At 42.5% G+C, this 230,000-nt stretch overlaps 5 protein-coding genes across 17 annotated transcripts in view; 3 read left to right on the plus strand and 2 right to left on the minus strand.

Moving 5' to 3' along the window:
• kank4 (KN motif and ankyrin repeat domains 4) overlaps nucleotides 1-190 on the minus strand; it is a 51,110-nt gene extending 50,920 nt beyond the window's left edge. Inside the window, exon 1 of the mRNA XM_062997109.1 lies at nucleotides 46-190. The gene's annotated coding sequence lies outside the window, so the exon portion shown is untranslated. The remainder of the gene's footprint in view (nucleotides 1-45) is intronic.
• Nucleotides 191-6,677: 6,487 nt separating this feature from the next.
• On the plus strand, nucleotides 6,678-24,088 carry usp1 (ubiquitin specific peptidase 1). Its single transcript, XM_062998014.1, has 9 exons — nucleotides 6,678-6,800; nucleotides 7,264-7,472; nucleotides 8,051-8,174; nucleotides 8,267-8,365; nucleotides 8,952-9,121; nucleotides 10,625-11,277; nucleotides 14,854-15,018; nucleotides 17,546-17,747; nucleotides 19,972-24,088. The coding sequence occupies exons 2-9, from the start codon at nucleotides 7,303-7,305 to the stop codon at nucleotides 20,768-20,770; spliced, it is 2,382 nt and encodes a 793-aa protein (XP_062854084.1). The 5' UTR covers nucleotides 6,678-6,800; nucleotides 7,264-7,302; the 3' UTR covers nucleotides 20,771-24,088.
• Nucleotides 24,089-24,312: 224 nt separating this feature from the next.
• On the minus strand, nucleotides 24,313-112,115 carry dock7 (dedicator of cytokinesis 7). 12 transcript variants are annotated; one of them, XM_062998021.1, is made up of 51 exons: nucleotides 112,048-112,115; nucleotides 106,469-106,571; nucleotides 105,984-106,159; nucleotides 98,614-98,682; nucleotides 97,893-98,022; nucleotides 97,488-97,700; nucleotides 97,248-97,333; nucleotides 97,099-97,165; nucleotides 95,331-95,480; nucleotides 95,130-95,210; nucleotides 94,878-95,040; nucleotides 93,936-94,078; nucleotides 93,627-93,720; nucleotides 92,006-92,168; nucleotides 75,162-75,279; nucleotides 74,196-74,266; nucleotides 73,299-73,437; nucleotides 73,111-73,212; nucleotides 71,628-71,714; nucleotides 71,296-71,527; nucleotides 70,029-70,193; nucleotides 67,332-67,501; nucleotides 61,372-61,461; nucleotides 60,853-60,948; nucleotides 59,682-59,822; nucleotides 59,318-59,431; nucleotides 59,064-59,231; nucleotides 58,039-58,178; nucleotides 55,866-56,035; nucleotides 55,580-55,719; nucleotides 53,895-54,077; nucleotides 53,625-53,781; nucleotides 52,431-52,527; nucleotides 52,155-52,172; nucleotides 49,351-49,447; nucleotides 49,129-49,263; nucleotides 47,688-47,840; nucleotides 47,437-47,595; nucleotides 46,458-46,558; nucleotides 45,047-45,239; nucleotides 44,819-44,962; nucleotides 41,563-41,694; nucleotides 37,976-37,990; nucleotides 32,499-32,624; nucleotides 32,324-32,413; nucleotides 30,411-30,647; nucleotides 30,190-30,333; nucleotides 28,027-28,133; nucleotides 27,773-27,940; nucleotides 26,029-26,048; nucleotides 24,313-24,775 (listed from the first exon to the last, which is right to left on the minus strand). In XM_062998021.1, the coding sequence occupies exons 1-50, from the start codon at nucleotides 112,083-112,085 to the stop codon at nucleotides 26,033-26,035; spliced, it is 6,291 nt and encodes a 2,096-aa protein (XP_062854091.1). In that variant the 5' UTR covers nucleotides 112,086-112,115; the 3' UTR covers nucleotides 24,313-24,775; nucleotides 26,029-26,032. The 12 variants fall into 12 exon arrangements, with proteins under 12 accessions (XP_062854091.1, XP_062854089.1, XP_062854086.1 ...); XM_062998019.1 differs by lacking the exon at nucleotides 26,029-26,048 and having other exon boundaries at nucleotides 53,625-53,760; XM_062998016.1 differs by lacking the exon at nucleotides 26,029-26,048.
• On the plus strand, nucleotides 80,937-88,185 carry angptl3 (angiopoietin-like 3). The gene is made up of 7 exons (XM_062998015.1): nucleotides 80,937-81,492; nucleotides 81,578-81,688; nucleotides 81,776-81,893; nucleotides 83,162-83,275; nucleotides 83,414-83,509; nucleotides 84,843-85,115; nucleotides 86,339-88,185. Exons 1-7 carry the CDS (start codon nucleotides 80,989-80,991, stop codon nucleotides 86,509-86,511), a joined length of 1,389 nt encoding a protein of 462 aa, XP_062854085.1. The 5' UTR covers nucleotides 80,937-80,988; the 3' UTR covers nucleotides 86,512-88,185.
• A 4,325-nt stretch (nucleotides 112,116-116,440) lies between the features above and the next one.
• atg4c (autophagy related 4C, cysteine peptidase) lies at nucleotides 116,441-136,378 on the plus strand. 2 transcript variants are annotated; one of them, XM_062997110.1, is made up of 11 exons: nucleotides 116,441-116,498; nucleotides 120,596-120,728; nucleotides 123,728-123,811; nucleotides 124,621-124,854; nucleotides 127,777-128,101; nucleotides 129,302-129,372; nucleotides 129,670-129,824; nucleotides 131,737-131,815; nucleotides 132,426-132,502; nucleotides 133,898-134,017; nucleotides 136,106-136,378. In XM_062997110.1, exons 2-11 carry the CDS (start codon nucleotides 120,653-120,655, stop codon nucleotides 136,265-136,267), a joined length of 1,383 nt encoding a protein of 460 aa, XP_062853180.1. In that variant the 5' UTR covers nucleotides 116,441-116,498; nucleotides 120,596-120,652; the 3' UTR covers nucleotides 136,268-136,378. The 2 variants fall into 2 exon arrangements, with proteins under 2 accessions (XP_062853180.1, XP_062853181.1); XM_062997111.1 differs by lacking the exon at nucleotides 116,441-116,498 and adding an exon at nucleotides 116,762-116,782.
• Nucleotides 136,379-230,000: the final 93,622 nt, after the last annotated feature.

The following is a 230,000-nucleotide window of genomic DNA, read 5'->3' on the forward strand; positions in this document are numbered from 1 at the left end:
AGGCATCCATGAGGGTTACCAGAAAAGACAGACGAACCATCTCACCTCCCTGTCCTGTCTCCGGGGGGCTCGTCCACTGCAGAGGCGAGACTGACCCGCACAGAGAAGCCAGCCGAGAGAAGCAGCGGCCGTCCCTCCTCTCTTCCACTCGCACAAACACAGCATCCGGAGCTGCGGCACCGTTGCTATCGAGGACCGTGGAGGGGGATGGCAGAGCGCTTCCACAACACAAGCACTTCACTGTGGAGCTGAACACACCTCCTCCTCTGGTGCGCACCCAATTGCAGCCCAGGGTTTTCTGCACATACGTACACACACACACACACACACACATGCATGCAGACACTAGCCGGCCACCACCCAGTATCGACACTAGGTGGCTGAGGGATCAAAATCACAAACACTTTAAACAGGAATGTTTCATATTGCTGGAATTTATTCATTCCTCTGTTTTATCAATGCTTTATCCTGGTCAGGGTTGCAGTGGGTCCGATTAACTGGATAAAAGCTAGGAAACACCCCGGACAGGTTGCTAGTCCATCACAGGATTTGGCCATTTTTAGTAGCTCCAACTGGTCTGACAGCATGTCTTTGGGAGAAAACCAGAGCATCCAGAGGAAACACACATGGACAGAGCAAACTCCATGCAGAGTTTGCACCCATATACACCGATCAGCCATAACATGAAAACCACCTCCTTGTTTCTACACTCACTGTCCATCTTATCAGCTTCACTTACCATATAGAAGCACGTTGTAGTTCTACAATTACTGACTGTAGTCCATCTGTTTCTCTGCATGCTTTGTTAGCCCCCTTTCATGCTGTTCTTTAATGGTCAGGACCCCCACAGGACCACCACAGAGCAGGTATTATTTAGGTGGTGGATGATTCTCAGCACTGCAGTGACACTGACATGGTGGTGGTGTGTTAGTGTGTGTTGTGCTGGTATGAGTGGATTAGACACAGCAGCGCTGCTGGAGTTGTTAAACACTTCACTGTCACTGCTGGACTGAGAATAGTCCACCAACCAATTATATCCAGCAGCAATAGATGAGCAATCGTCTCTGACTTTACATCTACAAGGTGGACCAACTAGGTAGGAGTGTCTAATAGAGTGGACAGTGAGTGGACACGGTATTTAAAAACTCCAGCAGCACAACACACACTAACACACCAGCACCATGTCAGTGTCACTGCAGTGCTGAGAATCATCCACCACCTAAATAATACCTGCTCTGTGGTGGTCCTGTGGGGGTCCTGACCATTGAAGAACAGCATGAAAGGGGGCTAACAAAGCATGCAGAGAAACAGATGGACTACAGTCAGTAATTGTAGAACTACAAAGTGCTTCTATATGGTAAGTGGAGCTGATAAAATGGACAGTGAGTGTAGAAACAAGAAGGTGGTTTTAATGTTATGGCTGATCAGTGTATATTTATAAATCAGTGTTTCACCACTGGTTTATCCTGGTCAGGGTTGCGGTGGTGGACAGGTGCTTATGTCTGTCTGTCTCTTGTTTATTGCATTAATTTTGTTCTTTTTGCTATTTAATACATCATATGTAAAAAATTAAAAAATAAATACATACAGGCTCCCTTTATGGCTCCCAGTGAAAACTGGAAGAAAATTGCTTAGGGAAGGTCCTTTATCTCTGCCACTGTGTACAGAGCATAGTCCATACAGACATGATTTGACAAGTTTGATGAGAAGAAACGTCAGTAGCCTAACTTAAACTCCAATAACCCCTTTGACATAAATTGGAAGATTGATTATGAGCCAGGACTTCTCATCAAATGTGTCTCTTTTTAAATGGATCAGGCCCAAATTCCTTCAGATGCAGTCTGAAACCTTGTGAGAAACCTTATCAAAAGAGTAAAGCTGTTGTTATCACAAGGGAGGGCCAACTTCATTTTAATCCCAACTGGATTTGGAACAGAATGTCCGACTAGTTTATGGTTCTATAACATACATGTTCTTGTTGCTGTTTCCAGTTTAAAGATTCTTTTCTTATTGTGAATCATTTATTTTCCTTTTAGTCAGTAAACAGATATAAATAAATAGTAGTATTTATAAATATATAAATATTTCCCACTGCTTAAATGACGCTACCAGCACCATATTGTACAGTGAGCAGTGAATTGTATTAATTGGCTAAAATGTCTGTAAGTTTATCTACAAAACAACTTTGACAACAAGACGTTGGTAACACCTTGGAGATGGTTGATCTACACCTTTAATAGCTGCCATAACTTTTGATTTAATTTGTATTTGTTTTGTTGTCTCTGCCATAAAAATATGCTTTTAAAAAGGTAGGCTGTGTAACCTTGTAACGTAATATTTAATATAATAGTTTATATGGGTACAACGGGTACAACAAAATATAGAAACTGTTCCAAAGCTGAATACTGTTCAAGGCCCTTTATTCTTACAGAATGTGCTTATGGAAAAGAAGACTAATGACTGCAAAAGCTGAAAAAGCAGCACAGCTCTCGGTGGGGGATGAGAGATTCCAGGACATGCTTCTCATTCTTGGAGTGTATTGCTCTAATTCTCTTCACTCAACTGCTCCCTCCATCTCATTTACCTACTACAGGGCAAACACGGGTCAGTAGTAAGCTAAATGAAGCGCTGGAGTGTTCAGGTGTGTGTGTTCAGGTGTATGTGAGTTCCTCATACTTTCTACTAGTACATCTACAGATACTCTGTAACTGAATAAGCACAAATACTCACAGACACACTTCAGAATCTTGTGAAACGCCCATACAAAAGAGTGAAGACTGTAAAAGCCACAAAAGACGTCTAACAAGCTCATTCATGGTCAGCTGTTTACATACTTATGACCATACAATATAAAAGTATTGTGCAAGTAAAGCTTTTTTTATTTAAACAAACAAGCATACAAATGAACGAATAGGCCCATTACACAGTTCATAAAGAATATGTGATGTTTTATATGTATGAACTTTATCGACTGCTAACTTGAATTGAATAAATAAATGACAAATGCTGAAATTTTGGTGTGGATTAAAAGATTATAATTAAAACACACTGTGTACTCCTGTATGGACTGTTTAATAGATAGATACAGTGCCTTGCAAAAGTATTCAGCCCCCTTGAACTTTTCAACCTTTTGCCACATTTCAGGCTTCAAACATAACGATATGAAATTGTTATTTTTTGTGAAGAATCAACAACAAGTGGGACACAATCGTGAAGTAGAACGAAATTTATTGGATATTTTAAACTTTTTTTAGAAATAAAAAACTAAAAAGTGGGGCGTGCAATATTATTCAGCCCCTTTACTTTCAGTGCAGCAAACTCACTCCAGAAGTTCAGTGAGGATCTCTGAATGATCCAATGTTGACCTAAATGACTGATGGTGATAAATAGAATCCACCTGTGTGTAATCAAGTCTCCGTATAAATGCACCTGCTCTGTGACAGTCTCAGAGTTCTGTTTAAAGCGCAGAGAGCATCATGAAGACCAAGGAACACACCAGGCAGGTCCGAGATACTGTTGTGGAGAAGTTTAAAGCCGGATTTGGATACAAAAAGATTTCCCAAGCTTTAAACATCTCAAGGAGCACTGTGCAAGCGATCATATTGAAATGGAAGGAGTATCAGACCACTGCAAATCTACCAAGACCCGGCCGTCCCTCTAAACTTTCAGCTCAAACAAGGAGAAGACTGATCAGAGATGCAGCCAAGAGGCCCATGATCACTCTGAATGAACTGCAGAGATCTACAGCTGAGGTGGGAGACTCTGTCCATAGGACACAATCAGTCGTACACTGCACAAATCTGGCCTTTATGGAAGAGTGGCAAGAAGAAAGCCATTTCTCAAAGATATCTATAAAAAGTCACCTGGGAGACACACCAAACATGTGGAAGAAGGTGCTCTGGTCAGATGAAACCAAAATCGAACTTTTTGGCCACAATGCAAAACGTTATGTTTGGCGTAAAAGCAACACAGCTCATCACCCTGAACACACCATCCCCACTGTCAAACATGGTGGTGGCAGCATCATGGTTTGGGCCTGCTTTTCTTCAGCAGGGACAGGGAAGATGGTTAAAATTGATGGGAAGATGGATGGAGCCAAATACAGGACCATTCTGGAAGAAAACCTGTTGCAGTCTGCAAAAGACCTGAGACTGGGACGGAGATTTATCTTCCAACAAGACAATGATCCAAAACATAAAGCAAAATCTACAATGGAATGGTTCACAAATAAACTTATCCAGGTGTTAGAATGGCCAAGTCAAAGTCCAGACCTGAATCCCATCGAGAATCTGTGGAAAGAGCTGAAAACTGCTGTTCACAAACGCTCTCCATCCAACCTCACTGAGCTCGAGCTGTTTTGCAAGGAAGAATGGGCAAAAATTTCTGTCTCTCGATGTGCAAAACTGATAGAGACATACCCCAAGCGACTTGCAGCTGTAATCGCAGCAAAAGGTGGCGCTACAAAGTATTAACACAAGGGGGCTGAATAATATTGCACGCCCCACTTTTCAGTTTTTTATTTCTAAAAAAAGTTTAAAATATCCAATAAATTTCGTTCTACTTCACGATTGTGTCCCACTTGTTGTTGATTCTTCACAAAAAATTACAATTTCATATCGTTATGTTTGAAGCCTGAAATGTGGCAAAAGGTTGAAAAGTTCAAGGGGGCTGAATACTTTTGCAAGGCACTGTAGATAGATAGATAGATAGATAGATAGATAGATAGATAGATAGATAGATAGATAGATAGATAGATAGATAGATAGGTACTTTATTTATCCAGAGGGAAATTATTGTTTAATGTCCTTATCATTTAAATAACTGTATTCATATAAGACCCATTGGGGTCTGTAGATTTTTGTGATTGCAAACATTTTAAGTCACTGTACTATGACATGTATAAAATCAACTTTTTACATTCTGTATACTACTTTTGGTTGGTGGTACAGTATGTGTTGGATCTGAATACAGCATCTTCCAGGTGCATGCCTGAAGCACTGTAAATTACTTACAGTATGATGAATTGTTTGTCAGTAAACTAAAATAAAATGGACAAATACTAGAGCTTATGTTTTACATGATTTCACAATTCAATTTATTACAAAATCGAAGTATTACAGCAGCTCCACCACAAGACTTATTAAGACATTCATACAATACTTCATTGTTCTGGTGTCACCTGCTGGTACAACAGATTTATCACATAACTTCAATGAATTTTGCTAGCACTCCATTAAATATAAGGTTATCAGTTTTCTTTTTTATATGTGTTAAAACTCTGTTGAGGAACCTTTCTTTAAAGCTTTAAAACATTAAAGCTTCAGATTGGAATACACACTATAAAACTGATTCAGTTAAAATGTGCAAATTTTACTGTTTTTAACTAGAAACTTTTAAATATATTTAAACTACAATATTGTGTTTTCCTGTCACTCATACATCATATAAGTCCTTTATGTTATTAATTAATTTGAATGTTCTTTTCGAATACACTACAGTATCAAGATATTTCTGATTTGACTCTTGGAATCGACTCTTTTAAGTCTCAGTAAAGAGTCAAGCGCAAAGAGTCAAGAGTCGAAAATTCTAGAATCGACAATGATAGTGGGTGTGTTCATTTAAACTACAATATTGTGTTTTCTTGTCACTCGTACATCATATTAGTCTTTTATGTTACTATTTAATTTTGAATTGTTTTTTCGAGTACAGTATCAGGCTATTTCTGATTTGACTCCTGAAATCGACTCTTAGGTCTCAGTAAAGAGTCAAGTGCAAAGAGTCGATTCCAAAAATTTTTAAATCGACAATGCATAGTGGGCGTGTTCATGTAAACTAAAATGTTGTGTTTTCTTGTCACTCATACATCATATTAATCTTTCATGTTATTAATTAGTTTTAATTTTTTTAAATACAGTACAGTATCAAGACATCTCTTATATGACTCTTGGAATTGACTCTTTAAAGTCTCAGTAGCCAAGAGTCGATTCCGAAATTTCTAGATTGAAAAATGCATAGTGGGTGTGTTGATTTAAACTACAATATTGTGTTTTCTTGTCATTCATATATCATATTATTCTTTTATTTTATTAATTACTTTTAACTTGTTTTTTCGAGTACAGTATCAGGATATTTTTGATCTGACTCTTGGAATCGACTCTTTAAAGTCTCAGTAGCAAAGAGTCGATTCCGAAACTTCTAGAATCGACAATGCATAGTGGATGTGTTCATTTAAATTGCGGCATACAGAACAAGGACCGGCAGATCACGTGAGAAAACGAGTCGCCTTCTGTTGTGCCTGTGGAAGTGCTCACAATTTAACTATTTTAGACTTTATTTGTTTTAAGAACGCAAAAAATAACACATATTAAGTCAATTGTATATATTCATATGAAAATATGAATTTTGTTTCGAAATAATTGATTAAATCGGAGGTTTCTTGTCACACGGCAGATGGGGAGGTTGCTTCGGAAAAAAGCGCCAAGTTCTAGGGTTCTAGGGTTTTATAACCCTACCCGTTTTCTGAGAACCCCGCCTTCTTTGCTCTGATTGGCTCTGATGAGGAAAGAAACACAGCAATTGGTGGGTGAACCAACAGCTTGTTGAGTATCAGCCAATCCCACGGAAAGGGGTGTGGTTTGTCGGAAAACGGGCGCTATGTAGTTAGCCTCAGCCAAAGTTGTCAAGGAGGTTGTACCGTTGAAGAAAACGGCGCGGGAATAAGAAATACAGCAGAATTCGTATTTTTGCTTGAAGATGTAATCGAAGAGGTGGAACAATATCCTGTAACATCTGCAGTCGCGGTTTGTGTTCATTTGACTTAAATACCCTCTCAGTTTAACTGAAATTAAGTTGTCGACTTGTGCTAACTAGTTACACCGGGCTGTGTTCCAATAAACGTCATGTTCCCTATAACGAGGGCGCTTTGTAGAGTGCACGGCTATGTAGAGTTTGCACCCTATGTAGTGCACTTAAGCTCCAATGTGGTACTAATTGAGATGCGTTCTGTGTATAGTAGAAGTCGGTTAGCCCGCGTTTGGGAAACATCATATTGGGGTGGATTAACAGTTTAGTTTTGTAATATTTTGATTCATAGCAAGAAATAACACTTTATTTTAAATATAAGATGAGAAGGCATGATGATTATCTGCTCGTAAAGCGTGTTAACAGATTACTGAGGTCATGCATGTTGTTATAAACACACTAATGAACCACTGGAAGTGATAACACACTAGTCTTGTATAATATGTCTGTCTTTCCCTTCAGGTTTGTTTTATTCGAGTCTGATTGGATCCCTGCAGCACGATGCCTGGATTACACAGTGAATTCTCAACAGTTGTGGAGAGTCCAGTAAGGAAGAACCGTCTTTCTCTCAGGTTCTTGCAAAAGAAGGAGACCAAGCGAGCCCTGGACTTTACTGAACCCCAGCCAGAGGAGCCTGAGCCTAATATTGCAGAACCAGCAGATATCACAAGGTGGGAGAGCATGGGATAAGCAGCTTGCTTAACCGATACCTGAGGACCATTTTACACTTATGATCCTGTATCAGAATAAGGAACACGTGACTGGTGCACATACAGTTCATTTGTATCGCCAAGGCTTCTTTACAAGCTGAATAATAATAACATAAACAAACTAGAACGACAGGTATGTAAGGAGTGTAAATGTATGTGTGGAGAAAGTACTTGTAGGTGTGTGTGTGTGTGTGGTCACTCCCTGTCCCTCACCTGGTGGCAGGTGTGTGTGTGTGTACCTTCTCCCCCAGAAGGTAGAGCAGCTTGTCAGGGTTTGAGAGGGAATCACAATTGGGGTGATAGGAGACAATAAAACTCGAAATTTATAGCTTTGGGAATGACCCATGGCCCGGTACCGGTCCGCGGCCCGGTGGTTGGGGACCATGCAGATTCTAATAGCTTGAGTAAAGATTACTTGGCAAAATCCCAAGCAGTGGCAACACTGATCCGGACCACCAGTCTGTGTTATGGTTTGTTAATGAACATGAGGCTGTTGTTTAAAAGGGTGCTTCAACTCACGTCAACATTTTCCCCTTTAGCCGTGATCAGGTTGTGCCGACGCCCTGTCCTTCATCTCTCCCTTGTGAGAGAAGAGAAAGCCTGGTTCCTTTTGTGGGACTCAACAATCTTGGAAACACTTGCTATCTAAACAGCATTCTTCAGGTTTGTACCATTTGAATGTTATTTTTTAATAACTTTGTGTACTTGTAATTATATTAATCTATATATTTGTATTGGTGTTTTGATGTTTACAGGTTTTGTATTATTGCCCTGGTTTTAAAGATGCTATAAAGTCATTGTACCACCTGTCTAAGCTGAAGGACAAACCAAAGGATGATGTCAAAAGTGAAGAGGTAAATATGTCTGTAAATAACTTGTAAATGCACCATAATAATCTTAGCAAAACAGAATGATTGACCACAGAAGCACTGATCACGCTGATGTTGATACAAAATAATACATAAAAACACGTGTAGTGACCTGTATGCTCAATTTTATTTGTTTGTTTTTTGGAAAACTAGTTTAGAAACAATAATTATACCAAATATTATAAACCCTAATAACACATTTTATATTGTAGGGTTTGATTTGTACTTAAAATGCCAGTTCTTTTATAGTCTGTGCTTCTTCAAGCTCTATCTTTAAGAAGCTTGCGTTTAGTTATATTGTATGAGTAGGTCCTGGGTTCGATCCCCAGGCGGGGCGGTCTGGGTCATTTCTGTGCGGAGTTTGCATGTTCTCCTCATGTCTGCGTGGGTTTCCACTGGGAGCTCCGGTTTCCTCCCACTGTCCAATGTGTGTGTGTGTGTGTGTCTGCCCGGCGGGTGTTACTGTGTGCCTTGCGCCCCCGCGACTCAGTTCGGTTAACGTGCGTATGCTTTATTAGACATGAACATTTTTGTAACCGCACCCCTGCCGGTCTGGTCTGGTTTGGTTCAGCAGGGCGACCCCTGTAGGGACTCCGTACCTGTTCCTATGGAATTGCTGCACAGCTTTTATAGCTTAATCTCTTCAGTGGAGCAGCTGCAGTCCAGCTTCCTGTTCAACCGAGAGAATCATAACGACGCAGAGCTGGCCACGCCACCACGCAGGATACTCAATACACTCAGGTACTTGATTTGATCGTGGCAGTGATTTACAGTGATACTCAGTCTAGTAACACACACACTTAACTACTCGGAAGGTGTTTTGGTCATATCTCGGGGCACCTTTGTTTCATTTCTACGAGGTTTCTAAGTGGAGGTTGAGCCGTATATGAGTAACGGGACTGAGTTAGTAAATACATGACATATAGCAGTGTGGAGAACATGCTAAAAGCACAAATAACAACAGTGTAGGTAACAGAAATGAACGTGGAGATGAACCCTCTCAGTCAGAGTTTTACAATATTATCAAACATATGGGGAGGAAAAGAGAGAACCTACTAATGCTCGTGACCTGATTGATGAAAATATTTCCACATTTTTATTATTAGAAGGATTCATGTGTTAATCAGGGTAACAGGACTGACTGAGTGAAAACCTTGGGACGGGACTAAAACATGGATTTTAACCACGTTATTATACATTCATTATGGAAAATAAATAGTAAAACATAGATGAGATCTGGAGTCACCAAACAATGAGAGTGGGGACATGAAAAATACAAATTTTTCAGTCTTGTAGGTGTTTTTTATGAATATTTTAAATTATATATCCTAAATTTGCAATTACAGTTAATTTCCGTATACATTTATACATATAGTGTCCTGGGGACGGAAATGGCACCGATTTAGCGGAATGGCCCAAATGCTTTTAATATTTGTTTGTCATTTGATACAGTAATGTTTTTCCTCTTCTTTAACTAGGGCTGTCGCTAATATCGCCAATTTTTTTTTTTTTTTTTTGAAAATTACTTAATTGATCTGGATTTTAGAGCTATTTAAACAAGCTTTATTGTTAGGCTACGATTCGGTATATTATTGCTTTAAAATTACAAAGATGAGATGGCTTTAGGACCAATCAAATGCGTGTTTATTGTTAAATACAGAACAGAGCAGGGATGCGCGTCTCTTCTCTGTTAAAAAAGGTTTAAATTTAGCTTCTAGCCTAGGATAGATATACACTGTGAAACTAAAAAATACATTTAAATCATTCCAGCAAGCCAGCAAGAGAATATTTGCAGGCTGCAGTGCCATATTAACCGTCATTAAGTGTTTTAGTACGCCGAGGCTGTTTGAATGTCGTCTAAATTACAAGTATTTTATTGAGTGTGAACTCAGTTTGATCATTAATAAACTTGCCTGTAATTACTGTTGCCGTTGTTTCCATTTTAAAACACAAACTCCTGACACTCGGCAGCAACGGATGCGAACAGGTCTCTTAGCTCATTTTCATTATGAACTCATTTAACATTTATTACGCCCGAATGTAAGCGTAAAACAAGATGGACCCTGCAACAAAAAAACAAAAAAGAAAACATGAACATCGCGGTGTTGCGGTTGCTTGGCATGCCCTGCGGTTGGCTGATCTATACCGCGGTATTTCAGAGTTGCGGTTAGCGCGACAGCCCTACCTTTAACCCTAAATGAGCTGAAGATCAACACTAACGATGCTTTCTCCGCACCCATGCAGGCAACTGAACCCCATGTACGAGGGGTACTTGCAACACGATGCACAGGAGGTCCTGCAGTGCATCCTTGCATACATCCAGGAAGCATGCGACACCATCAAGAAAGACCTGACCAGTGACCAAGAAACACCAAATGACAAACCAGAGGCGGAGGAGCAGCTCGGCGGCAAAAGAAAGAGCGACACGGAGGTGGGCAACGCCAAGAAGAAACCAAAGTCTCAGAGCAAACCCAAGCAAAGCGAGGAGGACAGTCGACCCTTCACCCGCTCGAAGAGAAAATCCTCGAGCGACGTCTCGGGAAATTCTCACATTAACCAGAAAGAGAAAGATGGAGCGGAAGTGGGCGAGGGCAAGGAAAAGCAGGAAGGGAGCAACACCGAGGAGGAGAAATCACGACCCGCCTTAAAGGGCACAAATAAAAGCAAACTGAGAGCAAAGCTAAACTGGCTGAAGTCGTCGAGCAAGCAGCCGAGCATCCTGTTCAAGTTCCGCAGCATGGGCAGAATCCGCTCGCACGCTGGAGACAAAGCGGACGACCGAGACAAGGCCGAGCAGATGATCAGCGAATCGCAGGAGCCGCCGGATCGAGGGAAACCTGTTCCGGACAGCGAGACGTCCGCTCAAGAACAAAATCAACCTGCAGCGACGAAGGAAGGTAAGTACTAGAGATGGGACGATCGATCGGCTACGAATCGGTACTTCCCAAATGTAGCCGATCCGATCGTGTGATATATAAAGATCACGTTAAGTTAACAGCTCAGTGGATCGATCCAGACTTCGAGCTACGAAGCGCCAACCATCACATCACCATTCATCAACCATCGTACAGAAACCACAGTGAAAGCTCTTCATGACCTAAAATAACATCATTAACGTTGTGCATCATACATACGATGTAATTTTGCTGATTGTAATATTTACTTTAAAAAGATAATTCAACCCGGTCACATCTGAGTCGATTCTATCAGCACGTTATATAAACTCCTGGTTCACTTTGGTAAATCGTGAGCGGTTCTTACTTGTGACGTAGATGAGAACAGAAAACGTTACAGAGCCAATCAGAGGCAAAAGTTTATTCTTTAGCAAATTCGTTAGTTCAGGATCATCTGCTGAACTTTTAGCTCCTTAGATGGAACGAGTCTGACTCGGTTACAGATCTGTGGTAATAACAGTGTAATGAAGCTTTTTAATGTAAGAGAGTCACACAGAATGTTCTGTAGTAGTTGGTGTTTATTTAAAACCACGACATTTAATTAATAACAGTAAACACGGAGAGATAACTGAGAACAGAAACTTACGCTTCACATAAAAACGAATCGACTCGTGAATCGATGAATCACTTATAGCGATACTGTGAACAAAGCGTCTCTTCTAAAGGCACAAACACACACACACACACACACACACACACGCGCGCTGCTCCGGTTTATCTTCACTGTGAGGCTCTTTTTAAGTTTGTTTACTTTATTTACTGCTAAATCCCCCCCCAAAAAACACCCCAAAAACCCCGATCGGTACATCTCTAGTAAGTGTAAGTACGGTCCAAATGTCGATGATAACTAAGGCCCTGGCTAATTCACGGCTGCGCAGTCTCTCGTTTACTGGTCTATCTGCACTATGAGGCGTCCTAGTGTAACCGAGCGTCTTTAGAGTTCGGTCTGTAAAGAAAGAAATAAAACCGCACATAGACAAACGTCGTTTTACATTTACATTTTCGGCATTTAGCAGATGCTTTTGTCCAAAGCGACTTGCAGTCGTTACAGTTTCACAATCTAAGCAATTGCGGGTTAAGAGCCTTTGCTCGAGGGCCCAACAGTGGCGACCTGGCAGTGGTGAGGCTTGGTTGAGGCAACCTTCTGATTACTGGACCAGTACCTTAACAACTAGGCTACTGGTTCGTTCTTTTGAGGCGCAGCACAGACTACACAGAGAAGCACACTTTTATATTGATTATGGAATTCACAAAGGGACTAATGCACTCAATATGTCATCTAGAGATGCATGAGTACCGATACTGGTATCGGGTATTAGCCCGATACCGCGCTCATTAACTCGTACTCGTAAACGAGGCTCCGATACTAAACATCCGATACCTCACACGCACGTTTAACGTTATTTAGTTCCGTTTGACAAAAAAATAGAGCTAACAGCGAAGATAACCGGTTACAAAAGCAGCGACCGCTGTTATAGGACGTGTGTGTGTCTTTAATACTCTGTTCACAGTGTCGATACAAGTGATTCAGGAGTCGACTCATTTTAAGCTTCTTTTCTCAGTCGTCTCTCCGTGTTTACTGTTATAATGAATGATGCGGTTGTAAATAAACACCAACTACTACAGAATATTTTTGTGTGACTCGCTTACATTATAAAACTCAGGCTTAATTATACTGGTTATTACCACAGAGCGGGAGCCGACTCAGAGTCGTTTACGATTTAGCGAGGTGAACCACGAATGTACGTGCCGATAGAATCGGCTCAGATGGGATCGGACTGTATTATCCTTTTAAAGTAAATATTTCAATCAGCAGAATCGCATCGCATGTATGATGTGCACAGCGTTAATTACGTGCGTTTATTAATGAACGTTAACGTTAGCTTGTCGGAAGCTTTTCCACTGCACTATTTTACACTAAAAACTACACTATTCTAAATAGGTATCGGTATCGGCGAGTACAAAAATACATGTACTCGTACTCGGTTGGGAAAAAATGGTATCGATGCATCCCTAATGTAAACACACACATCAAACATTGCCAGCACACAAGTCTGTAACACTAGCAATCCTACAGCAGTTCAGTTAGCAATCAGTTAGGGGTCATTCCTGGGATTTGGTGCCTTTTGGACCTTAAAACTTTTTAAAAATGAAACTGTTTATCATATACACTGTGACGTCCAGCCTGTCGCGTATTAGGTCGTAACGGTGGACTGTCTGACATAAAATTAGCCATTAGCTAGCGAGTGAGCGAAACCATGCTACCAAAGATTATTTTTAAAATGATCAAATCGTTCTTGCTTTCTCTCATATATCCCATAACAGGGTGGACATGTATGTACGGTTGGTTGGCCATATAAGACTTTTAGGATAAAATGTGGACAAAACAACATTGAAACGAGGAGTTTAATAAGCCGCTCATCTTCCACGGTCGTTTTCCCTCTAAAAAGATCACGTGAGCTCAAAACAGCTCCTCATTTTATAAGAGACAGTCGTAAGAGGTAAAACAGGGTGGACGGCAACCTGAGGGACGTGTGGAAACACTCTTATAATCAGCAATAACATCAAACTCATAAAGAAAACATCCAGGGTTTAGAGGGACTTCATCAAAGCTTTTAAACAGGATTAAAAGACTGAGATATTCTCATGATTAAACCTCGTATATCATCACTAAATCAGAATGTACAGCACTGGGGACGTGAGAAAAGCTCTGCTATCTATTCATTTTATTTTGGGGGGGGGTAGAAAACATCGTGTTTAGTTTTTGAAAGTGTTAAAATGATTTCAGTACGATGTTTAGAAATTGTATTGTTTAAAATGTACTTAATAAATACAATGATCAGTACTGGGGACACAAAAGGCACCGAACTGTAGGAACGACCCCTAGTCGAAATGTCCAACCATGCAAACCAAATTCTTGAGTCACACGGTCGATTCAGACGTCGTGTTGTTGGGTGAGTGAAATATACACGCAGACCAGACCGTGTGTGTCTAGACAGTCGTGTCACTCACAAAGCCAAGGGATTTAACATTGTTCTGTAGTCACAGTGTGCTGAGATGTGACTGACCGGACCTCTGGCTTGTCGGTACCAGTTGTAACACAAAACTGGAAAGGAAAAACATCTGGATCGTTTTCTGTGGGGCAGCACTGTCGCCTCACAATAAGAAGGTCCTGGGTTCGATTCCCAGGTGGGGCGGTCCGGGTCCTTTCTGTATGTAGTTTGCATGTTCTCCCCGTGTCTGTGCGGGTTTCCTCCGGGAGCTCCGGTTTCCCCCAACAGAACAAAAATGTGCAAGTGAGGTGAATTGGAGAGACAAAATTGTCCACGACTGTGTTTGACTTGAACTACGTGTCCTGTCGTGAACGTATAATAAATAAATCACTGTTATCGGCCGCGCAATTCTGGGAGCTTCTTTTAAACACAAACATCCTGGGTGGAAATGTTCGGTGTAACAGTTTTGATTCGCCGTGTGTGTTCGGTAATCAGCTTAATTTCCTCCTTTTCTCACCGTGAGCAGAAGTGCAGGGCTTGGATGCGCTAAAGCGGCTGTTCCAGGGTCAGCTGGTGCTGCGGACCCGCTGTCTCGAGTGCGAGTGCTACACCGAGCGGAGAGAGGACTTCCAGGATATCAGTGTACCAGTGCAGGAGGATGAAACCAGCTGTATCGACGCGACGTCGGAGAGTGAGTGCGTCCGATGTTCTCGAGCAGTGGTAGATTATTAAGACTTTAAAACATTACACCACTGGGTTATCTGTAGCATGGGGTTGAAGATGTGGTGCGACCTGCTTCTAGGGCTGCAACTAACGATTATTTTAGTAGTCGACTAATCTGACGATTATTTTTCCGATTAGTCGACTAGTCAGCGATTATTTATGACATACTCTGCAAACTCTGTTATGTCATTTAAGTTCCAATATCAAATTAAAATAATGACCCATGAAACATGAATATGAATCTTAAGCGTGATAGTTTAATTAAATATATTTGAAACATTAATACACAATCACAATAAAAAAATTCAATTGAATAAGAAAGCTTTGGACAGAATTAGAAGCTGTTATGTTTCAGAAGTTATCACTCTGGAAGTCAGAAACATTTATAACATGTGGTTGAGAAACATGTGAACGCTGTCTGTGAAGATCTCAGCCATCTGAGGGGAGCATGAACCTCTTTCTCTTCTCATCCACACTCCACTGCTTAGTGCTATTAATAGAAAGAGCAAAAGAGAAAGCTGTATTAATGATCACAAACTGAAGGCTGTGTATCCTAGTTTATTACAGATAGTGTACTGGCTATCATGAAGTGGAGGAGGCTGATTATTTAGAACGAATGCTCTCATTAACGAGAGCAAAACATATGGAAGACGAGACGGGGTAACGTTAGGCTATAATGTTAAGTTATATAACGTTACTCTTATAAATGACTGATTAACTATTGCACTTAATGAGTTAGCTAGCAAACAAACCTGAAAAATAGCGAACTCTTAGATATTTTTCCGACAAGTACTCTAGCATTAACAAACATTAACTACGTTGGTTAAAGCACAAAGCGGTGTAAAAACTTACCTGAATAACGCTGGTCATCACCGTGTTGCTGGTGTGAAACCACGACTCTGCTCTGTAGCGTCGGCGTCCAGCTCGTTTCTTTGGGTTTAGAAAGTTCTGTTCTCTCTATCTTCGCCTCTCTGTGTTCATAAACTCCCCGCTGCGCCATGGAAGCGACGCTGCGCCCCCTGCAGTCCCTTTAGTGCGTTGCAATACTAACGACGCGTCGACAATGAAATTCCACGTCGACAAATTTTTATAATCGTTGCAGCCCTAGTGTGTTCCTGCCTGGTATCTGGTGTTTCTGAGTAGACTCTGAACCCAGGGTTCAGGACAATATAAAAATAGTTGTACGACAATAATAATTATTATAATTACTGTATAAGCAAGTCAGAATAAACAAAATATATTTACTACTATAATGCCCAAAGTACAACAGTGAAAGGCAAACACTAAACATGTCCAACACATTAAAAGAAACCCTCATCCTAAATAATACAGTCACAACTAGAGATGGGACGATCGGGGTTTTTGGCACCGATTCCGATCTCCGATCTCCTTTCAGGGACATCGGCCGATAGCCGATTCCGATAGGGGGGGGGGTGTTGCAAATTTAGCAGTAAATAAAGATTAAAAAGAGCCTCACAGTGAAGATAAACCGGAGCAGCGTGTGTGTGTGTGTGTGTGTGTGTTTGTGTGTGTGTGTGTGTTTGTGCCTTTAAGAGAAATGATCTGTTCACCGTATCGCTTAAAGTGATTCACGAGTCGATTCATTTCCCGCGAAGCGTAAGTTTCTCTTCTCGGTTATCTCTCCGTGTTTACTGTTATTAATTAAATGTCGTGGTTTTAAATAAACACCAGCTACTACACAACATTCTGTGTGACTCTCTTACATTAAAAAGCTTCATTACACTGTTATTACCACAGATCTGTAACCGAGTCAGACTCGTTCCGTCTAAGGAGCTAAAAGTTCAGCAGATGATCCTGAACTAACGAATTTGGTAAAGAATAAACTTTTGCCTCTGATTGGCTCTGTAACGTTTTCTGTTCTCATCTACATCACAAGTAAGAACCGCTCACGATTTACCAAAGTGAACCAGGAGTTTATATAACGTGCTGATAGAATCCACTCAGATGTGACCGGGTTGAATTATCTTTTTAAAGTAAATATTACAATCAGCAAAATTACATCGTATGTATGATGCACAACGTTAATGATGTTATTTTAGGTCATGAAGAGCTTTCATGATGGTTTCTGTACGATGGTTGATGAATGGTGATGTGATGGTTGGTGCTTTGTAGCTCGAAGTCTGAATCGATCCACTGAGCTGTTAACTTAACGTGATCTTTTATATATCGGACCGGACTATGTGGGTGGGGTCCCTGGTTAGCAGATAGAGAGGCACCCGTGCAGAAAGCATGCGTCAGAGGGCACGTGAGCTGCAATATACCCACCTCGGACGCAATCAGGGATCCCCGGCAGCGGAAGATTGACTAAACTAAATTGCTTTGATGTTACCGACATTCGTTGTGTGCTACAGATATTTTATGGTGATTGTAACGAACTAAACAACAGAAATATTGACCAGGACAGTTTTAAGTGTTCGCTCTGTATCTACGTCTATGTAACTGGATTTTAATAGGGTGCGTTTCCTCCCTCGCAGTCTCTCCGAACCCGAAACCCGAGCGGAAGACCTTAAAATGGGCCGTCTCTCAGTTCGCGTCCGTGGAGCGCATCGTTGGCGAGGATAAGTACTTCTGCGAGACCTGCCGCCACTACACCGAGGCCGAGAGGAGTCTCCTGTTCGACAAGACCCCCGACGTGGTCACCATTCACCTCAAGTGCTTCTCAGCCAGCGGCTCCGAGTAGGTTTCTCAGATCAAACACACACACACACACACACACACACACGTGTGTATCATCTGGTATCATCTATCTGGGTTAATTATGAAGAACAGGATTTAGGAGGAACATATTTAACAACCAGGTGTAAATCTTTTACTTCGTTGTGTAGTTTTAAAGGTTCAAGTCGTTTTTTTTATTGCATAGTAGCCTAGTAAAGAAAAATAATATTCAAACATGCATTTTAACTGGCATGAAATGAACTTGTTCACTGTAAACCACAGTGGGACCATATTGCCACCGATTTTATTAATTAAGTACGTTTTGTTTTGTGTTTCTTTTTGATGCGTAGTTTGTGTTGCCTGGGTCACGGTAAAAAATCATGAACAAAATATGGGTTGGTGGGGGGTGGGGAGGTTTAAAAACCCTGACCTGCAGCACAGTAAGATCCAATTGCATCCAAATTCAGATCCAGAACCACCCCTAGAGCAGGGCTGTGCCATGGGATACATCAGTCATATAACACAAACTGTAGCTATGTATGTGACACCAATCAATTAATCAGTTAATTAACACAGCCCGACACCTTGATTACCCTTAACTAGCATAAATTATTCAACTGGCCATAGGTGGAGGCGGTTAAGGTGGAGTAATTCATGGTTAAAGGTTGCTGACCCCTGCCCTAGAGTGGGTACCGTAGGTGCTACTGTACATTCACAGTACAGTAGAGCACAAGGGTACTCGTGAAAGTGGTTAACTGAATGTGAGGATGTGATTCTCGGTCTGACACTTGGAGTAAATAATTAGTACTTTATGTTACCTGTAAATAATAGCTGTAGCATTATTAGTTTATTAGTTTATTAGTTTGCCCTGCATCAGGGATTGAAAGCAGTTTCCTTGAGAGGGCAGATCAGCACAGGAACCTTTTTTTATTAACATCGGGCGGTCCGGGTCCTTTCTTACTCCTTTTCCACCAAAAAAAACCTGGTTCTGGTTCTTGAACCGGTTCTGTTCAGGTTTCTCTGAACCTTGGTGTTCTGTAGAGAACCGACCCACGTTTCCACCAGTTTTTGAGAACCAAGCAGCGTCATCATCGGTGGGCGTTACTTACTAAGAGTTAAGAGCAGTAATATCATGGTGGAGTGTGTGGATTATGTGCGAGCGTTTGTGCTGCTGTTACAGATGTTTGTTTTTATGTAAAAAGCATCGATCTAACTATCGGTGATGAGAAGACGTGACGTGTTTGTATCAGTTGTTGTTTTCTTTAGTTTATTAACGTGAGAGGAGTTTTGCGCTTCGCTTTCACAGCGACTCTCGGCGCAGATAGCCGATTTACTCAGCGCTCGACTCGAGAGATAAAACATCATTAAAGTTCCACATCACGAACAAACATCTGTGTGAAATAACCATCAAATCCAGTCTATAATACCACGTGTATCTGTGTTTAACTGGATTCACTTCACGTGTGTTTATGCAGTTCGGGGAGTCGAAAAAGCTTCACGCTTTATTTATCACGTTAAGCGTGTTTCGTTCTGTCCGGGTCACTTTTATCACGTCATATCTCACAGTTCATCTTTTTAAAGGCGCCTTATATAAAATATAAGCGGCAAACTGCCTCAAAATGTAATCAGGTGAAGTTTAAAAGATAAAAATGCAGCATTAAGCTCCATACGAGACCCCAGCGGACGGCAATGTTGCTAACGCGCTATGCTGTACAGCATGACGCGCCCACCGACGGACGTCACGGTTCGGGCTGAATAACCCGGTATTCCGTGGTGCCAGATCGGCCCGCTGGTTCACTGTCTGGAACCTCTTTGTTCCGGTGGAAACACGCGGAACCGGTTCATAATCGAGTTCGGGAACCGGAACGGGCTCCGTGCCGCGTCGGTGGAAAAGGGGTATCCGTGTGGAGTTTGCATGTTCTCCCCGTGTCCGCGTGGGTTTCCCTTCGGGAGCTCGGTTTTGCTCCGGGGTGAATCGGAGGTACGAAATTGTCCGTGATTGTGTTTGATATTAAACTCGTGATCTGATGAATCATGACGTTAAAATCCTGATAAATAAACAAACGAACTTAATGAATAAAATTGGTGGCAATCTGGTCCCACTGTGGTTTACAAGATGTAACATGAGGCCTCCACAAGGGGGGCGTTCGTGTACAAGGTTATTCCGTTTAATTTATTTCTTATTTAAAAAGAAAATAAACCCTGATCTACAATGTTTACAAATATGCCACCTGTGCTTGTGCAGGATGGACCCTTACGCTGGACTGTCCAAGGTGAACACCCCTCTCCACACCCCCCTCAAACTCTCCCTGAAGGAGTGGAGCACGAAGCCTTCGTCCCCCCAGCAGGAGGATCATTACCAGCTCTTCGCCGTGGTCATGCACAGCGGCGTGACCATCAGCAGCGGCCATTACACCGCCTACATCCGCATGACGGACCTGCGCCGCACCGAGATCGAGCCGCACCCCGAGGGCGACGGCAGGAAAGAGGAGCCCGGAGAGACCAGACCGCCGACCGAACCTCCCCCGCCGGACTACGACGACGGAGAGGTCTCGTTCAGCCTGGGCTCCAAAGCCAAGGACGTGACCGGTGGCACCGGGACGTCCGGCAAGGCCGGGGGAAAGAGGGCGTCCGAAGGGGTCGGACTGCTGGGAGGTCAGAGGAGCGTCTCGAGCTTCGAGATCGGCACGAGCAAGCGGGGCGCTCCAGAGAGATCCGCGCGTTCCCCCGTCCCTGCGAGGAAAGGTGCGTCCGGCAAAGAGAGGGAGGAAGGTCGCGGGGGCAGGGAGGAAGGTCGCGGGGGCAGGGAGGAAGGTCGCGGGGGCAGGGAGGAAGGTCGCGGGGGCAGGGAGGAAGGTCGGGTGAGCTTGGACTCGGCTCTGCAGAACCTGATGGAATACGAGGGGAGGTGGATGCTGTTCGACGATTCAGAAGTCAGGCTTTTCCAGGAGGAGGAGTTCCTGCGGGCGTGTTCTCCAGACACGTGTTCCACGTCCACGCCCTACCTTCTGTTCTACAAGAAGGTCACAGGAGAAATGAACTAAAGGTTTTACATTACACCGATCAGCCAAAACATTAAAACCACCTCCTTGTTTCTACACTCGCTGTCCATATAGTTCTACAATTACTGTCAGGACCACCACAGAGCAGGTATTATTTAGGTGGTGGATCATTCTCAGCACTGCAGTGACACTGACATGGTGGTGGTGTGTTAGAGTGTGTTGTGCTGGAGTTTTTAAACACCGTGTCCACTCACCGTCCACTCTATAGACACTCCTACCTAGTCGGTCCACCTTGTAGATGTAAAGTCAGAGACGAGCGCTCATCTATTGCTGCTGTTTGAGTCGGTCATCTTCTAGACCTTTATCAGTGGTCACAGGACGCTGCCGGCTGGATATATCCGGTCGGTGGACGATTCTCAGTCCAGCAGTGACGGTGAGGTGTTTAAAAACTCCAGCAGCGCCGCTGCGTCTGATCCACTCACACACCACCACCATGTCAGTGTCACTGACCATTGAAGAACAGCGTGAAAGGGGGGTAACAAAGCATGCAGAGAAACACATGGACTACAGTCAGTAATTGTAGAACTACAAAGTGCTCCTATATGGTAAGTGGAGCTGATAACATGGACAGTGAGTGTAGAAACAAGGAGGTGGTCTTAATGTCATGGCTGATGGGAATGAAACCCAAACAAACAGACGTCTCGCCGCACTCGGGGTGTTAACGGTTGATTTGTGTTTGTTGTATTTTTACTTTTAACGTCCCTTACAAACGCACCTTGGCACTCGTGGTAGTGTACTTATGGGTTGACCTGATAAATCGGCCAGTTTCAGTTCCATCGAGCACTGGTTTTGTATTTTAAATAGTTGATTTTATTTTTTTAAATCCAGCTTCAGGTAATTTGTATAAGCTAAATGATTTTTAGATTGTAAATATTCAGCAGCGACGTTCAGTGTTGATGGTCAGTGTTTTGTGTTTAATCCAGAACAGAAGTGAACGCACGTAGCTTCGAGTTCTTGCTTGCACACGGCCGGTTCGGGGCTTTAAGAGGCTTATCTGCTAATCGCCCACCTAAAAATTCGAACCTGATATTAGCCAGGTGTCTAGACAGACGTGATTGGCTGTGTCTGAGGGGTGGGTGGCCGAAGCACAGCAGTGGTTCGACACCCTGTCCAGGGTTTTCCTGCTTTGTTTAATAGGACCCACCACGTTTCATGTTTACCAATAATACGCCACACACCGGTGATTTTTCTCCTTTCGAAGTGCACCACTTAGACAGCATGTACTATGGGAGGGTGTCATTTGGAACACAGCCAGTTTTATTGACCGTCTTTGTTAAACTCTGTATTTAAAATACTAATAAAATCCTTCAGGTGTGAACACGCCCTTCTAACAAGTCTGGTTTATCAGGGTTGCATTTCATTTCTGTACATGTGTTCCAAATGTCATTATACTTGGTGTGTAGTGCACTAGGTAGGCTTTAGACTTCCTACACGGCACCCTAGATAGGGCACATGTGCAGTGTAGGCTGCAGAATTCCTACACTGCACCCTAGATAGGGCACATGTGCAGTGTAGGCTGCAGAATTCCTACACGGCACCCTAGATAGGGCACATGTGCAGTGTAGGCTGCAGAATTCCTACACTGCACCCTAGATAGGGCACATGTGCAGTGTAGGCTGCAGAATTCCTACACTGCACCCTAGATAGGGCACATGTGCAGTGTAGGCTGCAGAATTCCTACACTTCACCCTAGATAGGGCACATGTGCAGTGTACGCTGCAGAATTCCTACACTTCACCCTAGATAGGGCACATGTGCAGTGTACGCTGCAGAATTCCTACACTGCACCCTAGATAGGGCACATGTGCAGTGTAGGCTGCAGAATTCCTACACGGCACCCTAGATAGGGCACATGTGCAGTGTAGGCTGCAGAATTACTACACTTCACCCTAAATAGGGCACATGTGCAGTGTAGGCTGCAGAATTCCTACACTTCACCCTAGATAGGGCACATGTGCAGTGTACGCTGCAGAATTCCTACACTGCACCCTAGATAGGGCACATGTGCAGTGTAGGCTGCAGAATTCCTACACGGCACCCTAGATAGGGCACATGTGCAGTGTAGGCTGCAGAATTACTACACTTCACCCTAGATAGGGCACATGTGCAGTGTAGGCTGCAGAATTCCTACACTTCACCCTAGATAGGGCACATGTGCAGTGTACGCTGCAGAATTCCTACACTGCACCCTAGATAGGGCACATGTGCAGTGTAGGCTGCAGAATTACTACACTTCACCCTAAATAGGGCACATGTGCAGTGTAGGCTGCAGAATTACTACACTTCACCCTAAATAGGGCACATGTGCAGTGTAGGCTGCAGAATTCCTACACTTCACCCTAGATAGGGCACATGTGCAGTGTACGCTGCAGAATTCCTACACTGCACCCTAGATAGGGCACATGTGCAGTGTAGGCTGCAGAATTCCTACACTTCACCCTAGATAGGGCACATGTGCAGTGTACGCTGCAGAATTCCTACACTGCACCCTAGATAGGGCACATGTGCAGTGTAGGCTGCAGAATTACTACACTTCACCCTAAATAGGGCACATGTGCAGTGTAGGCTGCAGAATTCCTACACTTCACCCTAGATAGGGCACATGTGCAGTGTACGCTGCAGAATTCCTACACTGCACCCTAGATAGGGCACATGTGCAGTGTAGGCTGCAGAATTACTACACTTCACCCTAGATAGGGCACATGTGCAGTGTAGGCTGCAGAATTCCTACACTGCACCCTAGATAGGGCACATGTGCAGTGTAGGCTGCAGAATTCCTACACGGCACCCTAGATAGGGCACATGTGCAGTGTAGGCTGCAGAATTCCTACACTTCACCCTAGATAGGGCACATGTGCAGTGTACGCTGCAGAATTCCTACACTGCACCCTAGATAGGGCACATGTGCAGTGTAGGCTGCAGAATTCCTACACGGCACCCTAGATAGGGCACATGTGCAGTGTAGGCTGCAGAATTACTACACTTCACCCTAGATAGGGCACATGTGCAGTAAAGAGGAAGCCGTTTGAGATTGGACAGTTAAAAAGATCGTATCCATGTGGAGTTATGGAAGTTATGGACTGGAACAGCGGTGTTCAGTACTGCAGATGTAGAAATGAAGCCCTGGTCCTCACTCTAAAGCTACGCAATAAGCAATAAATACAAACATAGACTATTTTGCTATGGAGAAGTAATCTATAACTACAGTAAAGGCTATTGAATGGGATATTTATGTCAAGTCCTTTTTTATGTTTGTGCCTTTTTGTAAATTCTATTAAACATCAGCAAATAAAACATCAACGTGTGTGTGTGTGTGTTCTGTTTAATGCATTTACATTTTCAGCATTGAGCCGACGCCTTTATCCAAAGCGACTTACAGTACACAGGCTAAGCAATTAGACAACCTGGCAGTGGTGGGGTTTGAACCAGCGATCTTCTGATTACAGGTCCAGTACCCTAACCGCTAGGCTACACCCGCCCCATGAACTATTGTATATAAAATACATCAAACAGACTCACTCATGTGCATTTAAAATATTTATTTAGTAAAATATTCAAGGTAAACAAAAGGCTACATAAAATTATTCAAGAATGTTTAAAACATTTCAATAACCTTAAACAAACGTGACTAAAAAAAGAAACCCATGATAAATAATGATACATTTTTTGCATGGTTTCCGTTTGGATTAAATAGTAAAACTCTTAATTCGTACCGCGGTGTGGAGAAAATGCTCGGACACTGATTAAAAAGTGCAAACGTAATATTAAATAGTAGATTTTGACACGTCTCGTCCCGTCCGGACGACTGTAACAGGTTCTGGAATGACACGCGGACGTCATACACACGTCTTCCTTTTTGGCAAAAAAAAAAACACTGATTTTGAGGAGAGACTAAAATATTTACAAGCAAATAAATAAACTGCAGTTCTGCACGTCGTTCCTCTTCACATGTCGAGCTTGCGAAGACTCATTCTGCTGAAGGAATCTCTGAGGGGAGAAAACATACCAAGGGTTAATAATGTTATAATGATTTATTAATCGCAGCAGTACGTACTCATGTTTACATTCAGGCATTATTCTTAATAACAACAACAAATACATGTAACATCTGGTGAGGGTCAGATCATATTAGATCGAGCTGATAAGAAAACCACTTCTTTCTCATTGTCCACTTTTCCTCCCAATGTAGTCACATCCAATTTCCCGACTTAAGTTTAATTGTTGTAAAATAGTCACCCCATACTGACCGAGAACGGCCGCAGACTATCGTGCGCCCCATTTGATCACCACTTCTCCTACCAAGCTCGGCCTTAGCCTTATGCCAAGTTCACACTACACGACTGAATCTCTTGCACTCGGGAGTCTTTCAGTCGGTGTATAGTTCACACTACACGACTGATCGGCGATAGGGGGTCACACACTACACCATCCATCACCAACTGGAATCGCAGGCGAGCTTCTCTGGTCTCCCTTTTTTTTTTTTTTTACAAAAACACACGTGAGAAGTGACGAGAAGTTTAATGACACCACGTCCAAAAAAAATGAACGTCAACAAGTAGCGAGAGATCAGAGGGTTCGTGCGCTGATGTGCAGCGTAATATCAAGGAGGAAAAATAAATGAATCTGAGTGGATTTGGCAACACGAACAGTATACGGCTTGTCCTGTAGTAAGTTTTGCAATGCAGCGTGGGTATTATGTTTTGTAGAGGACGATCAAATCAGAAATACTGTATCCTGATATAAACTATATTAATTAAGCCCCTGTCCTCTCCTGCATTTCCCCTCACGCCGTATCCTGCGTTCTCATTGGCTGTTCGACATGTCACTCATTCCCAGTTGCCCGTCTGAGATCAGATATCTGACGTGCTAGAAAACTCGATCCGGTCGCCGGTCGGGTCGAGTTGTTGGATAGTTCACACTTAGCGACTGAGAGCCGAGTTTTGATCGCCGAGCGAACGCCGAGTCGCTCCCGACCCGGAAAATCAATCGCCGACCGGTCGCCGAGCGAAAATCAGGGCAAAAATCGTGTAGTGTGAACCAGGCATTAGCCGGCGGGCAGAACCGAGATTCGATACGATGTATTAGAGATCCCGGCTCTGGTTCCAGCGTGTGTTTTTACCGCTGCGCCACCTGAGCGGCCCTAAAATTAGTTTGTTTAATTATTATTATTATTATTATTTTCCTCAAGTTCTCGGCCTAACCCGACGACAACATGGAAATGGTCGGTGTGGATTTTCTACCTTGTCAAGCGGTCCGTTTGCTGCTTGTCAGATTGGCAAAAAAACAAAAGCAGTTATCAAACACATTATAACATTAAATGCTTCAAAATCAGCTCTGTTAAATACAAACATGCACAGGTATAAACAAATAAACAAAACAACTGCTCAAATATGTTCGGGCAAAAATACAGGGCACTGAACAGCACTGACACAAAATGTCTGGTTTAAAAAAAAATATATATAATAAATTATTCAAATGGGCTTAAATCTTCTTAGTTTAGATCCTGGCACCCTGTAGAGATTAGACACCAGTGTTGCATTCCACAGTATAACTACATGTACATTTATATTTTCGTCATTTAGCAGACGCTTTTATCCAAAGCGACTTACAGTACAGTAGTGTGACGGTATAAAGTCTGAGCAATTGAGGCTCAAGGGCCCAACAGTGGTGGGAATTGAACCAGCAACCTTCAATTACTAGTCCAGTACCCTAACCACTAGGCTACAACTGCACACACAACTAGTTACTACTAGAACGTGTGGATTAAGAGTCTTCACGTCTTATTAAGTACAGCTATTTGGTATGTACATTTATTGCTTATTTTAAAAGCTACACCATGCATCTGTCATGCAGTTGAATTTTGTAGGTATACAATTACTGACTGTAGCACATAGCACATCTGTACCCAATATTTATCAATCAAAAGGGGACCTTATAGGAGCGTCACCGCGCAGATGTTTGGGTGGTGGAGCGTTCTCATTACAGCATTGACCACCCTACCATGGTAATGACATGGTAGCGTGTGTTGTTCTGGTATGAGTTGTATCAGGTGCAGCAGTGTTGGTGGGATTTTTATTTTAATTCTGTGGAATGGACACCCTGTGTTGATACCCCCAGTAGTGTGTTGATGGACACTTTCTGACCCCAGGATGCTGTTGGCTTTATATTTTTGGTCGCAGTTAAGCTGTTTAAAAATCCCAACAACACTGCTGCACCTGCTACACTCATATAAGCACAACATACACACAATGCTGAGAAAGCTCCACCACTTAAATAACATCTGGTCAGATTGGAATGGGGGGGTGACGGTCTACACTTACATTTTCGGCATTTAGCAGACTGTGACGGTATACAGTCTGTGCAACTGAGGGCCTTGCTCAAGGGCCCAACAGCAGCAACTTGGCAGTGGTGGGTCTTGAACCAGCAACCTTCTGATTACTAGTCCAGTACCTTAACCACTAGGCTACAGAGCAACAGTGAAGCTTATAAAATAAGCTGGCAGTGGTGGGGTTTAAACCAGCAACCTTCTGCTTAGTAGTCCAGTACCCTAACCACTAGGCTACAACTGCCCATCTTTGCATTGCGTGATACACCGACCAGGCATAACATTATGACCACCTTTCTAACATTGTGTTGCTAAAACAGCCCTGCAGCTGTGATGCTCTGTGTGTTCTGACACCTTTCTATCAGAACCAGAATGACCAGCATGTCCCCGGTTTACCACTGTTCCTTCCTTGGACCACTTTTGATAGATTCTGACCACTGCAGACCGGGACACACCCCACAAGAGCTGCAGTTTTGGAGATCGCCCATTTTTCCTGCTTCTAACATCAACTCTGAGGATAAAATGTTCACTTGCTGCCTGATATATCCCCCCCACTAACAGGTGCCGTGATGAAGAGATGATCAGTGTTATTCACTTCACCTGTCAGTGCTCATAATGTTATGCCTGGTCGGTGTATTTCACTCTTTTATCAGTCGTACCTGTGAGAGTTGACCTGGAGTACCGGTTTGTAGAGCTGTGGGATCTTCCTGTTAATCAGGGGTTGAAGAGCCTCCTTCAGTCGGTGGTAGTTCCTCTCCAGCTCCCGCTGATACTCCTTTTGATCTGGACCTATTAAACTCTTATTCTTGCGCAGGGCGTCTTCACACCTGACGATTCACAGAGCGAAACGAGTGACGAAAACGATAAAGGATGAAACCTCCGGAGGACGGATCATTCTGAAACCATGTGTTACCTCTTGGTGAAGTCTTTGAAGCAGAGTCGGAGTTTGTTGTGGTGTCTGTAGAGTTTAGGATCACTTGGTATTTCAGACAGGAAGACCTGGGCGACCTCAAGTGGACCCTGGGAACCAAACACACACGGTTATATTCAGTCTGCGCTACATCAAGCATCGTCAACCGGTAACCAGTACTGCAACTTTAACATCCAGAGCGACCAGTATAAAGGTTTGTGATCAAGGTCTCTGTCTCTAGTGGTTAAAGGGTGAACTGCAGCACCTGGGTCCAATATTTATCAATCAAAAGTGAGCCTTATAGGAGCGTCAGTGTCCAGATGTTTGGGTGGTGGGCGGTTCTCTGTAAGGCACATGGTAGTGTGTGTTGTTCTGAACTATCAGGTGCAGCAGTGTTGGTGGGATTCTGTGAAGTGGATACCCTGTGTTGCTGTTGGCTTTATATTTCTCCTCTTGCCAGTGACGTTAAGCTGTTTAAAAGTCCCAACAACACTGCTGCACCTGCTGCACCACAATGCTGAGAAAGCTCCACCACTCAAATAACATCTGGTCAGAGCGACGTTTTGTTTGGACATCGATGGTCAAATGTGATTCTTTGGGACCGTGATAGCCAAGTGGGTAGAGCTTTGGGTCATAAATCGAAAGGTTGTGGGTTTGAATCCCGGCTCTGCCATGCAGCCACTGTTGGACCACAGAGCAAAGCTCTTAATTCTCTCGGCTCCAGGACTTCCAAACGAGCTGGGACAGTCGGAATATAACAAATAAAGGCATTCTATTCTATTGTATTCTATTGTATTCCATTCCATTCTATTTCATTCTATTGTATTCTATTCCATTTCATTCTATTCAATTCTATTGTATTGTATTCCATTTCATTCTGTTCCATTCTATTGTATTCCATTCCATTCTATTGTATTACATTCTTTCATTATTCCATTCTGTTCCATTCTATTGAATTCTATTCCATTGCATTATATTCCATTCTACTGTATTCCATTTTATTCTATTCCATTCTAATGTTTTCTAATCTATTGTATTTTATTCAATTCTATTGTTTTCTATTCCATTCCATTACACTCTATTCTATTTAATTCCATTCTATTGTATTCCATTCCATTCTATTCTATTTCGTTCCATTCTATTGTATTCTATTCCATTCTATTGTATTCTATTCCATTCTATTGTATTCTTTTCCATTCCATTGTATTTTATTTCATTCTATTCTATTCCATTCCATTCCATTCCATTCCATTATATTGTATTCCATTCCGTTCCATTCTATTGTATTCCATTCCATTTAATTCCATTCTATTCCATTCCATTCTATTCTGTTCCATTATATTGTATTCTATTCCATTCTATTGTATTCTTTTCCATTCCATTGTATTTTATTTCATTCCATTCTATTCCGTTCCATTCTATTCCGTTCCATTCTATTGTATTCCATTCCATTTAATTCCATTCTATTCCATTCCATTCCATTCTATTCTGTTCCATTATATTATATTATATTCCATTCTATTGTATTATATTCCATTCCATTGTATTCTATTCTATTCCATTCTATTCCATTATACTGTATTCCATTCTATTGTATTCTATTCCATTCCATTGTATTCTATTCATTCTATTATATTCCATTCTATTCCATTATACTGTATTCCATTCTATTGTATTCTATTCCATTCCATTGTATTCTATTAATTCTATTATATTCCATTCTATTCCATTATACTGTATTCCATTCAATTGTATTCCATTCTATTCTATTCTATTCCATTCTATTCTATTTGTTGTTATACATGCCGACTGCACATTAACACAAGTCTAACCTTCTTGGTTTATTCATGATCAGTTATTAAAATAATTGTGATTATCAGTGATGGACTGGCGTCCTGTCTGGGGTGAGTTAATTCACTGAATGGGGGACACTGGACCTACTGCAACCCTGACCAGGATAAAGTGGTGATAAAACATGAACATTAATAAATGAGTTCCATATTCTAAACATCCATTTTCAGTTAGCCAACAAAATATACTTAAAATGTGGCAATCTGGTCCTACTGTGGTTTACAAGGTGTAACGTAAAGGGGGCGTTCATGTACAAGTTTAAAATTTGTTTTAACAGTCACTCGACCCCTTTTTCTTGGCATTTCTTGGACAAACCTGGTTGACCGTGGTGCCCACAGATCCTTGAAGCACCATTTGTAACATTTTGGCATCAGCTGGGTCCTGGTGGGTGGCGAAGGCCAGTTCCTGTGTCTTCTTCTGCATGTCCTCGATAGCCACCTCGATGGGCATGGAGATAATCTAAACAGAACAGCATCAGATTAATGTATTATTTTATTCTGAATATTCGGTATTAATCTGGTTGTTCCGGGTCGTACCTCCTCTTTGTGGATGATGTTGATGCGGGTTTTGATGTAGGGGAAGGCGTGGCTGGTGGTGAGAATAGTTTTGCGCTTGTACTGCTCGTGCAGGTCTCCGTGGGCGCGACCGTCCAGAGTGAACGGCGTGCAGTAGACGAAGCGCCGCAGGTTGTAGTTCTTGTCGAAATACGTGATGCGGTCCTTCATCTCGTACGTGTCGAAGTACGGTTCCACGTAGGTGATCTGAATGAAGGCCTGTCACACACAGGTCAGTGAATTTACATTTAGGTGTTATAGGGACGGACGCGGGTGTAGAAACATAAAAACATTTGATCCTTTAATCAATAAGGCAAGTTTAATTTGCAGAGGTGGGAATGTGTCCAGTGTTCTTATACACTTTTATATAAAAAATGACGTTATTTACCTTTCTTGTGAATAAATGGAGCCAAACATGATTCAGACTTGTACATAATTCGTTTTTATCAACCATTTTTATCCACGTCAGGGTCGCAGTGGGTAACACTGGGCGTAGGGCAGTTTTAACCTCCTGTGTGGACGCCCGGCTACCTGATAAGTTCGCGTTATAGACCGCTTTGCCAGCCGAGCGCCCAAATGTACATTATTTTCACCTTTAATTGACTTAATCTCAGATTTCCCTTTTACATTATATGCTTATGAAACTGTACATTATATTTTTCTGTCCCTCCCTCCCTCCCTCCCTCTTTCAGCTGCTCCTGTATTTAGGGGTCGCCACAGCGGATCATTCTGATCTGTATACCTGAATGGGCACAGTTTTTACCCACAATGCCCCGGCTGCCGAGAATAAACTGAACTCCCATGAATCAATGTGCTGGAATGAACTACGACGTGTAAAGTTAGTGCAACGTTAGCCTTTTTTTATTTTACAAAAAATATTGTAGTGTTTCTTTAAAGCGTCAACGTGACAGAGCCTTTTTTGTTATAAAAAAAAATGCAAAATGTGAAAAGCCCCCTTAAAAATGTAAGTTTAGGTCTAAATATCGTCGCTGTCCGATGAAAAACACTCAACCTTCTCTGAAAAAAGTAACACGTTTTCAGACCACAAACAAACCACAGACGGCAACATTTACATACAATTCAGCACAGAAATAAAAGTCTTACTTTATCAGCTCGTAAGTCCGTCAGTATCATATGTAAAATGGACTTACTTGTACGAATATAAATCATGTTTACAACCATGCAATTAAATAACCTGAATAAACTGTATAGATCAGATATTACACATTTCTCAAATAGTATCGGAGGGGAAGGAGGAGGAGATATGCGGTTATGATGGGCAGGTCTAGCAGCCAATGAAGATACTCGTTAAAGAGATTTTTCATCATTTCATTGGTCATTTTGATATTCGCTGCTATGGACAGACAGAGATTTATACCCACAATCAACACATGTAAAAAAGTGAAAACCGCTACAAGTGGAGATACGTGTTTTTCATCAGACAGCGACGATATAATTTATGATATTTAAATGGATCGCTCGGGCAACACGGCAGTAAATTACGACAGTCCACTACTACTGGGATCCAGGGTTCAAATACCCGGCGGTGCTATCAATCCATCAGGCGTCTGCACACAGACATGATTAGGATGGTCGAGGCCCCATGCACGATGGATTGGTGTCCTGTTTGGGGTGTGCTAGTGCATAGTGCACCCAGTGACCTAGGGAAACTGGGCCCACAGCGACCCTGACCAAGGTAAAGCAGTGGTAAAGAAAAACATGAAATGATATTTAAATACAAAATGTTTAATAATGTCGATTCCTAATGTAGATAAAAATGTTGATCATTTAAAAACAAAAGTGGATAGACGCTTAGTCGGGCATCATCATGTGCTGTGAATTCTCGTGTTAAAGAATAAAACGTAATTAAAAGCCTGTAAAAACAAAACATTTACCTTATTTGGATCCAGTTTACATTTGTCCACTGGATTAGAGTCCTTAATGACCTCGACTTGGTCCTCCCCAAATCGCTCCCCATAGAAACCCTAAAACAACAAGCAGCACGTGAAGCAGGTCACGCTTAATACAAACACACACACACACACACACAGAGGAAAGCGGAGTGTGTACCTCAAGCCGATGTGAGATTTCAGCCAGTTTGGTGATGGCTGGCTCTTTGTATACAAACTCCTGCTCATCCAAATCACCGAATTTGGAACCGTAAATGCCGACTCTAAAGTACGTCCCAAACATTCGCTTTCCAACCTGCAACAAACACGATCATTCAAATTAGAAGTAAATCAGCTTGAAACAAAAATCCCCCCCCTTATTATATTATCCCTGGTACAGGGTGGCATCTGAACTGTAGAAACCGCAGAGTGCCATGAGGTGAACCTCAGAGAGGAAGAAAATAATCAGTGTTGACTTGGCATCGGCTTATCTAACACAAACACCGACGGTAAATCAATAAATGTACACGTTTACTCAGGGTCTGCAAATTCAGAACAAGCACAGACACAGAAATTTAAAATACACTATACGACCAAAAGTATTTGGACACCTGACCATGAGACTGTTGGACATCCTGCTTCAAAACCAAAGAAAGACGAGACGAGTGACTTCTGTGTGATCTTTACAGCTATAATAATAACAGACGCTCTTCTGAGAAAGCTTTACACAAGGTTTGGAAGTATGTCTGTAGGAATTTGTGCCCATTCTGTCAAAATATGACTATTGTGGTCAAGAAAGCTTCCTATTCCTTCCAGAGCTGTTCAGTGGGGATTTATAGAGCTTTGCTTTGTGCACAGGGTCACAGTGAAGCTGGAAGCTCGTAATTATAATTTCCTTAATATAAGTGATTTATTGCACCAGTTAGTAATGATTGTGGCTGAAACACATACATTCCTTATAGAGGGGTGTCCCAATACTTTTGTTCATATAGTGTTTACAGTATGCATAATGCAGGATGTTTGCATAGATGTTACAGGTATAAAAACGTAGTGAAAGAAAGGAAACATGCCGTCAGGTTAATATTAGTTAGCGGTTTGTTTGAGTGTCTGTCAGTAACTCCAGCATTGAACGAATCCCATTTATAACGTGGTTAAACCTTACAATGAGCTTGCTGGACAGCCCATCCTAAAACCACGAGCACTGATATGGTGGCACCTTCACCCTCTATTTATAGGCAATGACGGCCCTTACTTATTTGGGAAGGCTTTCCACAAGAACGTGCCTGTGGGGATTTATGCCTACTCAGTCAAAAGAACACTTGTGAGCTCAGGCACCTACGTTAAACAAGAAGGCCTTGCTAGCCTCGCAATAAACGTTCCAAGACGCCCGACTGGCCGATAGCACCACGGTGGGTCCAGCCACCTCCTAATTTAGTCTTTGCACTTCCTTCTGTACTATGCGTTTCCCTTGTTACACAACAGTGACCTACAGGGTGAGGGCTAACAGGTAAACATTAGCTCTGTTTAATGTTGTTGCACAGGATTCTACCACTTTCACCCAGACAGCAAGGTCAGTTACGTACACCTAGAGAATTGGGTGATTACTGATTGATAAATTGACCATTTCTTTATAGAAGGGGCATTCAAATCCATGTTGGACATGTAGTAGAAAGGTTGCAAGATGTTGTAAGCAGATAAGGAACAACGGTTATCACAGAACGGCCGACACCCAAGCTTTAGAGGAAGTGATGAAACTGTAAAGACTAGAGCGGTACAAAGGGAGGCCCACAGTTCTGTTCCTTGTTCTTCAGCTAATACACTGCTGTAAGAAACCACGATCATGCCAATCAATTCTCCATTCAATTGATCATCTGAGCTTATTTTTCCACGACAGACACATGCAAGTTAAACATCATTAGTAAGTAGATAAAGAAATGTACAGAATAAAAGATTAAAGGTACAGAGTAATAAGGGTTCAGTATTAATGATTCATCTCAGGATCTTCACACTCCAGCAGTTTAGCGAGTCCTGGACGTCAGCACGGCTGTGTGAGGGACAGTAAGAGGAGTAACGCGCTGGAGAGGACAGATACAGGGGGACAAGGCTGTGGAAGAGCATGCAAGTGTGCCGTCAAGATTAGAAATAAGGACTGAAGGGTGGGGGGGACGTACATTGTGTCAGTCACATTTCCAGCGTCTACAGGCTGAGCCAAATCAGGCCACTCGATACCTTTATGTTCAAATTACTTTCATTCCCTCGTTTCTCCCTATTTTGGTTTCCAATTCTGGATTGCAACGCGCCTGCTGCTCACACTGCAGACTGAGGAGAGTCTCAGACTAGCGGTGCAGCCACTCGTCGGTCAATTCTCTTCTCAACGGAGAGTCACGCTATGCCCCATGTCGTCCTCCACCGCACATTCCTCGCCTACACAGCAGAGGTAGCATTTGCAGCAGTGCCAACTGTGCCTGTTAGACGCCTGGTCAGGTCGATAGCACTGCTTGGCAAGAACAATGGACTGTTGCGCCACACAAGCACTGACTTTTTCGGTATGTGCCATATTTAGGTGTATTATTGATATGGCATACGTCTAACTAGGGGTTGTGAAGTCCCTTAATTCCCTACCAGTCCTGTCCCGACTCTCCTAGTAGGAATTCCCTACAATTTCTTCAGTTTTTATTATTATTTATTACTTATTAGGATTTTAACGTCATGTTTTACACTCTGGTTACATTCATGACAGGAACGGCAAGTACTGGTTACACAAAATTCATCAGACACAGTGATGGGTAATTTTGTATCTCCAGTTCACCTCACTTGCACTCTTTGGACTGTAAGAGGAAACCGGAGCTCCCGGGGAGAACATGCAAACCCCACACAGAAAGGACCCGGACCGCCCCACCTGGGAATCGAACCCAGGACCTTCTTGCTGTGAGGCGACAGTGCTACCCACTGAGCCACCGTTCTTTAGTTTTTGAAGCTTTAGTTGACAGTATTAGGCTGCATTATTGCCAATCCATGGCACCAAAGCACACGCCCAAATAAACCTGAAGTCACCAAGTTTGGTTACAGCCCAATATTTGTTTCAAAATACCAGCTGCTCCCATATTTAAGGGTTATCATAGTGGATCATTGTGGTCCACATACCTGATCTGACACAGTTTTGTCCACCAGATGCCCTTCCTGACGTGTACCCGCTATTTTTTATAGAACGCCTTTATTTGTCATATATACAGATAGAGTGGGCTAGTGTGTTAAACCTCTGTGCCACCCAAGTGCCCTAAAATATTTCCTCAATCATTTCTCCCAGTTATCCAGGTTAAAAACGTGGAATCCGAAATGGCTCAGCCCCCCCGTCTGATTCATCGTCAGTCTCTTATTATCATAGCAACAGAATTAAAGCCCAAAATCTAGGAACTTACCACAAGACACAATAATTAAAGTGGGAAGAGGAAGGGTCAGCAACCAGGGGGATCAAAAAAAAAAGAGGAGAGAACAGAACATATTTTAATCAGGGAACCAGGAACCTCTTTCCGAAAGACGAACAAAAACACACACAGACAGAACACAAACTGCAATACCACTTAACACCACAAGTCTACTTTAAACAAATATAGAGAACACAAAACAGGACGCATGCAGGATGGAAGATGAGGGCAAAAAAAAAGAAAAAAGAAGGGCAAGCAAGGAAATGAGTTCAATAAGGTCCAGGGTGCAAGCGGTTATATAGGGGACAGTGTCATGCCAAACCGTCGAGGAGTCCTGATCATGCAAGAACCGTGAAAGACGTGGTATTAATAGCATTTACCACAAGAACAAATCAACTCAGGGATCGATTTAGTTTAAATGCTTTAAACTAAAACCATTAAGGATCTGAAGACCTGCGCATTAATTACACTTTATGGTCAAAAGAAAATGAATTTTGTGTAATTAAAGCTGCAGTACGTAACTTGGACACAAAGAAAAACAAGTAGCTGCATTGCAGGTCGATTTATCTGCAAATAGCTGATTGGATACCACTAGGCATGAATCAGTACCACACTTATACTTTAAATGATGAAGAACCTGAAAGTGTTTACATTTATTAAGTTCGACTTTGTAGTTTACTTTCATTTGAGTCTTTGTGCATGAGCTACTCGATTATAATCATAAGCTCATGAGACATTAGGAATAACATTATAGTTTTTTCAGCTCTATGAAGGTAATTCGTGCAAGCGGTGTCTGCTTAAGGCACTGTTTACACCCTTTAACTGTTAGATACTCGATAACTACACGTTATTTGTTTAATTTAATAATATTAACACACCTATTGTAGTTGTATTCATTTAGTTTCTTAATTGTGGTTTTATTTGCTGTGGTTTCTAAATGCTTTGGATGATTTAGCGTAGTCAATTTGTCTTCCGCTGCTGGAAGATCCCCGATTGCAGTCGACCCGCATGCAGCCCTTAGCGGAACCCGTTTTCACCCATGCACTCTGCACAGGTGCCTCTCTATCTGCTAATCAGGGTCCTTACACAGCGTTTGAAGACCCCACCCACGTAGTCCGGTCGTCCCGCCCTAGCAGAGACGTGTCTGCTGCAGGCACTGCCGATTATGCCCGCTAGATGGCGCCCAGCCGACCGGTGGCAACGCCGAGTTTCGAACCGAGGAGTTCAGAATCTCGGCGCTGGTGTGCTAGCGGAATATCCCGCTGCGCCACCTGGGCGCCCATTTAGATCATTTTTGAATTTTAAAGACACGAGTATTGAAAACGGCATCGTGGACCGTGAAATGAGCCGTGTCCCGTGTAATATGCAACCAGCTGATGAGGCGTCCTAGCGATCCTACGGCAATTCGGTTAGCAGTCGCTTAGTCAAAATGTCCAAGATGTTGAATCGTGAAGCAGCTAAAATCACGACTCAGGTAACTGAGTCTGGAAAACTAACAACCAATCTGTGGAGGTGTTTCAGACAGAACATGAACCCTCGCACCTTCGCTGGATGTTCTAGGTTTACATTCGACTATTAAGGAAGCTGTGCTGTGTATCGTAGCTTCTATTTATTCTATCATTTAATTTATGAGTGTAATTTAATGACTGCAGCTCTTTTCTGTAAGGCTCTGTTTATAAACCTTTATATAAACAGACTGATGGCACGAGCTTGAATGTTTACTGACACGTTCAGTGTCATGACCAGTTAAATAAGTGGCTATTTTTACCCCACAAGGTCTTCACAGTTCCAAAAGTTACGTACTGCAGCTTTAAAGAGGACTGCACTATCATTGCCCAAACATTCAGGCTTAAATCGAACCCTGCGCTTTAGGACGGCTGTAGTGGGGTCGCACGGTGAACGGTGTGATGGTGGTGCATTCAACAACAACGACGACGACAACGTGTCATTAGTGTAACACACTGGCTCCCATGCATGGCCTGCAAACGGGCAACGTTAACACGGCTTCTGTTCAGGAGAGAGAAGTAGTGTGAGAGAAGAGGAACGAGGGCGGGGCGGCGCTGCCCGCACGCCATCGGCAGCGGCCCCGCACGGAGATGAAGAGATGAAGGGATGATGGATAAAAAAAACATTCAGAAAATGTTAATGGATCGAGTTCACAGCATAGAGCCGGGATCAACGGCCACGACTTGCACACGTGGGCCAAGCGTAAAGCATGAGGTTCACCACCTACCTCCCAGCCAGTGCTCTGTGTGACAGAAAGAATATAGAACAAATCAACATACACACAGGTCAGTGTCACCCCCCCCCCCCGAAGAAGCTCAGTCTGGCTTCCACACCATAGTGGCAATCCCCCGTGTAATTAGGACATTTCTTCTACATGTAGCACTATTATTGGCTCTTAAAAAGCAATCTTATAATATAAAAGCAAGTTATATACTGTATACTTGGAACGGCACCTTCCTGCACTTTTAATTCCATTCCATTTGTTTATATAATTTCAATCCATTTGTTTACTTACACTCAATCCATCCCCATCATTAATAAGTGATCTGTAATATATGTAAAACTCAGGTTACCTCCAATCTTGGTTATGTTTGTGCTGTTTTCGAATTTAAATTGTTGAATTCCTATAGTGTGCATTTGATATATAATGCTACTGGGACTCTAATTTCCTTCTGGATCAATAAAGTATCTATCTATCTATCTATCTATCTATCTATCTATCTATCTAATCATTTGAAAACAAGCAGGACACCTTCTACTAGTATAATCACTGTGGGGTCGATGGTAAGGCTGTGAGGGATTTTGGTTTTAATGTGGGTAAGAACAAACTCTCAGGGCGCATTCACATGAGAAGCGTTTTGTGAATCTGAGCTGAATCTGCGTTAGTGTGGAATAAGCGTCAGATCCAGGGTTACAGCTCCACGTGTATCTGTGTTTATCTGGATTTTCCTCCCTGTTTCACTTTTAAACTTGTGTTACAGCTCCAGCTTCTGAGAAATGGTGAGAATCAGAATCAGCTTCTCCCAGAGTCTAAAACGCTTCTGGTTGAAAATAAAGCTTAACGTGGTTTAATGTAGTAAAAGAAGGAGACAGGAGCACTAAACTTCTCTTCATTATTACTGCTCATAAGTTCCTCCACTAATCACATTCCTCACTCGCTGTTTTACTACAATAAGTCACGTTAAGTTTTGTTCACTTTTATCGCCTTATATCAAACAGTTCGTCTCATTGGAGGAGCTTTGAAAAGGTAAAGCCGGCTTCTCATGTGGATACGCCCTTACTAGGACAGAAAAGATATTTATTTCCATTTCCATTTGGAATGTATGAGACCATCTTGCAAATGTAACCCTTATATACTGATCAGAACGTGTAATTAGTGCACGAATGGCATCATTGCACCCCTGGCCAAATGACAACCTCAAGTAGGCACAAACCTACTATAAATAACCTTCACGATGAGGCACAGGCACTTTATATAGTTGTATATACTTTATATATTATGGCAATGACATAACATTATGACCACTGACAGGTGAAGTGAATAACACTGATTATCTCTTCATCACGGCACCTGTTAGTGGGGGGGATGTATTACGCAGCGAGTGAACATTTGATCCTCAGAGTTCATGTTAGAAGCAGGAAAAATGGGCGAGCGTGAGGATCTGAGGGAGTCTGACGAGGACCAGATTGTGATGGATAGACGACTGGGTCAGAGCATCTCCAAAACTGCAGCTCTTGTGGGGTGTGTCCCGGTCTGCAGTGGTCAGAATCTATCAAAAGTGGTCCAAGTAAGGAACGGTGGTAAACCCGGCGACAGGGTCATGGGCGACCAAGGCTCATCGATGCACGTGGGGAGCGAAGGCAAAAGGGGGATCAACACAATATTAGGAAGGTAGTCATAATGTTATGCCTCATCTGTGTATATTTAAGGTTGTGGCCAGAGGACTTGCATTTGCAGGACATGCAAAACTTGCATTCTTCCAAGTGTTTATCAAGAATCTTTGATGCATATTACTGTAAATGTTGCTCTGCAAAGTGGGCGTGGTCAGGCTCAGACTGTATCTGGTGGGGACTGGTTCACTATTATGGTTAAATAATAAAGACATTTTGCCAATATTTGGCATCTTGATTGTAATTAACTAGTGATTTGAAACCATATTTTGCTTTTACAAGAAAAAAAATTTACTTGGGCTGAAAAAACAGGTCCTTCTTGGTTATCTTTAACCTTCGCAGTCAAGCCTGCGGTCCCCATGACCATAAAATAAACGATCTCACAAACGACTGCGTGCCATGTTGCTGTATTATTAGTAAATCATTTGCAGTCCTGTAGACTAATATTGTAATAAACTCCAGAGCTTACACAGCGACAGATCGTGTTTATGCCATTTTGGATCAAACGTGTATCAATATTAGGCAACACCCCTGTAGAGGTCGACGCAGCAGATCTGCGGGTAAAAATTTAACAAATTTGAACTTTGGGTGAATTTTTACCCGGATCCTGTGTCGATTTTTCTGAACACGTGTTGAGTGGGGCTGAGGTCAGGGCCCTGAGCTTTGTTTCATGTCCTTTGTGCACAGGGGCACGCTTAAATAGGACAGGAAAGGGCCTTCCCTATACTGTTGCTGCAAAGCTGGAAGCGTATCATTTGTATTCATATGGGGTCGGTCTGATAACCTAGTGATCTCTTTACATGGACACGTTTTACATCATCCTACACTCCTGAGAAGAGGGCGTGTCTAAATTCTCAGATCCCTTAAATTGCTCCTACTGAGGCGCCTTAATTCTGAGTGATGATCTGACTGAATGACGAGGGAGCGTCCGACGCCTCCTCAGCGCTGAAGGTAATCCCAGCATAACATTAAAACCACCTCCTTGTTTCTACACTCACTGTCCATTATATCAGCTCCACTTACCACATAGAAGCACTTTGTAGTTCTACAATTACTGACTGTAGTCCATCTGTTTCTCTACATGCTTTGTTACCCCCTTTCACGCTGTTCTTCAATGGTCAGGACCCCCACAGGACCACCACAGAGCAGGTATTATTTAGGTGGTGGATGATTCTCAGGACTGCAGTGACACTGACATGGTGGTGGTGTGTTAGTGTGTGTCGTGCTGGAATGAGTGGATCAGACACAGCAGCGCTGCTGGAGGTTTTAAACCCCTCACTGTCACTGCTGGACTGAGAATAGTCCACCAACCAAAAACATCCAGACAACAGCGCCCCGTGACCACTGATGAAGGTCTAGAAGATGAGCGACTCAAACAGCAGCAATAGATGAGAGATCGTCTCTGACTTTACATCTACAAGGTGGACCGACTAGGTAGGAGTGTCTAATAGAGTGGACACGGTATTCTGATCCACTCATACCAGCACAACACACACTAACACACCAGCACCATGTCAGTGTCACTGCAGTGCTGAGAATCATCCACCACCTAAATAATACCTGCTCTGTGGTGGTCCTGACCATTGAAGAACAGCATGAAAGGGGGTAACAAAGCATGCAGAGAAACAGATGGACTACAGTCAGTAATTGTAGAACTACAAAGTGCTTCTATATGGTAAGTGGAGCTGATAAAATGGACAGTGAGTGTAGAAACAAGGAGGTGGTTTTAATGTTATGGCTGATCGGTGTATATGATATATTATAAATAAATAGTGTGGGAACATACTCTAAGCCTAATTATTTGAGCACGTGTCCGTGTTGACAGACCGCGTCTCTGTGAAAGCAAAGTCCCCGCTCTCTTTATCTCTACGGCGCGTCCACTGACCCGACAGAACGTACCGCTGGCGCACGGCGAGCGCTTACCTGGTGCACAATTTTGCCAAAAGCCTCCTGCAGTTTACCATGAATGGTGGCTAGCTTCTTAGCATCCCGGTTAGCCTCATGAATGGGGATGAGCACTTTGTAGACCTCGTTCACGGCCTCGTACATGCCGGCCTGTACACAGGGGACAAACGGAGTGAGAATAAATGCACGTAACGTACACCGAGTGTACAGCGCTATTATGAAATGAGTTTTTAACCGCTTAGCACCACTTTTTTTTTTTATCAAAGTCTGTTTATTTAGTTTTTTTAATACAATTTTACAAAAATAGAAACAAAGAAAGAAAAAAAGGAACCAAATCTTTAAACATAGCCAGTATATAATAAAACAGAACAAAAAAATCCATCACATCAAAGTTGTTATGGTAATTACACCGTCGTGCCGTTAGCCCTAGGGTGGCCAGCCGTCCGGCTTTAGGTCGGACAGTCCGGTTTTTCAGCTGCCAGTCCTCCGCCCATGCCACGCTATAGGACGGACACTTAAAAATCCTCCTCTTGGAATGAACTGGTTACATTTTCGATCAATATTATCTGTCATTGGCTCAGGTACATGTCAAAACAAATGCTCGCCCAACACCGGCCAATCGCAGAAGGTCCGCCCTCTAAATGCCAGTCTGTGATTGGGTGGTTGAATTTCGCCCGCTCGCTCTGTTCTGCATACACCTCTACCTGAGTCAAACAGTAAACTTTTGGAGGTAGCGAGGAACAGACTTATATCACAAGTAGACACAACATGGTGAGTAAAACAGTAATTTGTTATAGAATTATTGCTTAAATTGGTCAAAAACTCTGTTATATGGGTTCTGGTTTGCAGTATCATGTCCTGGTATGACGTCCTCCTTTTGGGGGTGTAATGTCCTTCTTTTTGTGACTATGAATGTGGACACCCTAGTTAGCCCCCATCTCCCCAATATATGCCAGAAGGGGCTGCCAGATAATGTAAAATTTATCGGTGGACCCCCGGATGGTGTATCTAATCTTCTCTAGTTTAAGATGACTAGTGATTTCTGTAAACCACTGCCAATATGTAGGTGGAGCATTTAAAGCAGGGGTCACCACGTGAGTCGCCCGCAGGGCATGTTCTAAAATAGCACTATAGTGACTATAGAGCTCCGTCTAAATATTATATTTGTGTTGCTGTTCTTTTTGAATCAATGACACTTGCACTGATGTAGATTTGACAACACTGAACATAACATTTAAAAACAAAAATGTTTGATGTTTATATGAGCTCTAATCTTGTCTGGGTGCGGAGTTTTATATCGTGCGCATAACGCTGAGAGAAGTGAGCTATGCACGTGCAGCTGCGATTCGGAGCGAGATGCGGGTTTTACTCCGAAAAATAATAATAAAAAACATTCAAGAAAAGCAAAAGAAAACTTAATATTTTCACAATGATTGGCAGGAATGTGGAGAGACGCTTCAGTACGTGTCACAAAAACTTCCATGTACATCGCAGCTTTTTTTTTTTTAATCGTGCATAACTGATCATTTGTACAAACATGGACCGAGTTCATTATTTGTTCTAAAATGTTGCAAAGGTAGTTATACGTACAAACAGGACATGATTTGAAGATGTGACTGTTCATAATTTATACAAAACTGTCAGGAACAATATTTACAAAAATATCAGCGATGTGATGATCGCTCTGACTTTCAAATATTGAAACAGATTTAGATTAATAGAGATAATTGAAATGGCACATGTTGAAATATTCCCACCATGGTAAATCATTGTTAATAATTTTTCTGAGGAATCATTAACGTTAACATATGATTAGACTCTTCATATATAAAATATTTATAATAATAATAGTATAATTGAAGGTGAATCTTGCAACTTTATGTTATTCGGAAAGTTTGTATCAAACAAGTAGCCCTTCGTATTTTTCAGTACCCTTGAAGTAGCTCTCGGACTCGAAAAGGTTCCAGGACCCCTGGTTTAAACATTCTATTTAAACAATATCGATCTTCGGAGCCGCTCAGGTGGCGCAGCGGTAAAAAGAGACGCGCTGCAACCAGGGCTGGATTCTGAGAAGCGTGGTATCGAATCCAGCTCTGCTTTACCGGTTCGAAGCCGAGTGGCTATATGAGCAACGATTGGCCGGTCGCTCGTGCGGGGGGTGGGACGAAGAACCGGATGTGGGTCTCTCTCTGTCAGAATGCGATCGCGTTCTCTGCCGGCTGATTGGAGGCGCTTACACAGAGATGGGAGAGGGTGCCCTTAGGGTGTGTCTCTCCGCATGCAACGCTAGGTGGCGCCAAAACTCGTCGATGTGTGGGTGGCAAAGATGCATCTGGCTGCCGCTCGTGTTTCGGAGGGGATACGGGTTAGCTTCGATCACCTCCGTCGGGGCAGGGTTCGGCATAGACGGAGAGGAAGCACGATGCTAATTGAACAATTGGATGCGCTAAAAGGGGAGAAAAAGGGGTAAAAAAAAACAAAAAAACAATATCAATCTTCTAGCCAGGAGAGAGCTGAAAGCCATAACGCTCATTTCTTTCTTGCTGGCGGTGCCACTCTCCGGTGCCACAGCAAACAGGGCAATAAACAAGGATGGGTCAATTACTCTCCCAAATATTTTAGAGAAAGTCTGCATCGGGGCCTGTCTGCATCAGTCACATGTAGGATCTACGGCCGATGCACGATCTTAAATCGAATGACTGCATGTCAATTCCCCGTATTGTTTTGTGCCACACTTCTTCTGATATAGTTTGGTTGAAATCTGATTCCCATTTGCCTTTAAGAAGATCTAGTGGAGTCGAGTGACACTCGTCGAGCAGGCCGTAAACTGTACTTAACGTAGCACCACATCTGCAGATGATTTTCTATCTATATTTTAGAATATTTATGCAAACAGTGACGCAAAACCTAAAACAATGTAGAACCATTAAAGAACAAATAAGGTGACAATGTTTTTTTTTGGCTCGCGTCCTGACCTAGGGTTTGAAAAACCCGGTGATAAAGAGGTGAAGAAGAAAGTGCAGGCAGGGTGGAGTGGGTGGCATAGAGTGGCAGGAATGATTTGAGATAGAAGGGTAACTGCCTGAAGGAGTTTAGGAGGTGAGATTGAGATGGTTTGAGCATGTGCAGAAGAGGGATGAGAGTTATATTAGAACAAGGGTGCTGAGGAGAAGGGGAAAGTTTACGGATGCAGTGGGGGGGGTCATGCAGGAGGACGGGGACGAACGTTCCGATGTGGCGACCCCTAGCGCGAGCACCCGAGAGAAGAACATACCATAGAGAACGAGGCGGCGGCTTGCTCCAGAAGCCCCACCAGCCCGGCCTCGGTGAAGTACTTCCCCGAGCAGATGCCCTCCTCGTCGGGAGACACGACGTCGTCCGACACCGCCGACTCCTCCAGCACGTTGGATGAGACGTTCTGAGACGTCGAGGAGATGCAAATCAACATTCAGTAGAAGATAAACAGCAAGGTGCAGTTCAGTTTTCAGGTCTGATCGATTACCTGGAAGGTGACACACCCCACAGGGAGGTACTTGCGGTCCTCCAGCATGCTGAGATACTCGGCCACCAGGGCGGCGCTGTGGACCAGACACTGAGCCGCCTCAGCGTGGTTGTTTCTCTCCGAATGCTTTCCGGCCATGTTCTGTAGCCAGGTCAGCCTCAGGTCAGGAGACGTCTGATAGCCCTTAGCAATCCTGCAGTCAACAAACGGCAGGTCTGTTTGTTTATTTATATGATTAACGCCATGTTAATACATTTATGAGAGGATCATTTAGTGTTTTTTATACATATAAAGGATCAGATCGTGGTTTTTCTTGTTCAGTACTTTGTAGACGCCCCTTTTTGATCTTCCACAAGCTTTGAACACCTAGATTAAGGCGGTTTATCCCATTCTTCATGGCAGATCCTCTGAAGGAGGATGAACGTCTGTGAACGGTCATCTTCAGGTCTCTACATAGATGTTCGGTGGGGTTCGAGTCTGGTCTTTGGCAAAGCTGCATTTACATTTTCGGAGTTTAGCAGACGCCTTTATCCAAAACGACTTACAGTACAGATACAGTATGCAGTCTGAGCAATTGAGGGTTAAGGGCCTTGCTCAAGGGCCCAACAGCAGAAACCTGGCAGTGGTGGGGCTTGAACCAGCGACCTTCTGATTACTAGTCCAGTACCTTAACCGAACCTGCTCACGAACAATCAGAAACTTTAAAATTACATTCTCATTTTTGGCATTTAGTGACTTACAATTATGACTGAACACAATTTTGAGCATTTGAGGGTTAAGGGCCTTGCTCAGGGGCCAAAGAGTGGCAACTTGGTTGTGGTAGGGCTTGAACCAGCAACCTTTTGATTACTAGTCCAGTACCTTAACCACTAAGCTACCAAATCGACTTACGGTACCGTGATATAGATAGTATAGTGTCTAAGCAATTAAGATTTGAGGGCCTTGCTCAAGGGCCCAACAGTGGCAACCTGGCAGCGGTGGGGCTTGTACCAGCGACCTTTCAATTGCTAGTCCAGTACCTTAACCACTAGGCTACAACTGCCCTACCACAAATTAAGGTACTGGATTAAGTAATCAGAACGTTGCTGGTTCAAGCCCCACCGCTGCCAAGATGCCCTGAGCCACTGGGCCCCGGAGCAAGGCCCTTAACCATTACCTGCATGGATTGTATTCACTAATAGCTGTAAGTCGCTTTGGATAAGAGCGTCCGCTAAATGCAGCAGATGTAGCCTAGTGGTTAAGGTACTGGACTAGTAATCAAAAGGTCGCTGGTTCAAGCCCCATCACTTCCAGGTTGCCATTGTTGGGCCCTTGAGCAAGGCCCTTAACCCTCAACTATATTTGTCAAGAGCCAATTGATCTGCTTTGGTACTACAAGCTTGGAAGACACAAAGAAAGTCAGAATACCCACCGGTACATCAGATCAATGAGCATCTCGGGATCCTCCTGATGTTCCTTCATTTTTACTGTGTCTGATAAAATCATATGCAGGTTAAACACCAGATCCTGAACCTGAAAACCAAGAATAATAATAATAAACGTTTTAAATATTAGATTAGATTAGATTAGATTAAACTATATTGTCGTTGTGCAGAGCACAAGTCAATGAAATACAGGAGACCGACGATCAGCCATAACATTAAAACCACCTCCTTGTTTCTACACTCACTGTCCATTTTATCAGCTCCACTTACCATATAGAAGCACTTTGTAGTTCTACAATTACTGACTGTAGTCCATCTGTTTCTCTAAATATTTCTCTTCAATGGTCAGGACCCCCACAGGACCACCACAGAGCAGGTATTATTTAGGTGGTGGATCATTCTCAGCACTCCAGTGACACTGACACAGACACAGCAGCGTTGCTGGAGTTTTTAAATACCGTGTCCACTCACTGTCCACTCTATTAGACACTCCTACCTAGCTGGTCCACCTTGTAGATGTAAAGTCAGAGACGATCTCACATCTATTGCTGCTGTTTGAGTCGGTCATCTTCTAGACCTTCATCAGTGGTCACAGGATACTGCTCACGGGGCGCTGTCGGCTGGGTGTTTTTGGTTGGTGGACTATTGTCAGTCCAGCAGTGACCGTGAGGTGTTTAAAAACTTCAGCAGCGCTGCTGTGTCTGATCCACTCATACCAGCACAACACACACTAACACACCACCACCATGTCAGTGTCAGTGCAGTGCTGAGAATGATCCACCACCTAAATAATACCTGCTCTGTGGTGGTCCTGACCGTTGAAGAACAGCATGAAAGGGGGCTAACAAAGCATGCAGAGAAATAGATGGACTACAGTCAGTAATTGTATAACTACAATTGTAGAACTCAACATAGGCACGAGACAAAAAAAGACTAAACCTGGGATGATAGCAGCTCTGGACTGACCTGGTCAGGAAAGGTGGTCTCTCGGAGCTCCAGATCCTCCTCAGCGTAGGTCAGGATGGTTTTCAGTGAGCGTCGCAGGAAATCCTCGTTAAAGTTTTGAGACGTGCCAACCAGGGACGAGAGCGACATGGTCACCTGCATCTTCACTCGAGCAAAGTTCTGCACGACGAACGCAAAACAGCCGAAACATTGGTGTCAAACTGACTAAATAAAAACTCACAGGATGAAAAAAAAAACTTCCCCGAACTCACATTTCCGATCTCGAAATTCTGTCTCATCAGGAGGTAAAGTGAGGCGCTGGCATGGGAGCGGATGGTGCCGATGCTGCTGCTGCAGTTCCTGAGCAAACGCAGACACAGATCTGCACACTGCTCCGTCTCCTCCTCAAACAGCAGCTCTGGAAACTAAAGAAGCGGTAATGAATTAATAAATAAAAACGATGCACAATATACACTGCCTGGCCAAAAAAAAAGGTCACACACTCTAATATTTGCTTGGTCCGTCTTTAGCTTTGATTACAAGTTTCCACAAGCTTCTGCAACGTCACAACATTTATTTCTGTCCAGAGCTGCAGTAATTGTATTGATGATGGGAGATTTGGACCACTGCGCAAAGTCTTCTCCAGCACATCCCAAAGATTCTCAATGGGGTTCAGGTCTGGACTCTGTGGTGGCCGATCCATGTGTGAAAACGACATCTCGTGCTCCCTGAACCTCTCTTTCACAATCTGAGCCCCGTGAATCCTGGCATCGTCATCTTGGAATATGACCGTGCCATCAGGGCTGGAATAACCTGGTGGTTCAGTATATTCAGGTAGTCAGCTGACCTCATTCTTTGGGCACATAACGTTGCTGAACCTAGACCCTGACCGACTGCAGCGACCCCAGATCATAGCACTGCCCCCACAGGCTTGTACGGTAGGCACTGGGCATGATGGGAGCATCACTTCAGCCGCCTCTCTTCTTACCCTGATGCGCCCATCACTCTGGAACAGGGTAGATCTGGACTCATCAGAGCACATGACCTTCTTCCATCGCTCCAGAGTCCAATCTTTATGCTCCCTAGCAGATTGAAGCCGTTTTTGCCGGTTAGCCTCACTGACGAGTGATTTTCTTAAGGCTACACAGCTGTTTAGTCCCAATCCCTTGAGTTCCCTTCACATTGTGCGTGTGGAAATGTTCTTACTGTCACTATTAAACATCCCCGAGTTCTACTGGAGTTTTTCTACCATTTGATTTCACCAAACGTTTAAGTGATCGCCGATCACCATCATTCAAGATTTTTTTCCGACCACATTCCTTCCCCCACTGTCCTTCCACTTTTTAATAATGCGCTGCACAGTTTTTAACTCAATGAAACAGATTAACATCTTCTCCACAACCACACGATGTGTCTTTCCACGTGGTTGTTTAACAAATGAGAAGCTACTCACTGCATCAGTTAGGATTAAATAACTTGTTGCCAGCTAAAACATAATCACCCATGCAGTAATTATCCAATGGGAGGCTCTTACCTATTTGCTTAGTTAAATCCAGGTGGTGACCGTTTTTTTGGCCAGGCAGTGTAGATGCATAAGGCCAATACAGAAACAGCCCGGCATAAAATATCAACCCACACGTTGAACCCTAATATCAGCCAGGCCTTAATAAACACGGGGGTTATCTATGGACTCCCAGAATCCTATCTGTTTACCTTTGAGACGAGAGCTCTCTGCGTTGCGAAGCAGTGCTGAAGATAGAGGGCGCTCTGGTTGCACGCCATACTGTGCAGCAGAACCTTGAGGACGCCTCCCAGAATGCTCTCCTTCGACTCGGTCACAGACACAGTCTAGACGGGCAGTAACGAACACACATTATAGGTCGTGATAGTATATATACGGCCACATCATTCACATCAGCGCTTTTGAATACTCACCTGCACTATAATCTCCAGCGTGTCGAGGATGATGAGGTTGGCCTCGGTCGCCAGATTGCCGTCTATCAGGGCCTCGTGTTCCAGCTCTGCTCTGGTTCTGGAAAAGTGGAGAGGAAAACACGTTTATGAGTGGATGTGAGAAGGGACGGGAACCCTTGTATGCTACAGCATCCACAGCACAAGCGTTCGGGTCACAGTACACGACTGGTGTACTAAAAATACAGGAAGCGAGCACTTACAGCAGTACACACTGGTTTAGCATTAGTTCTGGTGCTTTTTGAATGCCTACTATGTGGGACCTGAGCCTAGGTTTTACCCAGCGGTGCTATCGGCTGACTGGGATGATTGGATATGTTTGGGCGGTGGGGGGTTGCAGGGGGTGGCCGAGGCCCTGTGATGAAATGCCGTTCTTTCTGGGACCCTGACCAGGATAAAGCAGTAATAAAACATGAAAACTAAACGTCTATATGTCCACTAGTGCAGAATGGATCCAAGGTATAACGCAGGCTAGAGAGGAATTCATAGTGGCTGTAATCTGAGTAATCAAAAGGTCGCTGGTTCAAGCCACATCGCTGCCAGGATGCCACTGTTGGGCCCCTGAACAAGAAGACCCTTAGTCCTCAATTGCTTGAACTGGATCAGTCACAGATCATTTTGGATAAATGTGGTGAATGTGAGATGTAAACGTCCCAAAAATGGCCGTGTTTAGGTGCTTCAGCCACACTTGTGGCTAACAAGTGCATTATATTAATAATATAAATAATAATATAATATGTTTTCAACAAAGTGGCAACGGTTTCTCACCCTCGCACAAAGCATGTTCTTAAACATGTCTTGATTCATCTGGTGTGGTCAACCCCAGAGGCTTCAACCCCACTAAACACATTTGTGGTGAAAAAAAAAATGCTGATTGCAAGCCAGACTTTGCTGGCTACCTGCTGCATGCTCTAAATGAGCATAAATTCCCACAGACAAACTCCAGAATCTTGTGAAAGGTCTTTCCAGAAGAGTGGAGGCTATAGCAGATGCAAAGAGGGGAAGTCTGTTCGTTTGTTTAATAATTTAATGCCATTCATGGCAGGAACGTTGAGTCTTTTCGTTGAGTTGTTTTATAGATTAAGGATCATATTATAGTCTGTCTTCATACGTGTGCTTTCAGTTTTATATTGGCAAAAATTTAAGAAGTGTAAATACTGTCAGTTTTTTCCAATATCGTGCAGCCCTACAATCAGGGATCCACCAGCAGCGGTAGACAGATTGACAACGTTAAATCAGGAGAAAATGCTTATGATTCGGCACCTAGTGCACACTGCGTTTTCCTAACTGGACGTTTTGTTGGGTGTTGACGTTTGGGCGCAGTTCACTGAGCTTGTTTTGTGGTCGGTTTCTAATACAGCTGTTTATTGTTGATTTTGCACCTGAAGATGAAAGTTTTAACCCTGGTTGTCTGCGTCCACATAGTTCAGATTTGTATTTAGTTTTGAACTTGGGCCATGTTTACAGCAGGAAAGGTTGTGATGTGTCTTTTATAGCTCAAGAAAAAGGAGTACAGTGCGTCTAATGAGCTACAAAACGAAGGATCCAGGCGTCTCCCACTGAACGGTAGCGTTTCCTCAAACCTGCACAGCACACCAGGCTTTTAAAAGAGGCCAGACACAAACTACAACGTTGCGACAGATTTTTAGCAAGAGCAGAGCCGGCACACCACTACACTACACCCTTTTATCAGAGGAGGCAAAGATTACAAGCGGTATAGGAAGGAGGTTTGCGCAGGATTCTGTAGGCTTAAAGAGCACACCAAACCCTTATAGCTTTGCACATGATGAAGGAAGATTTAAAGTTTAAAGCTTTGTTTGCAGAAGTCTGGGTTAGTGATACAGGTAAACAGCAAACCGATGCACCCGTCAAGCAGATAAATAGATCCGTCATTTCCTCCCATGCAGAATATTCAAATCCTAATTAAAGCCTTTCAAATAATAAAAGCTTTTAGGCTTATATTGATCCTGATATTGCATATAATGCTGGGATTGCCTTCAACGCAGAGGAAGCATCGGACGCTCCCTCGTTATTCAGTCAGATCATCACTCAGAATTAAGGCGCCTCATTAGGAGCATTTTAAGGGATCTAAGAATTTAGACATGCCCTCTTCTCGGGAGTGTAGGATGACGTAAAATGCGTCTGTGTAGGACAAACGGACCCCTTTAAATCCTTCTCTCCGACTGTGGCTGAACCTCAAATGTCCTTTTTGCATTTAGCTGGCTATGTAGGGTCCACAAAGCCTTTATGTGTCAATCAAAATGTGTAGAAATAATAAAATAACTAAATACAGGTTGCACCTATGAGCACTTAGAGTAAAAAGGAAGCCTTTTAAAAACTGGAGTAGTGATAACTGAACTGTATGTAAATCATTTGGGAACATCACCACGAATGCTGTAAATAAAGTGACTTTCATCTACTAGACTTATATATAAGAAACCTACGGTAGGTCTGTAGTGCTTTAACTGCATCTTAGCTTTAATCTTTAGAATAAAATAAGAGAATAGATGACAGATTTTGCTTGTAATTGCACTTTTTCATCCCAAGCAAAGACAACCACACATCAATCCCAGAGCACAACCGAGCCATTAAGCACTGGTTAAAAAGAGAACACAGCAATCCAACTCCAACCGAAGCATTTTAAAGCATTAGACACGAAAAGCTGGGGAGGAGGGAGGGCGAGAGGGCTGGTGGGAATGGGGGTAATCCTTAAATTAAGGGGTTATAAAACAGGGGGTTGTTTGATAAACACTGTAGCTGTACAATACCTGACTGATTTGTGTCCCCTAAACACACAGTACATGAAAGAACAAGGGTGAAATGAAGACATTACTCCAGGTAAAACAGTGAATGGAGTAAAATCTGGAATGTACTAAAGGTTAAAGGATAAAAAACAATTATAAAATTAGATTATTAGAATAAATAAATAAATAAATAAATGGGATTAAATTAGACAAGTATAACAGACAGGAGCGAGATCCGTTAGGAATAACGTAATTCCCTTCGAGTCTCGAACATTTTATCGATGACATGATCGTTCATACTTGTCCATTTTCTCGCTGTTCTGACGCCAGTGTGTCATGTCCTTCCTCCAGCGCAGGTTCTCCTGACTGCCGAAAGCGCTGCCTGATGGACTCCGCTCTACAACCAAGAGAAACGAGTCAGTATGGCAAGTCGTAGCCTAGTGGTTAAGGTACTGGACTAGTAATCAGAAGGTCACTGGTTTAAGCCCCACCACTGCCAGAGCAAGGCCCTTAACCCTCATTTGCTCAGACTGTATACTGTAACTGTACTGTAAGTCACTTTGGATAAAGGCGTCTGCTAAATGCTGAAAATGTAAATGTAGTTCCATCACAACAACTGCTTCGACAGAGACACACACACACACACACACACACACACACACACACACACACACACACACACACACACACACACACACACACACACACACACACACACACACACACAATATGTTCAAAGGTGAACCACTGATTATGACCTTGCTGGGCATCCCATATCGGAATTATACGCTACTCACAGACACAGCAACCATAATGAAAATTATGGCAGAAAACCTTCCAAATAACTAAATAAAGTGTGGGAATTTGTGCCCATTCAGTCAATAGTCAATTTCTAAAGTTAGGTCTCTACACATTTTATTTCTATTTGTTTCTGCATTTAGGCTGCGAACCATGGTCCTTGCACAGTGTGTGAAGACCCTGCCCACTTTATTAGCCCGGTCTTGTCCCACTCGGCGGACTTGATGGCCAATTTTGTCTGCTGCAGGCACTGCCAACTGTGTCCGCTAGATGCTGCCCAGCCGACCGGTAGCAGAGCTGAGATTAGAACCTGAGATTTAGGCACGGTCAATGCTGGAACAGGAAAGGACCTTCCCAAAAAATACTGCTATGAATTTAGAAAGCTAAATATCCAAAAAATACATTTGTTAGCAATGGGCGTAGCGGAAACACCTGAACTCAACTGCCTGTGTTCACATCATGTGACTATATACTCTATATGTGTGCGTGTGTGTGTGTGTGTAAAGCTTTCACTGTTATCATTTACAATTACAGAATTCAGTAGACGCTTTTCAAGCAACTGAGGGTTATAGGCCTTGCTCTGGGGCCCAATAGTGGCCACTAGGCAGTGGTGGGGCTTGAACCGGCAACCTTTTAAATACAGGACTAGTCCAGACCCTTAATCATTACGCTTCCACTGCACGTCGAGTTACTGACCCAACTGTCCTCGGCTGCGGCGCACCATCTCCTGCCTGGCTCCTATACTGCCCAGGATGGCCTCCTCCAGCTTGGCTTTCATGTCCTTGGATTTCTTAAAAGTGAGACTGTTCATGCGCTCGAATGCCTTCTTTCCCTGCATGAATAAAAAATGGGCCTTTTTTGTGAAATGGATGGACAGAAGAAAAACACAATCTTAGCTGGTTAATCAAACTATGCATTATTATTTATAAGAGAAGCAGGGCGTGAGAAAACGTCGGGGCGTTTCACCTTGTACTCGAAGCAGGACACACAGAGGTAGAGCATGTCCAAGAGGCGGTTCAGCTGAGACACGGACAGGTCAGTGAACCACTTCTGGAGCACCAGCTCGTCCGCGTTCTTCAGCACCCAGAGCAGACAGATGAGCAGACTGCGACTGGACTCGGGGGAGAAGGTGCCGTGCTGACGAGTGGCCTGGTACAGAGAGGTGGAAGAAAATAAAATACATTATTAGTTTATTTAATATAGGTTTAACATTTGGTTCCATTCGTGACAGGACACGTAGGTACAGGTTACCCATGATTCATCAGCCAGTTTTGTATCATCTTTGTACTGTGGGAGGAAACCGGAGTCCCTGGTGGAAACCCATGCAGACACAAGAACATGCAAACTCTAGACAGGATCAGTCCACCTGGGAATCGAACCCAGGACCTTCTGGCTGTGAGGCGACAGCCACCATTTACATTTTCAGTATTTAGCAGATGCTTTTACCCAAAGCGAAGTACAGTATACAGTCCAAGCAATTGAGGATTAAGGGCAACCTGGCAGTGGTCGGACTTGAACCAGTGACCTTCTGCCAACTAGTCCAGTATCTTAACCGCTAGGCTACAACTGCCCTTTAGTTGCTTCCTCCAAGCCACTGTAAGGTCTGTTAAACTTAAATTTACATTTATTTATTTAGTATTTAGCAGACGCTTTTATCCAACGTAATTTGCCCCTCGCCCATAAACAACCCAAGCAAATGAGGATTAAGAGACTTGGCAACCTGGCAGATGTAAAGCTACAACTGATAACCTTCTGATTACTAGTCCAGTACCTTGACCAGCTAGTACTGCCCCTTAGCAAACGCATTTATACTTAATACTTACATTAGTGAGCTATCACAATGCAAGCAATTGAGGGTTAAGGGCCTCGCTCAGGGGCCCAACAGTGGCAACTTACGGCAGCAGGTCTTAAACTGCTAGGCCCCTGACCTCTAGATCATTACCTTAACTGTTAAAAGCACTGTAATGGTTTATACATGCCCACTTCGTCTGTCTGCTTTAGGCTATGTTTGTTTGTTAGGGCAGCTGTAGCCTAGAGGTTAAGGTACCGGACTAGTAATCAGAAGGTCGCTGGTTTAATCCCCACCACTGCCAGGTCGCCACTGCTGGGCCCTCAATTACTTCGACTGCATATTGTTAAAACTGTAAGACGCATTTTATGTCGTCCTACGCTCCCAGGAAGAGGGCGTGTCTAAATTCCACGTCTAGATCCCTTAAAATGCTCCTACTGAGGCGCCTTAATTCTGAGTGATGATCAGACCGAAGAACGAGGGAGCGTCCGACGCCTCCTCAGCGCTGAGGGCAATCCCAGCATTCAGTGCAGCACGACTTTTCTCATAAAAGACTACAAACATGGCAGACGGATGTGGAGCAACCAACGGAGTTCTCGTTGATTTTTAATCTGTATAAAGGTGCGCGAGTGTCGTTTATTTGTAAATTCGGGTTTTCGGTACACGGAGGGAGACGTTGTGCCACCTCAGCCCATCGGTTTGACTGTATTAGCTTTGTAAGTTAACTGCAGTAACGTAATCGCTGTCTAAGTAGTGTGTCTAAATAATCTGCCTTATTAGAATCCTCTCTACTGAGGCAGCTGATCAGGTGGGCAGTAGGCAGCGAGGCGGCTCACTAGGTCTCATGGCATGTATGTGTTACCTGTGGATTTAGGAGGAAGCTACTGGGACGTGTCATCTGAGGGACGGAGGTCCCCGCTATGGCCATGGCGACACTCTGGCTGATCATGCCTTCAGCTTCTTGCTCGTCCGCCCCAGAACGGCCCCACTGATTATGGGATTCTGCAAGCCCAAACCACATCAATTACATTCCAGTAATGAGCGCTAAAGTGACTCTTAAAGGTCCAGTAACATTAATAAATGGAGCTTTTTTGGGATAAAATATAAATTCAGAATGGCATTGGTCTGTTGGTTGCATTTGGACATACCTGTGAAGTCATGGAGCTGGGGCAGGGTTTCCATCACAATGCCAATGAGAGGTAGGTAAAGCATGGCCACCCTGGCTTTAACCTCGGGGTCGGCATAGCGCGGGTCAGAGTCATGACTGGACAGCAAGTTATGGACCACACTGATCACCTTCTTATGCAGCGCAAACATCCTACAGGACAAAGAAACAGTAGAACAATACTAATGCCGATCATAACCCGATCTTTTGTTTTACGTCAGCATGTCCGCTGTGTGGAAATACTTTAAATTGGAAAGTGAAACAAGTCCAGCAGTGAAGTGTAACGTCTGTAATGTGAGCGCTTCACGAGGCGGTGGGAGCAGAGCTGCGTTCATTACTGTACAATTTTACTGTTTATATGGTGCGTGAGTCGAGGATCACTCCGGTTTACAAAACAATAACTTTTAATCCCAGTATGAAAACTTCAGGACCATAACGTACAGCTTTTACCAGTTTACGTGTTACAAGACTGAACGACATCTCAGTATCGAGCACTCCGATTGGCTTAGTTATGTAACAGAGCGTCGTAGTGATGCACTCGCTTAATAAAGAAATAAATACACACTATATTCACTAACTGTCGGGAGCAAAACACTTTATTAACTTCTTCTGTTCCGAATAGAGGACAGCCAGAGCCGAGCACGCTATCCCATGCGCTATGGAAGCCCCAAAGGGTCAAAACACACTCACTTCGCGTAAAAACACACATCAAACCAGTCACAATACAAGCACTTTAAGAACTGGCTTTCCTTCATAACAAAAGAGTGACTTTCCATTTTATTTTGGTATTCAGGTTTTACTGTAATGTTGTTAAGTAACTTATTTGTTTTTTTATATTCAAGTTAAGCTGCTACACCACTTGTGAGTGGAGATTTCTGTTCATTTTTAGTGCATCACTGCATTAAACAGAATTATAGAATTATGTTCTTTGAATATAAAGTTCAAAGTGAAACTGTAATTATCTCACTTCATTTTTACTACAATGCTGCACTAGGTTTGTTTACTTTTATTTTGTAAAAGAACATTAAGCAATAGTTTGGATGCAGCATTATTTTCCTACAGCACTGCAGATCTATTCAGTTGTTAAACATGTACACTGGATTAATGTGAATAACTGTAATGTAGTTGAAGTGTGCACCGTGTAAACAGTATTATCTAGTTCTTATCTAGACGATATCTAGAAAATACAAGTATCGGTTTGAGAATCGGTATCGGATCGGGATAAAAAAAACGTGATCGGGACATCCCTAATTGTGTCGGTCCCCCTTTTGCTGCCAAAACAGCCCTGACCCGTCGAGGCACGGACTCCACTAGACCCCTGAAGGTGTGCTGTGGTATCTGGCACCAAGATGTCAGCAGCAGATCCTTTAACTCCTGTAAGTTGTGACGTGGGGCCTCCATGGATCGGACTCGTTTGTCCAGCACGTCCCACAGATGCTCGACTGGATTGAGATCTGGGGAATTCGGAGGCCGAGTCGACACCTCAATCCTCGTTGTTGTGCTCCTCAAACCGTCCCTGAAGCATTTTAGCTTTGTGGCAGGGAGCATCATCCTGCTGAAAGAGGCCACAGCCATCAGGGAATCGGGCAACAATGCTTAGGTAGCTGCTACGTGTCAAAGTAACGTCCTCATGGATGGCAGGACCCGAGGTTTCCCAAAGCATCACACCGCCTCTGCCGGCTCGCCTTCTTCCCATAGTGCATCCTGGTGCCGTGTGTTCCCCAGGTCAGCCATCCACGTGATGTAAAAGAAAACCTGAATTATCAGACCAGGCCACCTTCTTCCATTGCTGTGTGGTCCAATTTCGATGCTCACGTGCCCACTGTTGGCTCAGCATGGGCACCCTGACTGGTCTGCAGCTATTAAGCTTTAAGCTTGTTAGTAAAAGATAAATGTATTTATTTATTTAGACGTTTTACCCAGTGTTTACACAGTGGTTAACAGATAACCAACTAATGATGGGTCCAAATAGCTGCGGTCCTAATAAAAGCACTCATCAGTTGCTTTCATTTGCTAAGAAGCATGACGATTGGACTGTGGAGCAAGATATGAGATCATTCAGAATGAGACATCAAAAATGAGATAAGACATTACAATAAATGTGAGATAGGACAGGACAACACAGGACCGGGCGAGACCCACACCGGTGTACTGACCCGTCAGCCTCAGGATCCAAAATAAGGGAGAGTTCTGTCAACACCAGGCCAGCCAGGTAGTGCTGCTCCCTGAAGGGTACTGACAGCTCGAACATGTTGGCAATCTTCTGGTCCTGCACATGGGTGGAGAACCCTGAGCTCTAAAGAGAAGAAAGAAGGGGAACATTAGGACTACCTGTTTAATAGTCAAAACAGTTCGGAGACATGAACTCCACAGGACTGTAGAGGTGTTCCCTGGTATTTGTTAATCTCTTCACCCTACAGTGAATCCCGGTGCCATCTCCTCCAAGTGCCCCGCCGTCAGAGGTGGAAAGTAACGAAATTGAGGAGTTTTTTTGTGTACTTGTACTTTTTTTAAGTAGATTTTACAACCAGTAATTTTACTTTTACTTAAGTATGTTTTCTATTAGGAATTGTAATTCGCTACACTTTAAATAACATCCGTTACTGAGTAAAATAAAAGCTAAAAAAATCGCGTCTGGAAAACTGCTGCAGTGAATTCTGCGATGGGGAGTCGGATCGGATCTTTTGGCTCGGTTCCTTTTAAAGAGCCTTAAAAAAAAAAAACGGCTCTTCATTCTTTTGTTCGGGCAGCGGGAGGCGCTACTGTAACTATAATACAGCCCCGATATTAATATCAATAATGAACAATCTTCTCATTCAAACAACACTTGCATGAGAAATAAAGATTGTTGTCAAAAGTATACAAATTGACAACAAGTATATTTTAATAACACAAATAGTTTAAAATAATTGCAATAAATCATCTTTTGTATAACTTGTAGCCAAACTGGGCTTACATTTCATTTCATTACGTTCCGCTCGGTAATACGTGATAGAGAAAAAAACTACAGGGAAGAGACATGCTGTGGTTCCATTACATTTAGTTTCAGAAAAATCCTCCCTTGTGCAGAGATGTGCCTGTGTTTGTTTCTGCTAAGCGGTATGTGTGGATTACCGCCGATAAGAAGTGCGCACAAAAAAAAAATATATATATATAATATATTCACTGCAGGATGTATTACCTGCGAGGTGGCTGAGGACACCGACGGGGACGGAGAGGCCGGTGGAGTGAGCAGACTGCAGGGCAGGTTGAGAGTAACGTAATGCTCATGGCTACACACAATCCTCAGGAAGTCCAGCCTCAGGGACTCCAAAGTCTGGTTCTGCGATGCGTTCACTTTAGCAGAGACCTGAAGGAAGAACAGCAGCCAAGATACGACATGAGATACGGCTAAAACACGGCTCAGAATCAGAACTGGAGCAGAATCCGGGGCACCTGCTTCCAGTACGTCTTCACGAGGCTGAAGACGAAACCTCGGTCCATGACGGAGAGCAAGTCGTTCAGGAAGAAGGCCAAGCTCGTGTTGAGCCTCTCCACCAACTCCAGGTCCTGACACGACATAAACAAAAAAGACGTCAGTGAAGAGATAGCAATGCTAATTAGGCTATCAAGGACTCCTGGTACCTCCAGAGATCATTAGACTGTATTAATATTGCACCATTAGTTATACTGTATAAATAAATATGAATATTAACAATGCACTCACATTTATTCAAGCTTTCAGCTCTACAAATAAACACTGTATTAAAAATGTATGAGCTGTATTTAGTAGCTAATGAAATAGATGAAATCTTGTTACCTTCTGGAAGCGTGAGACGACGTCACCGGCGATGGTGCTCACCAGAGCCGTGATATCGTCCATGAATCGCTCGGGAAAGCGGTTCTTCCTGGGAGAATCCAGACGCTCAGTGAAGTACAGGTGGTGGATGATGCTTTTTACCTGAAAGAGAAGGTTTACAACAATTAGCTAATTTCTAGCAGGTTCTTCCAAATACTACATAATCGTAACCGAAGGTTTAGACACACCTGGTCAAATTCCATAATTCCATAATTCCATGTTTTGTGGTTTCACGAGGTGTAAATATGTTAACCCTTGTGTTCTGTTGACTTTACTGTTTTGGTCTCTGGGGTCACAGAGAAACCCTGAACCTCAGAGTTAGTGGGTTAGAGAACCACTGTGCCACCCAAGAGCTTCAGAAAATAAACAAAACATGGAATTTGGGCAGACGTGCCCAAAACTACATAATCTAACAAAAGTATATCATTTTTTTATTTCTTTATATAAATTGCTGAAACCCTGTCCTTTCTTTTTCCTGTCCTTTCTTTTTCCTGTCCTGTCCTTCTCTTTCCCCTCCTGTCTTTTCTTTTTTTACTTTTGGTCCTTTCTTTTACCTTTCCCTTCCTCGCCCTGTCCTTACTTTATACTGTCCTTTCCTTATCCTGTCCTTTCTTTATACTGTCCTTTCTTTATACTGTCCTTTCCTTTCCCCTCCTGTCTTTTTTCCCTTTCTGTCCTTTCTTCTTTCCCTTCTTCGCACTGTCCTTTCTTATTCCTGTCCTTTCCCACATTTCCTTGTCCTTTCTTTTTCTTTCTCTTCCTCTCCCTGTCCTTTCTTTTTCTTTTCTTTTTTCTTTCCTTTTCCTTCCAGCCCTTTCCTTTACATTTCCTTTTATTTCTTTTCCTTTCCCATGCCTGTCTTGTCCTTTCCTATTTCCTTTTCTTTGTCTGTTAAGAAAATTGTTTTTCCTCAAAAGAATTTATAAAAAAGTAAAAAAATGCCTGTGTATTATAATTCTAATTATAAGAATCAATGTGGTGGAATAAACTCAGTTGGTTTATGAATTGCTTTTTTCCCCTGTGTGTTCAAGATACAATAACAACCAATTTAATTATTTCTGGATTTTTCTGATTAATGGCTCCTTGTCATTTTTCAAGGCAAACATCTCTGCTAAAGGTGCCGAATCCTTACCATCAGTTCGAAGAAGAACCAGGCCTGTTGCAGGGCTCCCTCTCTCACGCTGCCACTGCTCACCACCCACTGCAGCGCCAGTTCCTCATGGAAGAGCTGAGAGACACCGGCACACCACAAAAACACCATTAACACCCGACCGCCCGGCAAACCTGATCAAACTGACATATATTAGTGTCTTAATGTTAATACAGGGAGAAAAGACAGAGAGAGCCTGTGAAATTCCCACTGGCTGCTGCCAGGTAAGAGTGAAGCTCCGGATTAAACAGGAACACACACCAAAAACGGACATACGACCCAAAGAGCAGGTGAGACACATCATTCCGTCACCTCAGACGTACAGAAGAAGGCATTCACAAGACAGAAGGCACGGTCAGCATCGCACAAGACCACAATCACCACACCAGACTTAACACCATCCAATCAAGATCCACAGACAAGACACAGGCGAGGGGGGGCGGAGGGGATTAAAGAGGCGGCTGCCTCCCCCCCACACACACGACGACGTCGGGTCTCTACCTTTTTGGTCGGCAAGCGTCCTGTTAAAGTTTGCATGAAACTGGCGCTCTCAGTGTGCGATGACATGCGATTGCCACTGCGCTCCATGGCCTACGGGTGGGGATGAATGGAAGGGTGACAACAGATTAGTGTGAAGGACAGGAGTGTGTGGTGTCATCAGCTACTCACACAGACGCTACACACAGACTACACGCGTATACACCAAGAGGACAGAACACACACTGATAAAACACTGTATGATTAGTGCAATGTACAGCTGTATAATCAAAAACATACATACACTGATAAAACACATGCATGCTATAAATGGATTGGGATTTTAATTTCTGCTGAATGATTAAAAAAGCTCTAATTAAAATTTTTACCTAAATGATCAAATCTGCTGGGTCAAAAAATTCGAGTTCATCATTACAAGACATCATTTACCTTCAACCTTTACCATTATTCACCACTATGGGCTTCTCCAAGCTGTTGACTAAGAAACTAAAAGTAAGGACGCATTCACATGAGAAGCGGCAAAACTGGCTGTGCCGTTCCTTCCTATGGAGCATGGCGGTGCTGCTCATCCTGCCGCTGCACTTCCCAGAGCGACTCGCACCTCGTGTTGGACTCACGATTTAGCGACTCAAGTTTGTCTTCCGCCGCTGAGGGATACCCGATTGCATCCGAGGAGAGCACGTCGCTGTACACGCCTCTTCCGACACGTGTACAGCCCTCCGTATCTCGCCCCTGCTTTATGCACAGGCGTCTCTTCAGCCAATCGGGGTCCTTACACAGCAGATACGGTGGCCAATTAGTATCTGCTGCAGGCACCACCAATGATGGCGCCCGGCCGACCGGTGGCAACAGCGAGTACTCGGCGCTCAAAGTACACCTGATTGATCTTTGACCCAGTTTGCCCCTGACCTTTCCAAAGCTCCTCCAATGAGACGAACTGTTTGATATAGTGTAGAGTGTGGTGGACGGGGGATTATGGTGTGGGCTTGTTTTTCAGGAGTCGGGCTCGGCCCCTTAGTTCCAGTGAAAGGAACTCTTAATGCTTCAGCATACCAAGAGATTTTGGACAATTTCATGCTCCCAGCTTTGTGGGAACAGTTTGGGGATGGCCCCTTCCTGTTCCAACATGACTGCGCACCAGTGCACAAAGCACAAGGTCCATAAAGACGTGGATGAGCCAGTTCGGTGTGGAAGAACTTGACCGGCCTGCACAGAGTCCTGACCTCAACCCGATAGATAGAACACCTTTGGGATGAATTAGAGCGGAGACTGTGAGCCAGGCCTTCTCGTCCAACATCAGTGTCTGATCGCACAAATGCGCTTCTGGAAGAATGGTCCAAAATTCCCATAAACACACTCCTAAACCTTGTGGAAAGCCTTCCCAGAGGAGTTGAAGCTGTTATATAGGCTGTCCAAACTTTTTTCATTAAGTGTAAAGTAATACACTAACACGATGTTTAAACTAGAAGGAAAAATATACACAACAGTCTAATGAGCGAACCCATCGGCACCGAGATCCGAGTTCCTGTAGATGCTTACAAACATAAACAGCACAAGAGAGACTAACACAAACGCATCGTCTCATTCACACACACAGTGAACATGCAGCATCTCACAACATGCCGTAGTACGAGAGTGAAAATGCTTGTGAGGCCATGCAGTGCTCGGTGTGATGGAGAGAACAGAACAGTGAGAGTGTTAACACACAGGAAATGAAAGAAGAGCAGAAGAACGTAAGAATGGCAGGACAGTGTGTTAACCCTCAACCACTTTTATTACAAGAGATTTTTATTCAGACTCATTTAGGTTAGTTTCATTTCATCCCAGATTCTGCCTGGATCAGGTGGTGTAAAGTCTGTATAGTCCAATCTTAACCCATGAGTTCTTTTAAAGTCCACAGATGAGGCTTTTTAAAGTAAAAATATATTTATATTTTAATATTTACATTCATAATTAATGAGAAACATTCTTTGGTAAGGTAGCAGTTTATATTAAGATGACAAAAGCTAGTGGATTTTTACTGTATAGTCAAATACGTCTTATTTCACAGCTGCAGCTATTATTATTATTATTATTATTATATCATTATTATTATTATCATTATTATTGTTATCATTATTTTTATTTTATTATAATTTGTATTATAATATTTTTATTATCATTATTGTTGTTATTATTGTTATTATCATTATATATTATCATTATTATTATTATAATTTTTTTAATACTTTCCTTTTTTTTCTCTTGCCCGATTGCATCACGCTTCCTCTCCACCAATGCCGATCCCCGCTCTGATTGAGGAGAACGAAGCTAACCCACGCCCCCTCCGACACGTGGGCAGAAGCCGTATGCATCTCATCACCTACACTTTGACGAGTGCAGTGCAGCTCAGCGTTGTGTATGGAGAGACACACCCTGAGAGCACTCTTTTCCCGTCTCTGTGCAGGCGCCACCAATCAGCCAGCAGAGGTCGTAATTGCACCAGTCATGACAGAGAGACCCCATCCGGCTTAATCCCGCCCATATCTGAACAACAGGCCAATCGTCGTTCATGTGGCCGCTCAGCCTCAGCCGGCAGGCAGAGCTGAAATTCGATACGATGTATTCGAGATCCCAGCTCCGGTTCCAGCGTGTGTTTTTACCACTGTGCCACCTGACGGCGATTATTATTATTATTAATATGATTATATTATTATCATTATTATAACTTTTATTATTATTATTATCATTACTATTCTTCTTCTTTTTATTATTATTATTATCATCATTTTTATATTATTATTATTATTATTCATATCATTACTGTTATTTTTTTATCATTATTAGTAGTATTGTTATTATTAACATTATTATTATCATCGTTATTATTAATATTGTTATCCAGGACCTGTTGGCATAAATGATCTGGGGCATCGTATAAACTGTGGGTCTGTCTGAAAACCTGGTGACTATTATTAATATTGTTATTATTATTATTATTAATAATTATTGTTGTTATCATAATTACTATTATCATTAATAATATTATTATTGTTATTATTATTAATATTTTATTGTTATTATTATTACTGTTATTTTTATAATTATTATCATTATTATTATTATTATTATTATTATTATTATTATTATTATTATTACTATTATTCGGATAGCAGAAATGACAAACACGGTACATACTAAAACTATGATTAAAAAGATGATGTTTAAATATTGGGATTATATCTACCTACGTTGCATTTGTATTAATAACACAGGTTTAAATGCACTGTGTTGTGTATGTACAACCTTACAAGCAACAATCCTCACTTAGATCCCAACCGGATGTTTTCCAGTGACATAATTTTGGGTTTGCTAAGTGTTATACACGACAAAATTCCAGCAGCTGCAAATGAAAGTGCAAAATGACTTTCAGACCCTGGTATTATGTATTAGCGTGGCTACGAATCAACCAGGTCTAGTGCATCAAGTAGTGATTGTGTAGCCTGGGAAAAGCCATTCTGAATCTTGAAGGCAACAGCATTGTTGTACCTACTGGATTCAGTATGGCTGTACCCCAAAATAATTTTATGCTAATTCCAATGGTGGACGTTCACTCTAAACCCACGTGTAAATACATCCATGACTGAATTCTCCAAGATTCAGTATGATTTTACCAGGCTAGTGGTTGAGAGCTGAACTGGGTTTGTCTAATGGAACATAAAAACACAGAGCAGAAGATACTGGGTGGGGTTTCAAAGTTCTAAAACCAATGGTGCTGGAGAGGAACGTAAAGTGAATCGTTTTCTCTCTGACAGGGTGGGATTTTTAAAATAAAATGAGTAACCTGTACAGTATCAGATGCTGAGCCAGGGCTGTTACCCCAGGGGGCGCCCTTGCAGCCCATGGTGTGAACCCAGGAGTTGGAGCGATCTAAGCCCTGTAAGCCGAGGGGGAGGAAAGCAGAAAGTGTCACGGCCAGGAGCAAAAGCAAGCGAGGGAATAGTGACGGGTCACAAATTTACAGGTCGACGCCACGTCAGATAGTTAACGTGTTAGGCTAAAAAGATCAAGATAAATATTAAGCAGCAATACATGCAGAAATTAAACCGGTTAGATTATTGAGTTCAGGTGTTTCAGCCACACTTATTGCAACCAGATGTGTAAAATCAATCGATTATCTAAGTGATTCCATCTTTGTGGCTACAGTTAGAAAAGACCTTGTTCCTTTTTCAGCATGACCACACCCCTGTGCCCAAAACAAGGTCCCTAAAACGGTTTTCTATTTTGTATTTTCCATTTCTGCACTTTCCCCCTAATTTTCTTCCCAATCTAGTCGAATCAGTTCGTACGGAGAGTCACGCACCGATCTCCATTATTCCCAGTCTCTATGCAGGCGCCACCGATCATCCAGCGGTTACGAAACCAGGAAAACCCTGTCCAGCCGTCGTCCCGCCCCTTACGAACACACAGCCGATCGTGTGTCTGTGTAGGCGCCCGGTCGGCAGATAGCGGCACTAAATTCAAACTCGAATCATCCTTGTGGGCTGGCGTAGTTTACCGCTGTCCCACGAGTCCGTGTTCGCCAAATTTGGCGTAGCCTGGACCTGACCTTTTCATCCAACAAAGAGCTTTATGCCAAATACCCATGGGTACAATTTAAAATTTCGGGATAAGCTTCTCTTATGCATTTTACCCCCTTTTACTCCCAGTTTAGCATAGCCAATCCGCTGCTGGGGCCCCCGACTGCGTCCAAGGAGGGTGTATATAAGCCACACAACTCCCTCCGACGTGTGCACAGTCCACCAATCAGTGGATCTGCGTGTGAAGAGCCACGTCCTGATCTCTAAACTCCTCCACTTTCTGTACAGGCGCCCTGGGCAACCAAGGTCCCTACACTGTGTTGATAACCCTACCTTTATTTTTAAATATATATATACTGTATATTTCATGCATTTTCTCCCCTTTTTGTCCTTTTTTAGCACGTCCAATTGCCCTAATTGCGTCATCCTTCCTCTCCACCAGTGTTGATCCCCGCTCTGATTGAGGAGAACGAAGCTAACCCACGCTCCCTCCGACACATATGCATCTTATCACCTACACTTTGACGAGTGCAGTGCGCAGCTCAGCGTTGTGTACGGAGAGACACACCCTGACGGCACTCTTCTCATCTCTGTGCGGCGCCATCAATCAGCCAGCAGAGGTCGTAACTGCATTAGTTATGAGAGAGACCCTATCCGGCTTAGTCCCGCCCATGTGGCTGCTCAGCCTCAGCAGGCAGGCGGAGCCGAGACTCGATACGACGTATTCGGGACCCAGCTCTGGTGCTCCAGCGTGTTTTACCGCTGCGCCACCTGAGTGGCCGATAACCCCACCCAGCAGACTATAGGCCAATTTTGTCTAGTCGACTGTGCCTGCTAGAGGAGCCCAGCTGACCGACAGCAGAGCCGAGATCCCAACCCGGGAGCTCAGGATCTCAGCGCTGGTGTGCTAGTGGAATATCCAGCTGCATAGAAAATCAACATCCAACAGAATGAGGGCGTTCTTTAGATTTGATGTAAAATGTATAAATATCTATAGAGTTAAGCTAAATACGTGGATACGTGGCTGCTGTTTGACCGTACCAGCATTTAAAAGTGTCGCCAGAAGAATCTACAGCCTCCTGTGATGATCCTACATGCAGTGATTCATTATTAGTGGATTAATTAACAGTTGCAGGAGTTGCCGCATTCCAGATGTGCTTGTTAATTGCACGAGCAGCTCAGATGCCTGTACATCACGGTCGCTTAGGAGATAAATATGACATTTTAATGGCAGGAAATAAAAATGCAGGCAATCAAATTCCACGTGACTGTAAATTCTACGTTATTAATCACGGCATCATTATATACAGCAGTATATACTCTCAAACTCATCAAACTAGACTAGATTATATATATATATATATATATCTCACTAGATTAACCTCAGACAGCAGACGTTCCTACCTTAGTGCCGATGATGGATCGGACCTCGTCGTCCGGAGAGGTCGGGGTGCCGGAGATGTCCGGGTTGCTGTTGCTCAGGCTCCGTGAGCGGTTCAGGTTGAGGCTGGCAGGTCTGATGGCAGATCGTGCCATCGTGGCATAATGCACCGAGCCACCCAGACCTCCAGGACCTGTTGGCATAAACGATCCGGGACGTCGTTATAAACCGTGGGTCTGTCTGAAGACCTGGTGATCTCTCTACATAGATGCATTTATGTCATCCGACACTCCTGAGAAGAGGGCGTGTCTAAATTCCTAAAACTGTGGTGACGTAATCGGCGTAATCTCTGTCTAAATAATAGTCGTGCGTCTAAATAATCTGCCGTATGAGTTCCATGCCCTATTAGAATCCTCTCTACTGATGCAGCTGCCACTCCTTTATCTCATAATTTAGTCATTTCCAGTTCCCGATTATGAATCCGCTGCCGCTTGCACAACCCTGATCGCATCGATGAGAGCCAGATCACCTCACGACCCCTCTATATATACAGTGTATCACAAAAGTGAGTACACCCCTCACATTTCTGCAAATATTTTATTATATCTTTTCATGGGACAACACTATAGAAATAAAACTTGGATATAACTTAGAGTAGTCAGTGTACAGCTTGTATAGCAGTGTAGATTTACTGTCTTCTGAAAATAACTCAACACACAGCCATTAATGTCTAAATGGCTGGCAACATAAGTGAGTACACCCCACAGTGAACATGTCCAAATTGTGCCCAAAGTGTCAATATTTTGTGTGACCACCATTATTATCCAGCACTGCCTTAACCCTCCTGGGCATGGAATTCACCAGAGCTGCACAGGTTGCTACTGGAATCCTTTTCCACTCCTCCATGATGACATCACGGAGCTGGTGGATGTTAGACACCTTGAACTCCTCCACCTTCCACTTGAGGATGCGCCACAGGTGCTCAATTGGGTTTAGTCCATCACCTTTACCTTCAGCTTCCTCAGCAAGGCAGTTGTCATCTTGGAGGTTGTGTTTGGGGTCGTTATCCTGTTGGAAAACTGCCATGAGGCCCAGTTTTCGAAGGGAGGGGATCATGCTCTGTTTCAGAATGTCACAGTACATGTTGGAATTCATGTTTCCCTCAATGAACTGCAGCTCCCCAGTGCCAGCAACACTCATGCAGCCCAAGACCATGATGCTACCACCACCATGCTTGACTGTAGGCAAGATACAGTTGTCTTGGTACTTCTCACCAGGGCGCCGCCACACATGCTGGACCCCATCTGAGCCAAACAAGTTTATCTTGGTCTCGTCAGACCACAGGGCATTCCAGTAATCCATGTTCTTGGACTGCTTGTCTTCAGCAAACTGTTTGCGGGTTTTCTTGTGCGTCAGCTTCCTTTTGGGATGACGACCATGCAGACCGAGTCGATGCAGTGTGCGGCGTATGGTCTGAGCACTGACAGGCTGACCTCCCACGTCTTCAACCTCTGCAGCAATGCTGGCAGCACTCATGTGTCTATTTTTTAAAGCCAACCTCTGGATATGACGCCGAACACGTGGACTCAACTTCTTTGGTCGACCCTGGCGAAGCCTGTTCCGAGTGGAACCTGTCCTGGAAAACCGCTGTATGACCTTGGCCACCATGCTGTAGCTCAGTTTCAGGGTGTTAGCAATCTTCTTATAGCCCAGGCCATCTTTGTGGAGAGCAACAATTCTATTTCTCACATCCTCAGAGAGTTCTTTGCCATGAGGTGCCATGTTGAATATCCAGTGGCCAGTATGAGAGAATTGTACCCAAAACACCAAATTTAACAGCCCTGCTCCCCATTTACACCTGGGACCTTGACACATGACACCAGGGAGGGACAACGACACATTTGGGCACAATTTGGACATGTTCACTGTGGGGTGTACTCACTTATGTTGCCAGCTATTTAGACATTAATGGCTGTGTGTTGAGTTATTTTTAGAAGACAGTAAATCTACACTGCTATACAAGCTGTACACTGACTACTCTAAGTTATATCCAAGTTTCATGTCTATAGTGTTGTCCCATGAAAAGATATAATGAAATATTTGCAGAAATGTGAGGGGTGTACTCACTTTTGTGATACACTGTATATATATATATATATATATATATATATATATATATATATATATATATATATATATATATATATATATATATAGAGAGAGAGAGAGAGAGAGAGAGAGAGAGAGAGAGAGAGAGAGAGAGAGAGATACAGATATAAATACAAATATAGAAATAAAGATACTGTTATAGTTATAAATATATACAATATATTAGTTAAAAGTATATATAGACAATATGACCAATAATAAACATAGTCTTGCATACACTATTATATATTTATCTACATATTATACATATTATATAATAAATATAATATTAGATATAAGTATGAGCAAGTGTAATAGTGATAATACACAGAAAATAGTAATAATAATATATGTAGATAATAATAATATAGATTATAACCAGTATATACATATAGGAATGAATACCAGAAGAGACAGATAGCAGGACCGCTAAGATCCTGGTTCATAACCACAGAGGGCTTATGACACTGTCTGTACTCATACTGACTGCCAAAAAACCCAGTGAACCCCAGAAAGCTCTAAAAGGACTTGAAAAGCAGTTCCTAAAACGTACCCACCAAGATAAGGCGTACCTGGCGAGGGAGAGTTCGGATCCAGGTTGGGTAAACGGAAGACGTAATGGACGTAGGAAGAAAGGAGGCTGTTGCGTCCGTGCATGTCCTGACTGGTGTCCAGATACTTATGCAGACGGTTCACTACAGACGCCATGGCCTCGAAGGAAACCTGGCCCAGATTTACTGCAACAAAAGGAAAAAGTACATCACTGAAATACGCCTGTAAAGGATTTTATCATCCAGCTCGGTGATGTGACGACCGGTGCTGAAGATATTTTACTCCCTATCAGATGATCTGTGCAGAGTAGAATCAATAAACCTTCTTCAAAGTGACATGAAATGATTTAAAGATCTGGGAAAATGGCTTTAACGGGATCTGTATGTCAATAACTCGAGATGAAGCAATATTTTTCAGCACACATAAGAAGCTACTGAAGTTGCTACACCCCAATTTTCTTCCCAATCTTGTCATATCCAATTACTTAAACGCATTTCGCTCCACTTCTGATCAAGGAGGGCCGCACCAACACACCCCCTTGCACGCACCCATCTCTATTATTCCCCGTCTCTGTGCAGCTCCATCGACCAGCCAGTAGAGGTCGTAATTGCAGACATTAAACATCCCACACCCCAGACGAGTCAATAATTTACATTTGCACCATTTAGCAGACGCTTTTAGCCACATTTTGAGCAATTAAGAAGCAAAGGGCCGTACTCAGGGGCCTAACTGTGGCCGGGTTTGAACGGTCAGAACCTTTTAGAATACTTGTCTAGTACCTTAACATGGTACTTAGTTAAGCTACCACTCCACTACAATCACAGGAGGCATCGTCTGTGTAGGCACCCAGCCTGCCGGCAGCACAGCTGAGATTAGAACTCGTAAGTTTGAGACGCCAGCTCTTTTCCCGCTGCGCCCCCAGAGCGCCGGTTGTTTGTGTTTTTGAGAAGCGATACACCGTACAGTTTGTTGTTAAAATAAAAGAAGCGTAAATGAGATTCTGAATTACATTCTTTGAAGAAAAACTAATCATTAGATGAATCGATTCATCAATAAAACAGCCTATAGATGAATCGATAGAAAAATAAAAAGTGGCAGCCCTAACTGGATCTAATGCAGATTCGTCTCATCTTCACACTTTGATGACGTTTTACTGCACCGCTGAGGCTCACGGTTCTGCGGCTTCTCAAGTGAATGCGCCCTCACACGGCAATCACGAGAACGCTGAACATTTCATGAATTCAAATATGTTTAAGCAATGGATGTAGCACCAGACTGAGTAGGTACCGATCTGTCCCGCGATGACGGGCGGCCGCACCACCAGCTGCACCAGTTTGTCGAGCAGCAGGTGGAGGAAGCGCACCACCGGCTCCAGCTGGGACGAGCTGAGCGCCGCGATGCTTCCCTTCAGCTCCGCCTCCAGACTGTTCTCCATGATCCGCACGTCTCCGATCCTCACCGGGAACATGTGCTCGTCCAGAGCGTGGACCAGCGCGAAGAACTTATCCAGATACTGATCCTGATCAGGGAACAGAACGGATTAACACGAGAGGTTCTATTCCCCACGCGCGCGCGCGCGCGCGCGCACACACAAAATAAACAGTGAATACTGCACTGACCTGTGTGTGGAGAGTGGACGCAGCGATCACGTCGACGTTAAACACTCCTCTGTGGTTATCAACCCACTTCATACCAGGAAGAGGAACCTTAAAAACACAGAGGAATAAAAGAAAACGCCACATTTAAAAATTCTACAGTAAAAATAAACACAGTGAATGAAACATAATTCAAAATGTGTTTGAATCGTCCTGATCGATCATCTAATCTACAGGCGACCTCGGCTCGACGCTTTACGACAGGGTCCAGCATAAATCCTACACGCTTAGAAATAAATCAGTACGTCTATAGATATTGTATGTGGTCAGGCAAAGCACGTACACCAACCCGAGCGTCAGCATGTGTTAACATTAGTTACCTATGACAATTAATTATATATTATATTCTGATCGCATCATTTTCTGCTCTATAATAACGCTCCGGCCGTTTTAAATGTTCCAGCCAGCTTCCGGCGTAGTGATGAAGCGTCGCTCCCTATCTTTGGAATCTCACTACGTAGTGCACTTCACAGGAACGACCGGGGTGAACGGGACGCTCCTACAGAATCGGCGCTAACGGTTGTAAGAACCACTTTCTGAACCAATCAGAGCTTCTGATTGTAATTGTTAGTAAGAAATGCTGTTATTTGCATTTATTCGGTTTGCGTCACACAGATGACGTGGTAATGAAACGCTCGATCGGCTTTCTAACGACTTCCTGTTTTACTTCACCACCGGGAAAAGTTTGGAGGTTTTTAATTATAAGCACATTTACAAAATAACGGATTCTGTTCGTAATGGGACGCACGCTTATAAATGTAATAGCATCTGGAAGAACAGAAGCTAAGGTAAGCAGCGGTTATGATTGTTTTGGCTGTGTTTGGGATTTGGGCCGCTGTGCCGTGATTTATCGAGCGCTTTTGTTCTGTAATGAAAACAAAACGTATCAGTTGAAGCTTTTAACTGGAACCTAGGAAAGTAAAAGCACTAAGTACAACGGCAAAATACAGTCGCTAATCTGTTGTTGTTTTTTATCTGAACTTACAAGTTTGTTTGTTTTTTACGCTACATTTCCAATATATATATAAATATAAAGACTCGGACTCGTATTCTGTGTCTTACGAACATCTCTGGTCCGGCCTGAACCTAAACTAATCTATGTTGAGAACTTTTGAACCTCCGCACCACAGACATTGCATATGACCAGAGATGTTTATAATAACGTTTCTTAGACAAAGATTCCTGTTCATAATCAAACAACCCTTGCTGTTTAATTATTAACACCATGTCAGCTGTTATCACGACTGAATAAAAGGTTCCATCTTTAAAAAGTCAAAGCAGGGGGTCGGTCTACTTCTTTATAGAAATCGATGAGAAGACTTTGTTCGATTCCTAACACCAGTTTTAAGAATTACTAAAATCCTATGCAGCATAAATCTCAGCAGCATCTTATCGTTCTGAAAATTCAGCAGTGGGATTAATATTTAGACACCTAAACCCGGCTTACTTCAGGAGACAGCACAGAGTACGACTGCGGTGGCTTTTCCAGAGACACCGGTAAGCAGAAGTGTCCCGTTCTCAGGCGTCCGTTTTGCAGCATAGGGATCCACTATGACAGACGGAGCAAACAATAAGTTCTAAATGTACGTGAATATTAAATATGCACTAGGTTTCAGTGTTTGTCTGGCTGGGTACCGTGTATCCGACTGGCGTCTCCAGAGGAGTGTTTTGCTTCTGTTGGCAGCTGACGTGGTAGAACGTGAAGAGAATGTGATGATGGTCGTTCAGAGAGGCTGGGAGCTTAATCTTAACCTCGTCGCTGAAATCCGGGGAGCTGGAAACCCAACCAGAGCAATCAGGGGGGAGGAATAAATACAAACAACTCACCAGAGCAGAGTAAGTATGACTTATCCACATATCTGATCTGGAATGGTTTTAACACCCGATGCCCTTCCTGACACAACACTCCCTATTTACCTGGGCTTGGGACCAGCGCCAAGGGGGCACACTGACGTGCACACCCCTCACAGAGGCTAGGTTAGATAGATGTGTAACGTTGTGTGTCATTTCATCAAAAAGGGGGCAATTATTTATTTACAGCTCTGTATATCACACCTTATATACAATGCAGCAAGTAAATACATAGAACAGCAAGCAGGACATGTGGGTTAAGGATCTGGGGACAGGTCCAGGCCCAGGTCCACCACAATGTCTTTAATGATTAAATAATATGCTATAATATGCGACAGCAGCCTGTTTGTGGCCTCTACTTTTCTGGGAAAGCTTTCCAGAAGATGTCGAAGTGCGTCTCTGGGAATTTGTGTTTCCTATTTATTCAATTATTTTACGTCTTCCAATTCATCCCAGTGCAGATCCGTGGGTTATTAGGTCAGGTCTTTGCGCAGACCACTGAAGTTTCTCCACACTTGAACTTATCAAACCATCTCCTAACACTGGGCGTGGCTGAAACACCTGATCTCAGTATTTAGCTGATCTCTTAATACTTTTGGCCATATATTGTATATTTATGTTAAATCTGATTTGATAGCAATTAATCAAAATATAATTAACTGTGTCTAATCTGGAACTCACCGGTTATGATAGACCACAGTGGTGTAGGCTTCTCGTGAAAACTCAGCACAGCTGGATTTACCGAAGATCACCTAAATAATAAAAAATAAATCACACACCGGGTTCACACAAAACATGAGCAGTGTTTTATATTTCACTAGGGTCTGTCCTGTCTGAGTGTGAATTCCACACGTAAACCAGAGAAAACCTCTGGAACTAAATATTAATATAAAAACCTGAACAGAAAAGTGGAAAAAAATGATGCAAAAGGGGTGCTTGGGTGGCACAGTGGTCCAACACAGGGTTTTTCAAACCCTGGACGTCGCGAGGCAAAAAAATGGGTCACAAATAAAAATAATGATAATTAAATAAACTTGTACGCGAACGCCTGCTTGTGGAAGTTATACGTTACATCTACTAAACCACACTGGGACCAGATCGCACAGAGAAGAGCAGAGTGCTTTTATCAGAGCTATCGACCTGACCGGGCGTCCACGCAAACACAACTGACCATATTTTACAGAGGGAAGGTCGCTCTTCCCACTGCCGGTGTGATATGCACCCTGCAGAACTGGTCTGGATGCCTAGTGTTGCCCTCCGTACATGATACAGTTCTACATGAGAACCCAACACTGGCAGGTGAAAAGAAGCGGCTGCAGATCGGAGTGTGAAAGGGGGCGTGCGGTGATCCGGCTGTCCTTGGTCAGATCAGGGGTTCAGGGGAACAGATTCACAATTAGGAACCGGAAATGACTAGATTGGGAGAAAAAAAGGGGTGTTGTGGGTCATTCTATGATCTGTACTTCTAAATAATTCATAAAATATTAATAAAACTTAGACTGTTAAGACTGTGTCGAATAATCAGAACAATCGCTTAATCTTATTGAACTTTGACCCATAATCCAAGGTTTCCAGTATTTTGTCCACCACCAATACATCTATTAGAGCAATAACAGAAATGTAAAGAGTTTTGGCCTCATGACTTACGGGCATGGCGTTGCTGACGTCCTCCCCGTTCATAAACTGCACCTTGACCGTGATGTTGCGGGCGGAGCCTTGGCGGTTGGCGAAATTCAGACTCTGTGGGTTCACATACAGCAGGTTCCTAACAAAAAAATATACAGCAAAACCAACAAACAAAGAATTAATGTCACAGAACTGAACCTCGGAGGTGGTTTGTGTTCACAGCGACCTGCATGTTTGTTTATTTAATTTATTTATTTAATTTATCTACCAAAGACAACAAAACATGCAAAAAAAACGTTATTAATGAAGAAGCAGCCAAGTAATCAAAGAGCAACCTAACTAATTCATTCAAAAGCTGAGTGGTGAAGGTACTGGACTAGTAATCAGAAGGTTGCGGGTTCAAGCCTCACCACCGCCCCTGAGCAAGGCAAATACAAACAATAGGTCGCTTTGGATAAAAACGTCTGCTAAATGCTGCGAATGTAAATGGATTTATTGTTTATGTGACTGAGTGACTGGGCCAGCTGTAGCCTAGTGGTTAAGGTACTAGGCCAGTGACCAGAGGGTCGCTGGTTCAAGCCCCACCACTGCCAGGTTGTCACCGTTACACAAGATTCATCAGTTTAAGTTCGGTGTCAAAAACCAGCCAAAACAGCCAATTTTGTAACTCCGAAACCCACGTAGACACGTGGAGGCCAAGCAAACTCCACACAGAAGGGACCTGGACAGCTCCACCTGAGAATCAAACCCAAGACCTTCTCGCTGTCAGGTAATAGCACCCCCCCCCCTTCCCCATTAATAATAACAGTTCTGTAGCACGACTTCAATAAGAGGTCGATTTTTACATTAATAAAGACGAGAACAAAAACAGTGTGCAGTGGAAGAAAAGATGAGGGGACGGGGGGAGCTTTCACCCCTCTGTTCCCCTTCACGCTATTTCATAGACTCATAGAAACCGAACCATTTGCACACAACCAACCCAGTTAGATCTTCACTACTGGTTAGGGCTGCACGATATATCGTTTCAGCATCGTCATGGACGTGGGACAGCGCTAACATGTCAATATAGCATCTCGATTCGTCTACAGAAAACTCTTACATTTGCTGACGAGCCCAAACTTGCAAATAAAAACACTCGTTAAAAATCAATGATTATTTATTTACGTTTGAAAATAACTTTGTCCGCACCGTCAGCCATGTTTATTTTTCTGTGAGAGAAGAGATGCCGCAATGAATTCTGGGATTGCCTTCATCACTAAGGACGCTTCCGATTCTCACTCGTTCTTGAGTCAAAATAACATTGAAATATTAAGACGCCTCAGTAGTGAGCTTAGTAACTAAGGCATCTCGGAACGGGTGTATAGCTGCTCTTTTGTTTGTATAGTTTTTTTTTTAATAATGTTTACTACTTGAAGAGGTTTTGATTGTGAAATTAAATATTAAATGACCCATTCTGTCAATCCTGTTAATTCCCTCATGTGACGTTGAAGCTTTCTTAGTTTAATGCTCAGTTTCAACCGAGTACAAAGATGCAGCTGGTCATAATCTTTTGTATCTCTTGTAGGCACCACGCTTTCTCACAGATGAGCCCCTTATTTAGAGTTAGATACATGCATTATTAATATTATTAATAATGTGGTGAAAATTCCTGCTTTTTTTTTTAATATCGCAATATATATCGCAGGAAAAAAAAAAATCGCAATGTCAGTTTTTTCCAATATCGTGCAGCCCTACTACTGGTTACGTTTTCTTCCATCCTTGAGTTATTAGTTATTTCTGTCTAAACATTGCGGGCGGTTCTTCAGAGAAAGACAGCGGCAAGATGGTGAAAATGTTGAGCTGTGTGTTTGTGTTAGTAAAGGAAAATGCTGTGGCAGAGAGAGACGCCATGAACGGATGAGCTAGACCTGAGAGAGCGTCCTGCGCGGCTCTTCTGTGCTGTTTTAAACGTGCGATGATAACGAGTATGGTCATCGTCAATATTGTGTAAGAAATAATATCGAATATATCGATATTTGCGATGTACCGCGCAGCCCTAACGGTCAGTAACGTATACATATTGCTAATGACCTGATACTGCAACGTTCTCATGCTAAGTTCTCAAAATAAACCAGTGAAAGTCTTTGAAACTGACCACTCAAAACTCTTTGTGGTTTATCGGACTGCAGGTCAGTAGGAAACTTCAGAGCGCCGCTGCTCCAACACCACAATGCCATTTAGCTCGTCCTCCTGGGAGCCAAAGGGTCGTAAATGACCCACAGAGCGCCCCTCTCTCATGCCTCGTCTTCATTTGATGCCGCTATCAACATTTTCCACTTCGATGCCTCTCACGCCCTTTCTGATCTGTTACTCCAGCAGGACGAGACCAGAAGGACGGGCCCTGCTGAGTCTGGTTCCTCTCAAGGTTTCTTCCTGTAATTTTCAGGGAGTTTTTCCTTGCCACAGTCGCCCTCGGCTTGCTCAACAGGGGTTTCTGTATCTGTTGGTCCTGGATTTTGTAAAGTTGCTTTGAGACAATGTCTATTGTAAAAAGCGCTATATAAATAAAGTTGACTTGACTTGACTAGAAGATTCAAGGATTTTTATTGAGGGTCCGATTGTCCTAAAGCGAGCAAGTTCCTACATGTTTATTTCCTTCATTAATACACGCCCGGTTCTCATTGGTCGGGTTTGTTCTTTACACCCATCGCTGGGCCTCTGAGCACACAGGGAAGTCATCGATGTGTTTGCTCTCTTTAATATGGATCCAGCCAGGGGTCAATCAAGAGAGCCAAGCGGGACAAAGGGGTAAGAATTGTTTACACTAGTTTACATCATCCTACGCTCCCGAGAAGAGGGTATGTCTAAATTCTTAGATTCCTTAAAATGCTCCGACTGGGGGGCGCCTTAATTCTGAGCGATGGGAGGGAGCCTCCGGTGTTTCCATGCTGTTTTTGGCCTGTTGTTGTGTGTCCTTGAGGTTTTTGAAAAGCACTTATTAATAAAATGTTGTTATTATTAATATTATTACTAAAACAAATTCAGGCTTTTAACAAGTTTGCATGGCGATCTAAGAGAACACGGCCTCAGGGCCGCCTCTAAAATCCAGGGAGATTATCTGGATACGAACCAGGATTAATCTAAGCTCTAAACGCCATCTGGATAAAGCTTTGTACGCTTATTTAATCCGGTGAGCAAACACGGCGTCCTCTGAGCGTAGCTGGCGTAGGAAACGTTTAAGCCGTGTGTATGTTTACCTGGGCGTTACAGGTACGTGTTGTGGAGAAGCAGCTCAGAGTGAGTACACTGGCGGCTAATCCAATCACACAGTAAAGAGACACCGGACCGGTCGCCTGTCTACACTTCTCCTGGGTGGAACCCGGAGCTGGACCCTGGCAGCCCAGTTGGGGAATTGAACCCAGGCCCTTTGTGCTGTGAGCCCACTGTGCCACCCTTATCAGCCTGAAATCAAGAATCATCTAAGAAAGTCAAAGCGATCGTAGGTGGCCGCCAGTATCAACTCAACCGCTTATACACCGATCCTTAGTTCTACAATTACTGACTGTAGTCCATCTGTTTCTCTGCATGCTTTGTTAGCCCCTTTCACCCTGTTCCTCAATGGTCAGGACCCCCACAGAGCAGGTATTATTTAGGTGGTGGGTCATTCTCAGCACTGCAGTGACACTGACATGGTGGTGGTGTGTTAGTGTGTGTTGTGCTGGTATGAGTGGATCAGACAGCTCACTGTCACTGCTGGACTGAGAATAGTCCACCAACCAAAAACATCCAGCCAACAGCGTCCTGTGACCACTGATGAAGGTCTAGAAGATGAGCGACTCAAACAGCAGCAATAGATGAGCGATCGTCTCTGACTTTACATCTACAAGGTGGACCGACTAGGTAGGAGTGTCTATAGAGTGGACAGTGAGTGGACACGGTGTTTAAAAACTCCAGCAGCGCTGCTGTGTCTGATCCACTCATACCAGCACAACACACACTAACACACGACCACCATGTCAGTGTCACTGCAGTGCTGAGTATCATCCACCACCTAAATAATACCTGCTCTGTGGGGGTCCTGTGGGGGTCCTGACCATTGAAGAACAGCATGAAAGGGGCTAACAAAGCATGTAGAGAAACAGATGGACTACAGTCAGTAATTGTAGAACTACAAAGTGCTTCTATATGGTAAGTGGAGCTGATAAAATGGACAGTGAGTGTAGAAACAAGGAGGTGGTTTTAATGTTATGGCTGATCAGTGTAACGATAACGAGTCTGTATTGAGAAACGATTCGTAGGTAAATGAGAAGCGAATCACTTTGATAATGAGCCATTAATCAGTGTAAGTATGCAGCTGATGAATCTGATTTCACAGATCTATTGTGTGTGGAGGTGCTACGTCACATCACACACACAGACCCTCGTCTGTGTCTGAAAGGGCTCGACGCTGCGGGTGTGAACGTCTCGTTATTCATTGATAAGAGTTCTGAGGGGGTCACGTGACCTGCACAGCAATACCATATAATGAGGTGTGTCTGAAACAGGCCTGGTTTGGATATCTTTGACGTCGAGACACCATATAAATATGTCCAAAAATATGCAGACGTCTGGTCATGAGCTTGTTGGACATCCCGTCCCATTCCATTCCAAAACCACAAGGACTGATTTGATAGCGTAACGTCTGTGGGAATTTGTGCTCATCTAAAAAGCATGTGAGGTGGACCAGAGGGCTGACTGTTGACTTTCCAGTTCGTTCCATTCCAAGGTGCCGGTCACTGAAGCTCCTAAACCCCAAACTCAGTCAAAAAAGAGGTCTTTTCCCAAACTGGTGCCACAATGTTCCAAAGTATGTGGACACCCCTCCTACTAATCACTTTCAAGTGTTTCCACCACACTCAAATGCTAACAGGTAATACGCTTCAATGCTTTTTTCAGGTGAAGACGTAGACTAGTGGTTAAGGTACTGAGGGCAGTTGTAGTCTAGCAGTTAACGCACCGGACTAGTAAGCATAAGGTTGCTGGTTCAAACCCCACCACTTCCAGGTTGGACCCTTGAGCAAGGCCCTTAACGCTCAATTGCTTAGACTGTACACTAAGTCGCTTTGGATAAAAGCGTCTTCTAAATGCCGAAAATGTAAATGTTAATGTACTGGACTAGTAATCTAAAGGTCGCTGGTTCAAGCCCCATCACTACCAGGTTGCCACAGTCGGGCCCTTAAGCAACCCTCAATTGCTTAGACAACATACTGTCACAGTACTGCAAGTCGCTTCGGATAAAAGCGCCTGCTAAATCATTAATAATTAATTATTCATGAATTTTATACACCGGTTGATTGGTAGGAAGGGTGTCCACATATTTCGGAACATTTTTCAAACCACAGCTACCCTGCACTGCATGGCCTGACCCGCCCAGTAATGAGAACACCGATACACACAGTGGTGCTGATGCTGCAAGCCAGTAAATCAAAGCCAGTGATGTAAATCTAGCAGTTTATTATTAATTCCCACCTCAGTACCAGAGTCCCGTCGGTGGGGCGATGATACAGAGCGGGCGCATGATTTATCAGAGCCCCGGCGGCACAGCTGGTGGCTGCTAATCAGCGGCGGTGGATAAAGGGACGGATTATAGGCGTTCGGTGGGGGGATCTGAGGGCGAAGTGGGGGCGGGTGTTCATGCTGCTATGATTTGTTTGCTCTGATGCAGCCACTAGGGATCAACCAGTTTAATGATCGACCAGTCCCCTCCCCTTCTGGTCTGGGGGGTATTTATGGAAGGTTGGGTTGATTCGAACCCTGTTGCACACAGATCGGAGAAGGAGCTGAATCAGATCGGAACATCTGGCTTAACTAGCAACCCTTAAAAACGACGATGAAGCTCGTCTGGTTGTTCTTCCTGTGGAGCCTGTGCACCATCGACGGAGCACAGCCTGCCGTCACCGAGCCGCCGTTTCTCACGAACGCACAACCCACAGAAGCCAGGTCGCGCTTCGCCATGCTGGACGACGTACGGCTGCTGGCTAACGGTCTCCTGCAGCTCGGACAAAGCCTGCGCGAGTTCGTCCACAAGACCAAGGCGCAGATCAACGACATCTTCCAGAAGCTGAACATCTTCGACCGGTCGTTCTACCAGCTCTCGGTGGTGACCAACGAGATCAAGGAGGAGGAGGAGGAGCTGAAGAAGACCACCAGCTTTCTGAAGGTGAACAACGAGGAGATCAAGAACCTGTCGCTGGAGATCAACTCCAAGGTCAACAGCATCCTGCAGGAGCGCAGCCAGCTCCAGAGCAAGGTGGGGAACCTGGAGGAGAAGCTGCAGGGGCTGAGTAAAAGCATGGTGCCTGTGGAGCAAATCCAGGAGATCGACGCGCTCAAGGTAGGTCTTGCTCATGCTCACGTCTAGCCTTCAAGCAAATGCTAGTTTAGAAACGGAGTGAGAAATTAAAATGATTTCCTCGTAGGATATGATCGACACCCAAGACAAGACGATCAAAGAGCTTCTCAGGTCGGTGAGGGAGCAACACGAGCAGCTCAACTTTCAGAAAATCAAAATCAAGAGCCTGGAGGACAAGGTAGATCTAAAAAACTAACATCTGATTTAATGAAACGAATCCTTTATTGTTGGGTTATTGTTGAGATTCTTTATTGTTTCGTTTAAGCTCAATTACGACTCGGTCCAAGAGACGGCTGAAAAAATGACGGATTCCAGTTTGGAGGAGCCGAACGTTTTGGAATATCAGACGACCAACTCGACCGATTCATCCACGTACACAAACGGTAAGAATGAGAACGGAAATATGAATCTATAATCTGCAATAATAATAATTATTATTATTATCTTCTATCTACTGTGATACAAGTTACGCTGTTCAGTTTTACACTACTCAAACCCTGTGTCTATATTCATATCACCATGTAATCAAAAGGGTGCTGGTTCAAGCCCCACCACTGCCACTGTTGGGCCCTTGAGCAAGGCCCTAAAGCTTAAATTGCTTAGACAGTAGTATACTGTCGCAGTACTGTAAGTTGCTTTGGGAAAATGTAAATGTACTCTATATTTCATATCATTTCACTGTATCTTGTGTTGCACCTAATCATATATTTAGTTCTATATATACATATATGTATATGTATATGTATATGTATATATTTCTTTTTATAACTTAGTTCTATTTTATTTTTGCTGCTGATCTCACTAAGAGCTACCAAACAAAGTTTCGGTGAATAAATACTAATATTAATTAATTCTTATATTATCTTATCTAAACTTGTGAACCGTTCATCATATGGTTACCCCTATTCATACAGGGGCAGTTATAGCCTAGCGGTTAAGGTACTGGACTAGTAATTATTAGTAAGTAATTAAGACTAGTAATTATTGCTGGTTTAAGACCCACCTTTGCCAGGTTGTGACTGCTGGGCCCTTGAGCAAGGCCCCTAACCCTCAAGTGCTCAGAATGTATACTGTCAAATGTAAATATATAGTTCACTGGTTCCCAAAGTGGGGTAATGAATGAGGCATGTTTGAGCACTGCTTGCATAAAATAGACAAGAAGGTTTGTAAGAATTACACAGTAAATTAAGATACATAATGTATATAATTTGTAATAATTCTAATGTAAAGATGATTTGTAAATCATAAAAAGTTGCAGTTTTGTACGTACTGCAATATTAAGGGTGTGTGAGTGGCGAACTGGTAAATCATGCTCACCCACTACTACAATATGGGGTTTTACATTTACATTGCAGCATTTAGTAAATACTTTTATCCAAAGTGACTTACAGTACTGTGACAGTGTACAGTCTAAGCAATTGTGGGTTAAGGGCCTTGCTCAAGGGCCCAACAGTGGCAACGTGGCAGTGGTGAAGCTTGAATCAGTGACCTTGTGATTACTAGTCCAGCACCTTAACCACTAGGCTACAACTGTCCTTCAGACCAACCCTTTTATAATTTAGTGCCTAATATATATACATTCTATTAAAAAACTAAAAGTTTAAAAGTTTTACTCTTAAACGTGAGGATTTACATGTTACGTTTGTTCTAGATCTTCCCACGGACTGCAACGACGTGTTCAACAGAGGCCAGAGGAGCAGTGGAGTTTACCTGATCAAACCCAACCAATCAGAGCCGTTCAACACCTACTGTGAGATCAGCTCAGGTAATAATGAACTACATTTAATACCTCACTGACCTGCACAGATTCTTAATCTACAAATACAAACACTTTTGCATGGATCTATAAATAATCTATAAATAATATCATTTTTAATATGTTTTCTGATTCTTGGATTTGCAGATGGAGGAGCCACGGTTATTCAAAGGCGAGTGGACGGGTCGGTGGATTTTGACCAAACCTGGGACAAATATGAGCTCGGATTTGGAAATCTAGAAAGTAAGTCACCATATAATTAGCATTCTTACATGAGTAATAAATTAAAGTGGTAAATAAATAAACAAAAAGATGAAGAAGCGTCCAGACTTCAATGCTAAAACTGAAATCAATTCATAAATCAACACACAAATGCTGAGTATCATCATAAATCATCATTTACATTGTAAAGGAGTAAGTGAATATGCATAGAGGTGTACACCAAGATAACAGAACAGGCCTGAATGCTAGACCAATGCAGTAAAGGGATCTGGTGGCTCTGATATGCCGGGGTTTGTGGGTTTACTGCCAGTCAATTTTAGTCAAGTCAAACTTATTCAGACTGAGTTGGCATCAGAATGGAAAATGCAAATATTGACTTCGACTTTTATTTGATGTCAGACAGGATGAACCGGAGATGTTTCATGTTTTATCTGCTCAACTTCATTTCATTTATTAATAAACATCCATTCCTGCATTTCAGACCTGCAACACATTCCAAAAAAGTTGGGACAGTAAAGCATTTACCACTTTGTAATGTTGGCACCGAGGAGACCGAGTGATTTAGTGTTTCAGCTTTTATTTTGTCTCGTTCTTACTGCAAACACGTCTTAAGATGTGCAGCAGTACGGGGTCGACCGTAATACACGTTTCCACTGTGTGATGGTCCATCCTACATGCCTCAGAGCCTAGAGAAGCCGTCGCCGCTTCTGGACATGGTTGACATAAGGCTTCTTTTTTGCACAGTAAAGTTTTAAGTATGATTAGTGCAGTAACTCTGTATTGTAAAGACTAATCCCTCACCCATGTGGTTATATCAGCTAGTGTTGAGTGGAGGTTCTTGATGCGGCGCCGTCTGAGGGATGGAAGATCACGAGCGTTCAGATTAAGCTCGCACCCTTGGTCTTTACGCACTGAAATTCCTCCTGATTCCTTGAATGGTTTAATGATATTCTGCACTGTAGAGGTTTTCTTTGAGGTTCATTGTTTTTAAACATTTCAATCGTTTTCTCACACATTTGTGGACAATCTGGATCCTCTGATCATCTTTACTCATCAGAGACTCTCAGCCTTTCCTGGATGCTGCTTTTGTACCAAATCATGATCACAATCACCTGTTAACATCATCACATCATTATTTAGTTATTTCACCTCATTACTATCCCTAAATTGCCCCCGTCCCAATTTTATCTGGAATGTGTTGCAGGCCTGAAATGCAGGAATGGATGTTTATTAACAAATGAAATGAAGTCGAGCAGATAAAACATGAAATATCTCAGGTTCATCCTGTCTGACATCAAATAAAAGTCACAGTAAATGTAAGGAACACTTTTGTTTCTCTCCCTGTGTATGATAGATGAGTTTTGGCTGGGCTTGGCGAAGATCTACTCCATCGCCAGGCAGGGCAACTACACCCTCAACATCGAGCTGGAGGACTGGAAGGAGGAGAAACGGTTCATGGAATACGCGTTCGCTCTGGACGGTCCTGCGTCCCACTATGCCATCCAGTTGACCTATCTGTCAGGGAATCTGCCCGACGGCATGGCCAACCACACGGGCATGATGTTCTCCACCAAGGACAAAGACAACGACAGCCTGGAGGATTCCAGCTGCACCCTCAACAACACGGGTAAGAGAATCTATTCTATAATAACTTTACGTACAAGGGTTCTTCAAAAACACGCTAGCACACCAGCGCTGGGTTTTCGAATACATCATATCGAATCTCAGCTCTGCCATCCGGCTGGGCTGGGCTGGGCGGGGCGGCTGGCTGTTGCTCATGGGGTTAGGGGCAAGTCGGATCATGGGTCCTCATAACTGGTGCAATTACGACCCCTGCTGACTGATTGGTGGCGCCTGCACAGGGCTGAGGAATAATGCTGATCGGGGTGTGGCTCTCCGTGCACAGTGCTGATTGGTATGTATGTACTCGACTGAGCACGTGTCGGAGGGGGCGTGCGTCAGTTGAGAAGCGTCCTCAGTCAGCGGTGGAGGGTGCAATCAGGGTTGCATATATATACACCGATCAGCCATAACATTAAAACCACCTCCTTGTTTCTACACTCACTGTCCATTTTATCAGCTCCACTTACCATATAGGAGCACTTTGTAGTTCTACAATTACTGACTGTAGTCCATCAGTTTGTCTACATGCTTTGTTACCCCCTTTCATGCTGTTCTTCAATGGTCAGGACCCCCACAGGACCACTACAGAGCATGTATTATTTGGGTGGTGGATCATTCTCAGCACTGCAGTGACACTGACATGGTGGTGGTGTGTTAGTGTGTGTTGTGCTGGTATGAGTGGATCAGACACAGCAGCGCTGCTGGAGTTTTTAAACACCTCACTGTCACTGCCGGACTGAGAATCGTCCACCAACCATAAATATCCAGCACAACAGCGCCCCGTGGGCCGACTCAAGATGACCGACTCAAACAGCAGCAATAGATGAGCGACCGTCTCTGACTTTACATCTACAAGGTGGACCGACTAGGTAGGCGTGTCTAATAGAGTGGACAGTGAGTGGACACGGTGTTTAAAAACTCCAGCAGCACTGCTGTGTCTGATCCACTCATACCAGCACAACTGAGAATGATCCACCACCTAAATAATACCTGCTCTGTGGGGGTCCTGTGGGGGTCCTGACCATTGAAGAACCGGGTGAAAGCAGGTTAAAAAGGTATGTAGAGAAACAGATGGACTACAGTCAGTAATTGTAGAACTACAAAGTGCTTCTATATGGTAAGTGGACAGTGAGTGTAGAAACCAGGAGGTGGTAATGCAGAACCCTGGTACGATACTGCGCCGTGTTGGTGTGTGTTCACTGCAGGACTAATTTTACGTCGTTTCAGGTGGCTGGTGGTATAACGCGTGCGGCGGCTTCAACCTGAACGGCCGCTACACCTGGATGAGGTCCAGGAATCGCACCGCGCGCAAAAAAGGGATCTACTGGAGACCGAGCAAGGGGAGCACGTACACCCTGAAATTCACCAAGATGTCCGTCAGACCGTCGTCGTTCCACTGAACGGTCGACCCCATCGATCAGAAGGGTTAAACAAATTTACTCATCCTCATCGAGTCGGTCCAAAGGCTGCGAATCGTCGCCGAAGCGTGGCGCAACTGTATCGGGTCATCGACCTCTGACCGAGACTTGCAAATATATCCGAGATGTTGCATGTGCAGTTCTGGTCCGACCTTACACGGTTCGAAAACTGGTCAGAGAATGTAGATAGAGCTAAATGCATTATGGGGAATAGTACACTTTTGCATGCTGACACCTAGATCTGTTGCGATCACGATGCATACACTGTTCAATAGTTTACTGTGAGTCAAAAAAAACATCTGTACCTTCGCCCTTAGTTCGATTTTTGGCATCACTGCACTTTTCTAACCTGCCCTGGAAGAGCGAGATGCTCCAAAGGCAGCGTGACGACCCTTTCTGGAGGCGCCGTGCCCCCAGCTTGCTCTGGTTTCCTCTTTTTCCGAGAACCGGGCTGTCTTAGGCGCTCCGGGTAGCTCCTCATATTGTCATGACCAGTTTATATTGCTGTGCTGCCCTTCTACCCACCTTCTCCTTTGCTCTTCTTGTCCTTTTAGCCACAATAATGTCCCATTTTGGTTACGCATCCAGCATATTGGGTTCTTTTTTAATTCTTGTAGGCACGATCTGCCCCGTTACAAACACCTTTTGGAGGGAGTTTCAGTGGCTCATGTTGGCGCCGCACCTTAACTTATAGTTTAAAATGTAATGTTAAATTGCTCAACGATAGGCATTAAGGAGCAAGCTTGGACTCTTACTACCCAGATCAACCCAGATATGGGTCCAGATACCTTCACCCATAACTCAAATGTTGATTTTTTAAAATTATTCCACCATCGCAGGACCAGATCACGATAAATAATCCAGACTGATGAATTATTGTCCCTAGAAATACGACACCAGGTTGGGCAGCAGTTTCTGAACTTGCAGCCACCTATATTCCACCAGCGCCGAGATTCTGAACTCCTCGGTTCAAAACTATAAGTGGCAGTGCACCTGCGGGCATGATTGGCAGTGCCAGGAGCAGATACTAATTGGCCACCGCGTCTGCTAGGGCGGGAAGACCGGACTATGTGTGGGTAGGATCTTTATACGCTGTGTAAGGACCCTGATTGGCGGAAGAGACGCCTGCGCCATGAAGAGAACTGTTCTCACTGGCAAAAAATATCGTTCTCTGTCGCCACTGAGCAGAAACAGAACTGTCGCCATTGTAATCAATATTTTAAATAAGTAATGTGCTGCTGTTGTGTCTAATACTATAACTATTGTACAAATTGACATGAATTTAACATTTGCCAATATTATGGAGGGGGGGGAGATAGAGAGGTACAGAGTTTTTTGTGACTCACAGTGAACTGCACGAGCATCCACACAATTAATCTACTACAGTATCACGATCATATTCTGTTCAACAGGATTCTCATATAAACACACACATGCATATATTTTTACTTAATGTCATATTTAAGCCGTGTTCATGTTTTGTGCTACGTTACTAGAGACACGTTCTGTCATTTCGTTCACCTTTTATGTTACTGAGTCATATTGACTCACGTCTACACTGCGCACAGCTGTACAGTCGCTGTTCTTGTTTACACATTTGTCCTGAGAGACGTTCGGGTGCATGATTTTTCTAACGGAATAAACGCTTAACGATTACCTGCGTCTTCTTTAACAAAACAGCTTCAGAACACAACGCGTGGACAAAAGTATCGGGACACGCGTCCTGCTGCTCGGGCACCTCGGCCTGACATTAGACCGAGCGCCTGGCCAGGCTGGTGAGACTCAAACCTGAGACTTAAGAGTCGTGTCTAAAATGTTACGCCTAGAGCAAGACACTTACATTTTCAGCATTTAGCGGACGCTTTGATCCAAAGCAACTTACAGTACTGCGAGAGTATATTGTCAAAGCAATTGAGGGTTAAGGGCCTTGCTCAGGGGCCCAACAGTGTCAGCCTGGCAGTGGTGGGGCTTAAACCAGCGACTCTTGGCTTACTAGTCCAGTACCTTAACCACTAGGCTACAACTGTTCCTCGCAAGGGTGCCCAAACTACGGCCTGCGGGCCATTTGTGACCCGTTACCCTTTCTGCATCGGCCAGTGAGGTATTTTAGAGATTAAAGGAAAGTTGGGCCACAGGTCTAAGGCAGGCGTTCTTAACCTGTGGGGGGGGGCGCACCTGTCCAGAGGGGCGTGGCATTACAAGATTGTTTTCGGCACATGAAAGGGGGTACAAATCTAAAAAGGTTGAAAACCCCTGGTCTAAGGTCTATAAAAGTCATTCCTAAGTGTCATTGTCACATATAACCGGTCTAAAACGCTTCATATCTCCTTTTTTCATTAATCAAAACGATAGTAATGTAAACAGCATTAACGTACTTCATAGTGGCTTTCATTGATTTCAGAGGGAAGTGGGTATGTTTAATGCCAAGTTCACACTACACGACTGATCGGTGATAGGGGGTCACACACTACACCGTCTATCACCAACTGGAATCGCAGACGAGCTTCTCTGGTCTCCCAAACTACGTTCTGTAACGAGAACACACGCGAGAAGTGACGAGGGGTTTAACGACACCACGTCTAAAAATGCTCGTCAACGAGTAACGAGCGATCAAAGTTTGTGCGCTGATGTGCAGCGTAAAATCAAGGAGGAAAAATAAATGAATCTGAGTGGATTTGGCAACACGAGCAGCATGGATTGTTCTATAGTGAGTTGGAGGTTAATAAATATTTTTGCAATGCAGCGTGGGTGTTATGTTTTGTAGAGAACGATCAGGTCAGAAATACTGAAAAACGTGTGTGTGTGTGCTGATGTATTCTGATATAAACTATATTACGCCCCGTCCCACCTGTTTACACCCCTCCCCTGCGTTTCCCCTCACACCGTATCTTACGTTCTCATTGGCTGTTCAACACCAGTCGGCCAACTCAGATCAGATATCTGACATGCTAGAAATCTCGATTCGGTCCAATTAGGGCTGGGCGATATGGATAAAAAATTATATCTCGATATATTTTAGCTGAATGGCGATATACGATACATATCTCGATATTTTTTCATCCCATAGGGTAACAACAACAAGACACTTCTGAGACAAAGCTACATGTTCCAAATACTAAATAACAAAAAATTTTACAGGCACTTTTATTAATATTAATGCTGGGGAAGCTTCACACAGGAACTATTTTTCCTTTAAAAAATAAAAAATAAAAAAATAAAAATAAAAAAGAACTATTTAAAAAAAAAAGTTTGTTTTCTAACGTCTCGTCTGTTGTGTAATGTGAATTACAAATATGTCGTCTGGCCCTTTAAGAATGTTAAGTGCACTATAGGGCGCAGGGAGCGAGTGTGTAGGGAAGAGATCAGAATTTATCTGATCACGACCACGTACAACATCCAGTACAGAAATCCCTCCCCACAATGTTACACTATCAGTACAGATAGAGAAAATACAGGGGTTGGACAATGAAACTGAAACACCTGGTTTTAGACCACAATAATTTATTAGTATGGTGTAGGGCCTCCTTTTGCGGCCAATACAGCGTCAATTCGTCTTGGAAATGACATATACAAGTCCTGCACAGTGGTCAGAGGGATTTTAAGCCATTCTTCTTGCAGGATAGTGGCCAGGTCAATACGTGATGCTGGTGGAGGAAAACGTTTCCTGACTCGCTTCTCCAAAACACCCCAAAGTGGCTCAATAATATTGTGGCTCTTGATACATCACAAAGACTTGCTGTCTTGGTCACAGATGCGCCAGCAAGACGTGCACCAACAATTTGTCCTCTTTTGAACTCTGGTATGTCACCCATAATGTTGTGTGCATTGCAATATTTTGAGCAAAACTGTGCTCTTACCCTGCTAATTGAACCTTCACACTCTGCTCTTACTGGTGCAATGTGCAATTAATGAAGATTGGCCACCAGACTGGTCCAATTTAGCCATGAAACCTCCCACACTAAAATGACAGGTGTTTCAGTTATTTTGTCCAACCCCTGTACATGCACATCACATACACAAACACACGAGTCAGAACAACAGGAGACGTGTCGTTACGTTATTATTACTTTCTCAACACTCGCATACACTGTTTATATTTAAAGTAAACACGTGCATGTCAACTAGTTCACACAGCGATTGAGAGCCGAGTCTCGATTGCCGAGCAAACGCCGAGTTGCTCCAGAGGCGACAAATCTAGTGCCGACCAGTCGGCGAGCGAAAATCAGGGCAAAAATCGTGTAGTGTGAACCAGGCATATTTTTGCTTTCAGGACGGATTGTAATAATCTCATGTCGTTTATAGTAATCTATTATTTTATTGCACATTTCTATTTCCAAATGCGGCTCCTAACAAGAAAAGTTTAGACACCCCTGGCCTAGAGGAAAGTCCTAACAGCTCTGCATAAGTTAAAAAAAGCTCTGAAAACGAGCATAGCTGTTTAATTCTGGGGGAGTTTAGTCCAGGATTGGGAAAAAACATTATTATAAAAGTTTAAGAACTAGGCTTACTATTGGATTTAGTTATATCACAGGTGTTTAGAAGCATTTTACACATTTTGCATTTGTTTTATTATGCAGCAGCGCATTAAAAACATCCACGACTCATAAAATTTATTATAAAAATTTCAATATTTTTCAAGAAAACAGCGCCAAATCCTTTATTTATTTTAACTGGTCGAGTCCTCCACAGTTATGTGAGACCCTTCACACTTTTATCTGGTGGTTGGTTACATCCCCGGTAAAGACAGGCATTGTTTACACAGCACACACCATCCTATAACCTTTTTTGCACCACGGACCGGTTTCATATAAGACATAATTTCATGGACCAGCAAGGGCGGGAGGATTTAAAATAGAATAACTATAGAATGGAAAATCATTGTGAACCCTGAGCTTTTTCTGATGCAACGAGACGCTGCTTCCACCTAGTGGTGACTGGAGACAATAACACGCGAAGAGTGTTGGAAAATAAATTGCTCGTGTAGCGATATCTTATTATTTATTATTTCTGTGCGGCCCGGGAATAAATGACCCACGGACCGGTACCGGCCCGCAGCCCGGTGGCTGGGGACCACTGTTCTACACACTATTTTAATCCCTGCTGTTTATTTTAACTTAAACTAGGTCAGAAACGGCACACTAGCTATAAGCACGCACCGAATGAGGCGTTTTCTTCTAAATCCCTGCTGGTTTAAACAGAGTTAGCAGTGATACGGTGCCACGAGTGACTCCTTTCATGCTCTGCCAGCTTTGCAAACTTCCACCAGAAACGTCCTATGTCAACACAACCCCTGGATAAAGGACTCTGCGTGCCAGGCCTTGACTCAAACTGCTGTTTGGACCGGTCAGTTAAGGTCCAGAAAGTGTACCAAGGTTACATAAAAGCGTTTAATCTGAAACCCGAATAGCCCTCTTGCCCACCGTGTGAATGACCAGCAGGTCGAACCCTTGACTAACACAGGCGGTGCTGTGGGTACCTGTACGTGGTGTTGGGGACGTAAATATCCCTGGCCGGGAATTCCAGAATCTCTCTGGTCGGTCGCACCCTGGTGTCTGGATAAGGTTTCACCTGGAGCAGCTCTGGGGTCAGACAGTAGTGAGGGTTCTCGGGGGCAGGAGAGATGTCCAGCTTCAGTTGAGCTAGAAAACAATAAGAATTTAAATTAACGATTGCTAATGAAAACGAGTCGTGCCTCGTGCTCATCTCAATATTTAAAAGTTCTAGCTACAGTATTTCTTTATTTATTTATTCCAAGGAGAAAAATAAATGAATCTGAGTGGATTTGGCAACACGAGCAGCATGGATCGTTCTGTAGTGAGTTGGAGGTTAATCAATATTTTTGCAATGTCGGTGTTTTGTTGTTATGTTTTGTAGAGAACGATCAGGTCAGAAATACTGTAAAACGTGTGTGTGTGTGCTGATGTATTCTGATATAAACTATATTATCCCCCTGTCCCACCTGTTTACACTCCTCTCCTGCGTTTCCCCTCACACCCGTATCCTGCGTTCTCATTGGCTGTTCCACATGTCGCTCGTTCCCAGTCGCACGTCTCAGATCGGATATCTGACGTGCTAGAGAACCCGAGCGCTCGGCGAGCCGGTCGGATCGAGTCGTCGGATAGTTCACGCTTAGCGATCGAGAGCCGAGTTCCGATCGCCGAGCGAACGCCGAGTCGCTCCCGAGCCGGCGAATCTAGCGCCGACCGGCCGCCGAGCGAAAATCAGGGCAAGAATCGTGTCGTGTGAACCGGGCATAACGCAGCGACGTGCACTAGGCTCACGGTATCGGATGTTTAGTGTCGGAGCCACGTTTGCGAGTACGAGTACGAGTTAGTGAGCGCGATATCGGGCAAATACCCGACACCGGTATCGGTACTCGTGCATCTCTATTAAAAATAGAAGGGTTGTGCACGAACTAAGGGCTTGAACCGGCAACCTTTTGATTACTAGACCCGAGTACCTTAACTGCTGAGCTAGCGCCGCCCTATTATGTGGAATTTAACCCCATAAACAGAAATACCTTTGTGAGACCCTAAATTCCCCACAGGTAATGCCTAGTTCACACTACATGATCGCTAAATATCTAGCATGTCAAATATCTGGATCCGAGTCGCCCGACTGGCGATGAGTGCTGTGTCGAACAGCCAATGAGAACGCAGGATACGGTGTATCCTGGAAAGTCGTGTAGTGTGAACTCGGCATAAGATGATCGTGGTGCAGTTCGTTTTCTGTTGTTCCCGCCGCTTTCAGGTCGTTCTGTGGCTTCACTCTTACCTTTCTAATCATTAGTTTAAGAGCACACACTGTAAAATCATGAGCGGTGCTGCTGAGGTCCCGGACATTATCATTTACAGCGTTTAGCGGACGCCTTTATCCAAAGCGACTTACAGTATACAGTCTGAGCAATTGAGGGTCAAGGGCCTTGCAGTGGTGGGGCTTGAACCAGCAACCTTCTGATTACTAGTCAAGTACCTTAACCACTAGGCTATGGCTTTGCGCTTACACATTATTGAACCGGCTGTACCGACAGGGATGCCGTGATGCCCATAACGAAGCATCAGAACATGGTAAGTAACCTCAAGAAGTAATTCTGTCACCTGTGATGGGCCGAAGTCTGCGGAGGACAGACGAGGGTCGCCTCATGTCGGCCAAGAACTTGTACAGATCCTCGTCGCTCAGCCGATCTCCTTCCTGAATCAAACAACAAGACTTCAGAGATCAGAATTACTTCAATAACACAACTAAATAATTAAATACCTAGTCACATTTAAATAAACAACCCCATCGATTATCAATCCAAGATAAACCTGCTGTGTAATAAAGGCAAGTGCATACAAATCATTAGTGTCTCCCAGTAGAGCCAGTTTAAAACCACAGTGGTATGATAGATCAGAGCAAAGCTTCACCTGTTTGAAGAAGTTGGTGACGGTGAGGGTAGCGGGTCTAAAACTGGTCAGGTTGCAGTACTCGTCTCCGCTGGTGGTCCTCTCTAAAGAGCGCCGGCCCACGATGCTGGAGTTCCTCCGCTCGGACCACGATCCCTTACGCTCTGTATCAACAACGTAAACATATAAACTTCTAGTGTACATACAATGATTCTGGACAATTTTGCATCTCCAATTCACCTCACTTTCACGTATTTGGACTTGTGGGGGGGGAAACGGGAAGAACATGCAAACTCCGCACAGAAAGGACTGAACCGCTCCACCTGGGAATCGAACCCAGGACCTTCCTGCTGTGAGGAGACAGTGCTACCCACCGAGCCGCCGTGCCGCCCGAATACTAAGGAATACGTAGCGCGATCGTCCTTCTGGACTCTTTGCCTGTTTAAGCATGCAGCTGGCAGCATCATTTTGTTTAGCAGGCATAAATAACGCACCGTTTTATTTATTCATGCGTTCATCGTCTGGTCAGGGTCGCGGTGGGTTTGATTTATTGGGCAAATGGTAGGAAACAACCCAGACAGGTTGCCACACACACTCACACTTTGGGCAATTTTTAGCAGCTCCAATTAATCAGACTGTCTGAATGTCTTTGGACTTGTGGGGAGAAAACCGGAGCACTCGGAGGAAACCCACACGGATGAGGAGAACATGCAAACTCAAACACAAAATTTTTTTTATTTTATATAACTATAATTTTGAATGAGTGAAGACGTTAAAAAATAAAAGTAATTTTAAAAGTCATTAATATTGAATATAGAATATAGAATAAAATGAATTTAAAAGCTTAAAAGCATGAGGTGCAACTGCGTTTACTGATGGCAACTACATCTTAGTTGTTAGAATTATTATTATAAATAATCTGATAGTAATGCAGTCATTTGAATCTGCACATTCAATTCTAACCTGGCAGGCCCATCTCCAGCTCCGTGTCTCTCTCCAGACTCCCAGCACTGTTCACTATGTTCATCAGGTGGATGGCGGTCCAGGCGAAGGGCATCCTGTAGCGCCCGAGCCGCTGACAGCACTGCTCCGACTGAGCCCGCAGCTTCTCCAGCTTCTCCTTGTTCTAAAAAGATCATATCCACGAGCATAAGGAACAAACAAACCTGTATATGTTATACACAAGAATACGATGCTTATACTAATCAGCCTTACTTTAGCAGCATCTGATTCTTTGAAGACCATGTACGGCTCTGCACATTCACCGATGTCGCCCTGCTGCAGCACTTTCTCAAGCTGTAAAAACAAACAGTGTTAAACAGCAAAATATGTTTATTTATTTGGGTTTTAACACACGTGTGTCCGCTAAGACCTTGAGGTCAGGTTACTACACACGTCGCCGGCACGATCGCTGACCTTAATGACCAGGAAGACGTCTTGAGAGGGGTAGGTGATGGAAAAGACGGCAGAACGAGCCAGGGTGGAGATAGCAGCCGACTGGATGTGAGGACGCAGCATGGACTTGGTCTGCTCCGAGTTCAGGTCGAAGAAAAAGTTCTCCGATATCTGAAAAGAAAGAAACAATACAGTATTAAAAATACAGAATGAATTAAGTCGAGTGCTACCCTCTAGTGTCCGGCTATAAATAAAGCATGTGAGCAAATGTAGTCGGGGTGGTTTGTCCATGGTTTTTATGACCCAGGCAACAGAAACGACGCATCAAAACAAATCACAAAACCAAATATACTTAATTGTTCAAAATGGTGGCAATCTGGTCCCACTGTGGTTTACAAAATGTAACTTAAAACCCCCACATTTCTGAGTTTTTTGCTATTTATTTATGCATTTTCTCCCATTTTTCTCTCGGTTTAGCGTAGTTAATTTGTCTTCCGCTGCTGGGAATCCCTGATTGCAGTCGAGATGGGTATATTGCTGCTCACGCCTCCTCCTACCCGTGCGGACCCCTGTAAACCAGGGTCCTTACACAGCGTTTGAAGACCTCACCTACATAGTCCGGGCATCCCGCCCTTGCAGACCCTGGTTTAGCTAATAATTTCTGTTTGATTTGGTCTGTCTTGGTTTGGATGCCTTTTTAACAGCACATGATTTTATGCACCATTATGATCCCGCTAACTGGAACCCAGGTATTCCTGATTTATTTACAGTCGACCCTTGACTTACGAGCTTAATTGGTTCTGAAGAGCTGTTCTTAAGTCAAAATGTTCGTTAGTTAAACCTATTTTTCCCATAAGAAATCATGTAAATAGGATTAATCCGTGCCAGACCTCCCAAACCCCCCTTACACCATAACCTTTCTAATATGTCTTAAATGCTCTTTTTTGTTATAAATACACGTATATTTTCTCTTAATCTTAGTTTATAGGACAGATATTACTGTAATAAACAATAATAAACAACAATACACAGTAGTACTGTACTGTACACAAACACACATCACATTTCAGTACAGTACGTGTTCTGTATCATACACCGTAATACATTTCTGTCTTTTTATATAAAATGTATCTACCAGAAACAACAATAACTCTCATATTTCTCTTATTATTTCTTCTTTATTTCAGTAGTGTTGTATTCTGTAGGTGTAATTGCACTAAATAAAGAATACTTTACTCAGCTGACTTTATTCTTCTCTCTCACTCACTGTCCCCTCTGCCTGATACACAGTGACACCTACTGGCAGGAGTAATTATACAAAAGAAATGTGATGTTTCTCAGCTCTGCGCTCTCATTACACCTTATTTGGGGACATTTTAATATTGAAAACACCGGAAAAACACCGTCCGTGTGCGGATGTTCGCTCACTGTATATATATATACTCGCTCGTAACCTGAAATGTTCGTATGGTAAACCGTTCGTAACTCCAGGGTCGACTGTATCAGGGATCTAATGCCATGTTCAACACATATTGTCTGGTTTCAGGCATGTGTACTTGTTGTTTTTCCTTGGTGTATCTGGGGCCAGATGTTCCTAATGAAGTGAATTAGTTTGGAAATAACAGGGGCATAAGACTTCGAGCTTATTCAAGCCACAGCCTGAGCGCTCATGTCATGTTTTAACAGACCTTAACAGTGTGAGACTTCACTTCCAGGTTAATTTTAACAATTTTGCAGAAGCATGAACATTTCCTACCATTAAATCATACACTCGAGCACCACAGCCTACCTTTTTCTTCTCCTTGACATCATATAGCGCCAAACTAGCGAATATCGGCTCGATTTCAATCTCAAACCTGACGAGAAAAAGCAAACGGTCCGTAATAAGCAACAGTTACTATAGGGGAACAGAAACTTTAGTTAGTGTCCTGGACTTACTTCAGGGACAAGCACTTGACCAGCAGCCTCTGGCCGAAGTGTTCTTTTGGAACCTCGGGAACACAGTGACGCTCGATCGGCTCCTCCTATACAGAGTAAAATTCATAAAAATGAGAAACACGGACTAACGGGGGGAGTACAGGTCCCCCCCAGAGAGTAAAGGGCGAGAACTAAGCGAGCCTCCCGACAAAACAAAGCCCATTACTCATGTAAACAGAGGGACGTGAGAGAGAGACACACCTCATCCAGAGCTGGGTGCAGGGCGAAGAGCTCGCGGTGCCGACTGGCTTTGCGCTGCTCCTCGTTGTGCCGGTCGATCTCCTCGTTGGGCACCCTGTCCAGCAGGTGAGGCAGGAGAGCATCGGGCTGAGAGTTCTTCAGGTCAAATATACTACATGCCCAGCTCCCACGGGGCGTGTCGTCTATGGACATGGAGCGGCGCTTCAGGTCATCCTGTCACACACAGAATAGACGAATATTAACACGACGAACAAGGTCCTACAAAACATCATCGTTCTTGTTTCCACAGATTTTTCCTGGTCAGGGTCTTGGTGGGTCAGAATTCCCCAGAATCACTGGACACGAATCCCCCCCGATAGCCAATCATGTCCGCATGTAGACACACGAAGGGCACGGCCGCTTTACCTGATCATCCTGATAGCTGTTGGGATCTGGAAGTTCGTCCGATTCGAAGACCTGCTTGGGTAAACCTCTCTGCCTCTCCTTCTGCTTATCCAGGGTGTTGGGGTTAAAGCCTGTACCCAGCTTATGGTACCTGGACCAACAGTTAATAACATCCGTCAGACACATCCTCACGTTTTTATTACAAGAAATTACTAAAAGGAAAACACACCCCTGAGGACTGACTGTCCTCTAAACCAGGACTTTCAACTTTTTTTCTGGTGACCCACATTTTGTCCATGATTTTTTCACTCGACCCAGGCAACGTAAATATATATATATATATATATATATATATAAATAAATGTTTACTAAATCACAAAACAGTTGACCTTGGCAGTTGACCTATTCACTCTTCAGCTCCGATATTCTGAATAAAAGGTTTGAACAGCAGCAACTAGGCTCAACACAGATCTGAGCTGCAGCACTGCAATAAAGCCCGCACTAGGGGGCTGTTCGTGATTTGCCTGTTAAAAACAATCCTGCTTCTGTGAGCCTGTTAAAAATATATTTATTTTAATTATTTATTAATTTTTGGGCGACCCATTTCTTTTGGCTCATGACCCATCCAAGGGAGTTTGAAAAACTCTGCTCTAAACTATTAAATAAAACACCAAGCTACATATAAATTTGTTAACCAGGTCCAGCTATTGGATTTTTGTAAAAGAAAGCAGAAGTTACTTACTTGCGGTTGACAATGGCCCAATCCTCAGTGTAGGATCTGATGCAGTCACGTACATGTGCATCGCTGTCACTAAAAAGCAATTAAAAATCAAATAAAGTCAAATAAAGATCAAAAGAACAAACTGCATTCATCCTACATATAACAGTAGCTGTAATGCAATTTCTATTAATAGTGACCAAAATTTAGCCCTGGAAAAGAACCAATTCAGCTCAGACGATTGAAGGTCTGTCACTGGCATCCTAACAATCCCTAACCCTAAAAATCATTTCCCATTGCAAAAAAAAGTGTAATGATCATGTTCTGAAATGTAGGGCTGTAACAAATCAAAGAAAGGGGGATATGGATGACATATTTGAGAAAGAAAAACAGATTTTACATGTAAGCGCATGTATGCACAAATATGGTGTGGCGAAACAGGATAAATTTGTGAACATTTAATAATCATGTTCATGTCGTCCCATAAATGACACCATACATTTGTCACTGTTCTACACTGTTTTTATTTTATTTCATTTATTTTTCAATTTCATTTCATTTTCGCCGCTTTATCCTTGTTAAGGTTTGAGGTGGGTCCAGTTTCCCTGGAATCACTAGCCGTCTGACCGACCGACAGCACTGCTGAGGATTTGAACCCGGGATCTCGGAGTTAGTGGGCTAGCGTGACGTACTGCAGCGCCACCCGAGTGCCCCTGTGCACAGTTTTTCTTTAGGTTATTCAATCACTGTGTGTAATAGGTGCACGAGAGGCTATGGAAAGGTTAGGCTGTTCGATTAGCGCTTCTGTAATACACTGAATTAAAATGCTTACGCCGTCACTAAACCACACTTTCACACTAAATACACACGAACTATCCTTTATTCTTTTAAACACTATTAAACGCACTAATGTATAAAAAAAAAAACTAACAAATACTATTATATTATTATAGTCTTTATTAATATTTGCTTCTTTTTATAAAAGGATTTTAAAGCCTTGACAATACAATTTTAAAACAAAATTGTATAAAAAAAAGGAATAGGAAAAAAGTGCCTGGAAAAAGACAGCAGCACCAGTCAAGAGCAAAAAAAGTGCAATGGGATATCAACTGGGAACTGAATGTACCATAATTTAAGCCCCGTATTGATTTAAGCTCCGTTAACAACATCAGTGTCACTGATGGTTTTAACCCCGACATGAGGAAACACCATCCTGAGAGAACACAACTGAGTTTATGGTCAGTGATCGTTCACCCTGGAGGACAGCGGCCTACAAACATGGACGGATCAGGCAGGACGCAGAGCGGATCACGTGATTCAGTCTGGGTTACAAGTAAACAATAATATAAATACAGCAGAGCATGAGAAACTGAGGAGGAAATGATGCAGTGTGATACAGTGAGGAGAAATAATCAGTATGAGGAGTATGATACACTGAGAAGGAAACAATTCAGTGTGATACACTACGGACGAAACAATGCAGTGTAACAGAGTGAAGAGAAATATGAGGGGTATGATGCAGTGAGGAGGAAAGAAAGTATGATGCAGTTAGAAGAAAACAATGCAGTGGAGGGGGGAAGAGCAGTATGTTACAGTGAGGAGGAAACAATGCAGTGTGATACAGTGAGAATAAAAAAAGCTGTATGATACAGTAGGAAAGAAAACAAAGCAGTATGATACAGTGAGGAGGAAACAATGCAGTGTGCTACAGTGAGGAGAAAATGATCCAGTGTGATACAGTGAGAAGGAAACAATGCAGTGTGATACAGTGAGGAGGAAACAATGCAGTGTGATACAGTGAGAAGGAAACAATGCAGTGTGATACAGTGAGGAGGAAACAATGCAGTATGATAGTGAGGAGAAAATGATCCAGTGTGATACAGTGAGAAGGAAACAATGCAGTGTGATACAGTGAGGAGGAAACAATGCAGTGTGATACAGTGAGAAGGAAACGATACAGTGTGACAGTGAAAAGGAAACAATGCAGTGTGATAGTGAGGAGGAAACAATGCAGTGTGATACAGTGAGAAGGAAACGATACAGTGTGACAGTGAAAAGGAAACAATGCAGTGTGATACAGTGAGGAGGAAACAATGCAGTGTGATACAGTGAGAATAAAAAAAGCTGTATGATACAGTAGGAAAGAAAACAAAGCAGTGTGCTACAGTGAGGAGGAAACAATGCAGTGTGCTACAGTGAGGAGAAAATGATCCAGTGTGATACAGTGAGAAGGAAACAATGCAGTGTGATACAGTGAGGAGGAAACAATGCAGTGTGATACAGTGAGAAGGAAACGATACAGTGTGACAGTGAAAAGGAAACAATGCAGTGTGATAGTGAGGAGGAAACAATGCAGTGTGATACAGTGAGAAGGAAACGATACAGTGTGACAGTGAAAAGGAAACAATGCAGTGTGATACAGTGAGGAGGAAACAATGCAGTGATACAGTGAGGAGGAAACAATGCAGTGTGATACAGTGAGGAGGAAACAATGCAGTGTGATACAGTGAGGAGGAAACAATGCAGTGTGATACAGTGAGGGGGAAACAAAGTTGTATAATACAATGAGGAGAAATAATTAGTATGTACAGTATGATACAGTGAGGGGGAACCAATGCAGTGTGATACAGTGAGGAGAAATAATCAGTATGAGGAGTATGGTGCAGTGAGGATAAAACAAAGCAGTGTGATACAGTGAGGAGAAATAATCAGTATGAGGAGTATGATACACTGAGAAGGAAACAATTCAGTGTGATACACTACGGACGAAACAATGCAGTGTAACAGAGTGAAGAGAAATATGAGGGGTATGATGCAGTGAGGAGGAAAGAAAGTATGATGCAGTTAGAAGAAAACAATGCAGTGGAGGGGGGAAGAGCAGTATGTTACAGTGAGGAGGAAACAATGCAGTGTGATACAGTGAGAATAAAAAAAGCTGTATGATACAGTAGGAAAGAAAACAAAGCAGTATGATACAGTGAGGAGGAAACAATGCAGTGTGCTACAGTGAGGAGGAAACAATGCAGTGTGCTACAGTGAGGAGGAAACAATGCAGTATGATAGTGAGGAGAAAATGATCCAGTGTGATACAGTGAGAAGGAAACAATGCAGTGTGATACAGTGAGGAGGAAACAATGCAGTGTGATACAGTGAGAAGGAAACGATACAGTGTGACAGTGAAAAGGAAACAATGCAGTGTGATAGTGAGGAGGAAACAATGCAGTGTGATACAGTGAGAAGGAAACGATACAGTGTGACAGTGAAAAGGAAACAATGCAGTGTGATACAGTGAGGAGGAAACAATGCAGTGTGATACAGTGAGGAGGAAACAATGCAGTGTGATACAGTGAGGAGGAAACAATGCAGTGTGATACAGTGAGGGGGAAACAAAGTTGTATAATACAATGAGGAGAAATAATTAGTATGTACAGTATGATACAGTGAGGGGGAACCAATGCAGTGTGATAGTGAGAAGGAAAATGCAGTGTGATACAGTGAGGAGGAAACAATGCAGTGTGATACAGTGAGGAGGAAACAAAGCAGTGTGATACAGTAAGGAGGAAACAATGCAGTGTGATACAGTGAGGGGAAAACAAAGTTGTATAATACAATGAGGAGAAATAATTAGTATGTACAGTGTGATACAGTGAGGAGGAAACAATGCAGTGTGATACAGTGAGGAGGAAACGATGCAGTGTGATACAGTGAGGGGAAAACAAAGTTGTATAATACAATGAGGAGAAATAATTAGTATGTACAGTGTGATACAGTGAGGAGGAACCAATGCAGTGTGATACAGTGAAGAGGAAACGATGCAGTGTGATACAGTGAGGAGGAAACAATGCAGTGTGATACAGTGAGGAGGAAACAATGCAGTGTGATACAGTGAAGAGGAAACGATGCAGTGTGATACAGTGAGGAGGAAACAATGCAGTGTGATACAGTGAGGAGGAAACAATGCAGTGTGATACAGTGAGGAGGAAACGATGCAGTGTGATAGTGAGGAGGAAACGATGCAGTGTGATACAGTGAGGAGGAAACGATGCAGTGTGATACAGTGAAGAGGAAACGATGCAGTGTGATACAGTGAGGAGGAAACGATGCAGTGTGATACAGTGAGGAGGAAACAATGCAGTGTGATACAGTGAGGAGGAAACAATGCAGTGTGATACAGTGAGAAGGAAACAATGCAGTGTGATACAGTGAGAAGGAAACAATGCAGTGTGATACAGTGAAGAGGAAAAAATGCAGTGTGATACAGTGAGAAGGAAACAATGCAGTGTGATACAGTGAAGAGGAAAAAAATGCAGTGTGATACAGTGAGGAGGAAACAATGCAGTATGATACAGCAGGGCTCTAGAGTGCGACCTAATTTCTCAATGGTGCGACTAAAAAAAATATCAGGTCGCACCGGTGCGACCAGGCGTCCGAGGGAGAAAAAAAAAAAACAACAGACACACATTAGGCCAATATCATGGTCTAACCCAATCAGAGATAGTGAAGGGCGGGACAATATTGTAGCGGTGATATGTGAGCGACATTCAGCTCAGCCAATCAGAATGCAGCACCAGGTTTATACACGTGCGTTTGGACTCGCCGGATGTCCCCAGAATGGAAGTTCGGGTTCTGGAGCTCGGCGGTGTAAAGTGTTGTAACGCTCACTTAAGTCCTGACTAAACAGTTAAAGTGACTCGACCCTGCCGTGTGCCTTTATTCCCACACCTCCACCACCGCACAGCAAAAGACCCGCAGCATCCCCACCGGACAGCGGCTAGGTGAGCCGACCCTCTACAGTAGCAAGGGGCTAATGCTAGCGAGTAAAGTGGCGCGATAGTGAAAGTAAAAACACGACAATATTTTCGTTAAGTAAAATATAAAAATAACTAAAAGACCAAAATATATTAGAATACATGTAGTCAAAATACACAGTGAGTGCACCGCAAGCGATTTTGGGAATCTGTGTAAAAGATTCAGTAAAGCCGATAATATAATGCACTGCATTTAAGATTACACTCTAACACACACACAAACATATACATATAATTTTAAATATACACACACATATAAATAGATATACACACATACATACACATTTACTCTATTATTTTTATAATTTTTATAAGTGTGCTATAATTAGTCTGTAATACTATAATTAACTGTAAAGAAGACCATGGCCGGCAATAGTATATTTGTGACTGGTTCTAATACATTTCGAATTGAAAGGCTGGAAAAGCCCAATGCATCTATAAAACACATTACATGCCTCGATAAATGCACTGCCCAAGTGTCCCCCTCTCCCCACTGCCCTTCATTGTCAGGCAGCAGCAAACAGATCATCAGACGAGGCCATGTTGACCAGATTGTTAGTTATTTCCAAGTCAATATTGCCTGTATGGACAGTGATTTAAAAAATAAAATAAAAAAGTGAACCTGTAAAACTGCGGTGTTAAATGCGATGCGGTCGAAAATTTGGGTGCACCTAACTTTTGTGCTGGTGCACCTAAGAAAAAAAGTTAGGTGCACCAGTGCAACCAGTGCAAAACGTTAGTCTAGAGCCCTGTACAGTGAGGAGGAAACAATGCAGTATGATAGTGAGGAGGAAACGATGCAGTATGATACAGTGAGGAGGAAACAATGCAGTATGATACAGTGAAGAGGAAACGATGCAGTATGATACAGTGAGGAGGAAACAATGCAGTATGATACAGTGAAGAGGAAACAATGCAGTATGATACAGTGAAGAGGAAACAATGCAGTATGATACAGTGAGGAGGAAACGATGCAGTATGATACAGTGAGGAGGAAACAATGCAGTATGATACAGTGAGGAGGAAACAATGCAGTATGATACAGTGAGGAGGAAACGATGCAGTATGATACAGTGAGGAGGAAACAATGCAGTATGATACAGTGAGGAGGAAACAATGCAGTATGATACAGTGAGGAGGAAACGATGCAGTATGATACAGTGAGGAGGAAACAATGCAGTATGATACAGTGAGGAGGAAACAATGCAGTATGATACAGTGAAGAGGAAACGATGCAGTATGATACAGTGAGGAGGAAACAATGCAGTATGATACAGTGAAGAGGAAACGATGCAGTATGATACAGTGAGGAGGAAACAATGCAGTATGATACAGTGAAGAGGAAACGATGCAGTATGATACAGTGAGGAGGAAACAATGCAGTATGATACAGTGAAGAGGAAACAATGCAGTATGATACAGTGAGGAGGAAACAATGCAGTATGATACAGTGAGGAGGAAACAATGCAGTATGATACAGTGAGGAGGAAACGATGCAGTGTTATACAGTGAAGAGGAAACGATGCAGTATGATACAGTGAGGAGGAAACAATGCAGTATGATACAGTGAGGAGGAAACAATGCAGTATGATACAGTGAAGAGGAAACAATGCAGTATGATACAGTGAAGAGGAAACAATGCAGTGTGATACAGTGAGGAGGAAACAATGCAGTGTGATACAGTGAAGAGGAAACAATGCAGTGTGATACAGTGAGGAGGAAACAAAGTTGTATAATACAATGAGGAGAAATAATCAGTATGTACAGTATGATACAGTGAGGAGGAAACAAAGTTGTATTATACAGTGAAGAGGAAGCCAAGTAGCCAGTGCTGTTTAACAAACTCCAGGCTCCTTTTATGCAACAGTGGGTTCCGTCCTGCCACTCTGCCATAAAGGCCCGACTTATGAACCATCCAACAGGTTGTAGAATCTCATCACAGGACATCTGAAGCTCTTTTGGACTGTTGGGTTCATTCTTACCTCCCTGAAGCCCAATTTGGTCAGATGGAAAACTCCAAAAACTCAACTCTGTGCCAAGTGGTTTTAATTTCGATATTATTGACGTCACTGTGGTCCTGTGAATAGTGGAAACCTCGGATATTGTTTTATCGCTCTGCATCGGTCAATGCCTTACTACAGAGAGTCCACAGCGCAGCTTAAATTGTGGACCAAGGTGCGTCACCATCCAAAGCTGTACTTCAATCGATTTTTAGACGTGTCTCAAGCATAATAAATGAAAAAATGACGAGCAAAATATGGAGCAAAATAGTCCCTGTTGTACAGTGCATGACCCATGTAGGACATTTAACCAGCCATAAAGCTTTAATTTTATTACTTTAAATATCCAAGCACAGGCTACAGATTGTAACAGTGATTGAACCTAAGAAGCATTGTTTTGGTAAATAATTTTGGGTGCCTCACCTTTAACGGGCAGGTTACTGCTCGCCCGTCGTGTTTACCTTATTTAAAAGTAAAACATTTCTTTTGTTTCAGTGAAACTTGTCTGGCAACTGACAGGAACGGAATAACCAGAATGTAGGGCCAAATTTTAACACTGTATTTACACACACACACACACTCATACCCTTCCTCTGGAACCGCCTGGCCCAGCGTGCGACACTCTCTCGGCGTGTACAGCACTTCAATATCATCAGGGGGAAACTCGATCAGGTCTCTCAGGGGCCCGGATTCGATAACGGGCGGGTGGGTGATCAGATACTCTTCAAAGTCCACCGGCTCCACCGTCTCAGTCAAAGGCACCTAGAGGAGGGAAACATATCAACAAATACATTGTGAAGCCCAAATGACAGCAGCCCCCCCCCCCCCCCCCGCCGCCGCCGCCGTTTACTCACTACCACGGTACCTTTACTATAACGACCCAGTTTAGTCCCTCACATCAACCAAGTTTGTTTGTTTGCTCGATTCTTAACGCCATGTCAGCTGCTATGGCCGTTATCAAGCCTCATCATCTCTAAAAAGTCAAAGTCGGGGTCTTGCAAAAATCTTGCAATTTAGTCATTTCCAATTCCCGACTGTGAACCTGCTGCTTGGTTGTTGGGTCAAACTTACCGAGTTGTTGGCTGCATGACCTCCCATGTGGAGATTTTTGAGGAGTTGAGGGGAGCCCCCATACTGACCAGCGATCTGCTTTCTCACCTCTGAAGCTACAGTCCTAAAAAAAAAAAAAAGGCAGAACAAAGCCCATAAATGATCTGTATCTAGATCATGCAACTTAGAGTGCATTCGCATGAGAAGGTGTCGTTGTTTCCTGTGGAGTGTAGAGGACTTTTACCGCGTTGGGCTCAAAATTCACCTGATTGAACTTTCACCCAGTTTAAAATACTGTATTTGTGCTTATCTTTTATTTATCTAAATAATGAATGTCCTTTTATTTCTGAGGTGGGTAAAAACTATGCAAAACAGTGCTGCACATTTCCCTTTTTGTGTAACAAAAAAACCCCGAAATGAAATAAATCCCACATTAAATAAATAAATGAATAACACAAATAAAGAAAGTCTCCTCACATAAATAAATTCGGCTGGAAAATTCCGAACCTGGCAACCCTGTAGTGACGTCAACCAGGCGAGGTGAATAGCGCCGGCGCCCTCTGCTGTTTAAAGTGAACATCGATCCATTATACGTGTAAACCGATTTGAATCGTTACACACGTGAATCGATTTTTAACTGTCTTGTGGTGCATCGTTACATCCCTACAAACAAATTAAACCACGTTAAGCTTCATTTTTAACGTAAAGCGTTTTAGACTCTGAAGTTTTAGAAGCTGATTCTCACCATTTCTCAGAAGCTGGAGCTGTAACACGAGTTTAAAAGTGAAACAGGGAGGAGAATCCAGATAAACACAGATACACGTGGAGCTGTGACACTGGATCTGACGCTTATTCCACATTAACGCAGATTCGTCTCATATTCGCACTTTGATGACGTTTTACGGCACCGCTCAAGCCGAGCGACAGTTTGTGCCGTTTTTATTTATCCGAAGGCTACATGCATGAATTTCACATACAAAACAGTCCTAGTAGGGCTGGGCGATATGGATCAAAAGTAATATCTCGATATATTTTAGCTGAATGGCGATATACGATATATATCTCGATATTTTTTCATCCCATAAGGTAATAACAACAAAAAACTTTTGAGACAAAGCTACATGTTCCAAATTTTTTACAGGCACTTTTAGTAACATTCATGCTGGGGAAGCCTCACACAGGAACTATTTTTCCTTAAAAAAAAGAACTATTCTAAGAAAAAGTTTTCTAACGTCTCGCCTGTCCTGTAATGTGAATTACAAGTATATTGTCTGGCCCTTTAAGAATGTTAAGTGCACTACAGGGCGCAGGGAGCGAGTGTGTAGGGAAGATAACAGAAATTTACCGTTTCCGACTGTGCTTGTGTGAGCTTGCGTGTTTTGCACTGAGCTTGTATGACATTAAAAGTAGCGTTCTCGTTAAACCCCACTAACATGTTTGGACTTTATACATTGTTTTACATCACCGTCGCCACAACATTACCATTTGTATTTTTATTTTTTTATACCGTATAGAACTCAGTTCTGTAATTCAGGCAGAACTAATCGTTCATGTTACCGTGTACCTATTACGTTATTTAATGCATTTTATTCAGCGTTCTGCACTTTATTATTATTTAACAGCTTTATTTGTTGTTTAATTGCTGTTTGTTCCTTGTTTACTGCAGTGTTAGTTCGTGCAATTTTATTAATTTTTGGTTGTTTATTGGCCGACAACAAGAAATACTATAATAGAAGATGAATAAATAAATGACGTGTCGGACGTCGGGATATCATCCAGTATAAACTAACATGATCACGTACAACATCCAGTACAGAAATCCCCATAATGTTTGTTTTTTACAGATAGAGCAAATACATGCACATCACATATACAAACACAAGAGTCAGAACAACAGGAGACGCACCGCTACGTTATTATTACTTTCTCAACACTCGCATACACTGTTTATAAATAAATACATGCATGTCAGCGCGTGCATTTCCGTTTTCCAATACTGGTTTTTTTAAACGAATAACGACTCGTTTTCTTGTTTTTCAACTTTGGGATTTGAAGTGAAAATCGAATGAGCAAAGGTACACGGAGCTGGGTGAGCTGGAACCTTTTGTCTGGACTTGTTTTCGGCGTTCTCTACAGAATACATTATTCTGCTGCTCATCTGACACTTTGAATCTGAACCATCTCCAAATAACTGAGCCATTATTATTCTTTTTACTAAGCAGCTCCTCCACCGTCGCCATACTATCATGGAGTTTTACTTACAGATACGTGTTCTGAGGGCAGAAAGGATCGGCGGTGGGGCGGGCGAGGGGTGAGTTGTGTTCAGTGAGGGAGAGGGGCGGGGCAGGTGAACATGTGCAGAGACAGACTGGGAGAAGAGAAAGACGAACTGTCGGATCTAACTGGAACGCAACATCTATATCGATATACGAGATATTGTCTTATCCTATATCGCGTATGAAAATATATCGATATATTATAAAATCTCGATATATCGCCCAGTCCTAGAGTCCTAGAAGAGTTACTGTTTTCTAGAGGTACATATTCCGGTGCAAAAAAGTAAGGTCTACATTCAACAGCTAACGAGTCAAAAAGTAAAATAGATGGCTGACGTTTGTGGGTTTTTAAGCACTCGTGTGGGGCAGCTAAGGCATCACGGCGATGAAGTTTCGGACAACCGCACTTAATGGACCACCAGTGCTCCCCCGCCTTTGCGTCCGTTAAATTGAGGTTCCACTGTATCTCATTAAAGAAATCAGACATGCAGCCCCTGGATCGAAGCATCATCACTATACAATAATCTATATCTAACGTACTATTCGTCATCCCAACATAACTCTTACTTCAGAGCACAACTAAAGCAGGGAGTCTGTAATCTTGTGAGACTTTAATCAAGCCGTACGAGCCCTCGATCACCACAGCCATAAATACTCCCATATGGAGCAACCCAGCCCCCAAAAAACGTTACTTCATGGGTTTAAAAAGGTAAAAACACGCTAGCACAACACAGCCTATGACGGCTTTATAGTATTTGTAACCTGTAATACTTTTCATTATCCTAACAATTGGTATCTTGGGTTCATCCTGTCTGACAGTGAGGTGTTGTGTCTGATCCACTCATACCAGCACAACACACACTAACACACCACCACCATGTCAGTGTCACTGCAGTGCTGAGAATGATCCACCACCTAAATAATACCTGCTCTGTGGTGGTCCTGTGGGGGTCCTGTGGGGGTCCTGACCATTGAAGAACAGCATGAAAGGGGGCTAACAAAGCATGCAGAGAAACAGATGGACTACAGTCAGTAATTGTAGAACTACAAAGTGCTCCTATATAGTAAGTGGAGCTGTATATTTTATAAAGATAGTAGTGGTTTAGCAGATGCAGTAAGCTGAGCCCTGTGGTCAGTCACACCAAGTATTTAGAAAAAGCCAGTACTGAGACAACAAATACCACATGATAAACTGGAGAGACCCAGATGGTAGCCCTTGTCCGAACAGTGAGGGCCAACATAGCCAGTTAACAACACGTTGCTGGTGCCCTTGTTGATTCTGTACAGTCCTTTATTTAGACTGGACATTCCTCAAACGGGCTGAGAAGATTAGCTCGACAGCCGTGCGTTCACCGAGACACTTTCAATTCACACGTGGATCAAATCCTACCGTAAACAAGGACTGCAGATACAAATCAAACAGAAGTAATAACATGTAGATTCTTATAAACAGCATATACAAATATATAAGTATAAACATAACATGTCAGTAGTGCTGGGCGGTGTGACGGTATATTCGGTATGGATTTTTCATATACCGCCAAACCGTAGCACAGTTAATACAACAGCTGTGAGCTTCAGTAAGCAGAAAATCATATAATATTGTTCATCGCTAAAAGTGCTATGGAGCGCCGTGCTGATTAGATACAGCTCACGAGTTCGCCAGGTACCGTTAGTATGACAGTGTTAACAGATGAGAGAGGTTTCCTCAAAAAACAGATGGAGGATGAAGAGAGGGTGACCAAATATGCACCGGAAGAACCTGCCAAAGAAATGACGTGTGTGGGCAGTTTAGAACAGACTAAAGCACTAAAGCAGAGCGATAATTAAAACTCCGGATTCCAGGTTTGTCTTACGGGGTGAAAATACTTCAGGTCAGTCGATAATCCAACGTTATAAGTGACCTGGAGGCGGAGAGATTTAAAGTCGTCCACTTTTCTACGACAGACCAGAGGTCAAGCTGTACAGTGGAGTTTACAAACTCCTTGCTTCTACTCTCACTGTCCATGTTATCAGCTCCACTTACCATATAGAAGCACTTTGTAGTTCTACAATTACTGACTGTAGTCCATCTGTTTCTCTGCATGCTTTGTTACCCCCTTTCATGCTGTTCTTCAATGGTCAGGACCCCCACAGGACCACCACAGGGCAGGTATTATTTAGGTGGTGGATGATTCTCAGCACTGCAGTGACACTGACATGGTGGTGGTGTGTTAGTGTGTGTTGTGCTGTGCTGCTGGACTGAGAATAGTCCACCAACCAAAAATATATCCAGCCAACAGCGCCCGGTGGGCAGCGTCCTGTGTCCACTGATGAAGGTCTAGAAGATGACCGACTCAAACAGCAGCAATAGATGAGCGATCGTCTCTGACTTTACATCTACAAGGTGGACCGACTAGGTAGGAGTGTCTAATAGAGTGGACAGTGAGTGGACACGGTGTTTAAAAACTCCAGCAGCGCTGCTGTGTCTGATCCACTCATACCAGCACAACACACACTAACACACCACCACCATGTCAGTGTCACTGCAGTGCTGAGAATCATCCACCACCTAAATAATACCTGCTCTGTGGGGGTCCTGTGGGGGTCCTGACCATAGAAGAACAGGGTGAAAGGGGGGTAACAAAGCATCCAGAGAAACAGATGGACTACAGTCAGTAATTGTAGAACTACAAAGTGCTTCTATAGGGTAAGTGGAGCTGATAACATGGACAGTGAGTGTAGAAACAAGGAAGTGGTTTTAATGTTATGGCTGATCGGTGTATATTTTATAAAGATAGTAGTGATTTATCATTTCACCTCCATATAACGGAATTTTAAATCCATCACTAATCCAAAATCTACAGAAATAACAGATAAATACAGAATACAATTTATTTATAGGAAATAAATGCATTTATAAATGTTGATTTAACAGTATGTCAGTGTCAGTCAGTGGAACCTCTGAATTTAAGGATTTCTGATCGCATCCCTAAAACAAAAGTCTAATCGTATCTAATCATATTATAATATATGTTTAGGATAAATAAAAATACCCCTGTATTATAAAACAAGCCCTGATTATGTGTAAAATACAGCAGGACATGAAGGCAGCATCAGTGGGGTTTTAGGGTGGGTCACCGGGCATCTCTAACTGAAAGCTACAACAACAGTGCTAAAGCTAGCGTTAGCTCCCCCAAACCCACTGTAGGCCTTTATTTGGGAGCCGTCCTCATTTTTACCCGTTAAACATAATAAATAAAAACAGCCCACAGCATAAAACGAACACAGCACGACGACTAACAAGAATTCTGCTTCTCCACAGACATTACAAAATCGTCTTACCTGCTTATTTTCTGGGCGAAGGCGCGGCGCTCAGCCATTGCTGTGGCCGCTGACTGTTAGGACTGGGAGTCGATCCCGAAAAAAGAATCGGTTCTTTAATTTCTGGAATTAGGAATCAGAGAGTCGATTCTGAAGCTTTGGAATCGATTCTGAACAGTACAACGGTTTTCGTTCTCACGAGGGAGCATTAAAATAATAAACAAATAGAAATAATATACAAACAAACTTGATGATAATAAATAAACTCCTTATTGTAATCATACTTTTATTCTTTGGTAGCTTGTATAAACCTTATATGTATTCAAATATACACACAATCGGAAAATACATTCATAAATAATACAGTCATTAATCAATAAATAAAACATAATAATATGTTTGTTTGTTTGTTTATTAGGATTATAACGTCATGTTTTACACTTTGGTTACATTCATGACAGGAACGGTAGTAACTCATTACACAAGATTCATCAGTACACAATATTATATCCAACACAGTCATGGACAATTTAGTATCTCCAATTTACCTCACTTGCACGTCTTTGGACTGTGGGAGAAAACCGGAGCGCCCGGAGTAAACCCACGCAGACACGGGGAGAACATGCAAACTCTACACAGAAAGGACCCGGACCGGATTGAACCCAGGACCTTCTTGCTGTGAGGTGACAGTGCTACAATACAATTTAAGTCCAAAAACAACACATTTAACATGACAAACTATGAAATAAAAATAATCCTGACTTTAATTCCCTGCTGAATGGTGGCAGCGCTCAACTAACATCTGCACATGCGCAGTAGCGCCCGAGCTCAGCAGTGTCAAGTCACATCCTGTCCACCGCTGTATACAATAGAACAGGAAACTAATCCAGCTGTACAATGTGTGAAGTGCATCCGATCATACAAAAGGTCACATGTTTATTATCCTGGCTCGTCTCTACAATCCACAGATCACTAATAATGATATTTCTATGTTTATGGCAGCATTTATTTATTTATTATATTTAACATTCTTGTTACAGAGGATCATATAAACACACTAACACATACTGAGTTTTAAAGTAGCATGTATGTTTAGGAAAATACAAGCAATCTTAATAACATGTGGACATAATTTAGAGTTTATATGAATTCTAAATCTAGTTCTTTTGACAAATGCCCATTTGCATTATTATTCAACCCCCAGTGTCAGCACTTAGTAGACAGACAGACAGACAGACAGACTGATTGATTGATTGGTATATCACTTTATTAATCCCAATTGGAGAGTCACGTATTAGACTTAATACTGTACTTGACTAGTATCCTTTGTCTTGATAACCTCTAATAAAAGATTAATATACATGCAAACCAGCTTCTGATGTTATTAATAAACCTCCACTAACCCGCGTCTGGCCATTTTTCTCAAAAGGAATGCAAAAAACGTCCAGCTCAAGTGCAAAAGTGCAGTAGATTATTGAGGTTTAGTGGTTTTATGGTCTATGTTTCTTGAACTTTAACCAGTCAAAAATAAAGAAAAAAACCCCAAAAGCGAACACATTATTTACCAAACATACAAATGTACACATTGTTTACACTACACACTAGCAAATAAGATAAGATAAGATAAGATAAGATAAGATGCCTTTATTGTCATTGCACAGTGTACAACGAAATTGAGTAGCAATCCAATGGTGCTTACACATACAATAAGTAAAAATAGAAGCAAATATATATATATATATATATATATATATATATATATACAGTGTATCACAAAAGTGAGTACACCCCTCACATTTCTGCAAATATTTTATTATATCTTTTCATGGGACAACACTATAGACATAAAACTTGGATATAACTTAGAGTAGTCAGTGTACAACTTGTATAGCAGTGTAGATTTACTGTCTTCTGAAAATAACTCAACACACAGCCATTAATGTCTAAATAGCTGGCAACATAAGTGAGTACACCCCACAGTGAACATGTCCAAATTGTGCCCAAAGTGTCAATATTTTGTGTGACCACCATTATTATCCAGCACTGCCTTAACCCTCCTGGGCATGGAATTCACCAGAGCTGCACAGGTTGCTACTGGAATCGTCTTCCACTCCTCCATGATGACATCACGGAGCTGGTGGATGTTAGACACCTTGAACTCCTCCACCTTCCACTTGAGGATGCGCCACAGGTGCTCAATTGGGTTTAGTCCATCACCTTTACCTTCAGCTTCCTCGGCAAGGCAGTTGTCATCTTGGAGGTTGTGTTTGGGGTCGTTATTCTGTTGGAAAACTGCCATGAGGCCCAGTTTTCGAAGGGAGGGGATCATGCTCTGTTTCAGAATGTCACAGTACATGTTGGAATTCATGTTTCCCTCAATGAACTGCAGCTCCCCAGTGCCAGCAACACTCATGCAGCCCAAGACCATGATGCTACCACCACCATGCCTGACTGTAGGCAAGATACAGTTGTCTTGGTACTTCTCACCAGGGCGCCGCAACACATGCTGGACACCATCTGAGCCAAACAAGTTTATCTTGGTCTCGTCAGACCACAGGGCATTCCAGTAATCCATGTTCTTGGACTGCTTGTCTTCAGCAAACTGTTTGCGGGCTTTCTTGTGTGTCAGCTTCCTTCTGGGATGACGACCATGCAGACCGAGTTGATGCAGTGTGCGGCGTATGGTCTGAGCACTGACAGGCTGACCTCCCACGTCTTCAACCTCTGCAGCAATGCTGGCAGCACTCATGTGTCTATTTTTTAAAGCCAACCTCTGGATATGACGCCGAACACGTGGACTCAACTTCTTTGGTCGACCCTGGCGAAGCCTGTTCCGAGTGGAACCTGTCCTGGAAAACCGCTGTATGACCTTGGCCACCATGCTGTAGCTCAGTTTCAGGGTGTTAGCAATCTTCTTATAGCCTAGGCCATCTTTGTGAAGAGCAACAATTCTATTTCTCACATCCTCAGAGAGTTCTTTGCCATGAGGTGCCATGTTGAATATCCAGTGGCCAGTATGAGAGAATTGTACCCAAAACACCAAATTTAACAGCCCTGCTCCCCATTTACACCTGGGACCTTGACACATGACACCAGGGAGGGACAACGACACATTTGGGCACAATTTGGACATGTTCACTGTGGGGTGTACTCACTTATGTTGCCAGCTATTTAGACATTAATGGCTGTGTGTTGAGTTATTTTCAGAAGACAGTAAATCTACACTGCTATACAAGTTGTACACTGACTACTCTAAGTTATATCCAAGTTTCATGTCTATAGTGTTGTCCCATGAAAAGATATAATGAAATATTTGCAGAAATGTGAGGGGTGTACTCACTTTTGTGATACACTGTATATATATATATATATATATATATATATATATATATATATATATATATATATATACACACCATACTAATGCAAAAAAATGTATTTATTGGTTTAAAAAATAAATTTTTCAATTTGTTTAAGTAACTCATTAAGGTTTAAATCTGGAGACTAAGAAGATTTTCCAGCAAGGATTCCCTAAATAAGCTTTGGTTGACTTGGAAGTCTGTTTGTTGTCACTGCCATGCTGGAAATGGGAGGATCATTCCATCACCTTGGTGCTAGGACAGAGAAGAGCCTTGATGCCCTCTTAGAGTTTTAATGAGTGAATCAAGATGAGCCAGACTTGTGGCTCGAAACATAGTTGGTTCAGACCGAGTGCTGTAAGGTAGGTCGGGGTTGGTCTATATTTCAACATTTCTGATCAGGGAAGACAGTGAAGAGATAGATGTGTGTTGTGCTGGTATGAGTGGATCAGACACAGCAGAGCTGCTGGAGTTTTTAAACACTTCACTGTCACTGCTGGACTAGTCCACCAACCAAAAATATCCAGACAACAGCGCCCCGTGGGCAGCGTCCTGTGACCACTGATGAAGGTCTAGAAGATGACAATAGATGAGCGATCGTCTCTGACTTTACATCTACAAGGTGGACCGACTAGGTAGGAGTGTCTAATAGAGTGGACAGTGAGTGGACACGGTGTTTAAAAACTCCTGTTCCACTCACACCAGCACAACACACACTAACACACCACCACCATGTCAGTGTCACTGCAGTGCTGAGAATGATCCACCACCTAAATAATACCTGCTCTGTGGGGGTCCTGACCACTGAAGAACAGGGTGAAAGGGGGTAACAAAGCATGTAGAGAAAGAGATGGACTACAGTCAGTAATTGTAGAACTACAAAGTGCTTCTATATGGTAAGTGGAGCTGATAAAATGGACAGTGAGTGTAGAAACAAGGAGGTGGTTTTAATGTTATGAATGAAAACACGCCACCTACAGACATCAACGTGAATCGTTTGAGCTCTGAATACAAATTATCGCGAGATTTCACGAGAATCACAGACTTCCTCAAAATGTAAACAAAAGTGACATGCTGGTGGTGCGCTGATCGAATCTCACAGCTTGTGAACAGGTACGGCTGTTTATTTTAACACTTATTATGATCGTAATTATTTATCTGCAGAGTTCAGTCTTTGTTACAGAGATGTCTAATAAATATGTAGTTAACCGCTAGCTGGTTAGCTGAATTCTGGACTGTGACATGGGTTGTGTACCAATCCGCACACTAGTGCACTACATAGTGTGGATATCATTAATATTTCTGATACTGATTCCCACTCATTGTGCATACTATTGTTTGTAATTCGGGACAAAGCCATGTTCTAAGAAGTGTTCGCTAATTTGCTTGGCTAAGAAGTAATTCAACACAATTCTACACATTTCTAAATTAATTTACTATTACGTGCGAACATTTGAGCTTTTAAACTTCTGTTTTGTACAGTTTAATTTAGTTTATTTGCATTGACAGGGGTTTAAAGTCATTATCAGTGTTATGAATGTGATGTGACGGTGATACATTACAGCATGACACATGCTTACACACCGATCAGCCATAACATTAAAACCACCTCCTTGTTTCTACACTCACTGTCCATTTTATCAGCTCCACTTACCATATAGAAGCACTTTGTAGTTCTACAATTACTGACTGTAGTCCATCTGTTTCTCTGCATGCTTTGTTAGCCCCTTTCATGCTGTTCTTCAATGGTCAGGACCCCCACAGGACCACCACAGAGCAGGTATTATTTAGGTGGTGGATCATTCTCAGCACTGCAGTGACACTGACATGGTGGTGGTGTGTTAGTGTGTGTTGTGCTGGTATGAGTGATGGAGTTTTTAAACACCTCACTGTCACTGCTGGACTGAGAATAGTCCACCGACCAAAAAATATCCAGCCGACAGCGTCCTGTGACCACCGATGAAGGTCTAGAAGATGACCGACTCAAACGGCAGCAATAGATCAGCGATCGTCTCTGACTTTACATCTACAAGGTGGACCGACTAGGTAGGAGTGTCTAATAGAGTGGACAGTGAGTGGACACGGTGTTTAAAAACTCCAGCAGCGCTGCTGTGTCTGATCTACTCATACCAGCACAACACACACTAACACACCACCACCATGTCAGTGTCACTGCAGTGCTGAGAATGAGGTTAAAAAGGCATGTAGAGAAACAGATGGACTACAGTCAGTAATTGTAGAACTACAAAGTGCTTCTATATGGTAAGTGGAGCTGATAAAATGGACAGTGAGTGTAGAAACAAGGAGGTGGTTTTAATGTTATGGCTGATCGGTGTGTATCCTCCAGTAAAATATTTATTTACTTATTACAGATGTACACTGGAGGTAAAACTTCCAAGACTACCAGTTGGCTTAATTGTTAAAACTGTATATTATTTTCGAAATTTCTTAATATTTATTAGGATCATATTTATAATATTGAAACAATGACTTATTACTTTGAAGAAGCTTCTGATGTGCAAATCCAATCCACCTGAATCTGAAAGGCTTCCAAAGAGAGAACAGAATAGAATGCCTTTATTTGTCATATATACATAAACACATGTACAGTACAATGAAATTCTTTCCTCGCGTACCTCAGCTTGTTTGGACGCTGGGGTCAGAGCGCAGGGTCAGTCATTAAACGGCACCTTTGGAACAGACGAGGTTAAGAGCCTTGCTCAACCTTTCAGTTGATAGCCCAAAGCTCCACCCACTAGGCTACCACTGTCACTGGAAAATCCAGCATGCACGATTGAGTCAGGTGGCTATGCAGGACAACACCAAGATTTGTTTTTGTATTTTTGTTTATGCATCATGCTTCCTTTCCACCAATGCCGATCCCCGCTCTGATTTGAGGAGAACGAAGCTAACCCACGCCCCCTCTGACATGTAGGCAGCGGCCGTATGCGTCTTTTCACCTTACACTTGTCGAGTGCTAATGCGGATCAGCCCTGTGTACGGAGAGACACACCCTGATCAACGCACTCCTTCCCCGCCCCTGTGCAGGCACCATCAATCAGCCAGCAGAGGTCGTAGTCGCATCAGTTACGAGGAGACTTTATCCGGCTCACTACTACCCCACCCCTATATGAACAACAGGCCGCTCAGCCCAGCCGAATGGCAGAGCTGAGATTCGATACCATGTATTCGAGATCCCAGCTCCGGTGTGCTAGCCTGTGTTTTTACTGCTGTTACCAAGGTGTTGTATCTTTCAGAGAGTTTAATAGGGTTCGAGAGTCATTAAGAGAGATGACTAGACCTTGACCAAACTATGTTTGTCTATACAGTAATGAATATAATCTCCAGTGCATGAATCCACTTAAAATTTGTCTACATAACACTATGACTTTGTGCCTATATATAAACAAAATATGTATATCCTTTTTATAAGCATAAAAAGGATTACCCTTTAATTTTAAGTGTCCCCAGATGGATCCTTAATTATAAACTCCGGATTCAAGTCAGTCGATTGGTTAGGCAGTGCAAACATCTTCACCTTCTTTCTCCACCATCATTTGCAGGAAGGCAGCACGTCACATTTCTCTCTTTTTCTTTTTTTTTGTTTCATTTGACCAAATAAAAGTGTTAACTGTGTGTTTTCCTAGCATTGTTAATGCGCACAGCAGCTCGACTAATTGTTTTAACTGTGGAAATGTGGAAGCTCTGATATGTTGAACTTTAGTCAGTCGATGGCCTTCTCTAAACTGTTGCTGCAAAGTTGAAAGCATATAACTTCCTTTATATCATTGATTTATTACACCTGCAAGCAATTGATGTGGCTGAAACACATACAGGGGTTGGACAAAATAACTGAAACACCTGGTTTTAGACCACAATAATTTATTAGTATGGTGTAGGGCCTCCTTTTGCGGCCAATACAGCGTCAATTCGTCCTGCACAGTGGTCAGAGGGATTTTAAGCCATTCTTCTTGCAGGATAGTGGCCAGGTCACTACGTGATGCTGGTGAAGGAAAACGTTTCCTGACTCGCTTCTCCAAAACACCCCAAAGTGGCTCAATAATATTTAGATCTGGTGACTGTGCAGGCCATGGGAGATGTTCAACTTCACTTTCATGTTCATCAAACCAATCTTTCACCAGTCTTGCTGTGTGTATTGGTGCATTGTCATCCTGATACACGGCACCGCCATTGGATGCACATGGTCCTCCAGAATGGTTCGGTAGTCCTTGGCAGTGACGCGCCCATCTAGCACAAGTATTGGGCCAAGGGAATGCCATGATATGGCAGCCCAAACCATCACTGATCCACCCCCATGCTTCACTCTGGGCATGCAACAGTCTGGGTGGTACGCTTCTTTGGGGCTTCTCCACACCGTAACTCTCCCGGATGTGGGGAAAACAGTAAAGGTGGACTCATCAGAGAACAATACATGTTTCACATTGTCCACAGCCCAAGATTTGCGCTCCTTGCACCATTGAAACTCCTTGTTTGGCATTGGCACGAGTGACCAAAGGTTTGGCTATAGCAGCCCGGCCGTGTATATTGACCCTGTGGAGCTCCCGACGGACAGTTCTGGTGGAAACAGGAGAGTCGAGGTGCACATTTAATTCTGCCGTGATTTGGGCAGCCGTGGTTTTATGTTTTTTGGATACATCCCTTTCAGACAGCTTCCTCTTGCGTCCACAGTTAATCCTGTTGGATGTGGTTTGTCCTTCTTGGTGGTATGCTGACATTACCCTGGATACCGTGGCTCTTGATACATCACAAAGACTTGCTGTCTTGGTCACAGATGCGCCAGCAAGACGTGCACCAACAATTGGTCCTCTTTTGAACTCTGGTATGTCACCCATAATGTTGTGTGCATTGCAATATTTTGAGCAAAACTGTGCTCTTACCCTGCTAATTGAACCTTCACACTCTGCTCTTACTGGTGCAATGTGCAATTAATGAAGATTGGCCACCAGACTGGTCCAATTTAGCCATGAAACCTCCCACACTAAAATGACAGGTGTTTCAGTTATTTTGTCCAACCCCTGTACAATCAAAAATCAAAAGGGGCGTCCTAATACTTTTGTATATAGTATATATTATATAGTGTAGTTTTTGGTTAGAGTAAAGAATGGAGTTCTAAAATGACCTACTAGACTCAGACGAGTGTGTTATGATTTTGATATATAACCATGTTGATGCAACTGCTTTTAATACAGGTAACAGGTATTTCCCAGAGTGAGTGCTGTGATGGGTTTCGCTCAGCGGCCGGTGAAATGGATGTTAAAGGGAGGGACGAGGTGGAGACACTGAAGTCTAAATTTATGTCAGCGTGGAACAATGTGAAGTACAGTAAGTATGTTACTTTGGCTGGGTGTTAAACCATGCTAAACTCTTATACAACCCCAATTCCAATGAAGTTGGGACGTTGTGTAAAACCTAAATAAAAACAGAATACGATGATTTGCAAATTCTTTTCAACCCATATTCAATTGAATACACTACAAAGACAAGATATTTAATGTTCAAACGGATAAACTTTATTGTTTTTTTGCAAATATTCACTCACATTAACTCACATGCCTGCAACACGTTCCAAAGAAGTTGGGACAGGGGCAACAAAAGACTGGGAAAGTTGAGGAATGCTCAAAAAACACCTGTTTGGAACATTCCACAGGTGAACAGGTTAATTGGAAACAGGTGAGTGTCATGATTGGGTATAAAGGGAGCGTCCCCGAAAGGCTCAGTCGTTCTCAAGCAAGGATGGGGCGAGGTTCATTACTTTGTGAACAACTGCGTGAGCAAATAGTCCAACAGTTTAAGAACAACGTTTCTCAACGTGCAGTTGCAAGGAATTTAGGGATTTCATCATCTACAGTCCATAATATCATCAAAAGATTCAGAGAATCTGGAGAAATGTGTGCAAGTAAGCGGCAAGGCCGAAAACCAACACTGAATGCCCGTGACCTTCGATCCCTCAGGCGGCACTGCATTAAAAACCGACATCATTCTGTAACGGATATTACCTCATGGGCTCAGGAACACTTCAGAAAACCATCGTCAGTGAACACAGTTCGTCGCTCCATCTACAAGTGCAAGTTAAAACTCTACCATGCAAAGCGAAAGCCATATATCAACAACACCCAGAAACGCCGCCGGCTTCTCTGGGCCCGAGCTCATCTGAGATGGACTGACGCAAAGTGGAAAAGTGTCCTGTGGTCTGACGAGTCCACATTTCAAATTGTTTTTGGAAATCATGGACATCGTGTCCTCTGTGCCCATGGCATGGGTAACTTGCACATCTGTGAAGGCACCATTAATGCTGAAAGGTACATACAGGTTTTGGAGCAACATATGCTGCCATCCAAGCAATGTCTTTTTCAGGGACGTCCCTGCTTATTTCAGCAAGACGATGCCAAGCCACCTTCTGCACGTGTTACAACAGCGTGGCTTCGTAGTAAAAGAGTGCGGGTACTAGACTGGCCTGCCTGCAGTCCAGACCTGTCTCCCATTGAAAATGTGTGGCGCATTATGAAGCGCAAAATACGACGACGGAGACCCTGGACTGTTGAGCAACTGAAGTTGTACATCAAGCAAGAATGGGAAAGAATTCCACCTACAAAGCTTCAACAATTAGTGTCCTCAGTTCCCAAACGCTTATTGAGTGTTGTTAAAAGGAAAGGTGATGTAACACAGTGGTAAACATGCCCCTGTCCCAACTTTTTTTGAACGTGTTGCAGGCATCAAATTCAAGATGAGTGAATATTTGCAAAAAACAATAAAGTTTATCCGTTTGAACATTAAATATCTTGTCTTTGTAGTGTATTCAATTGAATATGGGTTGAAAAGAATTTGCAAATCATCGTATTCTGTTTTTATTTATGTTTTACACAACGTCCCAACTTTATTGGAATTGGGGTTGTATATAAGTACTAACTACAGAGCTATGAAAAGGTAGAGCTGCTGGTCAAATAATATAGTACATACTGTAATCACACACTAGTATGTTCTTTTAATGATCTGTGATTGCTTTAGACCAGGGGTGCTCAATACGTCGATCGCACAGTGCGCGCTGGTAGATCGCGCCTCATTCAAACAGGTCGACGTGATTGACATGAAATGTGGCCACTGTTTTCATTCATCAGTAGCCAGTTTGTGCCATTTTTGCATTTTTCCGTTTGTAACCTGCACTGTTTGTGATGATGAGTGCGCAACCATGCACAAAGGAACCAAAAACGCTTCGATTCAGGTAGGAACGCCGCAGAGACGCCGTTTCATTCGTATGTGGAAGAAGCTGACAGAGAAATTTTAACCCACAATCTGACATTCATATGAAGTCAAGCGCCTCTGCTGGACAGTTTTGGATCGACCTACTTGTGTGAATCAGCATAGATATGGGTCCAACCTTACTGATGAACACTTGGAAGCTGCTTGAGAATCAGCATCAGCAGCTCCTGTCCAGATACATAAACCTGACTGATACCGTTCAGTATAAATCATCAGAACAAGGTCAGTGTGATTCACTCGCTTGCCCTGTAAAGCTGAATATTAATATAGGAACTGAAGTGCATTTAATAAAGCTTTAAAGCTTTTTGAAAAATAATGAGGCAAACCTTATTAACCAAAAAGTAGATCGCGATGACCTGTCGACTGAAATCGTAGATCTCAAGCCATGAAAGTGTGAGCACCCCTGCTTTACAATAATCAATCATCTAGAACGTAGGGGTCCGGAAGGATTTGCAAAAAATGACTCTTTTAACAATTGTCAATTCATTTTAGTCTCAATTATTTTTAACTGTATCTTAACTTTTATATTTGAATGTATCTTGTACCTTGTATAAATGCATTTGTTCAAAAATGGAAACAAGACCTTATAGAGCAGTAATATAATGTGAAAGAGTTATTTCCCTTAAGATTATAATGTATTTTTCCTTTTATATTTGATATTTACTTTTTTTATGGACACATTCTGTACATATTTCTTACATTTCAGTTGCATTTAGGAACAAAACGATAATGAACTTTTTTTAAATAAACCCCATAATTGAAAGATTACATAATTTTATGTGAATTTTATGCATATTTCTGTACTTTGTGCTTTTTTATGCATTTGTCCCCAATTTTCTTCTTAGTCTGGTCATATCCAATTACCTGATTACATTTCTTTACTTTACTTTATTTTTATATAGCACATTTCTAAAACCCAAAGACGCTTTCTCTACTGCTTCTGACTGCTGTGACTAACACATGCTTCCTCCGACACGTGTGCATTAGCCAAGTGCTTCTTTTTTTTACCTGCATGAGGCAGGTTCATATGTAGTAATTGTGCTTCATCGATTATTTCGTCACAGGTTGGGCTCTGAAAACGAAAACGTCCTTTAGTCGCCATTCTGCGGTCTTCTTACTGGGTAAATGCTATCACTTCAAAGTGGAAGGTAAACGAAACATCACACACATGCATGCACGCACGCACGCGCGCACACACACACACACCTACACCTTCCACCACAATACTTCTCCAATATGTACATAAAAATGCATAGTAATTAGGGATGTAACGATACACTTTACCCACGATGCGATATGATTCACGATACGTTTTTTTCCTGATTTTTTAAAACTGAAATTGAAGACAAATTATGACAAAGTTTCCTTTTATTATTTCTCTTTAAAAAAATCAAATAAAATACTGTATTTGTGCTTACCATTTATTTATTTCAATAATGAATGCCCTTTTATTTCTGGGGTAGGTACAAACTATGCCAAATAATGCTTATTGTGTAAAAAAAACTGAAATTAAATTTTCAAACAAATCCAACATTATATACATAAATAAGTGAATAATACAAATAAAGAAAGTATCCTCACATAAATACATTTGGCTGGAAAATTCTGAACCTGGCAACTTTGTGAAGTGCTGTCAACCAGGCGAGGTGAATAGCACCAGCGCCCTCTGCTTTTTAATGTGAATATCGATTCATCTTAAATGAATAACTGATTCGAATCGTGGCACTTGCACACCAATTGTCTTGTGGTGCATCGTTACATCCCTAATAATAATACATTATTATTAAAATGTCTTAAATTGAATGTTACATTATCTTAATTAAAAAACTGTGTCATTACTGGTGTAAAGTTGGCTGAAACTCATGAATTCAGCTGTTAGAAGGCGTGTCCTTATACTTTTGTCCATATAGTTTACCATTATCATACTGTATCTGTATGTTTCAATACCGTTTTGCAGATGAAGAAAGTTCTACTGAAAGCTGCAGCACCGAAGCGCTCGACGATGACGCCGTCATGGGTAACGTGGACGGATTTCGGAGGGACTTCGCGTCCCGGATCTGGCTGACGTATCGAGAAGAGTTTGCCCCCCTGTCAGACTCGAATGTCACTTCGGACTGTGGCTGGGGCTGCACTCTTAGAGCTGGGCAGATGATGCTGGCACAGGCTCTTTTACTGCATTTCTTGGGCAGAGGTCAGTTCCACATGCTGAAGGTGTTGTGAGAAGTGCTACCTAATCAAAGATGTTGCATAAGGACTAAGTTACACATAAACTTAAACATACTGCATGTTTACAGAACGTTTTGCAGTGCGTAAATTCATATTGTCTGGCATCCCTCGTGGCTAAACTAGTAAAGCAAGTAAGTGTTGTAGTTTGGTCATGTGGCTCATCAAGATTCTAGACTATTGATAAAAAGCTCAGCATATAAACCAGAGCTTTATGGATTTACTTCTTTACTGCAATTACGTCTCAATTGCAAGTTGCTTGATATATTCATTCATTCATTGTCTGTTACCACAGTTTTATCTTGATCAGGGTCATAGTGGGTCTGATTCACTGGGCACTGGGCAAGTTTAAGTCCATCACAGGGCAAACCCGCACACTGACCGCATGTCCATGGGTGACGTCGTGAAAAATTAACCCACTAACCCACTGCCGCTGTGTCCATGGTGTAAATCCCCAGCGCTGCTATTAACTGGTCAGGTGTCTATATACAGACAAGATTGGCTGTGTCTGAAAGGTAAAGGGTGTGAATCTGCATTAGTGTGGAATAAGCGTCAGATCCAGTGTCACAGCTCCACGTGTATCTGTGTTTATCTGGATTTTCCTCCCTGTTTCACTTTTAAACTTGTGTTACAGCTCCAGCTTCTGAGAAATGGTGAGAATCAGAATCAGCTTCTCCCAGAGTCTAAAACACTTCTGGTTCCGAGTCTGAGTCAAGTCACGAGTCAATATAATAAACACGAAACATATATTATAAATGTAGTGTAGAAATAAAGAAATAATCTGTAAATTCAGATAAAAACAACAACAGATTAGCGAGTGTATTTAGCCGTTTTACTTCGTGTCTTTACTTTCCTCCTCATTGTGTAAATGAATGTAATTTCTGTAACAAGAAGGTTCCAGTTAAAAGCTTCAACTGATACGATTTGTTTTCATTACAGAACAAAAGCGCTCGATAAATCACGGCACAGCGGCCAAAATCCCAAACACAGCAAAAACCATCATAACCGCTGCTTACCTGAGCTTCTGTTCTTCCAGATGCTATTACATTTATAAGCGTGCGTCCCATTAGGAACAGAATCCGTTATTTTGTAAATGTGCTTATAATTAAAAACCTCCAAACTTTTCCCGGTGGTGAAGTAAAACAGGAAGTGGTTAGAAAGCCGATCGAGCGTTTCATTACCGCGTCATCTGTGTGACGCAAACCGAATAAATGCAAATAACAGCATTTCTTACTAACAATTACAATCAGAAGCTCTGATTGGTTCAGAAAGCGGTTCTTATAACCATTAGTGCCAATTCTGTAGGAGCGTTCCATTTACACATGCTGACGCTAGGGACTCTTGTTGTTTACGAGTCGTTTTTTTGCGAGTCATGAGTCAGAGTCATTTGAAACGAGTCCGAGTCGAATTTGAAGTCGTTGTGTGTGCGACTCGGACTCGAGTCCCCATCTCTGGTTTAATGTAGTAAAAGAAGGAGACAGGAGCACTAAACTTCTCTTCATTATTACTGCTCATAAGTTCCTCCACTAATCACATTCCTCACTCGCTGTTTTACTACAATAAGTCACGCTAAGCGTCGTTCGTACGACCTGGGTCGCTCTTACTGCGTCGTATCAAACAGTTCGTCTCAGTGGAGGAGCTTTGAACTTTGAGCGCCTTTGAACTTATAAGCAGTTTTGCCGCTTCTCATGTGAATGCGCCCTTCGGGTGATTTCTAGTAGCTCCAGTTAGCCTGACTGCTAGTGTAGTGTTAGTGTAAAAATAGGTTTTATGGGGCATTTCATGATGCAGCGGTTGATTGTGTTAAGTGACGATGGTTTTCTGAAGTACCTCTGTAGAGCCCATATGGCTATATTTATCACAGTAGCATGATGGATTCTCATGCAATCTGTCTGTCTGTCTGTCTGTCTGTCTGTCTGTCTGTCTGTCTATCTATCTATCTATCTATCTATCTATCTATCTATCTATCTATCTATCTATCTATCTATCTATCTATCTATCTATCTATCTATCTATAATCTATCCGTCTGTCTATCTATCTATTTGTCATGTCTGCGGGTGAAGCAGCAGTAAATTAGTCTAGCCCACTGCCACTGGGTGCATGGCTTATATCTCCATAGCAGTGCTATCAACCAGTTGGGCGCCTGTATACAGACATGATTGGCTGTGTTTGCGGACCCACCATGACCCTTAACAAGATAAAGAGGTGGTAAACATAAAAATGCTGATGATGAATAATCCCACCTATTAATTTGTCTCCCTTCTAATGAAATCTCGTTCCGAATTCAGACTCTTTTAATCTAATTTTAAACGATAAGTGGGGCGTCTGACTGACCACGTCTAAGATTAATCAGACGAGCAGCTGATTTGACTCACTGCTTATAAATCTTATTTATTAATCGATTATATGACGTGACACTTAGCAAGGTCATTACTTTAAGGTTTTAGAACCAGAACCAGGACCCTTTATGACCCTGCACCTCTTAGCCCTGCCACTTTAGGTGCCCACAATGTTTGTAAGGATCAAATGTAGTAAAAGTGAAATACTGACCACATTGTAATTGGACACTTTATAAGGTATTAGCCCTTTAAATTAGGAGTTAAACTTAAATGTTCCTGTGTGATTTAAGGGAACTTAATTCGAGGGCGTATGAAAGGCGTTCCTGTGGTTCTTCAGTACCAAGTGGTTGTTGGATTCTGGATTTTTAATTGGCTAGTGAACTAAGATTAGCAGAAGCAACTACGTTCTGCTTTTTACTTGTTCTTGATGTTCTTAGTTTGTTAAAAGGGTTAAAACATCTTGACCTCCCCGAAAAATCTCAGTTCTTCTGTGCATTTAACCCTAAATTTATTGCACACGAGTGATATGTGACCTCTGATTTGTCCGTAGACTGGACGTGGCCGGACGCCCTCACCCTGGAGCCCCTGGACACGGAGACGTGGACGAGCAGCGCAGCACGGAGACTGGTCGCCTCCCTGGAGGCCTCGTTCCAGAGTGACAGGCCGAGAGTCTCCGAGCCCCCGTGCCACGCCCACTGCGGGGCGGAGGAGGCAGATGCCCACCTGGAAGAGGTGTACCACCGCACCGTCGTGTCCTGGTTCGGAGACGTGCCCTCCGCACAGCTGGGAGTCCACAGGCTGGTCCATTTCAGCATGATGTCAGGGAAGAGAGCGGGTGATTGGTACGGCCCGGCGGTGGTGGCACACATACTGAGGTAGGTAATATTAGGGTTATGATTCGACTATAGATGACAGCATTTATGTATTAATTCAATACGACACATGGGTAGCACTGTCGCCTCACACCCAGAAGGTCCTGGGTTTGAGTCCCGAGGGAGTGGTCACAACACCGTGTTATTAGATTCAGTGACCAATCAGCGGTGTGCGCTAATAATCGTCCCTTCCATATAGCTTGTTTCGGTACTCTTGGTTCCAGGTCAAGAAGGGTAACCAAATTTAGCATGGGTACTTAGTACAGGTCACTTGGTAATGGGAAAAACCACTAAATGTGGGATCACAAATGTAAAAAAGTATTAAAAACAATAAAAACAGGTTTTATGGGGCATTTCATGATGCAGCGGTTGATTGTGTTAAGTGACGATGGTTTTCTGAAGTACCTCCTGTAGAGCCCATGTGGCTCTATTTATCAGAGTAGCATGATGGATTCTCATGCTATCTGTCTGTCTGTCTGTCTGTCTGTCTGTCTGTCTGTCTGTCTGTCTGTCTATTTATCTATCATTTTAGCATTTTATTTCAGCATTTAGCAGATGCTTTTATCCAAAGCAACTTACAAGACTGTGGAAGTATACTGGGGTTAAGGGCCTTGCTTAAGGGCCCAGTAGTCGCAACCTGGCAGTGATGGGGCTTGAACCAGTGACCTTTTGATTACTAGTCCAGTACCTTAACTGCTAGGCTACAACTGCCCTATCATCTATCTATCTGTCTGTCTGTCTGTCTGTCTGTCTGTCTGTCTGTCTGTCTGTCTGTCTGTCTATCTATCTATCTATCTATCTATCTATCTATCCATCCATCCATCCATCCATCCATCCATCCATCCATCCATCCATCCATCCATCCATCCATCCATCCATCCATCCAGGTCTATAAACTTTTCATCTTTATTTTGTCTTTGTCCCAACTTTTTTTGGAGCATGTTTCAGGGATCAAAAACACTTTTTGTAAAATAAAACAAAGTTAATCAGTGAAAACATTTGAAATCTCTTTTTTTCTACTTTTATCATTTCAATAAAGATCCATAAGAATGAACAGTTTAACAAATAGAACTGAATCACTCACTGTTTTGAGAAGCGTTTGCTGAAATGATTGTATTTGGGGTAAGAATTGTTAAACGTTTATCTGATTTCTAGAAGCGTTACTAACCTCACTGTTTGTATTGTTGTATTCGCGGTGTTTAGGAAAGCTGTGGAGGAGGCTATAGACCCAGAACTGCGTGGTGTGACTGTTTATGTGGCGCAGGACTGTACGGGTATGTGTTCCTCTGTCCTGGTATGTGTGATTCTGTTTTACTGTAATAGTTATTATAACAGTATATTACTTTTGTAAACAGAGTAATTAGTGTTAGTTTAAAATTCTGTATTAATAAATCTCTCTTGACTGCCATACCTGTTACCTGTCCAGTTCTTTTAGGTAGGAATGATTTAAAACAGTTTATAGCACAGTTCTAATGATTTCAACATGATAAATGTGGTGCTAAGAAGTCTTTAATGTCTACATTTCATGAAATAAATGTAAGTAAGACCTCTGTGGTATCGATTACCCGCAGTGTACAGTGCTGATGTCGTCGAGAGTCACTTAACCCATAGGGACACGCACGGCGGTACGGACGGGTCGGGCAGTGAAAGCGGAGCCGTTATCATCCTCATCCCTGTAAGACTGGGCGGAGAGAAGATTAACCCCGACTACTTTACCTTCGTCAAGGTGAGACAGGTTACGTAGCGGCAGTCACGATGGTCATAAAAGCAGTTCACATCCAATATAACGGTATAGTATAGACTTATAGGAAGTAATTGGTGTGTTTGGGGTACTTTTTTTTAGACTGGGAACATTCTGATCATGTGCATTGTTTGTTTGGTTGTTATTTGCTTTCCTGGGAAATGTATAGGGTCGCGAGCTCAAAATAATGGGTCGCAGAAAAAAATAAGAAGAAATAAATTCATTTTAACAGATATATAAATGAAGCAAATGTGTACACGAACGCCCCCTTGTGGAGGCTTTTTATGTTACCTTTTTTGCACAAAGGACCGGTTTCATACAAGATATAATGTCAAGGACCGGCGGGGGCGGGAGGATTTAAAATAGAATAACTTTAAAATGGAAAATCAGTGTGAATCCTAAGCTTTTACGATGCAATGAGACGCTGCTCCCACCTAGTGGTGATAAGAGACAATAACACCAGAAGAGTATTTGAAGTTTAATTGCTCTTGTAGCGATCTCTTATCATTTATTCTTTCTGTGCGGCCAGGAAATAAATGACCCACGAACCGGTACCGGTTCGCAGCCCGGTAAACCACAGTGGGAACAGACTTCCACCTGGCAATCTTTTTATAATGAAGCTTATTCTGTTTTGTGTTTCATATTGATGAATTGTTTGTGTTGCTCGTGTCGCGGTTAAAATCATGGACAACATGTGGGGGTTAAAAACCCTGATCTACACAACATAAAATATCTTTTCTGTCGTTTCTATCTTTTTTTTTGTCGTATCCAATTACCAGATTGTAATTAGACCTCCGGTCCTGACTGAGGAGGAGCGCAACCGTCACATTCTTGATCTTATTTTTTATGTTGGCTGGCGTGTCTTTTGGGGCTCTGTGATGGACTGATGTCTTACCGAGTGTTTTTAGCCTTCACCCTAACCCGGATGAAGCAGTTGATGAAAATAAAAAAAGAGGGATCAGCACTTTTATATTTTGATTATAAACGGTGAGGGTGGGAGGAGGAGTAATCGGTCGTATCTGAGAGACGCTTATAGTCCGGATGTAGCTCCATCTGATTTCCACCTTTTTATAGACGCTCATTGAAGCTTTAAGGGAAGAAGATTTTCATGTGATGATGATGTGACAACAGCGCTGCATCAGTGGCTACGAGCTTAACCAAAAATTTTTTGCTGATGGCATTATAAAGTCGGAACGAAGCTGGAAAAATGCATTAGTTCAGCTAAGCACAATACTGTACACTTACACTTTTATAGCTAACACTTTTTATAGCTTATAGCGGCTGTTGTAGCCTAGCAGTTAAGGTACTGGACTAGTAATCAAAAAGTCGCTGGTTCAAGCCACTGTTGGGCCCTTAAACAAGGCCCTTAACCCTCAATTGCTTAGACAGTATGCTGTCACAGTACTTAAGTCGCTTTGAATAAAAGCGTCTGCTAAATGCCGAAAATGTAAACGTACCAAAAAGGGACTGGTTTGATTTCCCAGCTAAACGGCCATGGTCCTTTCTGTCTGGAGTTTGCATGTTCTCCCCCAGTCCAAAGCGGACGCTTACAGTACTGTGTAATTACTGTCTAAGCAATTGAGGGTTAAGGGCCTTGCTCAAGAACCCCAGACTTGAACCAGCGACCTTTTGATTACTAGTCCGGTACCTTAACTGCTTGGCTACAACAGGCAGTGTGTGTGTTTGCCCTGTGATGGACTGGCGATCTGTTTGTGGTGTTTCCTGCCTTTCGACCCATGAATCAGACCCACCGCGACCCTGACCAGGATAAAGCAGTGGTAAAACGACGACAGACGACGAATGAACGAATGTGTTTGTGTCTGTAATGTAAATGTTAGTCATTAAAATGGTAAAGATAATAAACAATATGATCTAAAATACTATTTTTCCTCCACAGTCCATCTTGAGTTTGGAATATTGTATCGGTATCATCGGAGGGAAACCCAAACAGGCGTACTACTTTGTCGGGTTTCAAGGTGAGTCTGGATCCGATTTCATTTCCTGTGATTTGCATACGGTGTGGAAGAGCCGAGTGAGTTAATGCATTAATGCGCTCGGCAGAAACATGAACCTCGTTCTTCGTGTTTTCTTGTCCAAACGGCTCATTCATCATGAACGAGGTTGTGCACCACCCACGATCGGCCGTTCTCCATCACCTTGAGCAGCGCGCGGGAACCTTCAGTTGTACATGCCAGCAGTCAATATTTACCCATTTACATTTTCGCAATTTGAGACTCGCCCGGCGACGGGGTTCTCGCTGCCACGTCCCGCCCGCCGCCTGCATCCGTCATATGCAAACGACCGCATATAATTGGATGTTTGTAAAAGTAATTTTCCTGCACCAAAATTAAATGACAATCCGCTCGGCGTCGTAAAGGATGGCCCGGCGCGATCCGATTTGAAGAAGCGGCGTTTAATCCGCTCTGCGTGTGCGTGTGTGTTCATTTGTTAGCAGCCTAACACAATCTGTGGACGACTTTGAGCTGTTCTGCATAGAAATTGGAGAAGGATATGCATTATTATAACCGCCGTGCGTGCTTTTTTCTCTTTCTTTTGAATAACTTGTCTTTTGTTTTGTCCTTGCAGATGACAGCTTGATTTACATGGACCCTCATTACTGTCAGACTTTTGTAGACGTCAGCACAAGCAATTTTCCTCTGCAGGTAATGTAGGACTGAAAAAAAAAAAAAACCCGGCTGCCCTCTGCCCAGCGATGTGAATTTAATAGTTGCTGTTAGTACTTAGGGGTATGAATTTTAAAGAAGCCCTGCGCACTCGATTAGCGAACGGGGGGAGGCGATTTACACCCCTGTGTGACGTTTAGTACAAAAATCCGTCGGCTCTAGCGTATAAATGCTGTTGGACTCGTTTCCTGTAGCCTCGTACGGGTTTAAGATTTTTATATTTAGTAATATCCAGCAGCTCTTTTAGTCTGTCTGTCGTACCTATGCCAGTGAAAGGCAGAAAGAATGAAAACACACGTGGGGCAGCTGAGCTGAAACATATTTTTATTATTTGTTCTGTCTGGTTCACATATACAGTATGAGTGAAAATTCAGTATAGCCACAGCTTACAGTAACAGTATCTTTCCGTAATTACATTTACATTTTCGGCATTTAGCCGACGCTGCGATCCAAAGCTACTTACAGAACCGTGACAGCATATTTTGTAAGCAATTGAGGGTTAAGGGCCTTGTTCAAGGGCCCAACAGTAGCAACCTGTCAGTGTCCCGTACCTTTTATTTATTTATTTGTTTTAAACACGTCCATCTACCTGTTTATCTGTCTGTCTGTCTGTCTGTCTGTCTATCTAGTTATCTGTCTATTTGTTGATCTATCTATATGCCTATCTATGTCTTTCTATCTATCTGTCTGTCCGTCCGTCCCTCTCTCTCTCTCTCTCTCTCTCTCTCTCTCTCTCTCTCTCTCTATCTATCTATCTATCTATCTATATACCTGTCTGTCTGTCTGTCTGTCTGTCTGTATACCTGTTTATCTGTCTGTCTGTCTATTTATCATTTATCTATCTATCTATCTATCTATCTATCTATCTATCTATCTATCTATCTATCTATCTATCTATCTATCTATCTATATACCTGTCTGTGTCTGTCTGTCTGTCTGTCTGTCTGTCTATCTATCTATCTATCTATCTATATACCTGTCTGTCTGTCTGTCTGTCTATCTATCTATCTATCTATCTATCTATCTATCTATCTATCTATCTATCTATCTATCTATCTGCCTGTCTGTCTGTCTGTCTGTCTGTCTACCTGTCTGTCATTAAGCCTAAATGCCTACACCATTAAGAGATTTACAGACCAGTATAAGTCTGTTCTGTAACATACTGGGAGGGATGTGTTCTCTTCTTTTGTGGCTGCATTTTGAATCAGCTGAAGCTCTTTAATCGTCTTTTTTGAGATTCCAGTTAGTAGAGCTTTAAAGTGATCAACCCCTGCTGGAAATGCAGGTGCAGATGAGTTTCTCCAGGTCTGGTTTAGTCTCTTGTTTAACAATAATAATTCTATTTTTATTCTAAAACATCGTGTTTTTTTTCAGTCGTATCATTGCCCATCACCCAAGAAGATGCCTTTCAGCAAAATGGACCCGAGCTGCACTATCGGATTCTACTCGAAAAGTGTTCAGGATTATGAAAGAATCAGCAGTGAATTATCAAAGGTGAGTAGAACTCGTACCACCGGTATGCTTTCAGTGCCAAAATCATGGGTTCTCAGCCAGGAAGATCGGTGCTGTTCTGGACCCGTAATCTTACTGGTCTGTCTTACATTTACATTTTTAGCATTTAGCAGATGCTTTATGCAAAGTGACTTACAGTACTGTGACAGTATACAATCTAAGCAATTGAGGGTTAAGGGCCTTGCTTAAGGGCCCAACAGTGGCAACCTGGCATTAGTGGGGCTTGAACCAGCAAGCTTTGGATTACTAGTCCAGTACCTTAACCAGCAGGCCACAACTGGTCCTAATGAGATAAAAGTCAGGCAAAAGGCTGCACATCCAACCAGCAGGTGGCAGCATTTATCTGTGTAAGATCACATGTACCAAGCTGATTCACTGCTGAACACGAGTCATGTATTTACTGCTTTTAAATCCTCAATTATTAAGCGTAAAGATGTTTACCATATTATAAACCAGCCAGTTAGCTAATTATACTTATAAATGTTGGTGTGTTTTATTAAATATTAAATATTTTAAAGAATTCATGACTAAAGGGAAATGTTACTCTGCCTATTTTTAAAGGCTGAAGTGCTCTATAATGGTAGGGTGGTTCAGTAATCAGTAATAATAATAATAATAATAATAATAGTGCAGTCTCTTTGACCCTCTTGTGTTAAAACAAAAAAAATTTGACCCCCTTGACACGTTATAATATTATTCTTCCATCTTCAGCAAAGATGACAAAAAGGTGTTCTGATCTGCATCAACAACCGAATCAGAATCTTTTATAGTCGTCGTCTGTTGACTGGACTTTTTTGGTGGGCAAATCAAATATGTGTCCAGTCCCAAAGACCCAACGCAGACTACAGACAGTTTAAAAAAGATCTATTTAGCGCCCAGGTGGAGCAGTGGGACATTCCGCTAGCACACCAGCCCCTTGGTTCGAAACTCTGCATTGCTACCGGTCGGCTGGGCGCCATCTAACGGGCATAATTGGCAGTGCCTTCAGGGAGGGATGACCGGATTATGTGGGTGGGGTCTTCAAACGCTGTGTAAGGACCCTGATTGGCGGATAGAGAGGCGCCTGTGCAGAGTGCATGGGTGGAAAAGGGTTCCGTTAAGTGCTGCGCGCGGGTCGGAGGAGGCGTGAGCGGCGATATACCCACCTCGACTGCAAAAAATCAGGGATCCTCCAGCAGCTGAAGACAAATTGACTACACTAAATTGGGAGAAAATGAGAGAAAAACGCTTTATATATATATTTTACATCACTCGAAGCCTTCCATATGCCAATAGCCTATTGATTTTCCCATCTTATGACGTTTTACTCTTCTTAATTAAATACAACAGGACCCCCTCTAGGCCCCCTGGTCAAGAACCACAGCTTTACAGAACAGAAAATCAATCAAATAAAAGAGTAAAAAGAAAAAAAAAAAACAATAAAAAGCTTGATTAAAATTAAATGAATGAATGATTGAAGCTTAGTGGTTAAGGTACTGGACTAGTAATCAAAAGGTCGCTGGTTCAAGCCCCACCACTGCCAGGTTGCCACTGTTGGACCCTTGAGCAAGGCCCTTAACCCTCAATTGCTTAGACAATATACTGTCACAGTACTGTAAGTCGCTTTGGATAACAGGACTTTACTTTAACGTGTTGCGTAACCCCATCTCCAACATTATTACTATTATGCTAGCTCAACACCGCTGAGTTATGTATTCGGATATGTCTGGGGGGGAAGGTTGCCGAAGCCTTGCGAAGTTCGGAGTAATCCGGGGTGTTCCCCTGTGGAACTGGACCTGCCGTGACCCCCTGACCAGGATAAAGCGGTTGAGGAAATTAAACGAAATAGTAGAACTAGAATTAGCAGTATCAAGCAGGGTCCTTTCTGTGTGGAGTTGGCATGTTCTCCCTGTCCCCCCCTGGGTTTGACCACCTATTTATCCTGGTCAGGGTGGTGGCAGTTCCAGTGTACCCGGAATAACTGGGCTCAACGCAGTAACCCCCCCCCCAGACACAGCCAATGACGCCTGTATATAGACGCCCGACCGGCCGATAGTGCTTTTTACAGCTGCTTCTGTGTTTGTGTGCCAGGTGCTGCGGTCATCGCCCAAAGAGAAGTACCCGGCGTTCACCTTCATGAAAGGGCACGGGAGGGATTACGAGCTGTCGGCCCCCGTGGAAAAGAAGGAGTGGCCGTTCATCAAGGACGCGCGGAAGGCCGGGCCCACGGCCGGTGACTTCGTGCTGCTGTGAGACGGGCGTGTCCATTCGGATGTGTTTTTTTCGGGTGTTCTTACTAAAATGGTCAGAGAATCAGTATTACTGGGTGTGACCAAAGTGACCAATAAACGGCACCTAAACGAATTCAGATTTTCTGAACTGGATGCACTACAGCCGCCGGATGTACAGTATATAGCCGTCCGCATAAATATTGTTATATTTATAAAACACTGTAACTCCACCTGTGCAGAACCCAGGAGAAAAGAGCCGGTCCTAAGCTACATCCCAAACCAAATCCAGGGTACTAAAACACTGTATATGCTGCCAGATTTACCAGTACCGATGGTGCCATAACAACACTGATAAAGGGTTTGATATGTAGTATGTGCTTTGGGACGCACACTTCGGGACTGAATAAACGTATAGAAAGACGCCAGTGTGAGCAATCAGCCGCCGTAAAGATAAAATACGCGCGTACGTGTACACACTCGAGCAGATTCATTACAGTAAACCAACGTTATAATTGTACTGTCAAGGAAAAACAGAGAAAATACTTTGCATTATGGATTTAAATATACACTGATCAGCCACCTCCTTGTTTCTACACTCACTGTCCATTTTATCAGCTCCACTTACTCCATATAGAAGCACTTTGTAGTTCTACAATTACTGACTGTAGTCCATCTATTTCTCTACATGCTTTGTAGTCCTTTCATGCTGTTCTTCAATGGTCAGGACCCCCACAGGATCACCACAGAGCAGGTATTATTTAGGTGGTGGATCATTCTCAGCACTGCAGTGACACTGACATGGTGGTGGTGTGTTAGTGTGTGTTGTGCTGGTATGAGTGATGGAGTTTTTAAACACCTCACTGTCACTGCTGGACTGAGAATAGTCCACCAAACGACAGCAATAGATGAGCGATCGTCTCTGACTTTACATCTACTAGGTAGGAGTGTCTAATAGAGTGGACAGTGAGTGGACACGGTGTTTAAAAATGCCCAGCAGCGCTGCTGTGTCTGATCCACTCATACCAGCACAACACACACTAACACACCACCACCATGTCAGTGTCACTGCAGTGCTGAGAATGACCCACCACCTAAATAATACCTGCTCTGTGGGGGGTCCTGTGGGGGTGCTGACCATTGAAGAACAGGGTGAAAGGCGGGTGACAAAGCATGTAGAGAAACAGATGGACTACAGTCAGTAATTGTAGAACTACAAAGTGCTTCCGTGTGATTAATTATGATTGTTTTTCTACTATAACTTATACCTAACTCTCAGAGACGTGTTCAGTAGATGCTTTACACTAAAACCAGGGACTTCATTTATTATTTGGACTCGCAGTTTCTTACACGCTGTATTTACCAGAATGCACTTGATCATGTTCTCCATGTGAGTACCATTACCGTTTATGTGACCATAAGGCCAAACGTATGTAGAGTAACAGGTGCTAACGACGTTGCTGCAACTGTTTTGTGTGATGAGTTTGTGTGACCTGCTCAGTGTTCATTGAAAACCGGAATGCGTCTGCGTCTAACACAAGTGCCTCGCCTTTTAACTGCTCTTAGAACCGAATGGGCACAAGTTCCCTCACTCACACTCCAAAACCTTGTGGAAAGCCTCCCCAGAATATCGGAGTCACGTGACCTTATGCTTTTATTATATTCACATGTCGGGCGGCTCGGTGGCTCGGCGGATAGCACTGGGTTCAATCCCCAGGAGGAGCGATCCAGGTCCTTTCTGTGTGGAGTTAGCATGTTCTCCCTGTGTCTGTGAGTACTGTGGGAGGAAACCAGAGCTCCCGGAGGAAAACCCAAAGATGTGTAAGTGAGGTGAATTGGAGATACAATAAATAAATGAACACAAACGTTCTTAGAACCGAACAGGCACAAGTTCTCACAGTCACACTCCTTGTGGAAAGCCTTTCCATTGAAAGTTCCATGTTCTCCCTGTGTCTGTGTGGGTTTCCTCAAGGAGCTCCAGTTTCCTCCCACAGTACAAACACTTGCAAGTGAGGTGAATTGGAGATACAATAAATAAATGAATACAAACGTTCTTAGAACCGAATGGGCACAAGTTCCCACAGTCACACTCCAAAACCTTGTGGAAAGCCTTTCCAGAATCGTGGAGGCTGTTTGAAACGGGCGATCCGGCAAGCTCACAGTCACGTGACCGTACGCTTTTATTATATTCAGATGTGCGACGGTGCGGTGGCTCTGCCTTACAGCTTGAAAGGTCCTGGGTTCGATTCCCAGATGGAGCGGTCCAGGTCTTTTCTGTGCGGAGTTTGCTTATATTCACATGTGGGGTGGCACGGTGGCTCAGTGGGCAGCACTGTCTCCTCACAGCAAGAAGGTCCTAGGTTCGATTCCCAGGTCAAGTGGTCTGGGTCCTTTCTGTGTGTAGTTTGCATGTTCTCCCCATGTCTGTGTGGGTTTCTTCCGGGAGCTTTTGGAGATACAAAATAAATGAATACAAACGTTCTTAGAACCGAACGGGCACAAGTTCCCACAGTCACTCTCTAAAACCTTGTGGAAAGCCTTTCCAGAATCGTGGAGGCTGTTTGGAACGGGCGATCCAGCAAGCTCCCGGTCATGTGACCTTATGCTTTTATTATATTCACATGGTATATGTATTTTTCTTTGTCCTCTGTGTGCGTTTGTCATGTTCTCGTTTTTATTTGTTGTTAAAATTGTACGAAATCCGTCCCTGGCGTGAAAGCCAGAGAGCTCGTCCTGATTTTTCTTCCTCTTGTTTTGTATTTTCTAGCTTTTCTAACTCTTGTCCCTTCACTGTGTTAATGCAAGTGTCAGTCTGTGTTCCCCGGTAGTGTAATGACTTTTATTTACCCATGAGCCACCGGTAATTACACTGGAAATGCACTAGATCTGGTCCACCGTGATGTCTGCAGTGGGGTGCATTCACAGTAAGAGTTTATCTGCTAAAATACGGATAAAAACTCGGCTTAAAGTCTTCACAGATGGTTTATTTCTGCTTATTCAGGCCAGATTTGTTATAATTTGCTTTAAAAAAATGACATAAAGGTCTTACGAAGTGTTATACTTCATAATCATGAAACTGTTTTGTTACTTGATGGGTTGTGTGAAGATTTGTGAGAATTGTGGTGACGGTAACATTTTAATACGTATTAATTAAGACATTAACATGTTTGTTTGCACAGTGTTCACGATGGTGATGTGTTGGGTTAACATACAATAAAGTAAAAACACCTCAGTTAAATTTGGAATGTTTTTTTAATGCAGTAAAAAGAAGAATCCGTGACCGGTGATGCTCTTTTTTGAGCCTTCATCACCTTTCCTAATACAGTTGGTTCTGGGAGTGGCGTCCAGTTTAAAAGAAAAGTTGAGTTTCAAGGTATTTTTTCCCATAAGGATGTTTGGGAGACCTGGAGGTCCTGTGGAGCTGCACATATTTTAGCCACACACTGAAATACAATAATTGCTGATCTTTACTTCTTTACTGTTTCCTTAAGCTTCTTAATTGTGGAGATGCTTGATCTTGGAACACTGTATTCCTTAGCAAGTTCATATAACGGCCGCTGTGCCGCTATTTCCTATGAAGTGTGACGGCGGTGCACAAACTTAGCGTGACTTATTGTAGTAAAACAGCGAGTGAGGAATGTGATTAGTGGAGAAACTTATGAGCAGTAATAATGAAGAGAAGTTTAGTGCTCCTGTCTCCTTCTTTTACTACATTAAACCACGTTAAGCTTCATTTTCAACCAGAAGCGTTTTAGACTCTGGGAGAAGCTGATTCTGATTCTCATGATTTCTCAGAAGCTGGAGCTGTAACACAAGTTTAAAAGTGAAACAGGGAGGAGAATCCAGATAAACACAGATACATGTGGAGCTGTAACCCTGGATCTGACGCTTATTCCACACTGATGCAGATTCAGCTCAGATTGTGATTCGTCTCAAAGCGTCAGTCGCACACATGTCGAGTTTAAGGGTACAAATTCGACGAAGGGCGTCGAGTTTCAAAGATTTCGAGTTTAGTGGACGTCAAGTACATTTAGTGGTCTCTGTTGTTTGATGCTCCTCTTCATGAAGCGCTATACATTATTAATAGGAACTTTGGACTGCAGGCAGGCCAGTCAATCACCCACACTTTTTTCTTTTATATGACACAGGCGACACAAAAAATTCATCTTACTCTCTCTGCTCGTGGCTTTGTGGGTAGCACTGTCACCTCACAGCAAGAAGGTTCTCGGTTCGATTCCCAGCAGTCCAGGTCCTTTCTGTGTGGACTTTGCATGTTCTCCTCGTGTCTGTGTGGGTTTCCTCACACAGTACAAAGACGTGTCCAAGACTGTGTTTGACATTAAAAACTTGAACTGTTGAATCTTGTGTAAGCAGAATGGAACCAAAGTGTAAAACATGATGTTAAAATCCTAATAAATAAGTAAATACATCTCAGAGCTCTGCTCTGCATAATCTGGTCCCACTGTGGTTTACAAGATGTAAAATAAAGCCTCCACAAGGGGGCGAACATGCTTGTTAAAATTCCTTTATTTAATTATTATTATTTTTCTCCGAATTCATCTAAAGCGACTTAACAATTGTAAGCGTGTGCAATCCAAGTCTTGCTCAAGGGTCCAACAGTGGCAGCAATCCGTCCTTTACCCCAGAGCTCCCACTCTCCCTGTTGGTATCCTTGTTGTTGTATGTATTTCTATGTTCATCTTATTTCCCAGTAATCGTGCAAAGCAGCAGATGAGCATTAATCATACATTTTAAACCCCGCCACCCGTGTCCCAGCAGGACGAGGAAGGTCAAAAACGGAACACTGAAGAGACAACACGCGATTGTACTCCGCTCAGAAGAAAAGCAAAGGTCCGTGTGTTGGACTCAGTGTTGCCGTGGTTAATTCCTCTGTTTCTGTTCCGTTCGAAAAATGCTTGTACTATTTCCATGTTAAATCCAAATTCTTGTATCTAAGAGGTCGCGGCCTTTGGCGACGGGCTCCGCTCGGGTGAGACGAGCTGCCGTTCTGAAGGGTACGGCAGAAGAATGGAGCGCTTGTTTTTATCACCGCACAGAACCCGCGAGCACAATGAGCCCATCGATTTGCTGTTTTGCAGCGCTTGGGTCTGTGATCAGTAAATTCTCTCCGGGCTGTTTTTTAGAGAACGGGGCACACAGCGGCGAAGGAAAGGGGACGCTAGGGCTGAAGAATGCGGGAAGATGCGGACATTCCGTTTCAAGAGCGTTGCATGAAAAGACGTTTGTGCTCCGGGACATCAGGGCTTCGATTCTGTCTGTATGAATATTTGATTAATTTGTCGTGTCCTGCAGGGGAGGAAAAATACTGTAACCACAACACCACACCCTGGCACTGGGTTTTACACGGCTGCCAATAGAGGCATCGATTCTCTCGGATTCTCTCGGATTCTTTCGGATTCCTGCACATCTCACACACAGAAGAAGTGTCGGTGATGTGACAGACCTCATTCTGCTTGCAGATTGAACTCAGTGAAGTTTCTCTCTTTATAAAGACTCATTTTGATGAGGATGAATTCAATCTAGCCTGAATTCAGTCTATACAAAACAACATGCGGATCGTTTATTTATTTATTCAGAGCTATATGGTAAGTGGAGCTGATAAAATGGGCAGTGAGTGTAGAAACAAGGAGGTGGTTTTAATGTTATGGCTGATCGATGTATAGTGTCTATAGAAAAACATCATACCACATCGGAATCCAGAGTAACCAGCGTGTGGGTCTGGGTCCTTTCTGTGTGGAGTTTGCATGTTCTCCCTGTGTCTTTGTGGGTTTCCTTTTACGTCTAAAAACGTGCAATTAAGGTGAACTGAAGATACATAATTGTCCATGACTGTGTTTGACTGTGTTTACTGTTAAGCAGTAACTACGTGTCCTGTCATGAATGTAACCAAAGTGTGTAAAACATGACATTAAAATCCTAATAAATAAATAAACCTGCACATCACAACTTGAGCTGTTGTTGCTTTAATCCAAAATACCTCCAACGTGTAGAATAAAGACACGGTGTTTACAGTAAATCCTAATTGAAATCCAGTAAAGCGAGTACATCTTCTTCACCTCAGACCAACACTAATGCACGGCTCTGAAGCTGTTTGCCCCGGCGGAGCCGAGACGAGTGCATTTATTATGCAGTGTCTCTTAATTAGTGGTGGCCGTCTCGTGCTTAACGCTGCCCCGCTGAAGGTCTCACGCTGCACTGAGACGCACAACTTCCACTCATGATGGATGATCCGGGCCGGTCCGTCGGAATTAAATTCCGACTGCTCTATATCACTCACGATGGACTCTGTCAGTGTCAGACCTTTATAGGACTCGGGTTAACCCCTTACATTCCTAAAATGTGATTTGAACATTTTTAAGATGGAAGAAAGGAAGTATAGAGACAGATTCTTAATAGCAGGTTGGACACACACCGTTGTGCATCATGCAGATTTAAAATACTTCAGCAGTTTAGCATGTGTGATGTACTGTATGTATCAGCCTCTGGTGGCACTACACATTTTCCCCAACACTAATACTCCTATATTCAGCGGTACCTTGTAACTCGACGTCCCCTAAACTCAAAATGTGTTTGAGACGAATCTGCATTAGTGTGGAATAAGCGTCAGATCCAGATCCAGGGTTACAGCTCCACATGTATCTGTGTTTATCTGGATTTTCCTCCCTGTTTCACTTTAAAACTTGTGTTACAGCTCGAGCTTCTGAGAAATGGTGAGAATCAGAATCAACTTCTCCCAGAGTCTAAAACGCTTCTGGTTCAAAATAAAGCTTAACGTGGTTTAATGTAGTAAAAGAAGGAGACAGGAGCACTAAACTTCTCTTCATTATTACTGCTCATAAGTTCCTCCACTAATCACATTCCTCACTCGCTGTTTTACTACAATAAGTCACACTAAGCTTCTCATGTGAATGTGCCGGTGCTGAAGGGAATACGGTATTCCAAGATTGAGCATCTACACAATTAAGAAGCGTCAGGAAACAATAAAGAAGTAAAACTAAAGTGCAGCTTTTATCATATTTGTATTTATTTTTAACTGTTTTTAATTGTATTTCAGTGTGTTTATATTATATATGTGTTATTTTCAGTGTATAAGTGTCAAAAACAACCTCATTATTTTACATTAGCCTAAAATATCTGCAGTTCCACGAGACCATGGACGCATTAACAGGTTTCCCAAACATCCTTATGGGAAAAAATACCTTGAAACTCAACGTCTTTAAAACTCAACGCCACTTCCCGAACCAACTGACGAAAAATTTTGGATTTTATTCTATTCCTAGAGTTTATATGCGATTATTCAAAATGTCATCTAGAACCAATAAATGGTCTGTTCATTTACATTTAAATTTTCTGCATTTAGCAGACACTCTTATCCAGAGCGACTTACAGAAGTGCTTCCATAATGAGCATTTCATTTCTCAAGTTTTAGTAAACAACAGTCGAAGAACACAAATCTGCTGAAACCTGTTAGAACCAACGTGGTTTTTTTTTTTTTTGGAAATGGAAAAAAAATGTTAGTAAATAAGTTCTAGTCAGCTTAAGTGTTTAGTAAAAAGGTGATGAAGGTTTTTAATAGTTTTTTAAAGACAGCAAGAGACTCAGATGTTCGGACAGACAGAGGAAGTTCATTCCACCACTTGGGTGCTAGAACAGAGAAGAGCCTTGATGCTTGTCTTCCTTTAGTCCTGGATGGGGGCTCAAGTCGAGTGAGACTAGTGGCTCGGAGGTTGCGAGGTACAGAGCGGGGTTTGATTAGACCGCGAAGGTAGCTTGGGGCTGCTCCATTTTTGGCTTTGTAGGCGAGCATCAGTGTTTTAAACTGAATGCGTGCAGCTACAGGAAGCCAGTGAAGAGAACACAGCAGTGGGGTGATGATGAGGCAGCAGTGGGGTGATGTGGCAGTGTTTGGGCTGGTTAAAAACCTGATGGGCAGCTGCATTTTGAATGAGCTGCAAGGGTTTAATAGTGGACATGGGAGCTCCTGCCAGAAGGGAGTTGCAGTCGTCCAGCCGTGAGATTACAAGTGATTGGACCAGAATCTGGGTAGCTTCCCTGGAGAGAAATGGTCGAAATTTAAGACAGTACACCCAATTAGGACTGTATTGGGCCTTGTTGGGTTAATTTATGCTTGGACTCCAGTAAACACCGATTGTGGCTCCATCCATCCATCCATCCATCCATCCATCCATCCATCTATCTATCTATCTGACTGTATCTCTGTCTATCTATCCAATTTCCTATCTGTCTGTCTATTCATCTAGCTGTCTGTCTGTCTGTATCTATCTATCCGACTCTCTATCTGTCTATCTATCTGTCCGACTCACTCTGTCTGTCTGTCTGTCTGTCTGTCTGTCTGTCTGTCTGTCTGTCTGTCTATCTATCTATCTATCTATCTATCTATCTATCTATCTATCTATCTATCTATCTCTGCAAATTTTCCCAATTTATCTCTCAATCTAGTCGTATCCAATCACCCTGTTGCATTACGCTTCCTCTCTTCTGATGTTGATCTCCACCCTGATTGAGAAGAGCCGTGACTAACACACGCCCCCTCCGACACGTGTTCAGTAGCCGACTGCATTTTTGACTTTTTACCTTTACAACATGAGTATATATGACAATCAGCTTTTTGTACGGCGAGCCACACCCTAATCAACGCATTATATCTTTGCAGACCATCAATCAGCCAGCAGAGGTCGTAATTGCATCAGTTATGAGGTCCCGTCCGGCTCCCACCCTGTATGAACAACAGCCAGTCGTTGTTCATGTAGCTGCTAATTTTTAAATGTCTTACTTCTAACCACTTCTAACCAAAATATAAAAGTGCAGAAACTTTATTATTATTATTAGTGGTATCAAGTTGATTAGAGAGAGCTTACTAAATCTTGCGCTTGTAGAAGTGGCAGAGAGGTCACAATCGGGAATTGGAAATGACTAGGCTACTCTGTCAATCAAATCAGCATAAAAATAATGCTTAGCATGTGTAGTAATAGAGTTAGCACTCTCCTCCAAGCGTGTTCAGCTGGTCTATAACACAACATCACCTCTGTGGCAGGAGTGAACACATTTCCCAGCATCCACCTGTCATATTAACATTCCAAATTGATCTGCACCGATATCCTCTTACGGCGGGTGAATTATTTCCCCGCTGCAGTTCGGCCGGCACCCGGCACCCGCTCGGCCTCATCACTGTGACAACACGGCGCCCCCCAGAAGTTAACATTTGGATAACAGATGTGTGTGCCCGTTTCCATTTCCTTTTCTGGTGACAGGAAATCTCGTCTGCGATTCCTCTCCACAATCGACGTTCTCTGATCTTCCTCATCGCGCCCTCCTGTCAGGCACGGCCCCGCTCACCCTGTCGTGTTTTACTAAGCGAATCCGTGGTGAAGCTCGGGGATCGTGGGTTTGAAGGCGGCGGATATTGGCTGCTGTTGTACGTGTCGTGTCAGCCGTGTTGAGATGGAGGCTTGGTGTGTGTGTGTGTGTGTGTGTGTGTGTAAAACCAGAGCTACCCCGACACTCATTCCAATACAAGAGTACACTGCACATGCATAAAACTGCTCACTGGATGCCCACACGGTGGTGTTGTGCTTTATAGCCATCTGCAGTGCAGCGGGTTTTATAATAAGCCTGGTCGTTGTAAATCTGAAGCTAATTAACAGGGATTCATCAGTAATCGCAGCCACGAGTTAACAGTGATTGTAACATCAGTCCAGCAGTGAATCTGTTTTAATAAGTTGGCATGGTCAGTCATGGTCAGTCATAAGTTTTAATTATTTGGCATTAAACCTCTTTTTGATACTGACTTATGAATTCACACCACAATTCTATATATATATCCATTTTATCAGCTCCACTTACCATATAGAAGCACTTTGTAGTTCTACAATTACTGCCTGTAGTCCATCTGTTTCTCTGCATGCTTTGTTACCCCCTTTCATGCTGTTCTTCAATGGTCAGGACCCCCACAGGACCACCACAGAGCAGGTATTATTTAGGTGGTGGATCATTCTCAGCACTGCAGTGACACTGACATGGTGGTGGTGTGTTAGTGTGTGTTGTGCTGGTTTTAAACACCTCACTGTCACTGCTGGACTGAGAATAGTCCACCAACCAAAAATATCCAGCCAACAGCGCCACATGGGCAGCGTCCTGTGACCACTGATGAAGGTCTAGAAGATGACCGACTCAAACAGCAGCAATAGATGAGCGATCGTCTCTGACCTTACATCTACAAGGTAGGAGTGTCTAATAGAGTGGACAGTGAGTGGACACGGTATTTAAAACTCCAGCAGCGCTGCTGTGTCTGATCCACTCATACCAGCACAACACACACTAACACACCACCACCATGTCAGTGTCACTGCAGTGCTAAGAATGATCCACCACCTAAATAATACCTGCTCTGTGGTGGTCCTGGGAGAGTCCTGACCATTGAAGAACAGCATGAAAGGGGGCTAACAGTCAGACTACAGTCAGTAATTGTAGAACTACAAAGTGCTTCTATATGGTAAGTGGCGCTTATCATAAAATGGACAGTCATCCTCTTAGATAAAATGACAAGAATCAAAATAAAATAAAATGACACTTTACTAAAAATGTGACCAAAAATAGCATCTCGCAACCATAAAGCACCAGGATCCAAACCTTGATTTGACTATTAATGAGCCATTAGTCTGAGTGCGGCTGAGAGATGGGTCTTCTTAACACATATACGTATGTACTAAAAAAGACCATTTAAAATGATTTAGTGGGCTGGTGGGTGCATTAATTTTCTGTACTAAAAATATAGTCTTAAGCAGGTCTGCGGTTCCACTTTTTTCGGGGTGCGATGCATAATGGATTCCCGTCTAATCCATTATAGCGGCGATGTGCTACCTCGCCAAGGTTTGGCCTTCTTTAAATGAAGTTTTAATAAAGCACGAGCGAGGGCGTCTGAGATCAATTATAATCCTCTGCTGCTCCTCACGTTCTGATCTCCGTGCTTTGTTAAAGTTAAGCGTGATACCCGCGTCCGTCACCTGCGTCGCGCTAATCCGTACGTAAACGTCAGCGCCGGCGGGTGAAGGTCGTATCAATCTAACAGCCGTGTGCGCGTGTGTTTATTTGTCCATTTGATTGGCGTGGAAGGTCGACGTCCGTGCGCCCGGTGGACGGGAGGCCGGGTCTGAAGTACATGTGGGTGTCAGCTTTGAGAATCTCTCTATGCTTGGCGAATACGTTACAGGTTGTGCTGCGGGATGGGAAGGAGATATTAATTTAGTATGTTGGCAGGAAGGGTGTGTGGGTACGGTGAGCGGTGCGGCGCCCCCCCACTTCCTCGCCGGGGTGACTGTGATTTAGTAGCCGGAGGGATAATGTCTGAACTTATGTATTCATTTGAGCGCTAAGTAACAGCGGCCTCAGCTGCATGGTAAAAACAAACTGCCTCGGTCTGGGCCGGCCGTCTTAATTAAACGCCATAGTTTTTGGCAAATTTATCGTTTCGTGCTTGTAATGTGAGGCGTGATGGATGGCACACCCCATCTCCATATTTCTACCCGGAAACCATTTAATATGAGGGATAGCAGAAGAATGCAACATGTCTTTATTTATGGCCGGGAATTTCTTTGTGCTAAAATACCTTCGAATGTGTGATTTAGCCATAAAATAATCCATGTGTTTTATTTAGATCGATAAATAGATTCAGCTTTATCGTCATTTCTTAGTACAGGTACAAAACAACAAAATGCACTTAGCATCCACCTAAAGTGCAAATAGTAGCACTGGGCAAAAAACTAAGAACATCAGTAAATTTATACATCTATGGTTAGTATAATACAACCCCAAATCAGAAAAAGTTGGGACAGCATGGAAAAGGCAAATAATAATAAAAGAACACAGAGTTTCTTACATTTACTTTGACTTTTATTTGATGTCAGACAGGATGAACCTGATATATTTCATGTTTTATCTGCTCAACTTCATTTCATTTATTAATAAACATCCATTCCTGCATTTCAGACCTGCAACACATTCCAAAAAAAAGTTAAAGCATTTACCTTTTTGTAATGTTGCCGTTCCCTTTCACCACTTAAAAGAGGTTTTGGCACCGAGGAGACCAAGTGATTTAGTGTTTCAGCTTTTATTTTGTCTTGTTCTTCCTGCAAACACATCTTAAGATGTGCAGCAGTACGGGGGGTCGTCGTCGTTTCAAAATCCTCCACACATTCTCTATTGGGGACAGGTCAGGACTGCAGGCAGGCCAGTCCAGTACCCGTACCTGTGAAGATCACGGGCGTTCAGATTAAGCTTGCGCCCTTGGCCTTTACGCACTGAAATTCCTCCCGATTCTTTGAATTGTTTATGATATTCTGCACTGTAGAGGGAGAAATATGCAAATCCCTTCCAATCTTTCTTTGAGGTTCATTGTTTTTAAACATTTCAATCGTTTTCTCACACATTTGTGGACAAACTGGATCCTCTGATCATCTTTACTCATCAGAGACTCTCAGCCTTTCCTGGATGCTGCTTTTGTACCAAACCATGATCACAATCACCTGTTCACATCACATCATTATTTAGTGTTTTCACTAGTGTTTTAGTGTTTTCACGAGCCCTAAATTGCCCCCGTCCCAACTTTTTATGGAATGTGTTGCAGGACTGAAATGCAGGAATGGATGTTTATTAATAAATGAAATTAAGTTGAGCAGACAAAACATAAAATATCTCAGGTTCATCCTGTCTGACATCAAATAAAAGTCAAAGTAAATGTGAGAAACTCTGTGTTTTTATTTTATTTGCATTTTCCATACTGTCCCAACTTTTTCTGATTTGGGGTTGTATATTAATCAGTGTCTGATGGCTATATGAGACACTTGCTTGGCAGTATGAAGGGCAAAATCTGAAGAACAATAAACTAGTAAGTACTAAAAAGCAAAGTCTAGAGAGACGCTGGGCCATCTTGGATGAACTGTATGTGGATTATGTGTATTTTTAATGCCTAAAAATGTGATCTAGGAACGTTTTTAGAATGCAATTCAAAAACAGCATGTCCATTCTGTTATATCTAGCCAGCTAGCTAACAGCTAAAAACTACCTTATTTATTAGACATACAAACAATTGGTATTTTAGTACATATGTTTTGTTTTCTTTTCTAAAACTAACACTAATTTATTGTCATCATGTTTATTTCTATGATATTTGACACTATGTATGTAGCACATAATTAGCTTGTTGGTTTTGCAGGGTGACCATACGTCCTCTTTTTCTCGAACTTGTACTTTGTTTTGGACCTAAAAATGCGTCTGTCCGGGATTATTTTTTCTATATATTTTGTTTATGCATTTTCTCCCCTCATTTTTCCCTTTTTGCGCGTCCAATTGCCCGATTGCGTCATGCTTCCTCTCCACCAATGCCGATCCCCGTTCTGACACGTTGGCAGCAGCCGTATGCTTGTTGTCACCGGATCAGCACTGTGTACGGAGAGACACACCCTGATCTGTGCAGACGGCATCAATCAGCCAGCAGAGGTCGTAGCGGCATTAGTTATAAGAGACCCCATCCTGCTTAATATCCCACCCCTATATGAACAACAGGCCAATCGTTGTTCATGTGGCTGCTCAGCCCAGCCGGCAGGCAGAGCTGAGATTCGATACGAAGTATTCGAGATCCCAGCTCTGGTGTTCAGTGTGTGTTTTTACCGCTGCGTCACCTGAGCGGCCCGTCCGGGATTTCTTAATCCCCTAAATTGTCCGGGATTCAGCTTTTGTAGTCAGCGTGCGCTATTCTTTGTGTGTTTTTGCACTGATTTCACCTTTCTCGTTTTTCCATTTTTAGCTTTAAAATAATCCAGTTAAAAAACATGCTCTTGTGGGCTAGTTTAAAGGGTATTTTTAAGTTTTTAGGCTTAGAATACAAGTAGTATTACAGCAAGCATGGTGTGTGCAGGGGGTGTAAACGATGCACTCTGTGTTTAGCACACCGTCCACACCACCAGACCTCTCGCCTCCCTCGCCGGCTCCTCTCCCCTCTCCCAGCCGTGTACAGATGGGTCTCTGACAGGTCTACAGCTGTTCCCCTAATTGTTCATTAAGTGTTCTATTGATTCCCTGATTCGCACTACATGTGTCTTTCAGTCTGGCGCGCGGGTGAAGAGGCAGCCCCGCGCATGCACCGGCCCCGAGACGACGGAGGCGGCCGGAGCCGAAAATACGAGCTGCCACTTCCAATCGAGCCGGCCGGCCTCGGAGGACCTACCCCGGCCTGCCTCCGATCGGCCGCTGGCTTTTTTATTTGCTAAACTTTTAGCATCAATCAATTAAAGTGGCGGCAGGCGCGGGAAGAGGCGTTTAATTTCTCGTTAGGGCGGCTGTGCTCCGGATCGCACCTGGCTGATAGGGGAGAGCTCACGAGCTTTATCAGAGGAGCATCCGTGGGGTGAAACTACAGACAGATTAGAAAGAAGAGAACTGAGAAAAGAAGGAGCTCTGGTTCAGCATCACAATCGACTCCGGGCATTTTTTTAAACACACACGTCCACCCGCGCTTGTGGATTATGACACTCGAGCAGGTCTCACCTCGGGCAGAACTAGATTTAATCTACAGACAGAAACGTGGACGTCCTGACAGACCGGGTAGAAATCTCCCGTCTAACAAATAGATGGTAAAAAATAGACAAAGTTATTAAAATTCTAGTAATGGAGGGATTTATCCGTCTTGTTTTCGACCACACAAAGTCATCCTGCGCTTTATTATTCCCGAAGGAAAGATGTGCAAAATGTGACTGAAATTCCAAACGTATCCAGATATTGAGACATTCAGATGTAATAAAGGTGGATGTATTACTCTCGTATGCATCAGAAAGGAAAAAACCCTCATAGCATGATGCTTCATCAATAAAACACTGAATCTAAGACTATTCCCAACACCTAAACAAAAGGAAGAACCTGGACAATATCTGGAACATTTTTGTACCTTTTTAAATGAATTAAAAAATGCAGTCAAGCTGGACAGTCTGCACACCGCTTTCACCTTCTTCATGTTTTATTACATTACAGACTCCTTCTATAATAGATTGAGTTTATTTTTTTGTCACAAAATTCTACACAAAACAGCACACAATGATAAAGTGAAAGCAGGTTTTTAGACATGAGCTAATTTATTAATAAACAATCTAAATGTTAGATATTATATGCACACAAGTGTGCACACCCTTTGATATGACGCCCAAAAGATGGGTATGATACTGCTTGAGATGTTTCTACAATTGAATTGGAGTCACCTGTGGTACATTTGATTGGACATGATTTGGGATTGCCAACACTTGCCTATATAAGGTCCCACAGTTGACAGTGCATATCAGAGCCAACTCCAAACCATGGGGTCGAAGGAATGATCTGCAGACCTCAGAGACAGGATTGTATGGTGGCACAGATCTGGAGAAGGTTACAGAAACATTGCTGCAGCTTTACACGTCCCAAAGAGCACAGCGGCCTCCATCGTTCGTCAATGGAAGAAGTTTGGAACCACCAAAAATCTTCCTAGACCTGAAGCCACCCGGCCAAACTGAGCGATCGGGGAAGACGGGTCTTGGGCAGGGAGGTGAGCAGGAACCCGAGGGTCACTCTGACAGAGCTCCAGTGTATCCTTGTGGAGATGGGAGAACCTATCGGAAGATCAACCATCCAGGCAGCACTCCACAAATCACGCCTGTATGGTAGAGCGGCCAGACGGAAGCCACTCCTTAGTAAAAGGCACAAAAAAGTTGCAAGGATATGCCAAGAGGAACGGGCAAAAATGTCCAGAAACAAGTGTGCCAAGCTTGTAGCTTCTTTCCCAAAACACCTTGAAGCTGTAACTGTTGCCAAAGGTGCATCAACCAAGTATTAGGCTCAGGGTGTGTACAGATATGTAACCCCTAAATAAACCATTTTCTCAGTAAAATTAAATTATTGGTAATTATTGGTGATTGTGTGCAGATGTTTGAGGCAAAAAAATGAACTCAATCTATGATAGAACGAGTCTGTAACGTACTTAAACGTGGAGAAGGTGAAAGGGGAAGTCAACATGTAGGTATCTTAGATGATCAGCCATCGGACAGCAGCCGTGGACCTCCTCAGTACATCACTGCCTGGTCCTTCTTGTAGGGAGGTGGTAGCTCAACGGTTAATATACTGGACCAGCAATCAGAAGGTCCCAGGTTGCCACTGTTAAGCCCTTTAGCAAGACCCTTAACCCTCAATTGCTCGAACTGGACATCGTAAGTCAAGTTTGTAAGTCGCTTTGGATAAAAGCGTCTGCTAAATGCTGCAAATGTAAATGTAGGCGTTTGGATCCCGAACAGCACAAGCGGTCTTCTTGTTCTTTATTCACGCTAATCGATTAGTGTTTTTAATCCTCACAAATACTCAAAATCACAAGGTTTGTTCAGCATCCTTGGGAATAAAACACCTAGAACCCTTTACCAGAACTGTCTAAAGTGGCTCGGTGGGTAGCACTGTCGCCTCACAGCAAGAAGGTCCTGGGTTTGATTCCCAGATTGGGCGGTCCGGGTCCTTTCTGTATGGAGTTTACATGTTCTCCCCGTGTCTTTGTGAGTTTCCTCCCACAGTACAAAGACGTGCAGGTGAGGTGAATTGGAAATACAACATTTTCCATGACTGTGTTTGAGATTAAACTTGAACTGAAGAATCTTGTGTAACCAGTAACTACGTGTCCTGTCATGAATGTAACCAAAGTGTAAAACATGACGTTAAAATCCTAATAAAATGAATTATTTATTTGACCTATTTGTAGCCTTACTGTGGCACATTTTTAAACACAAACCATCTTATAAACACTAAATTTGATCAGCTATATATATAGGGTTAGGGTTAGTAATTTCTGTGTAACCTAGTTTTGAAATTATTAAATGCATGATCATCTCAAACTCTTTGCTGATTGTTGTAATTATAAAACGATACATTCATTTATTCATTCATTCATTTTGTGTCTGTTTATAGCTGCTTTATCCTATTTAGGGTCGTGGTGGGTACGATTCACTGGGTAAAGGTAGGGAACACCCAGACGGGTTGCCAGTCCATCACAGGGCAAACACACACACACACACACACCTAGGGCAGCTTGTATCTCCAGTTAGCTGGACCGCATGTTTTTGGACTGCAGGAGGAAACCAATGCAAACTCCACACAGAAAGAAACCATATTGCTTCACCTGGGAATCGAACCCAGGACCTTCTTGCTGTGAGGTGACAGTGCTGCCCACCGAGCAGTGAAAGTACTACATGCTGTTATCCAAAGTAACTTACAGTACTGTGACAGTATAGTGTCTAAGCAATTGAGGGTTAAGGGTCTTGCTCAAGGGTCCAACAGTGGCAACCTGGCAGTGGTGGGGCTTAAACCTGCGACTTCTTGATTACTAGTCCAGTACCCACAATTAATTACTCCAAACTCACAGTCTATACATTACAGTGGTGAACTGGTTTAGAGAAACAGCACGAAGTCCCTGATTGAACAGAATGAACCAGTTACTGAAGATAAATAAATAAATGAGACGTATTAGAACTCCTCTTCCTATGGATTAACCTGTATGGAAGCTTGTACACTGCGGTACTAAACTATTAACATGTTAAGACTGAGGAAGTGAATATCAGGTTCTGTGAATCAGGATTTTTTTAGGGTTTTAGATGTGATCTCTCTGTGTGTAGGAGAATTAGGACAGAAGCTGTAATGGAACTGAGGGACTGATAATGTTCTCTGTAAAACACAATCACTCTCCCCCACCTCGTCTTTAGATAAGTCTCCGGGAGTCCGATCAATACTGCACGGCTCGGTGACTTATCACGGTGTGTGTGCAGGGTGGAGGTGAGTAGCTAAACCACGTCAACACGACCAGCCTTCGCTTTAAACCTACAGAGAGGGCCGGTCTGAGTGCCAATCCTGCTCAAAAACCTACCGGGTTTCATTTACACAAGCATGATGTGACTAAACGTTCAAAATCACGGTATGTTGTGTACCAGCCATAACATTAAAACCACCTCCTTGTTTCCAAACTCACTGTCCATTTTATCAGCTCCACTTACCATATAGAAGCACTTTGTAGTTCTACAATTACTGACTGTTGTCCATCTGTTTCTCTACATTTTTTTAGCCTGCTTTCACCCTGTTCTTCAATGGTCAGGACCCCCAAAGGACCACCACAGAGCAGGTATTATTTAGGTGGTGGATGATTCTCAGGACTGCAGTGACACTGACATGGTGGTGGTGTGTTAGTGTGTGTTGTGCTGGTATGAGTGGATCAGACACAGCAGCGCTGCTGGAGTTTTTAAACACCTCACTGTCACTGCTAGACTGAGAATAGTCCACCAACCAAAAACATTCAGCACAACAGCGTCCCGTGGGGAGCGTCCTGTGACCACTGATGAAGGTCTAGAAGATGACCGACTCAAACAGCAGCAATAGATGAGCGATCGTCTCTGACTTTACATCTACAAGGTGGACCGACTAGGTAGGAGTGTCTAATAGAGTGGACAGTGAGTGGACACGGTGTTTAGAAACTCCAGCAGCACTGCTGTGTCTGATCCACTCATACCAGCACAACACACACTAACACACCACCACCATGTCAGTGTCACTGCAGTGCCGAGAATGATCCACCACCTAAATAATACCTGCTCTGTGGTGGTCCTGTGGGGGTCCTGACCATTGAAGAACAGGGTGAAAGGGGGGTAACAAAGCATGCAAAGAAACAGATGGACTACAGTCAGTAATTGTAGAACTACAAAGTGCTTCTATATGGTAAGTGGAGCTGATAAAATGGACAGTGAGTGTAGAAACAAGGAGGTTTTAACAATAAACTATATCTGGTGATCTGCAGTACATCACGGGTGCTTGTGTTTCTGTAACTGCGGTGGGTAGAACTGGAACTGCTGTGTGTTTTGTTTCTCAGGGCCGCGACCCTTACGCCGCTAATGTTACCTCCAGCAGCTAAAGCTGACCATACAACAAATGATCGGTGCTCATGAACTATCGTTCCTCGGCCTTGCTTGCCTTTGCAGTTTTGTGCCAATACTTACAGGGGCTTTTAATTCTGAACTCGTCTCTGGTTGGTGTGGGAACTATTTCACCAGCAGCAAAAAAAAGTGGAGAGAAAGAGATAAAAATGGGGGATAAACGTGGTGAGTTGGGTTTGATTTTTCCTCTTTTTGATATTTGATATGATTAGGATGACGTGGATGGTGAACATAAACGAATGCAAATAATGTTTACATTTATTTATACATTTTAAACACACAGCGATCATTATTTGTACTATATTGTTTTGTGTGTTTCCCATGATGCTGTTAAATTGTCTATTCTGATTTGTCTCATTCTGTTCAATTATTTATCATTTACACAACAACGTTTTTATAATAATGTATTATATTTAATTAATATTAATATTAAAATAATAATAATAATAATAATAATAATCATCATTATTGGTAATATTGTTATTATGATATTTTATTATATTAAAAATAAGAATGGTAATAGTAAAAATAGGAACACTACTACTGCTAATATTAATAATAATAATTATATAATATTAATAATAATAATAATAATAATTATTATTATTATATTAACAGAGTTATTTTTATTATTATTATTATTATTATTATTATTATTATTATTATTACATTAGAATACACACTAGCATAGACATATATGGTATGTAAATCTGGTAACACGTCTGATGTCCTGTTCTATTAATTTTATTTTTCATTTATATTACATTTATATATATATATTATATATTTATATTTTTTATAGTAATATTAAATTAATAAATTAAAATAATAATAATATTACTATTAATATATATATATATATATATATATATATATATATATATATATATATATATATATGTATATATATATATATATATATATGTATATATATATATATATATATATATATATATATATATAAATATTAAGATAATAATAGTTATAATTAATATTGTTATTATGATATTTTATTATATTTATAATAAGAATAGTACTAGTAAAAATAGCAATGCTACTACTACTTTACTGCTAATAATAATAATAATAATTATTATTATTATTATTATTATTATTACATTAGAATACACACTAGCATAGACACAAAGTAAATCCTCATGGCTCAAACCACCTACTTCATATTATTTCTACATAAGTACATTATTAATCATAAATTATCTACAAATCTTCTACATAAATATATTCCGAAACCTTGACAGTCTTGCTGCAACTTTACTTCCACTTAGTATCATAACCAGAACTTTTTAATTAACATTATAAAATAATAAAAAGCACTAATTTAAAGTTATGATACTAAAGTTAATATATATAATGTATACATGTGGAGGCTGTTTAGCTAATGTTGTTTAGCTGATGTTGTTTAGAAAATCCCCCCATAAATTTTGCAGCTTGCTTGTTTTCCACACGCGCTTGAACAATTGGATTTCACTTACGCTTTTCTGACATCAGGCAAAAGATTCGCTGCTAAAACTGTCACAGGCGGTTTAGAGTCGGGATCCTTCTCTGTATCGCAGCTCTGACTATCACCCTGCCCGGGAATCAATTCCCTCAGTTTACAGACCATTTCACAGCCCTTTACCTGCAACATCACTCGTGTCAGGCCCATAAATACCCCTGGATATATAATGCTTGGATTAGCATAATGGCTCGAGTCGCAGCCTTTCGCCAGCACAAAGGAAAATGTCAACATGTCCCCCACTTTGCACAAGCAATTAGAGAGCCATTATGTGGCCTCACTGGAAACATCGTCAAGGTTAAAGACAAGCTCGACGCCCCCATGACCGTTCATTCTACTCCAGCGTAGAACAGATGAGCCATAGATGCTGAAGTGTTAGTAAACACTTGGCAAGATTTTAAGATCGTCTGTAATCAGCTCGAGCACCGGGCCCTGGAGAGACGACCGCGGTCTCTGTGTGTGCAGCGGCGCTTTCACGTGCAGAGTTTTTATATCATCTATTTTTGCATGAAGTAAACGGCAAATAATACAACACATCCAAAACTATAACCATAAACAGTCTAATAACGAAAAGAATTTAAGCTACAAATGATACGTTAACAAATGTTAACTGTAATAAACACTAATAATAAAAAATAATATAAATAATTATTATTAATTATTATTACTTAAGGCAGTTGAAGTTGTAGTGGTTAAGGTACTGGACTAGTAACCAAAACGTCGCTATGGCATTAGCACCAATTCTGTAGGAGCGTTCCATTCACCCCAGTTGTTCCTGTGAAGTGCACTACGTAGGGTATTCCACCATTTTAAGTGGGATTCCAATCCAAAGGAGGGAGTAGGGAGCGATGCTTCATCACTACGCTGGAAGCTGGCTGGAACATTTACACATTTCGTGCGTTGCAAGTTAAAACGGGCGGAGCGTTATTAGATTATACTGGGCAGTGATAGCTCAGTGGTTAAGGTACTGGACTAGTAAACAGAAGGTTGCCGGTTCAAGCCCCGCCACCACCAAGTTGCCACTGTTGGGTCCCTGAGCAAGGCCCTTAACCCTCAATTGCTCATTGTGTAAGTCGCTTTGGATAAAAGCGTCTGCTAAATGCTGAAAATGTAAATTAGAGAGCAGAAATGACACGATCAGAATGATGTCAAATCATATATATATATATATATATATATATATATTAGGGCTGTCACATGATCAAAAATTTTAATCAAGATTAATCGAGATTAAAGAACAAAATTAATCGTGATTAATCGCGATTAAAAAGTTTAATCGTGTGACAGCCCTAATATATATGTATTCATCTCAATTAATCGCAAACTAACAATTAAGCAAAATTTGAACAGTTATGCACATTGTTATTGCAAGAACGTGTTTACCAATAAAACATTCATAAAATATGATAAAATTATTAAATCTAAATTCATTGTAGAAAGCACATTATCTAACAAAAGTGAGGATCTTTTCCTGTTCATGACCATGACACTGAAAACAGGTGCACCAACCATAATGTTTTGATCTAATATAAGGCATCAATAAAGCATCAAAACACAGATATGATTATTTCATAGATCTATTAAGAAAACCCTTTAATACTGTGTTTGTGCAGAAAGAATACTGGGAAATACTCTTCTAAATTACCATTTAAACACCTATAAATACCTGAAACAGTCAAGTTAGCAGACATTATCTGTAAGTTATTGACTGTAGCTATAAAAAAGTGTTAATTAAAACAGTCCATGTAAACACTTAGTCCATATAAATATCAAATACGAATGTGATTTTAGAAAACTACAAACATCACAAATATAAATCATGTTTATAACCATGTGATAGAATAACCTGAATAAACTGTAGAGATGAAACATCACACAGAGTTTCACTTCTTACCAAAGGGGAGGAGGCGGAGCTACACGGTTTTGATGGACAGCTCTAGCAGCCAATGGAAATACTCGTTACAGAGCATGCGTGGTTTCATTCATCTTTTCATCAACACGTAAAAAAAGTGAAAACCGCTAAAAGTAGTTTATCATCGGACAGTTCATGCGCTTTACATCCTAATTCATCTGAAATACAGTTAATTACCACAGAGACACACATGTATGTGGCACAAACAGGCACAAAAAAAAAGTTAGATAAAATTTTTTAATCTTGATTAATTTTTTTAATCGTGATAGAAATTTTAACGCGTTAATCGCGTTAACGACAGCCCTAATATATATATATGTTTATATATATATATATATATATATATATATATATATATATATATATATTAGGGCTGTCAAACGATTAAAAATTTTAATCGCGATTAATCTCAGAATTTCATATAGTTAATCGCGATTAATCGCATTAAAAAAAAATCTGTGTAAATGTTATAGAAAACAAGGATTTTTAAGTGAAATGTTACAATTAAAATGGTGAACACATTTTATGCTAAATGTACTTATGTTAAAAACTGCTGGGACAAGAGAAAACTGTAAGGGAGTTTTATTCACTCACATACTAGGCAGTAATACTATCCAATGGTTTGATGGACGTTTCTACACGAAGTGAGTGTGTTTTGACCCTTTGGGGCTTCCATAGTTCATGGACAACGTGCTTGACTCAGCTGTCCGGTATTCTTTACCGTAACAGAATAAGTTAATAAAGTGTTCTGCTCCCGACAACTTGTGAATATAGCGTGTATTTATTTCTTTATTATGCAAGTGCAGATGCTACGACGCTCTTTTACATTATGTTAACAAACCGCAAATGAAAAACGGTGACATGTCCGACATTAAAACGTTTGTTTTACCAGTCAAGTCTCAACATGAACTAGAATTTGCGTTAATGGCACTATTTATCTTAATCGCGTTAAATTGAGATTGCGTTAATGCGTTATTATCGCGTTAACTTCGACAGCCCTAATATATATATACTGTATGTCACACGTAACTAATGTTAACACATGCTGACGCTAGGGACTCTTGTTGTTTACGAGTAATTTTTTTGCGAGTCATGAGTCGAGTCCGAGTCATTTGAAATGAGTCCGAGTCGAGTCTGTGTGTGCGACTCTGATGTAAGGAAGTGTTCCAGTTTTCACCTGAGGTGGGTGTTAAATAATATTTACACACTGCTGTATTTGTTTAGTTTTTTTAAATATTTTTTAAATAATTGAGCACTTTACTCATTTTCTTTGACCTAATTTAGTCGTAGCCGATTGCAGTTTGTCTCTCTCTCCTGGTAAAGTTTCTGTTATATTAACATTATATTATGATCGTGCACAAAAGTAATCTCATGGCTGGGAAACGTGTTGCTAATAGATGAGAAGATTGTGTAAGATGCAGTAAAAGAGCTCAATATTCTGTTGATTGGAACTCATTCATTAGAACACATTTCTGGCCCGTCTCGTAATAAACCCAATCAATTCCACCCTCATTTAGCTTCTGTTCAGTGTGCACGCGAGCACAGCTTACTGGTGCTGAGAGCAGAATCTAATTGAATTGCTTTTTCTATTGGGTCCCTATTAATCCCCTCCACAGGTTTTCATGGCTAAAAGTAAATATTAATTCTACACTTTTATAATTATGCCGGATCAGGGCGTCGGATTAAAATGAGTTTTTTCTCTATTAAGTGCTGAAACCAGAACCACCATGAAACATCTCCGGACCCGAACGAACTCATTAACACAAACTTAGTGTTTGGACGCCTGACCGCGAGCTTGTGGGATGTCCAATTAAACAGAGTGACCTCTGTGTGATCTTTCAGCTACCGTTCTTCTGCCCATTCAGTAAAAATATGGCAGTGTTTGTATGGCTGGGCACTGATGTTGGTCAAGAAAGCCTTGGTTGATGTTCCAGTTCATTCCAAAGCTGACCATTAGGGCTGAGGTCAGGGTTCTGTGCAGGACACTGGGGTTTCTTTAATCTGATCTTTTCTTCATGTCTTTATAGAGCTTGTGTTGTGCACAGGAGCACAGTCATGCTGAAAGAGGAAAGGGCCTTCCCTAAACCATGCACTGCCATACGTGATCAACCAATCTCTATGCAGGCATCAACCGGTCATCAGAGGTTATGCTTACACTAGCAACAAGGAACCGGCCGATAGCAGAGCTGAGATTCAAACTTGAGAGTTTCTTGTTTATATTATTTATTTATTTATTATTTAAATACACATTTTAAAACTAATTGTGCTTTTTTACCAGTAGTAACTTTTTACCATGTTGTAAGATCATTTATTAATAGAGGACCTCTGTATAATAAAGGCTTGTGGCAATATAATAACAATATAAAACAACAATATACTGCATCTATTTTATTTATTTCAATATTTATATTTATAAATAATGCATATTTATTTCATTTCAACATGAAACATGAACTGAACTTGGGGGGGCTTTTCTTTCTTTCTTTTTCTTCCTTTCTTTATTTTTCTTTCTTTCTTAATTTCCTTTTCTTGTTTTTTTTCTTTCTTTATTTCCTACTTGATTCTTTCTTTCTGTCTTTTCTCCTTCTGTCTGTCTTTTTTTCTTTCTGTCTTTATTTATTTCTTTCTCTTGTTTTTCTTTATTTATTTCTTACTTGATTCTTTCTTTCTTTCTTTCTTTCTTTCTTTCTTTCTTTCTTTCTTTCTTTCTTTCTTTCTCTTGATTTTCTCTTTATTTCTTACTTGATTCTTTCTTTCTTTTTTATTTTTCTTTCTTTCTTTCTTTTTTTCTCTCTTCCTTCCTTCCTTTCTTTTTTCATTTATTATTTTTCTTTCTTTATTTTTCTTTATTTTTCTTTCTTTATTTAGTTTTTCTTTTTCTTTATTACTTACTTGATTCTTTCTTTCTTTTTTTCTTTCTTTTTTTTCTTTTTTTCTTTCTTTCTTTTTTCTTTCTTTCTCTATTTTTCTTTTCTTTCGTTTTTCAGTTTTTTTCCTTCCTTCCTTCTTTCCTTTCCCTTTATTTTGTATCATGATGATACAGGTACTTGAATATGTTTATTTATTAATATATTTTTACCTCGGTATATTGGAGGGGACATTTAATCACTTTATTTACTGGTATGTTGTGATTACAGCCGAGTGTAGTAAAAAATACCTGTTTAATCTTGTAAGCATGTGTGCGTATGTGTGTGTGTGCGTGTGTGTGTGTGTGTACGGGTGTTTACTAGGGTGCATTTATTCCCTTTAATTAAATAATATAACTTTATTAGTGACATTAACAGAACAGTATTTAAAAACAAAACTGCTGAATAAATACTATCACGGTCAGGAAGAGAGCTCAGGAGGAGAGGTCAGGAGGAGAGGTCAGATCAGGTATGACGTCTCACCTTCACACGACTCTCACTAACATGCTGATTATCTGAGATCTCGTTATTGGGAATAAATTTTACAATCTGTTGAGAGTGCAGCTGAAAATCAATAAGCGTCTAAATGATGTTTATGTGTGAATAACGGTTAATATCCTCACAAATGATTTCATATAATAAGGTCATTTGTCTTTCACGTGGACGCGCTACCTGGCAAAGAATAATAGAATAATAAATGAGGACACTAGTAAAGAGGAGATTTTCAGATGCTTCCCCCAGCTAGTTTTATCATCCGTGTCCTCTTTACAGCCACAAAGCAGCACTATGGTTATTTTATGCAAGTAATAAAATTAGCCTGGGATGGAATTAGCAGACTCGGGGCTCTTTATAGGTCAAGCCGGTGCTTTATGATCCTGCGACTCCCTAGCACTATTGTCAAGAGGCTAGTTAGAGGGCTCTTTAAGCATGATTTAATATGTCCATGCCTCAGAAAATAGTTAAATAGCTAATTAAATGGAGGAGTTAATTTACATATTAATTGACCTTCCAGTAATATTTATATTGATACCTGCACGAGGAGCCCTCGTCTTCATCGCCTTTCATCATAGTTAGTTTGAGCAAATATGGTGTAACTTTTTCTGTTTAAACTCCAGTTGCTTTTTATTGTGGTTGGAGAAGCGCGGTGGATCTCTGGCCGGCGAGGCTTTCATCACAGCTGGCGCGGGTCTGGGTGGCCCCGCTGCCTTTTGTTGGGCAGATAATGGGACAGTGCCATAAACAGCCTCCTGAAGTGGCCTCCAGGGTCTCCGACAGAAGAGCCGGGGAGCCGAGGGAGGGGGAGCCGGGACGTTCGCCCAGGGTTGTTGGAACGCTTCCAGTGTCAAAGTGACTCTTAATTATAACGCTGATCGCTAATCAGGCTCTGAGGGAGAGTCCCCCGAGGCGGCGTATTACCCCAACTTGTCAGGAATTAGCATAACATTTTATCTGCACTTACATGCCAAGGTGCCCTCGTTGCTCCCATATCACACCCGTACTCAGATGAGATGAAAACATATCGAGAGCTCATTTAGGTTTATTATTTACACCCTTCTAACACACACACACACACACACACACACACACACATATAGTTGGAAAAATACTAGAATGCTACATGTATTATATTCTACTGTATCAAATTGCACAATAAATGTGTATAATGTATATATGATGCATATAATGTATATATAACAAATAGAGTGCACATATAATAAAGGTTGCATATATAACCAACACTGAAAATGTATATATTTTGGCCCATTTATATAACACATATAATGTAAATATAATGTATATATAATCTGTATGTAATGTATATAATGCACAGATATATAGATATATAGATAGACAGATAGACAGGCAGGCAGACAGAAAGGTGGACAGACAGATAAATAGATATATAGAAAGAGAGACAGACAGACAGACCAATAGATAGACAGACAAAGAGACAGACATACAGATAGATAGATAGATAGATAGATAGATAGATAGATAGACAGACAGACAGACAGACAGACAGACAGACAGACAGGCAGGCAGATGGATGGATAGATAGACAACCAGACAGTCAGACAGACAGATAGATAAATAGACAGACAGACAGACAACCTGACAGTCAGCAAGCCAAACAGATAGATAGACAGACAGACAACCAGTCAGCCAGACAGACAGATTGATGGACAGACAAACACAGACATAGACAGACAGACATAAAGACAGACAGACAGATATAAAAACAGATGACCAGACAGACAACCAGACAGACATAGATTAATTGATAGACAGACAGACAGACAGACAGACAGATACAAAGACAGACAGCCAGCCAGCCAGATAGATAGATTGATAGACATACAGACAGACAGATACAAAGACAGACAGACAGACAGACAGACAGATACTTTGATCCCAAATGAAAAAACAGGCCGATCTTTCATTACATTCTACATGAGGAATGAAGACGATAATTTTGGCTCGACCGTCTATAAAACTGTGAGGTGAATATTTTCAGTCTCACTTCTCACTGATCATGTCCAGTTCTCTATTATATTAAAATAACTAAAATAAGTTTCTGGTTAATTGAACACAGTCTCCAACCTGTGAAAACAGTTTATGTGGAAAACACGCTGAGGGACGAACGTTTTCTCAAACCATTGTTCATAATCAGCACCATGAATGCTAAAGTCTTTTAATGCTAACAGTGTCATGACGGCTCTAAATAATGACGGATCTTTGTTCTGATCTGAAAAGGAAACCGACCCTCTTCTCACAACATGTTGTGCTTTTGAGGCGAGTGTATTCGAACCCACTCGGAGGCAGATCATCAGTCAATACTCGTCTTCTTTTGTGTTTTCTTTACTATTCAGACGATAAATCCTGATCAGGATTAGCATGCAGGCCGGACCAGACAATAGAGCGACTGAATGGATGCTCAGGCTCTGTGTAAACTGAAAATGTGGCAACTAATAAAGGAGGGTAAGAGGGCGGGACGTGGATACGTCTGTCATGTCATTAGCATCTGCCTGGAAGGACGATTTGTGGACTGAGAATGCAGTGTTAATATAACTGAGACTAAAACATAAAATAAACTTTTATATATAAAAAATTATATAACTTTTATTACCTAATTATAAAAATTAACTATTAAAAATTATATACAAAAAATACACTTTAATCCTAAAGTTTAATCCAATACATGTGGTAATACAAACAACACAAGTGGGACAGACCTGAATCCACCAGGGGGTCTCACAGACAGACAGACAGACAGACAGACAGACAGACAGATAGATAGATAGATAGACAGACAGACAGACAGACAGACAGACAGATAGATAGATTATAGATAAATAGACAGACAGACAGACAGACAGACAGATAGATAGATAGATAGATAATAGATAAATAGACAGACAGACAGACAGACAGATAGATAGATTATAGATAAATAGACAGACGACAGACAGACAGACAGACAGATAGATAGATAGATAGATAGAGACAGACAGACAGACAGACTGACAGACAGATAGATAGACAGAGAGACAGAGAGATGGATAGATAGATAGATAGATAGATAGATAGATAGATAGATAGATAGATAGATAGATAGATAGATAGACGGACGGACGGACGGACGGACGGATAGACAGACAGAGACAGACAGACAGACAAATAGGTAGGTAGGTAGATAGATAGATAGCCAGCCAGCCAGACAAATGGATAGATAGACAGACAAAGAGACAGACAGATGGATGGATGGATGGATAGATAGACAGACAGAGAGGGAGACAGACAGACAGACAGACAGACAGACAGACAGACAGACAGACAGACAGACAGACAGACAGACAGACAGATAGATAGATAGATAGATAGATAGATAGATAGATAGATAGATAGATAGACAGATTTATAGATAGATTATAGATAAATAGACAGACAGACAGACAGATAGGTAGATACAGACAGACAGACAGACAGACAGACAGACTGACAAACAGACAGATAGATAGACAGAGAGACAGACAGATGGATAGATAGATAGATAGATAGATAGATAGATAGACAGACAGACAGACAGACAGACAGACAGACAGACAGACGGACGGACGGACAGACGGATAGATAGACAGACAGAGACAGACAGACAGACAAATAGGTAGGTAGGTAGATAGATAGATAGCCAGCCAGCCAGACGGATGGATAGATATACAGACAAAGAGGCAGACAGATGGATGGATGGATAGATAGACAGACAGACAGACAGACAGACAGACAGACAGACAGAGACAGACAGACCGACAGACAAACAGACAGATAGATAGCCAGATAGACAGAGAGACAGACAGATGGATAGATAGATAGATAGATAGATAGATAGATAGATAGATAGATAGATAGATAGATAGATAGATAGATAGATAGATAGATAGATAGATAGATAGATAGATAGAAAGACAGAAAGACAGACAGACAGACATCTAACAGCATATTAAGAGTAGAGGTTTTGTACAATATGTTTGGGTTTCCTCCAGGTATTTAAGAGAATCTAATAATTATTTTAAAAATACATACATCTATATTATTTATGATTTCCAATGTAATGTTTAATCCAGCTGACAGGCCTTGTCTCCAGACGTCCAAGGGTCTTAAGTATGGGTGATAAATGACATTGCTTACTGAGTGTGGGAGAATTAGCCGATGTTACGTCTCCCACTGAGCTGAACGGACACTCCTACTGATCTGTATGAAGACCTAAACAGCCCGGTCCTTCTGCAGCTGCTTCAGTGTATCATAAGAGGAACAGAAATTTGCACCTTTGCTGATCATAATGATTGTAAAGGGAATTTTGTGGCTGCATAGACATTATAAAGCCAAAATGATGCTGACTGTCCTTTTATTTATTGGGTTTTTCGTCACATTTACATTTTCTGCATTTAGCAGACGCTTTTATTCAAAGTGATGTACACTATATTACCAAAAGTATTCGCTCGTCTGCCTTCACACACACATGAACTTGAGTGACTCCCATTCTTAATCCATAGGGTTTAATATGATGTCGCCACCCTTTGCAGCTATAACAGCTTCAACTCCTCTGGGGAGGCTTTCCACAAGGTTTAGGAGTGTGTTTATGGGAATTTTTGACCATTCTTCCAGAAGCGCATTTGTGAGGTCAGACACTGATGTTGGACGAGAAGGCCTGGCTCACAGTCTCCGCTCTAATTCATCCCAAAGATGTTCTATCGGGTTGAGGTCAGGACTCTGTGCAGGCCAGTCAAACCCGCTCATCCACGTCTTTATGGACCTTGTGCTTTGTGCACTGGTGTGCAGTCATGTTGGAACAGGAAGGGGCCATCCCCAAACTGTTCCCACAAAGTTGGGAGCATGAAATTGTCCAAAATCTCCTGGTATGCTGAAGCTTTAAGAATATAATAATCCCCCTCATAATCCCCCCTCCACCACACTTTACACTCGGCACAATGCAGTCAGACAGGTACCGTTCTCCTGGCAACCGCCAAACCCAGACTCGTCCATCGGATTGCCAGATGGAGAAGCGTGATTCGTCACTCCAGAGAACACGTCTCCACTGCTCTAGAGTCCAGTGGCGGCGTGCTTTACACCACTGCATCCGACGCTTTGCATTGCGCTTGGTGATGTAAGGCTTAGATGCAGCTGCTCAGCCATGGAAACCCATTCCATGAAGCTTTACACTCTGTTTTTGAGCTCATCTGAAGGCCACATGAAGTTTGGAGGTCTGTAGTGATCGACTCTGCAGAAAGTTGGTGACCTCTGCGCACTATGTACCTCAGCATCCGCTGACCACGCCCTGTCATTTTACGTGGTAACACTTGGTGGCTGAGTTGCTGTCGTTCCCAATCGCTTCCACTTTGTTATAACAGCACTGACAGTCGACTGTGGAATATTTAGTAGTGAGGAAATTTCACGACTGGACTTGTTGCACAGGTGGCATCACGGTACCACGCTGGAATTCACTGAGCTCCTGAGAGCGACCCGTTCTTTCACTAATGTGTGTAGAAGCAGTCTGCATGCCGAGGTGCTTGGTTTTATACACCTGTGGCCATGAAAGTGATTGGAACACCTGAATTCTATGATTTGGATGGGTGAGTGAATACTTTTGGCAATATAGTGTAGTTTTGTGTAAAAAAAAACCAACCTAACCCTAATATATGAGTTCCGACCTCAAGTATTGAACCCCTTTGGGATAAATTCTGCAAATTAACATCAACTGCAAATTAAACCTTCTGGTTCACAAATGCATTTCAAACATTCTACAGTCTCAAGTCCAGGGTGATTAACTGCACATTACTACGTATATAGGGACAGTGGTAGCCTAATGGGTAGAGCCTTGGACTATCAACTGAAAGGCTAAGAGTTCAAAAGCTCCAGCTCTGCCATGCAGCCACTGTTGGGCCCTTGAGCAAGGCCCTTAACCCTCTTTGCTCCAGGAGCACCGTACAGTGGCTGACCCTCTGCTCTGACCGCAGCTTTCAAACAAACTGGGAATTTTAGTGTACTGTACATCTGTATACGTATATATGACAAATAAATGCATTCTATTCTTTTCGAATGGATCGTCCGGCAGGTTTATGGTTAGGTGTCCACATACTTTTGGGCAAAGCAGTGTATGCTGGAACAAGCGTCCAGTTATTTAGTCTCAGTAAGTGAAAAGTGCTTAGATGGTTTTACAACCACAAGCAGGAATCAGAAACAAAAATGCTTTAGCCACTGGGATTCGGTCCAGGACTGACAGATTTGTTATTGCTGTAGTGCCGACTTTGGGAAACAGTGATGCTAACGCTGGCTCGGGGGGCACGTGGGGGGCTCGGGGGGGAATGGGATACGTCAGCTGCACAGGAACAATAATCCGGGGTCTGGCCACCTGACCGAGCACCCAGCCTCGTCCGCCGAATAACTCTATAAAATGGACACCTGCCACGGCGGCCACATGTATCATCGGGGGCCGGGGCCGGGGCCAACGCGGGCCAGCACAATCGGCCGGCGGTCACGCCCAGTTGCGCACTGATATATCAGATGCGATCTTCCCCTGAGCGGGGTTCAGCACCCCAGCCGAGCGCCGGAGTTATTTGTTCTTGTCATCAAAGGAAACTTTATCGTGACCCTCCGAGGCTGTTATTGCACCGGTAGCACTTCTCCCGGACCGGACTTCATCATCCGTACCGTTGGTGCGTCCGGCCGGGTCCTGCCTATAATTCCGAAGCGCCCTGGTACACTCGGACGGGCAGGAAATACAGGAGAAGGGGAAGAGGGGTGCACGACGGGCCGAGCTGATATGACAAGAGCACGAGTTTTTCAATTTGCTCTCGTCCTGATTTGCAATTTAATAAACGCTTTCACGGCGTGCACACGCCCGGCCCCGGAGTCAGCCGTTTCACGCCGGGCGTCTCTATGTGCGACTGCTTACACCACAAGACATTGATTAATACTATCTTTGATATTCTATACTGTATGTTTAATATAAGATGTAATAACAGTGTAATAACGAACCTGAGTACCACAAAACCCACTGGTGCTTCGTATTTAACTGGCTGCACATTCAGTGGGTTCAGAGACGCCCTAAAACACTGTGTGGACACAGGGAAGGACCTCAGGACAGGGCGCCAATCCCTCTCAGAGCAATCATTCATTCATTCACTCACTCACTCATAAATTCACCAATTAACCTAATGGTTGCTTACTCATTTCCTTATTCATCAATTTACCCTTTTATCCATTTACCCATTCACTTACCTACTCACTTTGTCAATCACGTATCTACATACTCACTCATTCACATTCTTACACAATCACTCACACATCCACACACCCACTAACTTATTCATTCACCCATCCACTTACTCACCTACTCACTCACTCATGAATTTACCAATTTACCCATTTATCCTTTTACCCATTCATTTCCTATCCACTTAATCCTGCTTATCACTCACTCACTCACTCACTCACTATTTCACCAATTAACCCATTAATCAATTTACCATTTTATTAATTTACCTATTCATTTCCTACCCACTCAATCCTGCTTATCACTCACTCACTCACACACTCGCTCACTTACTAATTCACCAGTTAACCCAGTCATCATTTTACCCTTTTATTCATTAACCCATTTATCCATTTTCTTTTCTTCTCATTCTGTCAATCACTTATACTCACTCACTCACGACCTTACACAATCACTCACACATCCACATACCCGCTCACTCATTAATTAACCAAATAATCCATTTACCCGTTTACCCATTTATTCATTTACCCATTCACTATTCGGTTTGCTTATTCATATGCCTATATAATCACTTAACATCCACTTAGTATCCACTCAACCACAAACGTATTCATTCACCCATCTACTCACTCACTCACTCACTCACTCACTCACTTATGAATTCATTAATTTACCCATTCACTTATTTACTCACTCTGTCAATCATGTATCTACAGATCCATTCACTCACCGTTTACCTCACTTACACGTCTTTGCACTGTGGGAAAAACCCACACAGACACGGGGAGACCGCTCCACCTGGGAATTGAACCCAGGACCTTAACGCTGTGAGGTGACAGTGCTACCTCAAGTGCATAAGCCTTTGGCTACGGTTACGGTATAAAATAATACCACATTAAATACACGCACTCACTCACTTTCTTAACCGCTTATCCAATCAGGGTCGCGGGGGGTGCTGGAGCCTATCCCAGCTTTTCAATGGGCGCAAGGCACACAATAACACCCTGGGTGGGGCGCCAGTCCATCACAGGGCAGACACACACACACACACATTTACCTATGGGGCAATTCAGTGGACTGTGGGAGGAAACCGGAGCTCCCGAAGGAAACCCACACAGACACGGGGAGAACATGCAAACTCCACACAAAAAAAAACCCGGACCGCCCAACCTGGAGATCAAACCCAGGACCTTCTTGCCGTGAGGCGACAGTGCTACCCACCGAGCCACTGTGCCGCCCCACATTAATACAGCAGCATGAATACATTAAAGGATTAAAATGATCAAACCTTAAACATTAAATGATGGTTTTATTACACATTTAGTGAAAACACTGAAGGTAAAACGCTCCACGCTGTAAACAGGTATGTTCTGAAGTGTGAGTTTGCTTTGCGTCCGTCTCCTTTATTACTTTCACCGCGTGAATCTTCGTCTTCGTCACTTATCCTCAACAGTCCATCAGTGCTCATATTTCACACCACAGCTCTTCTGAATTACAGACACTCACACATCAGTGGATGTGAAAATAGCTCGGACGGAATTATTATCTTTTTGGACGTAAACCCGCAGACAGAACATGTATATCCATCAGCGCGCGGCCCGGGCGCTCAGAGAAAACATTAGCATATTTTGGCTAGACGGCGGAGCAGAGGTGGCTGTTTTTACTGCCGGTGTATTTCTGAAGGATCTTGAAAGAGACAGTGCGGTCATAGAAAATATCAACTGCAGATAAACGAGCTGACATAAAACTGCAGTCCATGTCCCGTCAAGCCTGGGTGGCTTCCAAGCTCCAAGTGTGAGAGGAAGACAGAGAAAAAGAGAGAGAGAAATTTAATTCAAACCACGGGGAGAGCTTTCTGATTTCTCTCACCTTTTATTTACAATATTTAATGACGTTATAATTATTTCCTGTTTTTATATTTATTTAAGTACACTGATCAGCCATAACATTAAAACCACCTCCTTGTTTCTACACTCACTGCCCATTTTATCAGCTCCACTTACCATATAGAAACACTTTGTAGTTCTACAATTACTGACTGTAGTTCATCTGTTTCTCTGCACCACCATAGAGCAGGTATTATTTAGGTGGTGGATCATTCTCAGCACTGCAGTGACACTGACATGGTGGTGGTGTGTTAGTGTGTGTTGTGCTGGTATGAGTGGATCAGACACAGCAGCGCTGCTGGAGTTTTTAAACACCTCACTGTCACTGCTGGACTGAGAATAGTCCACCAACCAAATATATCCAGCCAACAGCGCCCCGTGGGCAGCGTCCTGTGAACACTGATGAAGGTCTAGAAGATGACCGACTCAAACAGCAGCAATAGATGAGCGCTCGTCTCTGACTTTACATCTACAAGGTGGACCAACTAGGTAGGAGTGTCTAATAGAGTGGACAGTGAGTGGACACGGTATTTAAAAACTCCAGCAGCGCTGCTGTGTCTGATCCACTCATAGCAGCACAACACACACTAACACACCACCACCATGTCAGTGTCACTGCAGTGCTGAGAATGATCCACCACCCAAATAATACCTGCACTGTGGTGGTCCTGTGGGGGTCCTGACCATTGAAGAACAGCATGAAAGAGGGCTAACAAAGCATGTAGAGAAACAGATGGACTACAGTCAGTAATTGTAGAACTACAAAGTGCTTCTTTGGTAAGTGGAGCTGATAAAATGGACAGTGAGTGTAGACACAAGGAGGTGGTTTTAATGTTATGGCTGATCAGTGTAGCTGTATGAACATTCATTCATTCATTCCTTCCATTGTCTGTTATAGCACTGCTTTATCCTGGTCAGGGTCGCAGTGGGTCTGAACCACTGGGCGAAATGCAGGAAACTCCCCGGACAGGTCACCGGTCCATCACAGGTCAGCTGTATAAATACAATCATTTTAATTGATCCATAATTTGATTCTTGATCCTTTAATTGATATAATTGAGAATAATAAGTGAATATTAATTCTGGGGAAGCTGTGACCCTGACCAGGATAAAGCGGTAAGGAGTAAATCTATATATTATTGTATTATTACTTCTAGTAATCTAAATCCAATTATTTATTTTATTATTTTAATTGTTTGTAGTTTATTATTTTTATTAAATAATTAACATAATTGTAAATAATTCTAAACATTTAAATGCATTTCATTATTTTATTATTTTTAAATACAAATCAAAATAATTCTAAACATTTAAATGCATTTATTTATTTTATTATTTTAAATACAAACATTAGTAGTTTATTTTCACTAAGTAATTAACACAATTCTAAATAATTCTAAACATTTAAATTCATTTATTTATTTGTATTAATATTATTATTTAATACAAACGTTTGTAGTTCATTATTTTTATTAAATAATATTTTTTTTTTTTTAATAATTCTAAACATTTAAATGCATTTAATTATTTTACTATTTTAAATACAAACGTTTGTAGTTTGTTATTTTATTAAATAATTAGAATATTTGTAAATAATTCTAAACATTAAAATGCATTTAATTATTTTACTATTTTAAATACAAACGTTTGTAGTTTGTTATTTTAGTAAATAATTAGAATATTTGTAAATAATTCTAAACATTTAAATGCATTTAATTATTTTATTTATTTACATTATGGGAAGAATTGAACTGAATTGAACTTTTTTTTGAAAGCACTATATAAATAAAGCTTATTATTATTATTATTAAGACGTGAGTTTTTTTTCTAGCCATATTAGTAGTTTCTTGGGAATTTATAATTTATTAATTTATAAATAATAATAATAATAATAATAATGATGATGATGATGATGATGATGATGATGATAATAATAATAATAATATTAATAATAATAATAATAATAATAATAATAATAATAAATGTGATAGACTGGCTTTCACCCAGTGAATCAGATCCACAGTGACCCTGACCAGGATATGAAGTGGTAACACAGACAAAGAATAAATGTATAAAATAATAATTATTATAATTATTCATAATTCATTTCATTTTTTATTCTTTTACTTTATCCTGTTTATGATCTAATTAGGTCTGGATGGCAACACACCTTTACATACTTACATACTTCCACATATAGGCAATTATGAGTGTCCAATCCACCTTCTGCATGATTTTGCCAGGTGAAAAAAGTGTCAGGAAGAAAATATGTGGACATAAAGAGAACAGGCAACATTTCTTACAGACAGTAAGAGAAAGCAAAGGTTAAATCTAGATGCTCGGGACCCGTGTTGATGTGGGACACCCACTTCACCAGCCACACAGCCACAATTACAGCTACTGTATATACATGTTTAGATTTGCTTATTTAATGCTTTTATGGAGGTAATTATATATTGTAGCTTCATTTAAAGTCCAATTTCTGCCTTGTGATAGTCTGTACAGTACAAAACAATCACATTATTAAAGTTTGGTTGAGGTGACTGTTATTTATAAAATAATAAACCCTTTATAAGCTTTTTAATGTTCACATTTCATTATTCTGACTGATATAGTTCAAATAAAACACGTTAATGCTGATATGAAAAGCTGCTGGTGTGTTAAAGCACTTTAAGGTGACGGTATTTCAGAACGGTGAGTCCAGTTCTGGGTAGTTAGTGCTGGTCATGCGGTCGGTCAGCCTTGCGTTTACTGCGTGGCCTTGGCAGATGGCCTCTTTCTCCCAGTCACCTCTGTGCCAATGAGGTAAAAATGGCAAGTTTTTGCTCTTTAAGATGGCGGCACATAACCCGTCCATGGAACATAAATGTGTCGGAGCCGGTTGGCAGAGATGGATGGATCCCTGCACGCTCGCCTTCATAAAAAGCTCTTTAAAGCCCCGTCCTGATCCCTGCTTCCAGGGAAGCGTTAGATTAAAGAACGAGGAGTTTCGGGCTGGGTAAACGTAATGGATTGTCTGCGAGGGTTTAACAGCGCTGTCCGTTTGCGCTGGAGGAGAGGAGGAAGGCCATTATGTAAAAGAGGAGCGCGCTAGTGATCTGCAGCCTCGCTCAGTCGAGAAAGACAAAGAAGGCACGCTCAGGCGACTCTGATTGCTTCCTGCGGAATCCAGCCGCCATCGAGTCTGGAATTTTGATTCTTAATATGTGCGAATGAAAATTATTTAGACGTTTCCGAGCAGGGTTGAGCACCTGCGTGGAAATGCTGGTGCGTGTGATCGTCTGATGTATAATCAGATCAGTTTGTGATCGTGGTTGGGCAGGAACATCAGGCTGAACGGCTCTCCTGAGTCTGTGAGAGTTCTGATCTCTTGTAAGACCTCTTAGCTTCCTCTGTTATTGATGAACCGTCTGCTGTATAGATGTGTATACTTTTACCTGCATGTGTGTGAGTGGTGCAGGACTATGAGAGATTCGTAATGTTCCTTCCAAGCAGGTAGAAGAAGAACGTTGCACATTTTTACTCAGACTCTTCCTTCCCACTGTTCTCTATAAATGTATTAACTCACAATGTATCATTAGTAAACATATTAAGAAATTACACCAACCAGTATCTTCATGATCTTCACCTATACTGGGCTGGATGAAGCACAATTGGGCAAATGTGGTCCTTCATTCCTACATCAGGGATGTCCAAACTACAGCCCACAACACGACTCGTATTGCCGCTATTAATCAGGTTTTAAACTAACTGCTTGACTGTTTGAACTCTGGGTGGCGCTCTCACATAACACAAATCTAAAACTCTCCCTGTCTTCTCTCCCCCCGACTCAAAACATTAACGTCAAACCTACATTAACGTTCCCCAGTTTTGTGATAAACGTGAGGGTTAAGGGTCTTGCTCAGGGGCCCAACAGTGGCAACTTGGCAGTGGTGGGGCTTGAACCAGCAACTTTCTGTTTAGTAGTTCAGTACCTCAACCTCTTAGCCACAGCAGCCCCTGTTGGTGGCATCTCAGTCCAAGTGCTACCAACACATCCACATATGTACCCACGCCCGTGCCAGTCCGTGCACCCTCCACTCTTCTCTGAAGACAAGATATATAAACTGTACCCACAGATTTATAAACTTTACCCACAGATTTATAAACTGTACCCACAGATTTGTAAACTGTACCCACAGATTTGTACACTGTACCCACAGATTTGTAAACTGTACCCACAGATTTGTAAACTGTACCCACGGATTTATAAACTGTACCCACGGATTTATAAACTGTACCCACAGATTTATAAACTGTACCTACAGATTTATAAACTGTACCCACTGATTTATAAACTGTACCCACTGATTTGTAAACTGTACCCACAGATTTGTAAACTGTACCCACGGATTTATAAACTGTACCCACAGATTTGTAAACTGTACCCACAGATTTGTAAACTGTACCCACGGATTTATAAACTGTACCCACGGATTTATAAACTGTACCCACGGATTTATAAACTGTACCCACAGATTTATAAACTGTACCCACAGATTTGTAAACTGTACCCACAGATTTGTAAACTGTACCCACAGATTTGTAAACTGTACCCACGGATTTATAAACTGTACCCACAGATTTGTAAACTGTACCCACGGATTTATAAACTGTACCCACGGATTTATAAACTGTACCCACAGATTTGTAAACTGTACCCACGGATTTATAAACTGTACCCACAGATTTATAAACTGTACCCACAGATTTATAAACTGTACCCACAGATTTATACACTGTACCCACAGATTTGTAAACTGTACCCACGGATTTATAAACTGTACCCACGGATTTGTAAACTGTACCCACGGATTTATAAACTGTACCCACAGATTTGTAAACTGTACCCACAGATTTGTAAACTGTACCCACGGATTTATAAACTGTACCCACAGATTTGTAAACTGTACCCACAGATTTGTAAACTGTACCCACGGATTTATAAACTGTACCCACGGATTTATAAACTGTACCCACAGATTTGTAAACTGTACCCACAGATTTGTACACTGTACCCACAGATTTGTACACTGTACCCACAGATTTGTGAACTCCAAAGTGACTTACAATACTGTAACAGTATACAGTCTGAGCAATTGAGGGTTAAGGGTCTTGCTCAGGGGCCCAACTGTGGAAACCTGGCACTGGTGGGGCTTGAACCAGCAACCTTTTGATTACTAGGCCAGTACCTCAACCACTAAGCCACAGCTGCCCTTGTTGGTGGCATCTCAGTCAAAGTGCTACCAGCACGTACACGTATGTACCCACGCCCGTGCCAGCCGGAGCCGAGACGGGCCCCGGGGCTCGGTGCACTCCGGGTTATCCCCTCCTCTGACAGATATAACTGCATTGCGCTTGGTCTCTGGGCTCGGGGTTGGGCCTGATTTGAATACAGGCTTGTTTTATGGCGGCAGGTAATTGGAAGCAGGTGATTTATTGCAGTGTATACAGGGCCTGCATCCAACAAAATATCTGGAAGCGGCGAATAATCACTTCCCCCGCTGTCATGACATTTATCCGGACACAGGTATATTTTAAACATGCCGCATTGACAGTGTTGACTATTAGCCGGGGAATAAATTATTCACCACGTACGAGGGGAGGGAAGGAAAATGAGAACATTCTCCTCTGCGCGGGTCATAACAGGACAAAGCGGCCGGCGCGGAAAGAGAGCAGGCGCTAATTTTTTCTTCAATTACAAAAGGCAAATATTTATTATTTATAAGTACTTGCCTTGTATGGGCTTAAATGTTATTTATGAACCTGTTGCATAGTGATTTCCAATGTAACTCATTATTTCTCGCCGGAGGGTGTTGTAAAGGAGCAAGGATATATTTAATGACACTCTGCTAGTCGGTGCAATTACACTGTAATCATTATGTAAAATGTGCTATTAATTAAACCAATTTTCTGCAGGGGAACATTCTTTTCTTCGGGGCTTCGTCTCCATCGCTCAGTGTCGCGCCTCCTGTTTTTCTCCTCATTTCTGTGATGTTAAATGTGTAACGTACACACGTATAAATAAAATGTAATCACGTCCTCGTTCTTACAGGCATTAATATGAAGATGATTCACCTTGTAATCAGCGTTTGCTCTCGTACGCTCTAGAAATCTTAGCAATCTCTGGATTATTCATTTCTACTGAGGTTTTTAGGGGTCACTAACGAGAAAAAATATGTGAAGAGCAAAATCTGTAGCCACGGATTTGTAAACTGTACTGCTTCATCAGTTCACAAGTTTAATGTCAAACACAGTCATGGGCAATTTTGTAAACTCCACACAGAAAGGACTATATATATACAGTATATAGTATATATATACACACTCCGATCATCCATAACATTAAAACCACCTCTTTGTTTCTACACTCACTGTCCTTTTTATCAGCTCCACTTACCATATAGAAGCACTTTCTAGTTCTACAATTACTGACTGTAGTCCATCTGTTTCTCTGCATGCTTTGTTACTCCCTATCATGCTGTTCTTCAATGGTCAGGACCCCCACAGGACCACCACAGAGCAGGTATTATTTAGGCGGTGGATCATTCTCAGCACTACAGTGACACTGACATGGTGGTGGTGTGTTAGTGTGTGTTGTGCTGGTACGAGTGGATCAGACACAGCAGCGCTGCTGGAGTTTTTAAATACCGTGTCCACTCACTGTCCACTCTATTAGACACTCCTACCTAGTTGGTCCACCTTGTAGATGTAAAGTCAGAGACGATCGCTCATCTATTGCTGCTGTTTGAGTCGGTCATCTTCTAGACCTTCATCAGTGGTCACAGGAAGCTGCCCACTGGGGGGTTGGCTGAATATTTTTGGTTGGTGGACTATTCTCAGTCCAGCAGTGACAGTGAGGTGTTTAAAAACTCCAGCAGCGCTGCTGTGTCTGATCCACTCATACCAGCACAACACACACTAACACACCACCACCATGTCAGTGTCACTGCAGTGCTGAGAATGATCCACCGCCTAAATAATACCTGCTCTGTGGTGGTCCTGTGGGGGTCCTGACCATTGAAGAACAGCATGATAGGGAGTAACAAAGCATGCAGAGAAACAGATGGACTACAGTCAGTAATTGTAGAACTACAAAGTGCTTCTATATGGTAAGTGGAGCTGATAAAATGGACAGTGAGTGTAGAAACATGGAGGTGGTTTTAATGTTATGGCTGATCGATGTACATATCAGCCGAGCAGAAAGATTTTGCTAAGAAAGCAGCATGAGATCGTTACCGTGTCACAAACGACATTTCAATAGAGTCATTTTAGAAATATCTCCACTAGCGCTAATAAAAATTCTACAAACACATCATGACTGCAGCGTACAGCGTTCGGATGACTTTTTTTTTTCTGCAGCAGCTTTAAAGCTGTTAAGAGACCATAAAAGCAAACATACACAAAGGGAATAATACAAACACCGCGGAATGAAAGCACATTTACAGCCTCATCATCCCATTCAAGCTGTTTTTATTTAGATTGGATAATAGCGAGGTTTCGATTACATTCGAACGCGGTGCGGCGTCGTGCTTCTGAATTACGATATTCGTCCTACGTCGTCGCATTACAATCCATTAACCTGCCGGCGGGTGTCACGGCATCCCGTTTCATTAATACACTAAGGCGAGATCATAATGAGCGTCTCCTCCGCGAGGGGGATCACGGCGAGATCATCTTCGCCGCCGCCGCCGTTCTTCGAGATGAGCGGATTATTAGAACGCGCTCCTTATCTGTTTGGATAAGCAGCCGGCGTGGGTATGATGGATGGCGCTGTTTACAGATGAGGTGGGATAATATTAGGCCAAGCTACAGCACCCATCACGGTAATGAACCCCCGGCTGGTCAGACGCACAATGAGGGCCGGATAGATTGTGCTGCCCACGCTGTCAGATGAAACAATCTGTTCTTCGGATCTACGGCGGTACTCCTGGGTCGCGGAGCCGCGATTGCACTTTTCTTTCCGCTGCGCCGCGATATAAACACCGGGCTCATCGTACACACAGTATAAACTAACACACTGCTTCAATACACAGGTTCTATTCCTGAATATCACTACAGTATTTCTAAAAACATTCATTACTTATTAAAATCATTTTTATTTAGGGTCGCGGTGGGCACCATAGAGCGACACAGAACACGCCAGCTGCAGTCAGTTTCCTACACAATCACCTTCCGATGTATTTCTCCAGCATTGTACCAACTTTTCAATGAACTTTTTCAATGTCAGATAAAAACGTTTTAGGTTGAGCTCGTAGCCACTGATGCGCCGCTGCTCTCACATCATCATCACATGAAAATCTTCTTTCCCTTAAAGCTTCTCTGAGCGTCCAAAAAGGTCGTCCAAAAAGAAATCAGATGGCGCTAAATCCGGACTATAAGCATCTCTCAGACACGACCGATTACTCCTCCTACACCCTCACCGCTTCCAACAGGAAAGGAAAACAGTAGGAAAACACCCTGGACAGGTCATCAGTCCATCACAGGGCACACAATTTTACTGTCTCCAGTTGACCTGTGTGCATGTTTTTGTACTGCAGGACGAAACTGGAGCACCCAGAGGAAACCCACACAGACACAGAGAGAACATGCCAACTCCACACAAAAAGGAGCCACCTGGGAATCAAACACAGGACCTTTTTGCTGTGAGGCAAAGTGCTACACTACATTTCCACTATACACTTACACTACAATTATACTACACACACTATATGGACAAAAGTATTGGGTCAACCATTCTAATTACTTAGTCTACATGGTTAAGGGCCTTGCTCAAGGGTGCAGCAGGGACAACCTGGCAGTGGTGGGGCTTGAACCAGTGACCTTTTGATTATTAGTCCAGTGCCTTAACCACTAGGCTACAACTGCCCCTAAACAAACCAGTTAATTAGCTGTCTGGTTCCAACATATTTGTCTATGGTGGACACTCGGTCCATTATATGTATCTCTATTTGCTCCTCAACATCAGATACGCTTGTGCTTTACACCTTAAGTCACTTGCTGATTTGACATACAAAATAATGAAAGAACATTGTGTAGCACATCAAAATATAATTCTCAATATGCATAATATAGAAATATGGACCCAGTGGCACAGTGGGATACTCCACTAGGTCGGCTGGGCGCCCCCTAGCAGGCACAAGCGGCAGTGCTGCTTTTGCAGTGGACAGAAATAGACACTAATCTGCTGGGTGGGAATGATTAGACTAATAAGAGGGCGGGGTTTTCAACGCTGTAAAAATGGCCTCATGAGCGAATCCACTAAAGTACGGGTGAATAAGAAGGGGTGGGAGCATAGGGGCAGGTGAATATACCCTCCTTGGACGTGATTGGGAATCTCCAGCAGCGGAAGGCTAGTTGGTTGCGCTAAAAATCATGAAAAAATGGAGAAAACGCAGAAATAAAAATGGAAAATATGCTGACACTCCTGCCACAAATACAATTCATTCAGAACGGATGAAAAAGGCGGTGGGTCAGTGTACCTTTGGCCATTCGTTTTTCACTTCAAAAACCAAAACTGAAAAACAAGAAAATGGGTCGTTTTTTGTTTCAAGATCAAAAATCAAATAACAAACAAGCAGAAATTAAAAAAATGGGTTGTATTTTAATTAGGGCTGTCGAAGTTAACGCGATAATAACGCATTAACGCAATTTCAATTTAACGCGATTTTAAAAAATAGTGCCGTTAACGCAAATTCTATTTGGCCCTGCTAGTCATCCGTAGTTCATGTTGAGACTTGACCGTGCACCAACGTTTTAACGTCGGACTTGCCACCGTTTGTTTCATTTGCGGTTTGTTAACATAATGTAACCGAGCATTGTAGTGATGCACTCGCTTAATAAAGAAATAAATACACGGTATATTCACAAGTTGTCGGGAGCATAACACTTTATTACTTCTTCTGTTACGGTACCGAATAGCAAACAGCTAGAGTCATACCGTTAGCCAAGCATGCTATTCCATGCACTATGGATGCCTCAAAGGGTCAAAACACACTCACAATGTTTGCTGATGGTGAAATTTTAACCTACAATCTGACATTTATACGAAGTCAAGGGTCTCTGCTGGATAGTGTTACTGCCTAGTATGTGAGTGAATAAAACTCCCTTACAGTTTTCTCTTGTCCCAGCAGTTTTTAACATAAGTACATTTAGCATAAAATGTGTTCACCATTTTAATTATAACATTTCACTTAAAAATCCTTGTTTTCTATAACATTTAAACAGATTTGTTTTAAATTCGATTAATCGCGATAAAAAATCGTTTGACAGCCCTAATTTTAATTTTCCGAAATCAACATTTTCTATCAGTTCAAACGGAAATAAAAGCACAAGCGTGTGCATGCACTGACATGCGTATATGCTTCATATATAGAGAGTGTAAATCAAGCACAAGAGTTGAAAAGACGGAGCAAAAAGTATAAATAACGTTACGCCGCGTCCCCTGTTCTGACTTTTGTGTCTGCCGTACATTTTCCTGCCCTCATAATTCACACAAGAACTATTTTTCCTAAATAAAACAACTATTCTAACTCCCTGTCGTCACAATAGTTACTTAGTATTTTTTTTTTCCGTATAGAACTCAATTCTGTTATACAGGCAGAACGAATCGTACACGTCACTGTGTTACTATTACAACGTTTATTGCATTTTAATCAGCGTTCTGCTTGATAAATGCACTTTTAAGAAACAGCTTTAACTAAAAATGAACTAAATAACTTTTTGTAATATATTTCATTGTTGTTGCTCCTTGTTTACTGCAGAGTCAGTTTGTGCAATTTTATTCATTTTTGGATGTTTATTTATTTATTATATTTTCTTTATGCATTTTCTCCCCTTTTTCTCCCCTTTTTCTCCCTTTTTTAGCGTGTCCAATTGCCCGATTGCATCATGCTTCCTTTCGACCAATGCCGATCCCTGCTCTGATTGAGGAGAACGAAGCTAACCCACGCCCTGTCCGAAACGTACACAGCAGCTGTATGCATCTTATCACCCGCACTTTGACGAGTGCAGTGCAGCTCAGCGTTGTGTATGGAGGGACACACCCTGAGAGCATTATTTTCTCATCTCTGTGCAGGCGCCACCAATCAGCCAGCAGAGGTCGTAATTGCACCAGTCATGAGAGAGAGACCCCATCCGGCTTAGTCCCGCCCATCTGAACAACAGGCCAATCGTTGTTCATATGGCCGCTCTGCCTCAGCCGGCAGGCAGAGCTGAGACTCGATACGATGTATTCGAGATCCCAGCTCTGGTTCCAGCGAGTGTTTTTACCGCTGCGCCACCTGAGCGGCCCATTTTTGGATGTTTATTTAAACAAAGAAATACTATAATACAAGAAAAATAAATAAATGACGTCTCGGACATTAGGCGATCATCCAGTATAATACCAACATGACCACGGCGGTGTACAACGTCCAGTACAGAAATCGCTTCCCCATAACATTTGTTTTTTGCAGATAGAGCAAATACATGCACGTCAAATATACAAACCCAAAATCAGAACAACAGGGGACGCATCGTTATGTTATTATTACTTTTTCAACACTTGTGCTTGATTTACACTCTCTGTATATGAAATATATGCATGTGAGCACTTGCACATGCTTGTGTGTTTATTTCCGGTTGAACTGATAGAAAATGTTGATTTTGGAAAATTAAAATACGAGCCGTTTTTCATTTTCTGCTTGTTTGTTATTTGATTTTTGATCTTGAAACGAAAAACTAATAACGCCCTGTTTTCTTGTTTTTCATCTTTGGGATTTGAAGTGAAAAACTAATGACCAAAGGTACACGGACCTTTTAGTCCATTTCTAATAATGTAGGATCGAACCTTAACGTTTACAATTGCGCTGTGTGACTCCTTCATTGAATTTATGTCTGTTAGGAGCAGCTGGCAAAGCGCTAATAGCATCAGATCGCGTTCGCTAAGAGTGTGTCCGCTCGTACGGCCCAAAAAGCAAACAGAGGTGGCGAAGACTTCTCGGACAAAGTAAGTTTAATCGATAAGACAAGCACCTGTTTAGGGCCAGTCAGGACGTATAAATCAGGAGGTGTGGAGAAAAATGGTCGGACAGGGAAGGTTAAGAGTTTGGATTAAAATGTGTTCCCTGGAGCATGTAAAAGACTCGGGAGCGTGTTTACGTGTGTGTGTGTGTGTGTAGGTGTGTGTTAGGGGGTTGTTGGGTTGAGTCGCCGGGTCCCTCATCATCTTTCTCATCGTGTCAGAGGATACGGACTGATAGATCACTTCCCCGTGTCACCGCTTGATACCGGTGACAATCAGTGAAACGACTGTGTCTGCCTCCTCACGCGCTCCCGTAATTGATAGTCCGAGCCACAAAGGCTCTCCTCACCCACGTGCCATGATGGAGCATTAGACTAAAATCACTCCCGATGAGGAGGAGCCGCCACCATTTGTTATTTAGTTCCCCCGGCGTATTACCTCACGGCCCCCGCGCCGAAACCTCCGAGTGCAGCTCGTAGCACAGGAACACATTATGGTAATCAGACGGCATGTGTGTATAGGAATCAATCAGCGGGAAAGCCGCGCCGAAGAGTTATGACAGAGCAAAGTCTGTTTGGAACTTTTGATTAATGGAAGATTTGCCAAGGGCCACGCTGAAAACGAGGTGAACCCCCCCAAAATTTCCATTTAAATGCAGGAAAGGAACGGACCAGTGGACCCACAACACGCGCCTGATCCGGTTTCTAAACACCGACTGCACTGATATTTATTGATATCAGAGAGTGAATGGAAATTTGGGAAGAAAGCGGGCCCTTGGCAAATCTTCCATTGATTATTGGATCTAACTGAGTTTGTTGCAGCATTGCTGTGATCATATTAATTATTACAGTTTACTACATGACTTTGGGTCATGTAGTTGGTGGGTGTTCGAATACTTTGGGTCATGTAGGTGGTGGGGATGTGAATACTTTTGGTCATGTAGTTGGTTATTTATATTATTTTATTATTTTATATATTATCTCAGCTTATGTTATATTATCTTATATAATATCTCAACTTTATATTCTCATATATATTATCTGTTTATATGTTATATAATCTTATATTATCATATATATTATCTCAGCTTATGTCTTATATTATCATATATATGATCTCAGTTCATGTATTATTTTATCATATATATTATCTAATCTTATATCTTATATTATCTTAAATATTATCTCAGCTTATATGTTATATATTCTTATATAATATCTCAGCTTTATATTCTCATATATATTATCTCAGCTTGTGTTATATAATCTTATATATTATCTCAGTTTATATCTTACATTATCTTGTATATTATCTTAGCTTATATCTTATATTATTATATATATTATCTCAGCTTATATCTTATATTATCTTATATATTATCTTAGCTTATATCTTATATTATCACATATATTATCTCAGCTTATATCTGATATTATTTTATATATTATCTTAGCTTATGTTTTCTAATCTTATATATATCAGCGTATATCTGATATTATACAATATCTCAGCTGATATCTTTTATTATCTTATATATTATCTCAGCTTATGTTATATGATCTTTTCTTATCTTAACTTTTATCTTATTTTACTTTATCTGATCTTATATTATTTTATACATTATCTTAGCGAATATCTTATATTATCTAATCGTATATTATCTTATATATTATCTTAGCGAATAGCTTATATTATCTTTTATCTTAGCTTATTCCAAATGAAAACATCTTTCAGAGTGTGATTGTCAAAAGAACAGAAAAAAATAATTGACCCCGGTGCCCCGAAACCGCTGGTTCAAAACACAACACACACCAAGAGCAAACAAACAAACGCTGGCAGATGAAAAGCCGACATTCAGGGTGCAAATTGTTTGTGGAATCTCCATTCTGCTCTTTCTAATGTTGTCATTAGCAATCAGCGCGGTAGGATAACAGGGGCGGGAGAGGCGAGGGAAATCATTTGAACTCCTGATCCACCATAGATCGGCGTGGAGCGGCGAGGTCAGCGGCGGGCTGGGATGACAGTTTGGGTCAATAGCAGGGGGCATGAGGGGAGCTGTAGAGGGCTCAGGGGGGCTTCAGTCAAGGGCTCAGACAGGATGCTGAGGATTATCCCAGGTTCCTAAGATTGTTGACGGGTTGCAACAAGCTTTAAAGACAGCGAGGCCTGGACATTGCTGACGGTGCCAGCGCGAGGTCAGACTGGCGGTGACAAGATGCTGAGGTATGGAAGGAGTGCCAGCGTCCGTCTTTCTTTTCTACTGTGTTTCCTATCTGAACCTGTCAATGATCATGGGCATCGCAGTGCCTCACGCAGGAGTATTGGGTTATCGATACAGTAACAGTGAGAATGTCAAGGTTCCTCATCGATCCTGAACGTTCACGCTATGCTACATGCATGCTGAAAACCTTAAAGTCTACTTAAAATAATGTATATTGTCCCGGCCAGGGTACAGAGTAAATATTTTGGGACATTTTTATTCCGTAAAACATAACAACTAACTCGTACTTTTATAAATATAATTTTACTGTCAAGTACTCATCAAGTAGTATTGGAAATCTATCTCTATTACTAAGCTGTCAGAGTAGGTTGGTAACAAGTTAGACATTTAATACCGCACTTATAATTAATAAAAAGCACAAATGTAAAAGCACAGTAAATAATCAGGTCTCATATCTGCTTTCTTTTAAAGGAAACCTGATCAACACACAATGTGCAATACTTAAATACAATACAGGCTTATACGGCTCATTATAGGCTTAGAAAGAAAAAAGAAAGAAAGATATCCTTTATTTGTCATATATACATATACAGATGTACAGTACAATGAAATTCTTTCTTCGCATATCCCAGCTGGTGTTGGAAGCTGGGGTCAGAGCGCAGGGTCAGCCAACTTACGGCGCCCCTGGAGCAGACAGGGTTAAGGGCCTTGCTCAAGGACCCAACAGTGGCTACATAGCAGAGCCAGGATTTGAACCGCCAGTCTTCCGGTTGAAATTGCACCTCATCTTTACTTAACTGTTTTATATTTCCTGTCACCGTTTTTTTATTGTGTACATTATGTTTTTCTTTTTGTCATTTAGTACTAAAGTGACCGGGCAGGTAATACAAGTATTTCACTGTTACCATGTATAGCCTGTATGTGACTTTGATTTGAACTGATACTTTACCTTTTTCATTACTGTTCAGTACCTTCAAAAAATGTGCAATATCTTTATAATTATATATATATATATACACTGTATATATATATACAGTATGTTATCTTATATAACTTAAGATTATATAACTAATGTTATCTTATATATCTAATGTTATATTATATGATCTTATCTTATACTGTATATATATAATGGTATATTATATGATTTTATCTTATATATATATTATGTTATCTTATATATCTAATGTTCTATTATATGTGATATTTTCTTATTTTATTTTATCTTATTCTATCTAATCTTTTCTTATACTATATGATCTTATCTTATAGATCTAATGTATATTATATGATCTTATTTTATTTTATCTTATACTATCTAATCTTATTTTATATATGTAATGTTATACTATCTATTCTTATCTTATATATCTAATGATATACTAGCTAATCTTATATATCTATTATATCTTATATATCTATATACTGTATGTTACGCTATCTAATCTTACCTTATATATGTAATGTTATACTATCTAATCTTACATTATGTATCTAATGTTATACTATCTAATCTTATCTTATTTTATCTTATACTATGTAATTTTACATGATCTTATATCTTATCTTATATTATTTTACCTTATATCTTAATCTTATTTTATCTTACATTATCTTATATATCTTATCTTATCTAAAATAGTCCAACCTAGTAACCTATTGTTACATGCAGCTTTATTTCAAGTCATGCCACTGCACCGTCATTGCTTTGTGATGGTTGTCTGCACACATATGCCAGCTTTCTCCAATGCCCTCTGCTATATGTCATTTGCAGCAGACATCACTAATAATACCATCTATGTCATGATTTTGTCAATCCAGCTTATTCTTGGTCTGCAGATCTTTACTCCTGACCGAGGAGGGCCGTAACTAACACACGCCCCCTCTGAGATCTGTATAGCGCACGGAGAGTCACACACCAATCTCCTTTAACCTTGTCTCATTGCAGCAGTTATGAGGAATCCCTACGGCCCTCTGTTCCTCGGATGAGCCAGCCATTGTCTGCCCAGGCGCCCGACTGAGATTCAAACGTGTCAGCTAAAGTTATGCTACAGTTAATATGAAGGATTATTCCTTGAGAGGTCAGTGCATCCAAGTAGTCCTGGTATAGCAACAATGTACTAGAACTGCTAATTAATACTAATCTTAAAATTATTTAATGTTATTTTTTCTGGCCAAAATTCTTAAGCAAAAAAGTCAGGCACCCTCAAGACATCTAAATTCGACACACCAACCCAGGCAAAAGCTTCCCTAGGGGGAAATATAATAACCTCTACCTTTTTTTTAACCTTACCTTACACTACAGTTCTGAAATATCACTTTTGAAGATGCTTTGCCTCGCCGCCTTAAGGGGATTTGGTCAGTTTGGCAACTTGTCAAACAGATAGATCAAACAGAGCGATGGAGTCGGAGTCATTTCTTTCTGGGACTCGTAATAAGCCTCGCTTGAGAGAAAACTTATCCTGTCTGAGCTGTGTTAAAGCCAGGGTGACTCCGCCGGTCACATCATAGTGCTATGCGTGTTGTTCCACATTCCGTCCGACGCTCCGAGGCCTGAAGCCTTTCTAGGCTGGACGGGATGCTGAAAAATCCTCCCAGGCCGACTCCATCAGCATCAATTGTCCCCGAACGGCTCCGATCATCACCTCAATTATCCGCTGTCCAGCCCACCTGATGGGTTTTTTGCCTACTATAACTTCTGTGTCGATGAACATGGAATAATGACGGCTCACGACAGGCTGCTGGAATACAACCAGGCTTTAGGCGACGGCTAGTAAACACACACACACACACACACACACACACTGCAGAAAAGCCATTTACTGACCGCTGAGATGTCAGGAGTCTCGGGCTTCTTGTGGGAATGAAACTGATGTGTGTTCTCCCAGCAAAGCCGCGCGACGCCATGAAGAGAAACTCATTTACACCGCGAATACAAATACCCGCGTGCAGAGAGCAACAATGTCCGGCGCGTGTCTGCTCTTATTCCAGAGGTTACCACGTGCCACGGAAATATCATAGCAGATAAATTTATTCAGATGAAATAATCCCATCAGAAACACAAAAACCTTGAAGCACAACGTCAGTTGCTTTTGGGAGCGGTGTCGAGTTTCAAGGTATTTATTCCCATAAGGATGTTTGGGAAACCTGTTAATGCGTCCATGGTCCCGTGGAACTGCAGATATTTTAGTCTCATGTAAAATAATGAGGTTGTTTTTGACACTTAAACACTGAAAATAACACAAATATAATATAAACACACTGAAATAATAATAAAAGCTGCACTTTAACTTTACTTGTTTATTGTTTTATTATGCTTCTTAATGGTGGAGATGCTTGATCTTGGAATACTGTATTCCCTTCAGCACCGGCGCATTCACATGCAAAGTGACAAAACCGCTTTTGCGCCACTGTGCCGTTATTTCCTATGAAGTGTGACGGCGGTGCACAAAACTTAGCGTGACTTACTGTAGTAAAACAGCGAGTGAGGAATGTGATTAGTGGAGGAACTTATGAGCAGTAATAATGAAGAGAAGTTTAGTGCTCCTGTCTCCTTCTTTTACTACATTAAACCACGTTAAGCTTTATTTTGAACCAGAAGCGTTTTAGACTCTGGAAGCTGGAGCTGTAACACAAGTTTAAAAGTGAAACAGGGAGGAAAATCCAGATAAACACAGATACATGTGGAGCTGTAACCCTGGATCTGATGATTATTCCACACTGATGCAGATTCAGCTCAGATTCACACTTTGATGAGGTTTTACCGATCAAGCCGAGCGCTGAACAAAGCGGCAGTTACATACACGTTGAGTTTAAGGGAAACATTGAGTTTCAAACATTTCGAGTTTAGGGGACGTCGCGTGACAAGGTACCGCTGTGTATGTTCGGAAATGTCCACCATATAACACAATTATTATGTTTATATGGAAATATTCTTGCAGCGTTTTATAAACCAGTGCTCCCCCATTTTAGTCAGTTAAATCGAGGTTCCACTGTATAAAGTTTTGTATATATACAGTGTATCACAAAAGTGAGTACACCCCTCACATTTCTGCAGATATTTAAGTATATCTTTTCATGGGACAACACTGACAAAATGACACTTTGACACAATGAAAAGTAGTCTGTGTGCAGCTTATATAACAGTGTAAATTTATTCTTCCCTCAAAATAACTCAATATACAGCCATTAATGTCTAAACCACCGGCAACAAAAGTGAGTACACCCCTTAGTGAAAGTTCCTGAAGTGTCAATATTTTGTGTGGCCACCATTATTTCCCAGAACTGCCTTAACTCTCCTGGGCATGGAGTTTACCAGAGCTTCACAGGTTGCCACTGGAATGCTTTTCCACTCCTCCATGACGACATCACGGAGCTGGCGGATATTCGAGACTTTGCGCTCCTCCACCTTCCTCTTGAGGATGCCCCAAAGATGTTCTATTGGGTTTAGGTCTGGAGACATGCTTGGCCAGTCCATCACCTTTACCCTCAGCCTCTTCAATAAAGCAGTGGTCGTCTTAGAGGTGTGTTTGGGGTCATTATCATGCTGGAACACTGCCCTGCGACCCAGTTTCCGGAGGGAGGGGATCATACTCTGCTCAGTATTTCACAGTACATATTGGAGTTCATGTGTCCCTCAATGAAATGTAACTCCCCAACACCTGCTGCACTCATGCAGCCCCAGACCATGGCATTCCCACCACCATGCTTGACTGTAGGCATGACACACTTATCTTTGTACTCCTCACCTGATTGCCGCCACACATGCTTGAGACCATCTGAACCAAACAAATTAATCTTGGTCTCATCAGACCATAGGACCTGGTTCCAGTAATCCATGTCCTTTGTTGACATGTCTTCAGCAAACTGTTTGCGGGCTTTCTTGAGTAGAGACTTCAGAAGAGGCTTCCTTCTGGGGTGACAGCCATGCAGACCAATTTGATGTAGTGTGCGGCGTATGGTCTGAGCACTGACAGGCTGACCCCCCACCTTTTCAATCTCTGCAGCAATGCTGACAGCACTCCTGCGCCTATCTTTCAAAGACAGCAGTTGGATGTGACGCTGAGCACGTGCACTCAGCTTCTTTGGACGACCAACGCGAGGTCTGTTCTGAGTGGACCCTGCTCTTTTAAAACGCTGGATGATCTTGGCCACTGTGCTGCAGCTCAGTTTCAGGGTGTTGGCAATCTTCTTGTAGCCTTGGCCATCTTCATGTAGCGCAACAATTCGTCTTTTAAGATCCTCAGAGAGTTCTTTGCCATGAGGTGCCATGTTGGAACTTTCAGTGACCAGTATGAGAGAGTGTGAGAGCTGTACTACTAAATTGAACACACCTGCTCCCTATGCACACCTGAGACCTAGTAACACTAACAAATCACATGACATTTTGCAGGGAAAATGACAAGCAGTGCTCAATTTGGACATTTAGGGGTGTAGTCTCTTAGGGGTGTACTCACTTTTGTTGCCGGTGGTTTAGACATTAATGGCTGTATATTGAGTTATTTTGAGGGAAGAATAAATTTACACTGTTATATAAGCTGCACACAGACTACTTTTCATTGTGTCAAAGTGTCATTTTGTCAGTGTTGTCCCATGAAAAGATATACTTAAATATCTGCAGAAATGTGAGGGGTGTACTCACTTTTGTGATACACTGTATATATATATATATGTATATGTATGTACATATATATAAAACCGACACGATCGATTACTCCTCCTCCTAGTACACCCTCACCGCTTTCAAATTGTCATATCCAAATGTCCAATCATTTTCTCACCTCTGCCGGTGCAGACCTCCATTCCTTACCCCTCCAAAATGTGTGCAGTAGCCGATCGATTCTTTTCATCTGCATGATAAAGTTTCATATGGATATATATATATATATATATATATATATATATATATATATATATATATATATATATATTGTTTATGCATTTTCTCCCTTTTAGCGCATCCAATTGCCCGATTGCATCACGCTTCCTCTCCACCAGTGCTGATCCCCGCTCTGATTGAGGAGAACGAAGCTAACCCACGCCCCCTCCGACACCTGGGCAGCAGCCGTATGCATCTTATCACCTACACTTTGACGAGTGCAGTGCAGCTCAGCACTGTGTACGGAGAGACACACCCTGACAGCACTCTTTTCTCATCTCTGTGCAGGCGCCATCAATCAGCCAGCAGAGGTCGTAATTGCATTAGTTATGAGAGAGACTCCATCCGGCTTAGTCCCATTCATATCTGAACAACAGGCCAATTGTTGTTCGTGGACGGTCAGCCTAGCCGGCAGGCAGAGCTGAGACTTAATACGATGTATTTGAGATCCCAGCTCTGGTGCTCCAGCGTGTGTTTTTACCGACAATTTACTTGACAATTTAAATACATAGAATAACACTCAGTAAAGTAAATAACCTATCTATAGTTACTACAATTACACTAGCACACCAGTACTGACATCTTAAACTTACAAGTTCGAATCTCAGCTGTGCTACCAGCAGCCTGGGCGCCTATACGGACAATAAATGGGTTGTCCGAGGTTGGGATTACCAGTGGTGATTCCTCAAGACTGCTGCAATTATGACCTCTGCTGGCTGATCAGTGACACTGCACAGAGACAGGGGATAATGGATATCAGTGCGTGACTCTCTGTGCATGATACGGATCTCCGTATGAACCAATTTCATGCAGATGAAAAGAATATCGGCTACTGCACACATTTCAGAGGGGTCAGGAATGGAGGTCTGCACCGGTAGAGGTGAGAAAATGATCTGACATTTGGATACGACTATTTGGAAGCGGTGAGGGTGTTGTAGTAGGAGGAGGAGTAATCGGTCGTGTCTGAGAGACTGAGAGACGCTTATAGTCCGGATTTATAGAGCTCCATCTGATTTCCACTTGTTTGGACGCTCAAGGAAGCTTTAAAGGGAAGAAGATTTTCATGTGATGATGATGATGTGTTCTTTTTGAAGAACCCTCGTATATAGATGAAAATCCCCCACGCCTCCAGTCACTAATGCTATTTAAAACGACTTTGTATTAGTGCATTTTTCTCCTGGTCGATTGTTTCTAAACATTTAGCTTCTCCGTGTGGTCATCTCTGTTTTCCTCTGTCTCGGCTGACCATAATAAACGAGCGTAATTACGGCGGCTGATTGGTTGGAAGGTCATCGGTAATCCTGTAATTTTTCACGGACGTTGGAGTTTGTTTGTGATGAATGTTCACAGCCTTTTATTCGCTCTCTTATCAGATTGCTTTGTGCATGGAAACGTAAGCGCAAATGAAGCTGTTCTTACCCCCCACCACTCTTCCTCCCCTGTGTTCACAGCGCTTTGGTCTGTTCTCTTATTAACGTTCCATCACCTATCATGTGAATATTTGGTCGTTATTAACAAACTAATACAGCCGCGAATCCGATCACAACCAAGATCACTGTGAATAGCCAGGAACTTGAAACAGAGCCCCAGTTCAAATACTTGGGATCCATTATCAGCGAGGAGGGATCAAGAGCAGAAATACTTTCTAGAGCTGCCCAGACATCAGCAGCTACGGCAAAGCTCAAACCAATACAGAGAGACAAGAATATCCGCCTCAAAGTCAAACTCAAACTGATGGGTGCCCTGGTCATCGCCATCTTTCTGTATGTCCTGGACCTTAACAGCAGAACTACAGCGACGGATCCAAGCAGTCAAGATGAGATGCTACAGAACCATCCTTGGCGTCTCCTATAAAGACCACATCACAAACGAAAAGATCCGCAGCACCATCAAGCAAGCCATCGGACAATACGCAGACCTCCTTACAGAAGTTAAAAAGAGGAAACTAAAATGGTATGGCCATGTCACAAGAAGCAATGGCCTTGCCGAGGTCATTCTGCAAGGAACCATCCAAGGATCCAGAAGTAAATGCAGACGCTGGTCAAGGGACCAGTGACCAGTGAATACAGCTGCAGGGAAATGTCAGCACAATAGAGCATTTCTTAATTATTAAAAATTATTATTATTGGGACCTGGATTCAAACCTCCAGTCACTGGGTCTGTCTGAAAACCTAATGAGCTGCCTTGCTGCCTAATCCCTACCTGATCAGCTGCCTCAGTAGAGAGGATTCTAATACGACATGGAGCTCATAAGGCAGATTATTTAGACGCACTACTTACGTCACCGCAGTCAGATTATCACTCAGAATTAAGGCGCCTCCGTAGGAGCATTTTTAGGAATCTAAGAATTTAGACACGCCCTCTTCTCAGCAGAGTAGAATGACAGTAAATGCGAGTCGAGAGATCACTAGGTTTTCAGACAGACCCACTGTCAATAAATCATTGTTATTATGTGCCGTCGCTCACAAGTAATCAACAATGTGCATCATTATGACCCTTAAATATCTTTATATCACTGATACGGAGATTCTGAAGTACCAGATCAATCAGTCTAACTGAACAGCACTCGGGAATTCGGCGATAAAGCATCAGGCAAGTGTAATTCACCTGTGTGAGACGCCCGGCGTGCCCCTCGTGATTTAAACCACTTTTGGCGTGGGTGCCTATCACAGTCGCAACACATTTTCTCAACCAATTGCGCATTACAGTCGTCGAATGGTGGAGTCAGACAGAGTAACTTATAGTGGCTCATTAAAAGCCTCGTCTTCCATTCTCTCTCTCTCTCTCTCTCTCTCTCTCTCTCTCTCTCTCTTCATTTCTCGGGCCCTTGGTGGACATCGTGTCTGCTGCCTATTTGCAGTGATTTTCGCAGCTTAAATTAATGTGCTGTCAGGCTTCTTGTTTCCGAGGCAGCTACTGTGGCTGGCAGGTTCCCCGTTCCTCAGCCGATCGACTACTCAGCCAGAGCGGGAGAGGTGTCCGGTCAGCTGGTCAGTCAGCCAGTCAGTGGGCAGGAAAAGAAGAAAAATAGAAATGAAAGCGTGGGGGTGGTTGGGGTGAACAGGGTTCCTGGACAGCAATGTTTATTCAAAGTCAGACAACATTTGTCCCAAAACTATTGCCTGCTTCATGATTGTGCTGTGGCCTCTTCAGACTGGACAAACGTTATGGTCAACAACAACATTAAGTAGCCAAAAAACATTGAAAACGGTTCTACACTCCCCGAGTACGAACCTCAGCTCTGCTACCAGTCGACTGGTCGCCCCCTAGCAGGCATAATTGGCAGTGCAGCAGACAAAATTGGCCATTAAAGTCTGCCGTGTGGAAAAAGACTGAACTGTAAGTGGACGGGGTCTTTGACGCTATGCAAGGACCCTGGTTAGTAACCTGAGGTGCCTGTGCAGAAGTGGATGAGCCAAAAATTGGCTACCGAGTCTGCTGGGTGGGAAAAGGCGGAACTAAGTGGACAGGGTCTTTGAATGCTGTGCAAGGACCCTGGATAAGTAGCCTAAAGCACCTGTGCAGGAGTGGACGAGCCAAAAATTGGCTATCGAGTCTGCTGGGTGGGAAAAGACCGGACTGTAAGTCAAGGTCTTCCGACAGACCTTAAGAAAATGTAAAATGAGCAACGTTATATTAATTCCAAATTAAATCAACAACACAATAACGTGTGCAAAAAGTCGAGCGGTATGAATCCTACACCTGAAACATCTCGGTAACCGCAGGGACACGGCGGCTCTAACTCACTCGCCTTAAATGAAGACGAAAAGGACTTTGATCTAATCTCATTCATTTAGTAAAGCTTAATCAATAGCCACGAGACGCCGAGAGGTCTAATTCACGCATCGATCACGCCTCTCGATTCTGCCCCAACAATAAGCCTTATGGGAGGGACGGATCGGGATCGAGTACAACTTCACATTAATAGGCTTTTAGCTCTTCAATCTCCACTTCCTCCGGAGCTGCTGGTTTTCGGTCGGGGAACAAGCTGAAGCTTGTCTTATTACTTATGTCACCCGGTGGGATCGGGGCCCTATTCCCCCAGCCCCGTGTCCCCAACCTTAATCCAATTTGTTCGGTCCTGTTGTCCTCGCTTGGTGCAAAATTAAAAACCCTGCCGCACAAAAACACCTCGCGTTTCTAAGGTATTGGCTGCCTGTACTAGACCAGAAACTTCATTTATTCTGGCTAACTTCTCAATTATCTCTCCAGCGCTGGAGACGTGTAAAAAGTGCAGAAATCAATACGATTCCATTCGCCTGGTATTGGAAGGGGAAAAATTAATGAGATGGGACATGCTCTTAATCAGAAATAAATGTTTTAATTCAGATAATGACATCGTTTTCCCTTGCAGAAGGATGACAAATGCCGGGCCGGCGGCCCCCTCGCTAGAAGCTGTTTCAATTTTATTGTAAATATAAAAGGTATTGATCAGCCAGATGTACAAACCCTATTGCTTACAAAAGCCATTTGGGGGGCCTGGGAAAACTATTAAGCGCAGGGTCAGAAATCAATAAACAACACTAAAATGTGGCCGCGCCTGCCCCGGCTGGCACATTGGAAAGAAGAATGGCAGGCATAGTGACAGGAGTGTCTGGCGTGCCGATCGGGCGGGGATGAAGGGGTCAGGTGTGTAATCAGGGACCCGCTGACAGCCACCTCACACCGTGGCCTGACCAGCTATTGTTTCAAAACGTGCAACTCATCAGTCTGTCAGCGCTGCTGGCTCACTTAGGTACGACTGGAGCCTGTCAGCGTTCACCTTCAGCGCCGCCGTTTCCTCACCATCATCATTTTATTGTGTTTAGGCCAGCAAGTACAACAGCGGTGTGGCGGGACTTCAGCAAGTTTACTTTAAAAACAAAGTAAACCCCTGTAAAAAAATGTAATAATATATATTTTTTAATATTAATATTGTACAACTTTATTTTTTTTACTTTATTATTTAATAAAGTAGAATAAATAATTTATATTATTAAATAATACAATAAATGATTTCATTATTGTACAACTTCAATTTATTCTACTTTATTATTTACTTTATTACTTTTTTATTTCATACACCTCACAGAGAGAAGGTCCTGGGTTCAGGGTGCACACACACACACACACACACACACACATAAACAGGGCATACACAGTATATGAAAACAAATTCATGTTTTTACCTTTAAAAAGTATATATACAGTATTTACTTAAATAAACTATATATATACTTCTATAAAGTAAACTTTATTTTCTCTTATATGGTAAATATTTTTACTCTTAAAAAGTATATATATATATTTAATTCTATATTCTCATGAACGTGTTTATACTCTTGTATAGTATATATATATATATATATATATATATATATATATATATATATATATATATATATATATATATATATATATATATATATATATATATATATATATATATGTTTATTTTTATGAAGTGAATATACAGTGTATCACAAAAGTGAGTACACCCCTCACATTTCTGCAAATATTTCATTATATCTTTTCATGGGACAACACTGTAGACATGAAACTTGGATATAACCTAGAGTAGTCAGTGTACAGCTTGTATAGCAGTGTAGATTTACTGTCTTCTGAAAATAACTCAACACACAGCCATTAATGTCTAAATAGCTGGCAACATAAGTGAGTACACCCCACAGTGAACATGTCCAAATTGTGCCCAAATGTGTCGTTGTCCCTCCCTGGTGTCATGTGTCAAGGTCCCAGGTGTAAATGGGGAGCAGGGCTGTTAAATTTGGTGTTTTGGGTACAATTCTCTCATACTGGCCACTGGATATTCAACATGGCACCTCATGGCAAAGAACTCTCTGAGGATGTGAGAAATAGAATTGTTGCTCTCCACAAAGATGGCCTGGGCTATAAGAAGATTGCTAACACCCTGAAACTGAGCTACAGCATGGTGGCCAAGGTCATACAGCGGTTTTCCAGGACAGGTTCCACTCGGAACAGGCTTCGCCAGGGTCGACCAAAGAAGTCGAGTCCACGTGTTCGGCGTCATATCCAGAGGTTGGCTTTAAAAAATAGACACATGAGTGCTGCCAGCATTGCTGCAGAGGTTGAAGACGTGGGAGGTCAGCCTGTCAGTGCTCAGACCATACGCCGCACACTGCATCAACTCGGTCTGCATGGTCGTCATCCCAGAAGGAAGCTGACGCACAAGAAAGCCAGCAAACAGTTTGCTGAAAACAAGCAGTCCAAGAACTTGGATTACTGGAATGCCCTGTGGTCTGACGAGACCAAGATAAACTTGTTTGGCTCAGATGGTGTCCAGCATGTGTGGCGGCGCCCTGGTGAGAAGTACCAAGACAACTGTATCTTGCCTACAGTCAAGCATGGTGGTGGTAGCATCATGGTCTTGGGCTGCATGAGTGTTGCTGGCACTGGGGAGCTGCGGTTCATTGAGGGAAACATGAATTCCAACATGTACTGTGACATTCTGAAACAGAGCATGATCCCCTCCCTTCAAAAACTGGCATCATGGCAGTTTTCCAACAGGATAACGACCCCAAACACAACCTCCAAGATGACAACTGCCTTGCTGAGGAAGCTGAAGGTAAAGGTGATGGACTAAACCCAATTGAGCACCTGTGGCGCATCCTCAAGTGGAAGGTGGAGGAGTTCAAGGTGTCTAACATCCACCAGCTCCGTGATGTCATCATGGAGGAGTGGAAGAGGATTCCAGTAGCAACCTGTGCAGCTCTGGTGAATTCCATGCCCAGGAGGGTTAAGGCAGTGCTGGATAATAATGGTGGTCACACAAAATATTGACACTTTGGGCACAATTTGGACATGTTCACTGTGGGGTGTACTCACTTATGTTGCCAGCCATTTAGACATTAATGGCTGTGTGTTGAGTTATTTTCAGAAGACAGTAAATCTACACTGCTATACAAGTTGTACACTGACTACTCTAAGTTATATCCAAGTTTTATTTCTATAGTGTTGTCCCATGAAAAGATATAATAAAATATTTGCAGAAATGTGAGGGGTGTACTCACTTTTGTGATACACTGTATATATATAAATTTATTTTTATAAAGTATATATACACTCTAATTAGGTATATATATTTACTCTTATATAGGATATATTTACTTTGATAAAGCATAAATATGTTTACTCTCATAAAGTACATATGTACATACGCTTGTATAGTATAAGTTTACTTTTATGTTTTTATTTTTATAAAGTGTATATAGTATACATATTACTCTTAAGGATACTTATAAAGTATATATATTTACTCTCATAAAGTACGTATATATATATTTAGAGTATATTTATAAAGGATATGTATGTTCACTTTTATTTACATTATATACTGCAATTTTAAGCCTTTTTAACAGAATATAGATTCATTAACTCGTACTTTAGTATTTCTAAGCCAGGTGTTAATAAAGGGTGAATTATATCAAACTAAAACTGTACTTTTTACACTGAGAGCTTTCTTTACATTTGTTTTGTTGTGTTTGTTGATATTTGGAGAACTAGCAGCTCAGTAGAAGTTTACAACGTTTGTGCCAGTATTATTCAACATAACAAATAACGTGTAGAATTAGTGATTCAGTGATTAGTGATTAGTACAGATCCGATCTGAGCGTGATGCTCGGCTCCGGTGGAAATCTCCCGATAGGCTTTCAGACACCGGGTGGTGACACGGTCCGTTAGAAATAGATTCTCGATGACTTTTCTAGGGAAAAGTTGATAAAGTTCCGTCTGTGTGCAGTAATTACAGCGAGGAGAGGAACACCACCAGGGCAGATGACTTAACCCCAAATCTATGGACTCCACAAGTCAAGCGGTGAGTCCTAACCTCGCTCGCACTTTGACTCGGGTCCTTCATCGACTGAACGGGATAACTGAGCAGGTCCCTGCAACAGGTACAGAGGGGCCGGCGAACGCTGGCCATCGGGGGCCCGAGCCACCTTAATAAACATTGCAAATTGATAATCATTGGGACTTTATGTGCAGGAGATCCATGAGGCTTAAGTGGGATGAGCCGGTGAGTATTGCCTCCCTCAGCGACATCCGCTGGGTAGATAAATAAATAAGTGATGCTTTGTGCAGCCGTATACAAATGAGCGGCGGCTCGTCTCATGCATGAATGGGGCGTCGCCGAGGCTTGTTCTGGATGAAAATGCTTTTCCTGCCCTTTTGAAAATGGGATTTGCGAGAGGTCATCGTTGCCTATCAGAAGGTGAAGTGCGGGGCGTTTTAGGAGAGGTGCCGGGGGTCCCGTGGATTTAGATCTTCTTCCACCCCCCTATTTTATTCCTCAGTAATGTCAGTCTCTATGTCACGCTCATCTCCCGGAGCGATGATGGGGTGGGCCCGATGCAGCCCCCTGTCGGTGCGGTCACTCGACCCCGCGTGTAATACCCCCTTAATGCTGCCACGGTGAACAAAGCAGCCCATCCGCCGCTCCCGGATCCCTCTTGACCCCTCGTCGCCTAACACAATGCAATTGGCCATGTCATTACGCCTGCCTGGCCGCCCCATTCCCCGTCTCCGCATGTACGCCGACTGTATAAATTGATTTTTAGCCATCGGAGGGACAGGGGGCCGACAGATTCGCCGGCCGGCGAGCGAAAATGAGGAAAGACGCGACAGCGAAAGGTCATTCCATACTTCAGACCATATCTAAGAGGAATGGATCCTAAAGCAGGAGGAAAAACTATTTATCCAAAACCCCGTCTGACTTTCTATTTTCTTTAATGCAGGGCTGGTTTTCAGACGCACGTAAACGTATGCATGTAATTCCTCATTTCTCTTCCTTTATTCTATAATTTCAATATAAACTCAACATAGTTATTAATGTTTAACTCTTATAACCCATCATTTTGAATTTTATACCAAAAAACCCAGTTCATTTACATACACCGATCATCCATAACATTAAAACCACCTCCTTGTTTCTACACTCACTGTTTATTTTATCAGCTCCACTTACCATATAGAAGCACTTTGTAGTTCTACAATTACTGACTGTTGTCCATCTGTTTCTCTGCATGCTTTGTTAGTCCCCTTTCACCCTGTTCTTCAATGGTCAGGACCCCCACAGGACCACCACAGAGCAGGTATTATTTAGGTGGTGGATCATTCTCAGCACTGCAGTGACACTGACATGGTGGTGGTGTGTGTGTGTGTGTAGTGCAGTGATAGCTCAATGGTTAAGGTACTGGACTAGTAAACAGAAGGTTGCCGGTTCAAGCCCCGCCACCACCAAGTTGCCACTGTTGGGTCCCTAAGCAAGGCCCTTAACCCTCAATTGCTTGCTCATGTAAGTCGCTTTGGATAAAAGCGTCTGATAAATGCTGAAAATGTAAATGTAGTGCTGGTATGAGTGGATCAGACACAGCAGTGCTGCTGGAGTCTTTAAACACCTCACTGTCACTGCTGGACTGAGAATAGTCCACCAACCAAAAAAAAGATCCAGCCAACAGCGTCCCGTGACCACTGATCTAGAAGGTCTAGAAGATGACCGACTCAAGCAGCAGCAATAGATGAGCGATCGTCTCTGACCTTACATCTACAAAGTGAACCAACTAGGTAGGAGTGTCTAATAGAGTGGACAGTGAGTGGACACAGTGTTTAAAAACTCCAGCAGCGCTGCTGTGTCTGATCCACTCATACCAGCACAACACACACTAACACACCACCACCATGTCAGTGTCACTGCAGTGCTGAGAATCATCCACCACCTAAATAACACCTGCTCTGTGGTGGTCCTATGGGGGTCCTGACCATTGAAGAACAGGGTGAAAGGGGGCTAACAAAGCATGGACTACAGTCAGTAATTGTAGAACTACAAAGTGCTTCTATGTGGTAAGTGGAGCTGATAACATGGACAGTGAGTGTAGAAACAAGGAGGTGGTTTTAATGTTATGGCTGATCGGTGTATGTATATATGACAAATTAAGGCGTTTCTGATTCTATATTCTATGCAGAAATAGAAAAGGGCCACAAAAGCCCTAATATAAAAAGAAAAGAATACATTTTAAGTTGCATTAGTTTCACTGCAGCACTTTGTTGTTGTTGTTGTTAAAGTTTGTGGGGTCTTTTTTATAAAGGCACCTCAAGTTTACAATAATTTTGTACACTCGGTGGCCTTCCCAAAATAAATCTACATTTTTAATAAACATGCAACACTTTAAATCCCAGCGTGAGTCTGTCTGCTTTTCTTTTGCTCAATAGCAGAACAAACTCGGCGTTTTTCACCGGACTGATGTATTCGAGGCCCGTGACTGGTCCATAACTCAGTCCAGAGAACGCGGGCACTTTTCCGGCGCTTTGCCGCCTGGTGAAAAACAGAGGGTCCTCGTGCGGCGGCGGCGGCACGGACGGGGAGGAGAGGGCCACGATTTATGATTGGGTGACACCGGCAGAGGGGGTGATTTATAGTTTAATTTGCTGTTGTAATAGACAGAGGATAATAACATGTAAAATATTAATCAATGTGTAGCAACAGCAGACATCATTTGCTAAGCTTGTTATCCGCTGCTCTGCCCCTGACAGTGAACAATTAAACTGACACGTGAAAAACAAGTCGCGTGTGTGTGTGTTCGGGGGTCTGAACGTACGTCCGTGTGTGTGTGTGTGAACGCGTACACGTGTGCCGGGCGGAGGGGGGTCGTGGGGGACGTTCGTGTGTTAAACAGGAACATCCGACCCCCTCTGAGAGAACGACTGCCTGGAACGATAGACCTTTACAAGGGACGTTTTCCCCCCTCGCCGCTAATGGTCGTTGATGAATGAGGTGCTTGACGGCGTGACGTTGCTTCCAGCGATAAACCGTGTTATGAAATATGTGTAAATAATAAGTGCAGCTTAATCACAATTCCTTTAGGGAGATTAGCCAAATTAAAGACGCTGTTTGTAATACAGCTTTCAAATACGCTATCAATTAACAAAGGATGTGATTCCTTATTTATTCCTTATTCAGTTACACACAGAACACGAGCCTGAACTACACGATAGGGCCAAAAGTACATGGACACCCCTCCTAATTATTGAGTTTAGGTGTTTTAGCTATTACATTGTTCATAAAGACACTAAACAACAACTGAGAGCAAGGCTTTCTCATCCAGCGTCAGTTCCTGACCTTACTAATGGCCACACATTCTCTACAACCTTGAGAAAAGGACTGTCCAGAAGAGTGGAGGCTGTTATAGCTGCAAACTATACTGAGGGGGCGCTGTGGAGGATCTGCATTAATGCACATGACAGTCAGGTGTCCACATACTTTTGGCCATATAGTGCATATGAAAATGCATCATTAGTCCCCTACATTTAAATAAACTGATAAGTAACCTAATGTAAGTTATTTGGCAAGTTGCTTGCTATGACATATTTCCACCAGAGGGGTCGCTATGTTTCTAAAACGTATGTACTGCAGCTTTAATATTGAAATGTGTTTCACAACCATGGATCAATCCTACCAAATATTAATTAATTTATTCACTTTTGGCCATATAGTGCATATGAAAATGCACCATTACTCCCCTAAATTTATATCTTCTACATATGTGCACTGAACTGATAAGTAACTGATAAGTAACCTTCATAACTCAGTGACCTAATAACATAAATTTTATCATCATACAATAATTGTGGGAAAGAAATTATATAAATTCACAATTGATATAATATAATATATTAAAATATAATTGATAATTAGATAGATTTATGTATGTTGTGATTTCCGGCCTGTTATTTTTTAAAGAATAAATTAACATGCATCGCTAAATTTCCAAAACTAATGTACTGCAGCATTAATATTATAATGTGTTTCACAACCATGTAGCAATTATACCAAATCTTATACAATTCATTCACTTTTGGCCATATAGAGCATATGAAACTGCACCATTACTCCCCTAAATTTATATCTTCTACATATGTGCACTAAACTGATAACCTAGTGTTTATATTTCAGCTTCATGACTCAGTGACCTAATAAAATACTTGTGGGAAATAAATTATATAAATCCATAATTGATGTAATATTAAACCTTTTAATGTAATAATTACATATATTTAGCGATGTGGTACATTAATTCAGTTTATTTATTTATTTATTATTAACAAGTTGCTTGCTATGACATATTTCCACCAGAGGGGTCGCTAAATTTCCAAAACTAATGTACTGCAGCATTAATATTATAATGTTTTTCACACCCATGGAGCAATCATACCAAATCTTATTTATTTTATTTATTTTATTGTGTTTTAACACTGCTTTATCCTATTCAGGGTCGCGGTGGGTCCGGTTCACTGGGGGATATGTAGGAAACGGATGTCGTCATTACAAACACACTGGCTGTTCGCTTTCGTTGGATGGTAGGAGGACACGGGCGAGTTTTTATTTCCATACTTAATATTAATGATATAATTTCTGTTTTGTCTAGTTGTATCCAGTTCCCTGGTTTTTGGATCCTGACTAACCGAGGAGGGCTGTACCTAACACACGCCCCTTCTGAGATGTGTGCAACTGCCAACCCCTTCTTTTCACCTGCGAGGCGGGTTCATATGGTGGAGAGTCACACAATCTATTGTCTTCGTGCAGGTGCCACTGACCGACCAGCAGAGGTCGCAATTGTAGTCATGAATCGTATGAATCCTGTCAGTCTATCGTGTCTGCGTGCAGGCGCCCGGTCGGCCGATAGCAGAGCTGAGATTTGACTTTGCGAGCTTTAAATCTATCTGATTATTTTACTAACATAAACTATAATGCATAAATGTCTTTCAGCCTCTTTCTCCTTTCCACGGATTTTCATCACTGATTATATTCTATCAGCATCCCGGCTGCCAAGGGCTATCAGTGAGCTGCGGGCACCAGGAGGGTCAGCGCGGCACGACGAGCCAAACCGTTCCAGCTTTAACAAGAACCTTTCAAAAATTCAATTACAGACAAAGAAATTAATAAATCCGTTTACATGCTCTGGAACCAAAATCCGTCAACCTGTCTCGTTCTTTTCTTCTCTCCGTTCTTCGCCCAGCATCTCCTCCTGACCCCGGTCAATTACATTGCTTGTAAATAGTTTTTATACATGTTCAAATAATTGCTCATCCTAATGCGCGGCGATCTGTATTCGTCACGCTCGGCGAGCCGCAGCCCCCATCAAGCGCTCGCCGGACCGGCAGGCCCCATTTGCCGGGGCCGTAAGTGAAATTGAAATTGAAGTTATAATTGATATCAGGGCCCATCACCATAATGGGTTCATCATAGCGCCATCTAAAATATTAATTTTCTAATTATGGATAAATGATCAGACAAGCTGAGGCAGCGGTGCCGAGGCAGCCCCTGGGAGCTCCGCCGGCTGTAGATGGGAGGACGGGGCCTCGTAAAGCCCACAAATCTTTCCTAATTCTCCACCGCCGAGCAGCACCCGGGTTCCATTCACTCCCCATAATGGATAAATAATAGTTAAGAATCAGGCTGTTAGGCTCAATTTTCCTGCTTTACTCACCGACTCTTTCTCTCCCGTGCACGTTTTGTGTTTATGGGAGCATGCGGATATGCACGGCGTTCATTCTTTTTTATCTATTTTTTTCTATTCCGAGCTGGCGAGAAAGGACAATGGATGCAGCGCCGTGTAATGATTATTTACAAAGTTTAGTAACACATTTACATACAAGATCTCCACACAGACACGACTTGCCCTTGCGCTTGATATTTCTCCGGCCTAAACTAAGTTATCTGTTCGCAACATTAACCTTTCACAAATGGTCTCATCCATCCACTAAATCCAGCGCTTGTTAAATTGTCTTTTTGCGGCAGGATGCCGTTATTTAGACGGGAACCTGTCGCGCCCAGATAAAGCGAGGAATTAAATACGCCCTGGCGCGGCGTACATTTCTGCTTTATGTGGCGATACTTTGCGTTAATTGTTTCCCTGCACCTTGATCCTGTAATTAGGACCTGGCTAATTATCTAATTAGCCCATAGCAGAAGGGCAGGTTGACAGCAACAGTTCAGCCATCGTTCAGTGCCTCATTATCCTTGAGAAAGTCACACCGTGACTCACTACCCCCCCTTCCCGCTTCCCACACGCCCCGCCACCCCGCCCGCCCGCCGTCCCTCTCCAGCCTCTCCGTGGCCAGCGGGCTCGGGGAAGAGTCTGGCTGGAAGAGCACTCTGCTCCGCTACCCTCCACATTTATCAAGCTGTCTCCTAAAATGGCAAGTTTTCCACATCACAAAAGCCCGGCCACGGCCAAGTTTATGTTCTGTACGGTTCAGGAGACAGGACGAAGGAAGTGTTTTGGCAAAAAGAGAGCGCTGAGGAAGCTCGAAAAGTAGTTGTTTATACTGGCCTATGAAATGGAATAGACTGACCATAAGGGCGGCTTACACCTCATACACTAAGGGCGCGTTCACATATGAAGCGTAAAACCGCTTTTGACGGCTTCCTATGGAGTGTGGCGGTGAGCTTTGACCCAGTTTGCCCCTGACCTTTACAAAGCTCCTCCAATGAGACGAACTGTTTGATCTATTTCCTCGGCTGCTCCCATTAGGCACAGTTTTTACGCCAAATGCCCTTCCTGACACAACCCTCCCTATTTATCCGGGCTTGGGACCGGCACTACAATGCACTGTGGGAGGAAACCAGAGCACCCGGAGGAAACCCACGCAGACGCGAGGAGAACATGCAAACTCCGCACAGAAAGGACCTGGACTGCCCCACCTGGGGATCGAACCCAGGACCTTCTTGCTGTGAGGAGACAGTGCTACCCACTTAGCCACCGTGCCGCACAGACGAACTGTTTGATATGAGGTGGTAAAAGCGACTTAACCGTACGAACAGCGCTTAACGTGACTTGGATCATAAGCTAGCACACCAGCACCGAGATTCTGAACACCTTGGTTCGAATCTCGGCTCTGCCACCGGTCGGCTGGGTACCACCTAGCAGGCACAATTGGCAGTGCCTGCAGCAGATAATAATTGGCCACTGTGTCTGCTAGGACTGGATGACCGGATGTCATGTGGGTGGGGTCTTCCAACCTGTGTAAGGACCCTGATTAGCAGATAGCACAGGCAAAAATAAGTGGCCCGCTAGGACTGCGCACTTATCACCAATAGCTAATTGATGCTGTTTGTATAAAAACTAACATCTGTAACAGCAGCACAAATCCCCACAGGTAATCTACACACTCCACCATCATGTTACTACTCTTTACTTTCGTTGTGCAATGCCTACCGTTCATGACGCATGCCTGTTTCCCGAAAACTGATGGAAACATGGGGCGGTTCTCTAAAACACACCAAGGTTTGAAGGAACCTGAAAAGAACCGGTTCAAGAACCAGGGTTCTTTAGGTGGAAAAGTACAGGCCGCCCAAGGAGGACGGGGGTCCCTGCTTGGTTCCTCTCAAGGTTTTTTCCTGTATTTTTAAGGGAGTTGTTGTTTGCTCAACAAGGGTTTTTGGTCTGTTAGTCCTGGAGTCTGTAGAGTTGTTTTGAAACGATGTCCATTGTAATAAGCACTATACAAATAAATACGACTTGACTTGACTGGACTAATGAAATGTAGAGACCCAGAGCTTTGTGTTGTCACCACACTCGATGGTGGCGAGTCGTTTTTACTGCCGTAACAACCTTATGATATTTATTTGCCCTAGTAGGGCAGTATAAAGCTAGAGGACAGGGGTAAAAACACACAGAAAAGCAGGGACGATCTCCGGACTGCCCAAGGCTGCTCCGTGTCCCGCTCAGGTGCGTGGAACACTGTTCATTTTGCAGCTCGGTAGGGAAGCCAGACAGGACAGAGCTACATCCCTCCTGGGAGCTGTCACCGGGACACCCCCATCCTTCTATTCCTCTCTCTTTCAATCACCCCCTACATCTCACCCCGTCCTGACTCTTAGGGCACGGTGGCAGTAGGAAACAGGCCACGCTGGGACACTGCACCTTTGTGTTAGCCTGCCACTAACACGGATAATCACTAATCCAGTTTGGGTCTCTCTCTCTTTCTCTCTCTCTCTGGCTGTGGGAGAAGAATGCAATACAGAGCTGTCACGCCTTATTAAGGTGATTAACAGCTATTAGCTTTTATGTTGTGTGTTGTCCTGCTGGTTAAGCACTATCAGGAGGGGACCAGTGTGGGGCACTAGTGAGATACATCAGTCTCTAATACACCAATCAGCCATAAAATCTTGTTTCTACACTCACTGTCCATTTTATCAGCTCCACTTACCATATAGAAGCACTTTGTAGTTCTACAATTACTGACTGTTGTCCATCTGTTTCTCTACATACCTTTCTAGCCTGCTTTCACCCTGTTCTACAATGGTCAGGACCCCCACAGGACCACCACAGAGCAGGTATTATTTGGGTGGTGGATCATTCTCAGCACTGCAGTGACACTGACATGGTGGTGGTGTGTTAGTGTGTGTTGTGCTGGTATGTGTGGACACACCTCACTGTCACTGCTGGACTGAGAATATCCACCAACCAAAAAAATATTCAGCCGACAGCGCCCCGTGGGCAGCGTCCTGTGACCACTGATGAAGCTCTAGAAGATGACCGACTTAAACAGCAGCAGTAGATGATCGATCGTCTCTGACTTCACATCTACAAGGTGGACCAACTAGGTAGGAGTGTCTAATAGAGTGGACAGTGAGTGGACATGGTATTTAAAAACTCCAGCAGCGCCGCTGTGTCTGATCCACTCATACCAGCACAACACACACTAACACACCACCACCATGTCAGTGTCACTGTAGTGCTGAGAATGATCCACCACCTAAATAATACCTGCTCTGTGGTGGTCCTGACCATTGAAGAACAGGGTGATAGAGAAACAGATGGACTACAGTCAGTAATTGTAGAACTACAAAGTGCTTCTATATGGTAAGTGGAGCTGATAAAATGGACAGTGAGTGTAGAAACAAGGAGGTGGTTTTAATGTTATGGCTGATTGGTGTACATCAGCTTAAAACTGCATTAAAAACGTGTTTTATTTACATGTGTGCTCTTTAAACATTTGATGTTAGAATTGTAATGCAGACACTGGGATGCAGTCTGTAAAACAGACTGAAATTATGGACTAATACTGAGACTAAAATAAGACTTACATACGCTAATATTAAGAGTATCATTTCAGCTATATACAAGTACATAGAGCGGATGAGAGTGGCCTAATCCGGAAATCTGGGGACTGTGTCCCATCTTTTAAAAGCTTTTATCTTTGGGTATGTTAGAAAACTTAGTGATCTCTCTACCTAGACTCATTTTACATCATCCTACATGTGCTCCCGAGAAGAAGGCATGTCTAAATTCTTAGATACTTTAAAATGTTGCCTAGTAAGGTACCTTTAATTTGACTGGTATTTTGACTGATGTAAACGCTGTCTAAGTAGTGCGTCCGAATAACCTGACTTATAAGTCGATGTCTTATTAGAATCCTCTCTGCTGAGGCAGAACCGCCACTCAACACTAGCTGATATAACAACATGGGTGAGGGATTAGTTTATCAAACCTTTATCAAGCTCTACAATACAGAGTTACTGCACAAATGATACTTCAAACTTTACTGTGCAAAAAAAATAGCCTTATGTTTACCATGTCCAGAAGCGGCGTCAACTTCTCTGGGCTCGGAGGCATCTAGGATGGACCATCACACAGTGGAAACGTGGATTCAAGCTCAACAATTTCAGGCAGTTGTAGGTCAGTGGTTAAGGTACTGGACTTGTAATCATAAGGTTTCCGGTTCAAGTTGGCACAGTTGGACCCCTGAGCAAAGCAGTTAACCCTCATTAACCCTTATACTGTATCCAGTGATAATTGAAAGTTGCTTTACATAAAAGTGTAGATAAAAAAGTTTAGATAAAAACTCCGGGTGACTGAGGCTCAATACAGTCCAATACACTTTGCTACTTACTGGATGTTTTTTATTGGAGTAACATGTTTCTCCAGCATTGACACTAACGTTTAAAATCCACTTTATGTTGTGATTCCAGTGTGGAAAATAATAGAAATATCTGGTTGTTGGGGGTCCTATATGCGTCCCTTGCTCTTAATGGATGGTGTAGAGGAGAAGAATAGTCTAAAGAGCAACAGATGGGCTACAGTCAGTAATTGTATATCCACAAGAATCTAATAAAGTGGCCAGTAGGTGATTTTTCTGGTGCAGATGTTGTGCATGGCGTATAATGCACTTATTATTATTATTCATCCATTCATTCACTGTCTGTTTTACCACCTGTTTATCCTGGTCAGTGTCACGGTGGATGCAGTTCACTGGGCGAAACGTAGTAAACACCCCGGACAGGTCACCACACACACACACACACATACACACACACATACACACATACACACACACACATTCACACACACCCTCATACCCAGGGAAACTTTAGTATCTCCAATTTACCTGACTGCACGTCTTTGGACTGTCGGAGGAAACCAGAGCACCCGGAGGAAACCCACACAGACACTGGGAGAATGAAGAACATGCAAACTCCACACAGAAAGGACCCAGGTTCTTCTTGCTAGGAGGCAAAAAAGCTACCCTTCGAGCCACCCACATATTATTACTATTATTATACAGGACACTCAGTAGGTCTTGTGACAGATCGCATATCTTGGCAACGTCAGTATGAGGAAAGTTCATGACAAAAAAAGAGAATATTCAGTTTATACGATCGTATCTCATAACCCAGAAAATGTCCAGTCTGCAGCTTTGACTCCCTCCAATAGCTCAGGCTAGTACCGCTTGCTAAATGTGACATTTAGCTAAGTAATGCCTTCAGTCTGTTCCTTAATCTTTGCAGGCAGAGCACACGAAAAAGCCATTGTCCTTCTGTCTGTAATTGAGTTTTCCAAGTATTAGGAGAGCCGGTTGTAAAAAGCATCCATCTAGCCGAGGAGCTGATCAATATGAGGAAGAGGAGAGGAGTGAAGGATTGATTTATCCCCGGGCCGTGGCTTGCTTAAGGCGGCGCCGCGGTCTGAGTGCCGCGACTCCTCAGAGCCAGATTAACGCTGAGCCTCATTACCAGGCGTGTAAATAAAGACGGATGGTCGGCGATATTCCCGCAAATTTGTTTCCCATTACGGCCGGGCCGGCGGTGATCGTGGCTTATGACCGGAATCCCCTGAGTGTACGTACAGTAACGTTCATATTACCGCCTCCCTGCCGGCTAACAGAGTGACTTACGTACATGCTCGCTCATTTGCCCCGCCAACGATCTACATGGGAAATATAATAAAGCGCCTTTATTTGTCATATATACAGTGTATCACAAAAGTGAGTACACCCCTCACATTTCTGCAGATATTTAAGTATATCTTTTCATGGGACAACACTGACAAAATGACACTTTGACACAATGAAAAGTAGTCTGTGTGCAGCTTATATAACAGTGTAAATTTATTCTTCCCTCAAAATAACTCAATATACAGCCATTAATGTCTAAACCACCGGCAACAAAAGTGAGTACACCCCTAAGAGACTACACCCCTAAATGTCCAAATTGAGCACTGCTTGTCATTTTCCCTCCAAAATGTCATGTGATTTGTTAGTGTTACTAGGTCTCAGGTGTGCATAGGGAGCAGGTGTGTTCAATTTAGTAGTACAGCTCTCACACTCTCTCATACTGGTCACTGAAAGTTCCAACATGGCACCTCATGGCAAAGAACTCTCTGAGGATCTTAAAAGACGAATTGTTGCACTACATGAAGATGGCCAAGGCTACAAGCAGATTGCCAACACCCTGAAACTGAGCTGCAGCACAGTGGCCAAGATCATCCAGCGTTTTAAAAGAGCAGGGTCCACTCAGAACAGACCTCGCGTTGGTCGTCCAAAGAAGCTGAGTGCACGTGCTCAGCGTCACATCCAACTGCTGTCTTTGAAAGATAGGCGCAGGAGTGCTGTCAGCATTGCTGCAGAGATTGAAAAGGTGGGGGGTCAGCCTGTCAGTGCTCAGACCATACGCCGCACACTACATCAAATTGGTCTGCATGGCTGTCACCCCAGAAGGAAGCCTCTTCTGAAGTCTCTACACAAGAAAGCCCGCAAACAGTTTGCTGAAGACATGTCAACAAAGGACATGGATTACTGGAACCATGTCCTATGGTCTGATGAGACCAAGATTAATTTGTTTGGTTCAGATGGTCTCAAGCATGTGTGGCGGCAATCAGGTGAGGAGTATAAAGATAAGTGTGTCATGCCTACAGTCAAGCATGGTGGTGGGAATGCCATGGTCTGGGGCTGCATGAGTGCAGCAGGTGTTGGGGAGTTACATTTCATTGAGGGACACATGAACTCCAATATGTACTGTGAAATACTGAAGCAGAGCATGATCCCCTCCCTCCGGAAACTGGGTCGCAGGGCAGTGTTCCAGCATGATAATGACCCCAAACACACCTCTAAGACGACCACTGCTTTATTGAAGAGGCTGAGGGTAAAGGTGATGGACTGGCCAAGCATGTTTCCAGACCTAAACCCAATAGAACATCTTTGGGGCATCCTCAAGCGGAAGGTGGAGGAGCGCAAAGTCTCGAATATCCGCCAGCTCCGTGATGTCGTCATGGAGGAGTGGAAAAGCATTCCAGTGGCAACCTGTGAAGCTCTGGTAAACTCCATGCCCAGGAGAGTTAAGGCAGTTCTGGGAAATAATGGTGGCCACACAAAATATTGACACTTCAGGAACTTTCACTAAGGGGTGTACTCACTTTTGTTGCCGGTGGTTTAGACATTAATGGCTGTATATTGAGTTATTTTGAGGGAAGAATAAATTTACACTGTTATATAAGCTGCACACAGACTACTTTTCATTGTGTCAAAGTGTCATTTTGTCAGTGTTGTCCCATGAAAAGATATACTTAAATATCTGCAGAAATGTGAGGGGTGTACTCACTTTTGTGATACACTGTACATCCCAGCCATTGTAGGGGTCTTGCTCAAGGGCCAAACAGTGGCTGCATGGCAGAGACGGGACTCAAACTCCTATTTGATTGATAGCCCAAATCTCTAGCCACCAAGTCACGTCATTTTGTCCAATCCATCAACTGTCTACACCTACTAGCCACTTTATTAGGTTCTTGTGGGTATACAATTACTGACTGTAGCCTATCTGTTGCTCTTTGGACTTTTTACCTCCTCTACCCCATCCATCAAGAGCAAGGGACCCACGCAGGACCCCCCAACAACCAGATGTCTCTTCTGGGTGGTGGATTATGTTTAGCACTGGGTAGTGGTAGCTCAGTCGGACTAGTAATCATAAGGTTGCTGGTTCAAGCCCCATCATCACCAGGTTGCCACTGTTGGGCCCCTGAGCAAGGCCCTTTACCCTCAATAGCTTAAATTGTAACCAAAAACATCCAGCCAACAACGCCCCGTGGGCAGCGTCCTGTGACCACTGATGAAGGTCTAGAAGATGACCGACTCAAACAGCAGCAATAGATGAGCGATCGTCTCTGACTTTACATCTACAAGGTGGACCGACTAGGTAGGAGTGTCTAATAGAGTGGACAGTGAGTGGACACGGTATTTAAAAACTCCAGCAGCGCTGCTGTGTCTGATTTACTCATACCAGCACAACACACACTAACACACCACCACCATGTCAGTGTCACTGTAGTGCTGAGAATCATCCACCACCTAAATAATACCTGCTCTGTGGTGGTCCTGTGGGGGTCCTGACCATTGAAGAACAGCGTGAAAGCAGGCTAAAAAGTATGCAGAGAAACAGATGGACTACAGTCAGTAATTGTAGAACTACAAAGTGCTTCTATATGGTAAGTGGAGCTGATAAAATGGACAGTGAGTGTAGAAACAGGGAGGTGGTTTTAATGTTATGGCTGATCAGTATATATTGTCACACCACTGTAAGTTTTTGGATAAAAGTGTCTGCTAAATGCTAAAAATGTAAATGTAGATATTATTGGTAAAACAACAAATGTAAAGGTGGCCTTAGACCTTTGCACTGTACTGTATGTGTGTGATTGTATTTAAGTATACAGTACATTATAGATGTTAAGTTCACGTTTAAGCCTCATCAGCTGCTATAAAATGTATAAAATCAATAAAATTAAATAAATCACAGGCCTCTAGCTTTATGGCAAGTTTAAAGTTTAAGCTTTAAGTTTTTGAGCACCGTGTTGATGGTTTTGCAGTAGGACAACAATCTCAAATCAGTATAATTTAATTTAATTTTACTTTTATCAATCGTTTTATCCTTGTCATGGTCACCTTGGGCCAGGAAACACTAACCACAAGGCAAAATTACCCCAGAAAGGGCTTCGGCCATGACCCAAACTTCCAGACATAGCCCGAATGGCTGATAGAAAAGCTGAGATTTGAACCCTGATTTTAATTCTACTGTAACTTGAATTCATACTGTAGAATTATAACAATTTATTTCTGATATAAAAAATAAAGAATACATTTCTAAATACAGCGGTACCATGAAACTCAACGTCAGTTGGTTCAAGGTTTTTTTTTTTCCCATAAGGATGTTTGGGAAACCTGTTAATGCGTCCATGGTCCCGTGGAACTGCACATTTTTAAGGCTTATGTAAAATAATGAGGTTGTTTTTGACACTTATACACTGAAAATAACACAAATATAATATAAACACACTGAAATAAAAAGCTGATTCTCACCATTTCTCAGAAGCTGGAGCTGTAACACAAGTTTAAAAGTGAAACAGGGAGGAAAATCCAGATAAACACAGATACATGTGGAGCTGTAACCCTGGATCTGACGCTTATTCCACACAAATGCAGATTCGTCTCCATTTGTCTAAATTTTTAATAAACAAAGTTTAAAGGTACAAATTTCTTGACAAAAAGCGTTGTTTCAAAGGATTTGAGTTTAGAAGACGTTGAGTTACAAGGTACCACTGTATGTAAAATCTATAATACATTAAATACTTTGAATGATATTAATTGGTTTAAACGTGAGGAATAAAGTGTGTATAGAACCGGTGCTGTATTTGTATTTGTACGCTCTCGAGAGGACGTCTGACCCTCTGAGAAAAGCAGGAGGCGCCCTGGCGTTCCCCGATAGATTCCTCACTTCTTCATTTTATCGATTTCCGCAAGAAATATAGAAGCGTCACGCTAAAGAAGAGGGTGGGCCGCCGTGCTATTGAGTCGTTTTGCCATCTTCTCAAAAAATCTTTAATCAAACCTAAAGTGAAATACTAACACGCCACCTGACGTGACCTTTTAGCCCGTTATGAATCACCGCGTTTTTAAAACGGCGCCGCTGATGACCATCTTTTTTCTGTCCGCCGATAGACATTCCCTTAATCGCTACACGGCGTTCGGTCTAATGGCTATCAGAGGGGCTTTCGGCTCGTGACCTTTGACAAATCCTGGACGGCCGAGTCACGTTTGAAGCTCTGCAGCATCAGGAGATTCTCCAAACGAATGCCAGGCTGAGATAAAACCAGCAAGCTTCCACACCAAGACCAGAGCAGTTAATACAGAAGAAATAAATATGATTTTTTTTTATACAGTGTTGAATTTGTGAATTTTGTGTTGATCAGGATTACGCCTCACGACAATAAAAATGAGATCAATACAACCCAATGCAACGCAAAGTCGATCTCGAACACGGCTTTTCGATTATAAAAGACATAAAACACAATACTGAGGGTGAAGGATCGCGCCCTTTTGAACTGTGAGGACTGTAAAATGATGTGGGCTCTAAATAAAACCAAAACAAAACCACAAAAGGACACGACTGGCGTATTAAACCCCCTGATGTCCCATTATGCCCCTATTAGAACCCAAAACCCAACAAATGCAGCCTTAAATACAGCAAAAGTCATCATTACACGTCCTTAAAGCATGAAAGTATCCTTTAACATGGTGTGATATATGACAGTTTGGGGAAATCTTTCAATCAGAGGGTAATAGACTCCTGGGTCCATATCTGCCACAGCCCAGGGCTTTAAACCACTCCATCTTGTCCAGTATCACCCCAGGCCAGGAGCCAGCTGAGGGTAAGATCCTCACACAAAGGCCTTATTGGGAAGGTTTGAGCCCTTAAACCAACATGCAGCACCGTTGCCCCGAGTTCAACAATGGCGTACACAGCGAATCCCCCAGTGGGCCGGCTGGCCAGCACTGCGAAATGCCGCCCCCGTGGTGTCGGCCCATTGATGCCACATTCGTCCCAACTGTTCTTTTCTCTGGCGGCTTAGTGGGGGCCTAAATGAGAGGAGCAGCAACTGCAGGGTCCCCAACGTCTTCCAGCCTTCGGCCACGTTAATCTGGCTTCATTAAAACGCTCTTTTAGCTACTTAACGCTCTTTGTTCCAGCTGCATTCCTTAAAACTGATGGAAATAAATTGTACTATAAAAAATATGAGGGCTGTTTTAAATTAAACGTTTGTTATTTGTTTACCTAGAGACCAAGGTTAATATACAACAATGTAAAAAGGCATTAACTTTATACAAAACTGATCTTGTATTGATGATGGGAGATTTGGACCACTGCACAAAGTCTTCTCCAGCACATCCCAAAGATTCTCAATGGGGTTCAGGTCTGGACTCTGTGGTGGCCGATCCATGTGTGAAAACGACATCTCGTGCTCCCTGAACCTCTCTTTCACAATCTGAGCCCCGTGAATCCTGGCATCGTCATCTTGGAATATGACCGTGCCATCAGGGCTGGAATAACCTGGTGGTTCAGTATATTCAGGTAGTCAGCTGACCTCATTCTTTGGGCACATAACGTTGCTGAACCTAGACCCTGACCGACTGCAGCGACCCCAGATCATAGCTCTGCCCCCACAGGCTTGTACGGTAGGCACTAGGCATGATGGGTGCATCACTTCAGCCACCTCTCTTCTTACCCTCATGCGCCCATCACTCTGGAACAGGGTAGATCTGGACTCATCAGACCACATGACCTTCTTCCATTGCTCCAGAGTCCAATCTTTAAGCTCCCTAGCAGATTGAAGCCGTTTTTGCCGGTTAGCCTCACTGACAAGTGATTTTCTTAAGGCTACACAGCTGTTTAGTTCCAATCCCTTGAGTTCCCTTCACATTGTGCGTGTGGAAATGCTCTTACTGTCACTATTAAACATCCCTGAGTTCTACTGGAGTTTTTCTACCATTTGATTTCACCAAACGTCACCGATCACGATCATTCAAGATTTTTTTTCGACCACATTTCTTCCTCGAAGATGATGTCCCCCCCCCCCACTGTCCTTCCACTTTTTAATAATGTGTTGGACAGTTCTTAACCCGATTTTAGTAGTTTCAGCTTCTCCTTAGATGTTTTCTCTGCTTGATGCCAATAATTTGACCCTTCTGAAACAGGGTAATTGAGTCTTTTCCATGACCACACGATGTGTCTTTCCACATGGTTGTTTAACAAATGAGAAGCTACTCACTGCATCAGTTAGGGTTAAATAACTTGTTGCCAGCTGAAACATAATCACCCATGCAGTAATTATCCAATGGGAGGCTCTTACCTATTTTCTTAGTTAAATCCAGGTGGTGACCGTTTTTTGACCAGGCAGTATATATAACCTATTTCTTTTTCTTTTAATAATTTAACAGTTTGTTCAGGTGTATCTTACTAATTACAACGTTCAGGGTTTATCATTGTTAATTAATGGCAAGCATAAATTAGGTGCAGTCGTCCATCCAAATATATATATATATATATATAAGTAAAAACTTCTTCCTCGGCCTTTGTCCCTTTCGGTTACGGGGTCGGCTCTTGGCAGATCGTGATCCGCATTATTGATTTGGCACAGTTTTTACGCCAGATGCCCTTTCCTGACACAACCCTCCCTATTTATCCAGGCTTGGGACCGGCACTACAATGCACTGGTTTATGCATTTTAGCGGCTAGGTGCGTATAGGACAATTCAGTGTCTCCAATCAGCCTGGCTGCATGTTTTTGGACAGTGGGAGGAAACCGGAGCACCCGGAGGAAACCCACGCAGACACGGGGAGAACATGCAAACTCCGCACAGAAAGGACCCGGACGGCCCCACCTGGGGATCGAACCCAGGACCTTCTTGCTGTGAGGCGACAGTGCTATTCACTTAGCCACCATGTCGCCCTTATATATAAGTAAAAACTGAGACACATTTTCTTATGTTAAACCTAAAGCTTGTCTCTGATCCATCATCCGTTATAAAACAGTTTTCTAAAGTGGAACATCACATCCTGGTAGAAACGTAGAGAGAATATATATGAAAGGATGAAGTCTTTCATCAGAGACGCCGCTCCTCCATCCGTCAGACTAACTAGCCATCCGTTCCCCGGGCCGCGAGCCTTCACCGCTGACCGTGTATTACAGTAAAGAGCCTCCAGCAGCGGAGAGGTAAATGATTCTGGTTATAATCCAAGGCACTTATGTGAATCAGAGGATCCAGATTTTGATAGCTTTGTAATGGACTTTTCCTCTTCATTAACTGACTTATAGGTGCCGGATTTTATGCTTTGTGGCTTTAAATTGAATAATACATCTCGGATGTTAAAGTAACATTCATATTTTTAAAATCAATGTTAGTAAAATTTTATGTACACTGTTGTATTTGTTGATAGCCGGTGCGTGCAAATAAAGCAGCAATTTATTGGCCCCGTGCTCTTTTTCTTCTCACTATTATCACAAGAGCAAATGTGCGCCATAAAAAACGTTAATTAAATTTTTTAATTAACACCGGTAATCAATAGGGTGTAACATAACATCTCACATATTTTCATTGACACGCGGTAAAATGCAATCGAACCAACACGGAGGGACAAAAAAATGATTATGATTTTATAGGCTAATAAGTGAAATGAATTCTTGCTCCTCTGATTCAACCTTGCTTTATAAAACATATAAATCAATGATCCTATAGAAACTATAGCATATAAAATCAGATTCCCTTGACGGACCAGCTGGTCCAGGTTAAGATCCCTGAGATCTCAACTTTATTACCACATTATCACAAACCTGCACTCATTTGTACAGCATTTTGCAGATGCATTTTTACGAAGCAAATTACAACTCTTACCAAACACAGTTCGAGCAGCTGAGGCACTTTGGCGGTTGTGGGACTTGAACTGGCAACCTTCTGAGCATTGGTTCAGAACCTTAAACCCTGAACCAGCGCTGCCCATTCACATACACATGCACAAAACTATGATACAGTCATCCCTGAATGAGCAATTAAAGATGAAAGCCCTTGCTCAGCGGCCCAACAGTAGCAACTTGGTAATGGTGGGGCTTAAACTGGCAACCTTATGATTACTAACCCAGTACCTTAACCACGGAGCTACCAGGACAATGGAGATTGGTGCTCGACTCTCTGTATGCGATACGGATCTCCATGTCAGCCATAACATTAAAACCACCTCCTTGTTTCTACACTCACTGTCCATTTTATCAGCTCCACTTACCATATAGAAGCACTTTGTAGTTCTACAATTACTGACTGTAGTCCATCTGTTTCTCTGCATGCTTTGTTAGCCCTCTTTCACCCTGTTCTTCAATGTTCAGGGCCTTCACAGAACCACCACAGAGCAGGTATTATTTAGGTGGTGGATGATTCTCAGCACTGCAGTGACACTGACATGGTGGTGGTGTGTTAGTGTGTGTTGTGCTGGTATGAGTGGATCAGACACAGCAGCGCTGCTGGACTTTTTAAACACCTGAGAATAGTCCACCAACCAAAAACATCCAACCAACAGCGCCCCGTGGGCAGTGTCCCGTGACCACTGATGAAGGTCTAGAAGATGACCGACTCAAACAGCAGCAATAGATGAGCGATCGTCTCTGACTTTACATCTACAAGGTGGACCAACTAGGTAGGAGTGTCTAATAGAGTGGACAGTGAGTGGACACGGTATTTAAAAACTCCAGCAGCGCTGCTGTGTCTGATCCACTCATACCAGCACAACACACACTAACACACCACCACCATGTCAGTGTCACTGCAGTGCTGAGAATCATCCACCACCTAAATAATACCTGCTCTGTGGTGGTCCTGTGGGAGTCCTGACCATTGAAGAACAGCATGAAAGCAGGCTAAAACAGTATGTAGAGAAACAGATGGACTACAGTCAGTAATTGTAGAACTACAAAGTGCTTCTATATGGTAAGTGGAGCTGATAAAATGGACAGTGAGTGTAGAAACAAGGAGGTGGTTTTAATGTTATGGCTGATCAGTGTATGTCATAGGAAGAACTGTGATTTCCACTCTTGGTGACCTTAAGTTGGAGGTAAATAAAAACAGCAGGAGAAACTTCCTAAGCCACGTGTCCTCCATTCACAAATATGATTAATCTCTACTTCATCTAATGATGGACTTGTCCTCAAAGAGCACCGAGAGTGAAGTGAAAGCACGTGACACGCCCCTAAATCACTAAAACACGGCGGTCTATAATAAACCGGACGTTATTTATTACGCCGCCGACTCGTTCTCTGGCCGAGACCAGACACAGAGTGGAAAATAAACATTATTTCTCTGAGCTTTATCTGACGTTTGACTTTGAAGGCAAAGATTTAAAGACACTTCTGGCGCTAACAGTGCACAATTTAGCGGCTGTAAATTATCTGAAGGTTGTTGCACAAACAACCTTTGTGGAGGAAGATGCGTGGAAATCTTTGCTTTGTGTGTGTGTGTGTGTGTGTCTGTGTTGGACTGTGTATGAGTTTTAAACATAAGTGTATTGATTGTCAGCTTACTCTCAGCAGGACAATACAGAGTTACATTCATAAACGCTACTAAACTTGACTATGCATAAAAAGAAGATCATGTCAGAAGCAGCGTCAAGTTCTCTGGGCTCAGAGGCATCTAGGATGGACCATCACACAGTAGAAGCGTGTATTGTGGTCAGATGAATCAGCATTCCAGGTCTTTTTTTGGAAAAAAGGACGCCGTGTGCTAAAGACCAAAGACAAAATGGACCGTCCAGACTGTTATCAACAACAAGTCCAAAAGTCAGGGTCTGTCATGGTATGGGGCGTGTCAGTGCCAGGGTCTGTCATGGTATGGGGTGTGTCAGTGCCAGGGTCTGTCATGGTATGGGGTGTGTCAGTGCCAGGGTGTGTCATGGTATGGGGCGTGTCAGTGCCAGGGTCTGTCAGGGTATGGGGGTGTGTCAGTGCCAGGGTCTGTCATGGTATGGGGGTGTGTCAGTACCAGGGTCTGTCATGGTATGGGGGTGTGTCAGTGCCAGGGTCTGTCAGGGTATCGGGGTGTGTCAGTACCAGGGTCTGTCAGGTTATGGGGGTGTGTCAGTACCAGGGTCTGTCAGGTTATGGGGGTGTGTCAGTGCCAGGGTCTGTCAGGGCATCGGGGTGTGTCAGTACCAGGGTCTGTCAGGGTATGGGGGTGTGTCAGTGCCAGGGTCTGTCATGGTATGGGGGTGTGTCAGTACCAGGGTCTGTCAGGGTATGGGGGTGTGTCAGTGCCAGGGTCTGTCATGGTATGGGGGTGTGTCAGTGCCAGGGTCTGTCATGGTATGGGGGTGTGTCAGTACCAGGGTCTGTCATGGTATGGGGGTGTGTCAGTGCCAGGGTCTGTCATGGTATGGGGGTGTGTCAGTACCAGGGTCTGTCATGGTATGGGGGTGTGTCAGTTCCAGGGTCTGTCATGGTATGGGGGTGTGTCAGTGCCAGGGTCTGTCATGGTATGGGGCATGTCAGTGCCAGGGTCTGTCATGGTATCGGGGTGTGTCAGTACCAGGGTCGGTCATGGTATGGGGGTGTGTCAGTGCCAGGGTCTGTCATGGTATCGGGGTGTGTCAGTACCAGGGTCTGTCAGGGTATGGGGGTGTGTCAGTGCCAGGGTCTGTCTTGGTATGGGGCGTGTCAGTGCCAGGGTCTGTCATGGTATGGGGGCGTGTCAGTGCCAGGGTCTGTCATCGTATGGGGGCGTGTCAGTACCAGGGTGTGTCATGGTATGGGGGCGTGTCTGTACCAGGGTCTGTCATGGTATGGGGGCGTGTCAGTACCAGGGTCTTTCATGGTATGGGGGCGTGTCAGTGCCCTTGGTAAAGGTCATTTACACTCTGTGATGCAGCACTAATACAGAAAAGTACATTGAGATCTTAGAGCAACATGTGCTGCCTTCAAGACGTCGTCTTTTCCAGGGACGTCCAGCATTTTTCAACAAGACAATGCAAAACCACCTGCTGCACACATTACAAAGGCGTGGCTGCGGAGGACGAGGGTACGGGTACTGGACTGACCTGCTTGCAGTCCTGACCTGTCCTCAATAGAGAACCTGTGGAGAATTTTGAAACAACGACGACCCCCCGTACTGTTACTCATCTTAAGACGTGTTTTCAGGAAGAACGAGACAAAATAAAAGCTGAAACACTAAATCACTTGGTCTCCTCGGTGCCAAAACCTCTTTTAAGTGGTGAAAAGGAACGGCGACATTACAAAGTGGTAAATGCTTTACCGTCCCAACTTTTTTTGGAATGTGTTGCAGGCCTGAAATGCAGGAATGGATGTTTATTAATAAATGAAATGAAGTTGAGCAGATAAAAGATGAAATATCTCAGGTTCATCCTGTCTGACATCAAATAAAAGTCAAAGTAAACGTAAGAAACTCTGTGTTTTTTTATTATTTGCATTTTCCATACCGTCCCAACTTTTTCTGACTTGGGGTTATAGTTGATTTGTGTGCTTCCTGTCTATACCAGACAGTTCATAGAACCATTCAGACCAAACATTCGTTCGGAGCTTCTCAAACATTTGTCCATCCAATCGAGCTGTTTGCGGTAGAAATTCACACCGAGGGTCGAGGGAGCTGATGAGAGGGGAGCGAGGCGAACTATTTATCCCAGCTGGGCCGGTCAGGGGTCCGGAGATCGTGGCCTTTTATCGCCGTCTGGCCTCGGCGTACAGCGTACAGAAGCGCTCGTACAGAAGCGACGCACAGCTGAGTTCACAGATCCGACACTGTTTACACTCTCACCTGGAACACAGGCGCAGTCCAAACACCTCACATAGAGCTCATTCACTACATCCACAGCTCGTCTTCACACATCATCTACAGCATTAACACCAGCGCACCAACGTCAAAACCCTGGAAACGACTTGCTAAAGGCTAAATATGAGCTGTTTGTTTTTAACGGCCAAAGCAGCTTACAGTAATGTGACAGTGTACAGTCTGAGCAATTGAGGTTTCAAGGCCTTGCTCAAGGGTCCAACAGTGGCAGCCAGTTCATACACCAATCAGCCATAACATTAAAACCACCTCCTTGTTTCAATACTCACTGTCCATTTTATCAGCTCCACTTACCATATAGAAGCACTTTGTAGTTCTACAATTACTGACTGTAGTCCATCTGTTTATCTACATACCTTTTTAGCCTGCTTTCATGCTGTTCTTCAATGGTCAGGACCCCCACAGGACCACCACAGAGCAGGTATTATTTAGGTGGTGGATCATTCTCAGCACTGCAGTGACACTGACATGGTGGTGGTGTGTTAGTGTGTGTTGTGCTGGTATGAGTGGATCAGACACAGCAGTGCTGCTGGAGTTTTTTAAGTACCGTGTCCACTCACTGTCCACTCTATTAGACACTCCTACCTAGCCGGTCCACCTTGTAGATGTAAAGTCAGAGACGACGCTCATCTATTGCTGCTGTTTGAGTCGGTCATCTTCTAGACCTTCATCAGTGGTCACGGACTCTGACCACAGGCCGCTGTTGGCTGGGTGTTTTTGGTTGGAGGACTATTCTCAGTCCAGCAGTGACACTGAGGTATTTAAAAACTCATATCATCATACCAGCACAACACACACTGCACTGCTCTGTGGTGGTCGTGTGGGGGTCCTGACCATTGAAGAACAGCATGAAAGGGGGCTAACAAAGCATGCAGAGAAACAGATGGACTACAGTCAGTAATTGTAGAACCAGAAAGTTCTTCTATATGGTAAGTGGAGCTGATAAAATGGACAGTGAGTGTAGAAACATTACATATTTACTGTTATTTGATCTGTTTGGTCACTTTTTTGCTGACCCCTGGACAGTGTCGTGCACTCTCTGTGTGGTCCGGCGTGCTTCTGTTTGTGTGAAATAGGTTTGCAGACCGTGTGTCTCACTAACTGTTTCCATAACCTTGGGACTGACTGAAGTCTGGCTGGCACGGAGTGAAGCCCGGCCTGCAGGCTGTGATTGAAAATTGCTTTATTGCTTTATATGCGATTCCCCATTCTGTTGCCAATCCCATTTATTTATGGTGTGGCAGGGCCCTGGTACACCTGCTTAGAGCTGGTGGAGATTACTTTTAGAAAAAAGAGAGACACAGCCAATCTCTGGGGGCCATTAACCTGACAGGCTCTCTCTCTTTCTTTCTCGTTGGCTTTCTCTTATTTCTCTCTCTCCATCCCTTCACCCCGACCCCGTCTTTCTGTCTTGTTTTTTTTCTCAGGCTTTCCTCTCACTTTCTCTCGTTTGTACCCCGCCCTGTCTGTCCTACAGGCCTCATCCAGCTCTCATCCAGAGATCCAGCTCTCCAGCAGTCGAGGGTACACTGTACTAATATTACCCTAACGGAGCTGCCGGGCGTTACCGAGGGTCATCGTGATGTGACATTCTTCATCATCTGGCCTGATGTTGTTGCTGAAAGCTGGTCTGTACCAAGGGCTAGTCTGAATTCCATTTACATTTACTGTAAATGCACTCAGCAGATGCCTTGATACAGTGGGTGGCACGGTGGCTCTGTGGCTATCACTGTCGCCTCACAGTGAGAAGGTCCTGGGTTCGATTCACAGGTGGAGCAGTCCAGGTACAGGTTTCCTCTGGGTGCTCCGGTTTCCTCACACAGTCCAAACACTCACTCACTCACTTTCTTAACCGCTTATCCAATCAGGTTCGCGGCAGGTGCTGGAGCCTAGTTACAGTAACACCCTGGACGGGGCGGCAGTCCAATTGCAGAGCAGACACACATACACACACACACACACACACACACACACACACACACACACACACGCATACACACACCAATTCACCTATAGTGCAATTCATTGTCTCCAGTTAACCTGACTGCATGTCTTTGGACTGTTGGAGGAAACCGGAGCACCCGGAGGAAACCCACACAGACATGAAACATGCAAACCCCACACAGAAAAGACCCAGATTTCTCCATCTGGGAATCAAACCCATGACCTTCTTGCTTTGAGGAAACAGTGCTACCTACCAAACCACTGGCCCATGCAGTGTGTGCAGGGCTGTAACCTGGATCATGCGATTTAGTAGACTGGCGGCTTTAAGTTGTCCTTGTGTTGTGGGACTGGCCTTACTCGTCAATGCAGCCCTGACCATGAAAAAGCGATTAGTAAAAAAATTTGAGTAATAATAATAATAATAATAATAGTGGTAAAAATAATAATAATAATAATAATAATAATAATAGTGGTAATAATAATAATAATAATAATAATAATAATAATAATAATAGTGGTAATAATAATAATGATAATAATAATAATAATAATAGTGGTAATAATAATAATAATAATAATAATAATAGTGGTAATAATAATAATAATAATAATAATAATAATAGTGGTAATAATAATAATAATAATAATAGGGGTAATAATAATAATAATAATAATAATAATAATAATAATAATAATAACAATGGTAATAATAATAACAATAATAATAATAATAATAATAATAATAATAATAATAAAAATAGTGGTAATAATAGTGGTAATAATAATAATAATAATAATAATAATAATAATAATAATAATAATAATAATAATAATAATAATAATAATAATAATAATAAATACGTATTCATTGGTAAGTTTTGCTCTCGGCGTGTCCTGACCTCCACTGTTGTTCACTCTGCATTTGCATTATCAATCGCACCACCTCATTCCTAAAACGAGCACACCGCACACACCCTCATCCCCACGCTCAGATTTTCTCTCCGAGAGCAGCGTTTAACATTCTCTCGCCCCTAAATGATGATGTCTGCTTGTGCGGTACCCCCTCGCTCGCTCATTTTCCCATTCTTAATGGAATTCCTCCAACCTTCCTGTGCTCACCGGCTTTACCTCCAGCCCTCGTTCTGAGCCCCACCACACACACACACACACACACACACGCTGTATCACCGTCAGAAGGATATCCAGCCCTCATACATATTTGTTCCCCTTTTTGGAAATTCACTCTGGGTGTCCTCTAATAACAAATCATTTCTTTTTGTCTAACTTTAATCTGGCCTCGTCTGACAAGCACCATCCTTTCGGGTGAAGGCTAAGACCACTTAAAGGAAAGGCCGATACGCCGCTACACAGAACACGCTGACGCTGGTGATTTGTCAGTTGCGCCGCTACAGCGCTGGTCACCCCAATGGATTTATCTCAAGGTAAATGGAGACGCCGCAGGCCGAGGACCGGGACCCTTTGATTAAGCCTCACTCCACCCCCCGCACTTTTGTGTTGCTGATAAATGTTGCTTGTGTTTATCTATTCGAAACGCCACTAAATCTGCGAATCCAATAGGGAAGAATAAAGATGCTCGGCCGTGGGGGCCGAAATACGAAAAAAGGACCAGTGATTGGACGCCACCAGGTTTCTAACACTCGAGGTTAAGATATAAAGACACGGGGGGACAATCTCATGCATTTCTGTCATACGTCTGATCGCTCGTCATCATACCAGAGGAATAACAAAGACCAGGAGGATGAGATGAAAACACGTCGTACAGAGAAGCCGCCGCCGTCCACGCTGAAATTCCCCACGGGCTGGACAACAGAGAGGAGATCAGAGGAGAAGCCGTGCCACAGCAACCTTCATCTCCTCCATCTCACCTTCTCCACGTCGCTTTTATTGCTTTCTGTTTATCTCCCACCTGCTCGTCTACAATCCCCACGTCTGCTCTCCATCGGCTCGTCCCCTTAATCCGCTCACGCACCACTCATCTCCAGCCATCCTGATCCGGAAATAAACAAGCAAAGCAAACCGCACAATCAGCAACCCATAAAGAAGTCGTACACCACGCAATTCTGTCAGTCGTCCACACAGAATCAAGAATAAACGTGAGATCTGTGTACCGAGGCGGCCTGCAGAGTCACGACAACATTTACAGAGCAAACGAAAGCCGAGACACAACAGCATTAAAGGAGAACGTAAAAAAACATCACCAGGAATGTAACATTTAAATTTGCAATATTTCGAAAACGCTGCATTAACCGAAACGTAAAAAAGCCTTTTCAACAACGCAACACAACCTGAAACAAAAAACATCACCAGGAATGCCATTTCAAAAACGCTTTGATTAAAAAAACGCTGCATTAACCAAAATGTTAAAAAAAACTTTTCAACAACGCAACACAACCTGAAACAAAAAACATCACCAGGAATGCCATTTCAAAAACGCTTTGATTAAAAAAACGCTGCATTAACCGAAACGTAAAAAAGCCTTTTCAACAACGCAACACAACCTGAAACAAAAAACATCACCAGGAATGCCATTTCAAAAACGCTTTGATTAAAAAAACGCTGCATTAACCAAAATGTAAAAAAAAACTTTTCAACAACACAATACTAAATAAAACAAAAAACACTTCAACGCTAACAAAACCATTTTAAAAATGCAGCATTAACTGAAACAAAAACTTTCTAAAAACGCAGCATTAACTAAAACATAAAAAAGCCTTTTCAACGCAACACAACCTGAAACAAAAAATAAATTCACTTAAAAAAATGCAGCGTTAACTGAAACATAAACATTTTAAAAACGCTGCATTAACTGAACTGAAAAACTATTTTATAACGCTGCATTAACTGAAACAAAAAATCATCTCAACAACATTACAAATTACAAATTACATAAACCGAACAGAAAAACACTTTTAAATGCTGCATTAACTGAAACGTAAAAAAGCTTTTTCAACAACGCAACACTACCTGAAACAAAAAAAAACCATTTAAACCACATAGCATTAACTGAACTAAAAAAAGCCTTATCAACAATGCAACACAAACTGAAACAAAAAATAATAATTTTAACATTGCATGAACTGAACTGAACGCTGCACTAATTAAAACAAAAAAATGCAGCAATAACTAAAACAAAACACATTTAAAAACGCAGCATTAACTGAAACAAAAAAAGCCTTTTCAACAACCCAACACTAACTGAAACAAAAAATTGTTCAACAACATTACAAGAACTGAAACAACATACGTACAAACAAATTAGATGAACTGAAACAAAAACATGTTAAAAACTTAACTAGGATTAACTATAACAAAAAAACACTTTAAAAATGCAGCATTAACTAAAACATAAACATTTTCAAACGCAGCAGTAACTGAATTGAGAAACAACAATCATGTATGAGCCGAGCTTACAGATCAGAACAGGTAAACATTGTATACAGGACATGGTTATGGTCAGAAATGAATATTTCTTTAATTATTGAACGATCTGGGATCACGCTCTAATCATTCACATTTTTTAATCAGAGGTAAAATGAATATGATTAAACCTTCTCATCTCTGACTAAAATAAAAAGTGTTTAGTGTAAAAGCTCTTTCTCAAATAAAAAATCTGAATAAATCAGTGAAGTGTTTGATTCATCCCTATTTCCCAAATAAATCATGTTCTCCGGCGTGCGCCCGTGCTCCCATCCTGCGCTAACATTAGCATAGCAGCAACACAATGCCTCCCTTCCCCCCGCCTAATCTAAACCAAACTTGTACCTCATTGGCAGTCCGTTGTTCCTCCGACCCGAGCTAAAGCTAAAGCAACCTAAGCTTGGAGGATCTGAAGGATTATACATCAGGAAGATAGCACCGGGGCATACATCACTGCCAGCCAGACACACCTACCGGAATGAATCGGGTCAAATGAAAGCAGCGTGCAGGGGCCGGGCCCACTGACAATTACTAATGTAGCGGCGGCGGCGGCTAATAGGAGCGTACAAATGCCGAGAGGTTTGTAAACTTTGCTGGCTTATCCAGACTCGACTGACTAAATCAACACGTGCTGTTACGTACGGACATCAGGAGGGAGTCGATCCGCGGTCACTGAGGGGATGCCACGCCCAGGATTTAGTGGTTTAAATAAGAGGAAGAGGACACGAGAGGAGGAAGAATGAAGAGGAGAGATTCTGGGAAGAATCATTTATTATAACACCCGACTAATATACATTCAACCAGCTCTGACCCACCGAGACATCTCGTGTAATAACTCATACCTGAACAGATAGATAGACAGATGGGCAGACAGATGGACAGACAGACAGATAGATAGGCAGATAGACAGATAGAGATAGACAGATAGACAGATAGATAGATAGATAGATAGATAGATAGATAGATAGATAGATAGATAGATAGATAGATAGATAGATAGATAGATAGATAGATAGATAGATAGATAGATAGATAGATAGATAGATAGACAGGCAGGCAGACAGGTAGATAGGCAGATAGACAGATAGAGATAGACAGATAGATAGACATTTATATAGATAGATAGATAGATAGATAGATAGATAGATAGATAGATAGATAGATAGATAGATAGATAGATAGATAGATAGATAGATAGATAGATAGACAGGCAGGCAGACAGGTAGATAGGCAGATAGACAGATAGAGATAGACAGATAGATAGACATTTATATAGATAGATAGATAGATAGATAGATAGATAGATAGATAGATAGATAGATAGATAGATAGATAGATAGATAGATAGATAGATAGATAGACAGATAGACACAGACAGACAGATAGATAGGCAGATAGACAGATAGAGATAGACAGATAGATAGATAGATAGATAGATAGATAGATAGATAGATAGATAGATAGATAGATAGATAGATAGATAGATAGACAGACAGACAGGCAGGCAGACAGGTAGATAGGCAGATAGACAGATAGAGATAGACAGATAGATAGACATTTATATAGATAGATAGATAGATAGATAGATAGATAGATAGATAGATAGATAGATAGATAGATAGATAGATAGATAGATAGATAGATAGATAGATAGATAGACACAGACAGACAGACAAACAGACAGACAGACAAACAGACAGATAGACAGAAAGATAGACACAGACAGATAGACAGACAGACAGACATAGATAAATAGATTGACAGATAGATAGACAGATAGACAGATTGATGGATAGACAGACAGACAGACAAACAGACAGACAGACAAACAGAAAGACAGACAGAAAGATAGACACAGACAGATAGACAGACAGACAGACATAGATAGATAAATTGACAGACACATAAATAGATAGACAGATTGATGGATAGACAGACAGACAGACAGATAGCCAGATTGATGGATAGACAGATAGATAAAGGAGATATATAGATAGACATTTATAGACAGACAGACACATAGATAGATAGATAGATAGATAGATAGATAGATAGATAGATAGATAGATAGATAGATAGATAGACAGACAGACAGACAGACAGACAGACAGACAGACAGACAGACAGACAGACAGACAGACAGATAAAGGCCCTGGGTTCAATTCTCAAGTGGAAACGGTCCAGGTTTCTCACAGTACAAAGATGTGCATTTAGGTTAACTGGAGATACTAAAGTCCCTCTAGGTGTGTGTGTGTGTGTGTGTGT

This window comes from Trichomycterus rosablanca, chromosome 6 (assembly GCF_030014385.1).
Source record: "Trichomycterus rosablanca isolate fTriRos1 chromosome 6, fTriRos1.hap1, whole genome shotgun sequence".
NCBI classification, from domain to species: domain Eukaryota; kingdom Metazoa; phylum Chordata; class Actinopteri; order Siluriformes; family Trichomycteridae; genus Trichomycterus; species Trichomycterus rosablanca.

Coding starts and splice junctions, on each gene's coding strand:
- usp1 (XM_062998014.1), top strand. CDS start 7,303: ATGCCTGGATTACACAGTGAATTCTCAACAGTTGTGGAGAGTCCAGTA. Junction 7,473..8,050: donor GAACCAGCAGATATCACAAG/GTGGGAGAGCAT, acceptor TTTCCCCTTTAG/CCGTGATCAGGTTGTGCCGA. Junction 17,748..19,971: donor TTCTCAGCCAGCGGCTCCGA/GTAGGTTTCTCA, acceptor GTGCTTGTGCAG/GATGGACCCTTACGCTGGAC.
- angptl3 (XM_062998015.1), top strand. CDS start 80,989: ATGAAGCTCGTCTGGTTGTTCTTCCTGTGGAGCCTGTGCACCATCGAC. Junction 81,493..81,577: donor AGGAGATCGACGCGCTCAAG/GTAGGTCTTGCT, acceptor ATTTCCTCGTAG/GATATGATCGACACCCAAGA. Junction 83,276..83,413: donor CTACTGTGAGATCAGCTCAG/GTAATAATGAAC, acceptor TTGGATTTGCAG/ATGGAGGAGCCACGGTTATT.
- dock7 (XM_062998016.1), bottom strand. CDS start 112,085: ATGGCTGAGCGCCGCGCCTTCGCCCAGAAAATAAGCAG. Junction 67,502..70,028: donor TCCGAACTCTCCCTCGCCAG/GTACGCCTTATC, acceptor TTATGCCAACAG/GTCCTGGAGGTCTGGGTGGC. Junction 30,334..30,410: donor ACATCATCCACAAAGAGGAG/GTACGACCCGGA, acceptor TGTTCTGTTTAG/ATTATCTCCATGCCCATCGA.
- atg4c (XM_062997110.1), top strand. CDS start 120,653: ATGGATGTTAAAGGGAGGGACGAGGTGGAGACACTGAAGTCTAAATTT. Junction 120,729..123,727: donor GTGGAACAATGTGAAGTACA/GTAAGTATGTTA, acceptor ATTTCGTCACAG/GTTGGGCTCTGAAAACGAAA. Junction 131,816..132,425: donor CTACTTTGTCGGGTTTCAAG/GTGAGTCTGGAT, acceptor TTGTCCTTGCAG/ATGACAGCTTGATTTACATG.